Raw genomic sequence first — 288,358 nt, forward strand, 5'->3', positions numbered from 1 at the left:
CCCCATTAATTTGTTCAGATCTTTTTGGAAGGTTTCCACATCCTGCGGAGAAGTTATTGCCCTGCTTAGCTTAGTATCATCCGCAAATACAGAGATTGAACTGTTTACCCCATCCTCCAGGTCATTTATGAACAAAATAAATAGATTTGGTCCCGGCACAGAACCCAGGGGGACCCCAGTACCCACCTCTGACCATTCCGAGTACTCCCCATTTATAACCACCCTCTGAACTCGGACTTGTAGTAGTTTTCAATCCATGTACTCACCCTATGGTCCATGCCAATGGACCTTATTATGTACAGTAAACGTTTATGGGGAACTGTCAAATGCTTTTGCAAAATCCAGATACACCACGTCCACGGCCTTCCTTTATCTAGATGGCAACTCACCTCCTCATAGAAGGTTAATAGATTGATTTGGCAAGAACGATTCTTCATAAATCCATGCTGATTACTGCTAATGATACCGTTCTTGTTACTAAAATCTTGTATATAGTCCTTTATCATCCCCCCCAAGAGCTTGCATACTATTGATGTTAGGCTAACTGGTCTGCAATTCCCAGGGATGTATTTTGGGCCCTTTTTAAATATTGGTGCTACATTGGCTTTTCTCCAATCACCTGGTACCATTCCAGTCAGTAGACTGTCAGTAAAAATTAGGAACAATGGTCTGGCAATTACTTGACTGAGTTCCCTAAATACCCTTGAATCTAGGCCATCTGGTCCCGGTGATTTATTCATGTTAAGTCTCCCAAGTCTAATTTTAATTCTGTCCTCTGTTAACCATGGAGGTGCTTCCTGTGATGTGTACTAAGGATAAACACTGCAGTTTTGGTTACTGAAGCCCCCCAATCATCTCGTGAAGACTGAGGAGGAGAATAAATTCAATACCTTCGCCATCTCCCCATCCTTTGTGACCAGATGTCCTTCCTCATTCTTTATGGGCCCAATATGGTCTGTCCCACCTTTTTGACTGTTTACATACTTTAAAAAAGTCTTGGGATTTTTTTCGCTCTCCTCTGCTATGTGTCTTTCGTGTTCTATCTTAGCCACCCTAATTGCACCCTAACATTTCTTGTTGCATTCTTTATAAAGTCTGAATGCTAATGATGATCCCTCAACCTTGTATTTTGTATATTTGTTCGCTCTTTTAAATTTATTACCCAAGGGGATGCATTGGCTAATGCCCTTATTTAATATGCTCTTAAAGCAAACCCATGTCTCCTCCGTGTTCTTTGTTCCTAAGATTTTATCCAAAGTCATGCCTTCTAACAAGGTTCGTAGTTTAGAGAAATTGGCTCTCTTGAAATTCAGTGTCTTTGTATTCCCCTTATGTTTCCTATTTGTGTGATTTATACTGAAGCCAATTGACCTGTGATCACCGTTTCCTAAATTTCACCGCATTTCCACATCCGGGATCAGGTCTGTATTGTTGGTAATCAGTAGATCCAGTAACGCTTTATTTCTAGTTGGTGCATCTACCATCTGAATCATGAAATTGTCCTGCAAGAAATTTAGGAACTGGCAGCCTTCGAGAAATGCGTGGTTCCCTCCGCCCAGTCTATGTCTGGATAATTAAAATCTCCCATTATGATAACACTTCCCATCATTGCTGCTAATCCAACTTGTGATAGGAGATCCATCTCCCCCTCCTCCATCAGGTTAGGGGGCCTATAGCATATTCCCAGTAATATTTTCCCCTTAGCTTCATCTCTTTGGAGCTCTACCCATAAGGATTCCACCTTCTCCCTAGCTCCCTTAGTGATGTCATCTCTCACATTCACTTGTACATTACTCTTGATATATAGGCATACCCCTCCCCCTTTTTTACCCTCTCTATCCTTGCGATAAAGGGTATACCCTTAAATGGTTGCCAGTCAATCATACGAGCTGTTGAACCAGGTCTCTGAAATTCCCATAAAATCCAAATCCTTCTTGTACAACAGTATCTCTAGTTCACCCATCTTGTCTGCCAGGCTCCTGGCTTTGGTGAACATGCCACGTAGTTTAGACCGGTCACATACTATCCTCTCATTGGGTGTTCCGGACTTGTTACTATACTCACCTTGGGTTTATGTGCTTTAGTCAACCTACCACTAATGCCCCCAATACTCTCCTCTGGAATATGTTCCACGCTAACTATCTCTACCTCTGGGCCCTCCCCTCGTTGCCTAGTTTAAAAATCCCTCTAACTTCTTGGGTTGCTTGGGTTTTCCTCCCCCATGCCGGAATGTTCAGGTAATTTTGTTTGATCTATGTACATTGAGATTACTAGTAAATCCCCTTTCCTTCGGTTCTGTTGAAATAATAATTTATGTGTATATCTTTGTATTTAGTGAATTACCTGGGCTTCACCAATGAACTCCTGATGAAATGGATCTTTATCTAAGAAACGCGTCAAGGGTGTTGGAGCGCTCTGTACCAGTCATAATCAACACTGAACAGTATTTTGTATAATATAACTTAGACATCAAACCCATTAGCCTTAGGAAAGCCTTTTAATAATGTTTGTGTTAATGAATGACATTTTGTAATAAACGTTGTAATTTTAAGTACGTTTCTAGTCATGCCTTTAAAATACCGCTATAGTTGGGGGTCTATACCCTCTATAGTTTTTGTATCTATGGTAACTAGGGTGTGACACTGAAAGGCCTAGTAGTAATTCTAAATGTTTAATTTTAAAGATGAATATAAAAAGTTTCTTTTTGTTACTGTAATAAATGTAATATTGTTTCTATGAGTCACTGGGTCTGGGGTAACAAAAAATAGAGGTCCATACACATAATGACTGTATATTTCATAGCTATCTAGTTTGCACCATCTGCAGCATGTTAACACTTAAAAATGAATTTCAGGCAATCTGCATATCAGCCTCCTGTAATTTCCTGTACAACAGGAAAGCAAGAGAGAGGGGTAGAACTAAACTTATTGATCTTACTTCGAATTATATATCTGTAGGCTAAAAGCAGCTTCCCTGAATGCTGACCAAAACACTACCATTCTGAGACATGTCCTGCATAGAACTTAGGACATTTGATCATTTGACCATGTCCACTGCATTACAGAATAGAGCATTCTTCCTCCCAAAAGGTTTTGAAAAGCAGTAATGTGACCTCTTGCTGGATCAGGGGCAGATGAATTTAAGGCCAGCAAGAGACTGATGGCAATTCAGCCAGTTAGAGTGCGACTTTGATGCGACTTTGAGTGCAGCTTTGATCCAACTTTACACTCTCTGGATCAAAGTTACATCAAAGCAGTGCAGGCACCTTTTCAAAGTCGCTGATTTTCAAAGTCACATAGATGGGAATGGGTGCCATTGAAATCAATGGGCTGTGTCTTGTCATGCGACTTTATGTGTCCAAAGTTGCATGACAAGTGATACTAGTGTAAACGGAACCTTAGTGTATGTTTCCACTATTGCAACCCCAAAGTTGCACAATTTAGAATGCGACTTCGAGTGCAACTTTGATCCAACTTTACACTCTCTGGATTAAAGTTGCATCAAAGTAGTGCAGGCACCTTTTCAAAGTCGCTAATTTTCAAATTTTCAAAGTTGCATAGATGGGAACGGGTGCCATTAAAATCAATGGGCTGTGACTTGCCATGCAACTTTATGTGTCCAACATGTACTGTGACATACTGAAGCAGAGCATGATCCCCTCCCTTCGGAGACTGGGCCGCATGGCAGTATTCCAACATGATAACGACCCCAAACACACCTCCAAGATGACCACTGCTTTTAGTGGTTTAGACATTAATGGCTATGTATGTTGAGTTACCGTATTTATTGGTATATAACACACACCTTTCCCCCCTTAAAATAGGGGGGAAATCGTGTGTGCGTGTTATATGCCGTTATAGGGCTGCCTCAGAGGGGAAGGAGGGAACGAGCGCCGCTGAAATACAGGGCCATGATCTCCTGTGTACTGTGGCTCGGCTTGCAGTCACGCCTAGTCCCTCCCCCTGATGGCTCCTAGCGTTGACGTCCCGGCATTGGACTGGTGTTGTGTCCATCAAAGGAGCTGAACCAAGGGGTGAGACTGGACGTGACTGCGAGCCGAGCCGAGCCGAGTACACAGGAGATCTGGCTCTGTCTTTTTCAGCAATGACAAGGCTGCAGATGGGCACGGATTAGCCTGCAAGTTTGGACAAGGCTGCAGATGGGCACTGTTCAGGCTGTAATGATGGGCAAGGCTGCAAATGGACACTGATTAGGCTGCAATGATGGGCAAGGCTGCAGATGGACACTGATTAGGCTGCAATGATGGGCAAGGCTGCAATGATGGGCACTAATCAGACTGCATTGATGGGCAATGGCAAGGCTGCAGATGGGCACTGATCAGGTTACAATGATGGGCAATGGTGAGGCTGCAGATGGGCGCTGATAAGGCTGCACTGATGGGCACTGACCCTTATTTTGCTTCAAAATTCTTAATTTAAAATTTAAGTTTTTTTCCTGAAACTTCCTTCTTAAAATTAAGGTGCTTGTTATTCGCCAATAAATATGGTATTTTGAGGGGACAGCAAATTTACACTGTTATACAAGCTGTACACTCACTACTTTACATTGTAGCAAAGTATCATTTCTTCAGTGTTGTCACATGAAAAGATATAATAAAATATTTACAAAAATGTGAGGGGTGTACTCACTTTTGTGAGATACTGTATATTAAAGGGATTATAAAGGCACAAGGTTGATCACTTCCATGTAACGCCGCATATATGCAGTAATTCATGCAAAAGGAGCCCCGACCAAGTATTGAGTGCATACTAAACTCTACATGGACATACTTTGCAGTAAGCCAACATTTCTGTATTAAAAATCCTTTTTTTATTGGTCTATAGAAGTCTATAGAAGCACAGCATACACGTCTATAAAAGCAAAGCATACAAGTCTAGAAGCACAGCATACAAGTCTATAGAAGCACAGCATACACGTCTAGAAGGACAGCATACATGTCTATAGAAGCACAGCATACAAGTCTATAGAAGCACAGCGTACACTTCTAAATAAGCACAGCGTACAAGTCTAGAAGCACAGTATCAGGCCCGGATTTACTCCCTTTGCCGCCCCAAGGCCGGGCCCTTCATTGCCGCCCCCCCCCCACACACACACACACACACACACACACACACACCACCAGAAAGAGCCCCCAGACATGATACGGTCAAAGACTGCAGACATGGTACAAGAGATGGTCAGAGACTGCAATCATCCCCCCAGGACAACCCCCCTCCATTAGTACAACCCCCCCCAGGTCAACCCCCCCTCCATTAGTACAAACCCCCCCAGGACAACCCCCTCTCCATTAGTACAAACCCCCCCAGGTCAACCCCCACCCCCTCCATTAGCACAGACCCCCCCAGGACAAACCCCCCTCCCTTCATTAGTACAGACCCCCCCCAGGACAAACCCCCCTCCCTTCATTAGTACAGACCCCCCAGGACAAACGCCCCTCCATTAGTACAAACCCCCCAGGACAACCCCCCTCCATTAGTACAAACCCCCCCCAGGTCAACCCCCCTCCATTAGTACAAACCCCCCTCAGGACAACCCCCTCTCCATTAGTACAAACCCCCCCAGGTCAACCCCCACCCCCTCCATTAGCACAGACCCCCCCAGGACAAACCCCCCTCCCTTCATTAGTACAGACCCCCCCCAGGACAAACGCCCCTCCATTAGTACAAACCCCCCCAGGACAACCCCCCTCCATTAGTACAAACCCCCCCAGGTCAACCCCCCTCCATTAGTACAAACCCCCTCAGGACAACCCCCTCTCCATTAGTACAAACCCCCCCCAGGTCAACCCCCACCCCCTCCATTAGCACAGACCCCCCAGGACAAACCACCCCTCCCTTCATTAGTACAGACCCCCCCAGGACAAACCCCCCCTCCATTAGTACAGACCCCCAGGACAACCCCCCCTTCATTAGTACAACCCCCCCCCCAGACAAACCCCCCCTTCACTAGTACAGAGCCCCAGGACAACCCCCCCCCCCTTCACTAGTACAGAGCCCCAGGACAACCCCCCCTCCCAGGACAACTCCCCCTCCATAAGTGAACAGATGGAGACAGGCTTGGGCGGGAGTGAGAGACACAAGAGAACACGCGCCCCCCCGCCCCCCGCACAGAGACCAGCCGCTCCGATCTCTGGCGGCTGCTCTCCTTCTCTGACAGGAGGAGGGAGGGGGGACAGGCTGAAGCCTCGAAAAAAACAGCAGCGGCGGCGGTGGGAGCGGAGGGAGCCGCGTCTGGACACAGAGAGTAGGAGGAGGGAGAGGAGCACTCTAGCGCTTCAGCGCCCCCACCTCTCTGGTGCCCAGGTGCGCTGCATGCTGCTAGGTTAGTGTGGGGGGCGGCCGAGAAGTCATTGCAGGAGCGGCGCCGGGCCGCCCCTGTACCACTGCCGCCCCGAGGCCTGGCCTCGGTGGCCTTGTGGGAAATCCGGCCCTGCACAGTATACAAGTTCACAGTATACAAGTCCATAGAAGCACAGCGTACAAGTCTATAGAAGCACAACATACAAGTCCATAGAAACACAGCGTACACGTGTATAGAATCGCAGCATACACGTCTGTAGAAAAACAGCATACACGTCTATAGAAGCACAGCGTACAAGTCTATAGAAGCACAGCGTACACGTCTATAGAAGCACAGCGTACACGTCTATAGAAGCACAGCGTACACGTCTATAGAAGCACAGCGTACATGTCTATAGAAGCATAGCATACAAGTCTATAGAAGCACAGCATACAAGCCTAGAAGCACAGCATACACGTCTATAAAAGCACAGCATACAAATCTATTGAAGCACAGCGTACAAGTCTATAGAAGCACAGCGTACACATCTATAGAAGCACAGCGTACACATCTATAGAAGCACAGCGTACACATCTATAGAAGCACAGCGTACATGTCTATAGAAGCACAGCATACACGTCTATAGAAGCACAGCGTACACGTCTATAGAAGCACAGCGTACACGTCTATAGAAGCACAGCATACACGTCTATAGAAGCACAGTGTACATGTCTATAGAAGTACAGCATACAAGTCTATAGAAGCACAGCATACAAGCCTAGAAGCACAGCATACACGTCTATAAAAGCACAGCGTACAAGTCTATTGAAGCACAGCGTACAAGTCTATAGAAGCACAGCGTACATGTCTATAGAAGCACAGCGTACATGTCTATAGAAGCACAGCGCACATGTCTATAGAAGTACAGCATACAAGTCTATAGAAGCACAGCGTACATGTCTATAGAAGCACAGCATACACGTCTATAAAAGCACAGCGTACAAGTCTATTGAAGCACACCATACAAATCTATAGAAGCACAGCGTACAAGTCTATAGAAGCACAGCATACATGTCTATAGAAGCACAGCGTACAAGTCTATAGAAGCACAGCGTACACGTCTATAGAAGTACAGTGCACAAGTCTATAGAAGCACAGCGTACATGTCTATAGAAGCACAGCGTACATGTCTATAGAAGCACAGCGTACATGTCTATAGAAGCACAGCGTACAAGTCTGTAGAAGCACAGTGTACACGTCTATAGAAGCACAGCGTACAAGTCTATAGAAGCACAGCGTACAAGTCTATAGAAGTACAGCGTACAAGTCTATAGAAGCACAGCGTACAAGTCTATAGAAGCACAGCGTACATGTCTATAGAAGCACAGCGTACAAGTCTATATAGAAGCACAGCGTACAAGTCTATAGAAGCACAGCGTACACGTCTATAGAAGCACTGCGTACAAGTCAATAGAAGCACAGCGTACATGTTTATAGAAGCACAGCGTACAAGTCTATATAGAAGCACAGCATACAAGTCTATAGAAGCACAGCGTACAAATCTATAGAAGCACAGCGTAAACGTCTATAGAAGCACCGCGTACAAATCTATAGAAGCACAGAGTACAAGTCTATAGAAGCACATCGTACATGTCTATAGAAGCACAGCGTACAAGTCTATAGAAGCATAGCGTACAAGTCTATAGAAGCACAGCATACAAGTCTATAGAAGCACAGCGTAGAAGTCTATAGAAGCACAGCGTACAAGTCTATAGAAGCACAGCGTACATGTCTATAGAAGCACAGCGTACAAGTCTATAGAAGCATAGCGTACAAGTCTATAGAAGCACAGCGTACATGTCTATAGAAGCACAGCGTACAAGTCTATAGAAGCACAGCGTACATGTCTATAGAAGCACAGCGTACAAGTCTATAGAAGTACAGGTAAATCTCAGCCATTAATTATCCTTAAAGAAATGACTTGTGTAAATGAGCAGTCAGGCTGTCAGGAAGCATTATAAAAGAAGGTGTCAATGCCTTGGCCATGTATCGGAGGTGCGGTGATGATTGCTGTCAGTGATGTAATGATGAGGGATTAGTAGCGCTGAGCCCGACAGTGCAGACCGAGCTGTGATGCGGAGAGGAGGAGGAGGAGCGGGGCGGTCCGCGCTCTATAGACTGTCATCTCCCTCCAGCCGGAGCTCAGTACAGAGCCGGGGATGCTTGTGTGCTGTGCCCGCTCATACCCACCACCTGCCACCCTGCTCACCATGACTGATCCTCTGTGGAATTATATGGAAACATCTTAATGGAAGCGATGTCACCGCAACAGGACAATGTAGGACAGCAGGCTCGATCTTCATCCTTGACAGGGGAGCCCAAATTATCCGGGATCGCAGAAAGCAGAAAGGTAGGTACCGCTTACATTGCTGCCATTTATGCCAGGTTAGGCTTAGTTCACTGCTGCAGGATGGCAATCTGGGCATGATCCTGCTAGTCAGACTGCTTATACCAGCTGTCATGCCACGCTTATCTTATCTGCACAATTCAGCCAATGATTTGCAGGCTGGCATCCTGGGGCATCCCCGTTTTCTATATCTACCAGACTTGGCATACTTGTGCTGTTGGGAGATTTAATGTTTTTTTGTATTTTTTATTCTTGTTATGATCAGTGAGATGACAGAATGTCACCTGCTACTGAAGCCAGGCATACATTGCTGCGAAATGGGCACAGAGTATTTCTGGACCAGGGGGTGATGCAGAGGATGGCATACTATGGTGCCCCTGCTGATGGCTATTGCAGTTTCCAGTATGATCTACCATACAGAGATTTGTAGTTCTGGCACAGTTGGGGGGACCACAGGCCTTAAATGCTAGCTGTCTGCCTGTGACCATCAGGATGAAGTTGTCTTCACTGATGGAATAGATAGAAACCCTACTCTGCTTTATTTCCAACATCCACAATCTGATTGGCACAGAGGATGGCTTCATGTGGCACTATATCTGTGCAGAACAATTATGTACTTTGCCACCTGACACCTAGAATTCTTACATATGTCTGGGCATGGTAATAGACTTTACTTTTGAAGGTATGTCTAAAAGTATGTGTTGATGGTAGTCTATCCATCCATGATCGATCGATCGATCGATCTATCTATCTATCTATCTATCTATCTATCTATCTATCTATCTATCTATCTATCTATCTATCTATCTATCTATCTATCATCTATCTCTCTCTCTCTCTCTATCCATCTATCTATCCATCCATTATCTATCTATCTATCTATCTATCTATCTATCTATCTATCTATCTATCTATCTATCTATCTATCTATCTATCTATCTATCTATCTATCATCTATCTCTCTCTCTCTCTCTATCCATCTATCTATCCATCCATTATCTATCTATCTATCTATCTATCTATCTATCTATCTATCTATCTATCTATCTATGCAAAAAAATGCAAAAAAAATCTGGTTGATATTTCTGGCTAATCAGCAGTGAAATTTGCTTCAACAGTTTTTTGAAGAAAAGGTCTCTTTGACTTCTGACTGCTGCCTGGCAATGGGCACCCTGGTGCGGCTTTGTTCCTGGGCACTGCAGATAATGATCTGACATGGCAGAATGCAATAATATGACATTGTTGTACATGGTGGATGTTGCATTGTTTGATTAGGTAATGGCTGCAAGCCTGTGTATACTGTGTACTGTGGTTATCACTGACAGTTCACCTTTACAAACATAGCATGTTTGCATCTATGTACAGCTTCTTGGGTCATGTAGATATATGAATGGCTAGATGGAGCGTATTTCACAAATTATGTTTATAAAGATGTTCTTACTCAATGGTGGTTCCAGAGGGACTGGTTGAGAGACTATGGGGATTATTTTCAAAAGGCAAATCCACTTTGCACTGAAAGTGCACTTAGAAGTGCAGTCGCTCTCAATCTAAGGGGTAGATGTGAAATGAGGGGAAGCTCTGCTGATTTTATCATCCAATCATGTGCAAGCTAAAATGCTGTTTTTTATTTTTCTTGCATGTCCCCTTGGATCTACAGCGACTTCACTTCCAAGTGCACTTGCAGTGCAAAGTGGATTTTTCTTTAGTAAATAATCCCCATTGTCTATCACTTTTCGCTGTGCGCTCCTAATACTACATGTCACATATTCAATACCAGAGAACCAGAGATGTGTAGACTGGTGGGAATGTATTGACAAGCGTCCAGAATGAGCCAGCTGATTGAGCTTGGTGTTTGCCTTGGTAGCAATGATGACTATGGGGATTATTTACAAAAGGCAAATCCACTTTGCAATACAAGTGCAAACTACAAGTGCAAAGTGCACTTGAAATTGCACTGAAAGTGCACTTGGAATTGCAGTTGCTGTAAATCTGAGGGGTAGATCTGAAATGAGGGGAAGCTCTGCTGATTTTATTATCCAATCATGTGCAAGCTAAAATGCTGTTTTTTTAAATTTTCCTTGCATGTCCCCCCTTGGATCTACAGCGACTTCACTTCCAAGTGCACTTTCAGTGCAATTTCAAGAGCACTTTGCACTTGTAGTTTGCACTTGTAGTGCAAAGTGGATTTGCCTTTAGTAAATAACCCCCAGTTACTTCTGTATAACACTTTAACATCCTCATCTATTGTCATGGCAAACTTACTTGTCTAGCTGATACATTTTCTTTCTACTGTATGACTTGTGCAAGAGAAAAAAAGGGAATTAACACCACATGCTGCTTTTATCTTCAGGGGTTAAGGCAGTGCATTGACATCTGGCATTATACACAGCAGCTACTGATCTACGATGCAATATCTATATACAGCAGAAGTGAGAATTTATGGAGAGCACCCAAGGCTCAGGATGTCAGTAACTGTCACTACAACTGGCAGTCTCTGGAGAACCCAATAGATGGAATATCATATCTGAGCATCTAGGTATCCCTGACTTGATTAAGGGACCCCATTGAGAGTTCTTAAACACAAGTTGTACATCTGATATGTACCATGAAAATACATTTTCTTTGCTTAATAAGATTTCGCAAGGTTTTTGCAGTGACTCAAAGCAACTAGTTTGTATTATCTTTAAATGGATTTCGGCAATGATAACTGTGATTGGCTGCTGTGGATTGCTGCACATCTGTATCATCCAAATCCAATTGTATCATGTACTATAATGGTGTAGTCTGGATGGCATTTAGGCTACTTTCACACTGAGGCGCTTTACAGGCGCTACAGCACTAAAAATAGCGCCTGTATAGTGCCTGTAAAGCGCCTCTCCTGTGTCTCCAGTGTGAAACCCCGAGGGCACGGTACAAAAAGTCCTGCAAGCCGCATCTTTGGAGCGCTGTAGGAGTGGTGTATTCACTGCTCCTAAAGCGCCCCTTCCCATTGAAAACAATGGGGCAGCGCCGCCTTACAGCCGGCGCCCGTCCGCCCCAGTGTGAAAGTAGCCTAAAACCCAAGAAAAAAACAAATCTATGGCAGCTTAGCAGTCCCCAGATGAGGTGGCAGCATTTATTTTCTTTTTCGGGTGTAGTAGATTCTCTATACAGAAACATATTTCACGGATTCTGATAGAAATCCAGAATTCGTGTACCTTAATCAGTCCTAAACTAAAATCTCAAAAAATATTATCATTTTTTCTAGTTATCTTCTGTGTACTCTATTTCTCTCTATGTAATAACGAGGAGTAGGTCATTGTAGTCACAATGCATTCCCTATATAGATACAGTGTGGTGAGTGTAGTCACCCCAGGGCAGGAAGTGTGTCACTGGCAGGATCACCAGGGTAAAGGAGATAAAAAGGAATGCAGCCACCACATCTGGGGACTGGTGGTAAGCTGCATTATATTACATTTTATGTGGGGTTTAGATATGCTTTAGGACTTTTCTGACTTATATCCAGAACAGCTTGTGTCAGTGGGTTTAGACATTTAGGCAGCTGAAGCTACAAGAAAATTTGAATTTTCCTGTAAAAGTCGCGTGTGACCTTGCCCTTTCTACCTTCCAAACCTCCCAAATGGATTCTTTAATTTATTGAACGGTTTTACTGACATTTAAGGTGGTCTGGGAGATGGCATATGGCAGAAACAAGCTCAAGTTGTATAGGAAAAGTCAAGATTTGCATACAACTTCAGCTGTTTTTATTTGTGGATGTACTGATCATTTTTCAGTTTTCACCAATGATAACTCAAGCAGTTTTTTGATGGGACTTTTCAGGTACATTCAATACATAGTACAAAAGAAAACAATATCTTTTAGAATTTCACAATTTTATTTATATCAGATAAAATTTCAATATAATATCAAAAGGAATGTTTTGTAGAACTAGGATTTCTCTATACGCTTTTCACTGGCAGCATTTACTTCTTCAGGAGAGCGTTTGGTGGTGGGTATGAATCTCAGGAAATACCCAGCCAGTATAGGATCGCTGCACCATGAACTGCGCACACCATGTGAGCAAAGAGCTTGTGCATTCGCTGATGGTAAACCTCTGTAATTTTTATTGTAGACTATTTGCCCAAGTGCGTGACAGGGTTATTTGGAAAATCTTTTAGTTTTGCTATAGTGTGCTATATATATATATATATATATATATATATATATATATATATATTTGCCAAAGTCGATATCTATTCTTATTCTTTTTGCAAATAGTTTGTAAAGTATTCAAAAAACAAAAAAACAAAAAACAAAGATGAAGTTTGGGGTTAAGGGGTACATTTATCAAGCAGTGAATGATTGGTTTACCATTCTTAGCAAATTGTTCTGTTGGATTGTGCGCCATGTTATAAGGCACATTCGCTACCCATGAGTTCTTTGTGTCAGGTTTCCATTTCTGCTATTCATGGCACGTCTACACTGGTACATTCTTCAGCTGGAAAATGAAGTATGAGCAATGTTCAGTACAGCTGTTATTGGAGACACCAGCTTCCATCCCTTCATGGTCACTGATTTTATCAATGATTTGTCCTTTGCTTACGCTGGAGGACCCGTTCACTTTCTGCCACCCGTACTCATGTGCTTGACACCCATACACATTTATTTGATATCAGCACTACAAATTTTTTATTTTTTTTTAACATTTTTGAAGAACTATACAATAAATAACAATCTGTATTGAAATAATATCATTCTTCTTTTACAAGCAATTCTTTATGTTTATCACATTGCAAAGCAAAATATATATGTGGGATTCAAAGCAGACCATGCAGTAAAATGCTAGGTTCATATACAGTGGGGAAGATAATTATTTGATCCCCTAAAGATTTTGTAAGTTTGTCTACTTACAAAGAAATGAAGGGTCTATAATTTGTATTATAGGTGTATTTTAAATGATAGAAACAGAATATCAATCAAATATCCAGAAAAAAAAACATAAAACAAATGCTATAAATTAAGTTGCAGTTCAGCGAGTAAAGCATTTGATCCCCAAGCAAAACATGGGATGACGGCAAAAATCTGGCAGGGGTTTTACAACTATAATCAAAATAATAAAAAATGATCCCCAAGCAAAACACGACTTAGTACTTGGTGGAGAAATCCTTGTTGGCAAGTACAGAGGTAAGACGTTTCTTGTAGTTGGTTACCAGGTTTGCACACATCTCAGGAGGGATTTTGGTCCACTGTTCTTTACAGATCTTCTCTAAATCCTTAAGGTTTCTTGGCTGTCTCTTGGCAACTTGAAGTTTCAGCTCCCTTCATAAATTTTCTATAGGATTAAGGTCTGGAGACTGACTAGACCATTCCATGACTTTAATGTACTTCTTCTTGAGGCATTCCTTTGTTGCCTTGGTGGTATGTTTTGGGTCATTGTCATGCTGGAAGACCCATCCGCGACCCATCTTTATTTTTCTGGCTGAGGTAAGAAGGTTCTCACTCAAGATTTTAAAATACATGGCCCCGTCCACTTGCCCCTCAATGCGGCAAAGTTGGCCTGTACCTTTAGCAGAGCAACAGCCCCAAAGCATCATGTTTCCATCTCCGTGCTTGACTGTAGGGATGGTGTTCTTAGGGTCATAATCAACATTTTTCTTCCTCCAAACACGGCAAGTCGAGTTAATGTCAAAGAGCTCAATTTTGGGCTCATCTGACCACAGCACTTTCTCCCAATCCTTCTGTGAATCATTTAGATGTTCATTGGCATGACTGTACATGTGCCTTCTTGAGGAGGGGGACTCGCCTTGTTTGGAGAAAAAAAAATGCTGACTATGACCTTAAGAACACCATCCCTACAGTCAATCATGGAGGTGGAAACATGATGCTTTGGGTCTGTTTCTTTGCTAAAGGTACAGACTGACTGCCGCATTGAGGGGCCAATGGACGGGGCCATGTATTGTAAAATCTTGGATGAGAACCTTCTTCCCTCAGCCAGAACACTGGAGATGGTTCAAGGGTGGGTCTTCCAGCATGACAATGGCCCAAAAAATAAGGCAACAAAGGAGTGGCTCAAGAAGAAGCACATTAAGGTCATCTAGTGGCCAAGCCAGTCTCCAGACCTTAATCCTATAGAAATTCTATGGAGGGAGCTGAAACCTCGAGTTGCCAAGTGACAGCCAAGAAACCTTAAGGATTTAGAGAAGATCTGTAGAGAAGAATGGACCAAAATCCCTCCTGAGATGTGTGCAAACCTTGTCACTAACTACAATAAATGTCTTACCTCTGTGCTTGCCAACAAGGGTTTCAACACCAAGTACTAAGTCAGGTTTTGTTTGGGGATCAAATACTTATTTTACTAACTGAACTGCAACTCAATTTTTTACATTTGTATCATGAGTTTTTTTCTGGATTTTTGGTTGATATTCTGTCTCTATCATTTAAAAAACACATATGATAAAAATTATAGACACTTCATTTCTTTGTAAGTGGGCAAACTTACAGAATCTGCAGGGGATTAAATAATTATTTTCCCCACTATATAAGATCCAGGCCCCCTCCTGTCAAATTGCTGCATAATATCCTGTAGCGCTACTCCCGGAGGTGCCGCTTAAGTTTGTTCAGTTCGTCACTCTGCCTCTCAACCACAATAACAGTATCAGCACCCCTCTGGCAAGTGCAAGGACCAATGAGAAATACACACGTTATGATAAAACACAGAAATTGTCATTACTGCAATATTTCTGTGGGGAAGTAACAAACAGAAACAGTATATACAGTATCTCACAAAAGTGAGTACACCTCTCACATTTTTGTAAATATTTTATTATATCTTTTCATGTTGACAACACTGAAGAAATTATACTTTGCTACAATGTAAAGTAGTGAGTTTACAGCGTGTCTAACAGTGTAAATTTGCTGTCCCCTCAAAATAACTCAACACCCAGCCATTAATGTTTAAACCGCTGGCAACAAAAGTGAGTACACCCCTAAGTGAAAATGTCCAGATTGGGCCCAATTAGCCATTTTCCTTCCCCGGTGTCATGTGACTTGTTAGTGTTACAAGGTCTCAGGTGTAAATAGGGAGCAGGTGTGTTAAATTTAGTGTTATCGCTCTCACGCTCTCATACTGGTCACTGGAAGTTCAACATGGCACCTTATGGCAAAGAACTCTCTGAGGATCTGAAAAAAAAGAATTGTTGCTCTACATAAAGATGATCTAGGCTTTAAGAAGATTGCCAAGACCCTGAAACTGAGCTGCAGCGTGGTGGCCAAGACCATACAGCGGTTTAACAGGACAGGTTCCACTCAGAACAGGCCTCGCCATGGTCGACTAAAGAAGTAGAGTGCATGTGCTCAGCATCATATCCAGAGGTTGTCTTTGGAAAATAGACATATAAGTGCTGCCAGCATTGCTGCAGAGGTTGAAGGGGTGGGGGGTCAGCCTGTCAGTGCTCAAACCATACGCCGCACACGGCATCAAATTGGTGTGCATGGCTGTCATCCCAGAAGGAAGACTCTTCTAAAGATGATGCACAAGAAGCCTGCAAACAGTTTGCTGAAGGCAAGCAGACTAAGGACATGGATTACTGGAACCATGTCCTGGGTCTGATGAGACCAAGATAAACTAATTTGGTTCAGATGGTGTCAGGCTTGTGTGGCGGCAACCAGGTGAGGAGTACAAAGGCAAGTGTGTCTTGCCTACAGTCAAGCATGGTGGTGGGAGTATCATGGTCTGGGGCTGCATGAATGCTGCGGGCACTGGGGAGCTACAATTCATCGAGGGAACCATGAATGCCAACATGTACTGTGACATACTGAAGCAGAGCATGATGCCCACCCTTCGGAGACTGGGCCGCAGGGCAGTATTCCAACATGATAACGACCCCAAACACCTCTCCAAGATGACCACTGCCTTGCTAAAGAAGCTGAGGATAAAGGTGATGGATTGGACAAGCATGTCTCCAGACCTAAACCCTATTGATCATCTGTGGGGCATCCTTAAACGAAAGGTGGAGGAGCGCAAGGTCTCTAACATCCAACAGCTACGTGAAGTCGTCATGGAGGAGTGGAAGAGAACTCCAGTGGCAACCTGTGAAGCTCTGGTGAACTCCATGCCCAAGAGGGTTAAGGCAGTGCTGGAAAATAATGGTGGCCACACAAAATATTGATATTTGGGCCCAATTTGGACATTTTCACTTAGGGGTGTACTCATTTTTTTGCCAGCAGTTTCAACATTATCCTCCCTGGCGGTATGATTATGTCAGATTTTTGATGCTGAAGGCGGTACAATGTTTTGCATGGAAATTTGGCATTTTATATTGTAGGCCTGTAATTCTTAGGAATAACACACTTAAATCTGTCCAAACAAGAGTCTAGTAGACAGCCCGGGTATGATAAAGTTTGAAACACAAAATCATAAATTATAATATAATAAATAACTATAAATAAGTATAACAAATAATAATATTATAATAATAAAAATTACTCAATAATGTAATCAAATCAAAAACACAGAAATTTGCTCAGTTGCAGAATTGTCGCTGTGATTACTTTCAGTGTTTGATGACGAATTTCCCCACAAATCAGTAGCGCTCAATTCTGCAAGTGATTCTAATTTATTATTGCTGTTTTCTAGCTGGTCTAAAACTGCTTTTAATGTAAAGGGACACTTTTTCGTTGCTATGGACAATCTCCAGTTTCCAGGCAGAAAGAACAGAAAGAACCGTATTTATAATATAAAATTGCATGCAGGGCACTGGACAAACCACCAGGCACAAAAGGGATGTGAAATAATGTGATACAGTAATGTAATCTGTAAGATTACAGTGTACTGTATGTGTAATGTGTTTTTCACCTGAATTTGGTGCCGTGCTCCATCCCCGTGTGTTGCAACGCTCGCAGGGAACGGAGCTCGGCACTGTGATAGATCCACCTCCAAATGCACTGTGAAAGTGCATTTGGAGGTGCAGTCACTGTAGATCCAAGGGGGACATTTAACTTCTTCTATGGTGCAGTGTCCCTGTTTCCTGTAAATGGGCAAAAGCCCCCTCACCTAATCCTGCGGTCAAAGCAAAAACGAACATCCTGGAACAGCAGGCTCTCCCGGCGACCCCGACTGGTAACCTCACACTGGAACGCTTCACCGTCAGTGCAGGTGCGCCTGAATGTGCACCTGGGATCCCCCTCTCTCAGGCTGGATGTCCCGACTGGAGGCGGAGGCCTAAATCATGCAGTGAAATCACCTGGTAGACAGCATCTCTCCCTTAGGTCTGATCTCTTCCTCTGCCTCGTGCTGTCTGAATCTCCTCTGAACAGCAATATGGAGTCTTTAGTTTCCTGCTTCCTAGAGCAGGCTGGCTCTTGTATTTCTGTCTCCATAGAAAACTATGGGGCCATTTTAGATGGGGACTACACATTCCAAAATCCTTTGCAGCAGCTGATTGTAAGTCCTTCTGATTTGCTCCTGTAATTGTTCCTGTCATTGGCTCCCCTATTCCTGCCAATAGGGACACGGGGGAGAAAGCAGAGTGAACAGCCCTGTGTGTCTCTGTGTGTGGAGAAAAAAAGGAGAGGGGAAATATTCCCCTCAGAAACTGACAGGCACTTTTCTCCCTCACAGAAAAATCTTGGCCAGCTTGTCCAGGCAGCGGGATATGCAGGGCACCCGCTGCAATTAATTGAAAAATGTTGGACTCTATACTTACTTTCAGCTGTCATCTGCCTGCACTGTTTAGGCGAAGGTGATGTCATTTTACTTCCAACGATATGCTGAGAATGAACAGGATACCAAATCTTGCGGGAAGATTCACTTGCACTGGGTTGGAGTGTCTTCTTATGTGATTTGGGGTACTTCCCACAATTTGGAAGATGGGGAAAAGTAAGTATATTATCTAACATTTTTCCTTATGCCGCATATACACGACCGGTTTTGCCATCGGAACCGTCCAGAACGCGGTGACGTACAACACGTATGATGGGACTAGAAAAAGGAAGTTCAGTAGCCAGTAGCTTCCGCCTCATACTTGCTTCAGAGCATGAGTTGTTTTTGGTCCGTCGGTACAGCATACAGACGAGCGGTTTTCCAGATAGGAATTGGTTCCGTCGGAAATATTTGGAACATGTTCCATTTCTAGGTCCGTCAGAATTTTCGAAAAGAAAAGTCCGATGAGGCCTACACATGATCGGAATAGACGATGAAAAGCTTCCGTCTGACTTTTTCTGTCAGACATTCCGCTCTTGTGTACGCGTGTTCCGCTCGTATCTATCTATCTATCTATCTATCTATCTATCTATCTATCTATCTATCTATCTATCTATCTATCTATCTATCTATCTATCTATCTATCTATCCATCTATCGTATCTATATAATGTTTTTGCTTAGACTCCCAGACCTTGTTGGTCCATAAGCAGTTGTATGCACACACAAATTTGCAGATTAGATCTGGAAAATCTGTAGCCACCACCAACCCTCGAACAAAGGCTGAGCATGCAGGAGCTAGTACTTTCCGAATTGCTGCAGTACTGCAAGCAATGCTGCTTGCTCAAGGCACCATGCTAAAGCAATTTAGCATCAGACTGCAGCCAGCCTACAGAAGTAGTTAATATCATAGTCAGGAAAGCTTTTTATTTTGCCTGTTATGTGCAGTAAAGGAATCTCCTTGTAAGACACACTCCGTTCAATGTATGTCATAACTCAGTGAGATGTGTCAAGAATACTTTGTTGTTAGAACTGGTTATACCAGCTTATGCACTAAATTACAAGGCATCTTCTTGTCTTAAAAGATTAATTAAAATACCCAGGGAAAGCGTGTTTGTCTAGTAGGTAGCGCCACAGTCTTAAAGAGCGACTCCAGGCAACAAATAAAATAATTCTATAAACAATTTAGGAATTCCATTTGGACTGCTTTCTGAGGGTACATTTCCATGTGTTACATAGCAAGTCATGCAGAAAAAAGGCTTTAGATTAACCAATAGAAAATATAAATAGAAAACATCCACATACAGAATCCTATAGCCACAGTTGATCCAGGGGAAGGCAACATTTTTTTAATAAAGCATGGCCCCATTTGCTGCAGCGTAGAAAAATACAATTCTTCTTCTCCCTTGAAGGAAATGTGTTCCTGAAAAAGAGTCAGGTTCAGTTTTTGTTGCGATTAGGTGCATTGGCAGCCCATTTCAGCTGCCTTAAAGATGAACTCCGGGATAGAAAAAAAAATGACCCTTGATGCGGAGCCTTCCCACATTGCAAGGATTAAATGGTTGTTAAGTCTAGCTGTAGAGGAATAAGCTACAATACTTGCCTTATCCCTCAGTCTGCCAGGTTTATGGAGATTGCCTCTTCTCTCCAACACTCTAGTTGTGGATGGGTCCTTGCAGTCCTCACTTGCAGTACAGGAATATTGGTCCTGCATTGTATCGAGTGATGTCAGAATGTCACCACTGGCTGGAGCACCTTAGAGGCTTCAGTGATTGGTCATACAGAGTGGAGGGGTTGTAAAGGCTGAAAGTTTTTTTTTTTACCTTAATGCAATCTATGCAATAAGGTAAAAATAAACAATTCTTTACCAGAGGATTCCCCAACTGCCCCTTATACTAACCTGAGCCCGATCTCAATCCAGTGATGTGCAGGAGAGCAGCAGCTCAATACCATTGCACAGAGCAGGTAAGTAGCCCCCTAATCCATACACCCGGCCCCTAATCTACATGCAGGGCTCCGGACGCATGGATTTCAATGTTTTTTTTTTATTTATTTATTTATTTTATTTAGGGCACATGATTACAGCCTGAGGCTCTAATTGGCTTAAAAAAAGGGTGGGCTTGGGGTGCAGAGCACTGTGCCCCGAGCCCACCCACTTGTGTGACAATAGCAAATTAATATACGCTATTGTCTTCCTGATTCTCCTCCCGGTCAATCAGGAAGCGGGTCATAAGACCCAATTAACCGAGAGGAGAAGCGATCGTATTGACCACCGAGGAGGAATCCGCCGCTGAGGAGGAGGAGACACAGGAAAGAGTCGAAGTTGCCCGTGACTTAAATGGGGTAAGTATGGTGTTGGGGGGGGAACGAGCAAGCGTGGGGGGGGCGGTTTGACTGAGTGGGGGGGTTGTTGGGGTAGTCAGTGGGTGTTTTGTTTGCCGCCCCCCTCCTAAAGTATATAGCACCAGCCGCCACTGATAGCATGTTTATTATTTTAATACATAAAAAAATCAAAGCTTTAATATTACTTTACAAAAAAAATGCATACTTTTTTGCAGAAAAAAATGTGTATTATTGTTTTTTTCTGCAGGAGCCTGGAAAGCATCGCACCCATGGTCAGTACCCATAGTCATTGTCATTACAGGTGCAATGTGGGCTCCTGCAGACATGTCCTCCGGCTTTCAGCCTGTACCTCTGTACAGACTTACTATTTGAAAGCCAGAGACATGTCATTGGACATTGAAAGAGCTCATCAGCGCCCCCCCGCTGTGGCAGAGAGCACTTGTTGTTAAATAATTCACAGGGATCTGTGAATGAATGACGTAGCTGTGCGGGTGGAGGGTGCAGGGACCTGCACAAGAGGAGGCAAAAGCTGCAACATGTTACAGGTTCCACCCTAAATACAGGTGGAACATGTAACACAACATGTTCTAAAGATGAACTTAGCTTCAAGTGTTTAAGTGTTTTTCACACCGGTACAATTGTCATGCGATTTGACAGGTCCAAATTGCATGACAAGTCTCACCCTCATGTTGACAATGGAACTGTTCAAATCAGTGCGACTCTGACTTTGCGGTGGTGCATCGATTTGAAAAAAAGGTTTCTGCACTATATTTTGCACTTTCCGGTGCGACTTGCATAGCAGTACTGTGCCTGGCTGCAGGTCTTCTCTTCCCTCTTCCTACTCTCACAGCCATTGCTGAGAGCAGGGGGATCGATTAGCTTCTGCTAACCATATTTGTCTTTTATGGAGTATCAATAAATTCGAAGATATTTAAGAGCATGTATGGAGTTGCGGATTATCTTCTTTTATTTATCGATTGGCTCCTGCTGCTGTCTGTCAAGTCATGTGAGGAGGGAGCAGGGGGTCGAGCCGCGCTGTGTGTTTCCATGTACTTTATATTTTAGTATACTTACATCACTGCCCTGCTTATATGTTCTGGTTGACATGCTGAAATTCTTTTCAGACACGTTGGCGTAAACTTCTGCCCTAATTATATGTCACGAAAAATATACATGTCATATTTACTTGACATATTCTGTTTTATATAGATGACTTGTGCACAGTAAACAGCTGTTATTCACACTGTTAGAATGCCAGGAAGCAGCTCCATTGTGAAGTATGTCAGTCAGGCCTGCAAGCGCTTGGGCTTTAGGTTACTTTCCCACCAGAGACACCGTTAGAGCTCCCAACTGTCCCACATTAAGGCCTCATGTACACTAGACGTTAAAATAACGTTATAAAAACGTCAGTAGCTTTGCAGTGAGATTTTCAACTTTTTTCAACTTTTTCAACGTTTTTTCAATAACGTTTTTTAGCGGTTTTTAGCGTTTATTAACGTTTTTTAGCGTTTTTCCACCTAAATGTTTTTTATTTTTTTTGGTTTTTTAAGAAATTTTTTATTTTTTTTTAAATGGATCTAAAACATTAAAAAACACTGGTGAGCGATGTTTTTGAGAGTTTATCAGCGTTAGAGCGTTTTTACAGCTGAAAAACTTCTCTCAGAACCCACTAGTTTTGTTTTGTTTTTTTTTACTGCTCAAAAAAGCCACTGCCCAAAACTGCTGATAACAGCCTATGTGTGCATGGACACATAGGATAACATGATGGAGAGTTTAATGACTGTAGACAAAAACATCTACAGCCAAAAACAGCTGCTGTAAAAACGTCAAAAAGGATAAAAGGATTGTCCCTCTCTTGAGACAAAATCCCTCTGTCCCTTGTGCAGCCTCAGTTCTCCCTCTGTTTGGTCTGGTGTGGTCATCTCTATACAAAATGTATTATTCCCTTTAAAATAGTGCATTCAACTTTTTAGCCAACATTTACATTACTGAATTTTTATTTTGAAAGGGCGGTAAAATGGAAAATAGAGGCCAGAAAGCACTTTTGTGGCATCACCAATCATTTTCTGCATATTAAATCTTTGTGATTCAAAAAGTGGCAGCAATGTAGAGTACATCTGGAAAGTATTCACATCGCTTCACTTTTTCCACATTTTGTTTTGTGCCAACTTTATTCCAAAATGGAATATATTTATTATTGCACGTCAGTCCAGCACTGGATGAAAGATGCAAGGGACTGTCAGGAGTCCAGAAACTCATTGACCTTTTATACACACACTAATTACAAGCACACAGATCACAGGTGAGGATGGTTACCTTTAATAGCCATTCAAACCCCTTTGTGTCAACTTGTGTGCATGTTATCAGGCCAAAATCTCCAGGGTATGTAAACTTTTGATCAGGGTCATTTGGGTAGTTTCTGTTGTCATTATGATTTAAAAAGAGTAAACACAGTGGATTGGTAATAAATGGCTTCAGCCAAACACCTAGCCATGAGTGAAAGAAAAGTTTGTGTTATCATTCATGTTCTCTAAAAAATGGCCAAGAAATCATCAATTCTGCCAGGGTATGTAAACTTATGAGCACAACTGTATATATCAAGGTGAAAATCTTAACCAAAGCAACAGGTCAGCTTAGAGATTTTTAAGCTTTTCTCTCACCTTCAGCATATAATGCTAAAATCTGATTGCTTGTTAGGCCCCCTTTTCACCTGTGTGCTTCTATAAAGTGCATTATTACACATTAGAAAGGGCTGGCAGGACACCACAATGGACCTAAAATTAGGCCTGCACCATTTTTTCTAGCACAGTGGACCACAACTCACAGTTTTGTGTTATACATGCATTGGGGTAAATGTATAACACGCCTTTGGGTTTTTTCTACTTGAGTAAGGATGAGCTCCGGCGTGTTCGCACAGCCCACGTGCAGAGCCCACCAGGAAGTCGGCACTGCGCTAATCACAGGCGGTGAGACATTCCCTGATCTCTGCAGCCACGCATCAGGACAATGTCTCACTGCCTGTGATTAGCGCAGCGCCGACTTTCTTGTGGGCTCTGCACATGGGCTGTGCGAACACGCCTGAGCTCATCCTTATACTTGAGGTGGGGCTCACACTTAAAGCAGTAGGAAACCCAAAAGTAACTATTTATTATTTTACAGCTTATCAATTCTTAGATATGTTGGTTGCATTTATTTTCTTTTCTTAAGCTTTCTTTCTTTAATTTTCACCTGGTGATCCAGCCAGTAAGTGTGTTTTTTTTTTCAACAGAACAAGCTCCTTGGCAATTGTAGCAGTTAGAGCATTGAGATAAACCATTTACCACTAACAGGGGTGCTTAGAATGATCAGCTTTTATTTTATGTAAAACCTTTATTCCAAAAGGAAACAAAAACTGTTGCTGTAACTGCTTATAAAGTGTTATGCCCTGTACACACGACTGGTTTTGCCGTCGGAATAAACTTGGAAGGTTTTTCCGACGGAGTTCCGACGGAATTCCGCTCAAGCTGCCTTGCATACACACGGTCACACCAAATTCCGACCGTTCAGAACGCTGTGACGTGCAACACGGGACTAGAAAACAGAAGTTCAATAGCCAGTAGCCAATAGCTTCCGTCTCGTACTTGCTTCAGAGCATGCGTAGTTTTTGGTGCGTCGGAACAGCATACAGACGAGCGGTTTTCCCAATAGGAATTTAGAAAAATATAGAACATGTTCTCTATCTAAGTCCGTCTGAATTTTCGACAGAAGAAGTCCGATGGGGCATACACATGGTTGGAATATACGAAGAAAAGCTCCCATCAGACTCTTTCTGACGGAAATTCCGCTCATGTGTACGCGGCATTAGCTGGAGTTTAGCTTCAATTTGTTAGAGTATCTAAATCTGCTAGTACATCTAACACTGCCCTCCTCCCAGACTGACAATACTGCTGTCCAGTGGTGGCCCTTAGCTCCTTTATCCAGAGTGAGGGCATTAGGGTTGCCACCTCATCCCTTTAAACCCGATCACATATGAATTACACAGGTTCTGAGGATAATTTAATGCAGATTGGTGCGGCACAGTGGTGTAGTGGGTAGCACTTTCACCTAGCAGTCAGAAGGGTCGCTGGTTCAAATCCCAGCCACGACACTACCTGCCTGGAGTTTGCATGTTCTCCCTGTGCCTGTGTGGGTTTCCTCCGGGTACTCCGGTTTCCTCCCACACTCCAAAGACATGCTGGTAGGTTAATTGGATCCTGTAAAAATTGTCCCTAGTATGTATGAATGTGAGTTAGGGACCTTAGATTGTAAGCTCCTTGAGGGTAGGGACTGATGTGAATGTACAATGTATATATAAAGCGCTGCGTAAATTGACGGCGCTATATAAGTACCTGAAATAATAATAATAGATGAGGCACCAAGTGAGTTTAATTATAACCTTATCCAGTTGCCGCAGTTGTACTGCAGCAGGTTGGCTCTCCTGGGCAAATCGCCGTTATTGTAAGTCGGCTCACATAGGCACAGTTGCGGGTCGTGCGAATTCAATGTCCGCCGGTGACCTGCGATCGCCTAGTACAGAGGTAGAATGAGGATCTGCCTTTGTATACGAGGGGGATCCCCATTCTGACAGATGACATGACAGAGATCTACTGTTCCCAGTCATCAGGAACAGTGATCTCTGTCATGTCCCAGGCAGCCCATCCCCCTACAGTTAGAACACAGCCAGGGAACACAGTTAACCCCTTGATCGCCCCCTAATGTTAACCCCTTCCCTGCCAGTGTAATTTTTACATTGATCAGTGCATTTTTATAGCACTTATCAATGCAATAATGTCACTGGTAACCAAAAAGTGTCATTTGGGGTCAGATTTGTCCGCCGCAATGTCGCAGTCCCGCTAAAAATTCCAGTCCATGACTGGAATGGATGTGAGTTGGAAATTCTTTGTCCAATATACTAATGTGTTATCATGTAGATTTAGCTATATTGATCACATGTACTTGCATTCTATAGATTACTGATATCCTGTTAACCCCTGATGAAAGAGACTACAATCAGCTCTGAAACACGTTGAGTGAAGGATACCATTGTATCTGCATTTCTATATGTATTTCCAGTTGTCTAGGCCATGTTCATTCCATGTTTCGATTTTTAATTCTATTAATAAATTGTGTTTTATCGAATACTCTATTGTACTACTATTGAGTGCCTTCGATGTCCCACCCAAAGGGTTTTTTTTCCATTTCCCACTAAAAATTGCAGATCGCCGTCATTACTAGTAAAAACAATAAAAATAAATAAAAGTCCATAAATCTATCCCATAGTTTGTAGACACGATAACTTTTGCGCAAACCAATCAATATACGCCTATATTGCGATTTTTTTTTTTACCAAAAATATGTAGAAGAAAACATATCGGCCTAAACTGATGAAGAAATTTGTTTTTTTACATTTTTTTTGGATATTTATTATAACAAAAAGTAAAAAATATAGTTTTTTTTTTCAAATTGTCTCTCTTTTTTTTTGTTTATAGCACACAAAAAATAAAAACTGCAGAGGTGATCAAATACCACCAAAAGAAAGCTCTATTTCTGGGAAAAAAGGACGTGTTTTTTGTTTGGGTACAGCGTCGCACGACCGTGCAATTGTCAGTTAAAGCGACGCAGTGCCGTATCGCAAAAAATGGCCTGGTCATTAAGGGGGCAAATCCTTTCAGGTCCTTAAAGCGGAGTTCTGCTTAAAAAAAAAAAAAAATTAAAAGTCAGCAGCTATAAAATACTGCAGCTGCTGACTTTTAATAGTCGGGCGCTTACCTGTCCAGGGATTCAGCGCTGTGGGGGAACGAAGCCCCGCTCATCTCCCTCTCCTCTCTGCGGTGCCGGCATTGTAACTGTGGGCGCCCGGATGTTGATTCACAGCCGGGCACCCACTGCACATGCGCGAGCCTCGACTGGCCAGGCAATTATCTGGGACCTGTGACATATCCCAGATGATTGCCGAGAGGGAGGGGGGAGAGGTGATCTCCCTTCCGGTGCCGCGGTGCCGCCGGGAGGAAGTGGGAGCTGGGACCCTCTAAAAAGAGGGTATACGCTTCCCCCCCAAAAAAAATTACATGCCAAATGTGGCATGTCAGGGGGTCACCTCCCTTAAAGCGGAAGTTCCATTTTTGGGTGGTTAATCAGCCACAGAAGCTGTGTAATTATTATGTGTTCAGTTTTAAAGGGATGAGGTGGCAACTCTAGTGGGCACTCTAATACAGGAGGTGTGTTACTGGCCAGATCACTAGTTGAAAATGGAGGAAAAAAGATGTCTAAAAGAGAAAACTAATGCGGCCACCACATCTAATGATTGGTAAGCTGCAGGATATTACATTTTTGGTTTTGAGTTTAATACCGCTTTAAGCTGACTAAAGACAAAAGACACCTTTAATTTTGGCTAATTCTTGCTAAAGGGCAATGGGCAGCCCTGCAAACACCACCTGGCCTAACAAAAGTCGATTTAAAAATTGACTGAGCCAGATGGAAAATTATCATCCGAACAGGGATTACATTCTATCAGATGCAGTCACAGTTCAGGGATATACGCTGCCAAGCTGCCATTGAGGGCCCCCTGTATACCTCGATAGGAGGAGCGGCAAGGGCGGCTAAGACCGAGCTCCCTGATCCTAAGCCAAACTGTAATGGGCACTGCAGGGAGCTCGTCACATTGATTTGACCTAAAGTGAAAGCACAGTGTGTGCTGTGCTCTTTGTCTCCCCCTACAGTGAGGTACTCAACAGGAAGAGGTAAGGTAAAGGGCTACCGGTTTTTATAAGGCTTTCTAACTGGGTAAATTAGCTGAAATTGAGCCATGTATAGCCAGACTTTCTTTATGCCCAACAACCAATCAGATTTCCCTTTTCAATCATACATTACAGAGGCCAAGAAGGACAGCAGTATGTCTGTGATGAGCAGAGACTACATATATACAGTACATGGAATGCACAAAATTTGAGCCTTGCAAAACATCCTCACCTCTACATGCAGTGAGCGTTGCCAACAATACAGGAACGCAGTGAACACTTGTTGAGTTGTATAAACCAAACCAACATTTTTGATATGCCATGAATGAAACACCATTTACAGCAAAACTACAAGCTCAGCAAGTATGGTCTATCAATAATCATTTCTAGATTTATGCCTCAGCAACCACTGTGTACAGCTCTGTGCCCATAATGGCAGTGTAATAAATATTACTAACAAAACATAGTTTACCACCATAGAATGTACCACAAAACCAGTATATGACCTAGAGAAATATGCTTAAAGCGATCACTTGGATATGCTAATCTACCTCCTGATCTGCTACTTTAGCCCTAATGCACACTGGATGTTTGCCCAGCTCCTCTAAATGCCTTTCTCCTGGCAGGAGAAAAGCAGCGTCGAAAACGCAGCTAAAGCTGCGTTTTTGCAAAACGCTTAGACTTGTTTAGATCCATCAAGCACTTGGGTGTTCATTCATTTCATTGGCCAGAATATTAATTTATTCTGGCCATTGAAATGAATGAACACTCAAGTGATTGACACACCTTGCCTAAATGCAACCTTGGGCGTTTTTAGCGGCAAAGCGCTCCTCTTCTGAATGCGCTGGCTCTGAGGTTTTTTTTCTGCCTCTAAATGCCTGTGTGCATGGACACATAGGCTAACAGGGATGGGCATTTAGAGGCAGAAAAAAAGTCAAACAGCCCTAAAAGTGGTGAGGCCTAATACAAAGGCATGGTAATGTTTTCTATTGTGCTACCACTGGATGGTAGAGGACCAATGGCATCCCTGGGGGGGCCAGAGGGGGCCCTGACCCCCCCCAACATTATGCTGGGCCCCACCATGTGCGCCCCCACCCCCCCAAAAAAAATTTTTTTTTTTTTTTTTTTTTTTACAAAAAGGCAATATTTTTTTGTTTGCATTCATATCGGATGCACCGAATCTTACTCGGGCCACCGCTGGAGTAACACAGTCTCTATTGAGAGGGAGAGCGACCCCAGTCAGCTTCTGCGGGTGATTCCACCCCCCTCCCTCTGCTCGCTGACACTGCATAATGCAAGCGCTCACACAACCATGGCCGCCCGATCTGCTCCTTCCCCTGCATCCTCATTGGCAGGGAGAAGAGCGAGTTGCAGGAAGGACTCCACCAGGACTCTCAGTTACTGAAAAAACAGACTGATTTCTCCCATCCTTAGGACAGGAGAACCAGCCTGTAAATTCCAAGAGATGCCAGACCAGCGCTGTCAATAGCAGGGGCAGGACAGCAAGAGGAGGCTGGGGAACCCCACAGTGGCAGAACACCAGGGCCCGGTGGGAAGACAACCTTTGCAACCCTGATAGTTCTCCCACTGCTTTGGACCCTTATATTTGCTTGGTATGCTGGTGACATATATCTCTTGTTTTCTGTCACCCTGGGGGGCCCCAATACAGTAGGAAGGGAGCTCACTGCAGAACATGTGAAAGGGCCCGTTGTGGGATCATAGTAAAGGGCCCCAGGATAGATAGATATAGAATATATATATATATATATATATATATATATATATATATATATATATATATATATAGAGAGAGAGAGAGAGAGAGAGAGAGAGAGAGAGATATATCTATCTATATATATATATATATATATATATCTATATTTATAAATATTTGCATTTTATATTACCCCCCTATTTTTGTCCCTGTCCCCCCATGTGCCCCCCCTAAATATGAAAGCTGGAGACGCCACTGTAGAGGGCTGTCAAGTCTCATTGGCTTATGTGGTGATATTCCCTGGTGTCCTCTTGTCTTCCCTTTACCAAAGTTTCAGACAAACAGCAAAATACATAGATGAAATACATATGTAGCACCCCAATGTTTAGACAGGGTTGCTCTTAAATTTACCTACCTTATTGTTAAGGATCAATTGAGTTCACCCTAATGCCCCGTACACACGGTCGGATTTTCCGATGGAAAATGTCCGATCGGAGCGTGTTGTCGGAAATTCCGACCATGTGTGGGCTCCATCGGACATTTTCCATCGGATTTTCCGACACACAAAGTTGGAGAGCAGGAGATAAAATTTTCCGACAACAAAATCCGTTGTCGGAAATTCCTATCGTGTGTACACAAATCCGACGGACAAAGTGCCACGCATGCTCAGAATAAATAAAGAGATGAAAGCTATTGGCCACTGCCCCGTTTATAGTCCCAACGTACGTGTTTTACGTCACCGCGTATAGAACGATCGGATTTTCCGACAACTTTGTGTGACCGTGTGTATGCAAGACAAGTTTGAGCCAACATCCGTTGGAAAAAATCCTAGGATTTTGTTGTCGGAATGTCCGAACAAAGTCCGACCGTGTGTACGGGGCATAAGTCTGGAATGTCTGCACTTCTCTCTTCTGCAGCTAGGTAGTCGGGTACCTGGCGACATTAGATAAGATAAGGGCAAAGCAAGGACAGATTAGGAGTATATGAGGCATCTCAGCCAATGGGCAGGGGTTTTCTTCAATCCCTTGGCCTGCTGGGAGAACCTATATATTTGGGTGGAGTCAGGTGATCGGGGTTCTGTGCCACCTGGACGACTGTCTGGGTGGACGTGTGTTGTATTGCCGGGGTGCTAGGCAAGAGTTTGGGCCTAGCCTGGGCACATCTGGCTGCTAGGCTGTCTGAGGGCCTATCCAGAATCAAGAGAGCAACATAGTGTTGGGATTGCAGCTTGCAGTCCAACCAGAAGTGACAGTTCTGCCGGCCGGAGAACCTGTCGTGGTCGGAGGTAGAGGGGAAGCTGTTGCCACTAAGGGACCATCCATCTTACTAGCAGGGACCCCAGTGAGTAGCTGAAGCAAGTACCGGAGCAGTATTCTCACCAACCGGGGATGGTGAAGAATTGCTGAACATCAGCAGGTGTCAACCCAGGGACCCAGCCAGCGGAGGTGACGCTTGCAGAGCAGCCTTGTGTACCAAGCCACGGACCTGAGCAGACCAGTGGGGTGAAGCTTGGGAAGTATCTGGAGTGCCAAGCTAGGGACCTAGCAGAGAAGCGGGGGTGACGCATGAGGAAGATACTAGAGTGCAGATTGAAAGAGCTCAAGGGGTTCGGTGGCAGTGAATCAGAAAGTCTAGTGAGAGAGACTGGGAGCTCAGTAGGTTGAGAACCTACAAGAAGTGACTGTAGAGAAAGTAAAGGAGTTTGTTACAACTTGTGTTAGGAACTGTTCTAATGCCGCGTACACACGAGCGGACTTTCTATCCTACTTGGTCCGGCACACTTTCCGACGGACTTTGTCCGCCAGGTGCGCCGGACTTTAAAACGGACGGACTTGCCCACACACGCCGGGACTTTCCGGCGGGCTAAGTCCGCCCGTCTTTCCGACGGACTTTCGCCGGAGTTCCGGCGGACTTTCAGAATGAACGGACTTGCCCACACACGGACAAGTCCGTTCATTTTGAACGTGACTCAGGTGCGACGGGACTAGAAAAGGATGTCAATCTTGCCGCTTTTATCGGCGAGATTGACACCTTACTAGCCCCGTCGCGGGGCATACCAGGCCCTTAGGTCTGGTATGGATTATAAAGGGGAACCCCGCTACGCCGAAAAAACGGCGTGGGGTCCCCCTAAAATCCATACCAGACCCCGATCCGAGCACGCAGCCTGGCCGGTCAGGAAAGGGGGTGGGGACGAGCGAGCGCCCCCCCCCCTCCTGAACCGTACCAGGCCGCATGCCCTCAACATGGGGGTGGGTGCTTTGGGGGAGGGGGGCGCCCTGCGCCCCCCCCCCCCCAAAGCACCTTGTCCCCATGTTGATGAGGACAAGGGCCTCTTCCCGACAACCCTGGCCGTTGGTTGTCGGGGTCTGCGGGCGGGGGCTTATCGGAATCTGGGAGCCCCCTTTAATAAGGGGGCCCCCAGATCCCGGCCCCCCACCCTATGTAAATGAGTATGGGGTACATGGTACCCCTACCCATTTACCTAGGAAAAAAGTGTAAGTAATAAAACACACTACACAGGTTTTTAAAATATTTTATTAAACAGCTCCGGGGGGGGGATCTTCCTCCGGCTTCGGGGGTCTTCTTCCGGCTTCGGGGGTCCCTCCGCTTCATCTTCTCCCGGCGTCCGGTTGGTTCTTCTCCCGGTGTTCCAGTTCTTCGGCCGGCTCCTCTGCTGTCTTCAGGTAGCTCTCTTGCCAGCAGAGGTCCGGACTTCTGGGCTTCTGGGCTTCTTCTCTTCTCTTCTCCAGATGTTGACACGACGCTCTCTCCGGCTGGACTGCTCTCCGAGGGCTGCGTTGTGACTTATATAGGCGGAGACCCCGCCCCCTTTTGATGTCACAGTCCCTGGGCATGCTGGGACTGTGACGTTTTAGGGGGCGTGGTCAACATCACCCAGTGACCACGCCCCCTAAAACGTTACAGTCCCAGCATGCCCAGGGACTGTGACATCAAAAGGGGGCGGGGTCTCCACCTATATAAGTCACAACGCAGCCCTCGGAGAGCAGTCCAGCAGGAGAGAGCGTCGTGTCAACATCTGGGGAAGAGAAGCCCAGAAGCCCAGAAGCCCAGAAGTCCGGACCTCTGCTGGCAAGAGAGCTACTTGAAGACAGCAGAGGAGCCGGCCGAAGAACAGGAACACCGGGAGAAGAGAGCGGAGAAGAACCAACCGGACGCCGGGAGAAGATGAAGCGGAGGGACCCCCGAAGCCGGAAGAAGACCCCCGAAGCCGGAGGAAGATCCCCCCCCCGGAGCTGTTTAATAAAATATTTTAAAAACCTGTGTAGTGTGTTTTATTACTTACACTTTTTTCCTAGGTAAATGGGTAGGGGTACCATGTACCCCATACTCATTTACATAGGGTGGGGGGCCGGGATCTGGGGGCCCCCTTATTAAAGGGGGCTCCCAGATTCCGATAAGCCCCCGCCCGCAGACCCCGACAACCAACGGCCAGGGTTGTCGGGAAGAGGCCCTTGTCCTCATCAACATGGGGACAAGGTGCTTTGGGGGGGGGGGGGGGGGCACAGGGCGCCCCCCTCCCCCAAAGCACCCACCCCCATGTTGAGGGCATGCGGCCTGGTACGGTTCAGGAGGGGGGGGGGCGCTCGCTCGTCCCCACCCCCTTTCCTGACCGGCCAGGCTGCGTGCTCGGATCGGGGTCTGGTATGGATTTTAGGGGGGACCCCACGCCGTTTTTTTCGGCGTAGGGGCTTCCCTTTATAATCCATACCAGACCTAAGGGCCTGGTATGCCCCGCGCTCGCCGCAATAGGAAAATGTGTTTTACCTATTGCAGCGAGCGTGAGATGCAATACCCTGCCCTCGTGTTGTATCTGGTCCGTCGGACCAGCCTACACACGAGTGGGCTTTCCGTCGGACCAGCACACACACGAGCGGACTTTCCGCCCGAAACTGAGTCCGGCGGAAAGATTTAGAACTTTCTTCAAATCTAGGTCCGGCGGGCTTTTGGGAAAAAGTCCGCCGGAAAAGTCCGCCGGTGCCTACACACGGGCGGATTGTCCGGCACACTCTGGTCCGCCGGACCAAGTATGCCGGAAAGTCCGACCGTGTGTACGCGGCATAAGACTGTTGCCATAGGAAACAGCATTCCTGCACATGCAGATGTGGTGTCTTGCTGGATGCCTTTCCCTGCATGGCTGTCTACCTGTAGAAGTCTCTGAGTCTGCCAATTAACATTGCAACTACCTTAAGGGTGTCCTGGTCCTAAACCCTCTCTCCCAAAGTTCTGTTCAAGAGAAATAAAATCTCTTTGCATTCAAGAAGTGTCTGGCGCTCATGAATATATCTTGCACTATACCCACTATGCCTTACAACTCACTCTATATGGAAGGATGTCAGCAGCTCTTGGATCTAGAGATTCTCATTAGACTAAAGGAGGCCCGGTACTTTGCTACACATATATTGAAGCTATTTTGCTTGCCTTTCTGTCCATCCAGGTCTGAGATTTACACAGCTATGCTACACAAGCACAGCCCTGTCTGGGGAGACCTGATTTTTGTCTGTTGCAGTTCATTAACACTTATAGGTCTTGTCCTTCCCACAGCTTGTGACTGGACAGTGAAGGAGAAGCAGCAGAGTTTTGTGCTCACCTCTCTGCCACAGTACAATTGATTGGCTCCCTTTGGTCTGCTTCTTCCTCTTCCAGTCTGAAGTCCTTGAGGGCCCCCTGTATACCTCAATAGGAGGAGCGGCAAGGGCAGCTGAGACCGAGCTCCCCGATTCTAAGCCGAACTGTAATCTGCACTGCAGGGAGCTCGTCACATTGATTTGACCTAAAGTGAAAGCACAGTGTGTGCTGTGCTCTTTGTCTTCCCCTACAGTGCAGTACCCGGCAGGAAAAGGTAAGGTAAAGGGCTGCTATTTTTTATAAGGCTTTCTAACTACTGTATGTGTGTTTATATATGTGTGTGTATGTATCTGTGTATGTGTGCATGTGTGTGTGTGCATGTGCATGTATGTATGTATGTTAATGCATGTATGTATGTGTGTGTGCATGTGCATGTATATATGTATGTGTGTATGTGCATGTATGTGTATGTGTGTGTGCATGTGTATGTATGTGCATGTATGTATGTGTGTGTGTGCATGTATGTATGTGTGTGTGTTCATGTATGTATGTGTGCATGTATGTATGTGTATGTGCATGTATGTATATGTGTGTATGTATGTATGTGTGTGCATGCAAGCGTATGTGCATGTATGTATATGTTTGTGCATGTATGTGTATGTGCATGTATGTATGTGTGTGTGCGCATGTGTTCATATGTGTGCGCATATGTGCATTTTATATATGTGTGTGTATATATACAGTATGTGTGTGTGTGTGTTTATATATGTGTATGTGTTTACATGTATGTATGCACATTTTATGTATGCACTTTTAATCCTGACCCACTATATGTGTACAATCAGAACTGATTTTTTTTCTTGCTTGTTCATAGTACCAGCAAAAAAATGCTGTTCCTCTGAAAAGCGATCCATGCTCAGATCTCTTTTCAGAGGAATTTGACAGCCGGTAAAGAGGCAATATGTTGCCTTCTGACCACCTGTTTTAACCTACCTTAAATGCATCATCACTATGTTGCAACTGCATGCAATGTACACAGTTGCAGGGTGGTTGCAGTGCAGCCCCATTCACCTAGGGTTATACTTCAAGGGTGCCCTGACTGGAAAAAGATTGAGAAACTCTGGCATAGAGGAACTAATCTGTTCATATTCCTCCCGCAGCCGCTGAATGCCTGCGGGAGGGAGAGGAGGGGAAGCAGGGGGAACTGGAGAAATCGGTTCCTTTATATGCAGCCACCCAACTTGAGACCGGGCCCTGTTGTTCCACCACCGGCCTCGGAGGAAAGGGGCCTATCCAGGGATCAGTGGGGCCCTTCATGGTTTCTTGCATCGGGGCCCTGAAGGTTCTAGTTACGCCACTGGCTCTATCATATGATGCTGCATATGTGCTATAAATAGGGATAAGCTAATGTTTGTTCCAAATGGGTTCCCCTCCAAACCTGGAAGTCAGCTGTAGTTTTTGGAACAATTACATTGATCTGATATAACCATGTGACCATATTAGTTCAATTATATCACCAGCATCCCCAGCCCTTTGTGTACATTCACTGCAGGCTGGGAATTCCCTGTAGACAGCTCATTTGCCCAGAAATGATGGCTGATTTATGGATTCAGACCTGGACCTGTTCAGAACAAACAGGTTGTCCCTAGCTAAAAACCAATGGTTCTAGATGTGCAGTTGGAGAAGGGGAATAAAGGAATGTTTTGCGTGGCACTGCCCCACCCCCCCTCCTAAAATGAGGGACAAGCCCCTTGTTTTGGGGATTTGCAATAAAAGTAAAGCAGCCCATAGATGAGCCTTTTTTTGTGTTCAGTGAAAAAAAAGGACTCAATTTTTCCATACACACACACTCGAGGTGGATAGGGAATCCTCCCCACTAAGGTATTGTAATCTGACAGCAGGAAGTGCTGTGGCGCTGATCCAGTGAAGACGGAAATTCCAACAGGCTGGTTGTATAAAGCTCTATTCTGTACAACCAGCCTGCCTATACATGGATCTAAGATTGGTCGGCCCCTGCTGAACTGGCTGAATTTCGATCCATGTATGGCTGGCTTTAGACATTAAGATACTGTCTGTTTTATAAAAGTTCTACTGTGCTTTGAGTACTGTGTGTCTAATAAAAGAGAGAAAAGAGGGGAAGTCAACGAGCTACAATAACTTCCACATGCTTGTTGACGACCCCAAGAGTTTTCTTGACGTCTTTTGAAACCCAAACACCCTGACAGAGTTGGGTTAACACAGTTTGATATGTTCAAGGGATATATTTTAAAGCAGAAATGGAAAACAGAAAAGTTTGTACACAAATACTCCAACCAGGAACAGTGTTTATCTACTAATGTAAAACACATTTCTCCAATCTCCATGTTTGAGCGCTATATTAAATGAGTTCTGCATGGCTTCAGTTTGGAAGATTAGATAGGTCTGTTTACTTCTGCCTCTTAATGTATTTTATCATCAGGCCTTGATTATTTATGTATTTAGCTAAGTTTGAAGACCGCGTTCTGTAATGTTTACTTTTACTAATTTGGAAGTCTCAGCATGTCTTAAAGCTGACCACATAGGCAGAGATTCCTGACTGGTCTTGACATTGTATGATCAAACGATTACTTGAGTTGAATAAACAAATTCTGATGCATCTAGCTTTTAGGTGGCCCAAATAACCCTATTTGGCTTCAACTATGAGCAATTTTATATGCACAAATGTGGTCACCCACAGCAACGACCACATTTGATCAAGTCTTTTTACTCTCAATGTCTGTATTACAGATATCAGGATGGCTCTTATGCAACATCACTTTTCATCCCTGCCATTCTATATCCAAACATATATCTGTAGGCCTCAAACCTTAGACATGGCCCATGTATGGACTCAGTCTTTTCTAATCTGCTTAAAAACTGTTACATTTAAAGTGGAATTCCAGCTTTTCTATTACTTTAAATAGTTAGATGTGGTCAAGCTGGCCCAAACAGTTTCCATTACATAATGATACTGCTGCTGTATGTGCTGTAACATACTGTTGCATCATTAGTTGCACACAGTAAACGGCACTGTGTTCCGGCACCATTATGGATGATTTTCCCATCTGCTGCCAGAATTAAAGAGTTGGGCTGGTTGCTTCTCAGCCATTCGGGAGAAGCCTTGTATTTCTATCATTAAATACAAGGCTTCCTCTGGCTGGCCTAAGTGGAAATCAAGACATCATCCACATCATCCACACCCTTCTGCACCTCTACTCTATGTAGCTAATGCAACCAATGGACTAAACAAACTATCTAAAGCAACAGGAAAGCTGAACTTTATTTCTACTTTAAGGGGTATATTTTGAAAAAAAAAATGCTTAGCAGTTTGTCCATCAAAACTGCATTTAAATGCATTGTGTGCAATTGAGGCCAAATACTATATTCTTTGTAAATTGAATTTGTGAATGGCACAAATACTGCATTATGGCCAATTGGCCAGTAGCTGGCATTGACTAGCAGGAAACAAGTAAGCTCATTGGCTCTATCTCATTGGCCATAGTGCAGTATTTTCCTGATTTGATCTGCAAAGAATATAGTTTGAGAACATTTGATTTTGGCCTTTTCACAAAAAAATTATTTACATGCAGTTTCAATGGACACATAGGTATTCTTTATTATTATTATTATTTTTTTTTTAAATAAACACACCCTGTAGTGTAGCCAAAGCTTTTTTTTTAGTTTTGGATAGAGTTTGAAAGTGTTGAAATAGCTGTAAGGTTTTGATTACTGTCTGTGCCCCTGCTGGGAAGATTAACCCTCTGTCAGAAACCATGAATCAGACAGAGACAGGAAATGCAGTAGAAATCTAACCTTTTAATATAGTGGTAAAAATGGTACAAATATTAAACGTAACCAAAACAAAGCCAGAGTTCAGTAATCAAAGTGGGTAGTCAGTGCAAGCCAGTAAATCAGGAAGCCAGAGATCAGCGTAGTCGGAGACAGCAAACAGGATCAGGAATCATATGTTGACCAAAGCGAAGGCATGGGAGAAATGAACCAGGCAGTTTAAATAGCTAGAAGGGCTGGCTGATATGCAGGAAATGATCACCAGGTGAGCTGCTGTAGATCGATGAGTGCTGGCAATTAACCGTCAGCTCAGCACTGAGAAGGGAGGGCTGAGCCCAGCCCTGACACCCTCTCTGTTTGTCCTGGTGACTGTTGTCAGCAGGACAAAGAATTATGGGAAATCCAAAATGTAAGAGTTGTCACATGAACAGTAGGTGAGGGAAAATCTTATAATGGGGAATTTTGTTTAACTTGACAACTGTCTACATTGACAAAGTTTCCTTTCACTTCCTGTTGTGTCCCTGGACCAGGAAGTTAAAGTAAAGCTCCCCAATAGGACATGGACAGCAAAAAAAAACAAACTAATAGGGGTTTGAAACATTCCCTGCTACTCAAAAACTAAAAATCAGGCACATTCAGGCTGACCATTCACATAAGAATATGATCAATCCCTCTATATAATCAGACCCCTGCACAATTCCTCCATTCTTTATCTGACTGTACACTGGTAGTGTAGATGTGGTATGGTGCAGTGTTGGCTTTTTTCTCCTGTTTAAGCAGAGGATAAACTGAGCGGGTGAAATAGTCTCCTTCAGCAAATCCCTGCAACTTTCTTATGATTAAGGAAGGCCCAGAGCTATAAGGCACGAATGAAGTGTAGCGCTGGCATGACAGGGTGGTAGGGGAACCAGACAGCATTTCAAAGTTCAAAGGAGAGGCTTGAGGCTTACTTACATGATTGGCTGAGGAGACGGGGTGATGGGGAGGAGCGTAGGAGAGTAGGCTGCAGGAAGGGGTGGGAGAGTAACAGTCGGAGTCTGATGAATGTCACTCCCTCCCTCCCTGGTATGGGATATGTAGGCAGGAGGTTTGTAGGTATTATGATGGCGGTTGGGACCCCTTGTATGGGGTTAAAAATCTGTTGGTGGGATACAAGTGGGGAACCATTGTTTGGTATGGCGTCCTCTGGTTGGGTGTGGTCCAATAATAGGGACCAGGTATTGGTAGATCTGTAAGGTCTGTGGATCTGTGGGCAAGTGTTAATGCCCCCAAGGTGGTATTTTGTGACCATTTAACTCCACCTTGTGTTAAGTGTTTTCTTGGGGTTAAGGGGGGTGGAGTTTTAGAGGGTCGTGTAGGAGTTATAGGGGTGACCTTTGAGCTACCCTAGTCATGGGAATGATGGCCTGTTTGGACATGGAGATATTCCATTGTGAACCATAAATGGTTTCCACCACAGTTAGCTATTAAAAGTGTGGAAGACCTGAAGACTCCTGTGAGACCTATAGGACTAAACAACCAGTATGTATTATGGTCAAGGTATGGACAAACTTTCTTTTACTGTTAATCACGGTATAACGAAAGTAAAAAACTTTTTACAAATGTTTGATAGAATGGGCAATGTCCTAAAACACATGACCATTTTTGTCTTATTCAATAGATTTCCTATCACTTACTGTACTGTGGACGCAATGGGAATTGAGAAGAAATCTTTCCAGAGTGGAGTAAATCCCCTCCTTGTCTCTAGATCAAGTGACCCCTTGTAAGATGCATCCTCCACTGTATAAATGTTCTGATGACTCAAAATTGGATTTTCCCTAACTTTCATCTCTGGGGACAGTGGTCATCAGGACAAATAGAGAGAGCAACTTCTCCTGAACAGGAACGACCATATATTGATCACATATCAGCCAGTTCCTACCGAAGGGCCGAATTGCAATCCATGTATAGCAAGCTTTAGGCAGAAGGCCAAGGCAGCATGGCCACTGACATATTGTATAGGAAAATATAGGTGGATTGTTTGCAATAATGTAATTTTGTAAAGTATAAAAGGGTATTTATGGAAATTGCTGCTAAAACTGGAGCTTTTCTTTAATGTTATTAACCTGGCAGGTCTGCTTTAATATAGAACACATGCTATTTTCCTTGACATGTTACATTTTTTGTTTTTATCAGGTGCTTCTTCTTACTACATTGCTTTTGCATGTGGAATCTTTTTTATCTATCCTTTTAAAAGTTCAGATAACTTTCCATTAGACAAGTTCACTGAGGCTTTCCAGAAGAATCAAACATAGAATATTCCTGCCAAATTCATATTTATTTCTTGTCAAGTTTTTATTTGCAGAGAAAATTCCACAGTCTGTTGTTTTTTTTCTCTTTATGGTGGCATACGGGGCCCAAGCTCTCCTGCCTTCCCAAGTTATGTCAGCAGCCTTCATTTTCAAGCAGCAGTAAAACTCACTCTGTCTGCACATTACTAAACTTAGAAAAGAAGAAAAGTTTGTCAGGGGCAGATTGTGCTGCGGTTTTGGCTTCTAATAGTCAGGTATCGTAAAATATAATAACATACCCAGAGATCTCAGAAATTCGAGCACTTTGAAGTTGCAACATCCAGCCAGATCCTTACTGGAAGGAGAGGATTTGCTCTTAAAACTAGGATTTGCACTCAATAGTGTCTTTAAATGCCCGGCATCCCTGTGAATTTACTGAAAACTCGGCTTTGTAAATGATTGACAGTTTGTAAAGCGTGTATGTAATTGTTTGCACTTTAAAGTTGCTTCTATTATTATATATTGGCTGAAATTATAGAGTATTTTAAAGAAGAAGTCTCCATAGCTTTGAAAAATTGCTGGTCTGTGGATTCATTTAGAAATACCTGTTATCGCTTTATCATAGAAATACTGTAAGATTTCTGAGTTGTTCCAATTCAGCTTTTCTGCTCCTTCCCCTCCAGAAGCCCAATTTGTGGGTGTTTTTATTGTAGAGTGCTGATGTCATCCACCCACATCTGTCAGTGTGGCAGTGCTGCCACCAGTCCTCCGCATATGAGTCTCCATGGAGAAAGCGAGGAGAGCGCTGACACTCCTCTTCCCCCACATAACTCTTTATTGAGCATGACTGTTGTGGAGCTCAGGCAGAGCTCCCTTGATTCCTGCCCCATCACCTGTGAATGTTTACCTGGGTGTTGCCCTGGTATACCTCCTCTAGGTGACATACCCCGTCCCTCTGTTCTCAGCAAGTGAGTGGTGCCCAAGACAAGCGCTGTCAATCAGTGCTAATTAATTATTCATCTCATTTGGAGCAGTGTGGTTGGAGAGCAGTGGGGGGGCAGGGTGCACTATTGTCTATGCCAGTGGTTCTCAACCTCAGTCCTCAAGTACCCCCAATAGGCCATGTTTTGGGAATTTCTCTTAGATAAAATAGCTGTCCAAAATACCAAGCCATTGACTCTGATTTAAAGCACCTGTACAAGATAAAGAAAAACCTGCAAACATGGCCTGTTGGGGGTACTTGAAGACTAAGGTTGAGAACCACTGGTCTATGTTACTTCTGGGTCTACTGTACCACTTGAAATAAGAGAAACTGCTACATGTACTTTGTGCCATGGAGAACAGCATATATAAAAAAAAAGTGAATAGCAAAAGAACCAAGTGCTGCTCTTAAATATAACTAAATGATATTGTACTCAATGAAATAAATAAATACAAAATAAACAATTCATCAGTTATACACAAAAAAGTGACCAATGCTTATTCCAGTGTATGTGCAACAGTCTTAAAGTCCATTAGTGCAAAACAAAGTGCCAGTGTAATTATACTTTCTAAAGTGCAGATTCCACTCCATTGTTCAAAAGACTGTGCACTTTGCAAAGTGCAGTTGCACTCTGCAAGAACAGTTGCTCCAGAGCTTAGTAAATGAACAGAAGCTCAGCTGACTTCCATCATCCAATCATGTGCAAGCAAAAATGCAGTTTTTTTCCCTTGTATGTGATTGGGTACTCTTTGCAAACTGAAGCTTTACCTCATTTACTAAGCTCTGGAGCAACTGCACTTGCAGAGTGCAATTGCATTTTGCAAAGGGCACAGTCATCCATCCATTCATCCATCCGAGTAAGATGCATTTGAAGCGGCAGCAGTTTGTCTTCATCCCCAGAGAGGGAAAAACATGTGGTGAGACCTACTGGTAATGCAGGGGTCAAGTCAGAGAGGGGAGAGGCTAATATACAAGGGTGGAGGATTCACACTTTGCAATACATGTCACATTGGTGATTTGATTGGATTCAAATTGGATATCGTTTTCTTTTCCTTTGATATTTTTGTATATACATTGGACTATTTTTTGTACATACACATATTTTTTGCACTTTTATTGTTTCCTGCCTTGATATTTTTGTATATACGTTGGATTATTCACATATATATATATATATATATATATATATATATATATATATATATATATATATATATATGTATGTAAATATATATTTTTTTTTTGTACACATTTTTTGCATAATTGTTTGCACTTTTATTATATTGTGGTTATTTTTGTAAATTTCGCTACATACTTTTGTTGTATATATCCTATGAGGCTGCATGACTCCCAACCCTCTGTCTCTACAGTGCTGATTGGCCCTGTGCGGATCACATGCAAAAAGAAAACTCTCTAGCAATACACACCAAACTGAGCATGTGTAGATTGCCTCCAAGGCTCTGTTCTATCAGCAGATAGATTGTGGACAGTGGAAGGAGGGGAGGATCAGAGAACACAGGGTCAAATAGCCTTTTTACACAATGCAAAGGATTAACCCCCTAGGTTCCACAGTGAGTATAACAAGCATGCTTTACTGCATATGCAGACTGATGGGGGTTTAGAAACACTTTAAGCTTCAAACTAGCTGATCAAACTTTACATAGCGCTCAGGACTCTCTGCTTCCCCAAGTTGACAACACTGCACCAATCACCAGCCCATAGGTGTGCGCAGCCTATTGCATTAGGATGTGCACCCCAAAGCTCAAACACACATGTCTTTCTCTGCAGCCTCAGCTGCACGGGTCAATGAATAAGTGAATGGGAAGTGCACTGTGCTAAGTGGCTTCAAGTTCATTCACAAACTGAAGCATAGTAAACACAGTTTACTATACTTCAGTTATGAATGGACACAGTGAGTGAGTGTGTTCACTGTGTTCATTTAGAAAAGGAAGGGGTCAGTAAATTACATATTTACTAGCCCCTTCCCCAGTGATGGGAGTAAGTCACACATGTGCAAGTCACAAGCAAGTCTCAAGTCTTAACCTTCAAGTCACAAGCAAGTCCCAAGTTACTGTGGCGAAAAGCAAGCAAGTCAAGTCGAGTCCCTGCTAGAAGTCAAGCAAGTCAAGTCATTTATTTTGGTCAAGTCACAAATTAAGTTAAAATACTGATCTACCCCGAACCTGGGACTCGGGGGGAGCTTTCTTTGGGGGGGGGGGCGGCTTTTGCCTAGACCAAGACACAGCACTGGTGGTGCCAAGTCATTGCAAGTCATTGCAAGTCAAATAGCCCAAGTCAAAGTCAAGTCGCAAGTCATTAGTGACAAGTCAAAGTCAAGTCGAGTTATTTATTTAATTTTGTCAAGCAAGTCGCAAGTCCTCAAACAGGTGACTCGAGTCAAATCATGTGACTCGAGTCCCCCACCTCTGCCCTTCCCCTGCTCTCCATCCTGAAACATCTCTCCGGGGGGAGAGGAGAGGAGGGAAACCAGCAGCACTGCAGGGCCAATCAAGAGGGGGGAAGGCCCGGCAGTAGGGAGAATCGGCACTGCACATAGTAATTAGGGTGTGCCCAGGCACACCTGGCACACCCTCTGCGCATGCCTATGCATCAGCCATCCGCACTGTAACTAGGGAGAGGGTGTCAGTCACATGCTCCTTCATGCCTAGAAGTATGGCATTTCTCTTCACTCCCAGCAGCTGAATAGAGTAGTCAAGAAGTAAAGATGTGAGTATATACAGTTGGAGAAGGGGAAGGTTAGGTGACCCGGTACAGGCAAAGTAAAGGACAACTTTAAGGACTGAATGAGGGACACCTACTAGCAAATGTATGTAGGCATAGGACACGCCCCCTGCCACACCCCCTTAAAGGAGAATTAATTTTAAAAAAAGGTTAATTAAATCCACAAGGGGCTTTTTTTTACTACTACTATTCCTTTATATTGGCTTTTAAAATTTACAAATGCAGCCATTTATCATTTGGATGAAAGGTTTAGCTCTGGGAAACACTTTTTGAAAGATAAAAAGTGCATTTTATAGACAACTATATAAATCAGACCAAAAAAAGGGACAAATGAGGAGGAAAGAGGGACAGAGGGACATTGCTCCAAGTTAGGGACAATCCCTCCAAATCAGGGACAGTTGGGAGCTATGCCTTGTAGTGAATGGGTTGTGTTCAGTCAGGTCAGGCCTGGCCCTTAGGCCTCATTCACATGGGCTTTTTTGACCTGAGAGCAGATTCATGTGGTAGGAATCAGCAGATTCTTTGTTCCGGAATCCCAGCTGTCCTCTATTGTTCCAGTGTGTCCGCAATCTGTCTGCATCTGGGGCCAGTCATCTGTTCCCACTCACAGGTGATGCTGGATTTGTGGATACCTGTGAAAAGCGGCAGACATCTGTGGGGCCTGTCATTGCTTTGCACAGAATGAGAGGTCTGTTATTCCAGCCATAAGAATGTGCTATCCAGACAAAAAAGCCTAAGTGAGTGAGGTCTAGGACTCTTTTCACATGGAGTAGAGTCTGCCCTGATTGGTGGGGATCCGTGAGCAGATTCCCTGCTGATCAGAGCCAATCAGGATGAATGTCTCACATCCATGTCTGTTCAGTTTCTGCCCAGCAGACATGGGTGGACCCCTGTCAGCTCTATTGGTGGCTGGGTATAAACGAACTACGCTGTCTGTTTACATCAGGCTACCTCTGATCCGGTCTGCAAAAACAGAAAAGCACACAGTCCTTTTCTGTTTTTTCTTCCGAACCTGGACAAAGGTAAATGAACACGTTTACATCCACCTGTCCATAGGGCTCTGTGGACTTTTCGTGTGAAAGGAGTCCTACAGAGAGAAGACGCAAAGCACAGGCTTTGTGCAGTAGTTCTAAGCAGGACTCAGAGCCTAATATGTAATGAACAAATAGGGCTTCCCCCATGCACATATACAGAATATTTACAAACTAAACTTAGAAACATTATTTTAGGTTCAAGCTCATTAAAGTGGTTGTAAACCTTTTCATGTACCCAGTGAAAGTGCCTGGCCTCCGATGATTCACAGAGTAGAAACAAGTCTCTCTACATAGGTTGTACCTTTTTAATTTCCAATATTTTTTATTTTATTATTCAAGTAACAAGAAAATGTCACAGAAAGTACATTCAGTGAACAATAAAACTTATAAATGTGAGATTAAGCATAAGCATCTGAGTGTCCTTCCATCAGGATATGTAGAAATACAACACCTCAAAACATTAAACTGGGAAATAAAATATATTTGGTGGAAGTATTGGTGAGGTTGACAAGATGAACTAACATAGAAGGATAAAAGTCATTCGTGGCCAGGTCATGAAATATGTTTCTGATTCTTTAGGGACTAACTACATAGAATCCCAACGAGCCACTTAGACCTGTACTACTGGGAATGGTGATAGTACAGGGAAAAGGTATAGCATAGGAACCAAAGGAGGGGGATAGGGAAGGGAGAAGAGAAAAAAAAGGGGAGGGGGGAGTTCCCTTTCCGTAAGTCTCAACAACATGGAATTATATGAACTATCAAGTCATCCTATATCGTTAAGGATATCTGATAGACAGTAAATATTAAAGAGAGGAGCAAGGAAAAGGAGAAAAAGAAAGAGGAGAACGAAGAAAAGGAAAAAGGAGGGTAAGCCAGAGGTGAATTAGGATGACGATATATATCGTATTCACGGATCCCATATCACATCAAATTTCTTAGTATTGTTGCGAAGAATACAGGTAAGTCTATCATTAATCATAATCCAGTTAAGCTTATTCTTCACAGAGTCAAGAGGAACCATTGACTGCTTCCAATATTTAGCAATGGTTATTCTGGCAGCCAAAAATATGTATATAATTATTTCATATAATTGTTTCATCGATTTTTTAGGGACTCCTTCAGGAAGTTTTTGGAAAAGTGCCGTTTCTGGGGATCTACGGATATTAATCCCTGTCACAGAGTACACCAGGTCGAATACACAAATCTAAAATCTAGTGATAGTTGGACACTGCCACCAAACGTGGTACATCATACCTACCTGGCCACACTGTCTAAAGCACATGGGGGATGCAGATGGATGCATCTTAGCGACCCTGGTTGGTACTAAATACCAGCGAAGGAGGGTTTTATAATTAGCTTCAATTAGTGTTGTATTAATGGATACTTTAGATAAAGCATGGGGATGATGGGGGTCTACGATGTTGCACCCTGTCCAAAACCGATAGGGAGTGAGACAGGGTGGGGCACAAAATAGGGGGGCGAAGGCAGTTCGGAAGCCACATTAGGGAGCCGATAGCAAAAGGGTGGCATGAAAGAGCTTCAATAGAGACCCAGAGGGGTGGAGACCCCTTGGCCGTTGTATAGGAAAGCTGTGTTATTTGGGGTGCTTGTAAAAGCTTGTAAATTAGGAAGGCCAAGCCCACCACACGATTTTGAGGCATATAATATCAGTTTGTTCATGCGTGGAGGTTGTACATTTTTATCCGCAGCTCCCTATCCTCTACAGCAGGGGTGGCAAACTCATTTTCATTGCAGGCCGAATCAGCATTATGGTTGCCCTCAAAGGGCCAGTTGTATCTTTAAGACTAGATGTCCAGAGCAAGTCCCCATGGTCAGAAGTCAGAGCCCCCCACCCTCCCTTACATCATAGTGCCACAACCCCCCTCCCCCCTTCTATGCACTGCCAGGAAAAGCTGGGGGTGGAGCTGGGAAGCCAAAAGTGCAGGGTCTGGAGGAGGACCAGAGGAAGGCAGGAGTCACCTGCTGAATGCTGAGACCAGGGGAGGCGGAGTCGAGGTGGTGCTGTGGCTGCAGAGAGAGGCACAGAATCCTCTCTGCTGCTGACTGCTGAGAAGGTGGCGGGGGGGATTTGGGCAGAGACAAGTCTCGGGTGCGAGGGCCACATGAAATGGCCAGGAGGGCCGAATAGGGTCCACGTGCCTTGTGTTTGACACATATGCTTTACAGCCTTCTAAAATACACAGATCAAGAGATTTGCCTCAGCTTTAGCAGTCACGGGACAGGGATCTAACATCACATACACTGCAAGCAGGAGAACAGAGTTCCCCAATATCTGATAGCAGAGTGGAGGGAAGGGGCACCTCCCATCCCTATAACAGGCTCATAAAAAAAACATACAGAGCCGAGGCTATAAGTCAGTTGTGTGCTGGAGGGGGCAGCCAACTCCCTCAAGGCTGTTGTGTTGGATCAGAGTCTTTTCAAGGACTAATGCAGATAGTGGAGGGATCAGAGATCAGAGAAGAACCAGGCTCAGTGCATTGGATTCAGGCTAGTACACACTATAGAGGGACGAGCTTTGTTCATTTTTAATTTCTGAGGTTTACAACCACTTTAATAAGACTATTTCCATTCATCTTAATATATTCATGGGTATTTGCTGTATAAAACAAAGGGAGAGTAGGGTCCCTTTAAAGCACTAATAAACACAAGAGATTACATTGGCATTGTAGGAGTAACAATATTCTATATCGCTAAACCGATACCTAAGAGATACATGAATTCCATCAATCCTTCTTTTGGAGGAGACACCCCTTTCCTCCTTAACTATCAGACTTACGTTTAATTGGCATAGATGTAAACAATAATCTTTTTGTATCCTGTGTATTTCATTTTTTTTTCACCCAGTGGGTGAAGCTTGGCGATCCTGAAATGAACAGGCTGGCTGTGGGCTGGAAGGATTATCGCACTGCATAGCGGTTTTACTGTGAACTCCTCCCAGACAGTGCTGTTCCTTTGCCATGTGTTAGTAACTCATGCAAGTGGTCTCTTCTTGCTTTAACTGTGTTTAAGCGGTGAGCACTATGTCCCTTTCACTACTTTTTTGAGCATTATTACTAGGAGTTTATTCCTGGATTATTTACCTTGCTGGATGATTAGTGAAGCTGTTTCATGTAAGTCTAATAGAGTGATGTTGGTAATCAGTGCAGGCTGAAGCAGACTGGAGGGTCGCTCTTTCTGTATCCACTGTTAAAGCGATATTAAACTCAAAGCCAAAAATGTATTATATTGCAGCTTACCAATCAGATGTGGTAGCAGCAATAGTTTTCCCTTTTTAGGCTTTTTTTCACTCTCTTTTCACCTGGTTATCTGGCCAGTAATACACCGCCTGTATCAGAGTGCCCCCACTCTGGATGAAGATGCAACAAAGACACCTTTGGATAGCAGCAATGTTAATCTGGGGAGGGTAGTGTTAGATGTACTAGCAGATTTAAATACACTGGCCAAACTCCAGATAACACTTTATTAGCAGTTGCAGCAAACTGTTTTTTTTCCTTTTGGGATATATATTTTACATGTAGATAATTGTAAGCATCCCCGTTAGTGGTAAATGGTTTCTCTCAACACTCTAACTGCTACATCTGCAGTACAGCTTGTTCTGTTAAAAAACAACAGACTTACTGGCCAGATTACAAAGTGAAAGTACAAGAAAGAAAGCCTGATAAAAGAAAACGAATGCAGCCATCACCTCCAAGAATTGGTAAGCTGCAATATAATACCTGTTTGCTTTTGGGTTTAATACTGCTTTAAAGCACCTTGCTGGATCCTAGCTGTGACTTGGCCCTTCTCTCCTCATTGGCTCACTGGCTGTGATTGACAGCAGTGGGAGCCAAGGCTCTTATGCACATTGCTGGATCGTGATGGGGCTCGGGGGAAGTATTACGGGGGCTGAAGGGGCTGCTGCAGGGACAAGAATGCACATAGAATGCATGAAGGTAAAACCGTGAGCCTTTAGAACATGGGTGCTCAACCTTTGGCCCTCCAGCTGTTGCAGAACTACAACTCCCATTAGGCATTGTAAGCTGCGGACTGTTCCAAGCATGACTTCCAAAGGCAGAGTCATGTTGGGAGTTGTAGTTCTGCAACAGCTGGAGGTCCACAGGTTGAGCACCATTGGAACCACTTTAAGGTGAGTGTTTACTGCAAAGGCGACAGTGGAGGCTCTTCACCCGGAGTACGTCCTTGTACTGAGTCTTATGGGCCCGTACACACGATCCGAACATCGGACAGAAAATACTGTCGTACGATAATCGGATCGTTAGTACACAGCTTTCCAGAGCCGATCATGACAGTTCATCCGATATTATCCGATCGGACAAGCACGGGAATTTTTCTCCTATGATACCAGATCGTACGATTTTCGTTTAATCAATACAGTTGTCGTCCGAAAATACAATACAAATACTCTACAACACATGACATCACTTTTGATTTTTTATTCTGTCATACGAGAATTTTTGTAACTTTAGTAACCTCTCCATTTTTGATATGCAACTAGCATGCAAAAAAAAAAACAAAAAACAAAAAACAGATCCAATTTTCTGATCGTGTGTATGGGCCATTTGATATTTTGGACTTTTTACAAAGATTACAGACTTTGTACTATTTAGATATCATAAGTGCACTGTTTATTTTCACTTGTTTGGCTTACATCACTGAGTTTAGTGTTACATATAACATTTTCAGGATTTTTATCACAATATTTGCATGTTTATTTGTCATTAATTTTATGTGTTGTTTATATAATTGAAAGTTTATTACCAGATTTGAGTGCAGCACTGATCCACACATACTGTATATTTACGTGATTTTGTCACATTTTACTCAGTTCACCAAAGCATATCGCATGCTGTTGTGTTGTGTATTTCCTGTGATTTTTAACTGGATTTTGCAATAAAGATATTTTTATTCTCATCTATCTTGGAGTCCTGCCATTTCCATCTTCCCCCTATATTGCATGCTGTATTTGGGTCACATGACACATTTTTCGCAAATATCACATGTGATACTGAAAATGTCAGTTCACTGTGTCAGTTCATCGGGTGGTGTTCATCCTGATTGACGATGGATTAACTTTGGGGGAAATTTATTTACTTATTTTTAATTTTTGAAAAAGGACTTGTCAAAAACTGGCTCCAGGATTTTATTTACTTTGGCAATTTTTTTGGCATGAGTACGGATACTATGTACCCAAAACTCATTCACATGGGGGGGGGGGGGGGGGGCGGCAGGATCTGGGGGGTCATCTTAGTAAAGGGAGCATCCAGATTCCAATAAGTCACCCCCCCGCACCCCCACAACCACCCAGTTGGGTTTGTGGGGAAGAGGCTCTTGTCCTCATCAACATGGGGACAAGGTGCTTTGGGAGGAAAAGCTGCTCTCTCACCCCCCCCCCCCTCCTGGCCTGGGGGGCTGCATTATCAGATAAGGGCCTGGTATGGATTGGGAGGGGAACCTCATGCTTTTTTTTTTCTTTTCTTAATGCTGGCTATTCTTTTGTATACATTCTGCTGTCAACAGATGAGTCATGGTTGTTAAGGACGTGGCAGATGCCAACTCTTTAAGCTCTACCACCTATTCCCTGGTGGTTAAGGAGGCTGGTGTGTGTCGGCATTAAAGTGGTTGTAAACTCAAAAAACAAAAAACCTGCAAGACAAAGGCATAATGAGTGAGTATATTATTCACGGTACCTACAGGTAAGCCTTATTATAGGCATACCTGTAGGTAAAAGTGGTATAACTAGGTTTGCAACCACTTTAAAATACTGCAAGTTTTCACTACTAAAATACCGCATCATTTCAAGGAATAGTGCATGCGGTATTTTAGTAGCATTTTTTTGTGAACTGCAAAAATAATTTGTTAAAAATGTTATGAGATATTTTACCGCTGATCTTAAACTGGTAGATAACACTTCGTGAACGGAGAGCGTTGTGTTTGCAGATTATTACTTAGGCTGTTTCGCACATTGTCTTTTTCATATTTTGCAAAGTAAATGGCCACTTCTCCTATAGTAAATCAGCCTCTCTGAAACAAAAAGCCAAATGAACATTAAAAACATCTTAGGTGTTGGATCCAACATGCAAAATTGAGTTATTTTATATGCAGTTGGTCAGTTTTAAAAATCAAGGAAATTATTAAAACAAACATTTAGGAACAAAAATTCTGAATATTTGGGAAGTATGATTGGCAGCTATGAAATGATCTCAGGCGCTGGTAGACATGTAACTAATAAGAGAGAACAGGTCAGAGAAGGCCAAGTGGAAATATAATAATATGCATTTAACCATAATTCACATCAATTTGATGACTGTCAGATTCTACTCTGATGTCTGCCTCAGTCTGCCTGGATGCTTGTTCTGCTGATTCCACTATGCTGCCAAATGCTGCTTCTCTGGGGAAATAAACTGTGTCTGTGATTTCATCCAAGTCAGCTGCATTCAGGAAAATGTATAATTGTATTGTATTCCTGAGATGGATGCAATCCTCAGGTGCACTGTGCATTTTTACCAGGTCATATTAAAGAGGAGATAAAGAATGCCAAGATCCCTCCCTTTCTTTGTTCCTTACTCTCTCTCTCCCCTCCTTCTTTCCTTCCCCCCTTCACCCTTCTCTTTTTGTCCCTTCTACCATCCTTCCTCACTCTCTTCATTTCTTCATCGCTGCTTTCCATCCTTCTTCCCTCTCTTCCACTCTCCTTTCATTCCCTCTTCCTTCCAAGCTCCCTGTTTTTCCCTCTCTCCCTCCCCACCTTGCTTTCTATCTCCCTTCCTTCCTTCTACCCTCCCTTCCCCTCTTGCTCAACTGCTTCTTCCTTCCTTCCTTCCTTCCTTCCTTCCTTCCTTCCTTCCTTCCTTCCTTCCTTCCTTTCCGTTCTTCCCTCCTTCCTTCCTTCCTTCCTTCCTTCTTTCCTTCCTTCCTTCCTTCCTTCCTTCCTTCCTTCCTTCCTTCCTTCCGTTCTTCCCTCCTTCCTTCCTTCTACCCTCCCTTCCCCTCTTGCTCAACTGCTTCTTCCTTCCTTCCATTCTTCCGTCCTTCCTTCCTTCCTTCCTTCCTTCCTTCCTTCCTTCCTTCCTTCCTTCCTTCCTTCCTTCCTTCCTTCCTTCCTTCCTTCCTTCCCTCTACCCATCCCTCCTAATTTCCCTTCTTTCCTCCTTCCCTCCTTCCTTCTTTAATTTTATCCCTTTCTCTGTCCTTTCATTTAATGCCCCTCAGGTGGCATAGAGGACTAGAATTATAAATGTCTGGGTCTGGTCCTTGGTGTATGTTGGGATGAAAAAGATGATGGGCATCAGTCACTTTAGACTTTCTACCCTTTTTTCTGAACTCAACAGCAGGAGATAAAGTTCAGGGATGCTGGGTACCAAAAAAAGTACAAAACTGGAGGACAGGTATACTGAAATATCAGCAGGCTATTTAGGAGCAGCTTCTTGGCAAATGCTATAAGTAGAGGGACAGTCGGACAGCTATGTGACCCTGTAAGAGCAGTAACAGTCTTTCATTGGGCTAGGTTCACGTCTCTGCAGGTGACTCCTGCTGTGGGTCCACACCTGTTCCCGCAGCCGCAACCATCTGCACACAAAGAATAAATGCACTGGATGTCTGTTTGTGCCATTAATCCTAATGGAGCGCGACATGCAAGGGTAATCAGAACCGCACTGCACTTGCGGTTCACATGCAGGCTGCAATTTCTAAATTGCTGCAGGGACCTTTTCCCTGCATTTCAGGAGGCACAGGAGCCTATTCAAATGAACGGAGCCGTGCCTGCGCAAAACGCGTCGCACAGAGCTGCATATGTGTGAACCTAGCCTGCAGTTGGATAAGTCTGGCAGTCAAAGAAACCTGAGCCTTTGGGCAATGACTTCTTCTCATAATTGCTATGCAACAGCTTCTACCAAGTTCCTCTGTGACACTCTTTAGGAAGAAGATCCCCTTTCAGGCACAGGTTCCTTCAGATATACACTCCAGATCTCACTCGAGTTGTTGGGTGCACAGCACATGCCCCAGGCAAAGGCAAGGCCCAAGTAGTGATCCTTTACATAGGCATCTAGCCATGGGGAAGCCCTAGGGGAAGGTGAGTTCTGGAAAGGTGTTCCTAAACATTTATCATAGCTATTACTCTGACTACAGCTCCTCAGAGTTTGGATAGGTCAAATATACACTATGTTGTCAAAAGTATTGTGACACCTGCCTTTGCACGCACATAAACTTTAATAGCATCCCAGTCTTAGTCCGTAGGGTTCAATATTGAGTTGGCCCACCCTTTGCCACTATAACAGCTTCAACTCTTCTGGGAATGCTGGTTTAGGAATGTGTCTATGGGAATATCAAGAAGGGAAGAAAAGATTGTGAACAAGCACAGTTCTTTTTGTGTGAAACGCGTCAACTGATCATCACTGCAATTATGTCTGGCTCATGACAATAAAGAAATTTCTACAGCATCTTTTGGATTTAAGTGTGCGATCAATCTTTTCTTCTCTTCTTGATATTGCCTACGGTGATGAGCCGGGATTAGCACCTTGGACCGGGTGTGTCCTTTTTTAGCCTGAAGCGGTGTGTTCTCCATTGTTCTGTGTCTATGGGAATGTTTGACCATTCTTCCAGAAGCTCATTTGTGTGGTCAGGCACTGATGTGGACGAGAAGGCCTGGCTCGCAGTCTCCGCTCTAATAAATCCCAAACGCGTTCTATTGGGTTGAGGTCAGGACTCTGTGCAGGCCAGTAAAGTTCCTCCACCCCAAACTCGTTCATCCATGTCTTTATGGACCTTGCTTTGTGCACTGGTGCGCAGTCATGTTGGAACAGGAAGGGGCCATCCTCAAACTGTTTCCACAAAGTTGGTCGCATGAAATTGTCCAAAATGTCTTGGTATGCTGATGCCTTAAGAGTTCCCTTCACTGGAACTAAGGGGCAAAGCCCAACCCCTGAAAAACAACCCCACACCATAATCCCCTCTCTACCAAATGGTTTGGGCCAGTGCACAATTCAAGGTCCATAAAGACATGGATGAGCGAGTTTGGGGTGAAGGAACATGACTGGCCTGCACAGAATCCTGACCTCAACCTGATAGAACACCTTTGGAATGAATTAGTGCAGAGGGTGCGAGCCAGGCCTTCCTGTCCAACATCAGTGCCTGATATCACAAATGCACTTCTTAAAGAAAGGTCAAACATTCCCATAGACATATTCCTAAACCTTGTGGACAGCCTTCCCAGAAGAGTTGAAGCCATTACAGTTGCAAAGGGTGGGCCAACTCAATATTGAGCCCTCCGGACTAAGACTGGGATGCCATTAAAGTTCAACTGCGTGTAAGGGCAGGTGTCCCAATACTTTTGGTAATATAGTGTATATTTATAACACAGGGAGCTGACCCCCCTGCACTACTCACTGCATCTTCCTTCCAGCAGCAGGTGGAACCAATCAACCCAGCAAGTGTATAACAAGTCACACAAGTGTGAATGGAGCCTGATAGTTTTATATCTGCTTGGAGTTCAGCATTAGCGTTATAGTCCTGCTAGGCACAAGAAGTAGGGCACCTTCTGGTCCCATTGGGCGATTTTCCCTCTATTCCTGTTCTGGTTGAATTTTCAATTACTTTCAATCGTTCAGATTAATGACATTTTAGGTGACGAGGCTTATTCAACACAAAAATTCAGAAAACGCATAATGAAGATTGCAAACAAAACTGCCAAGACAAGTGTTATTTATAGGCGGAATATAAAAGTGAATAGAGTTCCCCAAATATACAAATGGTAAAATATTGCCAACAATAGGCAGATATAAAGGACTCATATTCAATATTACAGCATATAAAATGTATTCGTATATTGTAACTACTGACTTTGAATCAGCCTTTTGCAGCCCCTGTACAACAGAGCACAGACTGGGAAAGGGAGAAACAGGACATGGAGTTAGGTGTGGTACAGTACAGTGTTGCTTCTGCTTCCCTTGTCTAGTCACAGGGTGCTTGAAGGAAACAGCTTGTAAGTGTTACTAAACTGCAGTAGAGAAATCAAGTCGCCTGCCCTGCCTGACAGGGCCGTGATGTGTGGCAGAGCTGTGTAAATCTCAATACTGGATAGAAAGAAATACAAATTATTTAGATGGTTAAAAGGCTCTCATATATGCATTTAGCTGTTTGCTCAGGGTTCAGCTTGAGGCTGGGTTCACACTATTATGAATTGGATGCGGATTTCCTCACATCCAATTCGCATTACAGGAGATTGTGACCGGCTCTCTAGAGAGCGAATTCACATCTCCGGAGCGGCTGTGGAGCGGATTGCACAGGAGTCCTGTGCATCTTTGGCTCCGTTTCAGGGCCAAATTCCGGCAAAAATTTGACCCTGATTCATCCCTGAAACGGAGAACAGGGACAGATCCCTACTACAAGCCACATCCTTCTTAGATGTGAACCTAGCCTTAAAGTGTTACTAAACCCATAACAGTAAAGTCAGTCTGTATATGCGATAAAGCATGCGTCTTATACTCACTGTGGAACCTAAGGGGTTAATCCTCAGCATTGTGTAAAAAGGCTGTTTGATCCTGTCTTCTCTGATCCTTCCCTTTTTCCACTGTCCCTAATCCATCTCCTAATAGTGCAGGGCCTTTGAAATCACTCTGCACATGCTCAGTTTGGTGTGTATTGCTAGAGAGGTTTTTTTTCTTGGGAGGGTGCATGTGACCAGCACAGAGCCAATCAGCACTGCCCAGGTAGAGGGTCAGGGGTCCTGCAGTCTCATAGGACAGTCAGGGGAGAATGCAAACTCCTCCTACAAGCTTTAACAAGACTGCTATATACTGCTGATGAGAAAAGGTATTTAGCAGTTTATATTTAGTAAAATAATTTCATTTCTATGTTCTGTGTACTGTGGGACACCAGCTGTAGTGAATGCAGGGCTCTGGGTTTAGTAACATTTTAAGTACAGTAGAACCTTGGATTACGAACATAATCCGTTCCAGGAGAATGCTTGTAATCCAAAACACTTGCATATCAAAGTGAGTTTCCCCATAGAAGTAAAAAATAACAAAGATAATTTGTTCTACATTGACTTCTATTGCATGCAATACCGCATGTAGCCAGAGGTAGGGGGGCACCGGAGAGCCTCGGAAATACTCGGGGACATCTCGTCTGCACCAGGAAAGCCTCAAAAAGGCTCGGAAACACTCAGGAACGGAGTATTTCTGAGTGTTTCCGAGTATTTCCGAGTGATTCCAAGTATTTTTGAACGGCTCTGAACTGTTCTGAGTGTCACTGGCGCCCCGCACTTCTGGCCAAATGCAGTACTGCTCACCTCATTAGCTTGATTTCTGCTCGATTTGTGAAACAACACTCACAAACCAAGTCAGAATTTTTTTTTTAAAGTTGCTCGTCTTTTTAAAACGCTTGTTAACCGCATTATTCGTTAACCAAGGTTCCAATGTAACTAGGTTGTGTCCCCTTGGTTTAGTTCTCATGCAAATTTTAGATGTATAAGGTATGAATGTACTTTTACTATTAGAAAAACTAACAAGTATAGCCCACCAGAGTTGCTTCAACTAATTTTAGATGTGATGTTTCTATTGTAGTTGCCCAATCCACGTAATATCAAGCCATTACCAGTCCGGTTCTCTCTTTCAATACTTTGGTGACAGCCTAAACTCAGTGGACATATGTCATGTAGCGATGAAGATGAATGAAAGGGGAAGCCTAATAGTAGCTGGTCACATTTAACGGGACATCTTCTGTAATGTTGAAAATAGTTTAGCTGCTAATCCAAGCAGCTTATTCTGTTCTAATGAGCATAAAGTACTGAGTTTTTCTTTCGTTCAACCCCGCAGGCTAAATGAAAAAACAAAACAAAACAGAGGAGCTCAAGAGGAGCCACTGTACCAACTATATGATGTTAGTACAGTGATCTCCCTGCTTAGCTATTGTGTTCTGACAGGGGGACTACACCCCCGCCAGAACACACCAGTCAGCGCTCACAGCCATTGGTTGCCAGCACTGATCGGATGCTGGTTTTCCAGCATGCCCGTTCGACAGAAGTCGGCTTCTGTCGGACAGGCTGATGTACACAGAGGCCGAATCTCAGACGCTTTCTGAACTGGCCACTACCGGCTGATATTCAGCCCATGTGTACTAGGCTTTAGAAACATACCCCATTTATAGGACCACAGATAACTCAGTCATCCTAATCCAGTCACTATGAAATGTGTCACGGCAGGGCCGTCTTTAATATTGATTTGACCCTGGGCAAACGTATTCTTGGGCCCCCCCCCCATACAATTTCACTCTCCACCTGCTCTGAGACATACAATAAATAGCAGCTAGACTTAAAATCGGTTTACTGTATCAGATCAGGCAGGGTTTGCGATTGGTTGCCAGAGGTTACAGTGTATCAATACCGCTTACTGACTAGTTGCTAGAGGTTATACCACACATTACGGCTCACTGATTAGTTGCTAGATGTTACGGCACATGATTTCTGCTTGTTGATTGGTTGCTAGAGATTACTGTACAGTAATACCACTCACTGATTGGTTGCTAGAGGTTACAGCACATCATCTCCTCACTGCAGGGGGCATGATATACATATGAATACCGCCTTTATTTACATATCTATGCCGCTGAATGCAGCTATTTACATATGAATGCTGCTGCTATTTACATATCAATGCCGGTTATTTACATGTAAACACAGGGTCTACAGGTGAGTCATCTGTACACAAAATTAGGGCAGAGCTGGGCAGCATTAGTACCAGCACTTCACACTGAGATATCGGGACACAGCACAGGACTAAAACTTCAAGGGACAAGGGAATTTAAACTGGGATAGTTGGCAAGTATGAGCCAGCTGCTTTGGGCCCCACAACAATGACAGGGCCCAGGGCAGCTGCCCCTTTTGCCCTGCCTTAAAGACGGCCCTGTATCAAGGTACATGTTGATTGTCCAGGAACATAATGGGAGTGTGAAAAAGTTTTTGAAAGCACCCTGGCGCTACTATTCCTTTATAATGGCTTTTAAAATGTACAAATGCAGCAATTTAGAAATTGGATGAAAGGTTTAGCACTGGGAAACACTTTTTTGAAAGATAAAAGGTGAATTTTATATACAACTATATAGATCAGACCAAAATGAGGGACAAATGAGGGGGAAAGAGAGACAGAGGGACATTGTTCCAAATCAGGGACAGTCCCTTGAATTCAGGGACAGTTGGGAGCTATGCAAATCACATAGCTGAAGATGGAATTTCAAGAGTAAGTCAGCTGAGTCCTGATCTGCTGTGGTCACCCCCTTATACAGGGCCATTCGTTTGTTGAGAGATTGTTTTGTCTCCCCAATGTACAGATCTTTGCATTCTACACCCAACGTCTACCACACACCAAAAGACTCAGTGGAAGGATGTTATTTTAAAAAGACTATTGGATTAAGTTACCAAAGCTGTAGAGGTTGTTTCCTTGCAAGGTAAATAGAAGTAAATAAGGTGAACCCTGCATTCATATGAAACACACATCATTTCTGAGGGAAATAAAAAAAAAAAAAAGAAGAAAAAAAAGAGATTTTTTGCTAGGACATGATTTGTTAATTGACATGAAACTAGTTTTACCAAACTTACTAAACTCAATAAATATTCACTTTACAAAGTCAACATAATAAATACAAATAAACTCCTGCGGGGCTAAACTGCTGCTGCATTTTGGCCTGGGGCATGCTGTCTCTATTTCTTCATAATACCAAAGCTTGCCTGCCCCTTCCTGACTCCTACAAATTCCCACTGGTCAATAAGCTAGCCCATCATAGTGATGGGCCAATAGGAATGTGAAGGGTGAGGATTTGTGGTAAGCACCAATACTACTGGATGGCTCGAAATGAATCCGTATCTGCAGGTTTTTTGAAGTTGCTGCAGATATCCTTTGAGTGCATGCACCCTTTTCAAAGTAAGCTGCTCCATATCTAGCCGTTTGCCGACCAGCTGTCTTCATTATACTGTGGCAGGTTGGCACAAACCTGCGAGCCGTCGTAGCTATACGATGGCACCTTTAAGCGGGATAGCAGGCGCGCACACGCACCCGCTGCACTGCGGGGGTGGCGATGCTCGTGGCCGATGGTCGCGTTGACCGCCGGCCACGGGCGATAGCGGGCACAAGAGGCAGAACAGGGACGTGAGTTTGTAAACACACAAATCCCTGTTCTGTTCTGTGAGGAGAGACAGATCGTGAGTTCATAATAGCTAGGAATCACGATCTGTCATCCCCTCTAGTCACTTCCATCCCCCTACAGTTAGAACACACAGTCAGGGAACACAGTTAACCCCTTAATCGTCCCCTAGTGTTAACCCCTTCCCTGACAGTGACATTTATACAATAATCAGTGCATTTTTATAGCACTGATCGCTCTATAATTGTCAGTCGTCCCAAAAATGTGTCAAAAGTGTCCGATGTGTCCGCCATAAAGTCACATTCATGATAAAAATCGCCGCCATTACTAGTAAAAAAAAATAATAATAAAAATACCATAGATCTATTTCCTATTTTGTAGACGCTATAACTTTTGCGCAAACCAATCAATATAAACTTATTGCGATTTTTATTACCAAAAATATGTAGAAGAATACATATCGGCCTAAACTGAGAAAAAAATGAGCTTTTTTAAAAAAAATTGGGGATATTTATTATAGCAAAAAGTACAAAATATTGTGTTTTCTTTCAAAATTGTCGCTCTTTTTTTGTTTATAGCGCAAAAAATAAAAACCGCAGGGGTGATCAAATACCACCAAAAGAAAGCTATATTTGTGGGAAAAAAAGGACGTCAATTTTGTTTGGGTACAGCGTCGCACGACCGCGCAATTGTCAGTTAAAGCATAGCAGTGCCGTATCGCAAAAAATGCTCTTTTCATTGCGCAGCCAAATCTTCTGGGGCTGAAGTGGTTAGGAAATCTTATTTGTGACAGATTGCATTGAAAGCTGTCATTTAAAAATAATGGTTTGCAACATTGCAAATGTATTTTTTCCATTAATGTCATGCTCTGTAGTAGATAGTCACTTTCAAAACATCTGCCACTTTTGAAATATCATTATTCTTCTATGAGTTTAGGCCAAGTTATGAATTTTTAACTTGTTATAAATGGCACTTTCCACGGTGAAGTACAGCACCGACTTCCTAAAGCAGATTGTATTTACATGTCATCACTTCTACCACAAATCAAAAAAAAACTAAAAATCAGTTTGTCCCCAATTAAGAATTGAAGATGGGGGCCATTAAAATCATTCCTTTATACCCCAGTGGCCAAATGCGTGTACCACGGGTTTATGACATATATAACATCCAATATTATAGACCCTATAGCTGTTTCGGGCTTGTTGGCCATCATCATAGTAATGCACGCACACTAGATTTACTGCTGAAGAACATTTTCATTTTGCAAAGTGATTTTTTACATTAAAAAAAGTCACATTTCAAAATGAATTTTCACATAGCTTAACAAATTAGATAAACCTGGGTTCAGTTTGAATACACAATCACATGCAAGGAAATTTTTAAAAAAGCAAGGATTTTTGCTTGCACATGAACTGATGATTGAAGTCAGCATATCTGCCCATTATTCACTAAGCTAGGTAAAAATTCCCTTTGCAAAGTAAATATTTACTTTGCTTAGTAAATGAGGTAAAGCTGTGCTGACTTCAATTATCTAGTCATATGCATACAAAAACCATTTTAAGTTTTCCTTGCACGTGATTGGGTATTCCTCAAACACTGGATGTTTTATTAACCCCATACACTAAACAAATTGAAAATTGATTTTGCAAAGCTCAATTCATTTAGTAAATCAACCTCAGTAACATTAGCAACATAAATATACAATAAGCCCTCCATTACTCCCTAAACTGACATCACATTATTTGATATAAGTGTAAAGCTAAGATGTAGAGTGTTTTGTTTTTTTTTTATTGTAAAGTGAGCCTGTCATTAAATTTAGTGCCCATTCCCAAGCAGCCATACCTGTAAAAAAACAAGACTATTAAGGCCTGGTTCACACCTATGTAGGATGCAGTTGCATTTTGCGTTTTTTAATATATGCTTTTGATCCATTAAAGTCTATGGAACCAAAAACCAGAAAAAAAGTCCCTGGCCCTTTCCATAAAATGCACAGATGTGAACTACATCCATAGGAAACCATGTTAAATGGACTGTAGTGTGCTTTTGCAAAACTGAAAACGCACTAAAAAATGCATAGGTGTGAACCAGGTCTTATACTTACCTTTACCACTGTCTGAGCAACCAGGATATCACTCTGTTTATGGGAAACCTACATGTGAATTACACTGGAAAACCGACACATCTTAGAGTGTCAATCACATGGTCCTCCTGCAGTGCTCATTGGTTTCTCTTGTTGACCTTCATGTCACTGTTGTATTCAATAATACTTGAAGGTCAGCAGGAAGAACCTTTGAAAGTAATGGGGGGGCCAGCAGATTGCCAATCATGGAAGTGTCTTTTTTTTGCAGATGTCACATGAAGATTTCTCGGAGCTTCTCAAAGGAGGAATCCATGACCGTGCCCCTCTACCCAACTGCTATCCAGTGGGATCTCTGCCCTACCAATGGACTCTTGGAAATGAGTTGCTATGCAGCTTTAGGGGGACATCTTATGCTCATAGCTTTTTGGCTTTTTTTTATTCTGAGACTAAGCAGAATGTGTTGAGCATTGGTTTCCACTTTCTAGCTTCAGCTGGAGAACCTCCTTGTTGAAGAACTGAACATGCTGAATCTTTTATTTATCAAAACTGCAATATTGCAATATGGCATCATCAAGTTCTATTAGATTCCCACATGCCCAAAGGACTGATTAATTTCTGTTATCCCATTTCATCTACTATTAAATTTGATTCACTATGACTCCAACATCATACATCATCACTCCTGCCTGCAAATTATGTCCTCCCTGTAATCTAGACTTAATATAAACACAGTTTTATAACATCTGGATAATATTACACTATAACATTCATTTTGCTTGTTATTAGTCTGTATACGTTTTCCAACGTAGGAATTCCAATCTATATTCACCCATCTATGGCTGATATTTCATCATATTTACATAATTGTAACAAAATTTCTAAATATCCTTTGGAAATAACCTAATTTTGAATAGTGATAAATGTTATCAAGTAGGGATGGGCACCCCCCCCCCCCCCCCGGTTCGGTTCGCACCAGAACAGGCAAAAAATTAGTGCGAACATGCGAGCCCTATTAAAGTCTATGGGACACGAACATGAAAAATAAAAAGTTCTCACTTTAAAGGCTTATATGCAAGTTATTGCCATAAAAAGTGTTTGGGGACCCGGGTACTGCCCCAGGGGACATGTATCAATGCAAAAAAAAAGTTTTTAAAACAACCGTTTTTTCAGGAGCAGTGATTTTAATAATGCTTAAAGTAAACCAATAAAAATTAAATATTTCTTTAAATATTGTGCCTGGGGGGGTCCCCTTAGTCTGCCTGTAAAGTGGTGCATCTGTGTGATGTGTATTACAGTGCCGCAGCAAAATTACATTTCTAAAGGAAAAAATGTCATTTAAAATTGCTTGCGGCTGTAATGTATTTCCGGCTCCAGGCAATATAGATAAAATTCAAGGAAAATATTGGCGTGGGTCCCCCCCCGCCACCCTAGTCAATACCAGGCCCTTCGGGTCTGGTATGGATTTTAAGGGGAACTCCATGCCAAAATTGAAAAGAAAATTGGCGTGGGGTCCCCCCCTCAAAATCCATACCAGACCCTTATCCCAGCATGCAGCCTGGAGGATAGGATGGCGGGGGGTGAGTGAACGCGCCCCCCCTCCTGAACCATACCAGGCCACATGCCCTTAACATGGGGAGGGTGCTTTGGGGTCAAGGGCCTCGTCCCGACAACCCTGGCCATTGGTTGTCGGGATCTGCGGGCGGGGGGGGTTATCGGAATCTGGAAGCCCCTTTAACAAGGTGGCCCCCAGATCCCGCACCCTTGAATGGCCAGTTCTGCTTGAATGACCATCATTGGAATCCCATAATCATTCACTCTGCATCATTTTTAAAGCTTATTTATAGTCAACATGTAAAATCATATATTAATTTGCACACTGTGTTTCAGTTATTTCTAGCCTGATCTTATTAATCTGAATGATCTTGAAGTTTGTGGACTTACTTTGTGAAAATCCCCACACATTTCCTTCTTTGAATTCTGTGACACGTAGTCACTATGCCCTGCGAGTGGGCACTGCTGTGTCACATATTTCACAGAGTCTGCCTTCTGAACTAAAGAGGCAGCTGCCCCACCTGTGCAAGGCCCAGGCCCCATACGTTCCACACGGAGGCCAAGAGCAGCAGGAGTGGGCGCAATTACTGGAACCAATCCCCTATGGCCCTCTTTGTGTTTACAATGCTTCAGTCTGTGAATGAACGGGGAGCCTCAGTACGCAGCGCTTCCTGTTCATTCACTCTGCAGCTGCAGAGGAATGATTGAGGAATCTGTGTCCTTAATCTCTTTCTCTGTCTCAACAGTGAGGAGTTAGGTTTAGATCCCTGATGTTTCACCAACCCCTACAGGGCTGGTAAAAATGTAAAAAAATAAAATTGTAAAAAATAATAAAAAAAATATTAAAGTCTCATTTTCACAGGTATTCTGGTTGCATGAATGAATGGTTGGTTCATGCAGCTGTAGCCGCCTGGCGTGGTTCATTGTTCTTGTCAGCTAGGCTGCATGGGGCCTCATGATTTCTAACAGCAGCCCTGTACAGAGGTGATGAGTGGAGGGCTTTCTAAAGGTGGAGTTAACACAATCATCACTGCTTGCACCCAGTATTGTCACTAGGGTTGGTGTCACCTGGTGCGGTAAAACATGGTGTCACCCCCCTCTCCACCAAGTATAGTCCCACCTCAGTACAGACCCCCATCTCCACTAAAAACAGACCCCCTCCCTCAGTACAGACCCCCTCAGTACACACACCCCTCTCCACTAAGCAGAGACCACCCTCAGTACTCACACCCCTCTCCACTAAGTATAGACCCCCGTCCCTCAGTACAGACGCCCTCCCTCAGTACAGACCGCCCTCCCTCCCTCAGTACACACACCCCTCTCCACTAAGTATAGACCCCCCTCCCTCACTACCGACCCACCTCACTAAGTATAGACCCCCCTCTCCCCTAAGTATAGACCCCTGCCGCTGTTCCCCAGTCCAGACCCCCCTCAACCAAGTACAGAGCCCCTCCCTCAGTATAGTGCTTGCAGGGAGGTGGGGGGATTGGATATGTTCTGGGGGGGCGCTTTTGGATGGGAGAGGGCTTATGCTCTTTTAGAAGGTCAGATTTCAAATCCAACCCCCACTTCCAGCATAGGTCCTTTCCCCTCCCAAAGTGCCCCCCCCCCCCCGCACATATCTAAACCGCCCCCCCCCCCCCCAATCACTTCTCAATCCTTTTTCACTTGCTCACCCCCCCCCCTCTTTCCTGGTCACTTTGTCCCCCTCCTCCCCTCCCTGTCACTCTGTGGAAAGAGATGGCCGGCAGACAGGCAGCACTCACAACATGAAAGAAGATTTTTCAAGTAAGTTCATATTGGATTGTCAAATATAACTGATGATTGGATTGTTATTACGCTGCTAGTTATAAAATGAAAGTGTATTCTGTGACAACAAATTTCCTTTTATTATTAAAAATTATTATTAAAAAATAAAATAAAAATCCTTCCTCCCTTTTCATACCCGTCTGTGTTCCTGCTGGGGAGATTCACTCTCTCTGTCCAAAATGACCGTAGTCACAGAGACAGAAAGTGATGAAGGAAGTAAAAGGAAATAACCCAAATGGGACAGAGGCAGCAAAATAGAACTGATCAAAATATCTAAATATTATATTTCAAAGAAAGCTTTTGATACCCTTTAAGCTCCTTCATTTGAGATCATGTAACAATTGTTTTTATCTGGTCCTGCATTTTGTCTTGGGGCCCATATATCTGGAATGTTTTTTTCTGAGCAGTCAGGTTTTTCAGTTTGTCTGTGTTCTTTTTTCATTTGCTCCTAAAAGATCATTAAAACACCTACCATTTGACCATAGATCCATTTTAACTGTAAAACGTTATGTAGACATCCGGAAGATTTTTTTCTGCAAGAATAAAAAGAGATCAATAAGCTCCTTTGGGTTTCTTTTATTTTTCTCGGTTGACATTCTTGTACTGGGCTGGGCTGCATATTTAGTGGAGTGTTTAGGGAAGACAGTTATCTTAACCCTATAATCAAACATATGTGTAGTCAGTACAGGCCAATCATGACACATAGACATGAAGGGATGGGAGCCTTGGTCTTAAAATATATCCTTATGTCTACGCAGATATGCCTCAAAATTCTGTAGGCGTTTTAGAATGGAAAATGTTGCTTTGTTGGACACTCCAACTTATATTCCCTAGCAGTGATCCAGAGGAGGAAGGTACTCATTCACATGCACTCAACAATGCATATGCCTACATACATACAAACACCACAATTATAAGAGAGAAAAAAAAATCATTTTTAGGGCATTTTGTTGGTGTCCTGTATTGAAAAGCTAACATTTTGTTGGTTTCTGTTTGTTCTTTAGAAAATGAAGAGCTTGGCACAAAGGCGCCAATCTGCACCATCTCTTGTAATAAGTAAAGCGCTGAACAAATCAAGAACCATAAACAAGTAAGTTATACTTTGTATTTCATCTTAGCATCCTAAAGATGTAACAGCTTCTCAACCTTGAAAAATTGCAAGGAAGAAATCTAAGGCTTCTTGCACACACATAATCATTTACTGGTGTTTATATGTGGGAGAGGCTGGAAGAAAGATCCTGAGTAAAAAAAAAAAGCTACCGTAATGATGTTCTGTAAAGCCCTCTAAATGCATATAGGCGCGTAAATGTGTGTACTCGTATACACACATAAAATTCTTCTTCATCCTCTTCTAGATATCCGTGTTTAAATTTTTTTATGGCCCTGAATGCATCACTGCTATACAGATATTTATGCAGCGGTGTGCATTGTCAGTGTTCAGATCTTTACACTTGTGTGCAAGAATCCTAAGGCTCGATTCATACTGCCGCGACTTGGGACCTGACTTGTGACATGTGAAATCCCATGTTAGTCAATGAGAGCCGTCCTAAAAGTGATGTATGGGATTTTTTTTTAGTTGAATCATACTTACCTAGGTGCTGCATCTGTTCCCCACCGGTTCTAACACTGAGAACCGAGCGAACAAAAACTGCCGATTGCTTAGTTCTCGCAGCTCCCAGGACAGAAAGCTGGTGACTGTCAGTCACAGCTCTCTGCCCCCCCCCCCCCCCCTCGCTCACTGGAGCACTGAGCTGTGGAGAAGGCAGGAGCTGCTGATTCAGGCTCTCAGCGGCTTGCTGAGAGGCTGAGCCGGGTGTGGGTCCAGGCAAGTGGGCGGATCCCGACCATATGATCGCGATCTTTCCCAAGTTTGGACCGGCTCTGTGATGTCAGCTTTAGCCTGCTGTCTACTGAAAACAAGGCACAGACGTGCAGAACGTTCTGCACTACTGTGATCCACAGGAAAAGTACAGCTAATCAAGCTTTGGCTGTACTTCTCCTTTAATTAGCTCCGACTTCAGAAAAGGTTCCTGTACTACATCAAGGCGACTTCTGTCTGACTTCTATTCTCTTCTATTCTATACTTCTATCGAAGTAGTTTTCAAGTCACCAGGAAGTCACATTGGCAAAATCGCAATGCAAGTCGCACAACTTTCAGGTCATGGCAGTGTGAACTGAGCCTAAAAGAACAAAAAGTGATTTAAAATGGAAGTCCAGGTTAAACCCTATTCTAATCTAATCTTAAATCTTAAAGTGGTTGTAAAGCCACTTCTATAAAATGCTCCCATCCCCTCTGTATTAGAACAATAAGTTCCCCTGTGTCTGTGTTATATCATAAATTTGCTTATCTGTACTGATAACACTGTGTCTTCCTGGGCTCAGGTGCCTCCTCTCTCCTCTCATCTGCCCGCCTCACAGTTCCAGTGGGCGGGGCTGAGCACTGCCGCTGATGTAATCTGGGGAGGAGAGGAGAGACAGAGCCGAGGAGTCACCTGATCACAGGAAGACACTGGGGGTTATTTACTAAAGGCAAATACACTTTGCACTACAAGTTGCACTGAAAGTGCTGTTGGAAGTGCAGTCGCTGTAGATCCGAGGGGGACATGCAAGGAAAATAAAAAACATGATTGCATAATAAAATCAGCAGAGCTTCCCCTCACTTCAGATCTACCCCTCAGATTTACAGCGACTGCACTTCCAAGTGCACTTTCAGTGCAATTTCAAGTGCACTTTTCACTTGTAGTTTGCACTAACACAAGCAGACAGTCAGAGAGGGGAGAGGGGAGAGGAGAGGACACAGGAGACAGATAGTAGGCTGCGGATGATGGAGGCACGTACGCTGACCACAGTGTCAGGGTTTAGCAGCCCAGATATATCGGAGTCAGCGTACAGGGGGAGGGTATAGCCAGGCAGGATCAGACAGGTATTACAGGTGTTACAGGGGGCCAAATGACACAGCACAAGCACTGTGCTGTATAACATGCTTTAAGGGAACAGGATCTGTTTTTTTTGGGTGGGGGTTAACAAATGCTTTAAACCTCTCCCTAACTGTAACCCCCATACTAGCTAGCATCTGGAGGAAAGCTATCTATACTTACTTATTCTAAGGCTGCTCCAGTCCAGTCATGTGATAGGCTCCCAGTGGCTGGCTTCAGTGTAGAGGAAGGACAGCCGGCAATTGATGCCCTATAGTAAGCCTATGGGTGACGTCACAGCACAGGCAGCTATCATCGGCAATCTCTCCTCTCCACTGAAGGTGACTCTGGGAGAGGATCACATGACTTGGCTGGAGCGCCCTTAGAATAGGTAAGTATAGACATCTTTCCTGTACAGGGTAGTTAGAATAGTACTTAGAATGAGGGTGGGAGCAGGTTTATGATTAGATAGATTCAGCCCAGACTTTAAGGTGAAAGTGCTGGAAATAACTTTCCTGTGTGTTAAACTGACCACACTAATGCAGTATTTGGGTTCATTTTGATGTTACTCTATAAGCTGTGTTAGCTGATATGTAAGGCAAAAAAGAGGAAGTAAACTGATTACTGGTAAGTTTCTTTGATGAAAGTGCACAGGAAGTAAAGTGTTTGCTTGAAAATATCACTTCTCATTTTGACCTTCTTCATTTGTAATATTAATCCTGATATGATTCTGTGCTAATCAGGTTTATGAATAGTACACGTTTCTGATAGCGGAACTAATGTAGGTTCTTCGGTATACACACACACACACAAAATCCCCTCTGAGTGATCAATGTACTGTACATTGCAGGGATTCTTATAAGGATGCACTGAAACCAGTATCGGTACTCATACTTGTGAAAATGCTCCTGATACTAAAACCGATACTTTGCGGTGCAATTTCCATCCATACAAAATTAATGGGCGCAATTCCCACTGCAAAGAATTAAATGCAATTTGAACAGGAATGCGGTTTGATTCCTTTCCGAATTGCATGCAGTTTTCTGCACCATTCCCGTGTGAGGCCAGGTTGAAATCACTATAAAACAAACAAATGACCACTGTCCCACCTATAATTGGCCTTTGCAGCCAGTGGCACATGGAAGGGTAGACGCATGTCAAACAAAACTAAGGAAAGCTGTGAGTTTTCTTTTGTTTTGTTTGACATCACTATAACAAGCCTGGGTTCACAAGGGAGCGGTGGGGAAAACGCATGCCTTTCGGACAGGAATTGCACCACATTCCTGTTCAAACATCATGAGATTCTTTGCAGTGCGATTTGCGCCCATTCATTTTGTTTGGTCACAGATCGCACTGCAGGGTATCGGTATTCAGGAATGGGGAGTACGTGACCAAAAGTCTCGGCCTTCGTACTCACCGATAAGAAAAGGGTATCGGTGCATCCCTAGACAAACTATGTAGCAGAGTATTACCTGTTAATGTGCTTAAGAAAAAGCTGTATGTTCAACTTCCGTGGAATACTGAATCCTGAATGGGAGTGTCTGTGTTCATTCTAATCAGCTGATGCACTTGCAGTGTTCTAATGAGGAAAGTTTCAGGGACTTATACCTTAGTGCAAACTTCTGGGAAAATCAGTGAGCCATTCACACAAGCAAAGAAATGACATTTCTAGAGAAGTTCTGTACACCAACCTACAGAAGTCCTTCAAGGCTGCCATATTGCATTCCATTTTACAGAAAATGACAACGGCCTCATATTGAATAGGAAGGCTAATTTTTAATAACATTGAATTACATTATTGCTTGTAGCAATTGTAACAATTGTATATTGTATATTATATTTTTTTTAATTTTTGTTGTAGCGAGGACTTTGCTGTATTTTTTTGATGGAGATGGAGCTACCCCTCAACATACCTTAGGCTTCATTTACACTTGCCCAATTTTGGCGCAGTTATAATGTACAAAACCCAAACCATTAACGTATTTTCTTCTATTTTTATTCTGTTAATTATACCATTAAAAGCAATTTGTTATATATGATCATTAAAATCATCTGGTGATCCTGGGAAATATGCAGAGCTGCCTTATATGCAGTCCGCAGTCTTATCTCAAGCACTGTTATCAGCTTTTCCACTGTTACCTCTGTCAGCTACAGAACACCTTCCCTCTTTTTAAGGAAGATGAGGAGAGTGGGAGGTGTTCAGTAGTGCTAACACACTTCCTGTCCTAGGGTGACTAACAAATAAAAAATAAATACATTTTTTTCTCTTTTCTTATACTGTATTCTGTTCTCAGCTGCATAGGAGATGTGGGGGTGGAGACTGCAGGGGAGAGGGAAGCATGTCAGCAGGAGAACCATCAGTACACTGATCTTTCCATTGATTAACTGTGCAGGGGGCGTGTCAGCACAAGTCTGACCCTCGGAGTACAGGCAGGCTAGAAAACTGACCATGCTGGGATGGATGTGCTTCTATGCCTAGCATGGTCAGTTTGATATAGGAAAGCACTGACAGGATCACCAGCTATTTCACACAAGGAGCCAATACAAAGAGAACAGAAAAGCATGTAGTGCGATTTTGCTGTGATTTGTTTTTTGCGTTTTTTTTTTAATCCACCCAGCAACAAATTGGCCAAAAAATGGTAAAAAAAGCATTAAGAATGCAAAACACATCAAAAAGTATGCAAAAAATGCTCAAAAAATGCATGTGCAAAAGCGCAAAATGCACCACAAAAAGCACTGCAGAAACAGATCAAAAGCAAACTGCATAAGTGTGAACCAAGCCTAAAGCCTCATACACACAATCGAATTGTTGGCCAACAGAGTGTCAGACTTTTGTCCGAAGGGCGTGTGCCAGGAACTTGTCTTGCATACAAACGGTACACAATTGTCAGCCAACAAACACGAATGTAGTGACGTACCACGTGGAATTTCAGCTCTTGGGCGCCACCCTTTGGGCACCTTCTGCTATTATCGTGTTTGGTAAACATTGATTCTGAGCATGCGTGTTTGTACTTTGGACTTTTGTGTGATGGACTTGTGTACACACGATATGAAAATCTGACCGCCGAAAATTTACTAGCCTGCTATCCAAAATTTGTTGGCGGAAAGTTGGACAACAATTGTCTGAAGGAGTGTACTAATGGTCGGATTCTAGGCAAACAGTCTCATCACACAATCCCCTGCCGAAAATCCGATCGTGTGTACAAGGCTTTAGACCCTCCTCAGCTCACCAATCGATTGTCAAAATGAATTTTTGTAGATGATGTCTATTGTCTATTATTCAGCACAAGGGGTGCCCACTTATTCAATATTCAGCTGAAAGAGTGCTTGTTTTTATTATGTTCCTTATATAGAATTATTTTGCAGTAGTTGGATGTTTCTACTGTCATCTAATGTTTGAGGATGACTTTATTTTTCCAAGGAATTATCAGAGCGGAAGCAAACTGAATGTAGCAAAATTTCTATGCTATGCTTTCATTCCGCATACATTTATATAGAAAGTGTTGCCACTGCTGGTCAAATAACATGTCTTGTTCAGTAATATATTAACGTAGCCTTTGTAGAGCACAAATTTAAAGTCCATCTCCAGTTATAAATTAACAAGTTTCACTGCCCACTCTACCCCCCCTTAGCTATTCTAACTAAAATCCTTAATTACTTACCTGAAACTGCAGGTACGTGACTGTCTGGATCCTAGTTCTTCTTCTTCTGGTCTGTAGTGTACGAGGTTCCTTCTTGTGGTGCCCATGGCACTTCCTGCAGATATGGACACTTTTCATTGTCTTCCAAATGTGTCCATCACAGAACTCTCAAGGAGGCCTCACAGAGTCCTAAAGTCTTTCAGTGGTGACAACCTGATGTCACAATGTGAGGGGAAGCTACAGGACCAGTCATTTGGCCTGAGAGCAGCTTCCAATCACCACTTTCCACCACTGTAGATTGTCAAGTGACAGCGGACTTAGGATAGTTTGGTTTGTTTAATTGTGTTTGTTTGGATTGTGGGGTGGGGAATGGACATTTTAGAAACAAGTCACTAATTCTGTTCAAGAAAATTAAGCATGGGAGGTAGGATGACTAGGTATCACCAGATGTCCACATGTCAAGGGGCCATTGTAATGTGCCCTCACAGATTCCACAATCCTGCCCTCTGCAGTATCAAATGTCCAACTTTAGAAAAGTCAGTCCTGAGGCACACCCTGCCACAACACGGAGCCTCAGAAGACCGTTGTGACTCACCCTGCATTGCACTACACAGCGGGAGCGGGACTTAGCATCACATTTTCGTAGCCTCCCTGGCAGTTTTCCCGAGTGTGGCTCGGGGTTACATTTCAGCACCATTAGCGGTAACCCCGAGCCACACTCGGGATTACATCGCAGGAACCTGGTGTGGCTTTACTTACCTTGTCCCCGGGATCCTGCGATGTCTCCCGCTGTGTCCGTGGGCTCTGTCCTCCTCCGAAGCCTCTCCTTGCCAGGCTCCGTTCCCTGCGAGCGTCGCGACGCACGGGGGCGGAGCCTGGCGGCAAATTAAAAAAATTGTAAAAATCATAACACATACAGTACTGTAATCTTACAGATTACAGTACTGTATGAAATTATTTCACATCCCTTTTGTCCCCAGTGCTTTGGCCCATGCCCTGCATGCAGTTTTATATTATATATACTGTTCTTTCTGCCTGGAAACTGGAGATTGTCCATAGCAACCAAAAAGTGTCCCTTTATGTCAAAAGTGGCTTTAGACCAGCTAGAAAACAGCGATAGTAAATTAGAACACTTGCAGAATTGGACGATAGTGAATCGTGGGGAAATTTATTTTATTATTATTATTTTTTTTTTATTATTTATTATTTATTTATTATATTATAATTTATGTTTTTGTGTTTCAAACTTTATCATACCCGGGATATCTACTAGACTCTTGTTTGGACAGATTTAAGTGTGTTATTGTTAAGAATTACAGACCTACAATATAAAACGCCAAATTTCCATGCAAAATAATTGTACCGCTTTCAGCACCTAAAATCCGAAATAATCATACCGCCAGGGAGGTTTAAACGTGTAATTTGTACTTTTGCCAATCTCAGTTTTGCTATTCAAATGTAACTTTCCTGAATCTAGGTTATTGACTGGCATATGCTAGTGCAGATTTGCAAGCACAATTTTATATATATCAGGTAACGTTTGATTATAAAAAAAACTGTAGGTAGGTTTTAAACATACAGTGGAAGACGATCTAAAGATATTTCTAAAAAAAAATTTTGCAAGGAAAAGTACAAAAAGATTCTTAAAGAAACAAGATACGGGATGCAAGAAACACTTAGAGGATGTGATTCCTATGATGGTTCTCCCGTAGCATTGACTGTCAGGGTTTCTAAATTTTGTATACTTTATACAGTATGTTGTTTAGTTTTTCATTTATGCAAAAATATATATACATAATTATGCTACCTTACACCTTAAAAATTGCACACAGAAGTACAGAAAAAATCAAGAGTTTTAAATACTTTTTTTCTATCCATAATCAATGTTTTATTCACTTGTTAAGTGCCTTTAAACTTTCTAGAAAATTTGGCTTCTTCGGGAGTCGATTCAATAGCATAGCATTTTATAGCCCTCTTCTCTTCTGGGAGTGTTTGCATACTATCTGTGCCGACCTAGGTCCTCTGCTCCTTCCCTCACCTCCCAATATAACCTTTTAACAGCATCTCAGTATGGATGAGGGGAAGTTAGAGAAGGAGAATACTATAGAGAGTCAATTATTGATCACTCTGAGTCTGCTGGGGCTGCCGATACCAGTTTCAGAAAATGGCAGTGCCCAGCAGCAGTCTAAAGCCTCGTACACGCGATCGGATTTTCTGACGGGAAATGTGTGATGACAAGCGGTAAATTTGACCGCGTGTATGCTCCATCGGACAATTTTGTTGGATTTTCCGAGGACAAATGTTGGATAGCAGGTTTTAAAATTTTCTGCGGACAAATGTGTGTTGTCGGATTTTCTGAGCGTGTGTGCACAAGTCCGTTGGACAAAAGTCCAAAGTACAAACATGCATGCTTGGAAGCAAGGACGAGCCGGAAGCGGTCGGTCTTGTAAACTAGCGTTCGTAATGCAGAATTAACATTCGTGACGTGGCAAATTATGAAATATCCAAATGCAGCGCACATTCTCTTCTTCTTTAATGGGATAATAATGAAGCTGCTTTGCTGGTGATACTAATGGAGTTATTGAAAACAAATTTTCAAAGGCTAGTGATATCAGGAATAGTATTATTATGCTTTTTTTTACTTTTATTTGGGCAAGTTACCACAACACCACTATCCCGTAGTTTTTAAGATCAAAGATACACCAAAGATGTTGGTGTCCCTTGTCAGTTTTACATTATATTTTTTTAAATGTAACTGCCTACTCCCAAACTGTCATTTGAAGTAAAACACATAGCCAAGTATTATTCTCCACAATTTTTTTATTGTGCATTAAAGAAAGAAAACTAGACATGATATCTGTCAATAGAACAAAAAGTGCATTCTATGCATCCAAAAATATAGAAAATATACCAAATCAAATCATTATTATTCAACAAATAAATACATTAAAAGCCTCATGCATGTGTCCTGCTTCTTAACATAGGGGTCTCACGCAGCAAAGGCATATGACATAATTGGTCACGATTAATAAAGCAACCATTTTTTTGTCCAAGAACTCCATCTTCTCCTGTTCCTGGACTGGACTTGGGTCAAAGCAATAACTCCAAGGCCAATAATAAATATCACGTTATCTCCTCCGATTCCGCAACATGGCTGCTTGACGAACGGACGTTCAGAAACGAACTGAAAAGTGTGAATTGAAAAGTGCGAAATGAAAAGTGCGAAATGAAAAGTGCAAATCAAGACTCACCAAACTTCTACTAACACGAAATTAGCAGAAGGAGCCCAAAGGGTGGCGCTAAAGAGCTGAAAAACTACGTAGTACGTCACTATGTTCGTATTTGTTGGCCAATTGTGTGCCGTGTGTATGCAAGACAAGTTTGGGCCTACACCCTTTGGACAAAAGTCCACGGATTTGTTGGCCAACAATTCAATCATGTGTATGAGGCTTAAGTGTATTTGAATGACTACTACCTGACGTAACATCACCGGCTCCTCCCCTTTGCTTGGAAGCAGCCAGGTGACGTCACTTTCCTAGACTGGAAGTTCAGATTCCTAAGCGTTCTGCTTTTCTGTGACCCCATGGTCCCAGTTGTTGGATGCACAGCGGCTATTTTAACTGTAAGTCTCTACATTTTTATATAAGCCTGTTGGTATTATTACACCATGAGGATTATTATTCTTACTCCATGTGCGAGCCGATTGAGTACCATCTACTACTGAGTGACATGCTGTACACCCCATGGAGACCAGTGATTTACTTGATGTGACCACATTGGTGGAGTTTGTTTTCCTTGGAAAGAGCACTGGACTGCATGATTGTTCTATTATCATTGAATTTTGAAGCAATATTTTAGCAATTCACTAAGAACTTTATTATTGTGATATTCATGTTTTGCTCTGGAATTTGGCAACACTGCTTATTGAGGTTATTCTGATATTCACTATTTTCTGTTTACAGTATTTATTTTATTTAGTTCATGATACAAATATTTATCATTTTATGTGTTTTTTGTTGGTTATATGACTATTAGAGCAATAACCTTGCTTCACATAGAAAAAACTTTATAGATTTAGCGCCACTCCATTTATTTATTACTATACTGATTATGTATGTGATGACACTACAGGGGATGGCAGCTTGATCCACTTAATATTAGATACATTATTGGTGTATACATATTCTTGTCTGACAATTCATTCACTAATTTTTTACTTTCTTACACACAGAGTAGCGCACAAGTTATTCACTTAATCTTATCAGAAGATTGTTGTTGAAATAAACAGCCTGGTGACATGTTCTCTTTAACCCTTTTACTGCCATACAGTGCACAGCTTTTACCATACTCCATACGGTGGTGGCAATGGGGAGTATTACACAAAATCTGACAAGCCAACTGTTGGCTGTCAGATGGATGTGATCTGGTGGCTGTGCGTCTGCTGGATCACTTACACGCACGCTCATCAGCGGACCCAGGATGGGCATGGCAACTGCCACCAGCGAGAGGAGAGGGGAAAATCAGTAAATGTATATTCTCTGATCTCCCGTTCCTGCTAATAACCTGGAAGCTACGTGTAAAATGTCTTGGTTCTGGTGTCACTTTCCTCAGAAAAGGTGCAATGTGCACTTCATTAGTTTCACTAGATGAAAGATTAAAGAGAACCTGTCCTCTAGGTCAGTGGTTCTCAACCCTGTCCTAAAATACCCCCAACAGTCCATGTTTGCAGGTTTTCCTTTATCTTGCACAGGTGCTTTAAATCACAGTCAATGACTTGGTATTTTGGACAGCTATTTTATCTAAAAGAAATTCCCAAAACATGGTCTGTTGGGGGTACTTGAGGACAGGGTTTAGAACCACTGCTCTATGTGATGACATTTTTTTTTTAGTAAAAAAATAAAAAATAAACTTATACCCAAGCACTGTAAATCCCCCCTCCCCCAAAAAATGTGCATTATTATTGTGTGACATAAAAAAATTAGAACTTTCACAATTTTTTTCTCTAGTGCAGGGGACTCCAAACATTCTAAACAAAGGGCCACTTGCTGTCCTTCAGTCTTAAGGGGGACCAGACTGTGGGCATTGGGAGTAGAAAAGGTCCAGGCGTCAGTGGGAATAAACAATGCCCCATCTTTGGTGTCAATGGGCAGAATTGTGCCCCATTGTTGTTGTTATTGGGCCCCATTGTTGGTGTCATTGAGAGGAATTGTGCCCCATCTCTGGGGTTATTGGGAGGAATTCTGTCCCTTCATTGGTGTCAGTGAAGGGACAGAATTCCTCCCAATAAACACAGAGATTATAATAATTGGAGGAATTATGCCCCATTGTTGGTATTAGTGGATAAAAATAGTTCCCAAGTGGCCAGAAAAAAGCAAGCAAAGGGCCACCTCTGGCCCAAGGCCGGATATTGGAGACCACTGCTCTAGTGTGTCTGCTTTCAGAAAACATATAATGATGTGGGGGTTTTACATAATCTTCAGGCCTAAAATTATTTTTTAAACATGTGTACAAAAAAATGCAAAAATGGCACTGGCAGCAAAAGGGTTAAATCTTGCAGAAATATGTCATATTGACTCCTTGCAGATGTTGTATTTACTACTTCCCAGAAAATCAGTAATTTGGAAATGGGTGGCCACATGTTTGCATACGACTGTATCTGTAGTTTTGGTAAACCCATGGATTACCGAAATATCTATCTTTATTGTTATTAAAAGGTCTTTCTATGAACCAACTGGTAATTTATGTTTACCGGCCCTTAAAAAAGTATCAACCCTGAAAGACAAGATGTCTGCCCAGTACAGCACAAGGCTCACTCTACAAGCCAAACCACCATAGGTCTGAATGTAATGAGAGCCTGTCTTTGCAAAAAGCAGGTTAAATCCGTTAACTGCCCATTTCTAAAGTGCTTGAAAGCAAGGGAATTTCACCACTTGTATTAGATGTATGCCAAGATAATCACTATAAATGCTGATTCTAAAACAAAGAGGCAGAGAAGAATGGTAATGCATAGTTTCACAGCCAGACGTAAATTCTTGTGGAATTTTGTCCATGTAGCAGCTCTGATCGCTGAAATCAAGGACGACAAAGATTAGACTGTTGTCAAAATGTATCAAACTGGCATTGCTACACAGTACTCAACCAATATCATTAAACAAATGTCATTATTCCTTTGCTGTCACTTCCTTATAAATATAAATGTGATTGTGGGACTCATGACTAATTTAAAGAGGAATTAAACAATGGATTACCTTCAAAACAGTGCAATTGAATGTCTTCTTTACTGTAAATATATATATATATATATATATATATATATATATATGCCTAATAGATACCATGCACACCCTATACAGACTTCTGACATCAAGCTTAACCGCTTCAGCCCCGGAAGATTTTACCCCCTTCCTGACCAGAGCGTTTTTTGCGATTTGGCACTGCGTTGCTTTAACTGACAATTGCGTGATCGCGCGACGTTGTACCCAAACAAAATTGATGTCCTTTTTTTCCCACAAATAGAGCTTTCTTTTGGTGGTATTTGATCACCTCTGTGGTTTTTATTTTTTGCGCTATAAACAAAAAAAGAGGGACAATTTTGAAACAAAACACAATATTTTGTACTTTTTGCTATAATAAATATCCCCGTTTTTTTTTTTTTTTTTAAGAGCTATTTTTTTCTCAGTTTAGGCCGATATGTATTCTTCTACATATTTTTGGTAAAAAAAATCGCAATAAGCGTATATTGATTTCTTTGCGCAAAAGTTATAGCGTCTACAAAATAGGGGATATATTTATAGCATTCTTCTTATTTTCTTTTTTACTAGTAATGGCGGCGATCTGCAATTTTTATTGTGACTGCGACATTATGGCAGACACATCAGTCAGTGCGATTAAAAATGCATTCATTACTGTAAAAATGTCGCTGGCAGTGAAGGGGTTAACACTAGGGGGCGGGGAAGGGGTTAACTGTGTTTTCACTGCTACATGATTCTAACTGAAGGGGGAGGGACTAACTACAGGAAGTGACAGATTGTGGTTCCTAGCCAATAGGAACACACAATCTGTCACTTCTGTCAGAACAGGTGAGTAAAACAGGGGGGCTAGGGGGCCGATCAGTGTCAGAAGTTTTTTCACCCTAATGCATAGGATGCATTAAGGTGAAAAAACATGAGTGTTTACAACCCCTTTAATCCTACTCACCCTGGGAGCTAAGTCCTGTACCTGCAATGTCACAGTCCTGTGAGAGTTTTTATTGACTGTCCATGGTGGCAGTGGTGGCGATGGATGGGGGCTTACCTCCAAGTTGGCAAATTCACAGGGGACACAGCTGCTTCAGAGCCCAGAAGGCTAATGTGGCTGACCTAGGCCTCCCACTATGTCATGTTAGTTAAACATAGGGCAGAGGTCATTGGGAGTAGAACTTGTCCTGGCGGCAGTGGAAGTAAACAATGCATCTTTGGCATCAGTGGGAGGAATAGTGCCCCATCATTGGTGTCAGTGGGAGGATTAGTGACCCATTGTTGGTGTTAGTGGAAGGATTACCCCCACATTATTGGTATCAGTTTGAGGAATAGTGCCCCACCATTGGTGTCAATGGGAGAAATAGTGCCCCGTTGTTGATGTCAGCGAGAGAAATAGTGTCTTCTGACAGAGGTGGGAAAAGTGCCCCAAGGGCCAGATAAAGGCAAGCAAAGTTTGGAGACCACTGACATAGGGCAATGGTATTCTGAGACTTCTCCACTATGAGTTTGGAAAACTTCCCACCCACAAGAATGCTGTATATATAGAATTTATTATATATATGTTAATAATAGTGGTATATGATATATACACTGAGCAAAATTATAAACACAACACTTCTGTGTTTGCCCCTATTTATCATGAGCTGAACGCAAAGATCTACGACTTTTTCTATGTACACAAAAGGCCTATTTCTCTCAGATATTATTCACAAATCTGTCTAAATCTGTGTTAGTGAACACTTTTTCTTTGCAGAGATAATCCATCCACCTCACAGGTATAGCATATCCAGATGCTGATTAGACAGCATGATTATTGCACAAGTGTGCTTTAGGCTGGGCACAATAAAAGGCCACTCAAAAATGTGCAGTTTTACTGTACGGGGGGGGGGGGGGGGGCTTGTCCGCAAACCAGTCAGTATCTGGTGTAACCACCATTTGCCTCACGCAGTGCAGCACATCTCCTTCGCATTGAGTTGATCAGCTTGTTGATTGTAGCCTGTGGAATGTTGGTCCATTCCTCTTCAATGGCTGTGCGAAGTTGCAGGATATTGACAAGAACTGGAACACGCTGGCATATACACCGATCCAGAGCATCCCAAACATACTCAATGGGAGACATGTCTGGTGAGTATGCTGGCCATACAAGAAATGGGATGTTTTCAGCTTCCAGGAATTGTGTACAGATCCTTGCAACATGGGGCAGTGCATTATCATGCTGCAACATGAGGTGTCCATGATTATCCACAACAATGGACCTCAAAGATCTCATCACAGCATCTCTGTGCATTCAAAATGCCATCAATAAAATGCACCTGTGTTTGCTGTCCATAGCATACGCCTGCCCATACCATAAGCCCACCGCCACCATGGGCCACTCGATCCACAACATTGACATCAGCAAACCGCTCACAGGGTGCCATACATGCTATCTTCCATCTGCCATGTACAGTGAAAACCGGGATTCATCCGTGAAGAGAACACCTCTCCAAAGTGCCAGACGCCATCGAATGTGAGCATTTTCCCACTCAAGACGGTTACGACGACGCACTGCAGTCAGGTCGAGACCCCAATGAGGATGACGAGCATGCAGATGAGCTTCCCTGAGATGGTTTCTGACAGTTTGTGCAGAAATTCTTTGGTTATACAAACTGATTGTTGCAGCAGCTGTCCGGGTGGCTGGTCTCAGACGATCTTGGAGGTGAAGATGCTGGATGTGGAGGTCCTGGGCTGGAGTGGTTATACGTGGTATACGGTTGTGAGGCCGGTTGGATGTACTGCCAAGTTCTCTGAAACGCCTTTGGAGATGGCTTATGGTAGAGAAATGAACATTCAATTCAAGGGCAACAGCTCTAGTGGACATTCCTGCAGTCAGCATGCCAATTGTACACTCCCTCAAAACTTTCGACATCTGTGGCATTGTGCTGTGTGATAAAACTGCACATTTTAGAGTGGCCTTTTATTGTGGCCAACCTAAGGCACACCTGTGCAAGAATAATGCTGTCTAATCTGCATCTGGACACGCTACACCTGTGAGGTGGATGGATTATCTTGGCAAAGCATAAGTGCTCACTAACACAGATTTAGACAGATTTGTAAACAATATTTGAGAGAAATAGGCCTTTTGTGTACATAGAAAAAGTCGTAGATCTTTGTGTTCAGCTCATGATAAATAGGGGCAAATACAAAAGTGTTGCGTTTATAATTTTTCTCAGTGTATATGATAATAATAGTGTCAACCAACATCCCAGAACACCCCCCTCCTGATCTCCAGAACATAACAGGGAGGTGTTCTGTAGTCTACAAGGGAGAACTTAGGTGGAACTTATAACACTGATTAGGATTTCAGTGCAGCAGAGGCAGTGTTACAGGCAGGATCTAACAACATTTTTAAAATAGGCAAAACATGGCAAAATCGGCATGTTTTGAGGAGCAGTTAAACCTAGCAATGCCGGCACAGCCCCACTGCAAGCAGGAATTGTTCTGATTTCCCTCACACTTCCCTCTGACTTTAACCTTACACTGATTTACAATTTGACTCTGACATTTATTTATTTTTATTTATTTATTATTTATTACAGGTATTTATATAGTGCTGTCAATTTATGCAGCGCTTTACATATATATATATATATATTGCACATTCACATAAGTGCCTGCCCTCAAGGAGCTTACACTCTAAGGTCCCTAACTCACATTCACACATACACATGCTAGGGTCAATTAAGACAGGATTATTTATCTTTCTTCCCATGTTGAACCTAGGCTAGGTTTTTGGCCTCTTTGTTATTATATATAGCATTTATATAGCACCAACAGTTTGCGCAGTGCTTTACAAAATAAATAGTTCAGTCACAATACAATTCAAGATGGTTAGGCAGACCCCAATCATGACAGCTTACAATCTAAAAGAGAGGGGCAAATGATAAAAAAGTTAATAACCATGAGGGATGAACCGATGATAAAAGTAAATGTACAGTTTTTAGGTGTAGTGGGATAGGTTTCCCTGAACATATGAGCTTTGAGTTATTGCCTAAAGAGGAACAGAGTGGGAGACATTTGGACAGATTGCAGGAAGGATTTCCAGAAGATAGGAAAGACAGTGGGAAAAGTCCTGGAGGCGAGCATAGGAGATGGTGACAGGGGCTAGACAGCTAAAGGTCTGGGGAGGAGCAAAGAGGACTATCTGGGTAAAATTGAAAATTAAGGTTGGTGATGTAGTTCGGAGCAGAATTGTGGATGGCTTTTTATGTTGTTTTTAGTATTTTGATTTGTATTTGTCGGGTGATCAGAAGCCAGTGGAGTGATTATCAGAGAGGGATGTGGTGGACTGAGCAGTTGGTAAGGTGGATAAGTCTGGCAGCAGCATTCATGATAAACTGAAGGGGAAATAGCCTGTGTAAGGATAGGAAAAGAGGAAAACAGGAGTGTGATTCAATAGTTGAGAGATAACATGGGAGTGAAGTAGTAGCTATGTGGTGTTCATTGGTTAAAAAGTGGTATATTAAATGTTATGGAGGTGTTCTGTAGCTTAGAAATGAAAATTGAGCATGGCTGACAACACTACTTGGGATTTTGGTGCAACAGAGGCACAAGCTGGCAGCTCAAACAGGAAATTAGGCGCTCACTAGATTTCTGGCAGATCATCTGGTATTTTTAGGAAAAAAACATGTGAAAAAGGGCATGTATGGCAGATGTTCATCTGCAGATACCATAAAAGAGCAGCTACATACATTATTTTGTAGTTCAATTACTGTAAAGAAAAAAATTGCTATTGAACAGATGGCTGGCTGATTGACACCCCTTGAGTCCAAGAATTTTGTAGATCAAGACTTTTCTCTTACTCTTGTAGTGATGGATCAGTTAAGTACAAATGTTGACGAATTTCCATATTGTTTTAGTTATGTGAACAGATCATAGATTAGCCTAAATAATATATGAAAATTATAAAAAAAAATAGGATTTATCCTTTACCCATGTATGCAGGAAGGCCCTTCAAACCTAGGGGAGATGGGGAGATACATAGAATGTAAATAGTGAAGCTGTCCAGCCCTATAACGGAGGTACATATCAGAAATTTAATAATTTGGACCCTAGTAGTAACATGTACAGTGATTGTACAGTCTTACAAAATTATTCTTTTCTAACAGTTCTGTCTTTTGGCATTTTCCATCTATCCTCTGGAATTTGCTGAAAATGTGAATTATTTAACCCTGATGATGTAGTGGAGTTTCGTGTGAGGGATTAGTTTTTAAACAGAATGCCTGTTACATAATATGTTCCTCTGCTTTGTGTTTTTCTCAGTGTGTGTTTATTATTTGTTAGAAAGAAATATGATTACATCTGCCAAAAAACAAGGGCTCACTATGCGTGGTCATTTTAAGCAATGCAAGAAAATTTCAATAATGCACTTTTGCTAGAATGGCAAAAAATAGGAGCGTTAAATGCCACAATGATTGTTCCAATTAAAAAATAGCTCTGGTCTAAATAAAAACCAGAATATTGATTCTGCTTGGGCTGTGGCTGCTTTCTACAGAAAATGAACTGTAATGCCCCGTACACACGGCCGGATTTTCCGACGGAAAATGTGCGATCGGAGCTTGTTGTCGGAAATTCCGACCGTGTGTGGGGTCCATCGGACTTTTTCCATCGGAATTTCCGACACACAAAGTTTGAGAGCAGGATATAAAATGTTCCAACAACAAAATCCGATCCTAAATTCTGATCGTGTGTAGACAAAAGTGCCACGCATGCTCAGAATAAATTAAGAGACGAAAGCTATTGGCTACTGCCCCGTTTATAGACCCGACATACGTGTTTTACGTCACCACGTTCAGAATGATCTGATTTTCCAACAACTTTGTGCGACCGTGTGTATGCAAGACAAGTTTGATCCAACATCCGTTGGAAAAAAACGATGGATTTTGTTGTTGCAATGTCTGATCAATGTCCGACCGTGTGTACAGGGCATTAGACTTTGTACAACTTTTGTTGTAATGAAAACCTGAAATATTTTTAGTAAATCCACTAGAATATTCCTGATGTCTGATCAAGGGGTCGTGCATGACCCTGAAACATTGCAATCTACTCCTCACTTTAATAAACTTAATCACTTCCCGCCCGGCCTATAGCGGATTGACGTCCGGGAAGTGGTTGCGTTATCCTGACTGGGCATCATATGACGTCCAGCAGGATAACACGCCGACGCGCGCCCGCGGGGGCACGCATCGCGACGATCAGTGGAGCGGTGTGTCAGCCTGACACACCGCTACGCCAATCGGCGGAGGCCCTTTACCACGTGATCAGCCATGTCCAATCACGGCTGATCATGGTGTAAATAGGAAGAGCTGTTGATCGGCTTTTCCTCACTCGCGTCTGACAGATGCGAGTAGAGGAGAGCCGATCGGCGGCTCTCCTAACAGGGGGGGTCTGTGCTGGACCACCAGGGATCGCCACTAGGACCACCAGGGAAGGGGCAACATGTGGATGGCCAGGTATGTACCCCATGGCCATCCACATGTGCCCAATGTGCCCAATCTGTGCCAATCAGTGCCCACAAATGGGCACTGATTGGCACCATTACGTTTCAGTTATGCCCAGCAATGCCACCAGTGTCATCAGTGCCACCAATCAGTGTTATCAATGCCACCTGTCAGTGCCCATCGGTGCCACCTGTCAGTGCCCATCTGTGCCAATCAGTGCCCATCTATCAGTGCCCATTAGTGCCACCTATCAGTGCCATCCATAAGTACCCATCAGTGACACCCATATGTACCAATCAATGCCACCTACGAGTTCCCATCAGTGCCGCCTATGAGTGCCCATCGGTGCCACCTATGAGTGCCCATCAGTGCTGCCTTACCAGTGCCACCTATCAGTGCCCATCAGTGCCACCTATCAGTGCCCATCAGTGCCACCTGTCAGTGCCCATCATCAGTGCCCATAAGTGCCACCTCATCAGTGCCACCTCATCAGTGCCACCTCATCGGTGCCACCTCATTGGTGCCCATCAGTGCCGCCGTATCAGTGCCCATCAGTGCAGCCATATCAGTGCCCGTCAATGAAGAAGAAAACGTATTTATTTACAAAAAATTTTAACAGAAACAAAGAAAAACTTGTTTTTTTTCAAAATTTTCGGTCTTTTTTTATTTGTTGCGCAAAAAAAAACGCAGAGGTGATCAAATACCACCAAAAGAAAGCTCTATTTGTGGGAACAAAATGATAAAAAATTTGTTTGGGTACAGCGTAGCACGACCGCGCAATTGTCATTCAAATTGCGACAGCGCTGAAAGCTGAAAATTGGCCTGGGCAGGAAGGTGTCTAAGTGCCTGGTATTGAAGTGGTTAAAGAGCTAGTTTGAACCTGAAACGTTGCAATCTTCTGCTATGATATAATCACTTTAATAAACTTATGGAGTTATTTGGTAGAATCGTGATGTGCTGGTAATATGTGCTTTGAAATGTATTTAGTGTAGACAAAAGCCAGCACTCCAATAGTAATTTGTAAAAGTGTATTTTTCTAATAGCATGAGAATTAGGAATTAATGGTATCTAACCCACTGTTGTATTTGAATGAAAAAAAAAACAGTAAAAACATTGAAAAGAACAAATAGGTTGCATAGTGCAAAGAGATCAGTCCTTCTGATATTACATATTGTCAGTTTTCTTTGCAAGTTATATAGATTTGCACCATTACAAACTTAGGCAGATGATGAATTTCTTACCGCATTATGGCCCGGAACCATTTTAAAATTCACTATGACTCGTGACTCTTACAGTTACCTTTTTAGACTGAACCATCTAAAAAAAATGACAATATCATGGAAGCTTTGCTATATCGAAAACCCATGCCCTTCAACTTCACATTACATACCACCAGTGCTCATCCCTTTTCTCCAGGTTAGAGCTTTTCACCCTTAACTGGGTGCTATCATATATGAGCTTTGGATGTAATTACATATGTCTATGTAAATCACATCAAATAAATATACAGTGGGTTGATTTACTAAAACTGGACAGTGCAAAATTTGGTGCAGCTCTGCATAGAAACCAATCAGCTTCCAGGTTTCTTTTTGTCAAAGCTTAATTGAACAAGCTGAAGTTAGAAGCTGATTGGCTACCATGCACAGCTGGACCAGATTTTGCACTCTCTCGTTTTAGTAAATCAACCTCAGTGTGTTGTATATGTACTAACATAGACTTATGTATTTCATCTTATTAAAGATCTTTGTCCTGGCTTTGATTCAATGAAACCCATTAGAGATTTGCATTCATACTGTAGTAATCATTTGCTAAATCTGTAATGGTGGAAGTCTATATGACTCAAAGAGAATTTTGAAAGCAGAATGTTGATAATATGTAATATCAGAAAGACTGATCTCTTTGCACCATGTTCTTTTAAATCAGAATAAGAAAAGAAGTGCAGCACTACACAAAATATAGTGAATGTTCAAATATTAAATAGTTATAGTTCCATGTGCAATCAATCCTATTAGGTAGAAAGTCCTTAATAGGTTCCAAAGATCAATCGTGACCATGTGGTGTGCCAAAACGCTCACCAGAAAGAAAATGTGAAACAGCATATAATCATAAACTTGAAGATCCGAGTATTGCTCAGTGCTCCTTAATTGGGGTATCCCTTCACCATTCTATGCACTCACCAGATATCAAATCACTATAAGCCAGTTTTGATATCTGGTGAGTGCATAGAATGGTGAAGGCATACCCCAATTAAGGAGCACTGAGCAATACTCGGATCTTCAAGTTTATGATTATATGCTGTTTCACATTTTCTCTCTGGTAAGTGTTTTGGCACACCACATAATCACGATTGATCTTTGGAACCTATTAAGGACTTTCTACCTAATAGGATTGATTGCACATGGGACTATAACTATTTAATATATGGACATTCAGTATTTTGTGTAGTGCTGCACTTCTTTTGTTATTCTGATTTAAAAGAACATGGTGCAAAGAGATCAGTCTTTCTGATATTACATATTATCAACATTCTGCTTTCAAAATTCTCTTTGAGTCATATAGACTTCCACCATTACAGATTTAGCAAATGATTACTACAGTATGAATGCAAATCTCTAATGGGTCTCTAATGGACAGTGTAGCACTGCACTTCTTTTGTTATTCTGGTGTTTACTGAAGGTTGTATATTCACCTTTTATAAGTGCTGGCTGCTTGTTGAATATTTTATCAGCGCTCACTTATTTCATTTTGTTATGTTCTTTTAAATGTTTTTACCAGTTTTGTTTAATAAAATATAATTGACTTTTTGACACAATACTAAATTGGATTCTTCTCAAGGTCTTATGTGTCATTCAAACATCACATTGGTTGATTGCTGTTTAAATGTGAAAGAGCTGAATTTACTATTGGTGTGCTGACTATTCCTTACATTGCGGTCAGTGGTAGCACTACGGCTGGTGATTCACCCACATCTACTGAGGAGAGAGGTATGTGTGTGAGATAGACCCTTTGTACATGTGATGTAAGTGTATAACCGATTTAAATGAACATTCAATTGTGCTTTAATAATAGTTTATCCTAAGTGTGTGTGTCCTACATATAGTCTGGATCTGCTGTGTGCAGTATGAATCTGAGGGCCAGCCCTGCTCTGCAGAGATCAATGAGGAAGGTTTAGAGAAGTTCCACATGAGTCACAAATCAGCAGCAATCCTTCTACATGTTTGGATGAAATGACACGGGCCAAATAATTCTCACATGCCATCTGCTTCCCTGTTTTTCCTTAGAAGCAAAAGTTCTGGTGTGGGCGCAGGGTGGGTACTTTGTGTGCCAGACATTTTCTTCCCCAGCTTATCCTGCTAGACAAGCCTGTCAAGCTGTTGTTGTTATGCTGAACTCACAGTAATGATCTGAGTATTACTGTTAACGATAAATTATTCATAGTAATGGTAATTGTAGCAAATTTGCAGATTATACACAACGCAGGGCTGGTGTTTTAGAACAACGCTTGTCTAATCAGTATGTCTTCTATAGTCTCTAATGGCAGAACTGTTTTATCTTTTACTAGAGCTACGGTAATTAACAATTGTGTTTCCATTGCTGCAATTAGGAAAGCTGGCAATATAAAAACTGTCGTTATAATTTGTTGTCCATTTCCTTCCTGCTTTTATTTGGAGTCAGTGGGAGCCATTCAACGAATGTACTCGCCCCCCTCCATATCATTATTGGTTGAACTAGATGAACTTGTGTCTTTTTTCAACCTGACTAACTATGTAACTATTAGCACAACCATACCTCCCAACATTTTGAGATGGGAATGAGGGACAACTACTAGCAAATGTATGTAGGCAGAGGACATACCCCCTGCCACACACCCTTAAAGGAGAATTAACAAAAAAAGGTTAATTCAATCTACAAGGGTTTTTTTTTTTTTTTTACCACTACTATTCCTTTATATTGGCTTTTAAATTATACAAATGCAGCAACTTAGAATTTGGATGAAAGGTTTAGCACTGGGAAACACTTTTTGAAAGATAAAAAGTGCATTTTATATACAACTATATAGATCAGACAAATGAGGTGGAATGAGGGACAGAGGGATATTGCTCCAAATCAGGGACAGTTCCTCGAAATCAGGGACAGGGACAGCTAGTTAATAAAGCATAAGAAAACTATACTACTATGGGGTGTATTTTTTACTCAGCTCTCCATGGCTGTAGCATGTTGAGTAAAATAAGTTGTCATACCAAGTCCTTTTTTTAATAATTCCTCCTCCAAGGCAACTGCCTTCTTTAACCACTGGCGTGTGTGCTACATAGGTTACAGTGACATTGAACAGATTCATTAGCAAAGCTACTGTTTGGTTAGGCTTGAAAGATAACTGCTTCCCTCAAAAGTTTGTATCCCAAGGACACATTTGCTTGAAAGGGTATTTTAGTTATAGGGTGGACCCTAGTGGACTGAGTCAGCTCTCCAAAGTCAAAACTCTACACGAGGGGCGTCAAACTCAATTTCATCATGAACTGCATCTGCACTATGGTTGCCCTTGAAGGGCCAGTTGTATCTGTAGTGTGCTACATACAGAGTGCAGGGTTTAGGAGTATGTTACATACAGAGTGCAAAGTTTAGGAGTACCCTACGTACAGAGTGTAGAGTTCAGGATTTCGCTACATACAGATTGCAGAGTTCAGTAATGCGCTTTGTGCAGAGTTCAGGGGTGCACTTTGAACAGAGTGCAGGGTTTGGGGGTGCTCTGTGTACAGAGTGCAGGGTTCAGGAATGCGTTACATACAGAGTGCAGAGTTCGGGGTGCACTGTGTACAGAGTGCAGGGTTTAGGGGTGCACTACATACAGAGTACAGAATTCAGGGGTGTGCTATGTACAGACTGCAGGGTGTGCACCCCCCCCCCCCCAAAAGCTTCCTGGCATCTCTCCTACCTGGCCCGGCTTTAGTATCTCCCTGTGTAGGTGGTGATCATTTTCTCTCTCTCTAGAGATCTGTCCCTGCCGTGCTCCGCCGTGAGCGCATGCAGGGATCTATTAGATCTGGGAGCTGCTGGGAGCAAAGCTGTCTCTTGTAAACACAGAAGGCTTCTTTGTTTACAAGTGACAGCGGGGAGCAGGAGTGGAGGGTGAGAGCCAGAGGTGGCAGAAGGGCAACATGGCAAGGCCTGGCGAGCTGGATTTTGCCCGTGGGCCTTGTGTTTGACATATGTGCTCTACACCATAGTCCCCAGATTTTTTCCTGTCTACTTATGAATTTATGTGTGTTGCTGCTGCCTACCTTTTCTTATTTCAGCACTGCCTGTTCATTTTACACAACATAAAAGAAATGAAAAATCCAGCAGAATGATTTGAAAACCCACATAATGGCTACAGAAGGCATGCAGACCCAAGAATTCAAGTTTTAGATATTTCACTACCTCAATCTTCGAGAGGCATAGGAAATTGCACTGCTCATTGTTCTCCTTGCTGGAGAGAGAACTGTACCTAAGATCCTGCATTGCTGTGATCTCTTTTCTCTGGATCTGTACTTTCTCTACCTCTCCTGATGATTCTTGATTATTCCCCTACCAACCATCTCAGCACAAGTCACCGGGGATGTCACAAAGCCATGCTTCTACTGTACAGACAAACATTTATAAGAAAATTCTCAGTACATTTAATGACTTGAGGAATGCCGTTCAAAAGCACTCCAAAATTTTGTTTGCCTTTTAACATTGAATTTTAGAACAATCGTAATTTCCCAAATGAAAACTACATTCCCTGTTGGAAATTCATTAGTTTAAGAAAGATTTTCCATCCTGCTCCTTTGCATTTTCTCGTTACTGTGGTTGAAAGTTGAATGGATCCCCACTGATATTTAGAAAATTGAAGGAACGTTCTTAAAACAAAAACATTTGAATGAAATTCTGTTAGTGCATGACTAGTTTTACCTTATCACTGATCTAAAGGGATCACACAATGGCCTGCTCTAACTTTACCCACATTGCATCAATACGAGAGAAACTGCACAGCACAGACACATATGACAAGATGTTACATTCTTCCATAGAACTAATGGGGGGAATTTACTAAAACTGGAGCACTCAGAGTCCAGTGCAGAGCAGCTCTGCATGGTAGCCAATCGACCTCAAATTTCAGCTTATCCAATTAAGCTTTGACAATAAAACCTGGAAGCTGATTGGTTACTATGCAGAGCTGCACCAGAGTTTGCACTTTCCAGATTTAGTAAATCCCCCCCCCCCCCCAGGTGCCTGCATTTGCCCTTTTATGTAAACCTGTTGCACTGGTTAAAGTTTCAAAGTTAAAAACCTCTCCAATTGCAGAAACCACAAGGTGCTAATTTTAATACCCATTTAATTGTTCACAGGAAACCCTCTACAACTGTCTCACTAAAGCCCTTCAGCTTGGGCAATAAATCCTGCCTGCGGACCTAAGCCCATTCATCTCAGTTAAAGTTTTGAAAGTTCAGCTGGATTGACAGGTTCAATTTTAAATAATGCTTTTGTTAAAAGGATTCCTGATGAACCACCTAGTTTAATGCCAGACAATTAAGATTTTTAATTTATGAGTGAGAAATTCTTAGTTCCATGTCTTTAGTAGCCCTTTTAATAAAGTTTTTTAGGTCTAGCCCATGTTTAGTTATTGTGTTAAAGGGCATAAGAGAAATAAAGCATCACCCCACCCAAAAAATTGAATTATATTGCAGTCTACCAACTTTTAGATCTGTTGCTTTAATTTTCTCTTTTTTAGGCTCCTTTATTTTCACCTGTTGATCTGGCCAGTAAGGCTTTGTTCAGACGGTGCTGGCTCCCTTCCTGCGTGCAGGCTGCTTTTGTTTTTGTGCCTGAATCTGCACACTGTCTGTGTTCAAACCCGTGCAGCCCCCCCCTATCATATTTCGACATGCAGCTTTGTCCATGCAGCCACTGCGCCTGCATCCACCTCTGTAGGCTGCCTACATGCAGATCGGGGCGGACTCAGGCGCAAAAACAAAGGCAGCCTGCACTCAGGGCAGGTGTCAGCATTGTTCTGGATGAGCCCTAATCCCCCCGTACACACGATCGGATTTTCTGAAGGGAAATGTTGGATGTGAGCCTGTTGGCGGACAATCCAGCGTGTGCATGCTCCATCGGACAATTATTGTTGGACTTTCCGCCAAGAAATGTTGGCTAGCATGTTCTCAGATTTTCCGCCAACAAAAGTGTGTTGTCAGATTTTCCGATCGTGTGTACACAAGTCCGTCGGACAAAAGTGCAAAGTACAAACACGCACGGAAGCAGAAGCGGTCGGTCTTGTAAACTAGCGTTTGTAATGGAGAATTAACATTCGTGACGTGGCAAATTATGAAATCTCCAAATGCAGCGCACATTCTCTTCTTCTTTAATGGGATAATAATGAAGCTGCTTTGCTGGTGATACTGATGGAATTATTGCAAACAAATTTTCAAAGGCTTTTTTTTTCTAGTGATTTGTGCATTAAAAAAAAAAAAAATAGACATGTCATCTGCCAAAAGAAATTAACCAAAAAGTGCATTCTATACATCCAAAAATATAGAAAATATACCAAATCAAATCATTATTCAGCCAAAAAAAATAACGTCAAAGCAATAACTCCAAGGCCAATAATAAATAACACGTTATATCCGCTGATTCCGCAACATGTCTGGTTGACGAACGGCCATTCAGAAACAAACTGAAAAGCGCTAAATGAAAAACGCAAAAAGAAAAGCATGAATCAACACTCACCAAACTTCTACTAACACGAAATTAGCAGAAGGAGCCCAAAGGATGGCGCTAAAGAGCTGAAAAACCACATAGTATATCACTACGTTCGTAATTGTTGGCCAACATTTGTGTGACCGTGTGTATGCAAGGCAAGTTGGAGCCAACACCCTTCGAACAAAAGGGTTGTAGGAAAGTCCGATCGTGTGTACGGGGCTTAAGTCTGTTATTTTTCAATTGACCAAACTGTGCACCAAAAGAGGCAGCTAGAGGGTTGAGACAAACCCTTTAACACCGACAGGAGTGTTTACAATGGTCAGCTTTTTCTCATTTATGTAAAACCTTTAGCCCAAAAGGAAAAAAAAAAAAACTGTTGCTATAACTGCTTATAAAGTGTTGGCTGGAGTTCAGCTTCAGTTTGTTAGTCAAGTCCATCTAACACTATCCTCTCCACCAGATTATTAAAGAGGAGTTCCCACTAAAGAAAAAAAAAATTAAAAGTCAGCAGCTACAAATACTGCAGCTGCTGACTTGTAGCCTCCCTGGCGGTTTTCCCGAGTGTGGCTCGGGGTTAAAATTCAGTACCATTAGCGGTAACCCCGAGCCACACTCGGGATCGCATTGCAGGATCCTGGGGCAGCGTTACTTACCTTGTCCCCGGGATCCTGCGATGTCCCCCGCAGTGTCCGAGGGCTCCGTCCTCCTCCGAAGCCTCTCCGTGCCAGGCTCCGTTCCCTGCGAGCGGCGCGACGCACGGGGGCGGAGCCTGGCGGCAAATTCAAAAAAATGTCAAAATCATAACACATACAGTACTGTAATCTTACAGATTACAGTACTGTATGAAATTATTTCACATCCCTTTTGTCCCCAGTGCTCTGGCCCATGCCCTGCATGCAGTTTTACATGATATACACTGTTCTTTCTGCCTGGAAACTGGAGATTTTCCATAGCAACCAAAAAGTGTCCCTTTACGTCAAAAGTGGCTTTAGACCAGCTAGAGAACAGCGATAGTAAATTAGAACACTTGCAGAATTGAGCGATAGTGAATTGTGGGGAAATTTATTTTATTACTATTTTTTTAAATTTTTTTTAATTATTTATTTTTATTTATTATATTATAATTTATGTTTTTGTGTTTCAAACTTTATCATACCCGGGATATCTACTAGACTCTGGTTTGGACAGATTTAAGTGTGTTATTGTTAAGATTTACAGACCTACAATATAAAACGCCAAATTTCCATGCAAAATAATTGTACCGCTTTCAGCACCTAAAATCCGAAATAATCATACCGCCAGGGAGGTTAATAATTGGACACTTACCTGTCCCTGGGTCCAGCGATGTGGGGGATCAGAAGCCCCGCTCGTCTCCCCCTCTGTTTGGCAGCGCTGGCATTGCAACTGTGGGCGCTCGGCTGTGGCTTCACAGCCAAGCACCCACTGCGCATGCGTGAGCGGCGCTGCGCGCCATGATTGGCTGCGCAATCATATGGGACCTGTCACGTGTCCCATATGATTGACAAGAGGGAGGGGGCAGAGCTGAGCCCTTCCTGCGCCGAGGGGAAGTGATGTCACCAGCCCAGGCACCGAAGGAGGCAGACTACGAGGGACCCCCTAGCAACAGGCATTTAGAGGTGAGTAAAAAAAAATGTTTCCAAATTTTTTATTTTTTTTTAGGCACATTCATGCATTTTTTTTGAGGGGGTGGAACACCACTTTAATGCTACTGTAGAAAGGTGTCTCTGTTGTTTCTTTATCCAGAGTAAAGGCACCCAAGGATAAGAAGTGTGTTACTGGCTGGATAAGCAAGTGAAAATAAAGGAGAAAAAAACATAAATAAAGAAAACTAACGCACCTACATTTAGAATGATAGATAGATAGATAGATAGATAGATAGATAGATAGATAGATAGATAGTTGTAAGTTTTGATGGTTTTGTCTAAAAAGGTGATGGGGAAGAGTAAATGTAGAGAGGCAATTTTAAATACATAATTTGAATCCATTTATTTCAAATAAATGAAGAATTAAAAAAAACTCAGTCCCAGCAGTGCCCACATGGCAAATCCTTTATCTTTAGTTCAGCCGGTGTCTGTTCTGCGGTATGACAGTTTATCCTGAAGGCTGCTTCTCCCTTTAGCAAATCTATTTCTTTAGGAAATCCTAACCCCTCCTGAAACATAATGAACTGTTCAGGAACTCTATGGCTGCCAAAACATCTCCCCGATGGATGAAACATCACACTGTTCAAGCTGCAGTAAGAAAGATCCTGGAGATTTAATGGTGTCAATCACCCCAATCAGCCTTTCCTTCCATCAGAGCGAGCGTCCGCATGGTCCATCTCCTCATATATAAAAAGGACTGCAGGCAATTAAAGATATTAAATATTAAAATGTAAGTGCTGCATTATGCCCCATAAGTACAAATATACATATTGACTCAATAATTATTTTAATTTGTGGAATGGAGTTACCTTTTAAAATTTGTATTCATTCTTGCACCTTTAAGTGGTTGTAAACCCTTACAATCCACTTTTTGCTACAGGTAAGCCTATAATAAGACTTACCTGTAGCTACCCCGGATATCTCCTGAACCTGCACAGATTAGGAGATATCCCCTGTATTTGCACGTGCCGAAGTCATCGTCACGCGTGCACTGAAGCAATGGCATGTGTGTGCCGTTTGCTTCAGTGAGTGTGCCGTTACCAGCGGCTCCCGTGCGCATGCTCGGGAGTGACATCATCGCAGCTTCGGACAATCACAGCCCCGAGCCACGAAACCTGGAAGTAACTCCGGGGAGAAATGTAACTAGCCGGTGCTGTGTATGGGCACCACAGCGGGGGCTTCGATCTCAGGTGAGTATTACATAATGAGCTGGCATGCTATGCAACACTTCTTTCTGGAGACTACTGTGAGCTGCATATTGTATGACAAGCAGTTGCTATAGGATTAAAGTAAACTTCTCAAAAGTGAAACAAACAGATGATTTAATCATTAAAGCCAGCCATAGATGGTTCGAGTCTCAGCCAGTTCAACAGGAACCGACTGAGATTCCAACCATGTATTGGCAGGCTGAATGTACCCAAGCTGATTGATTGATCAACTAGGGTAACCAGCCTGCCGGATTTTACATGTGATTACAGCAAGCGGCTTTTATAGAAGGAGAGAAATCCTGGACTGCCACGTTTCACATTCAAAGATGCTTACTCATAGCTAGGGCATCTTTGAATGTGAAACGCGTTCGCTATTTTATACCCGCTGTGTCCACTTTTTGTTTTGTTTGCTATTTTGGATTTTATCGCATTTTTTCAATAAAGATGTTTTTGCATGGAGTGCGGCAGTCCAGGATTTCTCTCCTTCCGCAGACTTGAGCACAGCCAGCACCCAGCATTGTGTGGTAGGGCGGGAGTCTTTCAAGAGATTACGGCGGCTTATCTTTCCCCTTAAGCGGCTTTTATAGCTGCTATCAATAATCACTGGGGTTGATTTACTAAAGGCAAATAGACTGTGCACTTTGCAAAGTTCAGTTGCACTCTGCGAGAGCAGTTGCTCCAGCTTAGTAAATGAGGAAAAGCTCTGCTGAATTCCATCATCCAATCATATGCAAGCAAAAAGGCTGTTTTTTAAATTTTCCTTGCACGTGATTGGGTATTCTTTGCAGAGTGAAGCTTTACCTCATTTACTAAGATCTGGAGCAACTGCACTTGCACAGTCTATTTGCCTTTAGTAAATCAACCCCACTCTCTTCTCCTGGCGGGGAGAAGGTAAATCCACTTTGCACTACAAGTGCGTTTGAAAGTGCATTCCCTTTAGATCTGAGAGGTAGATCTGAAATGAGGGGAAGCTCTGCTGATTTTATAACCCAATCTTGTACAAGCAAAAATGCTGTTTTTTTATTTTCCTTGCATGTCCCCCTCAGATCTACAGTGACTGCACTTCCAAGTGTACTTGTAGTGTAAAGTGAATTTGCCTTTAGTAAATAAACACCCATGGCTCAGTAGGAGGAATTCCCGCATCAACACCCATGGTTGCAGGAAAGAAATTTGCTCAGTCTATGACCAGCCTTACTAAGGATACAACTTTGTTATCTTTTAATCCTAGCATATGTTCCAGTTTAAACTGCTGCCATTACCACTACCCCAGGTTTCCTGTTTCAGGGTGGCTTCTTTCTCTCACAGCATCCTAAGGAGCCACCCTTGCATGCAAGACTAGAATTATGTCTCCCGACACTGTGTGCAGCAATAGAAGCACACAGCCCAAAACCTAGGATGGAAAGGCACTCCCCTGCTCCTCCCTGCCCCTTCCTTCTTCAAGCTAACAGAGTGACCCAAGACTGCACTGTCCACTGTTAACTCTCTCCTGTGAAGACCAGAAGTTCAGGGAATCGGCACTGAGGGAGCAAGAGCCAGCAGCACTGAAAGTTGTAAACTGCAGGTGCAGGATAAGAATTTTTAACAGATAGTTTACTAGAGAATGTTTATTTTATTGTGCTCAATGTGTTAAGATAAACAATTCATAGGGTTTATTACCATTTTAAGCCCAATTCCAGCGTGTATTTTTTATTTTAAAATACTTTAAACCTGTTCCCTTCGACTGCAGGGTGTCATGGGCCCACCCCTGGGTGTTGTTACCACCATTCATGTGTGGGGGGAAGGGATGTTTAGAAGAGAGTTGGCAATGGCAGCTTCCATATTTCTCTCATAACAGGTTTACTTTATGGTGATTCCAGCAGCTATTTGTTCTTTACACTGGGGATCTATGTGCATACACACTGCAACCATAAAAAAGACAGCAAAGTGAAGTATCATGAGAAGGGAGGAGAATTAAGGATAGTAGGATAATAGAATAATAGCAAGAGAATATGTTATCGTTTGTAGATGCCATATCGATGGACTGGTGCTTTAAGGGTGGACTGTATTATCTACATCAGCCTTTTCTCAACCCCCAGAGGAACCCTTGAAATAATTTTCAGGTCTCAGGGAACCCCAAGTAAGATTAGTACACCGGGGTCATTGGGAAAATGTCCCTTACATTGGTGGTAGCAAGTGAGAAGAATGCCTGCCCTACAGTGGTGGTCAGAAAGACACCCTTGCAGTCATACTGCTGCCTCTGCCAAGTGGCATTGGACCTCAAACTGGAACCATACAGTAGGGATCGACCGATTATCAGTGGGGACAATTATTGGCGGCCAATATTTACTTTTTTTGAAGTATTGGGCACAAACGTACCCAATATTACCGATATTGCTTGAAGGGGGTTTTACCGGTGTGATGCATGCAGCTGCAAGCATTACAACGGTACCGTTCTTTAGAGCGGACGGTCGGCTTTATTTTAATAACAACCGATGCGGCTCAGCAGCCGCTCGGCTGTTTTTACAAGCAGCAAAAGGGGACATCCAACCCTCCCGCCCCCTTCCGCTGCTCGCCTGGGCTCTCCCATCACACCGGGAGGCCCGAGCACTAATCTGGCATGTCCGCTGGCTGGCCGAAGACCAGAACAAAGCCTATGCTTCATTCAGGTCTCGGATCTAGTAATCCAAAAGCAATGTCGTGACATTGCTTCCCGAATTACTGGCATCTTAACTTCCCTGGCGGTATGATTATTTCGGATTTTAGGTGCTGAAAGCGGTACAATTATTTTGCATGGAAATTTGGCGTTTTATATTGTAGGTCTGTAATTCTTAACAATAACACACTTAAATCTGTCCAAACAAGAGTCTAGTAGATATCCCGGGTATGTGAAGTTTGAAACACAAAAACATAAATTATAATATAATAAATAAAAATAAATAATTAAAAAAAATAAAAATAAATAGTAATAAAATAAATTTCCCCACGATTCACTATCGCTCAATTCTGCAAGTGTTCTAATTTACTATTGCTGTTTTCTAGCTGGTCTAAAGCCACTTTTGACATAAAGGGACACTTTTTGGTTGCTATGGACAATCTCCAGTTTCCAGGCAGAAAGAACAGTATATATAATATAAAAGTGCATGCAGGGCATGGGCCAAAGCACTGGGGACAAAAGGGATGTGAAATAATTTCATACAGTACTGTAATCTGTAAGATTACAGTACTGTATGTGTTATGATTTTTACTTTTTTTTTAATTTGCCGCCAGGCTCCACCCCTGTGCGTCGCGACGCTCGCAGGGAACGGAGCCTGGCAAGGAGAGGCTTCGGAGGAGGACGGAGCCCACGGACACTGCGGGGGACATCGCAGGATCCCGGGGACAAGGTAAGTAAAGGCACACCAGGATCCTGCGATGTAATCCCGAGTGTGGCTCGGGGTTACCGCTAATGGTCCTGAATTTTAACCCCGAGCCACACTCGGGAAAACCGCCAGGGAGGTTAAAAGTGCCAGTTTAAAAAATAAAAAGTATTCAAAAACACAGATCTGGACATTTTGAATACTTTCAAGTGCAGAGGAGGGGTTTGGGATCTTATAGACCCCCGATCCCTCCATAAAGAATACCTGTCACTGTCTATTACTGTCACAAGGGATGTTTACATTCCTTGTGACAGCAATAACAGTGATTTAAAAAAAAGTGTAAAAAATGTTTTTTTAAATGTGCAGAATATCGGCAGACAATATCAGCGTTTAGTCTGAGAGGTGGCTGAAATATCGGTATCGTATCGTCACACTTGCTAATCCAGCCAAAACTATATCGGTTGATCCCTTCTATGCAGGCACCATCAGATAGGAGGTCAGTTAGCCACAGCTCAAGGAACCCCCAGCCGCCCCTGGAGGAACTGAATAGCTGATCTACTCATCTGGTTGTTACATGTCATTCACCAACAGTGTATCTTTACTCATTAACGTGCATGTAATCATACACTTATTTTTATGATTTCTCCGGGTTTATTGTGTGCGTGGTTGTTTATGCGGATAGTTAGACGGTCAGTCATAATGATAACATGACTTCATTTAATTTGACTAGTCTTTATTGGCTTACATTCCTGAAAGCTTTTTAAATGGATGTTGGCTAAGAGCAGAAAATGGTATCATCCTGCAGCTGGACACTTGTTAGCGGTTCGCACCTTGTCAGATGGTTTCACAGCTTTCAGTGTCTGGAACATCACATCTAGGCTAGGAGATCTGGCTGAGCATTGTGAATGAGGAGCTCATGCAGTCTATCCTTTATGGAAGGTTTTATCCTCATACAGAAATGACTGGCTTCTTGGAACTAGCTGCTTCCTTTCCACTGTCCTATTTGCATCTAATTTATATGTTGGTACATCCCACCATAAAACCTTCGGGTATGGCCCATATTTATATGCGTACCTAAGGCTGTTCATAGTACTATAAGGGCAGCCAGACATGTTCACAACCATATCTTGTAACTCCCCGATACATGAAACATCACACTGTTTAAAGCAGAGTTCCACCCAAAAATGGAACTTCCGCTTTAAGGGAGGTGACCCCCTGACCTGCCACATTTGGCATGTCATTTTTTTGGGGGGGAGCGGATACCCTCTTTTCAGAGGGTCCCAGCTCCCACTTCTTCCCGGCGCACCTCGGCACCGGAAGGGAGACCACCTCTTCCCCCTCCCTCTCGACAATCATCTGGGACACGTCACAGGTCCCAGATGATTGCCCAGCCAGTCACGGCACGCAGCGCGGCTCGCGCACGCGCAGTGGGTGCCCAGCTGTGAAGCCACTGCCGGGTGCCCACACTTACAATGCCGGCCCAGCAAAGAGAAGGGGTAGATGAGCGAGGCTTCGCTCCCCCGCATCGCTGGACCCTGGGACAGGTAAGTGTCCGATTATTAAAAGTCAGCAGCTGCAGTATTTGTAGCTGCTGACTTTTTTTTTTTTAATTTTTTTTTTTTAGCAGAACTCGCTTTAAGCTGCAGTAAGAAAGATCCTCGAGATTTAATGATCTCAATCACCCCCAATCAGCGTTTCCTTCCACCAGAGCTCAACATATGTTCACAGCACCCCAATCAGCTCCCATTATAATCTCCTTAGTGTGTTGTGTCACAGTACAGTCCACTACATTTTTATAAAATTCTGCATGCCTAACCTTTTATGCGATTCTTAAAAAACATGAGTTTAAACAATCTAAAAACATAATAGACATTTTAATAAATGGTCTTTCAGCCAATATGGGCATATTTGTACCTTCAGGAGGTAAGTTGGAAACAAAAGAGAAGTACAAATGAATATAAAACATTTGTAAAATTTTAAGAAAACATACATAAAAATATCCTTCAGGAGGTCTTACAATTCATCCACAGGCAGCGGGTGCATACCTACTTGTGAGCAAGGTGCAGTGTGGTGTGGCTGTGGCAAGCAGTAAACACACAAGGGTTGATTTACTAAAGGCAAATACACTTTGCACTTTGCAAAGTGCAGTTGCACTCTGCAAGAGCAGTTGCTCCAGAGCTTAGTAAATAAGCAGAAGCTCTGCTGACATCATCCAATCATGTGCAAGCAAAAATGCTGTTTTTTTTTTTTATTTTTCTTGCATGTGATTGGATACTCTTTGCAAAGTGATGCTTTACCTCGTTTACTAAGCTTTGGAGCAACTGCACTTGCAGAGTGCAACTGAACTTTGCAAAGTGCATAGTCTATTTGCCTTTAGTAAATTGACCCCACAGAGTCAAAGACGGGCAATATAGTTATATTGTAGAAAGGTTCAACACAACTTATTCAGGCCCGGTGGCCAGGCACACCCATTCTGAACCGCTTACGAACTGTAGCAACAGTCTGAAGACTTGAAGATGCCAACTGCATCTGCAAAGAGCAGAAAAATGCAGCCTGGCCAGTCTATACCTAAAGAGGAGGCTTCCTGAAGAGAAGTAGACAGTCCCGGCACTGTCGCTACTCCTCTAAAACCTTTCCCTGCCTCTAAGCACTGTCCCTGCCAGACAGGGATCCTGTCCCTACGCTAGCCACTCGCATAAAGTGCGCCAAACGCAAGAGCCGGAATCTTAAATAGACTCTGCCTAACTCGAGATGGCTACTGGAGACTCATGGGGCGCCAGCATCCAATCAGACAGCTGTCTCCCTGTGACGGTAGGAAGTCATAGAGGAAACAAGTTCCCCACAACTTCCTTCCCCTTTTACATTACCGCTTCAGTCGAGCGCCACCTGCAGTGGGGAGTACGGACTGCACCTGCCTACATACCTGAATCTGTTCCTCTCCTCTTCCACACAATATATAGATACAGACAGAAAGGCTGCACTTCTGCTGTTGTTTCTTGATTGCCAGAAAGCTGTATTGCTATGAAGGTCATGACTAAGCCCTGAATGGGGGGAAACGCATCAAAAGAGTAGGAGTGTGTCTGGCAGTTAGCATGTGCCAGAGTCTGGCTTTGTAAGGTTCTACCACTTTCAATAAAGCTTGTTGGATATGTAGAAAAAACATAGCAAATGTGCAGTCTGTTTGTATCTGCATAATGTGTAAACATTGTACCGTACGGCATTAAAAATGTTTTAGGAGCTTTTAATAACAATATACGGTGTTAAAAGGCTTTCGAATATAACTAAAGACAAAATATTTTTTTATTTTTGGATTGAGTGGAGAGGGATTAAAATATCTGTCAGGTTTTATTGCCGTCTGTGCCCTGTTTGGAAGATTCAGCTTCTCTATTCGTCCTGTTTACCATTATCATTGAAAGTGATAGTAAAAAAAAAATCATCATCCAATCCCTAGAAGGCGCCACCTGAATCAAGTTTTCTTAGCAGAGCTGGGCTTGCTTTTATGTCTATAGTTAAATGTACATTTCTGCTTATTTCAGCATATGCAAGTGTTAGGTTCATTGACATATGTTTCTTACATTTGTATAGGGATGGCTGTTTCTCACCTGTCAGTCCTGAATCATGCCCTCTTGTCCAAGCATTCATCTGCCCAAGTCGAAACTTCATAACACACAGCCACGTTCAGCTGAAGACGGGCCTACAGACCCAGGACCGGCACCTCTTCCTCTTCACTGATATCCTTATCATTGCAAAGTCAAAGTGAGTATAACAAGTCTCATGATTTAAGACTTTTATCATTTAACATTATCTGTCAGCATTCCTGTTTGGAGGTTCAGAAAGAACAATATGCTACACCAATTCTATGTTAAAAGATTATCACAAATAAATTGATATATGAACATAGGGGATGCCCAAAAAAGTATTGGGATGGCCAAAAATCTGGGGAACCTGCCAATCTGAACCTTCTAGCTGCTGTCCTTTAGACATAGAAGACACCTGCAGCTAAACCTATAGCTCTTACCATTAATGAAATGATTTTGTACTAGTGTAACACTGCTACACAAATATGGAAGGAGATTTCTCCTCTTACAATGGTTATGTATTATAGTTGATTGTATTTAGCATATCTTTCTGGAATAATATATGCTTTACTGAACAACCACATAACAGGGTTTTCATTTATGTAAAATAATTTAATTGGTTGCTTTAAAAGTTTTAAGTGGCATTTAAATGTCTTTTCTTTACTATCTTTTATCTTGAAAACTGCATGGAATATAATTCCATGGAATATTCAAGATAAAAGGGTGCATTCCATTATAACTCAACATGTCCTCTGAGTCGATATCTTCCTCATTTAGTTTCATGTAACTCTTTTGATAGCCACATTGTGTTGATTGATGCTGCCTCCTGCTATGTGTATTGATCTGTTCGATGTGTCATCTCTGTCCTGTACAATATTATTATTCCTGATAATACTGTATCTATCCATGCAATACTTTCAATAAAATATTTTAATTTGGATAAAAAAGAAAGATTATTCAACATGTCTATGGATATACCTTACAATATTGGATAGAATTAGAACTTGTGACAATATTTTCATTGCTATATGCAGACAAATACTTGCCCTTATGTTTGGCAGTCTGCTCCTTATATCTTCTCTACTTATAGGAACTTTCCTGTGTCAACTAAGTGTAAATTACAGTTTAGCTCTACTTCTTCTAAAGAAGAAAAAAACATTTTATGGTCAGTGAAGCTGGATACACATGATACAATTTTCTTTAGATTTTTACCTTTAGTACCAAAACCAAATAATATGAGGTCAAACCTTAAGAGTTTCAATTTGTATGCAATCCGACAGGCCCTTGCACTACATGGTTTTGGTAAATCTAAAGGAAAACAGACAACAAAAGTTGTACATTGTGTATGGAGTCTTACTTTGCAATTAAAATTACTTAGCAGTACTCTAGCTGCTGCTGAAAACTAATTTTTCAATGTTTTTAAATCTGCATCCATTACAATAATCCCTGGTAATCCTGCCATTAAAGTCTTCGTTCAGACATTTCCTCTTATAAGGAAGTGGCAGCAGAGAGGCCACGGGAATTCAGCATCACTAAGGTGAAAAAAAGGAAAAACATTTACTTACTCTCTACTCTATTTAACTCTCTCTTCTTTAAAAATTGTCAGTTAAAGCAACTCTGTTTCAAAACATGTAATACAGGTATCCTTACATAGCAAACAAGTAATACCCACTTGTACCACTGCCCTGGCCACCAAACACTCGGGGAGTGTTGGATGCTTGTGCTCTGTGGTTTCCTCTACTGGTCCCTACATCACTACAGAACACCCGGAGCAGTGAAAGGAACCACAACACACAACAGGACCAGGCAGCAGACAAACCCGGAGTGTGCTGGATGCTGAAGCTCTTTTAGCAAGATTATCTCCTCAGCCCAAAGGAGTATTAAAGTTTGGCCTGCGGGACAGAAATTATTTGTTTGCTTTGCACGGATGCCTTTGTTACATATTCTAAAATGGTAGTAAACCCCCCCCCCAAAAAAAAAAAAAAATTGGTTCCCTGCAGGCTTATGTCATAATGTGCTAGTATGCACTGGCATACCTACCTTTCATAGCAAGCCCTCTAGCGGCATGCTGTCACTGCTGCCAGGGCTTCCACTGCTGCCAGGGCTTCCATTTTCACCCAGTCTTACTTCTGGGTTTGCAGGCTCAAGCCATTCTAAGATGTCACTTCCGCACATACACACAGGAACCGTGGGCGCGGCATGGCGCTCTGCATTCCATGGCATACTGTGTGCCCTGAATGCAGAGCGTCACTGCGCATGCACGGGTGATAACATCGGCTCTTGCCGATGTGAATATCTCTTAAACTGTGCAGATTTAGGAGATATTCATTGTACCTACAGGTAAGCCTGATTGTAAGCTTACCTGTAGGTACAAGATAAGGTAGAGACTTTACTACCACTTTAAAAATAGCAACAGTGTCACTTTAAGGCTTCATGCACATGGGGCCCGGGGAGCCACATGTGTCATGTACAGCATGCCATTCAAGTTAATGACTTTACTTGGCCATACATTTGTAAACACTGTGGTTGATTTACTAAAAATGGAGAGGGCAAACTCTGTACAGCAGTGCATGGTAGCCAATCAGCTTCTAACTTCATCCTGTTCATTTAAGCTTTGTCAAAAAAAAATGTAGGCTGATTGGTTTCTCTGTAGAGCTGCACCAGATTTTGCACTCTCTAATTTTAGTAAATCAACCCCATTGATGCTTCTTTGCATTGGTGTTTACTATTAATATAAAGGATTTATATAGCGCCAACATCTTGTGCAGCACTTTATAATGTCGAGGGGGACAGTACAATTACAGAAGGGACAGGAGGACCCTGCTTAGCCGCCCATGTGCTCTCGATGTATTTCCTGAACACAAAACGTCCACGTTTGGGAAATATACCCGACATGCATGCGAAGACAAAGAGTATGTCCATATACAGCCATTCACTTGAATGGCAGGATGTACAGTGGGGACGGAAAGTATTCAGACCCCCTTAAATTTTTCACTCTTTGTTATATTGCAGCCATTTGCTAAAATCATTTAAGTTCATTTTTTTCCTCATTAATGTACACACAGCACCCCATATTGACAGAAAAACACAGAATTGTTGACATTTTTGCACATTTATTAAAAAAGAAAAACTGAAATACCACATGGTCCTAAGTATTCAGACCCTTTGCTCAGTATTTAGTAGAAGCACCCTTTTGATCTAATACAGCCATGAGTTCTTTTGGGAAAGATGCAGAAATTTTTTCACACCTGGATTTGGGGATCCTCTGCCATTTCTCCTTGCAGATCCTCTCCAGGTCTGTCAGGTTGGATGGTAAACGTTGGTGGACAGCCATTTTTAGATCTCTCCAGAGATGCTCAATTGGGTTTAAGTCAGGGCTCTGGCTGGGCCATTCAAGAACAGTCACGGAGTTGTTGTGAAGCCACTCCTTCATTATTTTAGCTGTGTGCTTAGGGTCATTGTCTTGTTGGAAGGTAAACCTTCGCCCCAGTCTGAGGTCCTGAGCACTCTGAAGAAGGTTTTCGTCCAGGATATCCCTGTACTTGGCCGCATTCATCTTTCCCTCGATTGCAACCAGTCGTCCTGTCCCTGCAGCTGAAAGACACCCCTACAGCATGATGCTGCCACCACCATGCTTCACTGTTGGGACTGTATTGGACAGGTGATGAGCAGTGCCTGGTTTTCTCCACACAAACCGCTTAGAATTAAGGCCAAAAAGTTCTATCTTGGTCTCATCAGACCAGAGGATCTTATTTCTCACCATCTTGGAGTCCTTCAGGTGTTTTTTAGCAAACTCCATGCAGGCTTTCATGTTTCTTGCACTAAGGAGAGGCTTCCGTCGGGCCACTCTGCCATAAAGCCTCAACTGGTGGAGGGCTGCAGTGATGGTTGACTTTCTACAACTTTCTCCCATCTCCGGACTGCATCTCTGGAGCTCAGCCACAGTGATCTTTGGGTTCTTCTTTACCTCTCTCACCAAGGCTCTTCTCCCCCAAAAGCTCAGTTTGGCTGGACGGCCAGCTCTAGGAAGGGTTCTGGTCGTCCCAAACATCTTCCATTTAAGTATTATGGGGGCCACTGTGCTCTTAAGAACCTTAAGTGCAGCAGAAATTTTTTTGTAACCTTGGCCAGATCTGTGCCTTGTCACAATTCTGTCTCTTCAGGCAGTTCCTTTGACCTCATGATTCTCATTTGCTCTGACATGCACTGTGAGCTGTAAGGTCTGATGTAGACAGGTGTGCGGCTTTCCTAATCAAGTCCAATCTGTATAATCAAACACAGCTGGACTCAAATAAAGGTGTAGAACCATCTCAAGAATGATCAGAAGAAATGGACAGCACCTGAGTTAAATATATGAGTGTCACAGCAAAGGGTCTGAATACTTAGGACCATGTGATATTTCAGTTTTTCTTTTTTAATAAATCTGCAAAAATGTCAACAATTCTGTGTTTTTCTGTCAATATGGGGTGCTGTGTGTACATTAATGTGGAAAAAAAATGAACTTAAATGATTTTAGCAAATGGCTGCAATATAACAAAGAGTGAAAAATTTAAGGGGGTCTGAATACTTTCCGTCCCCACTGTATATGACAAGTGTGACTACTTGGGTGCGGGAAAGTGCTGGGAAATTTACGATAGGTATAGAAGATACCCATAATAGTGCGAATGAACTGTCAGAATAAGAACATTTTAGTGAATAGTTGTGAAATGTCCAAAAAAAGGGTTGCATAGCAGATTTACATGGTATATATAAAAAAATAAAAATAAAATAAAAACATTGTTTTTAGAATGCTCTGTTATCTTGCATGGAATAACAATAATGATTTGTTATAAAAGAGGAAAATGTAAGTCATTCATCAAACTTCCAGCCTGGACTATAAAAGTGACAGCTCTAGTTTGATTTGTTGCTATGAAGGAGACTTCCACTTTTGTCTCTTTTTGAGTCATTAGGCATTAGCCCCAGTTTCCCATTATTTCAAAGTAGCCGTTGACAAATATAGAAGTAGATCAGACAGTTCTCGATAAGCTGTCAAACATTACCATGATGAACACTATATGACATGCTGTATCATTTTATCTCAAAAGAATCCAAGGTCCAGTATGTGTTAAAATGTGTCCTTGAAAATCATTGTTGTGGTAGGTTGTTATGTCATCTCTGTGATTACATGGGGGGGGGTGTCGATAATACAATGCTGGCAAGCCAGCTTTCCCTTATTATGTAAGAAAGCAGCATCCAGATCATTTGTTTTTCAGGAAGTGCATGTGTTTTGTGTAGTTTGTCTTTTCTAATGGGAACAATCAGGAAAATGAACAATTAAACTTGGGGTAAAATGTTTCCAGGGCTGGCATTATAAAAACCTAATTAGGAAATGATCATATTATCGGTGAATGCTCCGAGCTATTATTGTCAAACAACCGTTCCCAAACTTTTGTCAGTTGTGTACTATTGTCACCACTATTGCAGATGATGTCTAAGTACCAACTACGTGCATTAAAGTGTGTGTATACCCCAACAAAGAACGTCTCTTATTTTCTCTGTGTTTGTTTGCTAAATTTACAATCAAAAGTGTTTTGTTAGATCTGTTCTATAATTGCACAAAAATAGCTGTTGAACCTGCAAGAAATCAAATCAGCTCATGACTACTGATGCACTGTAATCCCAGGCAATATTATGAGGCCTGCTTAGGTGGACTACAGAACACCTCTCCCTATATTATACAGTGGGGGGGAAAAAATTATTTGATCCCCTGATGATTTTGTAAGTTTTCCCGATTACAAAGAAGTGAAGCGTCTATAATTGTTGTCATAGGTGTATTTAAAATGATAGAGACAGAATATCAACTAAAAATCCAGAAAAAAACACATGATACAAATGTTATAAATTGAGTTGTAGTTCAGTGAGTAAAATAAGTATTTGATCCCCTACCATCCAACAATAATTCTGGCTCCCACAGACTGTCTACAGTATGTGCTCATGTGGTATACAGATTAGTCCTGTCAATTTAAGAAGGTGCTCCTAACGACACCTGTCCACAGAATCTCTTTCTTCCATTTAAACCTCAACATCAAGGGCAAGACCAAAGAGCTGTCAAAGGACTTTAGGAACAAGATTGTAGACCTGCACAAGGCTGGAATGGTCCACAAGACCATCAGCAAGAAGCTTGGTGAGAGGGAGACAACTGTTGGAGCGATTATTGGAAGAATGGAAGAAATACAAAATAACCATCAATCGCCCTCGGTCTGGAGCTCCATGCAAGATTTTGCCTCATAGGGTAAGGATGATCATGAGAAAAGTGAGGGATCAGCCCAGAACTACACAGGAGGAGCTTGTGAATGATCGAAGGCAGTTGGGACCACAGTCACCATGCAAACCATTGGTAACACAATACGCTGCCATGGACTTATATTCTGCAGCACCCACAAGGTCCCCCTCCTCAAGAAGGCACATGTATCAGCCCGTCTGAAGTTTGCCAATGAACATCTAAATGATTCAGAGAAGGATTGGGAGAAAGTGCTGTGGTCAGATGAGACCAAAATTTTTCTCTTTGACATTAACTCAAATCGCCATGTTTGGAGGAAGAAAAATGCTGACTATGACCCTAAGAACACCATCCCTACACTCAAGCACGGAGGTGGAAACAATATGCTTTGGGGCTGTTTCTCTGCTAAAGGTGCAGGCCAACTTTTACGCATTATAGGGCCAATGGACGGGGCCATGTATTGTAAAATCTTGGATGGGAACCTTCTTCCCTCAGCCAGAACACTGAAGATGGGTTGTGGATGGGTCTTCCAGCATGACAATGACCCAAAACATACCACCAAGGCAACAAAGGAGTGGCTCAAGAAGAAGCACATTAAGGTCATGGAGTGGTCTAGTCAGTCTCCAGACCTTAATCCTATAGAAAATTTATGGAGCGAGCAGAAAGTTTGAGTTGCCAAGCGACAGTCAAGAAACCCTAAGGATTTAGAGAAGATCTGTAAAGAAGAGTGGACCAAAATCCCTCCTGAGATGTGTGCAAACCCGGTAACCAAATACTAGAAACATCTTACCTCTGTGCTTGCCAACAAGAGTTTCTCCACCAAGTACTAAGTCATGTACTTATTTTACTCACTGAACTGCCACTTAAATCACTTAAATTTATAACATTTGTATCATGGTGTTTTTTCTGCATTTTTGGCTAATATTCTGTCTCTATCATTTAAAATACACCAATGATAAAAATTATAGACCTTTCATTTCTTTGTAATTGGGCAAGCTTACAAAATTTTTAGGGGATCAAATAATTATTTTCCCCACTGTATATATACTGTAAAGGGGGGGGGGGGTAGATACCGTAGTCTTGTCCTAGGGTGACAACACTGCTTCTCAAAACATACAATACGGTAAGTGAATGTTACTCTTGGACAGGTGAAAAATAAAAAGTATGGAAAAAGAAAGCTAATGCAGCCACCACATCTGTGGATTGGTAAGATGCAATGTTTTAAAATTTTGTTCTTTGTTCTTGGGTTTAGATTCACTTTAAAATGTAGCAACCAACGTTTCTTCATAGAATGGGGTCACTTCCTGTCTCTGTGGAGCTGTTACACGGAATAAGTAATCCAGTTGTCACTAGAACAGGAAGGTACAGACAGCTAAAAACATTCTAAACAATTTTAACCTTTCCTCTTTGCGTTCTCTCTGTATTCCAATTAGAAAGATGTTTTGGCTTCCAGTGAGAAATAATTTTCCCAATAAAGACCAGACAGAGGCTCCAACCCTTCTCACTCCATTCAAAACAAAATAAAATGTTTTGGTTGGATAAGGGATTTAAATTGTCAGTCCATTTTATAGTCATTTTTAAGTTGTTGGTAGATGCTGAAAAGTTTAGCCCCTTCACAGTTTATTATATTACTTAAAGTATATGTCAACCCTTACCTTGTAAAACAACCTATTCAGTTATACTGCGGCAGGTTGGCACAGCTGCGCAAGCCATCGTAGCTGTACGTCGCCTCTTTAAGACACTGTAGCAGCGTGTCCCCGGAGCCGATGCACGTGCACGGCAGGCACGATGACTGCCGGGCACCCGCGATTGCTCGTGACACACACAAATCCCGGTTACATCAGGGGAGAGGAGACAGATCGTGTGTTCCTACTAAGTATCTACTAAGATCTCTCTCCTCCTCTAGTCAGCCACCCCCCCCCCCCACAGTTAGAAACACACCTAGGGAATACAGTTAACCCCTTGATCGCCCCCTAGTGTTAACCTCTTCCCTGCCAGTGACATTTATACAGTAATCAGTGGCTATTTTTAGCTCTGATCGCTGTGTAAATGTCACTGGTTCCAAAAAAGTGACAAAAGTGTCCAATGTGTCCATCGCAATGTTGCAGTCCTGATAAAAATCGCAGATCACCGCCATTACTAGTAAAAAAAAATAATAGTAATAACAATGCCATAAATCTATCCCCTATTTTGTAGACGCTATAACAGAAGCAGAGGTGTACAAATACCACTAAAAGAAAGCTCTATTTGTGGGGAAATGTCATAAATTTTGTTTGGGTACAACATCGCCCGACCGCGCAATTGTCAGTTAACCTCCCTGGCGGTATGATTATTTCAGATTTTAGGTGCTGAAAGCGGTACAATTATTTTGCACAGAAATATGGCGTTTCATATTGTAGGCCTGTAATTCTTAGGAATAGTTCACTTAAATCTGTCCAAACAAGAGTCTAGTAGACATCCCGGGTATGATAAAGTTTGAAAAACGAAATAAAAAATTATAATATAATAAATAACTATAAATAATTAAAACACATAATAATATAATAATAATAAAAATTATATAATAATGTAATCAAATCAAAAACACTGAAATTTGCTCAGTTGCAGAATTTTAGCTTTTATTACTTTTAGTGTTTGATGACGGATCTCCCCACAAATCACTATCGCTCAATTCTGCAAGTGATTATAATTTATTATCGCTTTTTTCTAGCTGGTCTAAAACCACTTTTGATGTAAAGAGACAGTTTTGGTTGCTATGGACAATCTCCAGTTTCCTGGCAGAAAGAACAGTTTTATATATATAAAACTGCATGCAGGACACTGGGCAGACCACTAGGGACAAAGGGGATGTGTAGTTATTTGATACAGTACTGTAATCTGTAAGATTACAGTATGCTGTATCTATACTATGTGTTTCACTTTTGAATTTACCGCCGAACTCCGTCCCCGTGCGTCGCAACGCTCGCAGGGAACGGAGCTCGGCACTGTGAATCGAGCGAGACACAGCGGCTCGCCGATCACAGCGGGGAGACATCGCAGGATCCAGGGGACAAGGTAAGTAATCTGTTCCTGGATCCTGCGATGCAAGCCCGAGTCTGGCTCGGGGATACCGCTTTTGGTATGTAAAATCCACCCCGAGCCAGACTCGGGAATACCGCCAGGGAGGTTAAAGCGACACTGTGCCGTATTGCAAAAAATTGCCTGGCCAGGAAGGGTGCAAATACTTCTGGGGCTGAAGTGGTTAACATAGAAATAAATATATTGTCAAAAGTATTGGGACACCTGCCTTTACACCCACATGAACTTTTTTTTTTTTAAACAAGATTTTTTATTGAGCATATTGATATGTTACATCACATTCTGTAGTCAATAGGTCGTTATACATCACATTGAAGATAACATGTTACCTCTACACATATAACACATCCAGTTTCACATGTTTTGTAGTTATTCCTTTCAATGTTAAAAAAAAAAATGCTTTTACTTCATTCAACCTGATTGTTTTGCTCTTTTTTTTTATTTTTTTTATTAAATCTTTATTTTATATATATATATCATATTTTATTGGAAGACCGGTCAGAAAGAAGAGCGTCTGGACAGTCAACATAAACATTGGAAACTTAGTTTCAACCAGAGAAAAACAGACTCCCAAAAGACCCTCCCCTGTATGGACACCCTCCCCTCCCTTCCCACCCCCCCTTATTATTTATCTGCTCATAATATTGTATGCATCCTTTCTTTCAACATTCTACTGTCCACCCTCATCATTGCCTACATTCTTTCCTCTCTATTGCTCCCCTCCTCTTCTACCGATAAGGTATTTTTGGACTCAGTCCACCTACACCACACTTTCCTAAATTTTTTGGGGGCTCCTCTCGCCTCGTATGTCATTCTATACATAAGTACATCAGCATTTATTATTTGTATGCACATTCCCAAGGTGAGTTGTTCATCATGAATCCATCGTCGAGCGATCAGTTTTCTCACCCCAAAATAGAGAAGTCTAAGGAACAGTTTAGTATTTGTATTCATCTCTTCCTGATCAAAAATCCCCAACAGACATCTCATAGGAGAGCATATGTTTGGAAGCCCAAAGTGGTCAGATATGAACTCGGTCACCTGAGACCACAAAGGTCTTATCTTAGGACAATCCCACACCATATGAAGGAAAGTTCCCTCATCTCCCCTACATTTATGACACTCTGGGTTGTCCCTTCTGTGCATTTTAAATAGTCTGGTTGGAGTGTAGTACATCTGGTGTAGATATCGAAGCTGTATCATTCTATCCGTGGAGGAAATCACCGATACGAAATATGTATCGAGTACCTCCTGCCACAATTCCTCAGTCAGTTCCGGAATGAAAGTCGTCCACCTGCTTCTGGGACTAGCGGTCAGGTCAGGTCCTCCCAATCTAATCTCCTTGTAGTATCTAGATATACGCTTAGTCGGTTCCGGGTCAATCACTACCTACCCACATGAACTTTAATGGCATCCCAGTCTTCGTCTGTAGGGTTCAGTATTGAGTTGGCCCACCCTTTGCAGCTATAACAGCTTCAACTCTTCTGGGAAGGCTGTCCACAAGGTTTAGGAGTGTGTCTATGGGAATGTTTGACCATTTTTCTAGAACCACATTTGGTCAGACATTGATGTTGGACAAGAAGGCCTGGCTCGAAATCTGCACTCTAATTCATCCCAAAGGTGTTCTATCTGGTTGAGGTCAGGACTCTGTGTAGACCAGTCATGTTCCTCCACCCCAAACTCGCTTATTCATGTCTTTATGGACTTTGCTTTTTGCACTGGTGCTCAGTCATGTTGGAACAGGAAGGAGCCATCCTAAAACCGTTCCCACAAAGTTGGGAGCATAAAATTGTCCAAAAAATCTTGGTATGCTGATGCCTTAAGAGTTCCCCTCACTGAAACTAAGGGGGCAAGCCCAACCCCTGAAAACAACCCCACACCATAATCTCCTCTCCACCAAATGATTTGGAATAGTGCACAAAGCAAGGTTCGTAAAGACATGGGTGAGCGAGTTTGGAATGGTGATGCAGTTTGGTACAAACTTTGTATGAAGTGTACAAAAGTACACTTCATTTATGTCACTGTAGAGCAGCGTGATGTGCTGCTGTACGGTGACATACTATCCTGTACAAGGCGCTGCAAAAAAATGCAGCATGTCTGCATTTTATTGCAGCCAGTTGCAGCGCAGCTCTGGTTGCAGTGTTAATAAGACACACAGAAAACAATTGTTTTCTGTGTGTCATTGTGGGTGACTGGTGTTTTACAGTGCGGTAAAATGCAGATTACAGCACATAGTATGAATTAGCTCAATTTGTACATGAAGTACAGTCAGGAATTATAGTAGTGAGATCTTGCGGTTGTATCCAGGACATATAAGGAGCAAGAGTCTAACTCTGCCTACTCGACTCCGCATATAGTTAAAATATTACTTTTGGGTGGGCTGACCCTTTAAAAGTCATAGATATTTTACCAATCTATACTGCTACAGCATCATTCCAGCTCTACCGGCTGTCACGAGTTTTCCTACCTCTGCTGGAGCTGTGGGAGGGTATCCCATTATTCATTGGTGTTCACAGCCTATATTATTAGGGTGTGCACCCCAGAGTACAATAACACATGTGTGTATATCAGCAAAGCAGTGGGCGGTGTCATTAGAGCAGAGATTGGTGTCAGTAAGGCAATGGACAGTGTCAGTAGTTTTTTATTTTTATTATTTATTATTATTTTTTACTGTATTTTTTTACAATTTGTTTAGGAGCCCCTTTGGGGGTCTTTGGTGAAATATAAGGGATCTAAACAGACCCCTGATGTCTCACTTTTGAGACCGGGAAAGGGACTGAGATTCTACAGGCCCTTTCTCTGCAGCCTCAGCTGCACTGGACAGTGAACAAATGGGAAGTGCTCTGTGCTGAGAGGCTTCCTGTTCATTCACAAACTTCAGTTAAGAATGAACACAGGAGCGATCGGTACAGATCGCTCACTGTGTTCATTCAGAAAAGGAAGGGGCTAGAAAAAGAAATATTTTCTGGTCCCTCCCCCCGTTCTTTATCATGAAACATCGCCCGCAACAGCTGGCGGGAGAGGAGAGGAGGGAAGCTGGCAGCACTGCAGGGGGAAACAGGGGGCTCCAGGAAGTTCGGAGAATCGCCCCCCCCCCCCCCATGGTGTGATTAGGGTGTGCCCAGGCACACCTGGCACACCCTATGCCATCATTACCATCCCGATGTGGTACAGCTCCACATTGTAAGAGAGACAGATTTTTTTTACAATGTGTTTTTAAATGTATTTTCTATATTATGTTGAGTGTTACAAATAATATATAAAAAAATACATATTTATAAAAAAAATTTTAGAAGGGAATGTGATTTATTGTTTGAATGTTATTTACAACTTGCAGCCAACAGGTGTTGTTAAGCTGCAAGTAAGCTTTTAGCTCTGTGAATACGTTCTTATAGCTGTTGTGCTAGCAGCATAGCTCCCAACTGTCCCTGATTAGGAGGGACTGACCCTGATTTGGAATAATGTCCCTCTGTCCCTCTTTCCCCCTCATTGTCCCTCATTTTGGTCTGATCTATATAGTTGTATAAAAAAAGCACTCTGACTTGAACTTTCAAAAATAGTTTCCCAGTGTTAAACCTTTCATCAATTTCTAAATTGCTGCATTTGTAAATATTAAAAGCCAATATAAAGGAATAGTAGTGGTAAAAAAAAGCCCTTGTGGATTTCATTAACCTTTTTTTTTGGTTAATTCTCCTTTAACCACTTAAGGATTGTTTTGGATTTTAGGTGTTTACATGTTTAATACAGGTTTTGTTGCTAGAAAATTACTTAGAACCCCCAAACATTATATATTGTTTTTTTTCTAACACCCTAGAGAATAAAATGGCAGTCAATGCAATACTTTTTTTTGCACCGTATTTGCGCAGCGGTCTTATAAGCGCACTTTTTTTGGAAAAAAATCACTTTTTTGAATAAAAAAATAAGACAACAGTAAAGTTAGCCCATTTTTTTAATAATGTGAAATATAATGTTACGCCAAGTAAATTGATACCCAACATGTCATACTTCAAAATTGAGGCCGCTCGTGGAATGGCGTCAAACTTTTACCCTCAAAAATCTCCATAGGCGACGTTTAAAAAATTCTACAGGTTGCATGTTTTGTGTTACAGAGGAGGTCTAGGGCTAGAATTATTGCACTCGCTCTAACGATCACGGCGATACCTCACATGTGTGGTTTGACCACCGTTTTCATATGCGGGTACTACTCAGGTATGCGTCCGCTTCTGCACGCGAGCTCGCCGGGACGGGGGGGTTTTTAGAAATTTTTTTTTATTTCTATTATTTATTTTACGTTATTTTATTTATTTTTACACAGTTTAAAAAAAAAAATTGTGTCACTTTTATTCCTATTACAAGGAATGTAAACATCCCTTGTAATAGAAAAAAGCATGACAGGTCCTCTTAAATATGAGATCTGGGGTCAAAAAGACCTCAGATCTCATATTTACACTAAAATGCAATAAAAAAAAAAGTCATTTAAAAAAATGACATTGAAAAAAATGTGCCTTTAAGACGTATGGGCGGAAGTGACGTTTTGACGTCGCTTCCGCCCAGCAGTGTCATGGAGACGAGTGGGCGCCATCTTAGCCTCACTCGTCTCCAGGCACAGCATGGAGAAGGACGCGATCGCCTCCGCCGCTACCGACGGCTCCGGTAAGCGGCGGAGGGCATCGGATCGCGGCGGGAGGGGGGGCCCCTCTCCCGCCACCGATAAAAGTGATCTTGCGGCGAATCCACTGCAGAGACCACTTAAAGCCGACCGCCACACGAAAACGGGGATACCAGGGTTATGGCAGCTAGCTGCTGCCATAACAACGATATCCGCCGCCAAAGTTTGGACGTACATCGGCATGCGGCGGTCGGCAAGTGGTTATGTGGGTGTGGCAGGAGGTGTGTCCTATGCCTACATACGTTTGCTGGTAGGTGTCCCTCATTCCCATCTCAAAATATTGAGAGGTATGTAGCAGGGTCTTTTAGTTTGTAGTTTGTCATAAAAGGAAGTAGTGCTGGGCTTTCTTACTAAAAAGCCCAGCTTTTTTTTTTTTTTGTGTTTTATACAAAAAATTATTATTTTTATAGTTTTTATTATATATATTTTCCTTTAAGCAGATCATGTTCACTTACTGTGTATAGCTAGAAAGCATGATAGATACATGAGAACATTTTATTTACGTAGGTGTGTGTTACCACTGACAGTTCCAGCTGAAGAATGCAGCATGTTTATGGACAAAGGATATGATGTGACTGTTAGACATAATCTCTCATTTATAAACCTAACATAGTAAACATGACCTTGGGTATTAAAGGAAGTCACTGTGTGTTCTTATGCTGGACATAATCCTCCCTTCCCCAGCAGAGAAATGCGGCTGACCTGTTAGGTAATCTGTTGGAAGTGGCCTGGATTTCTGCTCTTTCTAGCTGGTTCTAAACCTATTCTGCTGCTTTTACCAGGTTTTAATGACAAATGCACTTCTAAAGCAGAGGCTGTTCATATATTGAAGGCATTTAAATAGTATAAAGAAATACATTTCCTATACCTTGGCCCCCCCATGGCAGAGAACATAGAAATAGTAATTTGATAAAGAAGAAAGTCTATACAATAGAAAAGAGAATATTGTTTTTAAATGCAGAGCTGGTAAAATCACCAAATAATGCAAGTTAAAGCAAATGGGACCTGGCCTAAGATAATTGGAAAGAAACAGCAATTCTAAGATGTAGGGATATTGTGGCACCTAAAGGTCTATAGTTTTGATTCACTACTACAAATGTTTTTTGTAAAGAATACCCAATATCAGATGCAAGAAAAGTAAAACAAAAACAGCATTTTTGCTCGCACACGATGGATGATGGAAATCAGCAGAGCTTTACCACTAAGTTCTGGGGAAAATGGGTGCACCGGCACTCGCAAAGTGCAAAGTCTATTTGCCCTTAGTAAATCAAACCCGAATGCCCCGTACACACGATCGGACATTCCGACAACAAAATCCATGTTTTTTTTTTTCCGACAGATGTTAGCTCAAACTTGTCTTGCAATACACGGTCACACAAATCTTGTCGGAAATTTCAAAAGTCAAGAACGCGGTGACGTACAACACGTACGACAAGCCGAGAAAAATTAAGTTTAGAAGCCAGTGCGGCTCTTCTGCTTGATTCCGAGCATGCGTGGAACTTTGTTCCTCAGTATTGTGTACACACGATCGGAATTTACCACAACGGATTTTGTTGTCAGAAAATTATAGATCCAGATCTCAAATTTTGTGTGTCGGAAATTCTGATGGAAAATGTCCAATGGAGCCTACACGCGGTCGGAATTTCCGACAACAAGCTCCCATCAAACATTTTCCGTCGGAAAATCCGATTGTGTGTACGGGGCATAAGGCTCCATTCACACCCGGGCGATTTGAATCGCTGCAAAACACAGGAAGAGTCGCACAACAAATGGTGGCAAAATTGCACGAACAAAATCGCAGGACGCGTGTCGCCCAAAAGATTCCGCCCGCGATTGAAATCGCCCAGGTGTAAATGGAGCATAAGTGTAGCTAAAATTAAAAACATAAATACCAGCACAATGGACATAACTTATCAGTAGAATGTATCCCTTGTGCTGATTCCTCTGCTTTTAGTTAAAATACTCCTCTGTCCTTGTCCCCCCTCCTGCTGCCGTAATCTGCCTGTGGGGCAGGTTAAAGTGTTTATTACCCCAACACTTCATATTTCTGATATGTGGCTGCTGTACCATGTACTTGTATGAGAAAGTCTCCTGTTCTCTTTGTTTGGCTTCCTTTGTGTGAAATCCCTGGTGTTCCTGCCAGCCCCTCTGCTTTTCTAATAAAAACTGACCACACTAGGCAGGAGAACACACCGTGGTCAGTTCTCTAGTTATGCTGGGAACTCAGTATACCCTCCTCCAATGATCAATGACTTGTCCTGACACGCTCCCACTGCACGGCCATTCGCAGATCAGTTACTGCTGCTTCTACTCCCCTCAGCTCTTAGGCAGCTGAGAACAGAGGGAATGTGATCACTTATAAAAACTGGGAAAAAGGGTATTTATAAAGTATTTTTATATCTATACAAAAATGTTTTGCCTTTCATTTCTATTTTAAACTAAATGGGTTGTTTTACAAGGTGATTGTTTACAATCACTTTAAATTCAACTAAGGGACTGGAACAGGCACTCATTAAAAAAGCGGACCTTCAGTCATTTTTTTATCTTTCCATCTATTAAATCTTCTCCCCTTGTTGTTTTAACTTTGGATAGTAAAACATTTTTTTTTCTGCCAGTAAATACCTTATACAGCCCACTTCCTGTTTCTTGTCTGGTAAAAGGCCTAGGCTTATGATATCATGCACAGCTCTCTCTCACTCTCATTAGAGTTTGCCAAGAAGGGAGGGGGTGAGTCATAGGAGGGTCAATGAGAGCTGCAGGGCTGCAGAGCTGGAGGTGTGCCTCTGTGTGTCTGTGTAAATCCAGGAAGTGAACAGGCAGCAGCTTCAGCTGCCCACAGTTAAAATGGTTGCAGCCAGACTCAGTGGAAGGAGATTTCTGCAGTATATTTGGCAAGTACAAAATCACAGTATATATAAAATAATATGTAAAGTGGTTTGAGGGATGCCTCAGAATGGCAAAGATTTTTGTTTCACTAATTTTGTGAGCAGATTGCAATTCCTCTTTAAGAGAGCCAGACCTGGTGGCTGTGTGGGTTCTTTGGTGGCTAAGCAGGGTCTCTGGTGGCTATTTGGGGTCTCTTGTGGCTGTGTGGGTTCTCTGGTGGGTATGCAGGGTCTCTTGTGGCTATGCAGGGTCTCTAGTGGCTGTGTGGGTTATCTGGAGGCTATGCAGGGTCTTGGTGTCTATCTGGGTTCTCTGGTGGCTATTTGGGGTCTCTTCTGGCTATGCAGGGGTTTTTGGTGGATGTGTGGGTTCTCTGGTGGCTATTTGGGGTCTCTGGTGGCTGTGTGGGCTCTCTGGTGGCTATGCAGTGTCTCTGGTGGCTGTGTGGGTTCTCTGGTGGCTGTGTGGGCTCTCTGGTGGCTATGCAGGGTCTCTGGTGGCTATGTGAGGTCGCTGGTGGCTATGCAGGGGTCTCAGGCGGCTGTGTGGGTTCTCTGGTGGCTATGCAGAGTCTCTGGTGGTTGTGTGGAGTCTCTGGTAGCTATGTGGGGTCTCTGGTGGCTATGCAGGGGTCTCTGGTGGCTGTGTGGGTTCTCTGGTGGCTAAGCAGGGTCTCTGGTGGCTAAGCAGGGTCTCTGGTGGCTATTTGGGGTCTCAGGTGGCTGTGTGGAGTCTCTGGTGGCTATGTGGGGTCTCTGGTGGCTATGCAGGGGTCTCTGGTGGCTGTGTGGGTTCTCTGGTGGCTAAGCATTGTCTCTGGTGGCTATTTGGGGTCTCTGATGGCTGTGTGGGGTCTCTGGTGGCTAGGCAGGGGTCTCTGGTGGCTGTGTGGGTTCTCTGGTGGCTAAGCAGGGTCTCTGGTGGCTATTTGGGGTCTCTGATGGCTGTGTGGGGTCTCTGGTGGCTATGCAGGGGTCTCTGGTGGCTGTGTGGGTTCTCTGGTGGCTAAGCAGGGTCTCTGGTGGCTATGCAGGGTCTCTGGTGGCTATGCAGGGGTTTTTGGTGGATGTGTGGGTTCTCTGGTGGCTATTTGGGGTCTCTGGTGGCTGTGTGGGCTCTCTGGTGGCTATGCAGGGTCTCTGGTGGCTGTGTGGGTTCTCTGGTGGCTGTGTGGGCTCTCTGGTGGCTATGCAGGGTCTCTGGTGGCTATGTGAGGTCGCTGGTGGCTATGCAGGGGTGTCAGGCAGCTGTGTGGGTTCTCTGGTGGCTATGCAGAGTCTCTGGTGGCTGTGTGGAGTCTCTGGTAGCTATGTGGGGTCTCTGGCGGCTATGCAGGGGTCTCTGGTGGCTGTGTGGGTTCTCTGGGGGCTAAGCAGGGTCTCTGGTGGCTAAGCAGGGTCTCTGGTGGCTATTTGGGGTCTCTGGTGGCTGTGTGGGGTCTCTGGTGGCTATGTGGGGTCTCTGGTGGCTATGCAGGGGTCTCTGGTGGCTGTATGGGTTCTCTGGTGGCTAAGCATTGTCTCTGGTGGCTATTTGGGGTCTCTGATGGCTGTGTGGGGTCTCTGGTGGCTATGCAGGGGTCTCTGGTGGCTGTGTGGGTTCTCTGGTGGCTAAGCAGGGTCCCTGGTGGCTATTTGGGGTCTCTGATGGCTGTGTGGGGTCTCTGGTGGTTATGCAGGGGTCTCTGGTGGCTGTGTGGGTTCTCCGGTGGCTAAGCAGGGTCTCTGGTGGCTATGTGGGGTCTCTGGTGGCTATGCAGGGGTCTCAGGCAGCTGTGTGGGTTCTCTTTTGGCTACTCAGGGCCTCTGGTGGCTATTTGGGGTCTCTGGTGGCTGTGTGGGGTCTCTGGTGGCTATGTTGGGTCTCTGGTGGCTGCGTGAGTTGTCTGGTTACTATGCGGGGTCTCTGGCCTACCACAGTGCTCCCCCCAACCCCTCACTAGCCTGCCACTGCCCCCCCCCCCCATGAGAAGAATAGGAAAAGGAAGGAGAGAGAAATGGGGGAGATAGAAAAGGAGAGAAAGGGGGAGAAGGGGAGAGAGGGAGGGGGGAAAGAGGTAGGGGGTGAGAGAGGGACTCTCACCTTACCACAGCTCGCCGGCTCCTTTTTACCAGTTGTGTTTAGCAAGGCTGCCGAGGCACAGTCACAGCCCGGGACTCTGACCTGCTCTCCCAATTGAGCTACTGTAGAGATCGGAGGTTGCAGCCACCACCTCCTGCTTCCGCTTCGCTCTCCTGTCACCGAACGGTCAGTCCACAGCCACCCCTGGTGTCACCCCTCTGGCAGGTGTCACCCTGGTGCGGTTCACACACCCATAGCAGTGCCACTGCTTCTTTGCAGTCCTTGTAGTGTCCCTTCTGCCTTGGGGGTGCCCCTAACGTTCCCTAACTACACTTCTTTTGCTGCGGTGCCCCTGATCTTTTGGTAACTCAGTAGAGCCACCGCTATGGTGTGCATTCTCTACCTAATGACTACACAGTTACGTGCAGCCTCTCTGTGTGCCATCATACTACTTTAAGAGTAAAGATTCATCTTCTCATTCCTACATATGTAGGACAATGTGTTATTTTTTATAATACTGTCTCATGCTGTGTCTACAAAATGCATGTTTTGTGAAACTGAGTCCAGCTTCTCTTCCTTTTTGTTACATAGCGTGCATGACACAGATACAATCAACAGATTTGCTGCACAGATATAGAAATGATTTACAGGCCCAGATGAGTTAGATACAACAAATTCTTCTTGGTCTGCAGTTGTTATTGACAATATTTTCTACTAATGTATGCCTTTATTTTATTTGTAGATCCCCATCCCACTATAAACTGAAGCACCATGTGCGAGTCAGTGAGATGTGGACAGCATCATGCATGGAGGAAGTCTGTGAAGGCAGCACATACCCAGAGAGGTCATTTGTTATTGGCTGGCCAATCACCAACTGCGTTGCCACCTTCAGGTATGTGTGGTCATTCTGATATTTATTCCATAGGAAGGGGATTGAAATGGCTGAAACAAAAATGTTACTGTGGAAGGCAGTGGAATGAACTTTCTTCAGAAATGCTTGGCTTATGGGGCTGGGCGCATGATACCTCTGTAGAGCTGGTGTTCCCTAGATCCAGGAGATGACAGTTGAGTAGAGTTGCCACCTCATCCCTTTAAACCCGAACACATATGAATTATACAGGTTCTGGGGCTAATTTAATGCAGATAAGGCACCAAACGAGTTTAATTAATTACCACCTAAATCAGCCACAGAACCTGTGTAATTAATATGTGTTCGGTTTTAATGGGATGAGGTGGCAACCCTACAGATGAGAAATGTGTCCTATATGGTTGCTGCACCAGGCATGTTCTACTCGATCGAGGTACCAAGACAGACCTGGAACACAATGGTGGGAATGTATAATTTAGCTGGCTGGGGATCTTAAGAAATCCCCTTGGAAAGAACCAGAGACCAATGTAAAGGACAAACATTACATTGGTTGCTATTTGGAACATTTTCAGATTACCCCGTTTTTGGTAATAAATCACCTCGATGCACAAAGCTTTAACACAAGGGTAAAATTCCATAATTGGATGCAGCTGTTCTTCAGACATTAATTTTTGGTCAGCTGAACGGAAGCATGTGAGGTGGGAGGGGGATGACACGGTCTATAAAAAATATCATTGATGTTTAACCAGTTTATATTTTGCCTTCCCTAGTTACTGCTTTCCTCCTCATCAACACGAGGAACACATTTTTTAATTAAAACCTTTAATTTTTTTATTACATACATTATTTAAACCCAGTGACAACATCACTGGTTCTCTTGGCTTTTCTATGAAGTTTATGCAGATTATGGCAGTTGGGAGGGGCTGAAGAGGATGCCTTTTGGGAGGAGTTATGCAAATATCAAAATGCCTTGATAGGCAGCTGTCAGTCTGGAGGAGGGGCATTCCTAGCCAGGTTGTATTTGCATGCAGACAGCACTAGGTAACACCCACATGTAACGCTGAGCCTTCATGATTTAACTGAATAAAACTGAAATCCAGTAAATGAAGTTGGTGGGCCAGGGACAGTAAGGCCTCATACACACTGAGCATAAAAAAATTATGCTTATATAGGCGTTTGGCATTTTTATTTTTAGCCTGTATAAACAATTCTATGATAGCCTATTTGTCCATGCACGTTTGGGCATTTACAGTGATATTTGCAGAAGAGAACAGATGTATAGGCACTTCAACCTTCCCACATAACAGCTCCGCCCGGTGCTCAGACCTCGAGGCTGCCGACACCTCCAATGTACCAGAATAAGGGAAGGGATGGTCAGCACTCAGGATGACATCCAAAAAATAGTATTCCTTTATTGAATAGACACCGTAAAAACATCCTATGCATTTCAGACGTTTGTCCTCTTTCATGGCTGATAAAAAACAGAATAAGTAACACTTAACCATTCCCGCCCATGCTATAGCTGAATGACAGCTTACTGTGCCTGGAGGCTGTCATATGATGTCCTCCCATGATCACGCTGCCCGTGTGCCCCCTGCGGTCCATAAAGACATAGATGAGTGAGTTTGGGGTGGAGGAACTTGACTGGCCTGCACAGAGTCCTAACCTGATCCCGATAGAATAGTTCTGGGATGAATTAGAATGGAGACTGCGAGCCAGGCCTTCTCATCCACATCAGTACCTGACCTCACAAATGCGCTTCTGGAAGAATGGTCAAACATTCCCATAGACACACTCCCAAACCTTGTGGACAGCATTCCCAGAAGAGTTGAAGCTGTTATAGCTGCCAAGGGTCATCCATCTCAATATTGAACCCTACGGACTAAGACTGGGATGCCATTCAAATTCATATGTGTGTAAAGGGAGGCGTCCCAATACTTTTGGTAATATAGTGTATTTGCAGAGGATTGTTTTCAGGCTTAAAAAATGGAAGAAAACCATCAAAAGTGTGTTTTTGAGAGGAGCTTTTGGGCAGAAAAAATGCTTGACACACAAAATGCACCTAAACGTGATGTTAGGAGCCTTCAGAGTTTTCAAGTGTACATTGATTACAGTGGAAGATGAGCAGAGAGTAATGTTTTGGGGAAAAAAAAACACTTATAAAAGCAAATGCCCATAAACTCGCATAAACTCTTGTGCAATATGAGCCACTATATGCATCTTTATGCTGCTTTTTCTGCCAGTGGTTCTCAATTTTTTTCAGCCGCCTAGTGTGTATGGACCTTAAAGTGATATTAAAGTCTCATTTTTTTTTCGTTTAACCACTTGCTTACTGGGCACTTAAACCCTATCCAGACCAATTTTCAGCTTTCAGCGCTGACGCACTTTGAATGACAATTGCGCGGTCATACAACACTGTACCCAAATTAAATTTTTATCATTTTTTCAGCACAAATAGAGCTTTCTTTTGGTGGTATTTGATCACCTCTGCGGTTTTTATTTTTTGTTAAAAAAATGTAAAAATACTGAATTAAAAAAAAAAAAAAAAAAAATTTATATTTTGATATAAAAATTTTAAAACAGGAAATTTTTCTCCTTCTTTGATGTACGCTGATGAGGCGGCACTGATGGGCACTGATAGGTGGCAGTGATGGGCATTGATGGGTGGCAATAATGGGCACTGATCGGTTACACTGATAGGCAGCACTGCTAGGTGGCACTGATTGGCACCACTGGTGGGCATTGATAGGTGGCACTTGTGGGCATTGATAAGAGGTACTCATGGGCATCGATAGGTGGCACTGGGGGGCACTGTGGGCACTGTCAGGTGGCAATGGCAGGTGGAACAGATGAGGCATAATTGCCTCTTCCTCTTCGGGACCGTTGTCCCTTGCAGATGAGCCGATGAGCCAGCGATCAGCTTTTTTTTCTCCTCACACTGTCAGTGTGAGGAGAAAAAAAAAATGATTACCGAGCTTTTGTTTACATCATGTGATCAGCTGTCATTGGCTGACAGCTGATCACATGGTAAGGGGCCGGAACCGGCCCCCTACTCGGATCAGTGATCACCCAAGTCTCAGTGACTTGGTGATCACAACGTGCAGGGCGCATGCACAGGGGATACAGGGAAATTCAGGTCCGCACTGTGGCCATCATTCGGCTATAGCGCGGATGCCAAGAGGTTAAAAATAAAAAACATGTGATACTTACCTGCCCTGTGCAGTAGTTTTGCAGAGAGCAGCCGGATCCTCCTTTTCTCGGGTCCCACTTCTGTGCTCCTGGCCCCTCCCTCCTGCCGAGTGCCCCCCCACAGCAAGCAGCTTGCTATGGGGGCACCTGAGCTGAGCCACTGCTCTGTGTGTCCATTCAGACACAGAGCCGTAGTTCGGCTCTGCCCACTCTCTCTCCTAATTGGCTCATTTAATTTGAGTGACAGCAGTGGGAGCCAATAGGGTTGTGTCTGAGCCAATCAGGGGGTAGAGTCTCGGACAGCCGGGGCTTTTGTGCAAGATCGCTGGATGGAGAAGGGGCTCAGGGAAGTATTAGGGGGTGCTGGGGCGAGCTGCACATGCATACTGTGACAGCTCAGGGATGTATCTATGAAGACTTGTAAAGTTACTGAGGGAATGTAAACGAGACTGCTCATATGACTATAGTGAACCCTTGACAGGTTGTTTTTAATTAGAAAAATAGCTTCTGTTACATATATTGTTAATATTCATTTTTTACCAAAAAGTTTCTTTTTAAAGGACTCTTTCCTTACCCATTCCACAATGGAAACAGACGCTTGAATTCTCTTTAAATAAATATCTTTGGTGCATACAATCAGGAATGTGATATACAGTTGTAACTGTCTGAAATAAATTACTGGATTCGTTTTTCTGTACCTTAGAAAAATTTACAACTGTTTAATGAAGTGTAAGCAATTGAATATTTGAAGAATTCATTTGTGTAAATTTTAGAGACAGTTGCGTGTTAATATTCCCTTGATAAACAATATTTTGGCTGCAGCTGCTAGTTGGATGAGCTGCAATGAAAATGAGTTCTTGTTAAAGGACTCACTGCCGTGCTGTTCAAAGAGATCCCAGCTCTGTTTTGTAAATTCTGTTATTATTAATTATAATAACTTTTATGTCTTCCCCATAAAGAGAGCTGGAGCGTTATTGTTGTGCTTCAAACACAGGGCAACACACTCATAGACACAAATGTTTTTCACATTCTGTGCATTACATGCCTCTGGTTTTCAATGTAAAATTAGTTTTGATCCTTGCCCTGGAGTTATTTTAGACAAATATGTTGTTTATAGACTGGATCTGATAATGACTGTAATTGTGATCCTTGCCTAAGCTGATGATAGTGCAAGCTTAAGTGAACCTGTGGACCAACTATGGACATTTAAGTACAGTAAAACCTTGGTTTGAGAGCGTTTTGCAAGACAGGCAAAATTTTTAAACAAATTTTGACTTGACATGCAAGCGATGTCTTGATATATAAGTACCGTCATGTCACAACTGGGTATAAAAGAGAAGCGAGGCGCCTCTAAATGTAGCAATATGGTCACATTTAAAGAAGGTACAACATTTAGCAACTCACATGGTTGATGAATAAAACAGTCACATCTAAGTATACAGGCATCTGGGGTAAAGCTGTCCACATAGACTGTCCTCCACACCACCATTGACGTCATCCCTTCCACAAGCGCTTCAAGCCTCGCTTTCAGATCGCTCTACTGCAGGGTAGTCTTCCTGGTTACGATTGCAGACTGACAGCAGTGAGAGCCGGCGGTGTGGAGGACAGTCTATGTGGACAGCTTTACCCCGGATGCCTGCATACTTAGATGTGCCTCTTTTAATCAACCATGAGAGTTGCTAAATGTTGTACCTTCATTAAATGTAACCATATTGCTACACTTAGAGGCACCTCTCTTCTCTTTTATACTCTGTAGCTCCTGCTGGATTTGCTTCTAATCCCCTTGTAGAGGCTTCCATTTGTGGATGGACATTTTATGGTTACACAACCTATTACATTGCTATAATATTTTTATATAGACTATAAACTGAAGGACTTATGCATAAATGGTTGTGGAACGAATCATTTGAGTTTCCATTATTTCTTATGGTGAAATTCGCTTTGATATACAAGTACTTTGGATTACAAGCATGTTTCCAGAACAAATTATGCTCACAATCCAAGGTTTTACTGTATTTACAAATTCTGCACAGTAAATACGCTTTAAGGCTAGTGCACTAACTTGCATTACGTTACACATTAATTTACTTTAAATGAGCTGCCAACACATCCCAGCATGTTTAAAACCTCAATGAACCCTTTGTTGGGGGAACCCAAAGCACAAGAGTACTTTTCTGTGTGTTGCGATACCCTGCAGTACAGTTATGTAGTCTTTGGGGGTGCAACGTGACAGTGTTTACCCAGCCTAAAGCAAGGCCTAACTGATCTCTGTAGCTGCAGGCCCTGTGGAGCAATTTATCCTGAAACGTCCATAAGAGAAGCAGTGAAACCATTCAAGTCTGGTTTCAGCACTCTGCTCTCCCCCTCTTCCTATGCTCCTGCTATGTCAGGGGGATCAAACTCAATTTCATCTCACGGGCCACATCAGCAGTATGGTTTCCCTCAAAGGGCTGGTTGTATCTTTAGGACTATGTATCTACTCTTTTATTATTCAGATGTGCGTTACATACAGAATGCTGAGTTTAGGAGTATGCTATGTACAGGATAGAGTTCAGGGGTGTGCTGTGTACAAAGTGCAGGGTTTAGGGGTGCACTATGAACAGAGTGCAGAGTTTAGTGGTGCACTATGCACAGAGTGCAGAGTTTAGTGGTGCACTATGCACAGAGTGCAGAGTTTAGGGGTGCACTATGCACAAAGTGCAGAGTTCAGGGGTGTACTATGCACAGAGTGCAGAGTTTAGGGGAGCGTTACAAACAGTTCAGGTTTAGGGGAGCTCTATGAACAGAGTGCAGAGTTTAGGGGTGCACTATGAACAGAGTGCAGAGTTTAGGGGTGCACTATGCACAGAATGCAGAGTTTAGAGGTGCACTATGCACGGAGTGCAAAGATTAGGGGTGCGTTTCAAACAGTGCAGGGTTTAGGGGTGAGTTATGTGCAAAGTTGAGGAGTGCACTATGTATAGAGAGCAGAGTTCAGGGGTGCGCTGTGTTCAGATTGCAGAGTCTAAGGGTGCACTATGCACAGAGTCCAGAAATTAGGGGTGCGCTATGCACAGAGTGCAGAGTTTAGGGGTGCGTTACAAACAGTGCAGCGTTTAGGGGGGTGCTATGAACAGAGTGCAGAGTTTAGGGGTGGGCTATGAACAGAGTGCAGAGTTTAGGGGTGCGCTATGCACAGAGTGCAGATTTTAGGGGTTCGTTACAAACAGTGCAGGGTTTAGGGGTGTGCTATGAACAGAGTGCAGAGTTTAGGGGTGGGCTATTAACAGAGTGCAGAGTTTAGGGGTGCACTATGCACAGAGTGCAAAGTTTAAGGGTGCATTACAAACAGTTCAGAGTTTAGGGGTGCGTTACATACAGAGTGCAGAGTTGAGGAGTGCACTATGTATAGAGTGCAGAGTTCAGGGGTGCATGGTGTTCAGAGTGCAAGGTTTAGGGGTGTGCTATACACATTGTGCAACACCATCCCAGCCCCCAAGCTTTCTTGCATCTCTACTGTCTCCTTCCTCTGTCTACATAGTCAGCTCTCTCTACTACCTGTGTATTTGGCTCCGTTATACTGCCCTGTGTAGATGGCGCTGCCTTGCAGTGAGATCATTCTCAGTCTCAGATTCTGGAGAGTTATCCCAGCCGTGCCCCTCCTTGAGGGATCTGTTACATTTGGAAGCCACTGAAAGCAAAGCTGTCCCTTGTAAACATAGAAGGCTTCTGTGTTTACAAGTGACAGCGGGAAGCAGGAGCGGAAGTTAGGAGATGGAGGTGGTGGATTGGAGTTCTGCCACGATCCGGCTGCAAAACTGGGTGTGAGAGCCACATGGCAAGGCCTTGCTGGCTGGATTCGGCCCGTGGGCCTTGTGTTTCACATATATGTGCTATGTTTTTACTTTAGAGATAAAAAGACTGGCAGGCTGCCACATCACTGCTTAGAGGGGGCAGGGTGCAGCTAAGCTGCTGAAAGTGAAAGCAGTTCTGAGGGCGATTTATGTCACTGTACATGCAGCTAGGTTGGTAAGGGCTCGTTTGAAAGTTAATTTACTACTTGTTAAGAATATGTAAAAATTTGAATGTCCACAATCTGACCACAACTCATGTTACGGTCTAACCATGCCTACACTGTCCAAAGCTAAAAATAATTTTAGCTTTATATATACTTTAAACATTGCTTGTAAGAGATCAGGTCCTGTTACATACTTTTTTTTTTTTTAACTTTTTTTGTGTTATTTGGAATTAAGGTAGTTACACTGGGGTAATATTGACCTGCCTGGTCTTTTTAAAGTCTTTCTAAAGCCTCTATTTTTTTTCCTCTAATAGTGATTAACAAACATTTTCAAGACAAACTGGCATGTTAAGTGTCTTCAAAGAAAGCAATGTGCTGTCAATATAAAGGGCTATGGGCGGAGCTAGGCATTACTGTTCACTGATAGGGCTATGAGCAGTGCCAACATCTAAGCAGCTACAGCAGCAGCAAGGGACACAACACTGCAGTGATTTCATGGCAGAAGGCAGGTCATTGTCTCCCTATCACAGGATGTGTCTATCCATAGGTTCTATGGACAGGATCAACAGGTATTTACTAAATGTCTCAGGGGGTACTTAGGAAAACATAGGGCCCAGCCTTAGCGGTATAGGCAGCTTACCTCACAGATGTGATTTTCTAGCGTTCTACTTTTTAAAAAAAATTTACAAAAATGATATTTTTATAGTAATCAGCCTTATCACCAAATTTTTCCTTATTTTAGCATGAATGTGAACTCCAACCTCTTCCGGCGAAAAACATTTGTGATCTCCCAAGATTCATTTAGGCCAAATGACCTTAGTGAGGACATGCAAGGGGTTTTGTGTCATGGTCAGGTCATGGCTATGTAGATACATACATTCCTTGATTGGGACAACAATCCCTGATGTTTGCAGACACTTTCATTTCTGTAAAGCAGCAAGGAAAATTTGAACATTCCCCATTTCCCACTGGCTTTCCTAACAGTGGCAGACTTAATGAGAAAGGCCAAGGTGGAATGTGAGCATGGAGCAATACTTGGTGGATGAAGATGGAATGAGTTGGAGGGTAACTGATCCTTCATGAAGAATTGCCAGTAATGTGGACAAATATTAGGAGCAATGATGACTAGACCTCTAGTCTATTATATGTGTCTTATTCCATTCTTTGATTGCCTTTTCATCTCTGCTTAGATTCTCTTAAAATACCCTGTAGTGAAAAAGCAACATATGCTATGTAGATCAAGGTTTTATGACTGAGAGTTCATCCAAAGGGCTGAGTGTGATTAAAGCCTTTGACTTGTTCTGTAATGAGTAGCTGTGATCCAGAGGTCATGGTAAACACTGGACTTGAACTTGGAGGAGAGAAAATAAATTCTCATTTCTAGGAGCTGATCATTTTTAATGACAATTATTATAATAATACAGACTGGGCCCTCCCTCAGTGCAACGCAATTTGTTCAGATAGCTGTGCCTAGGACAACAGATCCTTTCAGCAAATAAACACAAGAGACAACTTACAACTATCTTAGGCAAACTATACATGGGCCTTTACTTTAATTTCTGGTTCAATAATTTTATTCAATTATACCATTAAAACACAGTAACACAAAAAGGCACCTAATCCATAGGGCCTATGACTGGTGACATAAGGGAAAACAAACATACATAGCATAGACAAAAGAGGAGGAACATCCGCCACAGACAATCATAGTAAACCTAAATGTAACATGCATAGGTTCCCGGGTAAGTCCCCATGGTTAGCAAAATCAGCCAGGACATATAAGCTAGCAAACCACATTGTGATTAGTCCTGGGCACAAGTAGGAGACTAAATAGGGCTTAGAAACCCATCAAGAGAAAAAAGACAGAGGGTGGAAACAAGAAAATAAGACAAAGGCAAGATAGGAGGGAGAGGGGAAGAGTAGGGACTCAGGATCGTCAGAGAAACCAGTTAGAGCCAGCCCACGCTTTTCAGGGGGAGGTCAGGGAAGGCATACGCCAACCATGGTTTCAAATTTTCAGATTTGCTAGACATTTGTTCGTTAAGCATCATAGTCATCAAACAGTCTCTCACTCCCTGAAAGGGAACTGTAGGTTTCTTCCAGGCCTGGGCAATCATCCTCTTGGCTGCTATGAACAGATAGGATGCCATATTTTATTGACGAGCAAATAAGCTTGGAATGGTACTGTGCAGCAAAGCAAATGTAGCCTTCTTTCGGATGTTCAGGTGGAACAGGGAATACAGCAGACCAAACACTCGAGACCAAAAGCCTATATGTTCACCAGATATGTAATACATCCCCACTATGGCCACACCCCCGAAAACAGCAGTCACTAGAGGTTAGGTTGGCATGGGCTATACAAGCTGGGACCCAATACCACCAAAGCAACTATTTGTATGCCACCTCTGTGGCAGTGTTAAATGAACTATTAGCAACAGAAGACCAAGTCTTGCTCCAGTCCACTGGTTCAATCTCAGTTTCCGAGTCTGGTTCCCACTGAGCCACAAAGGGAAGTGAAGAGAAAGATGATTGACCATGCAAACGCGTTGACGCGTTAAGAGTGGGCTTGGCTTTATTTTCAACCAAAACGTTTTGTTTCTATTTTTGAATAGGGTGCCCATCTGATAAAAACTCTGTCATCTGTGTTTCTATTGACCCCTGTAAATGGGACAGAAAGTAAACAATCTAAAATGTTACAGTTGCCACTAGAACAGAAAGTGGGGGGACATGTTTCAATAGTGACACCTGTTTTGGTGATAATTATCCAGGATGAGATTTCCCCTAATTTTTGGGAGATTTCTTTCACTTCCTGTTGTGTCTCCAGGACAGAATGTGAGGGGAAATCTTCAGAATGGGGGCAACAATAGAAACTGGACAGAGATTTTTAACCCTTTCACACTCGAAAAGTGGGTGGGTAAAGTGGATGCAAATCTCCAGTATGGTTTACTAAAACTGGAGAGTGCAAAAACTGGTGTAGCTTTGCATAGAAACCAATCAGCTTCCAGGTTTTTTGCCAAAGCTTAAAGCGGAGTTCTGCCGATTTTTTTTTTTTTTTTAAGTCAGTAGCTACAAATACTGCAGCTGCTAACTTTTAAAATATGGACATTTACCTGTCCAGGGCGCCCGCGATGTCAGCACCTGAAGCCGATCTGTTCCTCGGCTCTTGGTTGCTGCCGCCGCCATCTTTGGTAAGGGAATCAGGAAGTGAAGCCTTGCGGCTTCACTTCCTGGTTACCTACTGTGCATGCGCGACTCGCACTGCGCGTTCCCACAGAAGGGGAAAGTGGTGTAGATACCCGCAGGTGGCGCGGGTATCTATGCCGGAAGTGGGAGCAATATACCTGTATTAGACAGGTATTTGCTCCCCCTTCCCCCCTGAAAGGTGCCAAATGTGATACCGGAGGGGGGGAGGATTCCGAAAAGCGGAAGTTCCCTTTTTTGTGTGGAACTCCACTTTAAGTGAACAAGCTGAAGTTAGAAGCTGATTGGCTACCATGCACAGCTGCACCAGAGTTTGCACTCTCCACTTTTAGTAAATTAACCCCATAGCAATAATAATATAACAGAGGTTACTAAGTGCTGCTTTGTAGCTGGATGTTGGGATGTGCAGCTGGTCTTTTCATTCTTTTCCTCACTAAGCTGCTGGATCTGGCCCTTCTTCTTGCCAGACCATCAATTTTACCATCTTACCGCTATCAGCAGGGATTCCATTTGCCCCAGTATATTATTCTTCTGGCAGTCATGTTGCCGCGGAGTGTGGGGGGATCTCTTCCTTTTGAGGACAACAACACTCAGTTTACATTTACAGACCTCTCTGATACCCCTTTGCTTTAAGACAGCAATCCCACCGGCACAATTATTTGGTGCTATTTTGACTGCAAGTCTTTATTGTGATTTAACGAAACATTGTAAACTACTTAATCATTCAATATTATATGAACCCCTCCCTTTTTTACACCCCTGAAGAAGGACTAAACTGTATCCCGAAACGCATTGGGTGTGAGGAGGTTTTTTCATGTATCTATTTGCATGGCGATAGAAACCGACTGCTTAGATAAATCAATGTTTCGTTACAATTTTTTAACTTTGTTTATTCATTAATAAAATTTGTTTATTATATTATTTTGTATATTTCGGTACATTTTTACACAAGATACTACTAGGTGCCTTAAAAGTCCACTTAGGGGAATTCCTTGTCTTTGTATTAAGTTATATTAGGGTCTTTTTTTTTCAGTACTCGCCGATACCAATTGCCGATACCTACCACAACTTTTTTGTTTACACTTCAGCTGTCGGCAATGGTACAAAGCATTGAAAAGTTATTTTGCAAATTAAATATATATTTTTTTTAATTTTGCGCTTTTTTCAATGTGAAACGTGTAAATATATGTTAAAGGTGTAAAAATATTAATGAACAAAGCAAGCAAAAAAAAAAGTTTAATTATTAATAGTTTACAAAATAAAAAATCAGCAGGAAAATAATAAAATAATAATTAAATGGGGAAGGGGAATAAGGTTTTAATAAGCCTGATTAGAGTAAATTAAGGGTTATTAAGGGGTTAAACAGAGGAACAATTTAATAAAAACCCCCCCAAAAATATATATTTTTTTACTTGACAAGGTTGCTTTAACCACTTAAGGACCTGGCCTATTTTTCAAACTTGTTGTTTACAAGTTAAAATCATTTTTTTTTTTTTTTTTTGCTAGAAACATGCATAGAACCCCCAAACATGATATATATATTTTTTCTAACACCCTAGAGAATAAAATAGTTGTCGCAATACTTTCTGTCACACCGTATTTGCGCAGCAGTCTTACAAGAGCACTTTTTTTGGAAAAAAAATACACTTTTTTACATTAAAAAATAAGACAACAGTAAAGGTAAAGTTAGACCAATTTTTTTTTATATTGTGAAAGATAATGTTACGCCAAGTAAATTGATACCCAACATGTCACTCTTCAAAATTGCTCCCGCTCCTGGAATGGCGACAAACTTTTACCCTTAAAAATCTCTATAGGTGATGTTTAAAAAATTCTACAGTTTGCATGTTTTGCATTACAGAGGAGGTCTAGAGCTAGAATTATTGATCTCACTCTAACGATCACGGTGATACCTCACATGTGTGGTTTGAATGCCGTTTTCATATGCGGGCACTACTCTTGTATGCATTCGCTTCTGCACAAGAGCTTGGCGGGACAGGGCACGTTAAAAAAAAAAAAAAAATTTTCTTATTTATTTTGCTTTTTATTTTTTATTTTTACACTGTTCTTTTAAAAAAAAATGTGTCACTTTTATTCCTATTACAAAGAATGTAAACATCCCTTGTAATAGAAAAAAAGCATGACAGGACCTCTTAAATATGAGATCTGGGGTCAAAAATACCTCAGATCTCATATTAACACTAAAATGCAATAAAATAAATAAATAAATAAAAAATGTCGCTTAAAAAAAATGTCCCTTTAACCGCTTCAGGCCCGGAAGATTTGGGTGCTGAATGACCAGACCATTTTTTTCCATTCGGCACTGCCAAGTAACTGACAATTGCGCGGTCGTGCGACGTTGCACCCAAACAAAATTGATGTCCTTTTTCCCACAAATAGAGCTTTCTTTTGGTGGTATTTGATCATCACTGCGTTTTTTATTAAACAAAAAAAGAGCGACAATTTTGAAAAAAACACAATATTTTGTACTTTTTGCTATAATAAATATCCCCATTTTTAAAAAAAAAAAGCTATTTCTTTTTTCAGTTTAGGCCGATATGTATTTGTCCACATATTTTTGGTATTAAAAATCACTATAAGTGTATATTGATTGGTTTGCGCAAAAGTTATAGCATTTACAAAATAGGAGATAGATTTATAGGATTTATTATTATTATTATTTTTTACTAGTAATGGCGGCGATTTTTATCGGGACTGCGACATTATGGCAGACACATTGGACACTTTTGACACATTTTTGGGACCATTGGCATTTAACAGTGATCAGTGCTATAAAAATGCACTGATTACTGTAAAAATGTCACTGGCAGGGTTAACACTAGGGGGCGATCAAGGGGTTAACTGTGTTCCCTCTCTGTGTTCTAACTGAAGGGGGGATGGGACTGTGTAGGGGAGATGACAGATTGCTGTTCATACTTTGTATGAACACACGATCAGTCTCTTCTCCCCTCAGAGAACTGGTTCTCAGTGTGCCACGAGCGATCGTGGGAGCCCGTCGGGCATCGTGTCCGTCGGGCACTCACATCAGCTCCGGGTGCGAGCAGCAGGTGCGCGTGGCCCCTAGTGGCCACAGTGTGAAGCGGTGTAACATAACGTTGTTTCGCCCAGCGGTGCCATTCTGCCGCAGTAAAACTGCGGCGGCTGGTCGACATGTGGTTAAGAGCTATGGGCGGAAGTGACGTTTTGACATCGCTTCCGCCCTGCAATAGTATGGAGCCGGGTAGGGGCCATCGCTGCCGGTGGCTCCTGTCACTGGCGGAGGTCACTGGAGCACAGAGGGAGGGGGGCCTCTCCCGCCACTGATAAAAGTGATCTTGTGTCGAATTCACAGCTGAGACCACTTTTATCTGAAAGCAGACCGCCCGCTGAAGAAGTAGATACTGGAGTTATGGCAGCTAGCTGCTGCCATAACAACGATATTCCACTTCAAAGAGCCGCCGTATAATGACGGCGGGCGGTCCATAAGTGGTTAAACTTGCTTAATTTGCAGATCAATGTTCACCTCTTTGATCTGTAAATGAATGAACAGAAGAACAGATAAGCAGATACAATGTTTCTTTTTATCTGCCTCTTTTTTTCAGCTGCTGAGCAATGTTGTTGATAAACATTGCTGGATGATTCTTTTTTTGACAGCTGAATGAGTCATCAATTGTTAAGCAAGTGGCAGCCCTGCTCCTTAACAACTGGTGATTGTGGCTTTTTTTTTTCTTACATGTCAGTGGGGGGAATCCCGCCGACAGATGAAATAACCGAGCCTGAAAATATTGGTTTCGGTTGTCGTAGCATTTGCATGAGTACCAATATTTGTGCAAATGCTTGGCATCAGCACTTTTTACATGAATCGTAGAAATGCTGGATTAAGATCGTGTGGGAGGTTGAATAGAGATTGCGATCTTTTCACAATTAATCGCGCAGCTCTACTCTGCAGCCTCCAAAAGTATCTTTGGCCTCCAACCCTTACCTTACTACAGTACTTAGCAGTGACATAGGGGTTGGAGGAAGGAACCATAGCATGTGACGGGGTATACGGGCATCTGATACTTTCAGGCGTGTCTATGGAGGGAAGGTTGGAGACATATGGTCTGCTGGAAAGATAACTATGGTGGGGTTGATTTACTAAAACTGGAGAGTGAGAAATATGGTGCAGCTGTGCATGGTAACCAATCAGTTTCTAACTTCAGCTTGTTCAATTAAGCTTTGACAAAAAAAAAATGGAAGCTGATTGGCTTCTATGCAAAGCTGCACCAGATTTTGCCCTCTCCAGTTTTAATAAATCAACCCCAGTGTGTCTTCTTTTGCAGGGACCTTTATTCAGCATTTATTTTGACCCCATTAAGGTTCTTTCTAAAGTTTACAGACATTGAAACACTCATAAGTGAAATTTCCCCTGTGACAATCTTTTAAATACTGAAACTATCTCATCAAAGATTTAAACAGATGGCTACTACAGAGATGGCTACTACACTTTTGAAAGTTAAAATAAAGTGCCATAGCCACATACACCATTCACTGACATAACATCACAATACATGTTTCACTTGCAGTTTCTGTTGGAGATTGATTGCTGAGTACACCTGCTTAGGAACATATGTGACACAATCCAAATGTTTATCAAGAGTCTGTTCTTGTTGCTGGAAAACTGGCAGGAGTACATTGTTTCCTTAAATAACACTGTGGAGAACACTGATCTCCTTCCAGTTATGCTGTGGTTTCTGAGTGTTCTTCAGCAGGCTTCCAATTAGCAGTGATATATATATATATATATATATATATAGTTGTGCTCTTTAGTTTACAGGCCTGGCAGAATTTATGATTTCTTGGCCATTTTTCAGAGAATATGAATGATAACACAAAAACATTTCTTTCACTCATGGTTAGTGTTTGGTTGAAGCCATTTTTTATCAATCAACTGTGTTTACTCTTTTTAAATCATAATCACAACAGAAACTACCCAAATGACCCTGATCAAAAGTTTACATACCCTAGTTCTTAATACGTGTATTGCCCCTTTAACATCAATGACAGCTTGAAGTCTTTTGTGGTATTTGTGGATGAGGCTCTTCCTCTTCTCAGATGGTAAAGATGCTCATTCCTCTTGGCAAAAAGCCTCCAGTTCCTGTAAATTCCTGGGCTGTCTTGTATGAACTGAATGTTTTGAGATCTCCCCAGAGTGGTTCAATGATATTGAGGTTGGGAGACTGAGATGGCCTCTCCAGAACCTTCACTTTATTCTGCTGTAGCCAATGACAGGTCAACTTGGCCTTGATTGATAAAAAATGGCTTCAGCCAAACACTAACTATGAGTGAAAGAAAAGTTTTTGTGTTATCATTCATATTCTCTGAAAAATGGGCAAGTAATCATAAATTCTGCCAGGCCTGTAAACTTATGAGCACAACTGTATGTATGTATATATATATATATATAGATATATATATCTATATATATATATATATAAAATATATATCAGGCTAAACTGGTATAAACTGGTTTAGCACAGCATCTTTTATGTTTAAACTGGTATTGGCAGTGGTAAACCACGCACAAGACAAGGACACCCAGGAACAGACAGTTCCAGAGCAGAAGAACTTTGCACAGCAAGGCCATAGCGTGAAAAAAAAAATCTGCTCATATAAGCTATTACAAAAATTTGCTTTAGTTCCTGAGTAACAGGGTGGCACCTAATGGGATCCTGGATTTAGTGGTTTTTATTATGTTTTCTTTCTATTACAAACATGACATTCAGGGTTACGAAAATCTGACCCAGTAGGGGGCAGGTCATGAGAACATAAAGGTACATATTATTGGTGTTACAAGGTATAGAACTAATGAAAGAAGAATTAAAAAAAAAATCATAGTCTGATCTATTAGGGATCCCCCCAAAAAACTTACAGGGTTCCATTGGGGAGATATAGGGCTACACAATAGTTACTTAAGGGAAGGGTAAGAGAGAGGGAACTGGTAGATAGGGCCATGATCAGACTTCACCTAAAGGCCCTGGAGGCCCGTGTTAGTTCCTGAGGGAAGAAAATGTACAACAGACAGCCTGACCTCCATTGTTCCATGAAGATGATCCTTGTGATTCTAGACCTGAGTTTGGCTACATAAAGAGTGGAAATCTTTCCTGCTTTGTTGATTGTCTACTTAGCAGCAGTAAGAACATAAGTTTGAACTGAGACTTGAAAAGATCAGGTGGCCTGGCACAAAGGAGAGAGTACTTTACTCTGCAAGGTATCCTATGCCCTATCAAGGTAGCAAGGAGCAAAAAGATGTCTGCCCAGTACTTTTGAGCCACATGACATGTCCACCAGATGTAATAAAAAATGCCCAATTGCCCACATCCCTGAAAGCAGATAGGGGACTAACCTGTCACAAAGTGAATGATTCCGATGGGCATCACATGTACCTTTTTAGTTTTCTATCAGCAGTTAGCGTTTTCACCTAGCAGCAGGTTTGCACAGCAAAATGAGAGACAGGGTGCTGAACATCACCCAGATAGCAAGGAATTGAGCTGCAAGTTTGACAATGACTTGCAAATAAAAATATTCAGTACAAAAAGAAGTGCAGAAAACATTGCAAATAATATTTGAAAAATCTGTGTATCAATATTGAATATTAAAAACACACATACCGTATTTAGTGGTTATGACATTCATGTGGAAAAATATATGACATTTTTATAAACAGATTAAGTTACTTAAATTGCGATATGGTTATAATAACTATAAACTCAGATTATAGTGAATGTCCCATATCCACAATACCCCAAGATACGCCCCTTCCTAACCAATGTCACCACAAAGCTTCTAATCCACTCCCTGGTCATCTCCCGCCTCGACTACTGCAACTCCCTCCTCACTGGTTTACCTCTAAATAGGCTATCCCCACTTCAGTCCATCATGAACGCTGCTGTCAGGCTCATCCACCTCACAAACCGCTCAGTGTCTGCTATACACCTCTGCCAATCCCTCTATTGGCTGCCACTCAGTCATCGAATTAAATTCAAGATACTAACTATAACTTACAAAGCCATCCACAACCTGGCCCCCAGCTACATCTCTAACCTAGTCACAAAATACCAACCCAATCGTTCTCTTCGCTCCTCCCAAGACCTCCTGCTCTCAAACTCCCTTGACACCTCATCCCATGCTCGCCTTCAGGACTTCTCCAGAGCCTTCCCCATCCTCTGGAATGCTCTACCCCAATCCGTCCGATTTTCTCCTACTTTATCCACTTTCAGACGATCCCTGAAAACTCATCTCTTTAGAGAAGCCTATCTGGCCCCCACTGTTAATAACAACTGTACATTTATCTTCTCAATCAGCACATCACCCACAGTTATTACCTCTTGTATCTCTTGACCTTCCCTCTTAGATTGTAAGCTCTAAGGAGCAGGGCCCTCTGATCCCTACTGTATTAAAGTGTATTGTATTTGTACTGTCTGTACTGAGGAAACAACTTATACCATCAATTCCACAGCCTAGTAAGGGGCGACTATGAAGGGCCATCAACTTCACATTCAAGCATGGATAATTTCTTCTCCATAGCAGATTAAAAAGCGCTTTTCAAGTTATTTTTCTGTAAACAGCATAAAGGATGCAATGGCATAGCAGGACTTGATCCGATGCATTTCGTCTACATAGACATCATCTGGGTTCACTATAATCTGAGGTTATAGTTATTATAACCATATCACAATTTAAGTAGGTTAATCTGTTTACAAAGATGTCATTTAATTTTCCACATGAATGTCATAACCATTACATAACGTATGTGTGTTTTTAATATTCAATATCGATACGCGGATTTTTCAAATTTTATTTGCAATATTTTTTTTTGCAATATGGTTATTTCGTTTTCATTTTAACATTAACACATGAATCACTTGAGGTACCAAAAACTAGAGCTATAGTGGTATCCTTTAGATAAGGTCCCCATATATTTATATTCATTGGATTAGCGCTGCACGTATTTTTTACTTCAATATTGATTTGGCCCACCCTTTGCAGCTATAACAGTTTCAACTCTTCTGGAAAGACTGTCAAGGTTCATGAATGTGTCTATGGGAATGTTTGACCATTCTTACAGAAGCTTTTTACGATCAAAAGTATTTTGTTAGATCGGTTCTATAATTGCACAAAAATAGCTGTTGATCCTACAAGAGATCCGATCAGCTCATAATTACTGATTCACTGAAATCCCAAACAACATTATCAGGTCTGCTCAGGTCACTTCTGTGGACTACAGAACACCTCCCTCTATATTATATATCCTATTATACCAAAAAAAAAAAAAAAAAATGCGTTTCTGAAAGAATGGTCAAATTTTCCCATAGACACACTCCTAAACCATGTGGACAGCCCTCCTAGAAGAGTTGAAGCTGGTATAGCTGCCAAGGGTGGGCCAACTCAATATTGAACCCTACAGACTAAGACTGGGATGCCATTAAAGTTCATGTGCGTGTTTTACTTTTGGTAAAATAGTGTCTATCTATCTATCTTTACCTATGGTTTTCCTATTTATAAAACGTATTAGTAAAAGTAATATTTTGTTTCTTGTTTTATTTGCTTTTGTACAGCAGCCCATAAACCTCTTGAAATACTGTAAACTAGAGCTACAATTACAGATCACCCCCCACATTTCACCCCCCACTGGTGCTGTCTGCTATTGTTCACTTATAATAGCAATGTCTTGGGCTTATTTGCTGTTTACAGTAAAAATACAGTTCATGTGTTAAATTAGATATCCCATCACTTCTAGTTAGTATATGGTTTCAGTTTTCTGAAGTCACTGACCTGGCTGTGGTTTCTGAATCACAAGACTGGCTGAAGAGAGTTACAGATTTGTTTGGCAGGTAGAACAGTTTAGAAATATGTGCCTTGGCTGAGTAGTTAGCTGTTTTCCTGGGGTTAGGCTTTAATGTAATATACTCCCTGAACGTAGAATTGTTTTTCTTTATTATGATTGTTTTTTTTCTGTTTTTCTCTTGCAGTACTCCAGAGGAGAAAGAAAAATGGTTTATGCTTTTTGAAAGGTAGGTTGCTTCTTATTATGATGTTATAACGATGTTATTTGTATTGTTTTTGTACAATGTAGAGCACAGTGCTTTATTTCCCTTCCTATTGCTTAATGTGAACCTATACTTTGCCAATACCCGCTCTGATCTGCCACCAATTTGTCTGTAAGTTTCAATTTGCTGAACATTAATTTGACAATTCCAAGATTTCTTTGATCATGTGCAATTACTGGACCAGGGTTCCTCTTAAAGGGTCAGTATACCCAACATGGTGTATATATTATAGGTCAGGGGTGCTCAAACTTTTGAAGAGTGGGGGCCACTTGATTGATTTGGTAACAAGGGCCACAAATGAAATGAAATGGTTCAGAATTTAAATTTTTCAATTTGGAATAGCATAATTAACATTTTCCTCCTGCAGCTGCTGAATGCCGGTGGGAGGGAGAGGAGGAGTAGTCATCTTTCAGCATTTTCAGTAGGAAAATGGAGAGGATCGGTCCCTGTATATGCCGCCCCCGCCACCCTTCCTGTCCAAGTCTAAAACAGAATGTGACAGGGAGGCCAAAAGGGCCCCCTAGAGTATAAGGCGGGGTTGCTATTGCAACCACTAACATTACACCAGTGGTTGGGGTTGGCTCAACTATGGAGTTTTACCACCCCCCAAAATGTAAACAAGCTATTACTGTCCTGATCCCCCTATTAGGGGCTTTCACACTGATGCACGTGCAGCTTTCTTGGGTTAGCTGCACTTTGCCATAGATTTCTTCTATATCTTGCGGGAGTGGTGCACTTTCTGAAAGCGAGTTTCAGGATTCAGGAGTTCAGGAGTTTTGGTGCATTTTCGGAAAGTGCACCACACCAGTAAGATATATTAGGAGTCTATGGCTCAGTGCAGCTAACCCGCAGGACACCCACAGACGCACTACGCTGCACCTGCAGATTAGTGTGAAAGCAGCCTAATAGATATTAACCCTGTTGTAGGTGCTAATATGCTGATTGCAAATGCACAGTGTATGTGTCGTTTAATACACTGACCTTCTTTTCGTCTTCCAGCTTCTGCTGGCATCACTCTCCAGGCTGCTAGAAAGGTCCCCAGGGGAAGTGCCCTTGGTATCGCTCCGCCTGGGACAAGATCCCCTCATTGGGCACCTGCTTCCTCTGCTGCTGGCTCGATGCACTTTGATGCTTTAGGATGGCAGGTTGGCAAGCCCAGATCGCGATCAATGGGTTTCCGACCCCAGGCATGCACTTCCCTGGTTTGAAGTCTAGGGGTCCATCAGAGGTCTCAGTGGGCCACATGTGCCACAGGTGATAGGTGTAGCCTTATGTGTTAAGCCAGCCCCTGTCTTCTTATATGTCTGTTAAATGTCTGAGATCCATCCAACAGAAGGCTCTTAGTGCCATTTTTCCCAACTATGTTTGTTATTAATCTGAGAGTGCTGGGTGTACCTGTCTGTCTTTTTGTGCTCAAGCTCCTTTTGATGCACTCTCCATAATGTAAAATACATTTAAAAAATCCAGCAGGGAGCAAGAGAGCCCCTTATAATGACCACTGCAGGTATGCTGAGCCAAGAATTCAACACGAGATACTTCACCAAAAGAGTTCCAAAAAAATACAGTCTGGTGATTTAAAGAGTAACTGTACTTATCACAGACAAGGCCACACAACTATTTATCAAAATCTTCCAGGTTAAAAGAGAAGTATGTTTTTGTTTTTTGCAGAATCATACCTACCTAGGTTCGATCACCAAGTGATCGAACACCGTTGATCGCTCAGTCCTCAGGGCTCCCTGAGCAGAGAGCTGGTGACTGTCAGTCAGCGGCTGTCTGCTCTGCCCCCCCCCCCCCTCATTGGAGCTCTGGGCTGTGGAGGGGGCGGGAGCTGTCTGGCTCAGGCTCTCTCCGGCTCGCTGAGAGGCTGAACCTGGTGTCAGTCCAGGCATGTGGAGAGATCCTGACTTCATTGTTGCTGTCTGCTGAAAACGGGTCACAGGATGAACTGCACTATTGTGATTCACAGGAGAAACACAGACAAATGAGATTTGGCTGTACTTCTCCTTTAAGCCCACACATACACTCTTTGCCCTCATACAATCCTATCTTTTTTAAGTGCAAGATCGTATTCAAGACTGGCTGGGCTGGGTATACGCGGTTAGTTTTTTTTCATTCGGCTAGTGGACTGAATGAAAAAAAAACATACTGATTCCCCCATCCACACAAATTCTCCCTACTGTGCCACTGTATTCTGACAGTGGGGACTCTCTGCTGTCATAATACACTAATCAGCGACCGCAGCCATGATGGATGAATGTTTTTCAGCATGGCCGTTCGACAGAAGTCAATCTTATGATCAACTTCAGTCAAACTATGAGGGCCAAACAAAGATTGAAATTCAGCCGTCTGTACCCCCTTTACCTAATTCTTATAAGAGAAGGAGTACAGAGCTCATGACCCAGCTGAAAAAGAGTATGACAAGCATCTGTGTGGACTTGTTGCAATATCTCTGTAAATCTGGGGCAGTTGAGTATATGGGGGGGAACAAGGATGACTGCAGTATGAGAGGTGCAATTACATTTTAGGTTATATTTACATCTTTTGGTGTGTGTTTTTTTACACATATTATCAATAATATTGCTTAGGCTGGGTTCACACTGGTCCGACAAACGCTCCGACATTGGGAGCTAATGTCGCATGACGTGTGAAATTCAATGTTTCCCTATGGGAGCCGTCCTAACTGGTCCGACACAAGTCGTTCCGACTTTAGAAATGCTCCCTGTACTACTTTGGTCTGACTTTGATCCTACTTCAGCCCATTGACTATCATTGAAGTAGGATCAAAGTCGGATCCTTGTCCTAACCATCCGACTTTGGCATCCGACATTGTGTTATTTCCTGCCCCCTGCTGTAGCCCCTCCCATTGTGTGTTAGTTTTGATTGGTCAAAGGACAAGTGTACTATCTGAAAAGTCGGATCAAAGTAGTATCCTGTTCATGAAAGTCAGATGGATGTAGGACCAATGTAGGATCAATGTAGGACCAATGTAGGACTGATGTCGCAGAGCAAAGTAGGATGAAAGTCGTACTACTGTTGTGTAGTATAGTGTGAACCCAGCCTCAGGCTTTCATTGCCAATGGCGCTTGGATGCATCAAAAAACTGATTAGGGACCCAAAATGTAAACAAGAACAATTTAAACCAATGGCTAACCTGTGTATAAAATATCAGCTTGTATACACTGAGCGTTTAGTAAAACTTTCTGGTATTTTTACAGAAGTGGGAACAAATGCTGCTCACTGATTGGATGGATGCAGTTGCCATTTAGCCATGTGATAACACTTTGCACTGTCAGTGCTGGATTCATAGCATCAGGCACTTATTAGACAAATAACACAGCACTTTTGTTTTCCTTTGTAATTTTTTTGAAATACAAACTGCTCCCTTCCACTGTACTGTAGTATAAATCACTTTCATTACAAAAAACTGCTTACTGTCAGGGATATGATGGATGGTTTTATTGTGATACGGAGATGCATGCTGAACGATCAGCTGCTGCTGGATTCCTGTGGTCTTCCTGGCTTTATTTTCAGTCTGCGGAATTTGTGCTGTTTGGACTGAAAAGTTAAAGTCCACTTTTTTTATTGTGGTGTCGAAATGAAAAGTAATCATTTTTCTAACAGTTAACAAATCAACAATTACATTTTTTTTGCTACCTTTTCTATTTTAAGAGTGGAAAAATGACATCTGTACACTGTATTGTATGCTGATTGAAAGGAACAGTCCACCCAAAAGTGATTCCCTAAAGTTATAAGTCAAGTCTGGATGATCATCTGGCTTGTGTTATCGCTAAGGACCTCCAGTAGAAAGTTCTGTACATTGGAGTTCCTGGCTCTGATCCTGCCTTTGGTCATTTTGGGAGCTTCCGCACACTTTTGGGTGCTCCTGCTTCTGTTATAGTAAACAGAATCTGGCTACACACAGATTTGATTTTCTTTAGGTATGACCTGTTAGATCGGTACATTGTTTCAGCTGGATAACGCAGTCCTGTTTTCCATAAAGTGGCATGGGAGTCACCAAAAACAAAGCGGTTCCCTACTTACTTCTCTGGTGGTCCCTGTCTGCTATATGTATTCTCTTTGATATCTGTTATGTTTCAGGTTACAAAGCATGGTGAAGTAATTTACTAATGAAATAAAAGTTATTTTATTTTTCATTTTGCACATTTGTTTTTTAACTCACTAAGAAAATTAAGGAACAAAATGAAAAAAAAAAAAAAATGTTATCTCTTGCCTTGGCTACTGCAACTCCACTTGACTAACAAATAAAATTCAAAATACTAACAACATACAAAGCTATCCAATATGCCCTGACCTACATCACCAACCTCATCTCAAAATATCACCTAAACCGTTCTGTTCACTTCTGCCAAGACATCCTGCTCTCTGGCTTCCTCATCACCTCTCACCTCCTCCCATGCTCTCCTCCAGGGTTTCCCCAGAGCTTCTTCCATCCCCTGGAACTCTATACCCCAATTTGTCCAGCTATCTTCCACTCTGTCTGCCTTTTGGCGATCCCTGAAAACTCATCTCTTCAGAGAAGCCTATCCCGTTTCCACCTAACAACTGAACTTTTACTTTCCCCATCAACTCATCTCCACAGTTACTACCTTTTATATCACTTGCCCATCCCTTTTGGATTGTAGATTCTTACAAACAGGATCCTCCAAAGACTCTTTTTTTAAACTACTGTATATTGTAACTGTACTGTCTCACTTCATATTGTAAAGAGCTGTACAGACTGCTGGCGTTATATAAATCCTGTATAATAAGTAATACAGCCGACCCCGTAAAGTCGCGGTTCAGAGTTCGTGGCCTCAGTCATTTTTTCCCAGCCTAGCATTCCCACATCAGGGCGACCTGTCAGGCGACTTGTCAGCCTGACAAGTCGCTCTCCATGCAGTACAATGAAACTGTTCTAATGGAAATCCCATCTGGTAAAAATTAAGAAATGTGAATGGATCTTTAGCCATGAAGAAAGTGAAACCCAAATGTAACTGTTGTAATAGGTGGGAATTCTAGATCTAGATTCTATCATCATTAGCCCTTGTTAAAAATGTAGGAAACATTTAAAGTGTCAGGTCTTTTCAAAAGTGATATTTTAACTATAGGGGGAGATTGGTAGGTTACGTCAGCCCCTGGATTTTTAAATATCTTGGGTGCTCCAACAGTGAGATCACCTGGTCATAATTTCTGACTCTTTTCCAGTCCTCATGGGAGTCTAGGGTATTCCCACCATGTTTATTGATGTTTATATGTTCCAGCTCCACATGTTCATGGGTCTGCACACATGCTCTTAGTAAAACCTTCAAGAAAGACCCAGGAATAATATTCTATAAATAAATAATAAGCAGCACCCCAAACCGCTAACGTTTTGATTTTCATATATTTATGAAAGAAAGCATCATATAAGTGGCTAAGTGGTAAGCACTTCTGCCTAGCATCTCTAGGTTCGAATCCCAACCAAAGCACTACCTGTCTGGAGTTTGCATGTTCTCCCTGTGCCTGCGCAGATGTACTCTGGTTTCCTCCCACACTCCAAAGACATGTTGGTAGGTTAATTGACAACTGTCTAAATTGACCCTAGTATGTGTGTGAATGTGAGTTTGGGACCTTAGAATGTAAGCTCCTTGAGGGAAGGGACTGATATTAATGTACAATATACATGTAAACTGCTGCATAAATTGGCAGTGCTATATAAGTACCTGTAATAAATAAATAAATATAGAGAAATAACAGTACAACAGAGTACATTCACAAAATCTCCCCACAGTTCATCGATCTAGACCAACCTTTTGTAGAGCGAGGGCCACTTAGGCGACTTGGTAACCGGTCGCGGGCCACAATGAGCAGAGCATATGGATGACAGGTTCGTGTCCACGCATATGCAGAGCAGACATGGACACAGCATGCTCTACTCTATGGGGCCTCCGATCTGATCCACCCAGATGGAAGGGGACAGATCCCCTTGTTTTTTTTTTTTTTTTTAGCGGATCGGATTGGAGGTAGGCGGGTGTAAATGGACAGTCTGTTTACATTTGCCGCTCCATAGAGGTGAATAGAGGGTCTGATTGGTTTCGGACCTAAGGGGTCTAAGAATTCTTTCACAATTGCAGAGCAGACATGGACACAGCCCACTCTACTATATGGGCCCTCCAATCTGATCCGCCCAGATGGAAGGGGACAGATCCCCTTCTGTTTTTTTTTTTTTAGCAGATCGGATCGGAGGTAGGTGGGTGTAAACGAACACAAGTCTGTTTACATTTGCTGCTCCATAGAGGTGAATAGAGGCTCTGATTGGTTCAGACCTAAGGGGTCTAAGGCTGTTTTCACACTGTTGCGCTATGGTTTACCCACACCGTGGGTGCAGCGCAGTGCACCTGTGGCTTTCCTGCGGGTTAGCTGCACTTTGTCATAGACTTCTATTATATCTTGCAGGTGTGGTGCACTTTCTGAGAGTGCACCAAACCCACAGGTAATAACCGAAGTCTATGGCTCTGTGCAGGTAACCCGCAGGAGCACTGTGATTATAGTATTAAACTTACCTTTAATAACAGTCTTCCACTCAGGTATCGCCGGCAGTTGCTGTCCCAGGCAGAGTGCATTTGGTATCACTCCGCCTGTGACAGGAGTTGGCGCCATACAAGAAGCATCTGCTTATGCGACTCTGCCGCTTACTTCCTCTACCGCCAGCTTTATTCACAACACTGATGCTCTGGGGTGGCAGGTCGGAAACCTACGATCTGAGCTTACCAACCCACCTTCCCAGAGCAGGAGGTCACGGGCCACATCAGAGGGCTCTGCGGGCCACTGGCTGGGCACCCCAGATCTAGACAAAGACAATGTCTAAGCTACAAGCATCATATACATTTACATTAGAACAGGGAGGAGATCCAGGCTAATAGTACAGCTAATAGTACGGCAATTAACAAACATCAATACTGGAAGAAGCCACTGGGAATCACAACGTTTCAGAGTAAAAACCCCCTTTCTCAAGAGAGACCCATCTGGAGAAAGGGGGTTTTACTCCCAAACGTTGTGATTCCCTCCCCTGCATGATCCTTTGTGTTCGCATTTCAGCTAAAGGCCTTTTCTGGTATTTAACCATGTGTATTGATGTTTGTCAATTGCTGTACTATTAGCCTGGATCTCCTCCCTGTTCTAATGAAAATATGTATGTTGCTTGTAGCTTAGACGTTGTCTTTGACTAGATAGGGGAACTGTGGGGAGATCTTGTGCATGTACTCTGCTGTACCGTTATTTCTCTTTATGATGCTTTCTTTCATAAATATATGATAATTAAAACATTTTTTTTTTTTTTCAGTGCTGCCTTTTATTTATTTATAGAGTATTATTTCTGCACGCATGCTATTACAGTTATGAGTGGTATCCACTCTCCCTGCTATGTTGTTTATTTATATTATATTGTGCGGAAAATAACGCGAAGAGCCCACCTCCCTCATAATGGCTACAGCATGTGTGCAGATCCACGAAATCACATACAGAGATTTCACCAATAGAGTCCATGAGAAATATAAGAAATTCTACAGCATCTACCAAAAACAAAAGTATCTGCTTTCACTGCTCTCCAATTGCTGCAGATGTTTTACACTTTCAGGAGGGTTGAATACCTGCCCCCCCGTCACACTCAGTGGTCCCTCCTGCCAGCACGTATGTCCTATAGAGATGTACAAGCGTGCGGGAGGAACCACTGCATGTAGTGGGAGGAGCAGGTATTCACACACATGGAAGTGTGAAATAACTGTAGCATCAGGGAGCAGTGAAAACAGACATTTAGTTTTGGGTAAATGTTGGAGAGTATAACCACCTGACAGTTTCTTATATTTCTCAGGGACTCTATCGGTCACTGATGAGGAAGCATTTCAAGACAGGGACCATTGGAATGGTAAGTAAAGATGGGCCCCTTTTCTAAGTGACCCTGTGGGGACAGGGTCATTTTAATTTCTCAACTGCAGGGAGACATTTACTCATGATATTAAGCAATCATATCCCTTATTTTATTTTTCCAGTAACTGAAAAATGAAACCTCATTATTTGTTATTGCCAGCTGTTCCATTTTTTTTCTCCAGGTTTCATTAATCAGCTCAGCACATTTCAAGTGTTTAAGAAGAAAGTGGAGCACTGTGAGGAAACTTGCATACACATGAGGAGAATATACAAACTCCATGCAGACAGGACCCCTAGTAAACCATATCAACCAATCAGCAATCATAATTTCCAGCTTTATCTGAGATAATGATTCTGTGGGATGGGTTATTATTCCTTGCATTATCATTCCTAATGTTTGTAGTTATGACCTTATTTTCAACATTATTATGCTTTTAAAGTCATCCACCTTACAAACCGCTCAGTGTCTGCTACCCCTCTCTGCCAATCCCTCCATTGGCTGCCACTCGCCCAACGAATTAAATTCAAAATACTAATAATAAGTTACAAAGCCATCCACAACTCTGCCCTCAGCTACATCACTAACCTAGTCTTAAAATGCCAACCTAATCGCCATCTTCGTTCCTCCCAAGACCTCCTGCTCTCTAGCTCCCTCATCACCTCCTCCCATATCCGCCTCCAGGACTTCTCCCGAGCCTCGCCCATCCTCTGGAATTCGCTGCCCCAATCTGTCAGACTGTCTCCAAATTTATCCACTTTTAGGCGATCCCTGAAAACTTTCCTCTTCAGAGAAGCCTATCCTGCCTCCATCTAACAACTGCACTATCTTCTCCGTTAGCTCATCCCCCACAGCTATTACCCTTTTGTATAACTTGACCCTCCCTCCTAGATTGTAAGCTCTAACGAGCAGGGCTCTCTGATTCCCCCCCATATTGAATTGTATTGTAATTGTACTGTCTGCCCTAATGTTGTAAAGCACTGCGCAAACCATCGGGGCTATATAAATCCTGTATAATAATAATAATAGTAAACTGAATCTCCACGTTTGCTATGAAAATAAGAATTATTTCCTGGTCATTTATTTGCATTCCAACAATTATGGTACATTTCCTACAGATTCTTCCCTGATTATTATTATTTAAGGTACTTATATAGCGCTGTCAATTTCCGTAGTGCTTTACATATACATTGTACATTCACCCTACCCTCAAGGAGCTTACAATCTAAGGTCCCTAAACTCACATTCATATACTAGGGCCAATTTAGACAGAAGCCAATTAACCTACCAGCATGTCTTTGGAGTGTGGGAGGAAACCAGAGTACCCAGAGGAAACCCACACAGGCACAGGGAGAACATGCAAACTCCAGGCAGGTAGTGTCGTGGTTGGGATTCGAACCGGCAACCCTTTTTACTGCTAGGTGTGAGTTCTACCCACTACACCACTGTGCCACCCAGATTCTGTTCTGTAGGTAACTGAAACAGGCCATTTAGGCCCTATTCTATGTTTTTTGTCTCCAAAATACCATACATAAATTAAAAAAATGAAAAATCCCACAGCTCTGGTTGCAGCTAGATTTGGGCTTTGAGTGGAAGATCCTATACTGAAGTAACTACATGATTTTTCTCAGTACTGTAATAAAAAAAAAGTTGCATCCTTAGCACCCATAGGTGTATGAGCATCCTATAGACCAGCCAGGGTTCTAGTTTTGCAACAACTAGAGGTCCCCTAATTGCATATCCCTGCTCTAGGGTAAAAAGGATGAAAAGGCCTGCTATAGACAATTATCAAATACTTTTGCTGCAGTTGCAATAAAATGAAACTGGAATTTTTTGGCAGTTTTAGAAAATCATAGCTGACTGTAGAATAAAACGATAGGGTGTTTTTCTTTAAATAACATTGCATTAAAAAATTTCTTGTGTATATACAGTATGTCCCAGTAATTTGTATTGTAAATGGAGTATTCCTTTAAGCTTTAGCCTTTTTAACCTTTATTCTTGCTTACTAGATACATCAAGGAAGAGAAAGAAAACGACCACCCAAAAACCATTCCTCTAAAGATTATTACAAAGGATATCGGGAACTGTGCCTATGTAAGTGTTTGTATAAATTCATTAAATTTCACTTAGGTATACTGACGTCTATAACCCAGGTTAGGAAAATATTTCTCTTCATAACTTTCCATTAAACACATTTTCTCAAGTATGTACTGTGCTGCGAGATTCTGTGTGTTCACTCAATGACTGCCTCCTAATCTGCAAAGACTGGTAAAGTGGAACTCTAGAAAAAAGTGTTTTTGTTTGGCTAGAGAGAGGGCTAGAATCTCTGTCAGTTTTTATTGGCATTCTGCTCTTGTCTCTGGAATAATGGTCTCCAGGAAAGGAAATCTCTCCAATAGGAACACTACAAAAAACTTTGGTTTGGAAGGGTTACAATCAATGCTATGCAGTATTTTACTGCTGAGATGATACATCGGGACCACAGACCACAATAGGAAACAGCAATACAAACTGAACAACAAACTAGATGTTACATACAATGCGGCCTCATTAAGCAGTAATGGCACATAATTCATAAATAAAGGCTCAGCGTGATCATAGGCTATGCATGCAGTGGGGAAAATAATTTTTTGACTTACAAAGAAATTAAGGGTCTATCATTTTTTATCATAGGTGTCATTTAAATGATAGAGACAGAATAACAACCAAAAATCCAGAAAAAAAAAACACATTATACAAATGTTATAAATTGAGTTGCAGTTCAGTAAGTAAAATAAGTATTTGATCCCCTACCAACCAAAAATAATTCTGTCTCCCACAGACTGGCTATAGTATGTGCTCATGTGGTACACAGATTAATCCTGTCAATTTAAGAAGGTGCTCCTAACAACAACTCGTTATGTGTATAATAGAAACCTGTCCACAGAATCTCTTTCTTCCATTCAAACCTCACCATCATGGGCAAGACCAAAGAGCTGTCAAAGGGCATCAGTGACAAGATTGTAGACCTGCACAAGGCTGGAATGGGCTGCAAGACCATCAACAAGAAGCTTGGTGAGAAGGAGACAACTGTTGGAATGGTTATTCGCAAATTGAACAAATACAAAATAACCATTAATCGCCAACGTGGTTGAGCTCCATGCAAGATTTCACCTCATGGGGTAAGGATGATCATGAGAAAAGTGAGGGATCAGCCCAGAACTACACGGAAGGAGCTTGTAAATGATCTGATGGCAGTTGGAAACACAGTCACAAAACAAACCATTGGTAACACAATATGCCGCCATGAATTGAATTCCTGCAGCGCCCGCAAGGTTCCCCTCCTCAAGAAGCCCATGTACAGGCCCTCCTGAAGTTTGCCAATGAACGTCTAAATGATTCAGAGAAGGATTGAGTGAAAGTGCTGTGGTCAAATGAGATCAAAATTGAGCTCTTTGGCACAAACTCGACTAGCCGTGTTTGGGGGGAAGAAAAATTCTGGTTATGACCTAAGAAAACCATCCCTACAGTTAAACACGGAGGTGGAAACATTATGGTTTGGGGCTGTATCTCTGCTAAAGGTACAGGCTAAGTTTGCCGCATTGAGGGGCCAATGGAGGGGGGCATGTATTGTAAAATCTTGGATGAGAACCTTCTTCCCTCAGCCAGAACACTGAAGATGGGTCATGGATGAGTCTCCCAGCATGACAATGACCCAAACATACCACCAAGGCAACGAAGGAGTGACCCAAGCACAGTAAGGTCATGGAGTGCCCTAGCCAGTCTCCAGACCTTAATCCTATAGAAAAATTTATGGTGGGAGCTGAAATTTCGAGTTGCCAAGCGACAGCCAAGAAACCTTTAGAGAAGATCTGTAAAGAAGAGTGAGCCAAAATCGCTCCTGAGATGTGTGCAAACCTGGTAACCAACTACAATTATAGGATTTTTATAACAGCTTACCTGTAAAATCCTTTTCTTGGAGTACATCATGGGACACAGAGCCTTTAAATGAGGCAATTGACTTGTGGAGGTAGAGTATTTGGTAAACATTTTTATTTGTAACAATAGTAAAAAAGTATTTTCATATATACATGCACACATGGCATAAACATAATGAATGCATTTACGTCAGCTTGGCAACACATAATAGATAGTAAATATTGATAAATGTAATACAAGGTATTTCATATTAGCAGGCATTGGTACTAATATGAAATACCTTGTAATAGATTTATCAACATTTATTTACAAGTCAATTGCCTCATTTAAAGTCCCACATTCCCTTCTTATGTACTTGAACCCGGGATGGAGGTACATTTATTGTGCCTCATTTAAAGTCCCATACTCCCCCCTCTTGGCTAATTACTTAATGGGTTATAAGCCACCTTCAGGTGATGGACACTGGTTATACCCAATCCAGGAAGTTCACTCCCCTATATAACCCCTCCTCCTTCCAGGAGCACATCAGTTTTTGTAGCAAAGCAATATACTTAAATCCCAAAAAAGAGGGGAGTGACCTCTGTGTCCCATGATGTACTCCAAGAAAAGGATTTTACAGGTAAGCTGTTATAAAAATCCTATTTTCTTTATCGTACATCATGGGACACAGAGCCTTAAGTAATTACTTAATGGGACGTCCCATAGCAATGTTACTCGAGGAGAGGGAGACACAACCCAGAGGGTACCCCCAGACTTGAGGACCTATGCTGCTGCCTGCAGCACACTTTGCCTGAAGGCGATATCCTCATACCTCCTTACATCCAGCTGATAAAATTGTGTGAATGTATGCACTGAACTTGCGGCCTTACAGATCTGAGCCATGGAGGCCTGATGACGCACTGCCCAAGAAGCACTAACCGCCCTGGTAGAGAGTGCCTTAACTTGAAAAAGGGGAATCTTACCCCTTAAATCATAAGTATGAATTATCACTTGCCGAATCCACTTAGCGACAGTGGATTTTGACGCTGCCTGTCCTTTCTTAAGACCTTCTGGCACAATAAATGAGACAGTCTTACAAATCTGAGCAGTTGCCTTTCAATAGATTTTCACTGCTCTCACCACATCAAGACAATATAGTGACTTTTCTTCCCTGGAACATGGTTTTGGAAAAAACGCTGGCAGGACAATATCTTGGTTGAGGTGAAAACCTGAAACTACTTTTGGCAAAAAGTCTGGACGAGGACGTAACACCTCTGTCCTCATGAAAAATCAAATATGGCTCTTTATAAGAAAGAACAGCCAATTCCGACTTGGCCTTTAATAGTACTCAAGGCCAATTTCATTTCTACCCCTGATTGTAAAAAGGCAAGAATTCTGCCTATGATATATCTCCAAGGGTGCCAACCCTTGGATTCACACCAGGAAACATAAGCCCTCCAGACCCTATAATATATAGTTCTGGAAGCTGGCTTCCTTGCATTAATCAGGGTAGAGATAACTGACCCGGAAAGCCCACGTTTCTTTAGAATGTGGGTTTCAATAGCCAAGCCATTAAATTTAGAGACCGTAAGGAAGGATGAAATATCGGTCCCTGTGAGAGCAGATCTGGACGTAGTGGGAGGGACCATGGGCCCTCCACTGCCATCTTTACGATTTCTGCATAGCATGACCTTCTGGGCCATGCTGGTGCCACCAGAATTACCGGCTTGCTTTCCAGCTTGATCCTGTAAAGAAGTCGAGGCAGCAACTGAATAGGGGGGAATGCATAGATCAGTGAGAACTGATCCCATGGGGTCACCAACGCATCTGTTCCGCATGCGAGTGGATCCCTTTTTCTGGCCACAAAGTTGACTAACTTCATGAACCTGGATGCTAGAAGATCTACGTCTGTAGTCCCCATCTTTGGCAAACAGCCCTAAATATGTTGGGGTGAAGAGACCATTCTCTACTCCCGAAATGAAGACTGCTGATAGGCACGGAACATTCCTTTCTGCCCAAGTTAGAAAATGGTTCACCTCTCTCTGCACTGAGAGACTCTTGGTGCCCCCTTGGTGATTGATATAGGCCACAGCTGTGGCATTGTCGGAGTGGATCCTGACAGGACAATCCCGTAGCCTGAAAGTCCAGGCCTTTAGAGCCAGACGCACTGCCTGAATCTCTAGGATATTGATGGGCAAGGTTCTTTCGGTTCTTGACCACTGTCCATGGACAGTTGTCTTTTCTAGTACTGCTCCCAAGCCTGAAAGGCTGGCATCCATCGTTACCACTTTCCAGATGACTGGTCTGAAGGATTTTCCTTTTAACAGATTCTGGGTTAGTAACCACCAAGTGAGGCTTTGGGACACTCTTGGGGACAACCGCATTGGCAAGTCTAAAGCTTGAATTGTTTTGTTCCAAGCAGACAGGATTGTAAGCAGATTGTAAGCTCTTCTGAGCAGGGCCCTCTTAATCCTCTTGTATTTTATTGTATTATAACTGTATTGTCTCCCTTTTATATTGTAAAGCGCTGCGTAAACTGTTGGCGCTATATAAATCCTGAATAATAATAATAATAATAATAATAATAATAATAATACTGATTTGCAACAGTCTTGAATGAAACTGGGCATAGGGAACTGCTTTGAATGAAGCCACCATGGTTCCTAGCAACTCATGCAAAGGCGAATGGAAGGATCGCCTTTTGACCTGACCATCCACACCAGCTCTCTTATGGAGTTGATCTTTGCCTGAGGCAAGAACACCTTTTCCTGGGCTGTGTCTATGATCAAACCCAAGTACTCCAGCCTTTTTAGCAGTATTAAGGAAGATTTCTTTAGGTTGAGAATCCAACCCAAACTTTCCAGATAGTTGGTTGTAGTGTGTACGCTTTGATCCAAACGAGCCACCGACTGATCGATTAGTAATAGATCTTCTAGGTACGCTTAGCCTGTTATGCCCTGTACCCTTAACCTGGCTAGAGGTGGGGCCAGCACTTTTGTGAACACCCGGGGTGCTGTGGCTAGCCCAAAGAGCAGGCCTACAAACTGAAAATGCTGCTGTTCTAACTGCAGAAACTTTTGGTGAGCGGGAAATATAGGGACATACAGATATGCATCCCTGATGATGATTGATGCCAGAAGTTCTCCACCTAGAAGGATAGAAACTGACCTGATCGTCTCCATGCGAAAGGAGGGAATCTTCAGGAACTGATTTAGATTTTTTAGATCTAGAATAGGTCTGACATCCCCATTTGGTTTTGGTACCATAAAAAGATTTGAATAAAACCCCAGACCTTGCTAATTTATGGGGATCTGTATGATCACCCCTTGAGATATTAATCGGTCTAGTGCCTGAAACAGAGATTGTCTTTTCTCTGGATCTTTGGGAACGCTTGACCTCAGGAAGCGAGACAGTGGAAAGTCCCGAAATTCCAGCTTGTACCCCAGCGTTACCGTGGAGATGACCCATCTGTCCTGAATTTCCTCTTGCCAGACTTCTGAAAACTGCAGAAGTCTTCCCCCAACCTTGGTGAGGGGGGTTGCCTCTTCATGATGAGGCTTTAGGATTCTGCTTTGCAGGTTTCTGACCCCAGGACTTCTTTTGAGCCTGGGTCTGACCCTGAGGTTTTCCTCTAGAGTCTGACGGCGGAGGCCGTCGCCACTACTTAGAGGCGGAAGCCCCTGGCGCAGGGGAAAGAGCCCGTTTAAATGAAGGGCGTTTATACTTTCTTTTGACTGGCAAAAGAGAACTTTTCCCACTAGAAATTGTTTGTATATATTTGTCCAAGTCTTCTCCAAATAGTCGCTCCCCATGAAAAGGGAACCCAGTTAGGAGGTTTTTACATGGTGCTTCAGCTGACCAATTTTTTAACCACAGGATTCTACGCATATGCACAAGCATAAGCGTAAGGCGGGAAGCCTGGTAAATAGAATCTTTAATGGCATCTATGGCAAAGCATAATGCTTTTGGTAGTTCAGCCAATTCCCGAGCTTGTTGTATAGGAATCTCTCTAAGGGCCTATTTAAATTGGTCCTTTAGTGATTGACAGACGCCTATTGCAGCGACTGCAGGCTGAGTAACGGCACCTGCCATGGAAAAAGTAGATTTTAACAGGGATTCCAACTTTTTATCTGTTGGATCTTTAAGCATTTGTGCATTGTCTACAGGACAAGTTATGCCCTTATTCACACTGTAAATCAAAGCGTCAACTGCTGGTCCATTTTTTGGAGAATTTCTCCTTCAGGGGATAGAGAATTGAAAATCTCTTAGGAGGGAGAAAATGCTTATCTGGGTGATCCCATTTGGCAAAAATAAGCTGTTCTAGTTATGCATGTGCAGGAAACGCATGCAAAAGCTGAGAAGGTTTTAAGGAACCCAAGGAAGAAACCGAGCTTTCAGGAGACTGCGTTAGGGGCAGCATGAAAGTAGAACGAACCATCTCCGTAAGAGTTTGTATCAACAAATTCACAGATTGTGAGGCTAAAAAAAGTGAGTCTACCATTGTTTCCTCCACAGAGGAATCATTGGTTTGTTTTTCCTCCTGATCGACTGAGGGTAACACCTCATCCTGAGCCCACTGTTCCCCTTGGAAAGGTTCTGAAGTGGGGGAGGGGGATCTAGCACGCTTCCTATCCATTAGATAGAGGATGTGATTAAAGCCGCTAATCTTCCTTCCAGACCCTGCAGGGAGGAGGAAAGGACATCTTCAGTCACGTATATAGGGGCTGAGATGTGAGAAGCAGTTGCACCATCAGTTTGTTCCAATGGCTCACCCTGGCTTGCCGTAACAGGTAATTCAGGTGAGGATGACAGCGTGGAAATGTGAATCAAGATCCTAACGCCTGGGGGTTAAACCTTAACTTTTTTGGTTTTTGTGGTGTCTTTTTTGGTAGGCATAGTCCTAAGTACAAAAACAGAGGCACTATACAAATTGTACTTATTCGCTGAATATAGTCATGACATTTAAACCCGCTATGAAGTTCAGCCTAGTGCTGGGAAAAAGGTGTCCTTCTTGTATCAGGAATGCCAGTTTGCAACCCTCATGTGTCCCACAGCTCCTGTGTCCCTGTGTTGCAGGCTGCTTGTTTCCTCCTCGTCAGCTGAGGATAGACTGTCACAGCTGTAGTTTTATTTGTTTTAGCCTGCCGTGCTTAGGCCCAGCCCCTCGGAAAAAAATCTGCCCCCCTTTACATTTAAAAAATGTTCCCGCGCGTTTTCGGGTCCACAGACAATGCACGGGGGGGGGGGAGGGGAGGCAGAGATCTGTCCAGCAGCAGGCACCAACAACAGTAAAATCAGCCAACAGTAATACAATTAGCAGTACCAATGGGACCTCCGTACCCCCCCCCCCCCGCGGCGGGGGCGTAATGTAAGGGGGGTACAGCGCTGATGTCCTCCTAACCCTCTGGTCCCTTCAGGGGGGAGAAAGAAAACATTTGCAGATTTCTTTTACCTTGATGAAAAATCTCCCTGCACACGCTGCTGCGACCACACACAGACTGAGCTTTACAGTGAAGACAGCAGAGTAAGGTATATGCATAGACTCCCTCTAGTGGAGAATTAAGGAATGACAACACTTTTCCCTTAATGGAAGAATACATAGGTGTTTTTAATACCTAAGTTTCTTCCCTTACCTTATCCCCACCGCAGGATTTGCTGAATTAACAGACAATCCAACCTTCACCCATCACGGCGGGCTGCGTTTAGCAAACCTTCAAGTACCAGGTCCCTAAATATCGGGGTTCCAACTCCCTTGCACCTGTAAAGCACCCCACCAGGAAAGCTAGGTAATGTAGCAAGACCAAAGCCCTGGGTTCCTAGGGTCCAGCCCTACAAAGAGAGGCATTACAGGCAAAACCTCGTGCTTTGGATACGAGGCCCCAGGTACCATCCTTTTAGGTCTTAGTGGCACTTTGGATGGATCTGGTCTTTATGGAGGCTATTTAAATCCAGCATGGATCCCTCCTGGAGCTCCTCAGAGCACATCTTCACTCGTGACCAACACCTTAGACACTGGTGGAAAAAAAACTGATGTGCTCCTGGAAGGAGGAGGGGTTATATAAGGAGTGAACTTCCTGGATTGGGCATAACCAATGTCCATCACCTGAAGGTAGCCTATAACCCATTAAGTAACTACTTAAGGCTCTGTGTCCCATGATGTATGATAAAGAAAAATGTCTTACCTCTGTACTTGTCAACAAGGGTTTCTCCACCAAGTACTAAGTCATGTTTTGTTTGGGGATCATTTTTATTATTTTGGTTATAGTTGTGAAACCCCTGCCAGATTTTTGCTGTCATCCCAACTTTGTCCGGGTGACCATTGTCAAGGGAAAACCCCAAATTTGAAGTTGTCAGAATGACAACTGTCTTAGAGGAGATTTTCTCCCACTTCCTGCTGTGTCTATAGGACAGGTAAATCTCCCAAATTACACAAACAACCTAATAGATGCTTTAACCATCCCCTTCTCCATCCAATATGAAGCAAAACGTTTTGGTTTTAGATATACTTAATGTTTATCATTTTAACTTGAAGCCTTCTTTAGGAGGACAGGACAAGAGAACTATAAGTCTATATTTTCACTGAGTAAAATATAAAGCTACCGTCACTTACTGGCAGCATACATGAAAACCACCTAGAAGTGGCAGGAGGTAAAAAGAAGACTGCAATATCTACTTGTCCTGCCTCCCATTACTGGTACCTTATTTCTGAGCTGCAGCCTCTTTGGAGTCTTCATGTGACACTCCCAGGTGTTTTGGATGCCTCTGTCTCTGCCGTGCACTGTGGTTCCTTCTGTGGATCATTCTGTGGTCATTACTGGACACAGCAGTGATATAGGAGCCTGTAGGTCAGTACCATGGTGCTCAGTGGGCACAAAGCATCTCATACATCTGGAAGAAACTTGAGTGTTGAAGATTCTTCTGGGTGCACGTTCAAGCAGCAGAAGAGGGGAGCATGAATAGGTGTACGTTTAAAAAATGTGCAGAGCTATTTGTCCTGGGAAACTACATGTATATCTGTTCTGTGCAAATCAGCGAAGAAACGAATGTTATTAGGCTATATTCTTTCCAGACCAAAATATATCCTTCATACGGAAGAGAGTGTATCCAGAAAATGTCACATTATGGCCACTAATTTGAGTTGAGAGGCTATACTTATGTACCATAACTGCCAGCTCCATTGTTGGCCATTATGTAGTATTTAATGATTCACTACATTTTGTATGAATGAATAAGATTCAATCTGGAGAGCAAATAGCCCAATAACATACTTTTTGCCCCCATTCTCACAGAGCAAAATGTACATGCAGTTTCACAGGATGAATAGCTCTGCAATTTTTTACCCTTAACTGCTTTCTTTCTCATTGGGTGCATTATTTAGAATTTGTTTTAAGGCAACAGTGTTATTAAGGCCCCTTTCACACTGAGGCGGTTTGCAGGCAGTATTGCGCTAAAAATACCGCCTGCAAACCACCCCTAAACAGCCTCCGCTGTTTGTTCAGTGTGAAAGCCCGAGGGCTTCCACACTGAAGCGGTGCGCTGGCAGGACGGTGAAAAAAGTCCTGCAAACCGCTTCTTTGGAGCGGTGAAGGAGCGGTGTATTCACCGCTCCTAAACCGCTCCTGCCCATTGAAATCAATGGGACAGCGCGGCTATACCGCGGCAATACTGCGGCTATAGCCGCGCTGTACGAGTGATTTTAACCCTTTTTCGGCCACCAGCGGGGGTTAAAACCGCACCACTAGCGGCTGAATACAGCTACAGGAACGACGGTACAGCAGCGCTAAAAATAGCGCTGTTGTACCGCCGACGCCCCCACCGCCCCAGTGTGAAAGGGGCCTTAAGGTACCTGTTTTATGTTGAAAGTGGACTCTAAAAGACTGATGTTTTTAAAGTGCACGTGTGTATTTATACACAATCCTATTGGCTAACTAGGCAGCCCATCATTGTGACTGAAATCTGGGGAATGGGGGAAGCTCTGTCATTACCCAGGAATACCAAAGATTTACCTGCTCAGAGTGTATTCAGTATTCAGGAGGACGATGAGAGGTGCCTACGCTTTATACATGCTAGAAGCTTGATTTTTTTATCCTAAAAAGTCTATTCAAATAGGAAAAAAAATAAAATAAAACACTGAGCGCTGAAAGCAAATGTTTACATTTTAATATCTCAGGAATAGCAATCAGAATATTATCTTGTTTTTGCAGTACTTTCTCTGCTTTCGTAAGAACGATAAAACATTTTCATTGTGTCTACTTAAAATAGTTTAGAATGCAACAATAGTAAGAAACACATTATCAAATTTAACCCAAGGTCATAAATAGTAACATTTCTTACATTCCTTGTGCAGTTAGCATAACTTGTAATAATGTGACTATTTTATCTAATAAAGCCTCAGCTTGATACTGGTTTATATTGTACTTTAAAGGTTATAGTTAGCTTAATCTATGTTATATACATTGCTTATAATTGTAGTGTTTATTGGTGATGGGGCCATTCCTGAAGTGTTTGTCATTCATCGGATCACGACATTTGATAAACATTTTCTTCTTCACAATAGTTTAGATTAGTTTGCAATTTTTGGAAAGAAACAGCCATGTTGCCCATAGAATGCAATTTGATTTTAAAGTGGATGTAAACCCAATGTCATCCTTTCTAAACTACTGCCATAGGGGTTATCTATAAGGATATACATGCCTCCTGCATGTATCTTTACCTGTCAAATGTCTCCCCTCTGTCTGTTATGAGAGCCGAATAACTGCAGATTCTGTGGGTGGGTCTGTTGTCTGGAGCTCAGTGGGTGGAGTTGTGATGTCAGTAGACTCCCCGCCCACTTCTACACTCCCCTGTGTATTTCTAACACTGAACTTCTGCTATGATCTCTAACATCCAGTGAAAAGACAGGATAGTAACCACATGACTTCAGCATGACAAATCATGCTGAGGTGTGGAACAGCCAATCCTTGCAGAGCTGCTGAAGAAAGGAGTGGGGGAGGGAATTAAAAAATAATGCCTGTGTCTTAGGCTAGTGCACGAGATATGTAAATCACCTGTCACTCACAGCAAGGGGGAGGGATTTGACAAAGTTTTTCTCACTTTGTCAAGTTTTATCTCACTGAACAATAAAAGAGGATTGCTCAGATATGGTTTAACTCTGTGTGGCAAGACTGGGCTCAAATGATAGGAAATCTTATACTCTACAGTATGATAATTTTTTTTTTTTTTTTCGGTTTTACATCCACTTTAACTGTTGTACACTTTGTGGCCAGTGATTTGTGGACATTGGACATCATGCCTATATAAGCTTGTTGGATAGCTCTTTCTAATGCCGTGTACACACGGTCGGGCTTTTTGACCAGACTGGTCAGACGGACGCCGACGGACGCCGAGGGACCAAATCTGGCGGACACGCCGATCATGTGTGGGCTCCACCGGACCTTTAGCGGACTTTTCCAGTCGCAAATCTGACGGACTTTAGATTTGGAACTTGCTTCAAATCTTTATGTCGTAACTCCGCCGGACCCAGAAATCTGCTCGTCTGTATGCTAGTCCGACGGACAAAAACCGATGCTAGGGCAGCTATTGGCTACTGGCTATCAACTTCCTTATTTTAGTCCGGTGTACGTCATCACGTACGAATCCGTCGGACTTTTGTGTGATCATATGTAGTTAAGTCCGTTCATTAGAAAGTCCATCGAAAGTCTGTCGAAAGTCTGTCGGACGGGCTGTCGGACTTTTGTAGCCGAAAAGTCCGACCGTGTGTACGCGACATAAGACCATGGGCATTATTTGGAACTGGCCTCTCATTTGGTGCTACCACAACCTCCACTTGTCTAGGGATTTTTTCCACAATATTGTATCTATATTGTATTAATATTGTATCAATTTTGTATCTGCGGAAATGTGTGCCTATTTATCCAAAAGACCATTTAAAAGTCAGATACAGATTATTATTATTATACAGGATTTATATAGTTCCAATAGTTTACGCAGGACTTTACAATATAAAAGGGAGACAATACAGTTATAATACAATAAAATACAAGAGGATTAAGGGGGTCCTGCTCAGAATAGCTTACAATCTAATAGGGTGGGGCAGGTGGTACAAAAGGTTGTAACTGTGGGGAATGAGCTGATGGAAGTGGTAAAAGATTAGTTGGAGGCATGATGGTGAATGAGAGGACCTGGTTAGTAATCAGTGTTCAAATTTATCCCCAAGGTGTTCAGTAGAGTTAAGGTCATGGTTCTCTGCATTCTATCCAAGTTCGAATACGAATTAAACCAAAGTATAGGACTGGCTTTGTACACAGAGCACCATTATGCTGAAACGTTAAAGGGCCTTCCCCAAACTGTTAGAACAAGTTTGGACGTGCACAATTGTCTAAAACGTCTAAAGTTTCCAGAGTGGGTTATATAATTGAATGTAAAATTACAATTCAGGATAGCCTAGTGTAGCAGAGTAAAGAGAAGGGCTTCCATCATAGCACTGAAGTCTGCCCATCCCTTCCTGCCTCCTGTTTATTCATACTGCGCACTGGGGGTTCCATTATAGCAAGGGGGCAGTAGCAATGTGTGGCAGTGGAGCTCAATGGTAAGCTTCAAAGCTACTCCAAAGTTTTGAAGCTTTGTCTGTCAGAGTGGCCTACATGTGTCTTTTTGGAGACTGCTGTAGGAATGGGTCAACTCATTTCATATCTGCAGCAGTTTACCCTGTGACAGAATATATTTACACAAAAAAAAATCGAACATTCTTCCACTGACCAAAAATGCTTGCTCACACTTTTGAGGGGTTTGAAAAAAACAATAGGAATTGACATCTAAAGATAACATAGGCTCACATTACCATACTGTATGCTTTGGTAAATCAAGCCCGAATCTTGCCGTGAATCTTGGCCAAGATTTAGGCTTGATTTACTACAAATTTGAAGGATCTTGGATTTAATCATTCTAAATTCAGTAAGGATTGTGCAGGTATGGGTCAGTATATTATTCTAATTTTTTTTTAGAACAAGTTTTGGCTTAGAAATATGTATTTTCTTTCACTTCACTCTTTTACTTAAACTATGCTACACAAAACATACAATAGTTTATGTTTATCTTGATTTCATCTACACCAGAGAGAATCTCTGTTCTTAATCATTCTCCTGGATCTTACATAATGCATTCACAAAAAAAGCTCATTTGAACTATGCATAAACAAGCATAAAACACAGGCATAATAAATTTTAATTTGAATGCAGTATACCATATGAATAACCAGCAAACAGAATTTATGTTTTTTTTAATTTTTCTATGCAATTACTGTACATGCAAAATGCATGATAGTAATGCAGCAACACAAAGAACCCAATGCCATATTGGGGGTGATTTACTAAGAAGAAGGTACTGCACCAGTTTATACATTAATTGGTGCACCGAAAAAGTCATTAATTGAACGTGCGAACCGGCGCACATTGATGCGCAAATAGCAATAATAAATACCTGCATATGTAAACTGCAACTGTCGCTAGGGTAACACTGGTTTTCTCATTGATAATAGTGCACACCCAATACAATTGGTTAATTTCATCTAATTGGATGTATCTTGTTAGGCAATTAGTAGGTGTTCTCAGTTAATTAACCCATTTGATGCTAATCTCACTCCTATCACTTCTAATATAGCTTTGAAATGTGTTTTTTTCTTTTTTTACCCAAATCTTTTAATACATTACAAAGAACTGAGAAGTGTCACTAAACCCAATAAATTAATATTTTCAGATCTTGATCTTTAAAGGTGACCACACACTGCAATCAGATCTTATATAAATTAGTTTTAGTGCAAGAGCCTGTTTGATTTCCTATAATTTGAATTAATTTTTCAAGTGCATCTTCCTATTACCTATTTTGCCAAAATATCGAGTTGTACAGAGATTGGCCAATCAGATTGCATAGTGCATAACCATCTTAAGTGCCAAATTTGGAATGTAGATGTGCCATGACCCACTTGTATTTTCCAAACGATATTTCTTGGGCATTATACAAGGCACATGAAAAAACACCTTTTTTCAAGACATGCTAGAGTGATCAGGAATCTTCAAACTACGGCTCTCCAGCTGTTGCGGAACTACACATCCCATGAGGCATTGTAAAACTCTGACATTCACAATCATGACTAGGCATGATGGGAATTGTAGTTCCTGAACAACTGGAGAGCCATAGTTTGAAGACCCCTGTGCTAAACCATTATTATGCCTCCAGAATTGGGAGTGTGGCATCTATCCAACTTCTCTCTGCTGGTGGACACAAGAAATTTGCCTAATGGGGACACTAGTTAGACTGACCTGTGTGTCCCCAAGGAAAGACATTGGTAGGGTTTTACCCTTACTTCCTGTTTGGCTATGTGACAGGAAGTTAAGCCAATTTTCAGAAAAGGGACACAAAGCCCAACCTAAAAAAAGACAAGTAGGGGTTCCAACACTCGGTTTCCCTCAAATGTCCACTATTAGAATACGATTGTCTTGAGCTAGATTTTAGCTCAGTGCTCTAAATCAGTGGTTCTCAACCCTGTCCTCAAGTACCAGGCCATGTTTGCAGGTTTTCCTTCATCTTGCACAGGTGCTTTAAATCACAGTCAATGGCTTGGTATTTTGGACAGCTATTTTAGCTAAGATAAATTCCCAAAACATGTCTTTTTGGGGGTACTTGAGGACTGAGGCTGAGAGCCACTGCGCTAAAATGGAAAATTGAATACTTACCTCTCTGTAATTTTCCTTTCCTGGTGTCTCTCCATGGCAGTATACGCACAATCCATGCATATGCTACCATGAAGGCACCAGGAAAGTAGCTTTTAGACAAATCACACCTTTTTTTTGTTTTGTCATGCCAATCAGCCTAGTTAAGCTGCAGCTGGGAAATCTGTTGCATGAAAATTGTTTAGGAAGGGGGGGGGGGTGTAAAATGCATTACTTGTATTGAGCATGCATCTGCAAAACAAATTATTAACAAAACACATAAAACAAACACTTGCTACAAATTGTATTGGTCAACAAAACAGGACTTGGAAAAGAGCAAGGAAAGCAAAAAACACATATATGTTAATTTGAGACATTAACAGAATATGGTTTTGAGGTCTGACCATTTTGCAGAGGAAATTAATAGGAGTTAAAATGACTACACCCACAAACGGACAGTCTCTTAAGGATTTAAACATTTAGTAGTCACAACAGCTTGAGGAATATTTTGCAAAATAATGCAGCACGGACAATTAAATCAAAGTGAAACTAACAACCTACAAACAACACAGATTGACAACATCAAAAATATTTCAGTGAAAAATATCCCCCCTCCCCCCCAAAAAAAACACATCTGTTTTGCAAAGACATAACAAACAAAATACAAAAAGAGAATACATGTGTTAAAAACTCTAAGGACACCCAAATGTACTCTCTTGACTGACAGACAGACAGAGAGACAGAGACACACACACACATACAATCTGGCCTTTTTGAGGGCAAGGTAAAGAATGCTATCTGTAAGCTTTATATAACATAGGTTTGTGTGCTAATGAGGCAATTGAAAACACATGCACAGTCCATGAAACACAAAATGCAAGTTCACCTAATGTAGAGAGAACTTCAAAGTGGGTACACTTGTTAATGATGTCCTTAAATTACTAACCCAAAAAACACACTCTCTGAGCATGCCCAGAAAAATCCAAGTGCTGTTCACACACAAAAAGCACCAAAAAAAAAAAAACAAAGTCCCTGAGCATGCCCAGACCAACACAAATGCATTTCACACATCAAAAGCCACAGCAAAAAACCCAAGTCCCTGAGCATGCCCAGAACAACCAAAATGCAGCTAGCACAAAATAAGCCACCCCCTGTCCAAACTTAAGCACATCATCCAGCATGCTACAAAATTACAGATGGGACAAACACCCCCCGGTCCAGGGGGACAAACAAAGAGCCTAACATTGACAAAAGTTATACAACAAATATCATTGCAGTCTACGGGAACTGACTTGTTAATTTTGCTAGTCCCCACTTGGCTGGCTTAAATTCTAGTTATTGGCTTTCAAATGGGTATTGGGGCCCAGGTCCCACCCTGAGGGACATATATCAATGTCACCAATTGACTTAAAATGAGAACCCCCACGTGAAAAATACCACCCTAAACTAAAAAAATATTGTGCCCCTCCCACACTAACAAACCCCAAGCCAAACACACAGCAAGCCAGCTCATTAAAGGGGGTGGATGCTTGGGGGCAGGAGGGGCTCGGGCACCCCAAAAGTCAACCACCTTGTTCCCATATTCAGGGGGACAATGGCCTCTTCCACACAACCCTAGGCTGGGGTTGTGGAGGGCTGCAGACAGGGGGCTTTATAGAATGTGGAAAGCCCCTTTATACTAGTGAGTACAAGGTGCTTTGTGGTTGGTATTGGGCTGAGCCCAACATGCCCCAAAAGCAAAAGTTAGCCCATAGAAATCCAAGGGGGGAGACAAGAGCATTGGAGAATGGAGTGTGGGGTTCCCCTTTAAAAGCAAAAGCTAGTCCAAGGAAATGCATTAATGGGGAGGTTAAACGCCCTTCTAGGAGGAGCCAGAGGAGCGAGAGTCTTTTTACATAATTTTAATAAGGTGCATATCACATGTTGGCAACGTAACATGGCCTGTGTGCAAATCTCCTTAAAAAAATACATAAAGGTGAACCAGCGTAAAAAAATATGTGTCAAGTTTAGAGGTGCGGCCGTTCAACCCATGCAATTGCATGTACGTTGCTTAACATTTGGTAAGATTTTTGGTGCTCACGAGCGCAACAGCATGCGCGCTGCTTACATTGATCTCAAGCAGTTCTAAACGTACTTGCGGGCACAGCAGGCTTTCTCTGAAAAAGTTACGTTCTCATTCTGTTTTGGGCATATTTGTTACTTGGGCAGTTGTTACTAAACGTCCTCACATCACCCCATAATATTGGCACCTCCATTTTCTGTCAGTTTCGTAAATATGAAAATGTGCATTGCGCCTCGCCATGCGTCTCTACTGATGGTGCACGGCTTTTCGTAAATCACCCCCATTGTGTGTTTAAAATGCACAAAATTTTCACAATGCATTTTAATCCACGTTTTATTGCGTGTTAACACATGGTTAGCCATTGTCTTAAATAGGAATAGTGTCAGTTCAAATGTGTGTAAAGTGCTGATGTGCCTTGTCCATTTTCTGATGCATCAATGCGTGTTCAATAACGTATTGATGATAACGGCAGCACGTGAAATGTGTGATTGTTAATGTACATAAAAACATACAGCCTAAAAATGCACACTAAAATTCTACTTTTTAAAACACTATATTGCGATTCCAGTCTTTAGCAACCAATAAGATGGTGAGGTAACTAATTGAGGTAACTATCAATAAAGCTTCACTTTTACTCCAGATTTCCATGCTTTAGTTTTTGTAAATCAGTCCCTAAAGTTTTGTCCAAAATGACCTTATTTTTTTTACAATTTTTAAATCATCAAAAACCTTTCCACATATCTGAATGGCTGATCAGTACAATAAAAGTAAAGCACACAACTATCCCTTCATTCTTCATAGATACAGCAAGGTGTCAAATGCTAATAAGAGTGGGCAGCATTAGCAGTCCTGGAGTTTGTGATACACGTGGATCAACAAGTGCGTAAAAAGGGGATTTACTTTCCCTTCATGGAATCCACTTTAACATCTTGAGTGTGCGCCTCACAAATACTTATCTAAATTTAGCTCATGGGTCAGGACCTTTGCTGATAATTATCCCACATTACATGATGGTTCACAGACAGTTTATGTTACACTTAATCTTCTTTATTTCAGCCACAGCCTACTTCTTTAAAAGTCACATACAGTATAAATGATGCCAGACTTCTCCAGCTGCGGTTACATAAAACTGTCCTTATTTGTGCCGTGCAGGGAGACGCTGTACAATAGACGCGCACGCATCAATTCTGGGCTTACACAGACATATCATTTTCATCATTTCTTTTGTGTAATCATTTTTTTTTCTTGATGGCACATTATATCAAGAATTATACGCTATATAGCCATTTGTTTTTGGGCACCTGATCATCACATGAACTTGTTGGACACCCCATTCCCAAATTATGAGTGTTATTTAAGAGTAGGACTCCCCTTTGAGGCTTTAGCAATCTTCACTCTTCTAGGAAGACTTTAAACAAGGTGTTGTAGTATGCCTGTTGGGATTAACGCCCATTCAGCCAGAAGAGCATTTGTGGAATCAGGTACTGATGTTGGATGAGAAGACCTTCCAGTTCATCCAAATGGTGTTCAGTATGGTTAAGGTCAGGGCACTGTGCAGAATGACAGTACCCTTCACTGGAAATGCCTGAACTCAGTTATTATGGGGGGGAAGCACATACATTTGCCAGCACTATCAGCTCACTATGGGATGTTAGGAGCTTGGCTAAAAATGGAGAAATGTGAATAGATTACAGAGACACACTGCATGTTTTTTGCCCAGGCATACACTTTTAAACATACAGTATATACAGCCTTGGTTTTAAATGTGTGTCTGTTACCCTCCCATTTTGTCCCAGTGACGCCCATACCAATAATAAGGTGGGGGTGCTATTGTTACGGGACAGAAAGGCACAGACAGTAATAAACAATATTGCCTGAAATTCTAACTGTTACTAACTCTACTCAAGAGTAGATTATTTTTGTGTCCATGTTGGAGTGATTTCCCCTCACAAAGTTTTGGCTGGAGTTGGATTTGCACTATTTATGTCCAGTATGTATGTCCTAAAGATGGGTTCCAGGTATGGATATTTTATACATAGTTACATCCAGCTTTGACCAATGTAATTATGTACAGTATGTGCTATTTGTGGCCGATGCTCCTGGAAGCTGGAAATCACTGAAGTTAACCCCAGGCAAACAGTAAATACCTAAATGAAATGCATATAAGAGAGCAGTTAACCTGCCAGAGGATATTTCTGTCCATCCATTTCTGAGATTTACAAAGCTCCACCACACAGCTCATCTTTGTGTGGCAGGGTAGTAGACCTGATTTTTCTCTGCTGCAGTTAGGTAACACTTAGAGGTCATATCCATCCCCCCCGAACCTGTGACTGGACAGTGAAAGGAGAAGCAGCAAAATGATTAGCTGACTTCTCTGCTGCCTTTATCAGCATACTTCTTGTTAGCCCAAAAAACTCAGCACACCTGATTGGCTTCTAGTCCTTCCCCTCCCCCTCCCAGGCTCAGGTCTGTAGTACAGTGGATTGCAAGAGGCAGATACTAGCTCAAATTCAGGTACTTGAACTGCTTGTATATTAAAATAAAAATACATTAAAAAATTAAGAAATAACAAATGCAGTGCCTGGAGCTCAGTTTTATTTGGTTCTACTTTACACCACACATAAAAATACTCCCTGATGGGGAATAGTCAGGCAGCTGCATTTGCACCTCGTTATTTAATTGGTCACGGGTGGAGTGTCATATGACAGCTATCCATTAGCATGGGCTCATCCTCAGCATATCTTGCTTAGTTTCTTAAACATGCAGAATTCCCAGAAGCAACCACAATTATTTCAAAATCGACAAAATGTGGCATATAACCTAATGTTTTCCTGGTGCCAGATTCAGATCATCTGACCTTGCTGAGTCAATCAAACTCAAGGACCTTAGGGAAAACGAATGTATCTACACAGCATGTTTACTTTGTAATCTACCCCAATGTTCCACAGTTCTATTGTCATTTATTTCAAGTGCTGTGCGCCCCAGGCTTTAAGCTCCGCTGCGTTTTCATCTGCTGCTACATATGAACTTTAGTAAACTTTCTTCTGTTTTATTTAGTAGAGTTTCATATTAAATGCGTAAAGTGAACCTGTTGCTAAACGTAAAAGTTTTACCGATGCTGTTTCCCAAGAGCTGGCCCGCAAAGTACCTACTAAGGATGAGCAAAGTTATTTTTTTATTTTCTCTGAAACGTCTGCAAATCAGCATGAATATTTTGGCAAAATGCGTGGATGTAATTGGCAAGACAAAATGATGTTGATTTGGATGGTTTTTAAAGGCAATGTATAATAAAATGAAAGGGGCTGCCATCACTGACCATTAGTGATAGAAAGTATATGTGTACTCCGCACCAAACAAGATAAAGAAAATTGAGAAATTGTAAAAATAATATACAGAAATATAAGCTGCTCCCCTAACTGGTATGGTAGTACTCAAAAGACAGTTGTGTGGTGTGTAGAGGGCGCTGGGTAATAGCTAATTAAGTCTAAACACAATAATATAAAAAAATTTAATAATCATGCATGTATGAATTTTGCACTGTTTATAAATGCATGATTATTTAATTTTTTCATATTATTGTGTTTAGACTTAATTAGCTATTACCCAGCGCCCTCTACACACTACACAACATTACTGACCATTACTTCTAAAAATTTTGATTGCCTGGCTATATTGCTTATGCACTGGGCTTAATGATTCCTACGTCGCTGACCATCAATAAGTGTCAGAAAAAATTACACTTTTTTTTTTTTTCTTTACTATTATTTTATTAAGCAGAGAGATCTCTATAACTAAGCCCTATTGGGTGAAACATGTTAGAGGGGGTGGTTTTCAGGCAGGGATTGCTTTTGTCGTTGCTTATTGAAATAGCCTTGTATAGAAATGATGTCCTGTGTGTGGGGTCTCTTCATTTTCTCCAGTGTTTTTGGAGTGGGGATGGCTCCATTTACCCTCAGCCATCAGCATTTAGGTGACAACAGGAAAGTTTAGTTTAACTGGAGGAGAAAGCTTTCTCTCGTCCAAACAAGAATTTAAATACAAAGATCACTAAATTAAATAAACTACCCTCAATACACACCAAAATCACCCTCTTTCATAGGCGTGCACACAGGGTGAGCCACTCCGTGCGGTGCAGATTCCCCCTGCTGCTCATGCCCTGGTCTGTTTAGTCCCCTGATATCTCACCAAAACCCCTCAATGGGGCTCATAAAAAAAATTGTAAAAAGAAAATAATAATACTATAGTAAAAATAATAAAAAAATTGAATTGTACAAATTAATAATAAAAAAAACGAATACAAATAAAAAAACTACTGACACCATTCATTACTACTGACATCAATCTCTGCCCTACTGACTGACTCCATCCACTGTCCTACTGACGCCAACCTCTGCCCTACTGACACATCCACTGTCCTACTGACACCAACCTCTGCCCTACTGACACATCCACTGCTCTACCGACCTTATCCATTGGTCTACTGAGATATCCACTTCTCCACTGACTGACACCATCCACTGTCCTACTGACACCAACCTCTGCCCTACTGACACATCCACTGTCCTACTGACACCAACCTCTGCCCTACTGACACATCCACTGCTCTACTGACCTTATCCATTGGTCTACTGAGATATCCACTTCTCCACTGACTGACACCATCCACTGTCCTACTGACACCAACCTATGCCCTACTGACACATCCACTGTCCTACTGACACCAACCTCTGCCCTACTGACACATCCACTGCTCTACTGACCTTATCCATTGGTCTACTGACACATCCACTTCTCCATTGACTGACACCATTCACTGTCCTACTGACACCAACCTATGCCTTACTGACACATCCACTGTCCTACTAACACCAACCTCTGCCCTACTGACACATCCACTGCTCTACTGACCTTATCCATTGGTCTACTGACACATCCACTGTCCTACTGACACCAACCTCTGCCCTACTAACACATCCACTTCTCCACTGACTGACACCATCCACTGTCCTACTGACAACGTCCACTGCTCTACTGATGCCGTCCACACATACATGTGTTTGAGCTTTGCGGTGCACCCCATAATGCTATAGGCTGCTCACATCTATGCTCACTTTAAATGAATAGATAAATTTTTTTTTCAAACACCTTCACCTAAGTAGCTGAATGAACAATATTTGCTCATTCAGAAATCAATTGTTTTGCAGTAAAATTCATTTTGCGCAAACCATTCCACTTATCCCTAAGTCTTATTATTATTTTTAAGCATAAGCAGACTATTTTATGATGTGGCTCAGGGTCCTCTAAACTTGGGTTCATTCTGCAAAAAAAAAAAAAAAAAGACCCTAAAATGTATTCAATATTTGTTTCAACTTGAATGAGTATTAAGTGAAATGGTACAACATTTTTCAAACTCAATTCAGGGCAAAATAAATGTATAAATGTAGACTTCAAAAGCCAACATCACATAAAGGATACAAACAAACGTATATAACTTAAAGTGTTTTTTCGAGTAGGAAAGTTTTTTGAGTAGCAAACAGGTTAGTAACTGTATCACTTTTCCTTTTACGGTACTTCTTGTCATGCCAGAGACTAGGGATGAGCTTCGAGTTCGAGTCGAACTCATGTTCGACTCGAACATTGGCTGTTCGCAAGTTCGCCGAACAGCGAACAATTTTGGGTGTTCGTGGCAAATTCGAATGCCGCAGAACACCCTTTAAAAGTCTATGGGAGAAATCAAAAGTGCTAATTTTAAAGGCTTATATGCAAGTTATTGTCATAAAAAGTGTTTGGGGACCTGGGTCCTGCCCCAGGGGACATGGATCAATGCAAAAAAAGTTTTAGCCTGGTTTCACACATGTGAGGTGCGAATTGAAGCTCAGGTTTCACTGGGGAGATAAAAATCTCCTGTTCAAAGGATTCATTGCGTTTTTGCTCAGGATTAGAGAGCAGGGAGAGGGGGAGGGAGGGGGGGAGAGGGGGAGGTGTAGTGAGGAGAAAGAGAAAATCCTTGTTCAGAACGCAATGCATCTGCGAATCAGATGCGTTCCCATAGGAGATAATAGGCTTGTAGTTCGCACCGCAATGCCCAAAAAACGCACACGTTTTTTGTGCAATGCGCAGTGCGAATGCAACGCACATATGTGAACCAGATGCATTCATATGAATGTATTTTAAAATGTCCTGCGAATTAGATGCGGTGTAAGCCGCATCTAATTCGCATAGGTGTGAACCCGGGCTTAAAAACGGCCGTTTTTTCAGGAGCAGTGATTTTAATAATGCTTAAAGTCAAACAATAAAAGTGTAATATCCCTTTAAATTTCGTACCTGGGGGGTGTCTATAGTATGCCTGTAAAGGGGCGCATGTTTCCCGTGTTTAGAACAGTCTGACAGCAAAATGACATTTCGAAGGAAAAATTCCATTCAAAATTACCCGCGGCTATTGCATTGCCGACAATACACATAGAAGTTCATTGATAAAAACGGCATGGGAATTCCCCACAGGGAAACCCCGAATCAAAATTTAAAAAAAAAATGACGTGGGAGTCCCCCTAAATTCCATACCAGGCCCTTCAGGTCTGGTATGGATATTAAGGGGAACCCCGGCCAAAATTTTAAAAAAAAATTACGTGGGGTTCCCCCTAAATTCCATACCAGACCCTTCAGGTCTGGTATGGATTTTAAGGGGAACCCCGCGCCCAAAAAAAAAAAAAAAAAACGGTGTGGGGTCCCCCCAAAAATCCATACCAGACCCTTATCAGAGCACGCAACCTGGCAGGCCGCAGGAAAAGAGGGGGGGACGAGAGTGCGCCCCCCCTCCTGAACCGTACCAGGCCACATGCCCTCAACATTGTGAGGGTGCTTTGGGGTAGCCCCCCAAAACACCTTGTCCCCATGTTGATGAGGACAAGGGACTCATCCCCACAACCCTGGCCGGTGGTTGTGGGGGTCTGCGGGTGGGGGGCTTATCGGAATCTGGAAGCCCCCTTTAACAAGGGAACCCCCAGATCCCGCCCCCCCGTGTGAAATGGTAAGGGGGTACTTACCCCTACCATTTCACTAAAAAACTGTCAAAAATGTTAAAAATGACAAGAGACAGTTTTTGACAATTCCTTTATTTAAATGCTTCTTCTATCTTCCTTCATCTTCTTCTGGTTCTTCCTCCGGCGTTCTCGTCCAGCATCTCCTCCACGGCGTCTTCTATCTTCTTCTCCTCGGGCCGCTCCGCACCCATGGCATGGGGGGAGGCTCCCGCTCTTCTCTTCATCTTCTTCTTTATCCTCTTCTCTTCTTCCTTCTTCTCTTCTTCTCTTCTTCATTTGCTTCTCCGGGCCGCTCCGCATCCATGCTGGCATGGAGGGAGGCTCCCGCTGTGTGACGGCGTCTCCTCGTCTGACGGTTCTTAAATAACGGGGGGCGGGGCCACCCAGTGACCCCGCCCCCTCTGACGCACGGGACAGGACGGGACTTCCCTGTGGCATTCCCCGTGACGTCACAGGGAAGTCCCGTCAAGTCACCGTGCGTCAGAGGGGGGCGGGGTCACCGGGTGGCCCCGCCCTTCCGTTATTTAAGAACCGTCAGACGAGGAGACTCCGTCACACAGCGGGAGCCTCCCTCCATGCCAGCATGGGTGCGGAGCGGCCCGGAGAAGAAAATGAAGAAGAGAAGAAGGAAGAAGAGAAGAGGATGAAGAAGAAGATGAAGAGAAGAGCGGGAGCCTCCCCCCATGCCATGGGTGTGGAGCGGCCCGAGGAGAAGAAGATAGAAGACGCCGTGGAGGAGATGCTGGACGAGAACGCCAGAGGAAGAACCAGAAGAGCCAGAAGAACCAGAAGAAGAAGAAGATGAAGGAAGATAGAAGAAAGAAGAAGCATTTAAATAAAGGAATTGTCAAAAACTGTCTCTTGTCGTTTTTAACATTTTTGACACTTTTTTAGTGAAATGGTAGGGGTAAGTACCCCCTTACCATTTCACACAGGGGGGGGGGCCGGGATCTGGGAGTCCCCTTGTTAAAGGGGGCTTCCAGATTCCGATAAGCCCCCCACCCGCAGACCCCCACAACCACCGGCCAGGGTTGTGGGGATGAGGCCCTTGTCCTCATCAACATGGGGACAAGGTGTTTTGGGGGGCTACCCCAAAGCACCCTCCCAATGTTGAGGGCATGTGGCCTGGTACGGTTCAGGAGGGGGGGGCCGCACTCTCGTCCCCCCTCTTTTTCTGCAGCCTGCCAGGTTACGTGCTCGGATAAGGGTCTGGTATGGATTTTTGGGGGGACCCCACGCCGTTTTTTTTTTTTTTTGGCGCGGGGTTCCCCTTAAAATCCATACCAGACCTGAAGGGTCTGGTATGGAATTTAGGGGGAACCCCACGTCATTTTTTATTTAAATTTTGGCCGGGGTTCCCCTTAATATCCATACCAGACCTGAAGGGCCTGGTATGGAATTTAGGGGGACTCCCACGTCATTTTTTTTTTTAAATTTTGGTTCGGGGTTTCCCTGTGTTGAATTCCCATGCCGTTTTTATCAATGAACTTCTATGTGTATTGTCGGCAATGCAATAGCCGCGGGTAGTTTTAATTGGAATTTTTCCTTCTAAATGTCATTTTGCTGTCAGACTGTTCTAAACACGGGAAACATGCGCCCCTTTACAGGCATACTATAGACACCCCCCAGGTACGAAATTTAAAGGGATATTATACTTTTATTGTTTGACTTTAAGCATTATTAAAATCACTGCTCCTGAAAAAACAGCCGTTTTTAAAACTTTTTTTTGCATTGATCCATGTCCCCTGGGGCAGGACCCGGGTCCCCAAACACTTTTTATGACAATAACTTGCATATAAGCCTTTAAAATTAGCACTTTTGATTATTCATGTTCGTGTCCCATAGACTTTAACGGTGTTCGCGTGTTCGAGCGAACTTTTTTCCTGTTCGCATGTTCTGGTGCGAACCGAACAGGGGGGTGTTCGGCTCATCCCTACCAGAGACACAACAGGAAGGTAAATCTCTCCAAAGTGAGGGGAATTCCTCCCATAAACAGATATCACATGCCTCCTAACTGTCCCTGATTTCGAGGGACTGTCCCTGATTTAGAGCAATGTCCCTCTGTCCCTCATTCCTCCTGATTTGTCCCTCATTTTGGTCTGATCTATATAGAAGTATATAAAATGCACTTTTTATCTTTTAAAAAAGTGTTTCCCAGTGCTAAACCTTTCATCTGATTTCTAAATTGCTGCATTTGTAAATTCCAAAAGCCAATATAAAGGAATAGTAGTGGGAAAAAAGCACTTGTGGGTTTAACCAATCTTTTTTTTGTATAATTCTCCTTTAAGGGGGCGTGGCAGGGGGTGTGTCCTATGCCTGCATACTTTTGCTGATAGGTGTCCCTCATTCCCATCTCACAAAGTTGGGAGGTATGGATATCATCAGAACAGGTGTCCACATTGGAAGGTTTTCACTCATTTCCTGTTACAGTGACTTCCAGTGACCACTTATAAAGGTTGGCTATTTCATCACTTTTTGTGCTAATGACAAAGACCACCAAGACAATTAAATAGAATGAATCTTCCAAAGGGGGGGAGCAAGAAAACCTGACATGCATTTTAATACATACACACTCTGCACACACTAATACATACACGTCATCAGTTATAAAAACAACTCTAGAGAAGAATATTGAAAAGGGTAACCATAGTTTGTGAAAAGTTTGGGTTCTGTGTTGCTCGTTAATTACAGGGAAGGTTTTCAGAAGTGCTAGCTTATTGGATTTTCTGAAATTAGCTGATTCTTATTCTTAGACATAGTCTATTTTTTACAGTTTTTACAACATGATTAAATATAATTACCTATATTTGAAATGTTAACCTTATCTTTTTTTTTTCTTTCTATAGTCAAAAACACTGACTGTTACCAATGAAGACACAGTGGCTGATATCATTAAAATGGCTTTACAGCAGTTTGGTGTAGAGGTAAGTGATTGTCTGATACCATTACAACAGAAAAAATGCATGTGTTTAAAGTACATGTAATCCCAACTGAATGAACTTTAGTTTGCTAAAGCACTGTCTAACTAATAGACATTGACAGGCTGCCTGCACACTGCACCTGTGCATCCCAGGCACACTAAAGTACCAGGAGGGCCACATTGTATCTGGACAGCCCTGAGTGTAAGGGGCCTAAGACCTCATTCACACCGACACTGTCAAACCTGCGTTTATATGTACTTGTAGGATACTTCTAAATGCGCATAAATGCATGTAAATAATACCTTTCACATTGTGTGTTTACCCATGTTAAGGTGTGGCCAGTTTAGCTGCATTTAGAGAAAAATATAATTTTGTGGGTCTAGGATCTGATTAAAAACTTTAACCGCTTCAGCCCCAGAAGATTTTACCCCCTTCCTGACCAGAGCACTTTTTGTGATTCGGCCCTGCGTCGCTTTAACTAACAATTGCGCTGTCGTGCAATGTTGTACCCAAACAAAATTGACGTCCTTTTTTTCCCACAAATAGAGCTTTCTTTTCGTGGTATTTTATCACCTCTGCGGTTTTTATTTTTTGCACTATAAACAAAAAAAAAGCAACAATTTTGAAAAAAAGCTATATTTTTTACTTTTTGCCATAATAAATATCCCCCAAAAATATATAAAAAAACAATTTTTTTCCTCAGTTTAGGCCGATACGTATTCTTCTACATATTTTTGGTAAAAAAATCGCAATGAGCCTATATTGATTGGTTTGCGCAAAGTTATAGCGTCTACAAAATAGGGGATGGTTTTATGGCATTTTTATTATTAATTTTTTTGTTACTAGTAATGTCGGCGATCTACGATTTTTATCGGGACTGCGACATTATGGCGGACACATCGGACACATTTTTGGGACCATTGGCATTTATACAGCGATCAGTGCTATAAAAATGCACTGATTACTGTAAAAATGTCACTGGCAGGGAAGGGGTTAACCACTAGGGGGGGGGGGGGTCAAGGGGTTAATTGTGTTCCCTAGTGTGTGTTCTAACTGGAGGGGGAGGGGACTGTCTAGGGGAGATGACAGATCGCTGTTCATACTCTGTATGAACAGACGATCTGTCTCTTCTCCCCTCAGAGAACCGGAAACTGTGTGTTTACACACACAGATCCCGGTTCTCGGTGTGTCACCAGCGATTGCGGGAGCCCGGCGGTGATCGCGACTGTCGGGCACTCGCATCGGCTCCGGGGGTGAGCAGCGAGCCCCTAGTGGCCACAGGGCGAAGTGACATAACATAACGTCGTTTCGCCCAGCCGTGCCATTCTGCCTCAGTAAAACTGCGGCGGCTGGTCGGCAAGTTAAACGTGACTAAATGCACCTAAACTTTGTTAAACCTGCTTTAGAGCAGGAACATTTAAATGCAGGAAAAAGTGAACTGTGATGCAAAAAAAATTGTTTATTTGACTTCTTCTGCCTTTAGAACATAAAAGCGCAGGGGTGCCAGTGTGAATGAGGCCTAAGGCCAGGTAGCGTGAGCTCTGCAATGCATTATCTCGAGTTCCAGCACTCACCACAGTGGCATGTCACTATGAGAGTATAGGATGGCAATTTCCTTTGCCGTCCATCTTCTGGGCTAATAGAATCATCTCACTTTCCCAACTCTCAGCAGCTTGTCAAATATTTTGTAATTGCTGTTCCGTTCTGATTTAAATCAGAATTCCATTTAACATAATATCACAATATCCTTCCAACATGATGTAATCTGCAGCAGGGATTATTTGTGAAAACTGTGCTAGAGATAATCAATTTCACCTCTGGAAGATTGTTTTCATAACTGCGCGGGGATTACTCGCTTGAAAAAGTCACCAACGGATGGAGGGATCACAAATATAATATGTAATTTAAGCTGTACATTTCATGACTGGTTTGTAACAGGAAAGGAATCATTCCAAATATAATATTTCTTAAAGCCAGCCATACATGGATTGAAGTTCAGCCAGTTCAGCAGGGACCGGCCGAATTTCGATCCATGTATGGGCAGGGATGTTGTACAGAAGTCGATCCACCGATCAAGTTCTGTACAATCACCCTATTGGATTTTCCCTGCTCGATAAGCACTGCAGGCTGTAGCCTGCAAAGTTGATCAGTGTATTCTTATGGTGGGAAAGTCTCCTCGCCATCAGAATACAATAACTCAGCAGGGAGGATTCCTCCGTCCACCTCTAATGTGTAGATGGGGAAATTAGGTCAGTTTTTTTTGTTCAACCCAATGGTTGAACAAAAAAGAACTGACTCATCTATGGGCTGGCTGACTCAATGTTTGGTAAACCAGTGCAAGAAGCAGTGATGGCATGAAGCCTTCAGTTTTATGCACTGATTTTTTTTTATACAATACTCTAGTGGGTAAATGACTGTGCAGTGTTTGCATTAATAAAAAAAATATTTTCCAGAGTCAGGGAGGATTTGTATATGTGTTTCAACCTTTGGAATTGCCTTTTAAGGCCTCATTCTCACGGGATTTAAATCACAGGTTGGGCAAAAATGCAGCATATTCCTGGGGCTGGATTCATAGATGAATGTGGATAGTTGTGGCCGCTCATCTTATACAAACAATGATAGGCTGACAGCAACTGCAGCGGTGGGTGTTTGCGTTGTGTTCACACATAGAACGATTACCTGTGGTTCGGGACAGATGAGCTGTCCTGGGTTTAAAAAAAGAGAAAAATCCTGTTGACAGGGTATATTAAAATGTGTGGTCGGTAAACTTTCCTCAGTTCATCCTCTGTTGTGTTTTCCGCAGGGCTCAGATACAGATTACCAGCTGTGGGTCACCTCGGGCAAAGATGATGCTCCTTATCCTCTTATTGGTACGTACAAGGAATGTCATCTTCAGCTTAAATGTTTAAATGGAGCCAGTCACACAGTCACACAGATATGACAAGAATGTATGAATAGCTGACCTCTGCAATCATTGCACAACAGATAGATGCTATTGTTGCAATCTATTGATTTACCCACCAAATTAATTTCAGATTTCACTAAATTATGAGATATAGGATGCCCAGTCCATCAATGACATATTCAGAGGATGCCAAACATTCACAGTGATCAATAATTCTTCTATATATTAACCTATTGATACATGTATTATCTATTTTACACTATAGCTTGTTGCACTAGTAACAGAGCATTAGGTCTGAAAAGGTAATCATGTACTAAACTGAAAAAGGAAAATATTAGAAGTGTCTGATACATTAGTTCATGTTCAAAGTCTTCAGTTTTTAATTTTTTTTCAAATAACAGTTTTTATTTGTCATCTCAGCAGAGAATAGTACACGAACAGAACAAAGTTATTTCCAAGTAATACTGAAACATGAGTACAGCAAGTTCAAGCAATGTAGTAACAATTGGCACAATTTTTGTGCTAGATCATACCATGAACTGTTGGGTAACATATGGAGTTTGCCACAGCTGAGATATAAGCTTATAAAGAGAAGAGGGTACTCAGGGAAAAAGGGGAATAAAAAAATGGTAGGGAAATAGCACATTAGCTCATCCACCAGCTCAAGAGGGGTCCTCCCGAAGATGCTACAGCTCCCAGACCTTATCATGTATTTCCAGCCTATCCTGTATTCTAGCAGTAATTTTTTCCATTAGCTCCATGTGTTTTATTCTGGGGTACAGAGCGTCTTGAGAAGGTGGGGAGCTCTGCTTCCAGTTGAAGGCAACTAGACAGCGTGACGCAGTAAGGATGTATCTAAATAGTTTATTGTGTGGTTTGGGAATTTGTAGCAGTGATATACCTAGCAGGAAAAATGTTGGCATTAAAGGAACCGGCACCTCAAATAGGCGGGACAGCAGGTGCTGTGTCGAATGCCAAAAGGGTACTATCAGGGGGCAACTCCAGTAGATATGGTAAAGAGTACCCCAACCCTTTGACATCACCAGCATCGGTCAGAGCTAGACGGATAGATGGCATGGAGCATGTCTGGAGTCAAGTACCAAAAGTAAAGGATTTTATAGGCATTTTCCTTTAAGCCTGCAAAAGGAGCTTTACAAGATCCAGATCATCCGCCACATCATCTCAGGGATTTCTTTACCTAGTATCTTTTCCCAATGGAGCATATAGGCATGTTTACCCTGGTTTGGCATAGAACCCATGTCCACCTCTGCATTCGCGTTCCAGAGCAAACTGTTCGGGTGTATGGGTGCCAGCCATATTTTTTCATTCTCCGTCCACTTATTATAAGATTGTTGGGGGAACCAGGAGATTAGAGCACACAGTTGGGTCACTTGGTAATATTTTACTAGGTTAGGGAACGCTAGTCCCCTATCGGATCTGGACGCCATTAATACTGAACGGGGAAACCTATGTCTCTTATAGTTCCAAACGAAGCGTATCAGAGCCGCTTGGAGTGTTCTCAAGTGCGCATAGGGGACAGGGATAGGCAGTGTTTGGAAAAAGTATAGGAGTGGGGAGAGTGGTCATCTTGACCGAAGCCACACGACCCAAGAGGGATATGTGGTGGGACTTCCATTTTTGTAAAAGTTCCCATATAGAGCGAAAAGGGGGGGGGAGTTTGTTTGGTATAGGGTGGCGAACGTCGGTGTAAGGTGAACCCCTAGGTATTTCATGGCCGAGGTCTTTCAGTTATAAGGGAAACTCGTTTGCAGGTGGTAGACTTCTCCAGCAGGGATATTGATCGGGAGGGCCTCCGATTTGGACGCATTAATTATATAACCTGAGAGGGACCTATAAGTGTCCAGCTCAGCGTGCAGGTTAGGCAAGGAGATCCTGGGCTAAGTCATGGTAAGTATGATGCCGTCTGCAAACAGAGACTGATTAAACTCCTTTCCCCTGACCGGTATGCCCCGAATGTCTGGGTTTCCGCAGATAGATGCTGCCAAGGGTTCAACACATAGCGCAAACAGTAGGGGTGAGAGCGGGCACCCCTGACGGTGCCATTAGTGACTGGCAAGGAGGAGGACAGAGTGAAGGGGGTCTTCACTTGGGATCTAGGGTTAGTATAAAGGTGTAAGATGGCTTGTTGGAATGGTCCCGAAATCCCATATAGCGCAACGTGGCAAACAGGAAGGGCCAACCAAGCCAGTCAAAAGCCTTTTCCGCAGGCAAGCTTAGTATTAAGGGCCCTAGACCATTCCTGTTTGCCACGTCAATTAAGTCTATGACCCTTCTTGTGTTGTCACGTGCCTGACGGAGAGGGACAAAGCCCACCTGATCCTTGTGAATTAGGGAGAGGAGGACCGCATTCAAGCGAATCAAGAGCAGCTTGGTAAAGATTTTCAGATCAGAGTTCAGGAGCACTATGGGCCTGTAGCTAGAACAGAGAGAGGGGTCCTTATGTAGCTTTAGGATTAAAGTGAGGAAGGATCTCTGCATATCTGAGGGTATGAGGGTTGGCTTAAGGAAAGCTTTAAAAAGGTTACACATATGTGGTAACAAGAGGGGGAGAAAGGATTTGTAGTATTCGTAAGGGAAGCTGTCTGGGCCAGGGGATTTATGCTTGGGTAGATTTTTAATAGTCGACTCAAGTTCCTCCTCTGTGATAGGTGCATTGAGGGGAAGAAGGTCCGAAGGTTGCAGTTGGGGGATTCCACTCTGCTGCAGTTATTGATCTATGCACTCAGCGAGATCAGGGGGGGGGTTATGAGGGTTATTATATAACACTGAGTAGAACTCCTCAAAGGAATAGGCAATGTCTCGGGGGTGGGATAGTATACAGCCCGGTCTATTTTTTATTTGGTGTGGGGTAGTCGTGTGGCTGTGGTCAGACAGTTTTCTAGCTAATAGGGAGTGGGCTTTATTACCCTTGTTGTAGTATAATTGTTTCAGCCTAGTCTGGGCTTTTTCCACTTGTCCTAGTGGCAAGTCTTTAAGTGTCAATCGGAGACGGGTGATTTTTTTTAAGTAAGGGTAGGGATGGAGATATCTGTAGCCGAGTTTCGAGGTCCCTAAGTTCCCTTTGAGTTTGTAACTTGGTAGCCCTAGCGTCTTTGTTCATGGCAGAGGTGAGTGCCTTATGGGCTTCCCAGAGGGTGGAGAGAGATACCTCGGGGTTGTTGTTTTCAAGGAAATACAGTTTTAGTGTGGACTCCAGTTCTATTTTGGATGGAAGGTGCTGCAACAGGAAGTTATTCAGCTGCCAATGGCAAGGCTTGCAATTCGTGGCTCCTAAGTCCATTGTAAGTAAGATGGTGGCATGGTCGGACCAGGTGATTGGGAGTATTTGCAAAGACTTGGTGATACGTAGTGTGGTATTATTAACAAATAGGTAGTCAATACGTGTGTGCATGCGATGAGGGGGCGGAATAAAACGTATACTGCCGGTCGCGAGGGTGGAGAACCCGCCAGGAGTCTAAAAGAGCATATCTTCTGGTAAGTTGACAAAAGAGTTTCAAGTCCCTAGAGGCTCGGGCATGCAAATCCCGTGGGATCACCACGTGGTGATCCAGAACCACAGAGTGAGATAGATTGAAATCTCCACCTACAATTAGGAATTAGTTTGGTGTGCGAAAGAGACGCGCAAATACCTTAGTTAAAAAGCAGATCTGGTAGACATTTGGGGCATAAATGACACAAAGGGTGACTGCCTGCTCCTGCCAGTGGCCGCGCAGAATGATAAAATGTCCCTGTAGGTCATTGTATGACTCAGAGCATGTGAACGGTGCCCCCTGTTAAAATAGTATAGCTACACCGGCACGCTTGCAGGGGTTAAATGCCTGGTAATCCTGAGGATAGTATCTGGATGCGAATGCAAAGGAGTCTCCCTTGTTAAAATGGGTTTCCTGAATCAGGATAATATCTGCCCCTGACTGCCTGAACTCTCTAAGCGCCAGGTGGCTCTTTCTGTTAGAGTTTAGGCCATGAACATTCAGTGATATTAACTTAGCCATGGTGCTGGATAAAAGCAAACATAAAAGCACCTAGCTGAGCCATCTGGGGAATAGATGTGGTACCAGAGCCGGAAGAGCGCCATCTTCAGGAGGAAGACCAGGTGGTTGTAGGGGACCATAAGGTGAGCCAGTGGATGGGGGACAGAAAGAAGAAAGAAGCTAAGAAAAAAAAAGAACAATTAGATCAATACTTAATATATTAAGTGCAGTATACATTGTTAACTGATTCTATGAGACCTGTGAGGCACAGGCCTAAGTAAGTTCCTATATGTCCTCCCGACCAAAAGTTAAAAAAACAGGCCAGGGGGACACAGAGAACCACAATAACAGATTGAAAAATAAACAGTGAGATGTTTAAAGGAACTCTAGGGGGTAGATCAGGGGGGGTTTAGTGAACAGAAGTGTGACCACTCTCATATCTCATTCGAGATACACCCAAAATTCTTAACTAAGGGAAGTCAGGGGCCTAAGGGGGCCAGTAGCAAGTTATCAAGGTGAGCCATGGGTGTCATCCAATTGGAGACCCAGTCTACGGGTAAAAGTGACTGAGTGGAAAGTCCCGTGATAGTCAGCCCTTTTTTGGTTTGGTAGCTTTGCGGGGGGGTATCCGGGCCCCGGGAGCAATTGGAAGAGGGGACTTTCTGCCAAACTGCAGGCGGTGGGGTGGCAACCAAGTCCCAGTCCTGAAGCTGGGGGACAAGAATCCCCAGAGTGTCAACAAAAGGCATCCAGGTCTTCCGGGTAGCGCAGCACTGCAGATTGTTCCTGATGCCTTGCTGTAAGGCTGAAACGAAAATCCCCAATGGTAGATGATGTAGCGTGTGGAGAAGGGGTTGGAGGACCTGCGTTTTTTGTAGAGTGATCCAGGAGAGGTCCGGGTACAGGTGTATTATCAAAGATGACTTTGCAGACGGAGTGAGCTTTGCGCATGATGTCTTCCTTTAAGGGGTAGGAGTTAACTCTACAAATGACATTGCGTGGTGTGGAAGCAGTCCCTTTGGGGCGTAGAGCTCGATGGGCTCTTCCATTTCGTTTGGTAGGGGGCTCACCCAGAAGGTTATTGAATAGGGCCTGCAGGGTGGTTTGCAAATCTTCAGAGCCCTCTGACTCTGGGAGGCCCCTGACACGAATGTTGTTCCTGCCCCCGCGGTTGTCCAAGTCTTCAACGTGGCGCTGCATATCTCTTCATAATAAGCGATGGTCTGCACCCTGTAGTTAAGTGCGGTGGACTGCCAATTTGGTCTCTTGGATCTCGTCCTTAGCCATCTCCACCCTATCTGCTAGATGTTTAAAGTTTGCATGCAATGTCTGAATCTCTGCACGGCATGTGGATTTAACATCTTCTATAAGTTGTTTAAAGTCCTCTTCAGTCGGTATATTCTGAAGCTAGGCTTGCCATGAGGGTGGGACCTGATGGTGGGGACCCTCTGCCTCTTGTATGTGCAGGTAAGAGGGAGGGGGGTGATAGCAGAGGCTGCATGGTGGTGGCATATTGAGCCTGTATGTTAGGACCCATTGGAGTTTCCCATGGTTCACACAACACCAGGGCCTGGGAAGGTGAAAAGGCCTACGCTGCTGGGGCCCCTGTGTGAGATGGAACTGGGGAGCTGATAGCCTGGGCATAGGTGGGAGTGGGAACTGCGGCTCTTCCAGAGGAGCTGGTGTCTCTGGAGCAGGACTGCCTCTAAGCAGGGGCTGAGGAGCAGGCCGAATGCGGCGTGAGGACCTTCTGAGGCTCGGTGTGTGATGCCACAGAACCCCGGGAGTGTGTGGGGCCCAACAGGGGTGGAAAGTCCTCCGAGTTTACAGAGAGAGAGGGAGAGCTAGGTCCTGTAGCCTGGAGACCGGGGTCTGATGCTGTGCGCAGCAGCCGTGGGAAGGCATATGTGCACTGAGTGTAGGAGGCAGGAAGCTGGCCTAGTTCAGCTGTCTGGGTCCCGTGTGGCACTGCCGCCATGTAGGCAGGATGATGAGGAAGACTCACTGCGTCCCCCGTTGCTGGATGCTTGCCTGATGTTGTTCATGGGTGTTCGGGTGTGCTCTGGTGCAGAGCTGGAGCTTGCCATGCTGGCTGCAGGGGGGCCTGTATACATGTGGTGGAGGGGGCCGGCGCCATCCTGTCCGTCCCGCCGGGCGGCATGTGAGGCAATGTAAAATTGCCGCGGATGGTCTTAGAAGACCCAGGAGGAGGTTGGGAGGATCCCTTTGCTTTAGAAGATCGGGTCCTCCTAGATCTATCCATGTGAGGGTGTAAAAAGTCCCCTGGAAAAGCCAGGTGTGTAGCTGTGGGCTATGAGAGAGCACAAGCATCCATGCAGGTCGACTTCCGTTCACACCCCCCTCTTCAGTTTTTTAAGGGTTTTCTTAAAGGGTCGGCTCCTCCAAAACTGGTATTTTGGTTTTTAATGGATGCTGGAGAGTTACACTATATGGCCAGACGTTTCTGGACATCTGACCATAATACCTATATGAGCTTGGTGGACATATTATTCCAATACTATGGGAAGTATTATTTTAGAGTTGGGGCCCTTGTGTGACTACAACACCTTTCTGAGAAGACCTTCCTCTAGATTTGGAAGTATGTATGTAGGCATTTCTGCTCATTGAGCCAAAAAGAGCAATTGTGAGGTCAGGTACTGATGTTGGACAAGAAGACATGGTTCACAATTGGCATTCCAGTTCATCCCAGAGACGTTTAATAGGGTTGAGGTCAGAGATCAATGCAAGCTACTCCAATTCCTTCCAACCAAATTCATCAAGCCATGTCTTTATGGACCTGGCCTTCTTAATAGGGGCACAGCCATACTGGAACATAAAAGAGTCACACAATTCTCTAAAATGTCTTTGTATGCTGTCTGTAGCATAAACTGTGCTCTTCATTGGAAACACCTGAACTTATTCACTTGGAAAAGTGTCCACATGCTTTTGGCCATATAGTCTATGTTAGATATCAGTTTCTTGTGTCCATTGGGAACTACAGTGGTAAGAACCCATGTCTTTACATCTGTTGGGAGCATTACAAAAGGGGGGTCATAGTCCCTGTTGGATTATTAATTTACTTTACATTATGGAAGGAGCAGAAGTAGTAGTAACACCTTAAAGCTGGGTACACACTGTCCAAAAATCAACTGGAAGATTAGATGGCAGAGCTGCAGAATGCAAAGGGAGTGGCATCTTCAATGATGGCTGTAGCTGCTCTACAGGAATTCCCATAAATTGGACTTTAGCCTTGGGTGGTCCTTCACCACTAGAAGGTTTTCCCTTTGCGGTGATCATTTATTATTTATTCATCAACAACTTGTTAATTAGGATAATCTTTTGATAATATTGAGTTAAAGCCCATCTTCAGGAAGTGAGCAACATATCTCCGATGGTACATAATAATAGAAGCATTTTTTAACAGAGTGAAATACTGTAACCTCTGACAATTTTTATTGCTGTGCCTTAAACCTTTGTAGAGATTTTCTCCTTTTTTGTTATATAATGACACATACACAGCAATAAGAACCTGAGGGGGCTCTAATGCCCTCTGTATCCAAACTAAAAATACATTTTTGACTAAAGTTTCATTTTAATGTGTAACAAGTCTGCTGGTAGGCCCTTTTTCCATGTGAGGCTACAGCAAACTCATATGCTTCTTTATGAAAACAGCTTTGACTCTGTTCAGCTTCAGGATGTTCAGGATAAATCATAGCTTGAAAAAATGTACTTTATCAATTAAGCACTAAATATAGCACTCCTTTGCATACATTAATGGGCACTTTAATGTACTCGTTACTACAATGCATGGAACTGGTGCTTGCATGCATTAGTGCATGGGATGCCTTAAAGAAGTTGTAAAGGCAGAAGGTTTTTTTTTACCTTAATGCATTCTATGCATTAGGATAAAAAAACTTTTGTGTGTAGCAGCCCCCCCAGCACCCCCTAATTACTCACCTGAGCCCCATCTCTCTCCAGCGATGCCCACCAATGTCTAAGCTATCCGGGATACTCCTCCTGAATATCTGAGACACAGCAGCGGCACCATTGGCTCTCGCGGCTGTCAAACAAAGTCAATCAGCCAATCAGGGGAGAGAGTAGGCTCCGTGCCTGAATGGATACAAAGAGCTGTGACTCGACTTAGGTGCTCCCATAGGAGCTTACTGTGGGGGCACTCGATAGGAGGGAGGGGACAGGAGCAGCAAAAAAGGAGGATCTGGGCTGCTCTGTGCAAAACCACTGTACAGAGGAGGTAAGTATAACATGTTTGTTATTTAAAAAAAAAAAAAACACGAGATTGTGCAATCACTTTAATCCAGTGCGCATTATTGTGCATACGTTATCACACCACACAAGTGAGAAGCTGGCTTTAAAGTATTTACTAGATCCTAAAAGTATTTACTATTTAAATAGTTTAATAACTTTAGGTGAAGTCCCCCCCACCCTTGTACATCATCTTTTCCCCCTCAAAAGTTCTTGTGCAAATATAGACCTTCTCAAAGTCTGTATTTACATACTGTATAAACACATAGAAACGCCACTGCACCCATGCACCCTGTGCTCAGGGTTCAGACAGGTCACTCAAGCAACAAGCATGTGAAGGGCATAGGGGAACATGCATGCTCTCCATGCCCCGAACGTCAAGATCCCGCAGGCACGCTGTGTTGTACTGTAGAAAAAAATTAAAAGTAGCGGCAATTTTAAAACAAAAAACATTGGCACATGAAAAGTTCCTCTGCAGATGTATAAAGTTTCCAGGGCACTTGAAGCAAAACAGATTACATTAATCCAAATATAACAGATAAATATTGAAAATAACCCTTATGAAAATAAAAGAAAAATTGTGCCAGTAATAACAAATGAAAGCTAATGAGTGTGGAAATTGTTTCAGTGTATTCAGTAACTGTCAGCAATGACAGTTTATGTACTAAAAAGAGAACGGGGCCAACATTTGTTCATTACAATAGCTAAGATCCAAAAGCACAAATACAAATAACGTTTTTTAGATCAGTTATTTTCCTACTCTCATTGGGCTTAAAATTATCCGTATGTATACTGATATCGTCACACTAAAATCATTTGTTGTGTTTCAGATGATCACTAGGGTTCGACCAAACTAGGAGATTTTGGTGACATTTTTTAATTTGCCAAAATGAATTGATGTCAATGGGAAAGACAAACCTAAACTCTGACATGCAACATAACTTTTTAGTAATGCTCAGTCTCTTCTGCTTTGAAAATAAATAGGAATATATATTTTTATTTGCTGTTCAATTTTTTAGGAAGGTTTTCAATCTGCTTTCGCATTCATGGCCTGGGGTAAAATGGCATTGCCTCTCCAACCTGCAGACTCCTGGGATATCACAGTCATACATCCCAGCAGTCTTCAGGGTTTTTTCATTTGCTTGCGAGATTACGACAGCAGTGAGAGGATGGACTTTTTGTTGAATCTGCCTGCTTGCACGTCTGCCCAGCGCCTCATCCAAGTGAGGGCGGATTGAATTTCAGGAAGTAAATATCTGAAACCTCTGCCCTTACTAAAAATGGGCATGAGAAGAGAAGCTCGAAAACACTACAAGAGAATTTTGTAAACAAACTAAGGCCTCTTTCACACTTTCACAAGGGTGATTGGGGGGGGGGGGGGCTGTTGGGCAACAGTTTTACTGTCCTACGACCACCCACCTAAAGCCTACAATACAGCCGGAAGTTGCTGTTGACATGCTATAAGAATGATGCTTTGCAATGCAGCCAAAGCAAACTTAACAATTGCATGCTGAGTTGACATCATCTGTCATATTTGGCTATTCAAATCAAAGGGGCCTCACCGCAACCATGAGCCACATGCTTGGTTCACAGTTGCAGTGCATTATGCCGCGTACACACGAGCGGACTTTCTATCCTACTTGGTCCGGCACACTTTCCGACGGACTTTGTCCGCCATGTGCGCCGGACTTTAAAACGGACGGACTTGCCCACACACGCCGGGACTTTCCGGCGGGCTAAGTCCGCCCGTCTTTCCGACGGACTTTCGCCGGAGTTCCGGCGGACTTTCAGAATGAACGGACTTGCCCACACACGGACAAGTCCGTTCATTTTGAACGTGACTCAGGTGCGACGGGACTAGAAAAGGATGTCAATCTTGCCGCTTTTATCGGCGAGATTGACACCTTACTAGCCCCGTCGCGGGGCATACCAGGCCCTTAGGTCTGGTATGGATTATAAAGGGGAACCCCGCTACGCCGAAAAAACGGCGTGGGGTCCCCCTAAAATCCATACCAGACCCCGATCCGAGCACGCAGCCTGGCCGGTCAGGAAAGGGGGTGGGGACGAGCGAGCGCCCCCCCCCCTCCTGAACCGTACCAGGCCGCATGCCCTCAACATGGGGGTGGGTGCTTTGGGGGAGGGGGGCGCCCTGCGCCCCCCCCCAAAGCACCTTGTCCCCATGTTGATGAGGACAAGGGCCTCTTCCCGACAACCCTGGCCGTTGGTTGTCGGGGTCTGCGGGCGGGGGCTTATCGGAATCTGGGAGCCCCCTTTAATAAGGGGGCCCCCAGATCCCGGCCCCCCACCCTATGTAAATGAGTATGGGGTACATGGTACCCCTACCCATTTACCTAGGAAAAAAGTGCAAGTAATAAAACACACTACACAGGTTTTTAAAATATTTTATTAAACAGCTCCGGGGATCTTCCTCCGGCTTCGGGGGTCTTCTTCCGGCTTCGGGGGTCCCTCCGCTTCATCTTCTCCCGGCGTCCGGTTGGTTCTTCTCCGCTCTCTTCTCCCGGTGTTCCTGTTCTTCGGCCGGCTCCTCTGCTGTCTTCAAGTAGCTCTCTTGCCAGCAGAGGTCCGGACTTCTGGGCTTCTGGGCTTCTGGGCTTCTGGGCTTCTCTTCCCCAGATGTTGACACGACGCTCTCTCCTGCTGGACTGCTCTCCGAGGGCTGCGTTGTGACTTATATAGGTGGAGACCCCGCCCCCTTTTGATGTCACAGTCCCTGGGCATGCTGGGACTGTGACGTTTTAGGGGGCGTGGTCAACATCACCCAGTGACCACGCCCCCTAAAACGTCACAGTCCCAGCATGCCCAGGGACTGTGACATCAAAAGGGGGCGGGGTCTCCACCTATATAAGTCACAACGCAGCCCTCGGAGAGCAGTCCAGCAGGAGAGAGCGTCGTGTCAACATCTGGGGAAGAGAAGCCCAGAAGCCCAGAAGCCCAGAAGTCCGGACCTCTGCTGGCAAGAGAGCTACTTGAAGACAGCAGAGGAGCCTGCCGAAGAACAGGAACACCGGGAGAAGAGAGCGGAGAAGAACCAACCGGACGCCGGGAGAAGATGAAGCGGAGGGACCCCCGAAGCCGGAAGAAGACCCCCGAAGCCGGAGGAAGATCCCCGGAGCTGTTTAATAAAATATTTTAAAAACCTGTGTAGTGTGTTTTATTACTTGCACTTTTTTCCTAGGTAAATGGGTAGGGGTACCATGTACCCCATACTCATTTACATAGGGTGGGGGGCTGGGATCTGGGGGCCCCCTTATTAAAGGGGGCTCCCAGATTCCGATAAGCCCCCGCCCGCAGACCCCGACAACCAACGGCCAGGGTTGTCGGGAAGAGGCCCTTGTCCTCATCAACATGGGGACAAGGTGCTTTGGGGGGGGGGGGGGCCCCGCGGGCGCCCCCCTTCCCCAAAGCACCCACCCCCCATGTTGAGGGCATGCGGCCTGGTACGGTTCAGGAGGGGGGGGGGCGCTCGCTCGTCCCCACCCCCTTTCCTGACCGGCCAGGCTGCGTGCTCGGATCGGGGTCTGGTATGGATTTTAGGGGGGACCCCACGCCGTTTTTTCGGCGTAGGGGCTTCCCTTTATAATCCATACCAGACCTAAGGGCCTGGTATGCCCCGCGCTCGCCGCAATAGGAAAATGTGTTTTTCCTATTGCAGCGAGCGTGAGATGCAATACCCTGCCCTCGTGTTGTATCTGGTCTGTCGGACCAGCATACACACGAGCGGGCTTTCCGTCGGACCAGCACACACACGAGCGGACTTTCCGCCCGAAACTGAGTCCGGCGGAAAGATTTAGAACTTTCTTCAAATCTAGGTCCGGCGGGCTTTTGGGAAAAAGTCCGCCGGAAAAGTCCGCCGGTGCCTACACACGAGCGGATTGTCCGGCACACTCTGGTCCGCCGGACCAAGTATGCCGGAAAGTCCGCTCGTGTGTACGCGGCATTAGTCACATTGAAAGGCAAAAACAAAAGCAACAAAAAAAATAGGCATTTAAGAGGCAGCAGGATTCCCTCCTGAGCACCTGACGTGGCTGCTTAGTAGCACTTTGAAAATCTAACCACAGCGGATAGCTTTCCAGAGAATAGTCAAGTGTAAACTAAAGGCTGCAGAAAATGAATGGACAGGTGAGTTTTAAATGAACATTCACATAGCTCACATATGTTCCTGATTCCGAGGGACTGTCCCTGATTTGGAACAAAGTCCCTCTGTTCCTCTTTCCTCCTCATTTGTCCCTCATTTTGGTCTGATCTTTATAGTTGTATATAAAATGCACTTTTTATCTTTTAAAAAGTGTTTCCAAGTACTAACCCTTCCTTTCAATTTCTAAATTGCTGCATATAAAAAAGTTTCAAAAGCCGGTATAAAGGAATATCAGTGGTAAAAAAAAGCACTTTTTAGTATAATTCTCCTTTAAGGGGGCATAGAAGGCAGAGATGTCTCCTATGTCTACATACAATTGCTAATAGGTGTCCCTCTTTCTTGTCTCAAAAAGTTGGGAAGTATGTGTACATAGCAATATTTTTGTTTAATGGGGCGTACACATGGTCGGACTTTTCGACCGGACTGGTCTGACGGACGCCGATGGACCAAATCTGGCGAACAATCCGATCGTGTGTGGGCTTCACTGGACCTTCAGCGGATTTTTCCAGTCGCAAATCTGACGGACTTTAGATTTGGAACATGCTTCAAATCTTTACGTCGTGACTCCACCGGACCCAGAAATCTGCTCGTCTGTATGCTAGTCCGACGGACAGAAACCGACACTAGGGCAGCTATTGGCTACTGGCTATCAACTTCCTTATTTTAGTCCGGTGTACGTCATCACGTACGAATCCGTTGGACTTTGGTGTGATCATGTGTAGGCAAGTCTGGTCGTTAGAAGTCCACCAAAAGTCAGTCGAAAGTCTGTCGAAAGTCTGCCGGACAGGTTGTCGGACTTTTGTAGCTGAAAAGTCCGACTGTGTGTACATGGCATGACTGGCAAAGATCAAGTTAAATTCTGCTTTAAAGTGGTTTTGGTGGGTTTTAAAGGACCAATCCACAAATTCTCCAAAACATCTCCAGCCCTCCTCCCTAGCCCCCTAAACTAGCCTTAGCTGACCTTCGCCCCCCCAAGGTTCTTCCTCAACCTTCGACAGGGACGGCCTACTATTTTGTATAAATCTGTACCGGGCAAAATTTAGTGCTGCCCGTGCCTTGAAGCTAACACCTAATAAACAAAGGATGTAAGTATGCACATGGGCAGAAAAAGGTCAGCATAGACTGACCACTGAGTACTGCACTTATCCCCAGGTGTCACAGTCCTTACTGATTTCCACTGAGTATAATAATAAGCAGATATAACCCAGTGGTGTTCAGTACAACCTCAGACAATAACAGCTAAATTATCTAACATTTGGCTTTTTGATTCCTCCTGTATTCAATTGTATTGTAACTGTACTCCAATTTTTACTTTGGTGATGGGTGTCACACAACTGGGTGCTTGATCATTCATTTCATTATTTCAACACGGTTTTGCAATGGACTTTACACACGGACTTTAGTCTCATATGATTTTTTGCAGAGATCTGCACCCTTTTTATATATATTGCACTGATATTTATGCTTGAAATTCATCTCTAGCTGAATTTTAGGTTTTGCACAATTGATGGTACTAAGTGCCGGTTCACACTAGACGCGGCACGACTTGCAGGTCGCCTCACCGAGGCGACCTGCACACGACTGCCGGGGCGACTTGCAAGACGACTTCTGTATAGAAGTCTATGCAAGTCGCCCCCAAAGTAGTACAGGAACCTTTCTTCTAAGTCGGAGCGACTTACGTCGCTCCGATTAGAACGGTTCCATTGTACATAACGGGAGGCGACTTGTCAGGCGGCTAGGTCGCCTGACAAGTCGCCCCCGTGTGAACCGGCTCTAAGGCCCCTTTCACACTGAGGCGCTTGTAAACTGCCAGTAAAAAACTGAGCACTTTTGAAGCGCTTTCCATTTCACCACCCTGCCAACGCACTGCCCCAGTGTGAAAGCATTCACTGATTTTAATGAAAATAGGTTTTCGTGAGCTATTCAGGTGCTTTTTTTAGCGTGAAAGCACCTGAAAAATGCCTCAGTGTGAAAAGGGTCTTATTGCACTTTAATTAGTACATGTTTTATTTTAATTTCTGCATATTTCTTCTTTATGCACTATTTTGCTATTGATTTCCTATATTGTTCATACACTATTGATTGCACTGAATGCACTTTATTTATCTTTGCACCTGTTATATGCACTGTGTTATATATTGCAACTATGTTTTTAGGGCTGCACTCTTTATTTACATATTTTTACTGTCTGTCCTCGCGTTGTAAACCACTGTCACCGCAATATAAATACTGTATTATAATAATATAAATAATTAATTGTAGATGCATAATAAATATAAATATATATACTGTATTTGAAATGTTGTATACAGAAGGATTGTTCATTTTTCTCCTGTTATAAAAAGAAAAATAAAGAAATTATAAAAAAATATATACTGAATATATATATATATATATATATATATATATATATATATATATATATATATATATATATATATATAATATATTACATTGATGGTCAATAGCTTTTACATGATGTCTAAATTTTATCTGTCTTTCTTCAGGGCATGAATACCCATTCTCAATAAAAATGAGCCATATTCGTGACGCACTGCCACAACTTCAGGCAGGGAAGGAGCCTACCTGTCCCTTAAATCTGGAGGAGCCCTTCCTCATGGAACAGTTTCCTCGGGAGATGCAATGTCAGTTCATACTGAAGCCCAGCCGTATGGCCATATGCCATCCACTAACTGGTGAGTGCTGCTTGTTACAGGGGCCCTTTCAGCCTGCTGTTATTCCTGCGGGCTGACATAATGAGAGCGGCACATTCCAGCTGCCTGAAGTATTTTCCTAGAATTTACGGCATGTTTACACTTTACACATGTTCTGAAAAGTAACATTTTCAGGAAACCGTCCTCTGAGGCCGCTTCCAATTACCACAACAGGGAATATTTAAAAATCCATCCTGATATATGTTTACTTCGAAATACATGTTTTCCTCTTTCTGTATTGATATTCTTCTGTGTGTGGAGGAAAAGGGGAAGGGGCAGAATTCCACAGTTTAGCTAGTAAAGAGAACCTATCATTTACCTGCAGGTTTTATGAAAAATATCATATTTAAATAGGAATAAATTGTTGACCATTTTTGTTTTTTTGTCTAAAACTGTGCAAGAAATTGTAGTTTGTTTACTGCATTACCAATAATAATACATGCCCTGCTTCCATATTTGTGACAAGTTTAAATATCAGACAAGTAAAATGAAATTCTGAAGTGGATTTAGTTCCATTTAGCTTGTATGCAGACTTAAATATCCAAGGCACTAAAAGTATCTGTTTTTTGTTTTTTTTGCCATGTTCCCATTGAGGAGATTTCCCTTAACTTCTTGTCCCATACCCAAACAGGAAGTGACAGGAAATTCCTGTAAAGTGAAGGAAACACTGATTGTAACCAGAACTAGTGTCATTATTGGAAGATTTCTGTTCTGGTGGCAACCTAAAATTTGTGATTTTCTTTCACTTTGGGTGATAACGGCAAACAGGGCAAGTAGAGAGGATGAATTTCTCTAACAGGGCGCAGACACCAGTAAAATATGACAGTGGTTCTAGTCCCTCTCCACTCTAACCAAAACTAAAATAAATACCTTTTGTTATACTTTAAAACATATGTAATTACTAAAAATGAATTTTCCTTAGTTAGTCCCTTTTGGTCTGTTCAATATATCATTTAAAGTGTCAAGTTATGTTATGACAATGTTATATCTGCTCAAAAAGTGCAAAGAATTACCTGTTGATCCTGGCAGAAATCTTGTCAACCTTCTTTGTCTATTCTCTGCCTCTACTGACGGAAGTGTTCTATAGTCCTATCTTAGTGTGAGAATGAATAAAGCACAGTCAGTGAGCCATGTCAATCTAGGACAGGAAGTGTTTAAAATCAACTAAATAACCCCTTTATATTTTCCGATGTTATTTGAAAGAACATACTTTAAGCATCCATTTACCTGTGCATGCCTCCTGCTTATATGTGCAAAGCAATCATAAGCTAGCTTAGTAATCATGCAAAGGATGTTTCAGATGCTTTTATTAACATAACTTCTTATCTGGAGAGCTGTATATTTCTAGTAAGTTTTATTAAGGACTATTATATTTATATATTAAGGACAGCAAGGAAAAAGGTTGGATTTGCAGACTTGCTTGATTCTTCCTAAATATTCTAAAGAAGGTAGGTGCCCTCACATTCCCTTAAGCCAGACAACAATTAAAGTGGTTGTAAACCTCAGACATGAAATATGACCAAAGTATATCCTTCTATAGTGTGTACTTGTCTCAATTAAAAGCACTAAGGGCTCATTTACACTTGCATTGACTTCAATACACATTAAAGCGCCTACCAGTTCAACATGCTTTTTTGATGTGTTTTTGATGCTTCGGTGGTGCTTTGAGGGTGCTTCGATGGTGCTTTTTTAAGGCTTTACTGAAGCTCGGCAGATTCCCTGTGTCTGTGTGTTGATATCTGAAACCTGCAATATCTCCAAAACAAAGCAAAGCTAAAGCTGAATAAAGCCTCTCAAAAGCTGCAGATGCTTCAAGCGAGCTTTGCCATAGAACTTTGCCAGTTCTATGGAGGCTTTGAGCATGCTTTGAAGCACCACTAAAGCGACATGGAGTATAATTTTTGAAGCAAAGCAAGCACAAGATGTAAACCAAACTGTAAGCTAACCATTTTATTTAGTGACAGGGGCTTTGACTGGCATTCAAAGAGCTTTAGAAAAGCGTGTCCAAAGCCATGTTTTGAAGAGTAAACGCGCCCTTATGCCCTGTACACACGATAGGATTTTCCAATGGAAAATGTGTGATAGGACCTTGTTGTCGGAAATTCCGACCGCGTGTGGGCTCCATCACAAATTTTCCATAGGAATTTCTGACACACAAAGTTTGAGAGTTTGTTATAAAATTTTCCGACAACAAAATCCGTTGTCAGAAATTCCAATCGTGTGTACACAAATCTGACGCACAAAGTGCCACGCCTACTCAGAATAAATTAAGAGATGAATGCTATTGGCTACTGCCCCGTTTATAGTCCCGACGTACGTGTTTTACGTCACCGCATTCAGAACGATCGGATTTTCCGACAACTTTGTGTGACCGTGTGTATGCAAGACAAGTTTGAGCCAACATCCGTCGGAAAAAAATCCATGGATTTTGTTGTCGGAATGTCCGATCAATGTCCGATCGTGTGTACAGGGCATTGTCCTCTGCTATCTGCACAAATCACTTCTGACAAATTTGGTGACAGGGGAGGGATCTCCAGCAGATTGACAGCCTAAGCTCTGTTCCTGTGTGCTGTGTGTGTGTGGGGGGGGGGCTCCCCCATTCCCTTCCCTCCCCTTTCCTCCCATCCCCTCCAATCAGCTCTCAGAGCTCTCTTTACTGAGCTCCGCAGAGTGTAACTTCAGCTCTACTCCCCTTCTTTTCTGAATTCTCAGGCAAGCTTATAAATTCTGGAATTTGAAGGGATGTAGAGAAGAGAAGACTGCAGATAGACAGGTACAACTTATGTAGGAGGCTTTGTCTCATCTCAGTGTATTACCCGAGGAATTTTCCCTTCACTGGGTATATGTAAGGGTTTACAACCACTTTAACTAAGTAGATACAAAACCATCCTACTAAGACATACATTTTGGATTGGTGTAGGAATAGGCCTACATGAGTAGTACACCCATCAATGTAGACACAACTTTCTGCCGCAGCACAGGAGATGTCAACAAACTCTCTTCACCTTTGCTGCTGAAGGAGTAGTTGACTCGCCTCCTCCCACAAAGGTTCCACTAGTTGCTGCACCCTTGTTGATGGTATTTTATTTTACATATCAAGTAAGCACATAGGATTTTGTTCTGTATATAAATATGATTTTCACAATATATCACTTTTCCTTTAATCTTCTGCTGTAAAGCCAGTTACTTTAGCCTTTTACATATAGAAATGTATTGCAATAACATACACAGATGAAGGAGTTAAGCAGCCAACACACAGCTTTTGATTGCAATGCCCCATGGCAGTAGGTAAGCAGCTTTCATAAGCAGGCTAATTATAACTTCGTCTACAAAGGTTGATCTATAATGTCCATTGTCATGCGCAGTGTCTTGCCTTCCCACATTTGCCAGATGCTAAAGATAGATCTGTTTCTGCTTAGTTTAGTCACAGTTTTTTTTGGTGTGACTGGAGCGGTGATTAGGGTTGATTTAAAATTGGAGCGTGCAAAATCTGGTGCAGCTCTGCATAGAAACCAGTTTCCATTTTTTTTTCGTCAAGGTTTAACTGAACAAGCTGAAATTTGAAGCTGATTGGCTACCATGCACAGCTGCACCGGATTTTGCACTCTCCAGTTTTAGAAAATCAACCCCATTATGTCCTCCAGCACTGCTGCTGATAGAAACAATAATAATTGGCCTAAATGTTTGAATCATGCTTGTGGGATTGCCTTTATTCTGCATGTTCTGGTCAAGCTCATGCAAGGGGCAAAATACAGCAAAAAAATACTGCTCCAGCCCTGAGCAGTCCAGGCAGTAGGAACATGGATTTACCTGCACCTATAAGTACTTTTGTTGGTGAATATGATAAGAAGACCTGTGAGCATGCACATGTGAAATAAGCTCTTACTGAGGCAGAATTCCATACTGAGAAAAAAGTGATTCTATAAGGAGTTGTGGGACTAATGGGCCTAGTATCAGCCACTTGCAATCCCTGTACAACAGAGCTTAGACTGGGACAGGGAGAAACAGCCCAAGGAGCCAATCAGTTGTACTGCAGTGATCAGGGGTTAACAAAAACAATGCTTTTCCTTTTACTATCCAGTTACAGGCTGGGCGCTAGAACTTGAAAGTCTTCTGGCCTGCCATATAGAGCTGTGCTGTTTGATGGAGAAGTGTACATTTTAGAACTAGATGCAGAATAATACAATCCTATGGGAAGTAAAACAGTCCATTATTATATGTATTTCATCTGTGTGTGTATAACTCATTGCTTGAAGTTCAGATTTACAGCCATTTTATCCAGATAGCAAGCAATTGTGCTTCAAGTTGAAAATGACTTGCTATGCTGTTGCTAGACTTTCCAGGCATCACAGGTTTGTTGCACAATTGCAGCAAGTCCACATTTCATGACTCCAGAACAACTTTGCAAACATTCTGCAAGTCAAGTTCTGGTTCAGTTAGGTTTCACAATAGTCATCCCACCACAGGGGTCACTGTGGCTAAATTTTCATATTTGCTCCCTGCTGTAGACTTGCAGAGCTCTTGCTGTAGACCACCACTGCAACTTTGCTCTTGCTAAAGAATTGCCACGCAAAATTTGCTACTAATTGTAAAAGTGTCAACTAGAATTTGTGCTTCAATAGCTCTGCAAGCGTACAACTTTCCAGTGAAAATGTGCAGCAAGTTAACAAGACTTACAATTCAACACTGCCACATATTTGTGGCAACTTATCCTTGCTATCTGGGTAGCACCTTTCTATGTGTGTTAATATCAGTTTAAAGCCATGATTGCACATTAACACAACACTAAGTAATGTATGGTATGGTATGGCCTTTGTACCCTAATGCACACATGTCCATATACATGCATGCTTTAGCACACCACAATGCACAAGTGTGAATCCCAGATAGCAAGGATAAATTGCCACAAATTTGTGGCAGTGTTGAATTGTAAGTCGATCAACTTGCTGCCCTTTTTTACTGGCAAGTTGTACATTTGCAGAGCACTTGAAGCACAAGTTCTAGTTGACACTTTTCCAATTTGTAGCAAGTTTGCGTGGCGCGTCTCTAGTGAGAGCAGAGTTGCAGTGGTGAGTCTACAGCAAGGAGCAAGGATGAAAACAGCCACAGTGACCCCTTTGGTGGAATGACTATTGCACAACAGAACTGAACCAGAACTTGCAGCAGACTTGCAGAATGTTTGCAAAGAAAGTTGATCAGGAGTAGTGCAATTGCAACTGCTGCAATTGTGCAACAAACTTGCAAAGCCCAGCAAGTTTAGCAATAGCTTAGCAAGTCATTTTCAAACTTCCAGCTCATTTGCTTGTTATCTGGGATGCTTTGTGCACTGTGGTGTTCTGCATTGCCAAAAATAGCCAGGTATATTTTTTTGCCTGCACCGAGGCTTGTTAATTGCCTATTCAAAGTGAATAGGTGACCTTAACGAAGCACACATTAACGAGTGTGTTAACACTGAGAGGTGTGAATGGGCCCTTAAGGTAAAATAAAGGACTAGGTGACATAAGGAAGTTATTCGTTTTATTTGTATTCTTTATTGTTCTGTTTCTGAACTCCCACCTAAAAACCAAGCGCAATACAGCGCTGTAAATTCAGCATTGACTTTGTACTCCTGTGTTGAAAAGTCAGAGGGTTACCGAAGGGTTATGTAGAGAAATATTTTTATAAGTTAAAGCCTCCAGTAAAGGTCTTTCCACCCAGTCCCAAGTGGGGCAGTGCAAATCCAATACTGAAATATATAGAATAATAAAAAGAAAAAAGAAACAGACTGTGATATTCATATTTCAGCTGTCTTAGAAACACCACACCCAGAAAAAGAAAAAAAAAACGGAATTCTTTGTCAATGACATATGGGGCTGATTGCTGTCATATTCAGGGGGAACATGCAACATGAGCCTTTTCTGTTTGTCAAGATGGAGAGCCTTTAAAATCCTTGGTTACCACAGGGGTTAAAGGAACACGGTTGTATTTTCCGTCCTTCCTAACGTTTGGCGGTAACCATACACGTCAAAGATTTGGGCCAGTTTTTCTTTGGTGGGGCTGTTATGTTGGTGGATTCAAAAGTGCTGTTCTTATTTTACACGTAAATTGGCTGCAATACTCTCACAGGACAAAGGCAAGTATTTGGATGTCAGCAGTGTGTGCTTTTACTAGAGCAAATGAGGCATGTTATTGCCATTAAAAGGAGATACGTACAATATTTTCCCGATGTTTTTAAGGAAAAACATACACATTGTATTAAAAAATAATCTCACACCACAATTTGAATAGTGGGGTCAAAGCCATCGTTCCTGCAAGCCAAGGAGCAAAATTATTTCTTTGCTCTCCTTGCTTTTCTATCGGCTATTTCAGCAAGGCAAATGGGAATTCATCCATTGCTGAATTGGCTTTACTAAAAAGTAAATAAGTTTGGCTTTGATTCTGATTTTTTTAAGTTTGTAGACCGATATTTTATATAATTAGTTTTACTATAATTACATATAAATAATTTTCATAAAACCATTATTTTACAAGCAAACATTTAATATTCTCAGTTGGCAAAGCATGCTCTGCTTTCTAATAAGCCAGTCCAGTACTGTGTTTATTATGCTTGCTGGCAGCCTGTGTATAATTGACTCGGCCATACACTCCCATTACTGCTCGGAGAGGGGTTGTGTCCCTCTTGTATAAGTCAACAATATGTGAAATTTGTTTTCTGTGCCATTCAGGTCTGTTGCACAACTGTATATGAACTCCTAGAAAGCTTTCACTCTTATGGAGCTGGTCAACTGCTGACTGTGGGTGGAAAATATGAATTATTCATATGTAATATTTTCTATTTACCTAATTCGAAAAAATAATAAAACAACTAATTGTATTTTTAGTCCTGAATATAATACATACAGTACATAAAGCAAATATATAGTTAAAGCGGAGCTCCACCCAAAAGGGGACGCTCCGCTTGTTTGCAGCCCCACCCCCCCACCACTGGCACATTTGGGGGGGGCGGGTACCTGGTTTTGACAGGTACCTGCTCCCACTTCCAGGTAAGATCGCCGCTCAGCGATCTTATGACGTTTCCGCCCCCCTCCACAGAGGTCCCAGAAGATGGCAAGACCATTCAGAAAGTGCAGAGGTAACTTTGGTCATTGTTGAAGTGCTGAGTTATTAAAATCAGCATAGGTGAAATTCCGACCGTGTGTGGGCTCCATCGGACTTTTTCCATCGGAATTTCCGACACACAAAGTTTGAGAGCTTGCTATAAAACTTTCCAACAACAAAGTCCGATCCTTTAAATTCCGATCATGTGTAGACAAATCCGACAGACAAAGTGCCACGCATGCTCAGAATAAATTAAGAGATGAAAGCTATTGGCTATTGCCCCGTTTATAGTCCCGACGTACGTGTTTTACGTCACCGCGTTCAGAACGATCGGATTTCTGACAACTTTGGGCGACCGTGTGTATGCAAAACAAATTTGAGCCAACATCCGTCGGAAAAAAATGATGGATTTTGTTGTCGGAATGTCCGATCAATGTCCGATCGTGTGTACAGGGCATTAGATTTTCAACACATTGGGCAAATTCCTACTGCTCTTTACAATTGATAAGTGAGGCTGCCCATCATAGTTAAGGACCAATCATTGGGCGGAGAAGGGGGCAGGCATTAATAAACAAATACAGGATCTGATTAAGATTTTCACATCAGGTCACCCATTATCTAAGAATTATTGGGCACCATATATCCTATACTCCTACATTATGTGTATTACACTCTAGTTTTATAATTTTGTTCTTTGGTGTTTAGTTATGTGTATGTAATTTATCACAATTTATCAGTACCATATTAAAAGATTCAAGTGATTTAATAAGTTCCTTCAGCTATATAAGCAAACTCGGTCCAACTTTTTCTGAACTACTTGTGAGGCCGTCAGTGAATATGAAAGGATGTGCCTCAATGTGTTTTTTATTCTATTTAGAAGTTCTGAAAAATATTATTCGGAAAAATATGGTGCCAGCATATTACTAAAATATAGTGTTTGTAAATGGAATATACTTGGAACATACATAGCAGTCAGTATGTATACATTGATATCCTCTGGTGTCTGTAAAAGGTAAACCTAAGATACTGAACAATATATAGTACCCACGCCAAAAAAATGGGCTTTATATCTGCCGAGGCTTAGATTGCAGACATTCAGTCTTCCTGATCGGTTATCCTAGTATCTGTAGTAATAGACTATAGTCTCCAGTGGAGGCTGCAAAGGAGATGAAGTTGTTATATCTCTCTAGTAAATGGCCTCTGTGATAAAGCATTCAGTACTGATCTTAAAGTGATACTAAAACACACTGTTTAATTTACATACATGAAAGAAAACATCTAAGTACCTTTTTCCTAATTAATATACAGCTGTCTCATGGCCCAGCTCTTTCCCAGCCTGTCTGCAGGGAAACATAAGCAGGAGAAGTTTCTAGTCCTCTGCTGCTGGTCACATGTTCAAAAAAAAAAAAAAAAAGTTTTTGGAATACAGAGTAAAAATAAATAATTCATATCAATAAACTGTTCATAATTGTCATGCAAACATATTTGAAATGAAATCTTTATTATTTTTTGACAATAACATGGTGTGGGTGGATTTCTGCCAGCCACAGGCTGTGTCAAGCCTCTCCAGCCTGTGTCTTAGAATAAAAGGGAAGTGATTCCTCCATTAACCACTTGTCTACAGGGCACTTATACCCCCTTCCTGCCCAGGCCAATTTTTAGCTTTCAGCGCTGTCGCACTTTGAATGACAATTGCGCGGTCATGCAACACTGTACCCAAACAAAATTGTTATAATTTTTTTTTTCACACAAATAGATCTTTCTTTTGGTGGTGTTTAATCACTACTGGGTTTTTTTATTTTTTGCTAAAGAAAGAAAAAAAGATCGAAAATTTAGAAAAAAATTATTTTCGTAGTTTGTTATAAAATTTTGCAAACAAGTAATTTTTCTCCTTCATTGATGAGCACTGATGAGGCTGCACTGATAGGCACTGATAGGTGGCACTAATATGCACTGATGGGCACTGATGTGATGGCACTGAGGCGGCACTGGTGGGCACTGATGAGGCAGCACTGATGAGGTTGCACTAATAGGTGGCACGAATGGGCTTTTTTTTTGGAAAAGTCTTTTTGGCACTAATGGGCTTTCATAGGTGGCACTGATGGGCACTGAGAGGTGGCACTGATAGGCGGCACTGATGAGTGGCGCTGATGGGCACAGTTAGGCGGCACTGATTGGCACTGATTGGAAGCACTGATGGACACTGATAGGTGGCACTGGTGGGCACTGATAGGTGACACTGGTGGGCACTGGTGGGCACTGATTACCTGCACTGGTGGGCACCAAAGCAGAGACCGATGTAACAGAACCCTGTAACAGAAGCTGGTTACCGACTTTCTGTTTCTCTCCTCACACTGATCATGAGGAGAAAAAAAGACGATAACCAGCTTGTTTACTTCCATGATCAGCTGTCATTGGCTGAGAGCTGATCACGTGGTAAAGAGCCTGCTGTGATTGTCACTTTACCCTGTTCTGTGATCACCCGAGTCAGAAAGTCTTGGCAGTCACAGAGCGTGCCGCCCTATTGACACCCTCGTGGCACTGGAAGCCCGCGCTGTAGCCGTCATTCGGTTATAGCATGGGTGGAAAATGTTTAATCCATATGTAATATCCCACCCCCATTGTGTTTAGCTGGTTAGTGGGCATGGAAGAGGAGGGAGAACTGAGCATGTGCAAAGTTCCCACCACAGCTGCAAAATCCCTAGCTGAATTGGGGACATGAACAGAAGGTGGAGACAGGGAACAGCAGGATCAACCACTTTTTTTTGCAGAATACAGAAAACAAATCTCATAGTGACTTAGTGAGTATGAACAGCATGTAATACACCATTTATTGATATTTTTTTATGATGTGGGTTTAGTGACACTTTAAGCAATGGGTAGAAACTAAGGCATATATTTGCTGTTTTCTGTTTACCTAAGGTTCTGGATACCATTTAAAGAATATCTAAATCCAAAACTCTTGAATGTGCAGTTATTTTAACTTGCAGTCTTCTAGCACTAAAAGTGTCAGCACCATGCACCAATTAGCTTTTAGTGCATTAAATAGTGCAGTCAAACTAACACTGGAACTTGATAACAGGAGAAGAGAGCAGCGCAAGTTGAGTTATGGCTTCCTCATTGGGCTGCTGCTCATTTATTGTCCAATCATAGGCAGGAGCAAGCCCCTAGTCAAGCTATACCGCTTAACTACAAGGACCTGGCTATATTATCTGGCAGGGTGCCTGGATAAAAACCATATGAACAGAATTACAAGTCTTTTGGTAGGTAGACAGTTTACAAATATGTATTTCATATGTGTGTTTAGTTCTATGCCTGAAGGTCATCTTTGAATTGTCCCTTTAAAATGATTGACATGCTGTCTGTCACCCACAAGCATTAAATGCTTTAGCACAGGGCCTGCTTTCAAAATAAGATGTCAAAAGAAAAGCTGATTTCAAGGTTTTTATGCATCCAGCTCGCTATCATTTCTGGTACGCATTCAAAAAATCTTGGCGATATAAAGCAGGACTGTGTATTGTGTTTTATAAGATAGACCTGGTCACTGCCCAGGAAGAAAACAAATAATAAATTGATTGGAGTGCAGCCTTTCCATTAAATGCTTTCACTTTTTCCCCAGAGTCAAGCCAGAAGCCATTTAAAAGGAAGAGGTCTATCATAAACTGGACCTTTTGGCGTGGTTCTAACACTCATCTGGACAACATCCCGCTCTCTCCAACCTCCTCAACTCCTGGAAAGCTGTTTGGACTGTCATTGCCAACCATATGTGAGAATGACAACCTGCCCAAAGCCATAATGGTGAGCAGCAAATCCTGAAACTGCTTCTTAAGAAGCACATAAGATACGGACACAACCCTCATCCCATGATAAAACACTTCTGAAATGTATCAGATGTTAAAGCATATGTAAACTATCTTATTTTCTCCTTATATTTTACCCGGGAACAAAAAAGGGAAGCAAGTACCATGAATAAAATGCAACTAATCCCATTTTTATTAAATTATCAAGCAGTCACATGACCACTATGCAACTTTTATACTCTTCAAGGGCAGTGGGGGTACTAAGTCTCAGTCTAAGGCAGTTAGGCAGTTTGTTGCTTAACTTGCAATGTGTCACCAGATTGCTGTGTGCTTAGATGACAGCGAGATTCTCTGCTGGAGCCGCTGTCAGGCAGTCGTTATGACCACCCTGGCAGGTATTGCTACCTGATATGTGGGCTGCTGAGTACAGGACAGGGAGGGCACAGCATGCATTAGACTGTGCACGGGAATGGGTATGAAGGGGTGACAACACTGATGGAGGTTTCCTGTTGACTGGTTTGTCAATTACAATTGTCAGCACATCAATGCACTTTATATGTGTGGACCATTGATTTTTTTTATTAGGGGGCAGGGGTGTCAAACTCCATTTCATCGCAGGCCACATCAGCATTTTGAGTGCCCTCAAAGGGCTGGTTGTATCTGTAAGACTAGATGTCCAGAGCAAGCCGCCCCACCGTCAGAAGTCCCCAAGTTCCCAAGCCCCCAAGTTAGGAGTCTCCCCCCCCTACTTTGTGCTGCTGCTGGAAGGAAGCTGGGGTAGAGCTAGGAAGCAGAAAATGCAGGGTCTGGAGCAGGAGCAAAGGGGGGCAGGAGTCAGCTGCTGAAGTCTGCTTAATGCTGAGACTGGTGAGGCGGAAACAAAGGGGTGCTATGGCTGCAGAGTCACAGGATCTCTAGGAGGAGTCCTGTCTTCTCTGCTGTCAAATGCTGAAACGGGTGGGGCAGAGACCAGCCTCCTTGTGGCTGCAAAGAGAAATGCAGGATCTGGCGGAGGAGTTCTATTGTCCTCTCTGCTGCCAACTGCTGAGACGAGGTGATGACCAAGACAGATGGGGGGTGCAGCTGCAGAAGAGGTGTGAGGACCAAATTAAATGACCTGGAGGGCCAGATTCGACCTGCGGGCCTTGTGTTTGACACATGTGGTATTTCTAAATACAGACTTGTAGTGTAGCTTTTTCTGAGAGAGTAGTATCTAGTTATGTTTAAATGTAGTCATATTTATATCCTTATTGAGTTGTCAGTACATTGTCTTTGCTGCACTGAAATCCTAAGCAGTGTTGTCTGCCATGCCAAGATTCCCTTGCGGACTAAAGAACAACTCCCCACTATGGTATGGAGATGGGGGGTTGTACTCCTAATACACTTCCTGCTCTGGGGTGACAACACTGCACTCTCATAGATACAGTACAGTATGCGAACATTATAAATGTTGTGTGATACTGTCAGGATCACTAGAAAAAAATAAAGAAAATAGGCAGAAAGAATGAATGCAGCCACCACATCTAAGGACTGGTAAACTGCATTTTTTCCATTTTTGTTCTTGAATTTATGTACATTATGATATTAGTTGCTAGAGGACACTACTGTTGGCCGTGGTTAGGTTGTCACCAATTCCAAGCACTTCCAACTATTTGTACCGTCTCACAGAAGATGGAAATCTGTTTTAAAAGCAGTCAGCAACTTTAGATCAGCCTTTTTATCCATGGTATTTTGGCATCTTACTAATTGATTAATTTGCCTTGTGAGGTTTATACACAGCACACGACAGAAGAACATTTCTCTTGGTAGCAGGAATGATATGGAACGTCGCCTCTCCAGACTGAGAATAATTCCTAAATCGATTCAATGAAAACATATCTATTTGATACAGCGGTTAGTTAATGGGACTGTCTTTTAGAATAATAAATTAATCTTAATCTACAATAATTTTCTGATGTGTTGTACGTGGCTGAGAAATGTTGCCGTTAAACCTTGGCTCGACTGTAAGGAACTGGCACTGTTTCTGAAAAGGCCAATCATGTAGAGAGAAAATTCCTAAGTTGTATATTGCTAAATGTTCATGTCAGATGATGTATCACTGCACTGTCTGTACGTGACTGTGTAAGCATAGGCTAAACTCTAATACCAAACCTAAATCTGCTGGGTACTGTGTTATATCTACTACAAGACTAGATGGTATATTAAAAAATAAGATGAGATTAAAAAATTGTCAGGTGGTTTAATTTTTTAGCATCAACCATAAATACAGAAAAAATGGCTGGACCAACATTTTAAACGTTAGATTTGTGAGACAACTTTGTTAGTAAGATGAGTTAATAGGAAGATTTCAGCTGTATCTTGGAAAATATTGTATCCCCTACATACCATATATACATTTTAAATATATTCAGCTATGAATATGTCTTTACTTTGATGCACCATAAATACTAATACATAAGCCAACTTTTTTATTTATGTTAGGATACAGGGCATCCAGAAAGTATTCACAGCGCTTCACTTTTTCCACAATTTGGTATGTTACAGCCTTATTCCAAAAATGGATTAAACTCATTATTTTCCTCAAAATTCTACAAACAATAATCCATGATGACAATGTGAAAGAAATTTGTTTGAAATCTTTGCAAATTTATTAAAAATAAAAAAAAATCACATGTACATAAGTTTACACAAAAGGCTCAATACTTTATAAGCACCTTTGGCACCAATTACAGCCTCGAGTCTTATTAAGTATGATGTTACAAGCTTGGCACACCATTTTTGGGCAGTTTCTCCCATTCCTCTATGCAGGACCTTTAAGAGCCATCAGGTTGGATGGGCAGCATCGGTGCACAGCCATATTTAAATCTCTCCAGAGATGTTCAATCGGGTTCAAGTCTGGGCTCTGGTTGGGCCACTCAAGAACATTCACAGAGTTGTCCCTTAGCCACTCCTTTGTTAACTTGGCTGTGTGCTTAGGGTCGTTGTTCTGTTAGAAGATGAACCTTTGCCCCAGTCTGAGGTCCAGAGCAGGTTTTCATCATGGATGTCTCTGTACATTGCTGCATTCATCTTTCCCTCAATCCTGACTAGTCTCCCAGTTCTTGCTGCTGAAAAACATCCTCACAGCAGGATGCTGCCACCACCATGCTTCACTTTAGGGATGGTATTGGCCAGGTGATGAGCGGTGCCTGGTTTCCTCCAGACATGACACTTGCCATTCAGGCCAATCTTTGTTTCATAAGACCAGATCATTTGGTTTCTCTTGGTCTGAGAGTCCTTCAGGTGCCTTTTGGCAAACTCCAGGTGGGCTGTCTTGTGCCTTTTACTGAGCAGTTGTTTCCGTCTGGCCACTCTACCATACAGGCCTGATTGATGGAGTGCTGCAGAGATGGTTGTTCTTATGGAATGTTCTCCCCTCTCCACAGAGAAACACTGGAGCTCTGTCAAAGTGACCATCGGGTTCTTGGTCATGTCCTTGACTAAGGCCCTTCTGTCCCAATCGCTCAGTTTGGCCTGGCGGCCCACTCTAGGAAGAGTCCTAGTGGTTCCAAACTTCTTCCATTTACAGATGATGGAGGCCACTGTGCTCATTGGGTCTTGCAATGCTGCAGAAATGTTCCTGTATTCTTCCCCAGATCTGTGCCTCAATACAATCCTGTCTCGGAAGTCTACAGACAATTCCTTGGACTTCCTGGCTTAGTTTTTGCTCTGACATGCACTAGTAACTGTGGGACCTTATATAGACAGACAGGTGTATGCCTTTCCAAATCATGTCCAATCAACTGAATTTACCACAGGTGGACTCCAATCAAGTTGAAGAAACATCTCAAGGATGATCAGTGGAAACAGGATGCACTTGAGCTCAATTTTGAGTGTCATGGCAAAGGCTGTGAATACTTATGTACATGGGATTTTTTTCGTTTTTTTCTTTTGATAAATTTGCAAAGATTTCAAACAAACCTCTTTCACGTTGTCATTATGGGGTATTGTTTGTAGAATGTTGAGGAAAATAATTAATTTAATCCATTTTGGAATAAGGCTGTAACATAACAAAATGTGGAAAAAGTGAAGAGCTGTGAATACTTTCCGGATGCACTGTACATTCAGTTTTCTAGTAATGGAAGCCTAGTAGCAGTCCAGACGGTTGGGACTGACACTTAATTATACAGAAGTCTCCTGAAAGACACATGTAAACCCCCTTTTGATTTATAAAACTTAGTGACAAACCTTAAGAGTACTGGAGGATTTCCAGAAAACAGTTAAAGTGTTACTAAACCCAGTAACATGAAAATAGTTCATCCACCCCCCAAAGTGCCTACAGCTTATAAATCTTCTTTTTACATTAAAATATTGCCACTATATACCTTTTTGGCTGGTCTGTATACCACGGTTACTTGATAAACTGCACAGTTTCTCCAGTGCTGAGAGTTCAGGCACGAGGAGATTTCCACTGCAGCCTGTATACACTCCCGCATGTGTGATGTCAATATCATGTGACCTGGCTATCTCTGAGAACAAGTAATTATTCTCTCCAGCATAAAAGACACAACTGAGCGTGTGCAGGTTGGCTACCCTACCTGTGTTAGCTGGCTTTCCCCAGATAGACAGTGCAGGAGGGAAAGATCTGTGCATACAGGATAAAACAGCCTTTTTACACAGTGCAGAGGATTAACCCCTTAAGTTCCACAGTGAGTATAACAAGCATGCTATGCTGCATATACAGACAGATTTTACTGTTGTGGGTTTAGTAACACTTTAATCATTTCATTTCTCATTTTCTTAAAACAATGTACATTCCCGACCTACATAGCTTAACTTGACATACATGTTATAGACTGAATTAACATTGTCCATACTGACTACAAGGAGAGATAATGTTAAATATTTAAAAAGTTGATGTAGCACACTGTCAGAAATCATGAATCAGACTGAGACAGAAGTACAGAAGTACAGTTAAATCACACTTGTTTTATAATAATAAAAAAGGTAAACAGGGTAAACATAGTCAAAACATAGCCAGAGTTCAGGAATCGGAACGTATAGTCAGACAAGCCAAAACGTCAGGGAGTCAGAGAACAGCGTAGTAGAACAGCAAGCAGGATCTGGAGCCAGAAGGAATGTCAGCCAAGCAAGTCTTTAACAGGAACACAGGAGAGCGTCTCTAGAGATGTGACCAAGGTGAAGGCAGAGATCGTCTGGACTGGACAGCTTAAGTAGGCAGGATTGACAAGCAGGATATCATCAACAGGTGAGTCACTGTAGAGACATAGGAGTTGTCAATTAGCCAACAGCTGAGCGGCCAGCTCAGAGAAGGAAGGGCTGAGCACAGCCCTGAAATACAGCCCCCTTGAGGACTGCTAGTAACTGGGATCCCCCACCCTGTACAGCCAGGGGCACCTAATTTCCACAGTCACTCTAGAGTCAGGGAACAGTCTTTGACTTTGTTTTTTTTCTTTTATTTTTTTTTTCGTTTTACTGAGGGATATAGACTTAAATAGGGATGGGAAATTTTGGGATGCTCACTTGACTTCAAACAATTTCTGGGACAACACTTCCTATATACAATCCTATATACACGCCACTCTTCCTTCACCACTCATGTGCTTGCAGAACCCAGCTGGTACACTGTAGAGATCTGAAAAGGCAGTCAAATTTTTGAGCAATAGCCTGTTAATGGCAGGAACCAGAGGCCCCATAGCAAAAGTTCAGTGTCCAGCATTAATCAATCCTGTGGCTACTGATCCCAGCACCACCATTTCAAGCATTGCCTGGTTGCAGCTGCCCCTTTCACTAGCCCTCCAGGATAACTTCTCCCGCAGTCCTCCCAGACTGACACTCTCTCTACAGTCTTCCCAGACTGAACACTCGCCAGCCAACCCTGCTGACTTCTCGGGAGATCTCCCAGACATGCTGACCTGCTCTGGCTGTCCTCTCTCCTTACTCCCATGCCTCCAGGAATGGGTTTCTCTGTGTGCTGTGGGGAATCCTTCCAGCACCTGAGCCCCAGACCCAAGGTCACCCCCAGACTAGGGGGCGCCCTGCAAGGACCTCCGACGGCCTCCTTTAGCACTCCATCTTCCACCTGACTCCCCTGCTGGTATGGCCCATGTCTATTTATGAGGTAAGCTCTGCCCCCAGCTTTTATGGCCCATGTCTATTTATGGGATTGGTTGAGCCCTCATAAATATTCCAAACATCCCCTCCTAGCATCCACCCACTACATCTAGAACCTTCTCCAAGGCCCCAGAAAACAGGAAGAGGCACCAGAAGAGCTGTCTGAATGAGTCATCTAGCCTCCCTGAGTCACTAAACCCTAACCCAGATTCACAACCCAGGCCTGGCTCTCAGCCAAGCCAATTTGTGTACTCTAACAACTAACCTATTTACATCTAACACACTAGAGGGTGCTACATTGATAATGCATATACATTTTTTTTTCTTTAGGATATGCTCTCTGTGCTTTGCCAAGATGGACCATTCACAAGAGGCATCTTCAGGCGTTCAGCAAATGCAAAATCCTGTAAGGAAATGAAGGAGAGGCTCAATGCAGGATTCCATGTTGACTTTGCTTGTGAATCTATCTTTGTCACCGCTTCAGTGCTGAAGGTATGAAAGGATGAGACTTGATCTATATTGCCCTCTAGAATTTGGCTTATCTCATCTGCCTTCCTGGTCTCTCCTAGGGCTGTATTTATGTTTACTTAAAGCGGTAGAAAATATGTTAATTTTTTTTAATCGGGTCCCCTCTAGCTTTATGCCATCATGTGTTAGTATGCACATTATGACAGACTTACCTGTCAAAGGAAGACCTTTAGCACTGCGCTGTCAGTGCGAGGGGCGCGGTCATCTTTACCCAGTCTCCCAACTGGGTTCACTCTGTTTGGCCACCTAAATGGCGCGATGACGTCACTCCTGCACACAGGAGTCACATCACCATGTAACCGAGTTGGTACGGTAACGTACTCTGAGCTGCCCCTGCGTAGCCCAGTATACATCACCGCTGACAGGCGGAAGTAGGAATTTATGGCATAAGAGACCACCATTTTATTTGTGAATGTACTGTTTACCTTGAGTTGAGCTTTAAACCAGAAATAATTATTCCTTTTAAAAATGTCTATATAGTAAATTTTATACACAAATAAAAATAAACCAACATTTCCCAAAAAAATTTTCAGGTAAAATCTGGAGTTAGCTGCTGTTCATAACCTAATAAGGAACATGCAGAAAAAGGAGAGTGCAGAGTAACAGAAAAATAAGCATCGGTATGCTGCTTCTCCTTTCACTGTTTAGTCACAGGCTGGGGAGAGGGCCAAGATTTGGGAGGCATCGTTTACACAATTGCATTTACAACATGCAAAGGGCCATATTTGCTTGCAGAGGATGCACAGTTGTTCTGTGCAGCCATGTGCAGGCAGTCCTATTGATGTCAGATGGCTGCACGGACACAATAGCTGCCTCCAAATTGACCTTGGTGTGGGTGTGGGGACTTGCAAAAGCATGTCCCCAAATGCAGACAGTATGAGTTTGGGGACATGCACCCATACGGATGTCAAATTGGGAGCCATGGCTGTGTCCATGCAGCCGTGCAAGACTACTACACGTGGATGCACAGAACACCTGCAGGCAAATGCAGCCCTTGACATGAGTGTATGCTTAAGTACACCCGTGTGAATGAGGCCTAATGCCGCGTACACACGATTGGAATTTTGGCCCTCAAAAGACCGATGAGAGTTTCTCGTCGGAAAATGCGACCGTGTGTATGCTCCATCGGTCTTTTGCTGGCCGAATTCCAGCCAGCAAAAGATTGAGAGCATGCTCTTAATTTTTCGGTCGGGAAAAGTTCCTATCCGAAAATGCGATCGTCTGTGGCAACTCCGACGCGCAAAATACCTACGCATGCTTGGAAACAATTCGACGCATGCTCGGAAGCATTGAACTTCATTTTCTCGGCTTGGCGTAGTGTTGTACGTCACCGCGTTTTTGACAGTCGTAATTTCAGCGAACCTTTGCGTGACCGTGTGTATGCAAGGCAAACTTGAGCGGAATCCCGTCGGAAAAGCCATCATATATTTTTCCGACGAGAAAAACGATCGTGTGTATGCGGCATAAGTGTTGCTTAACTGTGAGGCAGAAAATCAGGTTTCCTGCATCAGACAGGACCATGTTATGTGGCAGAGCTTTTTAAATCTTATGACTGGATGGACAGAAATACAAATCATTTGACAATTAAACAGCTCTCATACAAGTATTTAATCTGTGTATGTAGTTGTGATTTCTGGCATCCACTAACTTTTTTAGTTCGCCTAGATTAGACTTTTTCTTCTCAGTCATACGTGCCTACATCTGTTTCTAAATTCCTTTAAGCTCAGTCCTGACATTTGTTTCTTCACACAGGACTTTCTGCGCAACATCCCCGGCAGTGTCTTCTCATCCAAACTTTATGATAAATGGGTTTCTGTCATGGACCACGGAAGTCTAGCTGAAAGAATAAAGGCTGTTAAGAAGTAGGTGCCAGATTATCCTCTCTTTGTAAGGCAGTTGGCAAACAAAATATATAATATTGTGTCTCTCCTTGTAACATTTTAAAATATACTTACAGAATACACTACATTCTAACCCGTAAGTCAGACCAGAAAAAGACAGATTGTGATTGGTTGGTCAGGATACAGCATCAGCAATCGTTTCCTTTCATGGACAGGATTATTTTATTTTCAATTCAGTAAAGTACATTGAGGGTCACTTGAATTCAAAAACTAAATTGTGACACTCAGTCTCTGACCCAGAATTTTTTTTATCCCCCCCCCGTGCTGTTTTCTTATATATTATTATACACCTTCAAATGTTTTCACTGATTTAACTAGGCATTAGTGTAGTTATATTCCCTTTTGTTTGTTTGCCTTACCTTGTAATGATGGGCTCACATGTTGATGTTGCAACTTGTAGTGTCTTGTAGTGTCATGGCTTATTGACCCTGCTATGTCCACATATTCATTCATCTAGCCTGTCCCAAGCTTATCCTTATTTGCTAAAGAGTCATGCACCCAAATGATGTCTAGCCATTTCCTCTGTGTTGCATCACAAATGTGAGAGTGCTAATCTAATGAAAGACTGCATGGTGATTTCTCTGTTAATTGCTCTGTCTGCTTGGTCTATGTCAGATCTGATTACTGGTAAAGGAGAAGTATGGTCAAAGCCTTTTTTGGCCATACTTCTCCTATGGATCACAGGAGTGCAGTTATTTCTGTACTCCTCTGACCCATTTTCAGCCTACAGCGGGCTGAAGTCTGGTGTCAGCTGCCATCATAGAGCCGGTCCAGGCTCTGAAAAGTCACCATATAGACGGGATCCACCCAGAACCCTCGACCAGCAGCTGGCTCAACCCGAGCAGGCTGCACCCCGCCCCTCCACAGCTCCAGTGAATGCGGGGGCGGGGGTGGCAGAGCAGAGAGCCGGAGACTGACAGTCCTGTGCTGAGCCAGAGGGGAACAGATGCAGTATCAGATCGATGCTGCATCCACTGAGGTGAGTATATCTATTTTTCCCAAACCCTGAACTTCTCTTTAAAGCTCTTACCCCAAAAGAACTAGACCAAGAGCCCTAGGGATTGTGAGATATGTATTAGAAAGTGTCAGTTCTCAAACTACAGACAGTTATCATCCATTAACCTGTACAGTGCCATGCCACATGCCTCATGTTTAGAAACAAACATCTGTCACTGGAATGTGAAGATTTACTCATCTGCAGTATAGGATGTGTTTACAGGGCAATGCACATCTTATGCAGGTGAAAAACTCAAGGTGCAGAAAGTTTTTTTATAATGCCTTTAAACCATGCTTTTGTTGTAGTAAAGCCATACTGCTTTTTTTAAATAGACCGCGCAGAGTTATTGCCAAATTCCCATCCCCACAAAGCTGAATCTTTCTGAAGGCCTCTTGAGCCCCCCTCACTAGGGAAAGAGAGCCTTGACTGATGGGGCATGGCCAGGTGCCGGACAAGGGGAACGATTGGTTGAAACATGGGGATGGGATGGGCCAGAGCTCAAGGAACGTGTGCCCCAGAAGGAAGAGCGGTTTCTTGACCTTGCCAGCAGTTAAAGTTGCTGTAATGGACTATGCCCTTGATGGAAAATTGGAAGTAGGCTGTCTGTCCAGCACTTATGGTAAAGACATGCCCCACTTCCCTCTTTTGGTTGATTGCTCACAGTGCGACTGTGACTGGCACTGGTTAAATATGTTCACATGTTATGTGTTGGAATTTAATCAAGCTGTGGCCTTGCCCTTTCCAACCTAATGGTTGTAAGTGTCTTATCTAATAGGGTAAAGGGTTAGGGTGGTGGGGTATTTGATCCCATTGTGTTACGTTAATTGGGACCTAGGCCCGTTGCGCCTCAGCAGTCAAGTAATTACTATCCCGTGTTTTCTTATTGCAGGTTGTTGGAGAAACTTCCCCAAATAAATGTCACTTTACTATACTACCTGTTTGGGGTTCTGCATTGCATTGAGCAACGTTCTGACACCAACCAAATGACAGCCTTCAATCTGGCAGTGTGTATTGCTCCTAGCCTGCTTTGGCTGCCAAACCTTTCTAGTCCAGAAGCAGAGGGCGAGTTCACAAGAAAGGTAACATTCAGCAAAAAAAAGCAGAACACAGTGTGTGACAACTGATACTGCGATTTTGGCATATGTGTAAATCTTAATGTTTTGGCCCTCACGATCACCCAGTACTGCTGCATGGTGTGTGCATTGTAGTGCAGAGTAACATTGTAAGCGGAGTGAGCATGTGGACTTGATCTAAAACTATTCCATCATTTTTTGTCATATTTTGCACCAATAAGTGTTACACAAATATATTTAGTGCTAAAATTCTTTTAATTTCAATATTATACTATACTGTATCCCTGCCTTCCAGGTCAGAATTCTTTCTGGTTTACTGAAAAGGGCAAGCCAATTAGCTGTCTTTCAGGGCTTATTCAAACCAGTGTCTAAAACACCATAGTTAGATTTGTACAGTATATCGTTTTGTATTTAAAAAAATGTAATGCTTTGTATGTGTCTAAACGCAAGTAGTGGGCATATCTACACGCGTATATGCATGTATAGGCTTTAAAAAATGTTCCTATAACCCACTATTCAGACTTTTTTTAGAATATATTATAATACAATAAGTAGTTATAATAGATTATAATAAAATATATTATTAGGGTATCGGTGCAGGTACGGAGCATTTGCCCAAGTACTCAGGCAAATGCTGCGATGCTTGATCCGATACTTGGGCAGTCAGGGGTGATTGGTGGGGGAGTTACAAGCACCTCCGTGCTGCTCACCCCCTCCATGTGCTCTGCTCCTGTCCCTCTCCATGCTCCGCTACAGTCCCCCTCTGTGCTCCGCTCTGGTCCCCCTCCATGCTCCTCCGCCCCCCTTTGTCCTCAATCTGTCAGGATGGAGAGTGGAGGAAGGAGCCGGTGAATCTGTCATTTACTGGCTCGTTCCTTTTCCGAATGAACAGAGTCAGTGATCACTGACTCTGTCCATTCATAACTGAGCATTGTAAACTGTGTTTAGGATGCTTCAGTTTATGAATAGAGAGGAGCCTCTGTCTCCTCTCGATTCATCTCCAATGCATCTGAGGCAGCAGAGAAAGGGACTGGAGAATCTATGTCCTCAGTCCCTTTCCCTGTCTCAAAAGGGAGATGTCGGTGGGGGGTGTGTTAAGACCCCTGATATCTCATCAAAGCCCCCCAACAGGGCTAATAAAAAATACAATAAAAAATAAAATAAAGAATTGTAATAAATTAATATTTAAAAGGTTAAATTGTAAAAATAATAAAAAAATAAAATACACACTGACACCATCCACTCCCCCCCCCTGCCCCCTACAAATAAAGCATTGTAAAAAATAAAAATGTAAAAGATAATAAAAAAATAAATTGTAAATAACAAAACTGTAAAAAAACAATTTAAAAAAAATGAAAAACTACTGACACAGTCCACACGTCATCAGTGTTACATATTAGTGCCACTGTCACATAACATTAAAAAACAGTATCGATGATCAGTATTGGCGAGTACTTGAAAAAAGGTATCGGTGAAACCCTATATATCATAATATTTTATAATTCTTATAATATACTATTCTTGTAATCCTGTGGGTATAATTGAGAAAAAGGCGCCACTACTCAAAATACCGCCACTGCGCCTCTGGATAGCTACAGAGTATGTGGAAGCTGCCACTTAAAATGATAAAATATAAAAGCTGAATTTCAACTACTGGTCAATCTGGGATAATGACACAAAGTCAAAATAGCGGCTCTAAATGTTTGTGCACAAGGAGTATTAAATCCCCTAAAGTGACATGTGACTCACAATTTACAAATGAGAATATAACTGATATGTGCTAAAATATAATAAATGCTAAAGCACTAAATTGATAAATAGCACTAAATACCCTGTGACAAGTGAAGTGATATGATGTAGCTAGTGAAGCTACAAAAGAACAAAAAAAAAAAAATTTCCAAAATATAAAAAATAAAGGCCATAAAATATTGAAGAGGGTCTATAGTCGATGTGAAGATCTCTTAATCCATTCACCACACCAATGTGTCTGTGATTCCACTCCCCTAAAGAAACGCACTCACCGAATTCCAATGCCTACATTCTCACGTTAGGCTAAAGCGCATTTAAACCACATGGATAGGGTTTTAGAGCAAGCATCCGAACTACAGCCATGTGTCTCATATAATCTCCACATGTGAATAAAAAAGTGTACCAATAGTGTAATACCGTAAACAAAGCTTTAATGAAAACACTAAACAGCCTTCAAGATTTAAACTCACATGGTACAAGTTAAAAGACAGCAAAAGTGACTAAGGTAAGCCTTTCAAAGCCTCCAGAGCAGCGGATAAAACGGCCACGGCGGACCCAAGGTGTGCAGGCATAAGGTTGAATCTCACCCCTCCCTTGGTCCTGGATCTAAACCTGCTCATCAACTTGCTGGTGTGTCAAGCAATGTCCTGCCTCAATGATGTTGATTGCCGTACAGCCACGCCCTCGACATGTTTCGTCACAAGGACTTACTCATGGGATTGCATGGGATTGGGATTGCATGGGATTGACCAGTAGTTAAAATTCAGCTTTTATATTAATATACTATTCTTATATGCACACGGCCATACCAATTTTACTATTCATATAGGTATGCTTTTTCTGGGCTTTTCTGTGTGAATGATCAGTAAAATGGTAGCTTTTAGATGTTTAGTATATGTGCTGCCAAAGCAAGCACTAGATACAAAAGCATAACATTATAGTTCTATATCCTTCAGTTTTTTTTTTTTTTTGCAATACCAGAATACCCTTTTTGCATCTATGAATACACGTATACAGTTACACTCGTAAGCACATAAAATGCATGTCTCCAGATACAGATTTTTTTGACATTTGGTTTGTGCATGTCTCCGCTGAAAACAATGCACCTGCATTCAGATATGTGAACAAAAAATGCTTTGAAATGCATTTATTTACACCCGTCTGCTTGAGACCTTCAAGGGGAGGTGTGATTTATGTGCATACGTGAGTACTGGCGCATATTCGTGCATATTTATACATATGTGTGAAAAAAACTGACCAGTAACACAGATTTTACTGATCTAAGCACAGTGCAAGTTTACTGATAATAATGTGCTTGTATGTACAGGTCCATTAAAGCAATGGATTGCATTCAGATAAGTAAAAATGCCTAATGCACAACAGCATGTCATTTCTTAAGGGTGTATAGTGAAAACCCAGGAGCACAATTGGGAGACAGGGATACAGCTTTTTCACCCTATAATTGGAAGTGCCTAAACAAGGACATTAATGGCAGGGTGACTAGGTATTCTTTTATTGAAAGCTACAGATAAAAAACATTGCAAGTAACTTATAAAATGGTAAGTTAAAGCCTAGCTGTGACTTTAGTGATTGTGTATACTTTTAGCCCCTTTCACACGGGCGGACCTATCGGGTCCACCTGTCAGTTTTTTAGGACCCCATCAGACCCTCCAGTCTCCTTTAATGTAGGTACCAGTATCAACGAACATGTGTCCGTTGACAACCACTGATATCTGTTTCCATCCTATCTGCTAAAAACAGACGGATGGGGATTGCCTGGCGGAGGGAATCAGATGGCAGTCGGGTGTAAACAGACAGGCGGTCCTTTACATTTGAACGCCCGTAGAGGAGAGCGGGCTATGTCTGTGTCTACTCTGCAAGGATCAGCCATCCACCTGCTCAGCGGGGATCAGCTGGCAGATTCCCTGCTGAGCAGGTAGACTCCAACGGAGCCCACCCCGCGTGGAAGGGGCCTAAGAGATAAGATTGATTCATTAGCCATAGGAATGTATAAAACCAGGAGGTAGAAGGACTACCTGCACTCCCAGTTTGAAGCTCTGCCCTTGTGTTAAGAGAACAGTTTCTAAAGGAGTTACAGGCATTCTACAGCTGAGTAAACACTATTAGAATTTCCAATGAAAATTTGTATATAATTTTTTTTTTCTTGTATGAAAACTCTTTTTTCAGGACATTCGAATGTCGTTTGAAAGTAGTTCAAGATTTCGTTTGAAAGTAGTTCAAGATTTTGTTTGCTTTTAACATTACATTTTGGAATAAATGGACTTTACCAGACAAAAATCACATTCACTGTTAGAAATGTGTACATTCAAGAAAAATTTGAGAACATCCTGCTCCTTCAAATTTTCTTGGCACTGCGGTCAAAAACGAACGTTGGTTTGACCCCACTAATGATTAGAAAAATGAACAAGCTTTCTTGCAAGGTTCTATCAATTTAAAATATCCATTAAAATTCTGTTTGTGTATATCCAGCTTTACACAGGTGAATTAGGGCAGGGTGCGAGACCCAGCCTTGTAAGTCCATCAAGAGGTTGATGCCTGATTCACACCTTGCCCCATGGTAGACAATACCCCAAAGGGGAGCCAGGCAAATTGAAAAACCAGAACCTCTGGTTTTCTGACCCAGTCTCCTTGTATACAGGGTTATTGCAGCTACACCTGTTACTCCTGTGCAACTCCACTGCAGTAGTCCCTGAAAGCCATAGTGAAGTTGGGCTTCCTATGTAAAATAAAGATCACCTGACTTATTATAATTGTGCAGGAGTCCGGCTTCTACAGGTCTCACCCCTGTGCTATAGATGTGTTGTGGTTGGTGCAGTGGCACTTCACACACCTGAAGAAAAGATATGAACCATCCCTGCTGCACACAAGAGCCAGGCGCAGCAGTTCACACATAGCCCAGAGAGAGTTAAAGCCAAGCACCAGCCAAAATGCTGTTTTTCATAAAGATTTTATTATTTTATTTCTCTCTGCTCTCAGTGTAGTTGATTTCTCCTCAGTTCATCTCCAGGTGTTGAGTGTAAGAACAGAAATTTAAAGGAGATTTCCCCAATAGGAACTCAGGCCTACCTCTGGTAGGCTTATATTGCTGTCTGTGCCTCTACTGGGGAAATTTCCCCCCACTTCTTTTCCAATTGACACGTGTCAAACAAATAGGAAGTGGGAGGAATTCTCCTCATCAGGCATGCATAGAACATTTAAAACCTGTTCTCATAATTACCCACTCTATGAAAAAATAAAGTTGGTTTTTAATTGTTATGCTTAGTATCATCCCTGCCTTGTTAAAAGGCTGTTTTAGAGGGAATCCTGATGTTTGCAAAGCATCTCATGTATTGTTTTGTCACTTTACTTCCAGGTGTCGGTGCTTGTACAGTTTCTAATTGAAAACTACTGTACAATATTTGGGGAGGACCTTTCATTATTGTATACCAGCTTGTCAGCAAAGGACGACAATAGAGAGGACAGTTCAGGTACTAAACTTCCATATTAGAATAATACAAAATCAATAACAGAAAATTTTCCTTTCCTAATTTTCCTTTCCTGGTGCCTATCCATGGCAGCATAGATATAGATGGTTGCTTCGCCCACAACCAACTGACAGATTGTCTCAGATGAAATGTTTGCCATAGCTGCCCACAAAGAAGTAATTCCTCTGGACGAATGTGTATTCACAGCTTTAGGAATAGGAAAACCACTAGCTTGGTATGCTGTTTGTATTATGCACACAATCCATCGTGCTATTGTCCTCTTAGAGGGTGCCTGACCCCCTCTTGCTTGGATGGGAACTATAAACAGTCTCTCATCTTTGCAAAAAGGTAGTGTAGTGGAGATGTAGCACCTCAAGGTTCTTGCCACATACAGTTCAGGTAACTTGGATGAGCCTTGCTCCTCTAGAAAGTCTGGCAAAACCTATTCTTGTCCTGGAGGTTTGAGGACAGAAAAAAGAATGGAGTGAGCGGGTAGCTCTCTTTTTTTTATAAAGTTAAAAATAGACCTTGGGTTGGATATGGGCAGAGCAACCAACCATGTGTATGCTGTGTAAGGAAAAACAAATTAGTTTCAATAATATGAGTTGTAAAATTGGAATAAGGAGCCTATGGTATATAGGCCAATGATGTGACATGACTTTTTCAACTGATGTAAGGAACATTAGAGCATCTCTCATAATAATGAGGATATGAAAAATTTACACATGAGCAATTTTTAATGACAAAGTCCCTAATAGGTTACAATGTAACTTCATTCTGTTTAAATGGCGTGGCAGAACAAAGGTGTATATACACACAGATCATTGTAACTCAGTCTGACCTATTTCTGCTGGATGGTTTACCAGGTTTATCTCATGGTTTACCAGACAATAATTAAAAATATATGACATTTGAAGAAGAAGTCTCACAGGAAATATTGTCTGCTCTCACTGTCCCCTAGAGGACAAAGTGCATACAGAACTGTCTTGTTTTTTAGGTTTTGCGGATGCTGAGATAGTATGGAGAAAGGGACCAAGCGCTACAAGCTTCTTCTCTGTGTTTACATTAGATATTATAAGGCTGGCATGCTGCTAGCTTACTGTTGGAATGGAAAACAGGGGATGCATGGCTATAATATAAGTGTCTCTGCTGTAGGGGGGGCTTATCCATTTTCCTCACTATCCAAAATGAAATAAAAAGTTTTGGCTTTGGATATATTTTAAATACAATCATGGAAGTGAAATCTAAAATTGCTTTTAGTTAGAGGTAACAGTAATAACTCATAGCATGTACGTTCTGAAAATACTTTATAGTTTCCGTATAAGTAACAGTTAATGTTATTGGACAGCAGAATTAAAGCTTAGAATAATGTTGATGTCTGTAGACTGTAATATTTTAACCTTTAGAATTTAATGGCATTGGTTTATTTTATTTTTTTCATTATTATTTTTTTTCTAGATCTTTGTTCTTTTAAACATATTGACTCTTCATATGACAGCCTGGAGAATGAACTTAATGATGATGGAGATTCCCCATACAGTAGCTTACCTACAAAGATGAGTCATGAAAACCGCAGCAGAGACTCTGTTTTGACTCTGAGTGACTGTGATATGGACCAGGCCTACCATGAAGAGACGCGGACCTATGGTTGTTCTAAGACCTCACCCCTGAAGATGTCAGCAGTTTCTCATCATCGATCAGTGTTATATGAGCAATCTGAGAATGAATCTCTGTGCTCAAACACTTCAGGATATTCCTCCACAACAGATGTGAGGAGGCACCGGCGATGCTCAGAACCGGCCATTGGAATCCTGACATCCAGGTTCAGCCAGCTTAATGAATCTCCACAGGAGAATAACTCAAGTTGTGATGCACTTCTCTCCCAGTCGGCAGATGATTATCTTAAACAGCATCGCTATTTGCAGGTTGAAGGGCAGAAACTTATTAATCGCAGCGTAACTTTAGGTATTGATGTCTCCAAAGCTAACAGTAAAAAACAGACAAATGACAAAAAGAGCACTCCTAATAGACTTCTGCCACCTAGTGCACTGAGGCTAAACATTTGCTCTCGGACTAGTTGCTCCAGCTTGTCTTCTCCGGGAACATCTCCATCAGGATCTTCACTGAGTTCCTTGGACAGTGCATTTTCCCACTTCTCTGATTATGTGGTGGTGAATCCAAATGAAGTGCCATCAAACTTTGAGTGTACTATAAGGCAACACACAAAACTATTGGAACTCAGTCCAGACTTCCTGAGTGTTAACTCCTTATCAATGGTTGACCATGATAAACAGCCTAATGAAAGTTCTACTCTTTCTACGGGAAAAAGTGAAACTGAGTGGCCAAGCCACAAAAGTCCCGTCAGCACTCAACCAATTACGTGGTTAAAAAATGGCAAATCTGGTGTGAAGAGCTCCAAAAAAAAGGACAAATCAGTGACACAAGTGGACTGCTGTAAGACAGATGGAAATCATACCACTAAAGGACTAACTAAATCTGAAATTTCAGAATGTTCCTTCTTTGTTGAACAAGGATCTGTGCCAAATTTAGACTGTGAAACAAAGAACCGAATCATAGTACAAAGGCCAAAAGAACTCAAAGAGGATGGGCCTCTAAGTTGTACTGCAAGGTTTCGGGAGGAAACAAGTAGCCAGAAACTTTCACAAAAACCTCATATAGCAGAGAGATGTTTGACAGACAAGAAAGGAAATGGTGAAAAGGATGTGGAATGCAGCGAATTCTTTTTTCCATCTCCCGTATCCATAAACATTGAGTTATCGCCAAACAGCCAAGATAGCACACAAACTGTTTTCTTTGGTCAAAATATTGCACTGTTAGGCCGGAGAAACCGAAGAAAATCTACAAACTCTTACATTCTAGAGGAGCCTGTGCTTCTCAATTCAAACCTGAAGTCTTCTAGTGAACACTCTGTCCACCAGGCGGAGGATAAGTCATCTTGCTCAAAACAAGAGATCGCCAAAACATCACTTGGTAGGGACATCAGCATTCTTGTCACTGGCTTCAAGAAGAATAAAGTGTTACCTGCTAATGTGGACACTGGGGCCAAAATTGCCAACTGTGACTTGGTGAAAAATTTTTGTGTATCTCCAAAACTGAGCACCAGCACAGGAGACTTAATCCTGCAGCCAGATCTACCTAAGCCTGTAAAAGGCACAGAAGACAATGACAATGCCATAAAACAAAATAGCCAGGACTGGTCTGCAAAACGCTGCAGCGATCCCAAGTTTGAAGAGATAGACCAAAGATTTTTCACTGAGGAGTCCTATGTGTGAAGATAGATCATTAAAACAGGTGTTTTTTTAGGGGACCTTGTTTTTTTGAACTTACAAATTCAGCTTTGTTTTTGGAAGAGTCACTTTTGCGTGTAATTTATGCGAACGAATGTAGTGTGCTTTTTAAAGGAGACAGTATTTTAATGTTTTTCTGAGAGGGGGGACAGTAAATGTTTTGACATAAGCGAAAATGTTGACTTAAGGCTCATTCTTGAGAGCATTACTTATTCCACTAACCTACATATTAGTATGCCTGTGCACAGCAAGAAAATATTTTCTGCAGCATTTCAACAGGGGTTGTTAATGTAACTTTGTCGTAAGGTTTCCATTTGGCAGAATTAAAAAAAAAAATCTGTACATTTCTCCAATACATGCATATTTCTTATGTTTTATTCCTTTAAAAATGGGGCATGTACAGAAAAATACCTATTGATCTGCCAGAAATCCAGTGTGCCCCTAACTTCCTTTTTGGGTTGACAACACAATGCCTTTTTCTGCACTGCAGCACCAACTTAATGCAACACTGTAACTTAGCCAATTCAGGGTAGTATTGCCTTGTCTGCAGATAGTCCACCCCCATTCCCCCAGGCTCTTAAATTTGCTGGGCCATGCTTCGTTGCTGCCTCTGCAGTATCTCAGCATCACAACACCCCCCTTTCCTTCCTCAATCTATGTGACAGTGCATGGGCATGGTAACTGGCTGCTCAAGCCAGACTACTGTTACATGGGGGAGGTCACATGCGCCCATGCAGCCACACTCCATTAGCTAATGCTCAAGCTACATGCGACCGTTGCTTGGTAAGTATAACTGCCTGGTGTGGTGGGCTATCTGCAGACATTGTTACTTTACCTTGAATGGGGGAAGTGACAGTCTCTGTTTAAAGGATAAGTGCACCCTAACACTAAAAGCTCTACATTTACAGACATCCACAATCTTACACTAACCTATCTAACCCTGTAAAGAAAAAATCAGTATACATACCTTTTTTGAAGCCGATCCGACCCAAACCCACACTGAGCTGTCAGCTGCGGCTTCACTGTGGAGGCGGGTGCAAAGGACACAGCTGACAAGCCAAATAGTAAGTCTATGGGTGGCATCAATCCCCATTCATTTCACAGCTGTTGTCGCCTGTGTCCTCTGTAGAGCTTCCGCCACTGGAGACCGGATCGGCTTCAAAAAAGGTATGTATACTGATTTTTTTTTTATAGTGCTAGATAGGTTAGGCTTATATCGTGAATGTAGCTGTAGCTGTAGCTGTAGCTGTAGATGTAGATGTTGCGATTTTAGTGTTAAGGTGGACGTATCCTTGAAGCCCAAATTTCAGACAGATACAAAAAGAACAGCAAACACTGCAATTATATATTAATAAGAAATCTCTAAGGCCTCTTTCACACGGATGATCCGTATGTCCGTTTTTCATCCATCCGTTTTCGGATGAAAAACGGACATACAGTCATCCCTATGGAGCGTCGGATGTCAGCGGTGACATGTCCGCTGACATCCGACCCGCTCCGATCCGAAAAGTGTAACGGAGGAAAAACCTACTTTTTCCTCCGTTTTCGGATCGGATCGGATGACGACGGACACTACGGACCGTCATCATCCGATCCCCCCATAGGGGAGAGCGGCGCTCTGACAGGTCCGTCGCTGCACAGTGTGCAGCGATGCACCTGTCATCTTCCTGCTCAGCGGGGATCGGCGGAGCTATCCCCGCTGAGCAAGCGGATGTTCACGGGGCGGATCATGACTGATCTGCCCCGTGTGAAAGAGGCCTAAAACTAGAGTGCACATACGTTGACAGGGAATATACTAATAGATGCACAGAGGGTGCTGCTACACCTTAATTGTCCATTCAGCAGGTTTGAGGTGTTCTTGTTTTTTTTTTTTATTTTACAGAAAAGGAGTGTTCTTGTATAAATTGTTATTAAACCCTCAGTTTAAGCACTTTCAGCAGCTAATGTAATCACTTACTTAGTACACAGCTTCTTTATCTTTTAATCCTTGCCTATGTTTCAGTGTTTAAAGGTGGCTCCATTCTCTTGCAGCATCCTATGGAACCACCCTTGCATGCAGAGGGACTAAAGTTGTGTCTCCTTACACTGTGTGCAGCAAAAAAAAAAAAATCCAAACTGTATTGTTCACTGTTAAAGTAGAACTATAGGCAAAACTTTTTTTTCCATTCTGGATAGTGTAAAGGGGGGGGGTAATAACCCCTGTCAGATTTTTTTTCTTTTCACCATCTGTGTCCCATTGGGGAGATTTTCCTTCACTTCCTGTCCTATAACTAAACAGGAAGTGAAAGGAAATCCATGCAAATTAATTGGGCCCCCCAGGTCACCAGAACTAATGTACCCATTGGTAGATTTCCCCTCTATTACTTTTCTGGGGACGACACAAAATTTGGGATTTTCTTTTACTTTCACTTTCAGTAATAATGGTAAATATGACAAATAGAGAGGGTGAATCTACCTAGCAGGGGGACAGACAGCAATAAAGTCTGACTGGTGTTCTAATCCCTCTCCACTCTATCCAAAACTAAAAAATTATTCCCTTTCCTGGTGCCCATCCATGGCAGCATACATGTGTAAGCAGCCCCACCTACTTCTGCCCACAGGATTAGTGCATAGCTATAAAAAATTAACACCCACACAACAGCCCATGTCCTGTACATCGATAGGAAAGAACCGAGTGGGTTCAGTATGCTGCCATGGATAGGCACCAGGGAACGAAAGTTATGGTAAATATAATTTAATTTTCTGTTTTCCTGGTGCCTTCATGGCAGCATACTGTACATGTGGTAGATCAATAACTACCATAGCAAACCCTATCATATAAGAAAATGAGTAAACTATTGGCTTCCTGCAAAAGACAGCTGCAGTAAGGACTACTAAGCCCATCAGAAGTGCTAAAAGAACGCACCATAATAGAACCTGATTGGCTCTCCTGCCTGTCATGTTGGCTGACATCTTTGCATAAGGTGCCCACGATGTCCAGATGCTGCAATTACTCACTGGTTGCAGCCCAGTCACATAGTGGACCCTTAAAATTACCTTTAGGAACTGCAAGGCGATTGCTGCCCACAAAGTCACACGGGACATGGGCTGTTGTGTGGGTGTTATCTTTTTATAGCTATGCACTGGTCCTGTGGGCGAAAGTAGGCGCGTCTACTACCACATGTATGCTGCCATGGAGGCACCAGGAAAAAGTATTGCCTTTAGTTATATTTTAAAGTGGAGTTCTGCCCCCCCCCCCAGCAAAAAAAATAAAAGTTAGCAGCTACACAGTAGCTTCTGACTTTTATTATTAGGACACTTACCTGTCCTGGAATCCAGTGATGTCAGCACTCCAGCCGCTGTTTCCATCGGCTTTCGGGTGCTGCCGCTGCCATAGCCTGTAAGGAAAACCGGCAGTGAAGCCTTGCAGCTTCACTGCCGGTTCCCTACTGCGCGCTGCGTGCTGTGGAACTTCGCTTTAACTCTTTTCTGTTCTGAAGTTTAGTTTTAGCACTGAGAGAGCATAAGAAAGCAGCAATGAAAGTTGTAAACTGCAATTGCTGAGGAAAGAATTTTGACAGTTTACTGGGGAATATTTATTTTATTGTGCTAAATGTGTTAAACTAAAAAAACGATGAGGGCTTACAAATTGATTAGCAGATAAAACAGACCTTGTATGTATTTTAACTGTGTATTTAGCTGGAGTTCGGCTTTAATATTGCTGGTGCTAAAAGTGCTGAAAACTGTTTGGCAAGTCATCAATAATTACCTATGTCTAAGGCAGTCACGTTTCTAAATGCAGCTCCTTAGTACCACTGAATACAGGCGCACTCACAGGTAGGTAAGTCGAATTCTGCTCATAGGTACAAGCTATTATTCTAACATGTAAGTGGGACCAGTGTGTTCTGTGGTGGTAAGTGTGAGATGAGAGGACAGTTACCAATGTCAGTAATAATCTGTAAATATTATACATACACATAAATATATACAGTATATCTATAATTGAATTGACTATGTCTATGTTATTATGTTTACCTCTTATAATTTCAGCAGTGTAATGTATGTGTGTGCAATGTGCTGTGTAGCCGTAGGACATGATGTTGAGTATTTTATGTTTTATATTTAAAGCCATCTGAAATCTCATTTGTTTCATGACTTTGTACAGATTGCCCCGACTCCCTCCTGTAATATCCATTACAATGCAAATATTAAAAAGATGTGTATTTTTGTACTTGCGGAAAAAGCTGCTAATTTTATGTTTCTGTTTATTGGTTTGTTATGACGTTAATGATATAAATATATGCATTCTATTATATGAAGTAATATTATATCCTTTGTAAAGTAATGTCATAGGTTGATGTCTTTGGATTGAAAAGTGCTTGTTTCTGGGTGAACGCAGCCTTTGTCTGCCAGGAAGCAGCCAAAACATCATTTGTTGTACCACGAGACCTCTGACAATTTATGGATTGTCCTAAATCAGTGCCATGCACTATGAATTATTAACAGACAAGCAATTTGTTTGCATATTATGTGTACAAACACAGACAGAAAGACGCTGAACTAGCATCAGGGAAGGTATAAATAGAAGATAGACAGTAGAAGAGGATGGAGGATAACTATCTATTATCTATTACACCACAAAGTACAGCTGCACAGTTACAGTTTTGGTGTAGACCAGAGGTCTCCAAACTTTCTAAACAAAGGGCCAGTTTACTGCTCTTAAGCCTTGGATCACACTGCTGTGGTTCAGACACTGCATATAATTTGCACATAAATCGCAGCACATTCCTGTGCGAATTACATATGGTGTCTCTGGGATGCGATTTGAGCCATGGATTTGTATGGCTCTAATAGTACCGCATTGGCACCAAACTGGTGCAGGACCATTTTTTTTGTCTGCACCAGAATCGGGCTATGCTGCGTTTTGCAACCCGATTGCGGGTGTAGTTAACTTAACATACATTTTGTAATAATCGGGTTGCATGGACAGGATGCGATTTAGACGCGGTGCCGAATCCGCAGCAAATTCGTTGTGAATTTGCACCGCATCTAGTGTTAACCTAGGCTTAGACCTTAGGGGAGGCCAGACTGTGGCCTGCGGGAGTAAGAAATGGTATCGCTGAAAAAAGTAGTGCCCCTTTGATGGTGTTAGAGAGAAGAATAATGTCCCATCTTTGGTGACATAGTCAGTTTGAAAAAAGACACAAGTCCATCTAGTTCAACCATTAAAATAAATAAAAAATACTATCATACGATCCCATATACAGTACTCAATCCTATACGCACAGTTGATCCAGAGGAAGGCGAAAAACCCCAGCAAAGCATGATCCAGGCCTTTCTTAAAGCAATCTACTGAGCTGGCCAGAACCACCTCTGGAGGAAGTCTATTGCTCATTTTCACAGCTCTTAGGCTGCTTTCACACTGAGGCACTTTACAGGTGCTATAGTGCTAAAAATAAGGCCTGTATAGCGCTTGTAACGTGCCTCTCCTCTCACTCCAGTGTGAAAGCCTCAGTGCTTTCACACTGGAGCAGTGCGCTGGCAGTACGCAAAAAATGTCCTGCAAGCGGCATCTTTGAGGCGCTGTAGGAGCGGTGTATACACCGCTCCTACAGCGCCCCTGCCCATTGAAATCAATGGGCAACGCTGCCAAAACGCCGGCAAACTTCCAGCAAAGCGGTGCTGCAGTGGCGCTTTGCGGGCGCATTTAACCCTTTTCCAGCCATTAGCGGGGGTTTAAAGCACCCCACTAGCGCCCGAAAGGTGCCGCAAAAACAGTGATCTACCAAAACCCCCAGATCCTTCTCCACTATGGAACCCCCCCCCCATTGTAATCCTCCTAGTATGTATAATGCATGCATATTCTTAGACCCCAAGTGCATAACTTTACATTTAACTACATTCAACCTCATCTGCCACATAGTCGCCCAATTAAACAGTGCATTGAGGTTGGCTTGTAAGTTGGAGACCTACAAGTCGATTGATGTCAGTGGGAGGAATAGTACCACATCTTTAGTGTCAGTAGGAGGAATGGTGCCCCATCAGTGGAAAGAATAATTCCTCATCATTGGTGTCAGTGGGAGGAAAAGTTCCTCATCATTGGTGTCAGTGAGAGGAATAGTTCCTCATCATTGGTGTCAGTGGGAGGAAAAGTACCACATCTTTGGTGTCAGTGGGAGGAATAGTACCACATCTTTGGTGTCAGTGGGAGGAATAGTACCACATCTTTGGTATCAGTAGGAGGAATGGTATCAAAAGAAAAAATAAGATCAGCAGTAGTTGAAATTGGAGCTGCTAGCAATTGAGGAAAAAACACACCCTCCCCCCTCTAGTGAAATAATTAAAACAAAAATTGTGTGTTATTCACTAGCGCTGCAATTTTTGTTTCAATTATTTTACTAGTAGAAGGACGACTGTTCAACTGTCTCCCTTTTCTCTCACTTCCTGTTGTGTCTCCTGGACAGGAAGAGAAGGGAATTCTCCCCAATAGGGCACAGACAAAAAAAGAGTGTTAAGCCCTGCCTGGTCTATCTAAAACTAAATAAAAGGTTTGGGTTATATATGCACTTTAAAGGGATAGTCCAGTCATTACTGAGATTTTAGCTTTTGGTAGGTGCTGGAGAGTTAAAGCACCTGACACAACTGCTATAGTGCCCAAATTCAGGGGGGCCCTTGTCAGATAGTCATGGCAGGTCAGCCAGTCAGTTGGACAGAATTTCCTCTCTCATCCTTGTTATCCAATGCCTTCTCCTCCACCTGTTTACTGTGATTTGGATCTGGTGTCATAGGCTTCCACAGACTGATACCCACATTAATGCCATTATAGACCTGCAGAAAACTCAAATGGTCTTTATTCTCTTAGCAGCTGTAAAGCCTGCAATCACCTCTGAGTGTGTCTGACATGTGCATTGTGGCTGCCAGTAGTACACACACCTGCCAATGGTCCCAGCCAGCCAAACCAAGCATGCAATGGAATCAGGAGCAGCATTTATGGCACATTGGCACAAATGGAAAAGGGGCATTTCTACTCAAAAGCAGTGTATGCGGCAACCCTCCACTAACCATCAATTTGGAGGGGGGGCTTTTACACTGATGATCAATGTAGTTGGGGAAATATACTTTTACAAAGCTCACCAATGCAAAGCAGCACAAATGTAATAGGGATATGTACATTTACATACAGTAGACCATCAATATGAAGGGGGCATTTATACTGACCGTGAACATAAATGAGTATTTAAAGTAAACAAATACAAAGTAAGCATTTACACTGACCGTTAAAGTAAAGGGGTTTGTTCCATTGGTCATAAGTTAAAATGAAGTCCTTCCACTGACCACCAATGAAAAGTGGGCCCTTCCATGGACCACCAATGTAAAAGAGGGCCCTGGCCATCAAGGTAAAGAGGAAACAACCGCTGGTTACCAAAGTATATGGAGCATTTACATAGCCCACCAAGGTAAAGCTGGCCATAGATGGTTTGAATCCCAGCCAGAGATTCAAACCATCTATGGGCAGGCTCATTGTACCCAAGTTGATCCATCGTTCGACTTGGGTACAAACAGCATGTTGGATTTTTACCTGCAATTATTGCCAGCGGCTATATAATCACTGTGTTTTCCCAGCCGGGACAGCCGTGCCCCCCTTACTGGGAGGACACAATAGCTCTGCAAGGGTTTCAGAAAAAGAAATCGTATCATCTATGGCCTGCCTAAAGCTGACCTTTACACTGACCACAGAACAGAGCTGCACCACAAGTGTAATCAACCTCCAAACACCAAGGAGCATTTCCTAGGGAACCCATAGTACGCTATGTCACATGGTAATCCTTTTCTCAATCAACCTGCACTGTGGAGAAAAGAGAATTGAAAGCACTAATATAGTTCGGGCTTCATTGTAAGCCAATGATGTGAAGTTCAATGATGGCATTTGTAGCTCCACAGCAATACTAGAATGAACCTTCTGTATGGATACAATCTATTAAATTTGCCCCAGGACTCAGCAGTTGCCTACTGCACCCGAAGATAGGTACGTGGTCACCAATTGTTTTTGTTACTACTCACCTTCTTTATCTATAATATCTCTTGACTATTACAATGTCACTAAACCCACATCATAAAAAATACTATCAATAAATGGTGTATTACATGCTGTTCATACTCACTCAGTCACTATAAGATTTGTTTTCTATATTCTGCAAAAAACCTGGTTGATCCTGCTGTTCTCTATCTCCCTTTTCTGTCCAAGTCCCCAAACCAGCTAGGGATTTTGTAGAGCAGTGTTGTCAACTCATTGGACAATGTGTGTTTAGTATCACTTTAAGAATTGGTAAGTTGCAACTGTAGCACTAACTCTCGGTGGAGCTGCTGGTTTAAGCGGGCTTGTTACCTTCACTCTCCTTCCCTCTGTTTTACCGGCACCGGGTCTAGGGTTCCGTTGAGTTTACCTCTGGACGTAATTAAACGATTTACTAAGGAAGTAGCAGGAAAGAGGCAGAAGGGAAACCGCAGAAGAAACTCAAATATCTTCTTATAAGATTCTTGACAAATGTCCTGGTAGAATTTGGATATTACAATAGAATGCGCTCACCTCGTGGGACACACTCTTTGCTCGCCTAGATAGGCTTCTCTCACTTGCCTAGCAGCCAGTACATAGCACGAACAAAAGTCTCTGCCACAGACTTATTTTGGGATAAACCTGTACAATCCTCTGCCACGGGATGTATTGGTTTTCTGCGATGAACGTCAGTCACAGTGCTTGAACCTTTAAGCCAACCCGGCAACACTATGCTGTATAGTTACTTTTTAGGATACGTCCTCCAACCGAGTCACCAGGCCCCTCTCCAGACCAGCACGCTGCATGATCCTTCCATGACAGGTCCTCCCCTGGGATCTCCTCGGTTGTCCAGCTTCTTCCCTTCTGGATTGACAGCTTAGGACCATTCCTCGGCTGCTGTGGTAGGCCCCAGACAAGCTTCTGGGCCCACCCTTGCGCCGCAGCGGCGTGGGCCTCCGGAACGGAGGGCCACGAGATTGCTCTCCAACGCATACCTGTCGGCCAGGAGGGCCAGCAGGTGGCTGTAAAACCGAACCCCACAATATGGCGTCTGTCCCATAAATACCCTCGCCCAAAATGCAACTCGGAGGACCACCTCCACCGAATTGTCTCCGGGACAGAAGAGCATCCATACGCTTCGACACGTTGCCTTTCCAACACTGGCCAGTGATAACAGTGACACCCACCGGTCAGTATGGAAACACACACCATGTCAGCCAAGCTGAAACAGAGGCAAACCTAACCTATTTAACGAACGAGTTACTAAATTTATCTAACATATGGTAGATCGCAAATCTACCAGCGCTACACAACATATTACATTTTTGTTCTTACAAGTCTTACAAGATCCAGATTTTACTTATAGTAAATCCAGTTTTTGGCTACAAAACTCACCTCACTTCAGCAGTGTTAATGCAGTAATTATTTTCTACAGCTAGATGCCCTTGGTGTTCTGGATTGAAAGAGGTCCTATGTTATTCACCTCATAAGACTGAGGACATCCTGTGAGTGCTGGGCGTTGTGGACCCACTCCCTGAGGCAACATGACAAAATATTGTGTTTCTCCGAAAATAAGCCTGGGTCCTATATTAATTTCTGCTATAAAAAACACACCAGGGCTTATTTTTAGGTGATGTCTTATCTATGTCCCCTGTCTTCTCTCCCCCTGTCATCATTATGACATCTTTAATCCCAAAAATATGTAATCTGTTTTGTAAAAATATTATATAATGCCCAGTGAGTCTCCCATTGTAACTTTATTGTGGAAAATACCTTATTTACAGCGCCACTCACGTGATCTGTCTGAGCTCTTCTTCCCCGCTCCGAGCACGGCCGAGGGAAGGGCCAAGATGCCTGCTGATGTCAGCCCCGCGCCGAGCACTGCCGAGGAAAGGGCCAATGCACTGCCGAGGGAAGGGCCGAGATGCCTGCTGAGGTCAGCCCTGCTCCGAGCACTGCAGAGGGAGGGGCCACCGACGTCAGCCGGTAGGGGAGGAGAAGATCTCCAGCGGGTCAGGTAAGCGCCCAGCGGCGCTGTAAATAAGGTATTTTGACAATAAAGTTACAAAAGGATACACAGTGGACATTATATAACATTTTTACAAAACAAATTATATATTTTTACATGGACTTTACTAGGGCTTATTTTCAAGGTAGGGCTTATTTTGCAGCCCTCGTCGAAAATCAGGCTAGGTCTTATTTTTGGGGTATGGCTTTTTTTGGGGGAAACACGGTATTACTTAACTGATGAGTCTTAGTACTCCTCTACCCCATACTTATCCCCTAACAGCTGCTGGATTTAACTGCTTCAGCCCCGGAAGATTTGGCTGCTGAATGACCAGGCCATTTTTTGTGATTCGGCACTGCGTTGCTTTAACTGACAATTGCGCGGTCGTGCGACATTGTACCCAAACAAAATTGGCTTCCTTTTTTCCCACAAATAGAGCTTTCTTTTGGTGGTATTTGATCATCTCTGCGATTTTTATTTTTTGCACTATAAACAAAAAAAGAGCGCCAATTTTGAAAAAAAAAAAAAAAACACAATATTTTGTACTTTTTGCTATAATAAATATCCCCATTTCTTTTTTAAAAGCAATTTTTTTTTTTAGTTTAGGCCAATATGTATTCTTCTACATATTTTTGGTAATAAAAATCACAATAAGCGTATATTGATTGGTTTGCGCAAAAGTTATAGCGTCAACAAAATAGGGAATAGATTTATAGCATTTTTATTATTATTTCTTTTTACTAGTAATGGCGGCGATCTGCGATTTTTATCGTGACTATGACATTATGGCAGACACATCGGACAATTTTGTCACATTTTTGGGACCATTGGCATTTATACAGCGATCAGTGGTACAAAAATGCATTGATTACTGTAAAAATGTCACTGGCAGTGAAGTGGTTAATACTAGGGGGAGATCAAGGGGTTAACTGTGTTCCCTAGTGTGTGTTCTAACTGTAGGGGGATGGGACTTACTAGGGGAAGAGATAGATCGGTGTTCATACTGTATATAAACACACGATCAGTCTCTTCTCCCCTAAGTGAACCGGGATCTCTGTGTTTACACACAGAGATCCTGTTTCTCACCGTGTCACGAGTAATCGTGACCACTCGCATCGGCTCCGGGGGCGAGCTGCGGGCGCGCGTTCCCCTAGTGGCCACAAAAGGAAGCGACGTAAGATAACAGCAATTCGCGCAGCCGAGCCATGTTGCCGCAGTACAACTGCGGCGGCTGGTCGGCAAGCGGTTAACAAAGTAGCCAAAGAAAGCAAACAATCACATTGATTTACCAGTTTTTACAGATTTCTTGATTGTTTTGTTTTAAATTTTATCAAAAAAAACCTAATAAATATGTTGAAACAAGCAAATGTATCTCTTGGCCTTTCCAGCCTACATATTCCCCCCTGCAAATCCAATTCTCCTGATAAGGGCCGGTCAGGAAGTGTATCTGTGTTTGATGTAGCAATATTATGAACTGCTGGAATTTGGATGAAGAAGTGCCTGTTGTACATATAGCGGGCAGAAGGGCCTCTTTGCAGCAAAATGAAAAATAATGAGATGCATATGTCTCTACTGGGAACACATAACACATCCACTAAGTAAGAGCTCCTGATTCAAAGCGGCCCATTCATTCATATTGGTAAATGTTTAGTCATTTATCTTCAGTGAGTCACAGGGTCCAATCTGGACATCAGAGCTTGAAGGAAATTGTGAATGCTGATGCTCATTAATTTGACGTGTTGTTTACTGTGTAAAAGTTATTACCATATTGAACAAAGGTTAACTGTGCTGATTGCTGTTTTACAATATTACCCTCTCATGTATACCTGTTTTACAGGAAATCTACAATCTTTTACCTTTTTATTTTCTTTGATATACATGTGAATGTTGTTGGATTAAAGTGTCACTATACCCAGGAACAAGTATTTAATACAATGCAGTCCTTAAACTTGTCCTATGGCGACAACTCTCATTCAATGTACTGTATATATGGATACAGTGGTCACACTAGGCCAGGAAGTGTGTTAAGACTTCACCTTCCCCTTCCCTCAGCTCCATAACCTAGGGGGTGAAGGTGTTCTATAGTCCACAGAGAGAACTAGGCATGGTATCACAGTTGGAGATAAAGCTGGCCATATGCAGTTTTTTTTTCCATTCAGTCACCAGGCTAAATGAAAATAAGATGGATGAAGGCATCTCCCCACCATTACATTGTATTCAGCCAGTAGCACCAGGGGTTGCAGCTGACTGGCTGCTGCTGCTGATCGATGGAATATTTTCCAACTGACTTCAAAGTGCACATAACACAAGAGAGCACTAGATTTCAGCGGGTGCTCTGTGCACTTATTTTTCACGCTTTACGTTTCAATCGCTTTTATTAATATTTTGAGAAGAATAAAAGTAAAAGGAGCACTGTGCAGAGCAGCCAACAATCCTTGCATGCTCTGTATAGACAATAAGAAATAGTAAATAAGTGGAGGGAAACAGAACGACAGAAAATCTTGGCAATTGGATAGGTCTTCTCTAAGCTCACAGGTGAGCATTTGGCCACCAACAGAAGTGGACAGGAATAACATGTTTTGTGTTATAACATGGGTATAGAACAAGAACATTATAAACACTAATTATACAATCACCCCTTGAATCATAATATGGGACAATAAAACCTCAAGATTTTGAGGTCGAGACCACCTAAAATTTTTCACACTTTCAATGGTAAATTTACCAGACAAAAAAGGGAAAAAAAAGTTTATTGTTAAGGTTTGCATATGCTTTAACCACTTCCGGACCAGCCGCTGCACTTTTTTCCTGCGGTAGGTTGGTTCGGCTGGGCAAATCGGCATTACCTTACATCGGGTGCGTGGCCCCCTAGGCGGCCACGCCGATCAGATTCGCTTTAGAACCGTGTGTAAGTGTAAACACAGACGGGGAAGTGATGTTATCTCCCTCTCTGGAATTCTTTTCCGTTCCAGAGAGGGGAGAGAGGACATCCAAACATGAGTTTCACCAACACACCAACCCCAGTTAACCCCTTCACTCTCTGTCACTGTGTCACCCAGTGCAGTGTTCATATTTTTCTTTGATCACTCTACTGGTGTCATTTATGACACTAATCAGCATTAGGGTACTTAGTAGTAGCCCCAGATAGGTCTAGGTTTAACCACTTGATCACCCCCTGTCACCAGTGATCACTGTATTAGTGTTACGGGTAACGATGGTTAGCTAGTTATTTTTTTATAGCCTCAGGGCACCCGCTGTATATTACCTAATAAAAGGTTTAACCCCCTGATCACCCGGCGGGTGATATCAGTTAGGTTTTAGCGTCAATTAGGATCTGCGTCGCCCCAGGCAGCGCCAGATTAGTGCCAGTACCGCTAACACCCACGCACGCACCATACACATCCCTTAGTAGTATAGTGTCTGAACGGATCAATATCAGATCTATACTAGCGTCCCCAGTAGTTTAGGGTTCCCAAAAATGCAGCGTTAGGGGGATCAGCCCAGATACCTGCTAGCACCTGCGTTTAGCCCCTTCGCCCAGCCCACCCAAAAGAAGTATCAATCGATCACTGTCACTTATAAAACACTAAACACATAACTGCAGCATTTGTAGGCCTGATCCCTGCGAACGCTAACAGTTTTTTGGTAGTGTTTGAAGCAGTCGCTGACAGTCAGGTGCTCTTTTTTCCTGTGACTGTATCAGTAAATTTAGAGGCCAAAATAGCCTATCGAAGGTACACTAGTGAAGAGACCTACAGGTTTCTGAGCCTGACAGATGAGAGTGAAGAGGAAGTCATCCATCTGTCCAATTCAGGCTCAGAATACGAACCAGTAGACAGCAGCAGCACCCTGACATATAGCTCTGACGACGGAGTCATGGTCGCTGCCAAGGTCAGGTGTATCCGACCCTGTTCTTTTGCTGTTGCTGAGGTGCAAGAACCGCAGGGCTCTCGTATGGAGCAGAGAGCCAGTACGAGTGCCGCTCATCCTTCTGGTGAGCTGGCAAGCACCAGCGGCCTAGTACATCCTGGTTGTACATCCAGCACTGCAGTAACACTTGGTGATGTGGCGACTTTCATAAGTGCAGTTCAAGCTGGTGAAGTGGCAAGCACAAGTAGTGTCCTGCTGCCACCAAGAAGACAAAGAAAGGCCCGTCATGCCCATAGTGCCCTTCCTGCTGTATTTGCTAATCCGAATTATGAGCCCACCCGTACTTCCCCTATTCACTGACCACCCCGGATATCAGGTGGAATAGTTGATTTTACGTCACTTGATTTTTATTCACTGTTTTTTTATGGAAGATCTCTATAGATCTATTGTGGACCAAAGCAATTTGTATGCTGGTCAATTCATCACCGCCAATCCCCAGTTGCCCCCTGCCAGAGATTGGAGACCTATTACGGTCTCCGATTTAAGACCTTCCTGGGCCTATCCCATGGGTGTAGTTAAAAAAAGTGAGTTGTGGTCCTATTGGTCCATTGACCCAATTCACCATATGCCCGTGTTCTCTGCCTCCATGACCAGGACACGATATTAGATCTTGCGGTTCATGCATTTCAATGACAATGAACTCTGTCGTCCTCAGGTTGACCCTGGATACGATCGGCTCCACAAAATTCGGCCCCTCGTAAACCACTTCAACCAGCAGTTTGCAGCCTTGTTTACTCCCGATCAAGTTTTCTGCGTTGATGAGTCCCTGATTACGTTTTCTGGCCACTTGTCTATCAAACAGATTCTGCTAACAAATTATTACATTTCAAGCAGGCTCTCTCCCCCCATCTAAGTCAGGATTCTACAATCTGTTGGGGGAAGCTCCGGCGATTAGATCGTATGGTGCCACATGCACCAATTCCACAATCAAAAAGGTGACTAAAAAGTGGCACGCTTGTGTAATAATTGTCCACCTACAAGTGGTACCCCTTTATGAATAAGGATGACCCCAATTCCCACACAATCTTACCAGCGCTCCCTATGTAGTCTGGGCAGTTTTCCGGCTATACATATAGTTTTATGGTTTATGAGGGAAAAGATAGTCACGTGGAGCCGGAAAACTGCCCAGACTACATAGGGAGCGCTGGTAAGATTGTGTGGGAATTGGGGTGATGTGACACAGATACAAACAATAAGACAACTTTACATTGCATATAGACTGTGACGCACGCATCAAGCACACCAACTATACAAAACAAATGCATGTGAGTGAAGGGAGCCACTCAGTCTGGCCCACTCCATTAGTTGAAGTCTAATACAGGGTAAATATAAGCTTCTGTGCCCATCACTTTTTGTTTTTTAATTGAAAAGGAGAGATGGAAATGAGCGAGAAAGAGAAAAAAGAGGAGACAAGTGAGGGAGAGAGAGAGGGGGGAGAGAGAGAGGGGGAAAAAAAGGGGGCAAACGGGGGGTGGGGGTCACCTCCAGGGAGCCATGATCGATAGCACTGAACAGGCATTGGGGATCCTAGATGGTGGATCCTAACTTGTATTGGTGGAACTCGTCACAGAAGCGAAAGAGATCCCAGTAGAAACATCTGGACTTATGCTCCTCTGACTTATCTCACAAGGCAGAGGTCAGATCTTCCATTTGCTCAATGTCCTTTACTCTTGCGAACCTTTGGGCCACTGTTGGCGCGGACTGTTGTTTCCAAAGAGGTGGGATGCTGGCCCGTGCAGCATTAAGGAGATGTTTGAGAAGGGATTTATGATAACGTTTCCTTGATAGGGGGTAGCGTTAAGGAGGACCGCAGCTGGGTTATCATGTAGGGAGATGTCTGTGAGTTTCTGTATGAGCTTGAGCACCGGCTGCCAAGAAGTTTGGAGCACAGGGCAATTCTGAAAAATCCTAGATGGTGAGAGGGTGCCTGAGTGTAGGCTGCAGCGCCAACAACAGTCAGTTTGTAGAGGGAATATCTTAGCCAGCACGGAAGGGGTTCTATACTAGCGCGTCACTATTTTATATGTGGTCTCTTGGTATTTGCTACATAGAGAAGATTTCTGTGTGAAAAAGAGTATACGTTCTTTTTGGGGTTCTGTGAAGGTGACTTGCAAGTCCCTCTCCCATTTTGCCAAGAATGGAGGGTCTTCAGTGGCGTGAAGGTCTAGCAAGGATTTGTAGAAGGTTGATAAGGACCTCCAGATCGATCCCTCACCTAAGCATAGTTCCTCAAAAGAGTGGAGCTTTCTGACAAAATGGGTTGGTTTGGGCAGAGAGCCGAGGAAGTGAGATAGTTGATTAATCCTCCAGCGATCTGAGAGAGGGGCCTGACCACTGAGCAATTTCTCCATAGTTAGCCATTCGGAGGAACATAATAATAAAGAGGTTCTCATGAGTCCCTGTGGGGCTTGCGAGAGAAAAGATGGGTCAGTGAGGCCGGGTATAAAATCCGGGTGACCAACAAGTGGCGTCATTGGGGATGGAAAGTTTCTTAGTGAGGATAAATGGAAAAACCTTTTCAGTTCCATAAGAGTTGGTCCAATCAGTGGATGAGTATTCAAGTGGGTGGCAGAAGTTTTCCCTGCCCAAGGTAGACCCGCGAGTGGGGCCTGGGCAGCCTCCTGTTCCAGTGACACCCAGAGTTTCAAGTCGCTGTGCCGGCACCAGTCCACCACCCTGGTCATATGTGCTGCAGTGTAGTATCGAGCAGGATCCGGAAACCGGAGACCGCCCTTGATCTTCGGTCGTAGTAGTAATGCTCTGCCGAGACGTGGGTGTTTACCGCGCCAAATGAATCTGATAAATATTGAGCGCACAGCGTGAAAGAACGTCTGAGGTATCTTGATGAGCAATGCCTGCAATAAATACAGAAGTCTGGGCATTGCATTCATTTTCAGTACATTACAATGGCCGAACCAGGAAAAGGCCAGCGAGTCCCACTTTTTAAGATCAGCAGTGAGCGTAGATAAGTGGGGCTGGTAGTTGAGGGTAAAAACATCATGCTAATTTGCGGGAATTTTTGTTCCCAGGTATTAAATTGAGCGGGCTTTTACTGTGTTTTATTGTATTTGCTTTGCAGGTATGGTATGTCTTACTGTTGTACTGTAATGTTACTTTGTTTATTGTTAACCATTTTTTGCTTAGCAGGTACACCATTCAGCTGCAGCACGGGTATATACGTTACGATACGTAATGCCGTGACTCCAGCGCTGTAGGAGGTGATTTTACCACCACAGAAAAAAAAAGAGCATATATGCCAAAGCATAGGGGCAGGGGTGGAGGGGTGATTTGCTCCTAACATTAGGGGGTGGATTGCCCCCATGCTCTGGCATATATTTTTTAAGCACAGATTGCGATAAAAAAGTAAGTTTTATTGAGTTAATGTTTTATTGTTACCAATGTTTGCTTTTCAGTTACACATTCAGCTGCAGCACTGATGTATTTATCTTGGCAGCAACAGCGTTTGCTCTCACGGTACGTAAATCAGCAACTCCAGCACTGTAGGAGGTGATTTCACCACCACAGTTAAAAAAAAAATGGTGCATGTATGCCCATCATTATACCTACATGGTTTTCTCTGGCTCTCCTGTCCCACCAGGGTACCCAAGAATGCAGCCGGTGGTTCCGCCAGCTGACCATAGAGCTGATTGGAGACCAAAATGGCTCCAATCATCTCTATGGCCTAAGAAAATGGAAGCTATGAGCATTTCATGACTTAGGTTTCGCCAGATATAAACAGCACCATTGGGAAAGCATTTTATCACAGCGATCTTGGTGTGGTCAGATGCTTTGAGGGCTGAGAGATCTAGGGTCTAAAAAAAGAGTACCTGTCACTACATATTGCTATCATAGGGGATATTTACATTCCCTGAGATAACAACAAAAATGATTAAAAAAAAAAAAGCACCCCTGTCCCCCTCTGCTCACGCGCAAAGGTGAATGCAAGCGTTGGTCTCATGTCATATGTAAACAGCAATATCACCATGCATGTGAGGTATCACCGCAAAAGTCAGATCGAGGACAGTAATTTTAGCAGTAGACCTCCTCTGTAAATCTAAAGTGGTAACCTGTAAAGGCTTTTAAAAATTGCGTTTGAAAAATCGCTGCACAAATACTGTGTGAAAAAAAAAATTGCAACACCCACCATTTTAATCTATAGGGCCTTTATAATGTTTGGGAGTTCAAAGTAATTTTCTAGCAAAAAAATAAATATTTTTTCATGTAAACAAAAAGTGTCAGAAAGGGCTTTGTCTTCAAGTGGTTAGAAGAGTGGGTGATGTGTGACATAAGCTTCTAATGTTGTGCATAAAATGCCAGGACAGTTCAAACCACCCCAAATGACCTTTTTTTGGAAAGTAGACACCCCAAGGTATTTGCTGATAGGCATGTTGAGTCCATGGAATGTTTTATATTTTGCCACAAGTTTCGGGAAAATTACAAACTTTTTTTTTTTTTTTTTTGCACAAAGTTGTCACTAAATTATATATTGCTCAAACATGGCATGGTTATATGTGGAATTACATCCCAAAATACATTCTGCTGCTTCTCCTGAGTATAGGGATATCACATGTGTGAGACTTTTTGGGAGCTTAGCCACGTACAGGACCCCGAAAACCAATCACCGCCTTCAGGCTTTCTAAAGGCGTAAAATTGTGATTTTACTCCTCACTACCTATCACAGTTACAGTGGCCCTAAATGTCCAGATAGCACAAAACCCCCCAAATGACCCCATTTTGGAAAGTAGACACCCCAAGGTATTTTCACTTTGTGGAAAAAAAAAGTTTGTAATTTTACCGCAACTTGTGGCAAAATATAAAATATTCCATGGACTCAACAAGCCTCTCAGCAAATAGCTTGGGGTGTCCAATTTCCAAAATGGGGCCATTTGGGGGGGTTTGTGCCATCTTGGCATTTTATGGCCTTCAAAACTGTGATAGGTAGTGAGGAGTGAAATTAGAAATCCTGAAGGCGGTGATTGGTTTTTGGGGTCCTGTATGCGGTTGGCTCCCAAAAAGTCTTACACATGTGGTATCCCCATACTCAGGAGAAGCAGCAGAATGTATTTTGGGGTGTAATTCCACATATAACCATGGCATGTGAGAGCAATATATCATTTAGTGACAACTTTGTGTCATTTTTTATTAATTTTTTTGTCATTTTTCAATCACTTGTGCCAAAAAAAAAAAAATTCAGTAGGCTCAACGTGCCTCTCAGCAATTTCCTTGGGGTGTCTACTTTCCAAAATGGGGTAATTTGTGTGTGTGTGTGTGGGGGGGGGGGGTTGTACTGCCCTACCATTTTAGCACCTCAAGAAATGAGATAGGCAGTCATAAACTAAAAGCTGCGTAAATTCCAGAAAATGTACCCTAGTTTGTAGACGCTATAACTTTTGCACAAACCAATAAATATATGCTTATTTTACCAAAGACATGTGGCTGAATACGTTTTGGCCTAAGAGTATGACTAAAATTGAGTTTATTGGATTTTTTTTAGAACAAAAAGTAGAAAATATTTTTTTTTTTTTAATTTTCTGTCTTTTTCCATTTATATCGCCAAAAATAAAAATCGCAGAGGCAATCAAATATCATCAAAAGAAAGCTCTATTTGTGGGAAAAAAGGACAAAAATTTTTCTTTAGGTACAGCATTGCATGACCGCGAAATTACCAGTTAAAGTAGCGCAGTGCTAAATTGTAAAAAGTGCTCTGGTCATTGAGCAGCCAAATCTTCCGGGGCTGAAGTAGGTAAAGTTGAATTTTGGGTAAATGGCTAAATATACAGTAATCAATTTTACCTGCCAAAATTTCAGTCCCCTTGTTACACCTGTCTAACTGCATAGTTATTCAAGTCACACCACTATTTCCTATTACTCACCTATTTTCCTATTACTTTCCTATTACTTACATCTCAGCTGCCGGCACTTATATCTCTGGGATCTGCTCCTCCAGATCAGTACACATGGTATAGTAGCTGTACACCACTGTTCCGGCACACAAAACAAACTTTATTGTTCCAGCAGTGTTGAGGACACTACACCAAGCTGTTCTCATTTACATACTCTCCTACAGGGAATTAATTATAATGGGACAGCAATGTGAAGCTTCCTATTACCTGTCAGGTGACAAAGGAAACTAGGAAGTTAAAATAGGAAAATGTAGCATCACCTGATTAGGTTATGTAGGACAGGAGTATGTAAATCACAGGATTGTTTGAGCAGAATAAGAAATCTTTTGGTAGGTACTTGTATATGCATACAAGACATATACACTATATGGCCAAAAGTTTCTGGGCACCTGTCCATTACACCTACACCTTATGGCCAAAAATATACTTTTAATTCTACAGCACAAAAAGATATTTAAAGGCTATTATAAACCTTTCTACTTGCACCTTGTGTTTTTCACCTGCATAAGATGTAGTTTCATGGAGTCATTTGTTGCTCTTATGCACAGTCTATAGTAAAGTAAATTTTCACTCTACGTAGTCAGAAGTATCCATTTGTGTTCAAACATAAGGCATGCAGCATGGCACTGCACAGTTAAAACATTACATCTATCTGTAGTCCAATAACTAACACTTATAGGGCGTACACACGGTCGGACTTTGTTCGGACATTCCGACAACAAAATCCTAGGATTTTTTCTGACGGATGTTGGCTCAAACTTGTTTTGCCTACACACGGTCGCACAAAGTTGTCGGAATTTCCGATCGCCAACCACGCGGTCACGTACACCACGTACGACGAGACTAGAAAAGGCCGGTTCAGAACCAAGCGCGGCACCCTTTGGGCTCCTTTTGCTAATCTCGTGTTAGTAAAAGTTTGGTGAGAGACGATTCACGCTTTTTCAGACTCGTGGCTTTCAGATCGTTTTCTGCCGTTCAGTTTGTGCTTGTGGGTTTGTATCTGCTCTTCAGTGCGTGCAGTCAGTTCGTATCAGAGTTTTCTGTGTGATCTTGCCTGCTCGTTGCTGTTTTTCAGGTCGCTCTTCACAGGCCTTGCTGTTCTTCAGTGCGTTCTGTTACTTCGTTCTGAGCAGCCGACCGTTTTCTAGCCATGTTTCGTATGCGTACTCCTCGTAGAGTTCGTGCTGTGCGGGGGCTTGGTGTTGGGGTCCTGACCTTGACACAAGTCCAGTCCATGAACAGGGTGGGGAGGAGTTCATGGACCAAGAATTGGTTGCTTCAGCGTGACCAGTTCTCTCATATGCCTTTGCTCCGTGAGATCCGTGAGAATAATCCTGATGATTTCAGGAACTTTCTCCGGATGACGGACCCCGTGTTTCACCGTTTGTTGGCTTCGCTGACCCCCTATATCAGCAGGCAGGATACCTGCATGAGGCAAGCCATCACTCCGGAGCAGAGGTTGGTCGCTACCCTGCGGTATTTGGCCACAGGGAGAAGTCTGCAGGACTTGAAGTTCTCGACAGGCATCTCCCCCCAGGCTCTGGGGATCATTATCCCAGAGACCTGTTCTGCCATCATACAGCTCCTGCAGAAGGAGTATATGAAGGTAAGATTTTTATCCTTTTATATCACATTTTATTGTCTTTAATGTTTGATAATATATTGTATTTCTTTCCTCATTCCCTAATTACCATGTTTGTAATATGCTGTGAATGTCCCCTTTGTCCTCATGCATGCTGGATTTTTATGTAATTATTATTTAAGGTCCTTCATACATATTTGCCCTTCAATAATCTCCCCAGCATGGTGTCTCCTGCCCTATATTCACCTCATGTAGTCACTTAACAATGTATTTTATCAGCTTCATAGTAGTGCTTTACCCCAAACACCCCCTAAAATGTTTGGTAATGTTATTTTTGATTTAAATTCAGGCAGAGTGCCAGAGGCTTTTTTTTGTGGTGTCCCCAAATAATTTTTAGTAACCCTCCCTCCACCAACTGCTAAGTCAGCTGATCCCAATTCTCTATCCTCAATCATCTATCTGCTGACTTTGCCAAACCCATACACACTATACCCATCTCTTTTGTGGTCAGATTTATGGATGAATTGCCCAAAGCATGTAGTGCAAGGGCCTGCCTGTATACTTTCCAATGGTACTGTTTAAAGTTTTTGTATCCTATTATTATCTTGATAGGTAATAGCAGAATGTCCAAATGTCCTCAAATGTGTACAGTGTGTATTTATATCTTTGTATTCAGACACTTCTTACCTGTCCAGTGGGCTGCCAATAGTGTAACTAAGGAGGGGCTGTTCAAAGTAATACCCATTATTTAGGCATTCATCTCTCAATGAAGTGAAGAGGGTTACCTGTCCAAGATTTCCACACACCCCCTATAATGTTAGAAATGGACCATGAGAGGGGGGGGGGGAGGGGGAATATGATAGGTGTACCTTATACTTTGGCCTTGTTAAATTCCCCTTAATAAATGCTATCTGGAGGTTGCCCCATAATGTTTGTGTCTAATCTGCTTGCCATGTTTCAGAGTAAAAATAGTAATGTTTATTGTTTTTTCCTCAACAGTTTCCTTCCAGGCCACAGGAATGGCAGACTGTGGCCTCCCACTTTGCCCAGCGGTGGGATTTTCCTAACTGCGGAGGGGCAATTGATGGGAAACACGTCCACATCGTCCCACCACCCAACTCGGGGTTGTACTATTATAATTACAAGGGGTTTAATAGTATAGTGATGTTGGCGGTGGTGTCGGCTAATTATGACTTCTTGTATGTGGACGTGGGGAAGAATGGCCGGATGTCCGATGGTGGAGTCATCGCCCAGACGGAGTTCTACAGGCGTCTCCAGAATGGCAGCTTGGACTTGCCAGCTCCAGAGGACAATGTGGAAGGACTCCCATTTGTGTTCGTTGCTGATGAAGCATTTGGGCTGGGGGACCACCTGATGCGGCCATTCCCAATGAGGACCCTCACCCCGGAACAGAGGGTTTTTAATTACCGGCTGGCCAGAGCCCGAAGAGTGGTGGAGAACACATTTGGAATCCTGGCCAGCCGGTTCTGCCTATTTCTGACACCTATCCATATGGCGGAGTATAAACTGAACCATATAATACTTGCGTGCTGTGTTCTCCATAACTTTTTACGGAAACATTCAGCCAACTATGCTGGCTCAGTTGGGCCTGAGGCTGGAATCCTACATCAAACCACACTGATGGCGCTTGAAAGTGGCCGTCCTGGCTTGCCCTCCCTGAGTGCCCGTGATGTCCGGTTACACTACCTGGAGTTCTTTGCGGGTAGGGGGGCTATCAATATGCCAGACTATATGTGAAGCCTTTTTCAAATAAAAAAAAAAAATCTTTGTGGACATTTACTGCTTGTGTTTGTTTGAGCTGACCCTGACAGAAATATGTGGAGTCCAGAAAATGTCGTGATTGTGTAACCTTATACAAAGCACTGTTGGCTGTTATTTACTAAATGCAAAAACACATTTCACTACAAGTGCACTTGCAACTGCACTGAAACTGCACTTGTAGTGCAAAGTGGATTTGCCCTTAGGAAATAACCCCCATTTTCTCATAAAACAACAATTACATCACCCCAAAAGTGTTGTAGCGTTGAGACAATAATCCACACATTCTTGATTAACAATCTTTTTAATACCTGCACAATCACATGTGCATTTACCAAAGGTTTTGCTGACAAACCAACATGTTTGTTGTATAACAATTTTTGTGGTGGCATTATCCCAAATCAAAATGTCCATTTTATAGAAAACAGGCCTGTGTAAAACCAACAAGAAAGACACAAATCTTGATCTTACAAAGTTCACATTTGGTAGAACTTGAAGGCAATATCAGACTATTTAGGAACTGTGTTTGATATAGCGTTCAGATGGGGGGAAGTCACCCCAGGAAAAGCCAAATTTGGAAGATGCACACAAATTGCCCAATGTCAACATGTGCTACCTGCCATCATGGGGGATCAAGGGATGTGTTTTGGGGGAGCAAGCCCTTCCTCAACGCTACTTTATTATTGAGGAAGGGGTTGCACCCCCAAAACGCGTCCATTGATCTCCCGTGATGGCAGATAGCACATGTTGACACACTGTGTGCATCCTCCAAATTTGGCTTTGGGAAAAATCACAAAAACATTTAGCACATTGTAGCACACAAAAGAAGAAAGTGATTTGGAGGGGTTTTAAACTCGCCCCAAAACATCAATGATGTTTTTATATTTTGGAATAACATCATTGATGTTTTGCTTGATGATTTCCAATTGTAACTTACACCCCATGATCTCCCCGATCAGGATCTGGGCACTTTCGGATGTGAAAGGATCTTCATCCACAACCTCACGATCACCTAAAAAGAGAGGAACCCCAAAATAAATTTGGTTTAAAAAAATGCCGCAATCCATCTCTTATCTGAGCCTGTGGTTGCAGACACTCACCTGTTGTGGTGACTAGTTCCACCACGTCTTCTTCCTCCTGCTCAGATTGTGTTGGGTGTATTTCCCCTTTTCCAGAGGGGGGGGGCTCTGGTCTCCTCAGATGAGGGGTGTCCTCCGAGTCTTTTCTCCCCTATGTCAAACAAAAATGGTATAATTAGCACACAGATATTTAATGTCAGAACTATAAAGATGAAACATTGCTTGGAAGTGGTGTACAATTATCTATTTTAGCAGAGTTCCAAGATGTAATTTTTTTAATGCCCTTTGTCAACCTGCAATACTTTACCTGTTTAGTACAAGCTTCACCGATGGAGACCCCCCTATAGTATACACTGGAGCACCTGTGTGGCCCCCCCTAATAAAAATGGTGTTCTTGTGTCCCACACTAGTGCTCCAGTGTCCAGATGTGAAAACAGCTGCTCAGTGTCCTCTCCTTACACAGAATCTAGTTTGCATTTCATTCTAGTAACAAAGCCATCTACACAACCCAATTCTTTGAAGACAAGTATAGGGCGTCAAAATGGTGGCCAAATGCATATGGGCTAAACAATGGTATTTTATATTTGGAACGAAAAATGTTTGATCCGAACGAATAATGTGCCCATGAACATGAAAGTTGCCATTTTAAACTGTACAACAGTTCCTAAAAGCACATGGAGCAGCACGAACGTAATAAACACAAAAAGAATAGGAACACAGCACAACTACTTACTTTTTTGCAGCACTCTCCGGATCTTTCTGTACTGCTCATGTTCTCGTAATTTCAGGTCCGACCACCGCTTCCTGAGCTGATCTTTCGATCGTCGTACCCCGAATTTCCGGTGCAGACTCCTGACCACTTTCGCCATGATCTTGGCCTTTCGGACATTGGGGTTGGGGTAAGGCCCATACTTTCCATCATAGTCGGCCTTCTTCAGGATGTCCACCATCTCCAACATCTCCCCAAAGGACATATTTGAGTCCTTAAATCTCCTTCTGGATCGGGACGTTTCAGGCTCCGGCCTTTCCTCCTCCTCCTCGTTGCTACAATTAGCACGCACCTGCTGTCTATCCGCCATGTGCTCTTCCCCCACTGCGCCGAACGAAAAGGGGCGGGGAATAGACTAGAAAGAACGTCAGGGGCGGGCGGAGTTATACGCATGCGCAGTGTGTATAAAGCGTAACACACGTGCGTCTTACGTACGATCTGTGAGCGGAGGAAGGAGCATCGGAGACGCCGATCGTGATAACGAAGGTAAGATCTAAACTTGCGCCTATACTGCTTCGAAATGGAAGCCTATATTGTAACAAGATTAGGGGAGTTTTGCCTGACATTAGGGTTTGTCTTGTGTTGTGTCTTGCAGAGAAAATGGATGGGTTCAACGACCACAATTTCCTGCCCCTGTTCATAGACAAGTACAGGGAGCTGCCCTGTCTGTGGCAAGTGAGACACCCCCACTATAACCACAAACAGAAGAGGCAGGCAGCGCTGGAGAAACTGCTGGAGTTGGTGAAGCCGGTGGTCCCCACAGCAACCATCCCTTATTTAAAAGCTAAAATTGGTGGCCTGAGGAGCACTTATCTTAGGGAGCGCAAGAAGGTCGCAGATTCCCAGAGGTCCGGAGCTGCAGCAGATGACGTTTATGTCCCCAGGCTGTGGTACTATGAGAGACTGCGATTTCTGTCAGACCACACTGAAGTCAGGGAATCCCTATCTACTCTTCCTTCCACGCTGTTTTACATATCAATACACAGTAGTGGGCACCCAAAATTGGGACAAAAATGAAAAATGCTGGGCTCAGAAGGATAGTCTGTTATATTTGTTAACATTCAATTTGCAGCAGTCAGGAGGTGAAAATTGTGTGTGATTGATGAAAACAATACTAAAACTATGTCCCTTTTTCATACACAGGAAGACCTCAGCCAGGAGGAGGTTGTGGAATGTGGCAGTCAGGAGGAGGCGGGGATTAGTGGCAGCCAGGAGGAGGCGGGGATTAGTGGCAGCCAGGAGGAGGCGGGGCTAAGTGTTAGCCAAGAGAAGCCTGGGACCAGTCGCAGCCTGACTGAGTCTCAGGTCCCTCCCCTCCGCCTTCCATACAAAAGGGCCAGGAAGGCCACTCCGAGTCCCGTGCAGGATTCAGTGCTCAGGCTGATCCAGGAGGCTTCTGCGTCCCTACGAGCCTTCTCCAGTCCTGAAGAGGCCTTTGCCTGCATGGCTGCCACCAAATGGCAGGGCATGCAGGAGGGTCAACGCAAGCTCTCTGAGGACCTGATTTAAAAAGTCCTACGTAAGGGGTTGAGTGGGGAACTAACACCCAAGACGGATGTCATTGAGATCGACGATCCTCCTCCTCCTCCTGCTGCCACAACTCCACCACCACAGCCACAGCGTGGAAGGAAGCGTGCAAAGAAGACCAAAGAGTGATGACCCTGGGTTCAGTCTGGTCTGACAGAAGATGCAGTCTCTCGTATGACCACAGCCTGGGGACACAGATGTCATCTGCTGCTGTTCATGATCTCTGGGACTTCTGGGCCACACTGCCCTCCCTTAGATAAGGACTCCTCAGGCCACCAATTTTGCTTTTAAATAGTTGATGTGTGCCCTGGGGGTCCAAGGCTTCACCCACTTCTGCAGTTTCTTCAGCTTTGCCTCCCTCTTTGTTTAGTTGTGAGCCCTTAATAAAATTTTTTAGGTAAATTATACTCTCCTGTGTGTGTTTTCATCCAAAAAGGACAGTTTGTTGGTGAGTATTCAGGTACATTTCTAAAGTACAATGTGAAATTAACAAGGGACAACAACACCAAACAATCTCCTACAGATTAAATATAACAACATATCAATGGTGTTGTGGGAACTTGTCACAAAAAACACACACAAACATTTTCGGGAGTACAAATCAAAATCGCAAAAAAAAAAAAAAAATAGAAACACAAAAAAAAATCTACATTAAAGCCAAAAAAAAAAATATACAAAAATATGTTGTCAGATGTGAGAAATCAAAATATATTGAGGGAATCCCAATAAATAGTAACGAAAGAAGTTTGTGAGAAGTGTGTGTGAATATGAGCAGCAAAACTACTTAATTCTTGTCACATTATAAAGAAGAAGAGAGTGCGCTGTATTAAACCATTTTGAACATTGCAGCGTTTACCAGAACGAGCTGTCCCGTCTCGGAATTTCTTCTGAGCATGCGTGGCACTTTTTGCGTCGGAACAGGCCACACACGGTCGGAATTGACGCGATCGGATTTTGTTGTCGGAAAATTTTATCTCCTGCTGTCCAACTTTGTGTGTCGGCAAATCCGATGGAAAATGTCCGATAGAGCCCACACACGGTCGGAATTTCCGACAACACGCTCCGATCGGACATTTTCCATTGGAAAATCCGACCGTGTGTACGGGGCATTATTGTGAAGAAACTACATATCCCACAATTGAAGAGTCTCTCAGTCTGGTAATCTGCAGATGAGAGTTTAACAGTAATTAGATCTGACACAGGCAGAGCAATTACAATGGTTGTAAACCACAGATGTAAAATATGAACAAAACGTACCCCATAGTGTGTACTTGCCACAATTAAAAGCACTAAGTGTAATTTCTGTCTTCTGCTTCTTCCTCTGCTTTTAGCATTAATCACTTCTGATAATTTTCCTGACACCAAGAGAAAAAAGGTTATGGGTGGGAGCTCCAGCTGATTGACAGCCTCAGCTCTGTTACTGTGAGCTGTGTGAAGGGGGCTGTGTCTCTTCCCTCCATTCAGCTCTCAGAGCTCTCCTCGCTGAGCTTTGCACAATGTAACGTCATCTCTCTGCCCCCTTTTTTCTGACAGCACAGACAAGCTTCATAAATTCTACACTTCAAACGGATGTAGAGAAGAGAAGACTGCAGCTAGACAGATACAACTTATGTAGGAGGATTTAAGTTTAATCTCTGTGTATCACCTGAGGCCAATCACTTCACTGGGTATATTCAAGGCCTTAAAACAACTTTAACAGAGAAATCACCATGATGTCTTTCATCATATTTGCATTCCCACATTTGTGATGCAACACCGAGGAAATGGTTAGGAATGTATTGTGACCTGGAACAAGTTAGGTGTGCCTTTAGCAAATAGGGACAAGCTAGGTGAATGAATACATGAACATAGGGAACCGGTCAGCAACAACATGTGAGCCCATTATATCAAGGTAAGGCAAACAGACAGCACAGGAAATACATGTAGCACCCAGTGGGTATACTGGGAACAAAGAGGGAACCTCCAGATACAGGGAGCGGACTTACATTCACCCCAGGGCTGAGTCCACGGCTATAATGGGAAGTTAGAACAATATAGGCGCCAGTGACTTTAGGTAGTTTTCAATGCTTTAATGAAGAACTTGAAATAAGTAGTAGTAAAGAGGTTGAGGGGAGTTTGCAGATAACCTTTTTTAGCAGATCACTTACGGACTCCTTAGATTAAAGGACAAAAACACAGCTTTCTTTCAGCAGATCTTGAATATCTGGGTAGGCCTCTCTCACACAGACCTAGCAACCAGTAAGATGTCTTGATAAGCCTCTCTCACAGACTTGTGTATTACCTTGATTGGATTGTAGAACAGCTTCACAGTACCAGAACCTTTAAGCCATCCGGCAGTACTGTGAGGGTAGATTAGATGTAGGCGCAACCTCCAAATAAGTCACCAGGCCCTTCTGAGAGACCAGCCTTCATCCTGGTTCTCTCCACCAAGGGTCCTCCCATGGATCTCCTCAGCTTGGCTTCTTCCAAACAGGCAAGACAGCCTAAGGACCACCTCCGGACTAGTAGGCCCCAGACAGGCTTCTGGGCCTACTTGCACAGCTTGCAGCAGCGTAGCCTCAGGCCTGGAGGGCCACGAGGTGAGGACTGATTAAAGCACATGGCATCTGTCCAATAAATACCCCTTAGCATATAAATAAACGTGCCTGCGCTGAAAAAAACATATATCCCAATAGTTGGGAGGTCCATATATAGTGTAAACCTATACTACAATATTTCAAAAAAAAAAAAAATAAATAAATGCTAGTAATATATAAATTATAAAATAAATACAATCCTTATATAAAAATATCCCATAAAGTGCAACATGCAAGAAAACAAAACATATATGTGGTTATAAATATAAGATCAAAGTGCAAAATCAAGTGTCCACATTTAAAAAGTTCAATTCATTGATATTAACACATAAAGTGCAAGTAAGTAGTGTCCACAGAAAACAGTGTTCCTCATCCATAGTGTGATACAGTAGGGATTTATTTAAAATATATTAAAACTTCCCTCCAGAAGGGTGCTCACAATATGTAGGTGCGTGAGTGCACTAGGGGATCCCCCAGAGGAAGGCACGTGATCCCTGTGCCGAATACGCGTCGGGGAGGGGTAGGACGGAGCTGTCAGCAACAGAGGTAGATGAGGAACGACACACCGCATGCCATACAAACGCTTGTTTTATACAAACACTCTCTGGAAAGATTGGTGCACTCACTCACCTACATATTGTGAGTACCCTTCTGGAGGGAAGTTTTAATATATTTTAAATAAATCCCTACTGTATCACACTATGGAGCTTTTTCTTTCTTGTATGTGAAACTATCTGATGACATCTGAGAGTGGTGGAGTTTATACCAGCATACCCTGTATGAGCCCAAGGGGTGGCTCCAATGCGTGTTTAGACACCGTTTAATTACCGTGTCACACGCTCAGAGGTGAGCGCAAGCACAAGTGGGGGGTCACAGGAGAGCACTGAAGCATGCTGGATTGTGAACACCATTAAGGAGGAGCATGAGGAACACTGTTTTCTGTGGACACTACTTACTTGCACTTTATGTGTTAATATCAATGAATTGAACTTTTTAAATGTGGACACTTGATTTTGCACTTTGATCTTATATTTATAACCACATATATGTTTTGTTTTCTTGCATGTTGCACTTTATGGGATATTTTTATATAAGGATTGTATTTATTTTATAATTTATATATTACTAGCATTTATTTTTTTTATTATTGAAATATTGTAGTATAGGTTTACACTATATATGCACCTCCCAACTATTGGGATATATGTTTTTTTCAGCGCAGGCACGTTTTTTTATATACTTTTTGGTTTATGCACGCAATGAAACGTGGTTAGTGTTTGCAGCTTATCTATATTTGTTTCACCTCACAGAGGCATCAGTCCATCTTTGGCTCACAAGACCCCCACATAATTAGTCAATAAATACCCCTTCCCAGAACGCACAGTGGCAGGATCCTCCTACTGGGCTGTTTCTGGAAAAAGAATATTCATTACAGCTTAAAGTGGTGGGCCAGCTGAAAAAAAAAAAAACTTTAAAAGTCAGCAGCTACAAACACTGTAGCTGCTGACTTTTAATAAGCACACTTACCTGTTTAGGGTGCCCGCAATGTCGGCCGCCCAAGGCCGACCCGTCCCTCGGTTCTCGGGTCCCGGCGCCGCCATTCCAACTAAGGGAAAAATGCAGTGGAGCCTTGGGGCTTCACTGCCCGTTTCCTACTGCGCGCTGTGTTGTGGGACAAACACAGTTCCCAGGCCCCATTCCCCAGAAGACAACGCAAGGAGGAGAAGACTGAAGATCACCGCGGTGTAGGAAGTGGCAGATTTTAGGACAATCTGCCTAGCAACAGCCATTTCTGGTAAGTTACTTTTTTTTTTTTTTTTTCAAAATTTTTAGTAACGTTTTCATGTAATTTTTTTTTTTTAGGGTGGCCCTTTAACTTAGTTGTTATTATCACACTGTCCTGTGGTACCAGTGACACCTACTGGCAACAGTGGGAAATGCATAACACGATCAAATTTAGGACAGAATCAAATAAACTATGTAAAATCAATCTGAGCTGTTTACAGCTCAGCCAAAAACTAAATTTGCATTATAGCCCCATTTTTAGGAACAGGGGGCTACATATAATTACCGGAATACTTAGCTAAAACAACAAAAACATTACAAAGTGTACAATGACTATAAGACAATTGTGCATTTCAACCTGTTTGTGTTCCAGTATGACTGTGCCCCAGTGCACAAAGCCAACCCCATAAAGACATGGCATGGTGAGTTTAGTGAGGAGGAACTGGACAGAGTCCTGAAATGAGCCCAGCTGAACACCTTTCGGATGAACTTGAATGACGATTCTCATCCAACATCAGTATCTGACCTCACAAATGCTGTTTTGGCTAAATGGGCACAAACTCCCACAGACACTGCAAAATCTTGTGGAAAGCCCTCCTAGTAGAATGAAGGCTGTTATAGCCATGAAGGGTGGACAGGGAAGAATGGGGGAGAACACCATGCCAATGCTTTTGTAAAAAGCTTATGTAGGGGTGAACTGTGTATTTAGCTGTTTTTCTGTTTCACTTTATGGGGGTCTTTACCCTATTGTATATGATACTTTTAGACTAAAAAAGGAGTAAGTTCTACTGGGATGAACAGTTTCACTAATTCCGTCAACTATATTAAGCCTAGATTATGGATTAAGCTTAGTATTTTTTGGGGGAGGGGGGCATACAGCACCAAACACATTGTTTATGTCTACCCGCAGGCCACTGCTTCTGGTAAAAATCCTCCCTGCAGTGCCTCCTTCACAGTCAATAGATACTGCCCTGAGTGGCTGTGTTCCAGCCCTATATGGGTTAGTAGCCATTGCTACTGAGAAAAGTTGCAACGCTTGCCCAACCCTTCAGCCCTCTCCACCATTCACAGGACTCTAACTATTATTTCCCCACAATTCATTCTGTGAATGGATGGTGGAGATCCTCTCATGCAACTGCCTGTAATTCACAGAAAGCAATGCACTGTGGGATTATAATAGTACAAGTTCCGTGATTGGCATAGTGGGCAAAAGGGGGTGTGTGAGCGAAGCAACTTTTCTCAGCTGCAGCGACTGGTAACTATTACAGAAGAAGACAGACGCCCAGGAAAGTATCCGGCCACTATGAAGATAGCACAGCAGGGAGAATTTTCACCAGAAGCAGCTTCCTGCAGGTAATGGGATACACACCATTACACATAACTAATGTATATAGTGCTTTTTCACCCCCCCTCTATAAAAAACCCCCCAAAAAACAAAGCCTAAACTCCATCTTTAATAGGTAATGTTACTCTGTGCCCACTAGCACAGCGATTCACAGTGCAATAGGAAAAATGAATACAGCGTGCTGAGATAGGCACTCCAAAACTGGGTCAAGTATTTCTGCCGTGATGTAATCCCTCATTAAAATGCGCTGGCAAAATGCAAAGTGAGAAGAATCCTGGGTGAAGAGGAACACAACAACATAGGCTTTAAACCATTAGAAGAACTTTAATGTTGTTGCATTAACACCTGCAAACTGTGCTGTAGCCTTAACCAGCCATTTATTATTCATTATGCATTGTACCAAAATATGCTAAAAATAACCAGAAAAGGAAGCAGCTTTGCTAAACTCAAGTGCATGTCAGGGCAAAAAATAAATAAAAAAAAAACACTTTTTTTTTTTTTAAGTACATCCCTGCAATATAAATGCAATTTGCACGTTTGATCCCTTTAAAATGCTGGAAGTACAAAGAAAATTCTTTTTAACTGCCAGACATCCAGTGGGCTACTAAGTTCCTGTTTGAGCTGACTATACAGTGCCTTTGCTGCAATGAAATCCCAAACAGTGTTGTCAGTCCTGAACTGTGCTCTTCTGTCCCCATAAGGTAGGAGGAGGTGTTCTGAAGTACAACAGGGAAAAACTCAGGGCTGCCAAACAAAGTGCAGCAGAGGCAATTTTATCAGATCACTACAAGTTAACTGCTTCAGCCCCGGAAGATTTGGCTGCTGAATGACCCGGCCATTTTTTGCGATTCGGCACTGTGTCGCTTTAACTGAAGATTGCGCGGTCGTGCGACATTGTACCCAAACAAAATTGACGTCCTTTTTTTTCCCACAAATAGCGCTTTCTTTTGGTGGTATTTGATCACCTCTGTGGTTTTTATTTTTTGCGCTATAAACAAAAAAAGAGTTTTGAAAAAGACACAATATTTTGTACTTTTTGCTATAATAAATATCCACTTTTTTAATTATTTTTACTAATTATTTCTCAGTTTAGGCTGATATGTATTCTTCTACATATTTTTGGTAATAAAAATTGCAATAAGCGTATATTGATTTTTTTGGTTTGTGCAAAAGTTATAGCGTCTACAAAATAGGGGATAGATTTATAGCTTTTTTTTATTATTATTATTTTTTTTACTAGTAATGGCGGCGATCTGCGATTTTTATCATGACTGTGACATATGGTGGACACATCGGACAATTTTGACACGTTTTTGGGACCATTGGCATTTATACAGCGATCGGTGCTATAAAAATGCAATGATTACTATAAAAATGTCACTGGCAGTGAAGGGGTTTACACTAGGAGGCGATCAAGGGGTTAACTGTGTTCCCTGCTACATGTTCTAACTGAAGGGGAGATGGGACTTGCTAGGGGAAGAGATAGATCAGTATTCATACTTTGTATGAACACACGATCTGTCTCTTCTCCCCTCAGAGAACTGGGATCTCTGTGTTTATACACAGAGATCCCGGTTCTCGCTGTGTCACGAGCAATTGTGGGAAAACCGCCGGGCACCCGCAACAGCTCCGGGGGTGAGCAGTGCGCGCCCCTAGTGGCCACAAAAAGATGCGACGTAACATGACGGTGATTCGCGCAGCCGAGCCATGTTGCTGCAGTACAACTGCGGCGGCTGGTCAGCAAGAGGTTAAAGTGATTGTAAAGGTTAGTTTTTTGGGTTTTTTTAAATAACAAATATGTTATACTTACCTGCCCTGTACAAGGGTTTTGCATAGAGCAGCCCGAGCCTCCTCTTCTAGGGTGCCCTGGCGGCGCTCCTGGCCCTCCTCTTCATCGAGTGCCTCCATGGAGAGCCGCTTTCCATGGGGACACCCATGCGGGCACGCTCACGAGTCCCGCTGTTGCATCCATTGACACAGACAACGGGACTCGGCCCCACCTCCATGCTCTTGTGTCACTGGATTTGATTGACAATGGCTCCCGCTGCTGTCAATCGAATCTTGTGATGAGAGAGAGGGGGGCAGGGCCGAGCATCGCTGTCTGTGTCTATAGAAGCAGGCATTACGGCTCAGGATCAAGCCCACAGGTGTGCCACCATAGGAAGTGGCTTTCTATGGAGGCACACCAAGAAGAGGAGGAGCCAGGAGTGCTGGCAGAGGACCCAAGAAAAAGAGGATCGGGGCTGCTCTGTGAAAAACCATTGCACAGAGCATGTAAGTATAACATGTTTGTAATTTTTAAAAGAAAAAACAAATTGGCTTTTACAATCACTTTAAATTGTTAGTTCATCTCTTAAGAAAAAACAAAAAGGTGGTCCCCAATCCACTTACATCCGTGGGTGATAGAGTTTCACCCTCCATACAGTCCAGTGCAAGGGTATTGGGGTTTGAAAACTGCACTGTTCTTCCTCTTCTTTCCCTAGGGACACTGGGATGAATCAGAGCAGTTGTGATTGGTCACAGCAGTCATGCGACGGTGCTGCCAATCAGAACTGCTTTGATCTGTTTTGGTGTCTCTGGTCTAGGGTACCATTAAAAAACATATTTGCTTACCATATCCATCCCTCCCACAGACTCTTCCTTTCCATAGCACTGGTCCCCAAAATCTCTTCTGTTCAGCACTCTGTCCATCAGTCACACTCTGATGTCATCACACACAATGCAGAACCAGAAGTCCTATATTGTTAGTGAGGACACTGAGGGTCCACCCAGAACCTGGAGAATCCAACGTAAGAGGAGATCCCTGGTTGCCAGAAAACCAAGGGATAAGGTAAGTCAAATTTCTTTTTAATGGTACCCTGGACAAAAAGGCATGGGTAGTTTTTTACTTTCTCCAGAGTTCAGCTTTAATTTCAACTCATCCATTCACACTCAAATATAGAATACGCTGAATTAGGATTCAGATTTTTGCCAAAATTTCAGGGAAAAGAAAACTCATCTCTGGAAAAATGTTCTTTGCGTTACAAAAATCTGAAACTGTGCTAAGGGTTTTTCTGCCTAGAAGTCAGTCTGTGCACGTTTCATAGGTTATGGTAAGTTCAGTAACTATTGCAGAGCAAATCAACAGATTTATTTAAAGTAGATGTAAACCCTAAATGGTCATAAACAATTGCCATTTTTTGCTTTAGATAAAATACTTGCCTTCACCTTTTTTTCCCCATATCAGTGCTGCAGATCTTCTAAAGCTTTATTACAACCACTTCATGTCTATGTACACTCCAGTGATGGGTGTTTAGCAATAACTCTCGGTGGAGCTGCTGGTTTAAGCGGGCTTGTTACCTTCACTCTCAATACCTCTGTTTCACCGGCACCGGGTCTAGGGTTTCGTTGAGTTTACCTCTGGACGATATAAGCACCAAATACTTGAGTAGGTTTTCCAACGCTTTAATAAAACGAACAAGGGAAGTAGCAGGAAAGAGGCAGTAGGAAAGCTGCAGGGAAGCTCAAATACCTTTCTGTTGTATTTCTTCAGAACATTCTTTGTAATTGAACACTTGCAATTGAATAGTCCCCCTTTCGTAGGATTCAATCTTTGCCCGCCTGGATAGACATCTCTCACTTGCCTAACAGCCAGCATGTAGCACGAACAAAAGTCTCTGCACAGACTTATCTGGAATAAAACCCTCTGCCACAGGATGTATTGGTTTGTGATGAATGTCAGATACAGTACTTGAACCTTTAAGCCAACCCGGCAGTACCATACTGTAAGATTACTTTGGAATGCATCCTCCAACCGAGTCACCAGGCCCCTCTGCAGACCAGCACTCTGCCTGATCCTTCCATGACGGATCCTCCCCTGGGATCATCTCGGTTGTCCAGCTTCTTCACTCAGGATAGACAGCTCAGGACCATTCCTCTGCTGCTGTGGTAGGCCCCAGACAGGCTTCTGGGCCCACCCACACACCGCAGCGACACGGACCTCTGGAACGGAGGACCACGAGGTGGTATTCCTAGTGCATACCTGTCGGCCAGGAGGGCCAGCAGGTGGCTGAAAACGAACCCTAAAACATGCCGTCTGACCCATAAATACCCTCTCCCAGAATGCAACTCGGAGGACCACCTCCATCGAGTTATCTCCGGGACAGAGGAGCACTCATTCGCTTCAACACGTTGCTTTTCCAACACCTGCCGATGGTGACAACGACACCCACCTGCACAATGTGGAACTGCATGCAACGTCAGCCAAGCTGGAACAGAGGCAAATCTAACTTCTTGTAATAAACGAACCACTAAATTTACCTATCAGCGGTAGATAAAAATCTACCAGTGCTACAGGTTTATGGCATTTTTCAGGGCAGATGTCCTGATAGTGACAATAGTGGACCATCCCTGCATAATGTATGTAAAATCAGCCTCTTGTAATCTACATTAAAAGTCTTTACAGCCACGACTACCTTGTGCTTATTTATGCTGATACTGTATGCGAAATGCGAAAAAGTCTTTGTGGCAATGCAGGAACGCATCTGGGAGACAGATATGGGAGAGCTGTCACTCTATATCCATAAGTTTCAGAACAAGGGCTTTGTGGCAGGATCACCAGGCAGTACTTACCATCTGAGGTATGTTTATAATTGTCCTGAAAGCAAGTAGTTAAAACCAGGATCATGGCTGCAGCTGCATCATTTTTTCAGCCAGCGATTGCCTGTTATTATTATTGTACAGGATTTCTATATATTAACAGTTTGCGCAGCGCTTTACAAAATGAAATGTTATGTAAAAGTGATCATTTTTACAGAGGCGGGAGCCCCCCTCCTTTCCGTCTTTGTCCGTGGTGGTTCCTGGGCTTTCCCATTTCCCCAGGGAGTTTAGTACCGCAGAAAGCAGTCAGGACAGCTTCTTGCGGGGGGGGGGGGGGGGGCCGTGGAGCAACACCTGTTTCCCGATCTCTTCTGTGACCTCCTGATGTTGTCATTTTTTATTTCACAGCTTTCATTCCCCGGCTGCAACACAACCAGTGTTTGATCAACTGCTTTGAAGGGCAGGGGAGATATCAAGTGTCTAATTGACCCCTGATGTCTCTACAAAGAGTACATGTCACCTGCCCAAAGCTATCACAAGGGGACTTGTTTGTCGCCTTGTAATAGCAACAAAGTTAAAGCAGAGCTCCAGCCAAAAGGGGAAGTTCCGCTTCTTTGCTTCGTCCCCCGCATCACTGCCACCTTTGGCACCTTTCGGGGGGGGAGAGGGGGGAGTGGGTACCTGTTTTTGAAGGTACTCGCCACCCACTTCTGGGAAACCTTGCCACGACGAGGTCCCCCGGAAGTTCGGGCCCCCTCATCCTTCCACCGTCGCCGGGCCATTTAGAAAGTGCAGTGCGCTTGGCGCATGCGCAGTTGGGAAGTGAAGTGTAAACCTAACCTCCATTCCCCTGAGCATAGGTCCAGCATTTATATGTAAACTGTGATTTTACCCCAAATGTGAGGTATCGCCTTGAAATGTCGGAGTAAGAGAAATAATTCTAGGGCCCTAATTCACAATTAACTATAAACTGATCATTTCTAAAGGCTTTTAAACGTGATGGACATTTTTTCTCAAATGAATGAATTTCTAACTATTAGCGTAGTTTTCATTTGGGGAAAAAATCATGCATATTGTAATGAAACCTGTTTAGTATGTCTGGATGAAATTTTAAGGACTAAGTTAGTTGGTGGCAACAAAGAATGTCCTGACAAATGATTTTTCTACGAGCTTTCAAACAAAAATATGGCCAACTTTAGGCTTCATGCGCACAGGATGTAAAAAACGCAGCTTTTACAGGTGTTTGTTGTTTGTTTTTTTCCAGCCTGTAAACGCACCCCTTTGTTAGCCTATGTGGCTGTTTACAGGTGTATTAGAAGAGGAGTGTTTAAAGGCTGGAAAAAATGCACTATCAGTGCATTTAGGAGAGAAGCTTTCGGGCAAAAATGCTGAACCCGCCTAAACACATCTAAATGAGTATAAACATGCGTAAACGCTAGCCATATAGGTGGGGTGCAGCATGATGTGGAGTGAATAATTCACAAAGACAAGTGCAATAAACTTGTATTGAAAAAATGCAGCAACAGTTCACAAAAAACCTGGGGGAAAGCCACCCCGCCAATGGCGTCCCTAGGGGGGCCAGAGGGGGCCCTGACCCCCCCAACATTATGCTGTGCCCCACCATGTGCCCCCTCCCGCCCAATAAAAATTTTTTTTTTTTTTTTTTTTTACAAAAATGTCTAAGAGTCCATAGTCAGCTCCTGCGGGTGATTCCTCCCCCCTACCTCTGCTTGCTGACACTGCATAATGCGAGCGCTCACACAACCACGGCCGCCCGATCTGCTCCTTCCCCTGCATCCTCATTGGCAGGGAGAAGAGCGAGTTGCAGGAAGGACTCCACCAGGACTCTCAGTTACTGAAAAAACAGACTGATTTCTCCCATCCTTAGGACAGGAGAACCAGCCTGTAAATTCCAAGAGATGCCAGACCAGTGCTGTCAATAGCAGGGGCAGGACAACAAGAGGAGGCTGGGGAACCCCACAGTGGCAGAACACCAGGGCCCGGAGGCAAGACAACCTTTGCAACCCTGATAGTTCTCCCACTGCTTTGGATCCTTATATTTTCTTGGTATGCTGGTGACATATATCTCTTGTGTTCTGCCACCCTGGGGGACCCCAATACAGTAGAAAGGGAGCTCACTGCAGAACATGTGAAAGAGCCATTGTGGGGTCATAGTAAAGGGCCCCAGTATATATTTATATATCTATATCTATATCTATATATGCATTTTATAGTTGCCCCCCTACTTTTGTCCCTGTCCCCCCATGTGCCCCCCCTAAATATGAAAGCTGGAGACGCCACTGCACCCCGCTGGACACACTCACAGTTCAGTAGCATGACAGAGGTAGATTCCAGCTGGAATTACAGTGTCTGTTCAGAGGGGACTGAGTACGGCCTGGCTGTCTGGTCCCCAAATCAGGAGAATGTCCAGAATAGATGAGGCCCTACTCTGTCCCTCCTAGTCAGGAACCTTTCTCTTACACTAACACTGTCCCTCACAGACGGGGTACTTGTCCCTGCTCTGTCCACTCACCAAAAATGTGCCAAAACCTGCACTGCCTGACTCAAAATGGCCGCTTGAGTCACATGGGGCGGCAGCATCCAATAGAATAGCTTCCCCAGTGACCCAGGAAACCATAGAGGAACATAATTTTTCCTGACTTCCTCTTCAGCAACACAGTGCCACTACAACTGAGTGCCACCTGCTGTGGAGAAAGCAGACTGCATCTGCCTTCAGGCGCATTTAGTGCGTTTAGAGAGTTTATTCATTTCTATGGCCAGAATAAATCAGGGTTTCTCAACTCCAGTCCTCAAGGCGCCCCAACAGGTCATGTTTTCAGGCTTTCCATTATTTTGCACATGTGATTTGATCAGTTTCACTGCCTTAGTAATTACCACAGCTGTTTCATCTGAGGGAAATCCTGAAAACATGACCTGTTGGGGCGCCTTGAGGCCTGGAGTTGAGAAACACTGGAATAAATGAATAGTCTGGCCAACTGTATCAATGAACACCCAAATGCTTGATGCGCCTAACCTTAAACAGAATATTGGCATGCATTAAAAAGGGAATTAATGCCAGATATAAAACGATAATTCTCCCGCTCTACAAGACTCTGGTCCGGCCGCACCTAGAGTATGCTGTCCAGTTCTGGACACCAGTCCTTAGGAAGGATGTACTGGAAATGGAGCGAGTACACAGAAGGACCACAAAGCTAATAAAGTGTCTGGAGGATATTAGTTATGAGGAAAGGTTGCGAGCTCTGAACTTTCTCTCTCTGGAGAAGAGACGCTTGGGAGGGGATATAATTTCAATACACAAATACCATACTGGTGACCCCACAATAGGGATAAAACCTTTTCGCAGAAGGGAGTTTAACAAGACTCGTGGCCACTCATTAAAATTAGAAGAAAGGAGGTTTAACCTTAAACTACGTAGAGGGTTCTTTACTGTAAGAGCGGCAAGGATGTGGAATTCCCTTCCATAGGCGGTGGTCTCAGCGGGGGGACATTGATAGTTTCAAGAAACTATTAGATAAGCACCTGAATGACCGCAACATACAGAGATATACAATGTAATACTGACATATAATCACACACATAGGTTGGACTTGATGGACTTGTGTCTTTTTTCAACCTCACCTACTATGTGACTATGTAACTATGTGCAAACCTCAGCTTTGGGCATGTTTTTTAAGCTGTTTTTTTTCCTGCCAGGAGTAAAGATGTCCAGGGGAGGAAAAAAATGTCTTGTGTACATGAGGCCTTACAATATTGCATAAAATGGAGGTTGAGCAACACAATTTCATGTGACAAGCTCCGCAGCATTGTAAACAGCTAGATAGACTGAGGATTTCCTGCCTTGATCTTGGTGGCATTGTGTCCTGAAGAGCACTAGAAGTACACTTGTTTTTAGTTGCTGCCTGAGCTCTTGAATAATATGCCCTGTGTGTCCTTTCTGCCCTGCTGCTATTGGAACGTGTCTTTGTTGAAGGGTGTTGAAAACAAATCTTTATTATTAAACACTCTCATAATTAGACCCTCTGGGACTGTCCGCAGTGGCTTTGTCGGTGAAGAGCTGTGATATGCCAAGCAAAACTAATTAGACTTTTGGAAAGAGTATTAAACATGGGAGAGCGCTCTTTGGTGCCATCTGTATATTCACATTATAAGTTTGTTTTCATCGGCGGATCCTTAATAAAACGAGTGAGGATCTGATTGATGCTTTAGGTAAAACACACGTAGCCGTGGTTTGCCAAGATACTGTTCTGTTCTCAGACATATTAAGATAGGAACCGATGCTGTAATTTCATTCTCTGGCTTCTCAATGCAATTATAAGAATTACATAAGTCTCTGAGGGGAATATAACAAATATAAAATTACATTATCTCTGCAGCTAATGAATATTAATGGTTTATTGCATAGCAGGACAGATTAATAAAATATTGCCAAAGTGGAATTTCATACCACCTACAATAGAAAAGCGTGAGAGCTACCATTTTCATCCCTATTCAGTGAAGAGTGTTAGTTCTTAAAAGGGAAGCATGGGTTTGTAAAAAAACATATATACTCTTTATAAAAAAAAAAAACATATATACCTCTATGCTGCAGCATCAGTGTGATGCTGCAGCTGTCACAAGTTGGCCCTAACACTAAAAACTGAGCAGTCACATTGCTCAGCTCTTAGTCTGCTTGGAGTTGAGTCAGTCACCTCTTTCTGCTCTGTCCCTTTAGCACTCATTGGAGCACCAGGTTGGAGAGGGTATAGGTGCAGTTAGCTCAAGCTCCCTGTCATTCAGGCTGCCGAATGGATTCCAACACTATTGTCAGGATCCTTACAGAGGCCTGGAGCGGCTCTGCCCTGTCAGATGACAGCAGGCAATAGCGGCTGACTCTGGGTCATAGGAGAACAAAAGTTATGCCCCGTACACACGATCGGACATTCCGACAACAAAATCAATGGATTTTTTCCGACAGATGTTAGCTCAAACTTGTCTTGCATACACACGGTCACACAAAACTTGTAGGAAATTCCAAACGTCAAAATGCGGCGACGTACAACACGTACGACGAGCCGAGAAAAATGAAGATTAATAGCCAGTGTGGCTCTTCTGCTTGATTCTGAGCATGCATGGAATTTTATGCGTCGGAATTGTGTACACACAATCGGAATTTCTGACAGCGGATTTTGTTGTCGGAAAATTTGAGATCCAGATCGCAAATTTTGTGTGAGGGAAATTGTGATGGAAAATGTCCAATGGAGCCTACACACGGTCGGAATTTCCGACAACAAGCTCCCATCGAACATTTTTTGTCGGAAAATCCGACCGTGTGTACGGGGCATAAGAGTACTCCTGTGACTCACAATAGAAGTATAGCTACAAAACTTTGGCCATACTTCTTTTAAGTATAGTATACTATAACAACCAACCAAAATCCTTCATGGACTGGTCTGACAGCAGAGTGAATTCTGATTATAGACTCCTAAAACTCAACTCCACCTTTAACATAAGATTAAAGTAGAACTGAAGTCAATACTTTTTTTTTTCATTTTATACAGAGTAGAAAACCTGTCATTTTTATTCCTGTATGTGCTCCCGTTAGGGAGATTCACCCTCTTTATTTGTAATGTTTATCATTATCACCGAAAGTGAAAGAAAATCTCAAATTTTGATTTACCACCAGAACAGGAAAAGAGAGGAAATCCTCCGATGGGGACATCAGTTCTGCCGACCCTGATTATTACCAGGGATTTTATTCACTTTGGAGGGATTTCCTCTCACCTCCTGTTTTGGATATGTGACAGGAAGTGAAGGGAAATCTCCCCAATGGGACACAGATCGCAAAACATTACCAAGGTCATAACTCTCCCTTCCTCCGTCCAAAATGAAAAAAAGTAGCTTTTCTTGCAATACTTACCATATCTCTGGCATTGCCCCCTAGAGACTCACAGCTATGTGATCCAGCGTCGGCCTTCTTCCGGGTTAAACAATGCCCACCATCATCCAATCCACTTCAAGTGGGTCAAGGCCAGCACGGGCTTACAGTACTCTTGGATAGAATGAAGCAGTGCAGGAATGGGGTAGGGAGATAAAATAAAGCTCAAGCTTTTTATTTGGATTTGGATAGAGAAGGAAAGAGTTAGACACTGTAAAGTTCATGGTTCAGCATTGCTGATTTATTGATAACATATCAGAGATAGCATGGTCATCAGTGATATGTTTCTGTTGCTAGACTATTTGAATTAATGCAAAATAGATACAGGTTTTCTGAACCATTAACCTACTGACATGCATTGAAAATAAAAGAAAAACTTCTCTTGGATTATGTACTGACAGTTTAGAGTAGGTTCTCACATTGTCAACAGTTTAGCTTTTGTCACTTACCAGGAATGATCCACTGCTGGTAGACGTTCTTGTGATAAGTAGAACATTTTGGGCCAGAAGAGCAATTGCAATTGCCAGTCAAACTGTTCTCAACTTAAACACCAAAAAGAATTGTAAAAGTGACCAGTATTCACAAACCAGAGACAGTCCAAGGTCAAGACTTTCTAGTGATCCAAAACCAGTCTTCAGAACCAAGGACCCTCAGTACTTGTCAGGTCACACTAGGGCTAGCAGCTTTGGCAATTAGCGGTCCATGCACATTTTAGGTCTGTAGTGCAAGATTTAAAGGCACAGGAGTGAAGAGCCAAGTACATTTATTTTGTGATTGTCCATGCAACCTTTATTTTCACCACAGTAGGTGAGGACACGTGAAGCCCAGTGGAAGGGTTATCAGTTATTTGTCTTATAAGCTCTCTGTCTGTACATAACCTGCATCTGTGCACCACCTGTGCCACTAATCCACAACACATGGGATTCCGCAAAGATTGGGTATAGTGAAAACAACCTACTTCATTCTGTCCTATCAGCACTGTGTCACAGATCAAAGCACTCTGAGGGTCTACCCAAACTGTTGGGACTGAATAAACACCTTGTTAATATTATATAAACCTGCAGAGGATAATGTCATTGTCTCATATATTACATATTGCACCATAAAAATGTTCCTATGTTCCTTAGAGGTTTACTATAGGTAGATGTAAACCTTAACTGGATGAAATGTATTATGTTAAAGCACTGTCTCTTAATCACCATGTTTCGTTTTTGTTTTTTTGCTTTTAGAAAATACAGTTTTCACTGTTTTCATTCTATTTTGCATCAGAGTGCTGCTAAATTCCTTAAGCCTATTTGCAAGCATTTTCTGTCTACATGCACTCTTTCCAGTGACAGTTTCACATCATTGTTCTGGGTGGGCTTCCTGGTGGTGGCAATGACAAAACATGCCTAGGCAGTGAGCATCAGCAAAGCTGCTCATTGTATGCACTAGAGATGCATGTGATAGGCTGAAAACACAGAAGAGAATATGGGAGAAAAGGACAAAGCGTAGTCTTTCCATAGCAGGAAATTCTTAAAGAAGGACCTTCATAGCATGATTACCAGTCAATAACCTCTGTAGGTTTATAAACAGTGAAGAGAATTTTTACCCCATTACTACTGTGTAACACAAATGTGCGGCATCCAGGAAGTGGGTTTATTCTTGGGCGCTGCATATATGTGTTAGAGGTGCACCGAATGGAAATTTTGGTACCAAAACCGAAAATTCAGGATGCACTTGGCCGAAACCGAAGGTGACAGTTTAAAAAAAATAAATATATCCTTTTATATAATTGTATAATATTCGACTTTTTAATAATTAGAATGAATTTAAATTAATATGAATTTAATGTCGGCCATTATCAGCACCTCAAGAAAAATGCATTCCTTAAAATTATGTCTGTATGTCTTCACACTGGTCTGTTGCGCTCCCGTTGTAGTGTTAAAAATCTTGTTTGCTGAATTTTTGATCGGTTAAAAAAAATGCATCAAAAACGCACCTCCCCCTGTTGAAATGCATTGAAAACGCAGCAAGAACACATTCATAACACACATGCATTACGTTTTTGAGTCACATGACCTACGAAAAACACACCATAAGCACAGTAAAATTGTGGCAAAATCACGTGCGTTTTTGGCACAATTATCGGCACCTTTTACTCTATTGGCAAAATGGCGAAAACACAATTTTTGGCCACCAAAATGTTGGTGCTTCTCTAATATGTGTTATTGTGCTTGTGCTGGAAACGCACTCCATTGTGTGCTCCCAGCACTGAGACTGAGCCGTTGGTGACGGCTCCTGGTCTCCTACAAATTATCTGGAGCAGGAAAAACCGGATCCCGGTAAGGTGATCACTGTGATTAGCCAATCACAGCGATCACTATTGTGATTGACAGTGTAATGCCTGCCTCAGAGTTGTTTGTCCCCTGTGAAGTAGAGAAACAGCAGACATTTCTCCTCCAGCGAGGAGGAAAAAATGCAATGTATATTTTCCTGCTCTAGAGGAGAAGTCTGTATTAAAATAAATAAATAAATAAATAAAGGCCTGTTGGAAAACAAAAATAAAGATAATAGAGCAGTGGTTCTCAACTCCTGTCCTCAGGACCCACTTAGGCTCCATTCACACTAGCGCGTTTTTTGATGCATTTTGCATTTTGCAGAAATGCACGGGAATTTTTTAACATGGGTTCCTATGGAACATGTTCACATCAATGCCTTTTTGTTTCTCTGCATTTTTGGAAAGGGTCAGGGACTTTTTTTCATGCAAAATGCAGCGTTTTGCATGTAATAGAATTCAATGGACAAGCATCAAAAACGCAAGTGCACCGTTTTTGCAGCGTTTTTGATGCGTTTTTGGTGCGTTTTTGCGTTTTTTTTTTTTTTTTAAGACTAAAAAAAAACTGTAAAAAAAAAAAAAAAAAAACGCAAAACGCAAATCGCGGCAAAAACGCCGCAAAAACGTGGCAAGCATGAAAAAAAAACCTCCAAAAACGCTCAAAAGCAACATGCATAGGTGTGAATGGAGCCTAACAGGCCAGATTTTAAGTATTACCTTGGGGAGATGCAGACCAGATTACTACAATCACTGAGCAGCAAATGATATCACCTGTGATGTATTTCAGTTATCTTGCAAACCTGGCCTGTAAGGCTCTATTCACACTAGCGCGTTTTTTGATGCATTTTGCATTTTGCAGAAATGCATGGGAATTTTTTAACATGGGTTCCTATGGAACATGTTCACATCAATGCCTTTTTGTACCTCTGCATTTTTGGAAAGGGTCAGGGACTTTTTTTCATGCAAAATGCAGCGTTTTGCATGTAATGGAATTCAATGGACAAGCATCAAAAACGCAAGTGCACCGTTTTTGCAGCGTTTTTACAGCGTTTTTGATGCGTTTTTTTTTTAATTTTTTTTTAGACTGTAAAAAAAACTGTAAAAAAAAAAAAAAAAAACGCAAAACCCGGCAAAAACGCAGCAAAAACGCTACAAAAACGCTGCTCAAAAACATGGCAAGCATGAAAAAAAAAACTCCAAAAACGCTCAAAAGCAATATGCATAGGTGTGAATCGAGCCTAAGGCTCGATTCACACTAGCGCGTTTTTTGATGCATTTTGCAGAAACGCACGGGAATTTTTTAACATGGGTTCCTATGGAACATGTTCACATCAATGCCTTTTTGTTTCTCTGCATTTTTGGAAAGGGTCAGGGACTTTTTTTCATGCAAAATGCAGCATTTTGCATGTAATAGAATTCAATGGACAAGCATCAAAAACGCAAGTGCACCGTTTTTGCAGCGTTTTTGATGCGTTTTTGCCGCTTTTTTTTTTTTTTTTTTAATTTTTTTTTTAGACTGTAAAAAAAACTGTAAAAAAAAAAAAAAAAAACGCAAAACGCAAATCGCGGCAAAAACGCCGCAAAAACGCTGCTCAAAAACGTGGCAAGCATGAAAAAAAAACCTCCAAAAACGCTCAAAAGCAACATGCATAGGTGTGAATCCAGCCTAAGGCTGGATTCACACCTATGCAGTTTTAGTGTTTTTTGCATTTTGCAGATTTGCACTACAGTCCACTTAACATGGTTTCCTATGGAACATGTTCTGTAGTGCAAATCTGCAAAATGCAAAAAGCACTAAGGCTCCATTCACACCTATGCATGTTGCTTTTGAGCGTTTTTGGAGGTTTTTTTTTCATGCTTGCCACGTTTTTGAGCAGCGTTTTTGCGGCGTTTTTGCGGCTTTTTTGGCGCGATTTGCGTTTTGCGTTTTTTTTTTTTACAGTCTTAAAAAAATTAAAAAAAAACGGCAAAAACGCATCAAAAACGCTGAAAAAACGGTGCACTTGCGTTTTTGATGCTTGTCCATTGAATTCTATTACATGCAAAACGCTGCATTTTGCATGAAAAAAAGTCCCTGACCCTTTCCAAAAATTCAGAGAAACAAAAAGGCATTGATGTGAACATGTTCCATAGGAACCCATGTTAAAAAATTCCCGTGCATTTCTGCAAAATGCATAAAAAAACGCGCTAAGGCTCGATTCACACCTATGCATGTTGCTTTTGAGCGTTTTTGGAGGTTTTTTTTTCATGCTTGGCACGTTTTTGAGCAGCGTTTTTGTAGCGTTTTTGCCGCGTTTTTGCCGCGTTTTTGCCGCGATTTGCGTTTTGCGTTTTTTTTTTTTTTTTTTCATTTTTTTTACAGTCTTAAAAAAAAAATTACAAAAAAAAACAAATAAAAAAAAAACAACAACAAAACGGCAAAAACGCACCAAAAACGCACCAAAAACGCATCAAAAACGCTGCAAAAACGGTGCACTTGCGTTTTTGATGCTTGTCCATTGAAAACCATTACATGCAAAACGCTGCTTTTTGCATGAAAAAAAGTCCCCGACCCTTTCCAAAAACGCAGAGATACAAAAAAGCATTGATGTGAACATGTTCCATAGGAACCCATGTTAAAAAATTCCCGTGCATTTCTGCAAAATGCAAAATGCATCAAAAAACGCGCTAGTGTGAATGGGGCCTTAGGCTCCATTCACACCTATGCATGTTGCTTTTGGGCGTTTTTGGAGGTTTTTTTTTCATGCTTGCCACGTTTTTGAGCAGCGTTTTTGCGGCGTTTTTGCCGCGTTTTTGCCGCGATTTGCGTTTTGCGTTTTTTTGTTTTTTTTTTTACAGTTTTTTTTTTACAGTCTAAAAAAAAAATAAAAAAAAACAAAAAAAAAAAAAAACGGCAAAAACGCATCAAAACGCTGCAAAAACGCTGCAAAAACGCTGCAAAAACGGTGCACTTGCGTTTTTGATGCTTGTCCATTGAAATCCATTACATGCAAAACGCTGCTTTTTGCATGAAAAAAAGTCCCCGACCCTTTCCAAAAATGCAGAGAAACAAAAAGGCATTGATGTGAACATGTTCCATAGGAACCCATGTTAAAAAATTCCCGTGCATTTCTGCAAAATGCAAAATGCATCAAAAAACGCGCTAGTGTGAATGGAGCCTAAGGCTCCATTCACACCTATGCATGTTGCTTTTGGGCGTTTTTGGAGGTTTTTTTTTCATGCTTGCCATGTTTTTGAGCAGCGTTTTTGTGGCGTTTTTGCTGCGATTTGCGTTTTGCATTTTTTTTTTTTTTTTTTTTACAGTTTTTTTTTACAGTCTAAAAAAAATAAAAAAAAAAAAAAAAAAAACGGCAAAAACGCATCAAAAACGCTGCAAAAACGGTGCACTTGCGTTTTTGATGCTTGTCCATTGAATTCTATTACATGCAAAACGCTGCATTTTGCATGAAAAAAAGTCCCTGACCCTTTCCAAAAATGCAGAGAAACAAAAAGGCATTGATGTGAACATGTTCCATAGGAACCCATGTTAAAAAATTCCCGTGCATTTCTGCAAAATGCAAAATGCATCAAAAAATGCGCTAATGTGAATGGAGCCTTAGGCTCCATTCACACCTATGCATGTTGCTTTTGAGCGTTTTTGGAGTTTTTTTTGTCATGCTTGCCACGTTTTTGAGCAGCGTTTTTGCAGCGTTTTTACAGCGATTTTGCGACGTTTTTGCCGCGTTTTGCATTTTTTTTATTTTTTTACAGTTTTTTTTTTAGACTGTATACAGTCTAAAATAAAAAAAAAAAAAAAAAAGCCAAAAACGCATCAAAAACGCTGTAAAAATGCTGCAAAAACGGTGCACTTGCGTTTTTGATGCTGGTCCATTGAATTCTATTACATGCAAAACGCTGCATTTTGCATGAAAAAAAGTCCCTGACCTTTTCCAAAAATGCAGAGGTACAAAAAGGCATTGATGTGAACATGTTCCATAGGAACCCATGATAAAAAATTCCCATGCATTTCTGCAAAATGCATCAAAAAACGCGCTAGTGTGAATGGAGCCTTAGTGGGTCCTGGGGACAGGAGTTGAGAACCACTGACTTAGAGGAACTGCAGTCTGCTCACATAATTTGAAATAAAAACATCTTTGCTATTCTGAAGCTTCCCTCCAACCACGTTGCATATTATTTTATATATACTGTGATTCTGTATTTGCCAAATATGCTGCAGAAATCTCCCTCCACTGAGTCTTAACTGTGGGCAGCTGAAGCTGCTGCCTGTTCACTTCCTGGATTTACACAGACACACAGAGGCACATCTCCAGCTCTGCAGCTCCCATTGGCCCTTTTATGACTCACCCCCCCCCCCCCCCCCTTCCTGGTAAACTCTCACGAGAGTGTGAGAGAGAACTGTGCATGATATCACAAGCCTAGGCTTTTTACCAGACAATAAACAGGGAATGGGCTGTATAAGGTATTTACTGGCAGAAAAAAAAAAATGTTTTACTATCCAAAGTTAAAACAACAAGGCAGAAGATTTAATAGATGGAAAGATTAAAAAACTACTGAAATTCGGCTTTAATTCAGGGCTTGATCTAGTTCAGTGAGTGTTATGCCCTGTACACACGATCAGACATTGATCGGACATTTCGACAACAAAATCTATGGATTTTTTTCGACGGATGTTGGCTCAAGCTTGTCTTGCATACACACGGTCGCACAAAGTTGTTGGAAAATCCGATCATTCTGAATGCGGTGATGTAAAACACGTACGTCGGGACTATAAACGGGGCAATAGCCAATAGCTTTCCTCTCTTAATTTATTCTGAGCATGCGTGGCACTTTGTGTGTCGGATTTGTGTACACACGATCGGAATTTAACCGATCGGATTTTGTTGTCGGAAAATTTTATAGCCTGCTCTCAAACTTTGTGCGTCGGAAATTCCGACGGAAAAAGTCCGATGGAGCCCACACACGATCGGAATTTCCGACAACACAATCCAATCACACTTTTTCTGTCGGAAAATCCGACCGTGTGTACAGGGCATTAGTGTAAGCGTCAGTTTAGGTACAAATCGAAAATCAGTTGTGACGTTTTTGCTAAAAAAAAAAAAAAAAAGGAAAAGTTTGGAAAACTTCTGCCGAATGGACAATATATTGAAAGGTTAATGTGTTTCTCGCCCATTGGAAATTGAACTGTTGGTACTGTACATATGTGACCCAGAAGCAAAAAAACAGATGAGAAACTGATTTGTTTATGTCCACTGAACGATTTATTTTTCGAATGGTGTATGGCTAGCATTAGTGTCAGTGTTGGTATCAGTGTCTGTGTCATTTAGCAGCATTAATGTAAGTGTCGATTGGTGTCAGTTTTAGTGTCATCATTTTAGCCAGTGTGTTTTAGGAAAGAAAAAAAGTTTTATATTTAGTGTCAGTCCGAGTGTTAGTGTCAGTGTGTTTGGGTAGGATGAAAAAACAAAAAAAAAATTGCACACTACTGTTTCTTGGCTCTACTACAGGTACAAAGAACAAATAAAGCACACATGTGTGGTATTGCTAAGATCAGTGACGGCCGATCCATGAGGGGCGCAGCCCCCCTAGTTTGCATAGCCAAACACATAGAGTGATTTAAAAAAAAAAATAACTGATAATATGACTAACATTTTTAACATCTTAAATTTAAAAAAATGTTAGTCATATTATTATTTATTTAAAAATCAATCATTCTATGTGTGCAGCTGTGCACTGTGTGGGGCACCGGACTAATAGGTTCTTATAGTTTTTTACAAGCATGTGATTAGAGCTTGAGACTCTAATTGGCTTGTTTTATGTTGTCCTCGGGGCGCAGAACCCTCCCACTTTGTGACTTTAGCGAATCAATATTCACCATCTGTTTCCGGCTTCTTGTTCCGGCCAATCAGGACAGGAGGCTGAAAATTTGGAACCCGGAAAGAAGACCGGGTTAACAGGGAAGCCACGGTACCAGGAATCAGGGGAGCCGTGACCACTGGAGGACTCAGTTTGTAGGGTGAGTGCAGACCTGGACGGGTTTGTTTGTTCAGGCACCCCAAAATTCCAAAAGTTTTTAGCACCATCTAAGATCATCAGGAGTAGGAGCATTTATTTTTCAGGTTTTGGTGGTGGATCATGATAATGACTCCACTTCTCCTCTCCTGCTGTTTCATGGGGACAATCTGTTGGATGGCTCAAAGATCAAAAATTAATTCATCATGTACTGTATATATAAATAAATGTGGTAAACAAAAAAAAGAAAAAAAAGAAAAAGAAACTAAAAAAATTAAAATAAATGTAATTAAAAGTAAGGTAAACAACTCACATGTATTTGTATTTGTACACTGTCCTGGTGCACCACAGTAAAAGGCTTGGTAATCACATACATAGACAGCACTCTTGGCAGTAATATACAAGACATCCAGTACACTTCTTGGTCTGACGTCACCCAGCTCCACCCTACGTATGTGGTCATGGAAATTCAGCCCCAGAAGGATTTACCCCCTTCCTGACCAAGCCCTTTTTTGCGATACGGCACTGCGTCGCTTTAACTGACAATTGCGCGGTCGTGCAACATTGTACCTAAACAAAATGGACATCCTTTTTTCCCCACAAATAGAGGTTTCTTTTGGTGGTATTTAATCACCTCTGCGGTTTTAATTTTTTGCGCTGTAAACAGAAAAAGAGCGACAATTTTGAAAAAAAAAAACAATATTTTTTACTTTTTGCTATAATAAATATTCCCCCAAAAATATAAAAAACGAATTTCTTCCTCAGTTTAGGCCAATATGTACTCTTCTACATATTTTTGGTAAAAAGAAAATCGCAATAAGCGTATATCGATTGGTTTGCGCAAAAGTTAACGCGTCTACAAAATAGGGGATAGATTTATGGCATTTTTATTATACTTTTTTTTATTAGTAATGGCAGCGATCTGCAATTTTTATCGTGACTGCGACATTGTGGCGGACAGATCGGACAATTTTGACACTATTTTGGGACCATTGGCATTTATACAGTGATCAGTGCTATACAAATTTGAAAAAAGGAGGGGTGTGGAGGCGCCAACTGTGGTAGCTTGTTTATGCAAAAATGAAAGTTAGTGTAACAATTACACTTACTGGTTCGCAGGGTGGAGGTGTTTCTTTGAGATGGGAAGTGTCCTGGGATGTGCTGTTATCTTGTTTCCGGCTCGGATTTCATTCCTTCAGGCGTCTGGGTGTGGAGTCTGTAAACAGGCTGAACCACTGCATCCAGTGCATGGAAAGCTCCACGCTGACCACTCTGGAGCGCGGAAGCGGAAATGACGTCACTGATGCATGGCAAACGTCCAGGCTGGTGTTGGGGATGATACAGGCCTGTACTATCCCTGTATCATCCCCAACACCAGCCTGGACTTTTGCTGTGTATGTCGGTATGTCGTTTTACGCACCCGTGCCACTTTGCCGACGTATATCAGCGTGATCCGGTCGGCAAGTGGTTAAAGTGGAAATCCTGCTTTATCCTAACTACTTTTAAAACTGTCCTCTCCTCCATCACAACTACTATGTTAACTAACCCATATAAAGAAAGATGCATGTACCTATTTTCAGGCTGCTCTGGTCTGGTCCTGTGATCCTACTCCCCCATGTCAGCCAGCACCACTGCAGAGAAGAGGGACGGGTCATTGAACCTATGGTTGATGTCACCCTTACAGGCATAACTAGCCATTGTTGGAGCGATCCCTCCTCTTCCCTGCAGCTGCCGTTGGCTGACACAGGGGAGATCACCTGACTGAACCGGAGTGACCCAAAAATAGGTAATCATATGCATCTTTCCTATACGTTAGATAGCATAGGTGTTAGGAGGGGGGAGGGGACAGTTTTAAGGTTAGCAAGGATGAAGCTGAAATTCCACTTTAACATATTCCCAAATAGGGATGAGCACAAGGTTCAGTCCCACCACAAGGCTGCATAAAACTGTGAAAGTTTGGACGAATGTCCGAAGATTAACTCGTTTGGCGAGAGCTGAACATTGTGTTCAATAGCAGTAGCTTCCAGAACTTTTTTCCTTTGTAAAATGTCAGTTCTAAAAAAATCACTGCTCCGGACTGCAAGGAATTTAAAAAAAATGGTTTGCATTTGTACATGTTCCCCAGGACAGTACCCACACTACCATGCTATTTTTGACACCCCCTTGGATATTAGCCCAGAAAATGGGCATTTTTAATTTCACAGATTTAGCCCTCATTGATTTCAGTGGGATTCGGGTTCAGCATCCAAACTTCTTTGACGTTTGCTAGCCCCTGTCGAACCAAATCCAAGGCTGTTTGGCTCATCATTATTCCTGAACACTGGAATGGGAAACTGGCCACCAATAGTGTCAACTGATGAGCATGAGAGAACAATAGAACCCCAAATGGCCTGCAACTTTGGAATCATGTCTACAATGTAGAATTTTGTACTTCAGTTCAACTGGGCAAATGTCCTACCTGAGAGAACTTGCAACTCCTGAGTAGCCCACAGAACAACCATTGGGAACAGTTGTTTCCAACTCCACATCCTGTTTATTAACTGCTTCCGGACCAGCCGCCGCAGTTATACTGCGGCAGGTTGGCTCCCCTGTGCAAGCCGTCGTAGCTGTACGTCAGCTCTTTAAGATATATGCGGATGCCCAAATGTGTCCCCCGAGCCGATGCGAGTGCCCGGCAGGCGTGATGACCGCCGGGCACCCGTGATCGCTCGTGACAGAGCGAGAACCAGGATCTGTGTGTGTAAACACACAAATGTCAGGGGAGAGGAGACAGATCGTGTGTTCCTACTAAGTAGGAACAACAATCTCTCTTCTTATCTAGTCAGCCACATTCTCCCTCACAGTTAGAACACACATAGGGAACACAGTTAACCCCTTCACTGCCAGTGACATTTATACAGTAATCAGTGCTTTTTATAGCACTGATCGTTGTATAAATGTCACTGGTCCCAAAAAGTGTCAAAAGTGTCCGATTTGTCCGTCGCAATATTGCAGTCCTGATAAAAATCACAGATCACTGCCATTACTAGTTAAAAATAATAATAAAAATGCCATAAATCTATCCCCCATTTTGTAGACACTATAACTTTTGCGCAAACCAATCAATATACGCTAATTGCACATTTTTTTACCAAAAACATGTAGAAGAATATATATTGGCCTAAACTGAGGAAGGAATGTGTTTTTGTTTTTTTTTGTTTTTTAATTGGGATATTAAATATACCAAAAAGTAAAAAATATTGTGTTTTTTTATTGACGCTTTTTTTTGTTTATAGCGCAAAAAATAAAAACTGCAGAGGTGATCAAATACCACCAAAAGAAAGCTCTATCTGTGGGGGGGAAAAAAAAGGACGCCAATTTTGTTTGGGTACAGCGTCGTGCCACGTGCAGTTAAAGCGACGCAAAAAAAAAAGGCCTGGTCATTAAGCAGGAAAATCTTCCAGGGCAGAAGTGGTTAAATATCTGGATAGTTTGTCAGCCTGACGAATGCATTAAAGTAAAAAAAAACTTTTGGTTTTAGAACCATCTTAGGTTGGCATATTTTGGACATATTATGAGAAGAGCTAACTCACTGGAAAACACAAATATTATCATAGAAAATGAAGATAAGAGAACAAGAGGATGACCAGCAATAAGGTGGATGCATACAGTTACAGAACTTATGAACATGCCGTTGCAAAGACTTAAGACTCAAACAGAAAACAATAACTGATATTGAATTAACAGCACTTATTAAAAATAAAAATAATAATATAGTACAAAGTTATAATGCTCTTTACTGCTACGTTGTCTTTCTCTCTTCAGCAGAAGCTAAGTTGGAATCATACTGCTTTGGCTTTTGATGGGAGCTTGTATGAAGCTCGTCTTTTCAGACGTGGTGGGCTATCTCTTTCATGTATTATTTAACAGATTAACTTATTTTCTGCCATTTCCGCGTGGAATGGCTGTCCATGTGACACAAGTGTCTGTGATAATCTACATCACTGCAAATGGTCCTTGTGACCAGGACCATGTAAATCCAATTTAGCTCCACTAGTCATGAGGGGTGTAATTGAAATTAGCGCTACAGCAAGCTTATGTAATTACTACAATATAGGAGTTTACTACTTAAATAGACCTTTAAAAGTAAAAAAAAAAAACTAAACTGAAATAAGAACATTTTATTATATTGTGCACAGTGACTAGCTGTCTCTAATTTACAGAAATATGTCACATACCTTGGATTTTTACATGCACGTTGTAACTATGCTGAAGCCAAAAAACCCACTCAGTTTACCAGTTACTTTGGTTTCTTATGCCCCGTACACATGATCGGACATTGATTGGACATTCCGACAACAAAATCCATGGATTTTTCCGACGGATGTTGGCTCAAACTTGTTTTGCATACACACAGTCGCACAAAGTTGTCGGAATTTCCGATCGCGAAGAGCGCGGTCACGTACACCACGTACGACGAGACTATAAAAGGACAGTTCAGAACCAAGCGCAGCACCCTTTGGGCTCCTTTTGCTCTCGTGTTAGTAAAAGTTTGGTGAGAGACGATTCAAGCTTTTTCAGACTTGTGGCTTTCAGATCGTTTTCTGAGTTCAGTTTGTGCTTGTGGGTTTGTATCTGGTCTTCAGTGCGTGCAGCGAGCACAATTGACTTGTCACTGTGTTCGTGTTTGTTCCTTACTGATTTTCAGGTCGCTCTTCACAGGCCTTGCTGTTCTTCAGTACGTTCTGTTACTCCGTTCTGAGCAGCCGACCGTTTTCTAGCCATGTTGCGTATACGTACTCCTCGTAGAGTTCGTGCTGTGCAGGGGCTTGGTGTTGGGGTCCTTACCTTGACACAAGCCCAGTCCATGAACAGGATGGGGATGAGTTCATGGACCAAGAATTGGTTGCTCCAGCGTGACCAGTTCTGTCATATGCCTTTGCTCCGTGAGATCCGTGAGAATAATCCTAATGATTTCAGGAACTTTCTCCGCATGACGGACCCCGTATTTCACCGTTTGTTGGCTTTGCTGACCCCCTATATCAGCAGGCAGGATACCTGCATGAGGCAAGCCATCACTCCGGAGCAGAGGCTAGTCACCACCCTGCGGTACTTGGCGACAGGGAGAAGCCTGCAGGACCTCAAGTTCTCGACAGGCATTTCCCCCCAGGCTCTGGGGATCATTATCCCAGAGACCTGTTCTGCCATCATCCAGGTCCTGCAGAAGGAGTATATTAAGGTAAGATTTTTATCCTTTAACATCACATTTTATTGTATTGAATGTTTACTAATGTATTGTATTTCTTTCCTCATTCCCTAATTACCATGATTGTAATATGCTGTGAATGTCCCCTTTGTCCTCATGCATGCTGGATTTTTATGTAATTTTTTTTTGTTCTTCATACATATTTGCCTTCACTTACCTCCCCAGCATGCTCTCCTGGCCCTATATTCACCTTGTGTAGTCATTTAACAATGTATTTTGTCAGCTCCATAGTAGTGCTTTACCCTAAACACCCCCCTAAAATGTGTAAAAATGAGATTTGTGCTTTAAATTCTGGAAGAGTGCCAGAGGTTTTTTTTTTTCCCAAAATCAATTACGAACCCTCCCTCCCCCCAACTGCTAACTCAGCTGATACCAATCCTCTATCTGCTGACTTTGCCAAACCCATACACACTATACGCACCTCTTTTGTGGTCATATTTATGGATGAATTCCCCAAAGCATGTAGTGCAAGGGCCTGCCTGAATGTGTGTACTGTGTGTATTTATCTCTTTGTATTATGACACTTCTTACCTGTCCAGTGGGCTGCCAATAGTGTAAAGTAAGGAGGGGCTGACCAAAGTAATCCTCATTATTTAGGCATTAATCTCTCAATGAAGTGGAGAGGGTTACCTGTCCAAAACATCTCCCCCCCATAAAATTTTACAAATGGGGGGGGGGGGGATCTGATAGGTGGACCCGATAGGTGGACCCTATACCTTTGTCTTTAAATACTCCCTAAAATAAATGTTATACTGATGTTGGCCAAGAATGTTTGTGTCTAATCTGCTTTCCATGTTGATGTGCAAAATGATTAATTTATTTTTCTGGTTTGACTCCACGGTTTCCTTCCACGCCACAGGAATGGCAGACTGTGGCCTCCCACTTTGCCCAGCGGTGGGACTTTCCTAACTGCGGAGGGGCAATTGATGGCAAACACGTCCACATCATCCCACCACCCAACTCAGGGTCATACTATTACAACTATAAGGGGTTCAATAGTATTGTGATGTTGACGGTGGTGTCGGCTACTTACGAGTTCCTGTATGCGGACGTTGGGAAGAATGGCCGGATGTCAGATGGTGGAGTCATCGCCCAGACGGAGTTCTACAGGCATCTCCAGAATGGCAGCTTGGACTTGCTACCTCCAGAAAATATTGTGGAAGGACTCCCAATTGTCTTCGTTGTGGATGAAGCTTTTGCGCTGGGGGACCATCTTATGCGGCCATTCCCTATGAGGACCCTCACCCCGGACCAGAGGGTTTTTAATTACCGGCTGGCCAGAGCCAGAAGAGTGGTGGAGAACACGTTTTGAATCATGGCCAGCCGGTTCCGCCTATTTCTTACACCCATACATATGGCTGAGTATATACTCAATCATATCATCCTGGCTTGCTGTGTTCTACACAACTTTTTAAGGAGAAATTCTGCAAACTATGCTGGCTCAGTTGGGCCTGAATCCGTAATTCATGTAAATTAACCAACCCTGACTGCGCTTAAAGCTGGCCGTCCTGGCCTGCCCCCCCTGAATGCCCGCGAGGTCCGTCTAAGATACCTTGAATACTTTGCGGGTAGGGGGGCCATCAATATGCCAGACAATGTCTGAGACATTTTTTAAATAAAAAAATAATTTTAACTACTAAAATATTTGCTGACATTTACTGCTTGTGTTTCTTTTAGCTGACCATGACTGAAATGTGGGTAGTCCTGAAAATGGCGTGATTGTGTAACATTAGAAAGCACTGTTGGGTGTTATTTACTAAAGGCAAAGACATTTTGCACTACAAATGCACTTGAGACTGCACTGAAACGGCACTTGTAGTGCAAAGTAGATTTGCCCTTAGGAAATAACCCCCATTGTCACCGAAAACCACAATTTTACCACAACAAAAGTTTTGGAGCATTGAAAGAAGAAGCCACACATTCTTGATTATCAATCTTTTTAATACCAGCACAATCACATGTGCATTTTTAAAAGGTTTTTAAAACAAACCAACATGTTTGTTGTATAACAATTTTTTGGGTCACATTAATAAAAGTAGAAATGTCCATTTAAGGTAAAACAGGCATGTTTAAAAGCAACAAGAAATACACGATTCTGGAACTTACAAAGTTCAACTTTTGTAGAAATTGAAGGCAATATCAGACATGAGTATTTATAAACTGTGTTTGATATTGCGTTCAGCAGATGGCGTGAAGTCACCCCTGGAAAAGCCAAATTTTGAAGATGCACACAAATTGCCGAATGTCAACATGTCAGCTGCCATCATGGGGGATCAAGGGACTTGTTTTGTGGGTGCAACCCCTTCCTCTCAGCTACTTTATTATTAAGGGGCTGCACCCACAAAATGCATACATTGATCTCCCGTGATGACAGATAGCACATGTTGACACACTGTGTGTATCTTCAAAATTTGGCTTTTCGATAATATGTCAAAAAATGAGAAAAATTTTTAGATTCCAAAAAGCACAAAAAGTAAGGGATTTGGAGGTGTTTTAAACCCTACCTAAAACATCAATGATGTTCTTCATTTTGTTTTGAACAGCATTGATGTTTTTCTGGATGTTTTCCAAGTCCCTATTACACCACATGATCTCCCCGATCAGGATCTGGACACTCTCACTGGTGAAATGACCTGGATCCACAACATCACGATCACCTAAAAATATAGAAACAAAAACACCATGTATTATAAATATGTCGGCATCCATCTCTTACCTGAGCCTGTGGTCGCAGACACTCACCTGTTGTGGTGACTATTTCCACCACGTCTCCTTCCTCCTCCTCCTCCTGTTGGCTTTGGTGGATTTCCACTTCCTCATGAGGTGTGGGGTCTGTGGTCTCCTCGGATGAGTGGTGTCCTCCAAGTCTTTTCTCCCCTATGTCAAAAAAAAAGGTATACTTAGCACACAGATATTTTATGCCAGAAATAGGAATATGAGGCACGGTGCGGGATGTGACGTGCTAGAGTTGGGGGAGGGGCCCGACGGCGGCACTGTGGATGCGGGCAGCGGAATTTGCTGCGATGCTGAGGGGATTTGCACGTGGAGTAGGAAGCTGGAGGACCCGGTGAGTGTGGGTTACGTGCACCGGGAAGCGCTCGGGAGCCAGTGGTCGGAGCCGTAAGCATTACAGCTGTCTCGGCACACAGCCGATGACCTCGGACCGGCCTGAGACCCACGATGCGGATCGAGCTCGCTCTCCTCCCCCCCTCCCCGCTGTCTTCCCGGCTCAAGCCCTCCCTTGGCCATCCCTCCAGCCGTTCTGACATTCCTGGGTACAACCCTGGGGCAGTGACATGCTGGAAGCCCATTGGAGACCTAACCCAGAGAGCGGATTAGAGTTGTGGTTGCCACCAGGCTCTTTGGGAGAAGTGTACAGTGATCTGAGGTAACATCCAGAGAGTTTGCAGCAGCCTCAAGGTAGGACTATGCAATGAGGTGCACTGTGTTTGGCAGAACGTATAAGCTCATGATAAGCACTTGGTAAGGAGGAGAGGGAGAGAGAGGAAGGGAAAGGAAAAAGAAAAAGTCTTCTTATTTCCTGTGTATCCTATGGCCTATTGTAAAGCTGGTTTTAAGGGATTTTTTGTTAAAGACCTACTTTAAAAAAAAAAAAACACTTCTATAGATACTGGGGTGACTGGGTTTCAATTGGAAGGATGAACAGACCTGAACTATCAGTTTATAATTACAGCACCAATAGTACCAAGGAGTGAAATGTGTGCTTGGCTAGACTAGCACTGAATCCTCGATATACACGCACTGAGGGGAGGGTTGGTGGATGAGGGAGGTGCAGAGCAAGGGGAAAGGAGGAAGAGAGGTGAAAAAGGCGTGTGGTGCGGGAGAAAGAGAAAGTGAAACTGAGCTGTGTTGAATATACGAGGTCGATCGCAAAGAGTGGTGGAATCTAAGAAATCTAGAGAAAGCTTAAACTCAAGCTCTATCCAGAAATATCTGAAGGAAGTGAACCCGGGAAGTCCAAGGTGCCCAGCCCAGGAAAGCAGACAGCAGGGAGGAAAGGATAAGAAGAAAGATTCCGTGAAAAATAAAGGAGCTCAAGGCAGAATACCCAGAGAAGAAGGGAAAGACCTTAGTGCAGAGGAAGAGAGCACCATGGAATCACTACCAACAAAAGCCGAATTATTAGATATGTTTGCCAAATTGGAAAATGTAATTAAATCCGAAATCCTCAATGTTAGAACTGATATGGGCCATTTGCTAAAGCGAGTGGAAATAGTGGAGGAAGCTTCAGAGAAGCAGGATCGAGAAATAACTGAATTAAAACAACAAATAAGGAATTTACAAATGGTCCAACGGGACGCACTCTATAAAACAGAAGAACAAGAAAACCAAAGTCGCAGCCAAAATTTAAGGATACGAGCCTTACCAGAACAACATGGTGAAGACCTGCCTACTAAAATGAAAGCAATCTTCAACCCGATATTAGACAGAGGACTTAATGAAGAATTGAAGATCGATCGGGTCCACAGGATAAGAAAACCCCCAAGCGTCAGTGAAGATATACCCAGAGACGTTATTATTAGATTTCATCATTATGAAGATAAAGCAAGGATCTGGAGCAACATTAGAAGAGTCCAGCCTGTGAAATTTGATGGGGCAGTGATCCAGATCTATGCTGATCTTTCGGCGGGGACCTTGTCCAGGAGACGCCAGTTAAGGCCTCTGCTGGAATTATTGAGGAAGGCAAACCTAAAATATAGCTGGGGTTTCCCTACATCCTTGAATGTTGTGAAAGCAAGTAGAACTGTGAGATTGAAACATTTAGAGGACTTACAGGATTTTTGTAGAAAGCTGGACATTCCTACTCCAGTCATACCTGGTTAGGTAGGAAGATTGGGATTTGGCAGATAATGGTTAAGGAGTCCGAGGGGCTCATGGGGGGGGGGGGGGGAGGGGGTGGACTGTTCTATCCCTACGCCCCCTCTGTCCCCTTCTTCTTCTTCTTCTTCCTCCTTCCTTTTTCCTTTTTCCTTCTTTTTGAGGCAGTGTAATGTTTGATATTGTGTTTTTTTTTCTTCTTTCTTTTTCTTTTCTTTGTTAGGTTTCTGATGGAGCTGATGGGGGCATACGATTGTAATTAATGAAACTTTGAGGGGGGTGGGACGGGGGCGGGGCTGCGGGGAGGGGGGGGTGCGATTTGCATTAAGAATTGTTATATTTCCGGCCGTCCGCTGGCCCCATTCCCCCCTCCCCCGCGTGAGCGTGGGGGGGTGCGGGGCGACCGCAGCGGCCTGCTGTCGGAGCCACACCCCAATGCTGTGGCTGGACGCAAGCAGAAATCAATGTTATTTCTCTGCTGCAGATTTAGGGCCAGGTATTGGCTGGCAGGGGGGAGGAGGGAGGGAGGGGTTATGGGGGGATGGGTGGTCTGGGTGGGGGGGGAGGGAGAGGCAAGGTCTTGGGGAGTAGGGGGGAGCGGGGAGTGGGAGATGGGGGGGTGGGAACCGGTCCTGCAGAGGTCCCATAAAGGGGCATTAAAAGGTGTAAGCATTAGTGTGATGAGGCCCCTCTTTGAGAACAAGACGAGATGACAGAGATCAACTGTTTGACATATAACGTAAAAGGGCTAAATTCTCCTTCCAAGAGACATAAGGTGCTTAGAGAGTTACAGCATTATAGTGCGGATGTAGTGTTTCTTCAGGAGACCCACCTAACACTGGATACAGGAATCAGGCTGTTTTCTAATTACTTCCCGAACTGGTTCTATAGTGACTCTCCTATAAAGAGGGCCAAAGAGGTGGCAATCTCGTTTTCAAAACGGACCAAATGTGTTCTTCTAGAAAGAAGAGCAGATTTGGAAGGCCGGTACCTTTTTTTGAAGGTGAGGATTGGGGAAAGGATTCTTACTTTGGCAAATGTGTATTGCCCAAATAGAAATCCAACCGAGTTTTTGTCTCAATCCTTAAATAGGTTGATGGATTTTAGGGCAGGGGAGGTCATGTTGGCAGAGGATTTCAATTTCTGCCTAGATCCAGCGTTGGATAGCACATCTAGATCACAGGGAGTAAGTAGAAAACTCTTAAAAAACATTGGGCTTAAATTACATAACTGCCAAATGATTGATGCTTGGAGAGTGCAGCATGCGAAAGCTAAGGATTATACTTTTTTCTCCCCGGTGGATGGGTCCTATTCAAGACTGGATTATTTAATGGTGGACCACAGGCTGTTAGAATTTGTAAAGGACACGAAGATTGAGATAACCACGCTGTCAGATCATTCTCCTGTCTCGATGAAGGTGGGGATTTCCGGTCCTCAGAAACCCCCATTTTCATGGCGTCTGAATGAAAAACTTATCGATAATCCCAATTTTACTGGAAAAATACAGGAAGAAATCTATGGGTTTCTCTTGTTAAATGATACGGGTGAGATATCAGGATCAGTTCTGTGGGAGGCATTAAAAGCATATATTGGGGGCATCTTGATCTCAATTGGGGCGAGCGTGAAGAAAGAAAGCTTAAAAAGAAAGGCAGATCTTATAAATGAAATTCACCATCTCGAACAAACTCATAAAGCATTTAAAGGGATCCATAATACTCTCCCACAACAACTAATAATAAAAAGAGAAGAACTAAAGGACTTAATGGAGATGGAATCCAACCGAATCTTGAGTAAACATCTAAAAAAGAGATTTAGAGGGGGTAATAAAGTAGGGAAGCATTTGGCAACAGTATTGAAGAGGAAAAGAGAGGTTAATTTCATAGACAGGATTCAAAATAAAAATGGGGTATTAAAACATACATCTAGAGAGATAGCTGAAGAATTCCGGACATATTACACAACTCTTTACTCAGTCAGACAAAGCGGGAGTGGAACCTTGGATAGAGAGGAAAAGGTGAAGGAGTTCCTAAAAGTGTCAGGACTACCAAGTCTCTCTGAAAGTGATGCAGGGGAACTGGATAGACCGATCACTGAAGAAGAGATCTTGACGGCCTTAAAATCATCTCCCCCTGGAAAAAGTCCAGGGCCGGACGGTTTTACAACCTACTTCTATAAGAAATTTAAAGATTCCCTGGTCCCAAAGCTCTGTCAGATTTGGAACGGGTTGGGGAGCCAGGGGG

General features: G+C 42.7%; 1 protein-coding gene across 2 annotated transcripts; it reads left to right on the forward strand.

Annotated features, from left to right (window-relative positions):
* The first annotated feature begins 8,380 nt into the window (after nt 1-8,380).
* Nucleotides 8,381-226,249, forward strand: ARHGAP20 (Rho GTPase activating protein 20). 2 transcript variants are annotated; one of them, XM_073613484.1, is made up of 15 exons: nt 8,381-8,710; nt 65,218-65,303; nt 100,999-101,169; nt 120,687-120,836; nt 140,211-140,252; nt 150,201-150,285; nt 176,744-176,821; nt 179,622-179,688; nt 194,642-194,830; nt 205,545-205,723; nt 212,170-212,331; nt 214,120-214,229; nt 216,155-216,344; nt 221,461-221,575; nt 223,031-226,249. In XM_073613484.1, exons 1-15 carry the CDS (start codon nt 8,609-8,611, stop codon nt 224,863-224,865), a joined length of 3,561 nt encoding a protein of 1,186 aa, XP_073469585.1. In that variant the 5' UTR covers nt 8,381-8,608; the 3' UTR covers nt 224,866-226,249. The 2 variants fall into 2 exon arrangements, with proteins under 2 accessions (XP_073469585.1, XP_073469586.1); XM_073613485.1 differs by lacking the exon at nt 65,218-65,303 and having other exon boundaries at nt 8,382-8,710.
* Nucleotides 226,250-288,358: the final 62,109 nt, after the last annotated feature.

Source organism: Aquarana catesbeiana, linkage group LG02, assembly GCF_042186555.1.
Source record: "Aquarana catesbeiana isolate 2022-GZ linkage group LG02, ASM4218655v1, whole genome shotgun sequence".
Classification (NCBI taxonomy): domain Eukaryota; kingdom Metazoa; phylum Chordata; class Amphibia; order Anura; family Ranidae; genus Aquarana; species Aquarana catesbeiana.

Excerpts from the sequence above, each read along its gene's own strand:
- ARHGAP20 (XM_073613484.1), top strand. The coding sequence starts at position 8,609 with ATGGAAGCGATGTCACCGCAACAGGACAATGTAGGACAGCAGGCTCGA. Across the intron at positions 101,170-120,686 it reads CTTATCATTGCAAAGTCAAA|ATCCCCATCCCACTATAAAC; the intron begins GTGAGTATAACA and ends TTTTATTTGTAG. Across the intron at positions 221,576-223,030 it reads CAATAGAGAGGACAGTTCAG|ATCTTTGTTCTTTTAAACAT; the intron begins GTACTAAACTTC and ends TTTTTTTTCTAG.